The sequence below is a fragment of the Strix uralensis genome, chromosome 12 (genome assembly GCF_047716275.1).
Source record: "Strix uralensis isolate ZFMK-TIS-50842 chromosome 12, bStrUra1, whole genome shotgun sequence".
In the NCBI taxonomy this organism is placed as follows: domain Eukaryota; kingdom Metazoa; phylum Chordata; class Aves; order Strigiformes; family Strigidae; genus Strix; species Strix uralensis.
Window position 1 is genome coordinate 1736533 of NC_133983.1, and position 268646 is coordinate 2005178.

Below are 268646 nucleotides of genomic sequence, written 5' to 3' on the forward strand. Positions count from 1 at the left end.
CCGCATCTGACTTTACAATGCTCAGCGTATGTTGTGTACAGTGTCACTGCCCTGTCACTGGGCATTAGGCTCTGGGTTTTATAAATTCCTCACTAATAACCTGAAATATTATTTTAAAAGTGAGAAAATGCTGCTGCGGCCTGGGCGGGCAGAAACCAGCTCTGCCCCTTTTCCTGTTTTTCTGGCATTTAGGAAGGACTTGACCTCTTCACGCTCTGGCTTTTTACATTAAAGCACTTCTCATTAAAGTGCTTTCCTGAACACTAATTAGGGCAGTTTTCCTTTTGTAAATTAGCCTGATAGGATCTGTGTGTCTTGGCAGATGCCCTCTGGAGCAGGAACCGAGGTCGTTGCGTTTGATCCCTGTTTATTTTGCAAATCTCCCCGGTTTTACTGTTCTTGGCTGCCTTCTAGAAAGTGCTCACAGGTGGAGGTTAACGGGAGGGAAGTGGGGCTTTCCAGCTTGCCTGCCTCAAGAAACAGGAGAGTTTTTGGCACTACAGGGTCCTTCCAGCCAATGCAGGTTGATGGGGTGGTGTGGGCACACACCCCAGCATCCTCGTGTGGTGTGCGGTGGAGGAGCACGTCGACACGGGAGGGCACTGCCTGAGCCAACCTTTTAACAGGTGATGGGAAAAAAAATATCCAATTAACACACCCATGCAATTAAACCCCTTCTTTTGACTGTAGCCTATGCTCAGAGCAGCAGACCTGAGCGACCCCAAACCCATCTAAATCTGGATGTCTGCAGAGGGAGGAAAGTCCACCTGTCTGCCAGGGCTACTAAATAGGTTTGTGTCAGCAATTTGCCTGTGACCAATAGTGCTCAGGAGGGGACGGACTTTAATCGGCTATCATTTTCTTAATGCACTGGCAGATGGGAGTGGAGGGGACATTGCTTTCTACGTCTCTGGTCAGGGACGGGGCAGAGCTGCCAGAGGTTTGTGTGGGCTGAGAAATTCAGTGGCGACGCTATCGCTGGGTGCAGGAATCCATCCTCTGCCTTCGCTCGCTGGGGAGGCTGGCAGTGAGCGGAGCATCCCGGGGGAGTCCTGCCACCCCGGCTCTGCATCAGCCGCTGGGACCCTTCTGGGACTGGCCACCATTACAGACCATCTTTACAAAAGCATTTACTGGTCCTTAACAAGAGAAGAGGAGAACTGCTGGGAAGCTTCACCCAGGGACCCCTTGAGATTGGGACAGAATTTACAAAGCCCCTGACAAAAAGGCAACGATTTTGCAGTGCCAGCGTGCCAGCTGCGTGGCACCATGTGTGGAAAAGTGTGGTGAAGCATCCCACCCCAGAGAGCTGCTGCCAGCATTGGCCTCGCCAGCCCCAGGCTGCCTTGCTCCCAGGGCCCTAGGGAGGAGTGCGGAGGTCCCACGGGCTGGCGCCGGAGCTTGGCACCCCTTCCCGGGCTGTGCCGAGCCATGCACGCGCTGTGCGCGCTGGCGGGGCTGTCGGTGCAGGGCTGGAGCAAGGGCAGCAGCAAGAGGAGCGGGATGCAGGCTGCGGAGAGCATCCCTGCCCGAGGTGAGGAGGGCGAGAGCAGCAGCCCCGGGGGGCATTTCTGCCGACCCGCAGGCACCATGCAGAGACTGGGCCCTGGAGGAGGACGCTTCCAAAAAATGTGCCCAGGACCAGGGTTTGCCTGGCCAGGCCTGCAGGTGAGAACAGTGGGGTGGGGCTGGGGGGTGAGCAGGGCAGAGTCTGCATCAAAAACAGAGGCTGGGGATGAAAACCAGCAAAATGCCTCTGGATTGGAGTCATTTCCATGAAACATGCCTGGATGTTTGCATACAGACTCTGTGTTTCTTCTGCCGCTGTTTCCCAAGGGGTTAATTAAGCAGCACTTTTTGACTGGTGGAATGAAGATGAAGGTAGCTGAACAGAGAGCCAGTGAGCCCTGGAGAGCCCCAGTCCCACCTGGCCTGGGATGCCGAGTGCCCCAGCCATGCCTCAGTCCCACCTCATGTACTATTTCTTTCTCCATCTCATCCTTATCTTTACACCCAACACCTCTCTAGGATCCCCAAATAGACCTGAAAGCTCAGGAAGGTTTGAGTGAAAAAAAAGCAGCAAGCTGGCAGTTATTCCACACCAGTCTGCATAAACCCTCCTGCCTGCGCTGCCAGATTTTCCTTAATGTCTCCTCGTTCTTCCAGTTGTGAGTGATTGCTCAAGGGATCTCCTGGCAGAGAGGACTTGGGTTCACCCTTCACATCCCGCTCATCTCTAAGGTATATGCATAAAAATATGGGTGTGGGTCCGCTCCTCTTCATAAAGACAAATTAAATCTGCTCACGCAGTGCCAGGCGCAGGCAGCAGAGCCAAAGCATGTGGTTGTTTAATATTCATTGGGCGTAGATGTAAAAGTTTTCTTTTCTAAAATAGCCTTGCACAGTGCTGTGCTGTTCTGTTTTCCCTAAACCTTAACAGTAGGCTGGAATTTAACATTTCCTTTGATTGTCTCCCCAACTTCCACTGGCTTAGCCAAGAAGCAGAAGACCCAAAACTTGCTTTGAAGGCAGATCCTGGCACTTTATTTGCAGTTTTCAGTTCTGTAGTCCGCCGCGACAGAATGATGTCTTTGAAGCACCAACAGAACAAGAAATTTTGCTTTTGTTTTGAAACAGGATGAGTTTCTGTGGTAGTTGTGCATCTATTTGTGTGTTAAGTTTTAAGAGGAAAGAGTAGTTTTCCCTGTAAAATTCTGGATCTCTTTGGCGACTCTTCCTATTAATTGAGTGCAATTTTCTTCACAATCTCAATTACACCTTAGAAGAAAAAATTAGAATATGGTCCCAGTTGGGTCCACAATAATTAAATCATGGTTTCAGTAAGTTAAACTTGAAAGACCTCAGCCTTTTTCCTTATTAAGTGGGAAGCTGTGATAGTTCAGGGTGGGCTGGCATGCTTCAGCTCCAGGAAGATAGCAGTGGGGAAGAGATTGCCCGGCAGCGCAGGGAGGCGGTGGGAGCATCCCCAGGGTGCCGTGGAAACGGGTGGGTCAGGTGCAAATGGGTGCCTGGGCACAGCTGAGCCGATGTGTCCCCAGGTGGTGGCCCAGGGGCTCTGCTGGTGCCCACCCAGGAGCTGGCACAGGCACCACTCCAAGCTGCGTCGCCAGCGTAGGGACATCCATTATATACACCAGGTGTCAATAATGCGGGGGGGGTAATGTTTCTGTCCTGCTGTGGAGGAGTTTTGGTGTCCAAGCTGCAGAGCGGCGGTGGTATGGCATCCCACACACGCTGGCGCTAAGACGTGCCGGGACAAGCGGAGCGGCTGGGCTGTGCCCCCCGAACACCCCTCAGGCACGTTCAAATCTAAAGGTGACACCGAGCGCACTGAGGACCTGGTGGCAGCAGCACCAGCACAGCTGGACCCGTGCTGGGGTGAACTCACAGCGGGGTTTTGCAGAGAGTTCGGTATCGAGCAGGCAAAGCCGGCTAGCAGGAAGGCTACTGAACTCCATCAGAGAATATCCCACCTCGTCTGCATATTTGTCTCTCTGGCGGCTGCAGCTTTCGCGTTGCAGTTGGGATGAGCTGAGCCTATCTTGTGGATCTCGTTGTCACAATATTTTCCTTTACATGAGTGCATTTACTTTATGACCACCTGTAGAGGCTCTTACTGGTTTACCTGTGCCCGTGCCTAACCTAGCTGGATATTATTAGTGAGCCCTGCATTCCTCCAGCCCCACCTGGCATGGCACAGCCACTTACATCCGCCCCAAAACTCCATTCCCTAAATTATTCAGAATTACTGCTTTTGCTTCATTTCTTCTCCAAAGCCAAGCATGCATTGGAGGGCACTAAAAAGAAATGGTTTTGCTGAGAACAGAATCTATTTTTTAAAGGAGATGGCTCCCATCACTTCTGCCTGTGCAGAGAAAAGCCTAACCCTCTCTTTGCCCACCCTGTTATTGGTGTCCCCCAGCCAGGGCAAGAGGCTCGGTGGCACCGCAGGGGCTTGGCTTCAAGGAGAAAATGAGTGGCACAAGTAGCAAATCTCTGAAAAAAATCCCAGTTGCCCACCTGCAGCTTCTATCTTCATACATTTTTTTTATTTAAAAAAGAATTGCAGAAAGCACCCAAGGTCCCAAGTGGAGAGTCCCAAGAATGTCCTGGCCAGGGGACCACCAGTGGGCTCTTGCCAGGCCAGGAGCTCCAGGATCTCCTGGGCCTCCTGCTTGGAGTACAGTGATCTTTTCTCTACAGCTTTAATTTTTTTTCTGGATAAAATGTCCTAGGTGGAATTTACTTGGTATGAAACTGCCTCCTTGCTGGGTCTGCTCAAACCAGCACGGGCATTCCACAGCCAATGGGGCAGTTTTAGCCTCAGCCGAGACACCTCGTGCTTATTCTTAGCCTTGTTTCTAAGAAGTGCTTTACAAGCCTGTGTTGGTTAATGCCATGAAAAATTAATGACTTAACAGGTGAGCTGCGGTCCTCCCGCAGAGCAGCTCCCAGCTCCCCAGCAGCCAGTGTGGCACAGGACGAGCCCTGTAGTGCTTTGCTTAGGGGAGGCACCAGCATGAAAGCCAAACCCAAGTTGTATCTGAAGCCAGCTGAAAAATATGACAAAGAGAAAAGGTAGGTAAAAGGAAGACACGGAGGGTGAAGTTTTGGTTACGTGGCTCTGCAACGCAGGCGGAGGTAGGAAATTCGGAGGGGTGGAAGAGCCACCGGTCTGATGGCTGCTACATTTTGCACCACTCTGCCCTGACTGCGTGCAGGCCGCAATGTGGGTTGTGGAGTTTTTCTCCACCTGAATACAGCAGGTTGAAAAAGATGTCGCTTTTGTCATTTGCTTGATCTAAGAGTTTTGCATGGGGGGACACGGGCAAAGCCGAGTTGTGGCATGCAGCAGCTCCCAGCCGGACCGGCCGGCTCCTCAGCTCTGGGCCGGCTCCATGCTGCCCTGGGCTGCTCCCAGCACCCTGGCAGCCCAAACCTGGCCTAACCAGCTCACAGGCTTTGGCCAGGGGGGCTGAGCCGAGCAGCTGTGGAGCCCCCCGCCACCATCTCAAGCTGCTACCGAGGCCGGCAGCATCCCAACGAGTCAGATTTAGGCAGCGATCCTTGCAACACCCCTCCCCAGCTCCTGCTCTCCACCCAGCTCAACGCAACCCTATCTCAAGGATCGGAGCCTCCGGGTTGAATTAATTCAGTTGGTGAACTTTAAAATGAGTATTAAATTTCTCAGGAGCATGCTAAGACTTAATTAAAACTCCTATCTTTGCGCGAAACGGCGATGTAGGAATGCGGGGGGGTCGTTCCTGCTTTGCTGAGTGTTTCGTGTCGGCTTGGCAAACCATGCCTCAGCAATGCCGAGAAATCCCCTCACCTCCTCAAGGAGGAGCAAAATGAGAGTAATGAGCTGCGTTATAATTAATTGTGCTCTGGGGACACATTCTCACGACGTCTGGTGCTTCTGGTGGGAATTTTCTACAGGGAGCATCCCAGTATACCAGAGGCTTCAGGTATGCTCCTGCCTGCATTCCTGGACTAGGTTATTGGCTTGCTCAAAGGGAAGGGAGGGGGTTAAATTTTCGCTGGGATTTGGGGGATGTTTTAGCAGTCTTACAGATGTAGGTTAAATATTTGCTCGGGGCAGAACAAATGCCTGATGCAAAAGGCCCCACTCAGCAATGTGTTTCAATCGTTGGAGCTTCCCTTCATCCAAGTAAAAGGCGAATTAACCTGCCTGACTTCACAGTGTTGCAACAGCGATGCTTTTCGGCTGTGGCTGGGCTAAAAGCAAAGAGATAAACCCCCACCGGAGCCACCGTCCCCCAGCAGTGTGCCCTGTGGCAGGCCGGTGCCACATGCGGAGGGCAGCTGTGTTTCCGAGCTGACGGCTGTCGATAGATCGAGCCTTCCCACTACCTGCGGGGTGCTCGCAGGAGGGTGCCGCTGGCAGCGAGCCCTGCCACTCGCTGCCTTTTCTCTGCCTGCCTGCAAAGCAGCGTTGCTAAAAATACCTTCAGCAATATCATCAACCCGTGCTTGCTCAGGTCACCGAGATGTGACATCCAAGAAAAGGAGGACTGGAGCATCGCTGGGGGACCGGGCTGGGATAATCCCAGCCAAGGTGAATCTCTGCGGAGAAAGGGGTACGAGCAGGGTCCCCGCTGCCTGCCCAGGCTCCGTGCTGCCCCGCTGCCTGCAGCTGCCCAGCCCATCGGGCATCCTCCGGGATTCACGGCTCTCCCTTCAGCTGAAGGAGCACTGCGGCCAAGGGGAAGGGAACTGGTACTAGCTACCAGCACGCATCCAACCCCTCTTCTGGGTTCCCTGGAGAGTCTGTCCCTGGCGTGCTGGGGCTGCCAGAAAGCCATGCTGGCCTCGCTGACAATCAGCTCGGAGGGGTGGGTTTTTTTCACGCTCACAGGTGACTATTTGAATATAGCTGTTGGCACAAAACCCCTTCCGCATCTCAAATTTTGCTCCATGCTTATTCATTAAGTTATTTTTCTAAACTGGGGAATTCACACATATGCCTGGTTAATTTAGACTTATTTGATGTAATTGATACAACTTATAAGCATTGCATAATTGCAATACCATTAAAAACCTGAAGCATTCAGAAGCCAGGAAATTACTTACCAGTTAAAGTCATTTACATAAATGTTTATTTTACCCTGACAGCTCGTAAATGAAGTCAGGGATGATCTGACATTACAGTTGCTACCAGAAAGTAGAAAGTAACTTCATGTGTGCCAATATTATCACCAGAGTAGCCGAAGGAGCTGCATAGATAATAGGGAACTTATGCAAATCAGCACGACTGCTTAGGGCCTCTCTGGGTATATACATCTGTGTGTCTATAGGCACACACACACATATAGATCCGTGCTGAGGGCTCTGTGCTGGGAATGCCAATAAACCGCAGCTGAAGCGAAGGGGAGGCGCCGCTTTGCAGAGGCTGGGAGGTTTTCGCGGAGTTTTTTTTTTTGCTGTGCTGGCTGCAGGGGAAAGGCAGCCGCAGCGCAGAGGTGGACGTGGCTGCCGGGCCAGGATGGCGTTTGCTTCTCAGGGATGAGGCGCTGCGCCAGGGGCATGGGGACATGGAGGTGACCCATCTCAGCCTCCTTTCCCTGGGGTGAGTGGCTGGAGCAGCTTGTGACCCCCCGTGACTCTCTATCACCCCCCATCCGTGGGGCTGGCTGGTGACAGGGTATGGGACAGCGTGTCCTAGGGGGTCACTGAGGATGCCCAAGAGGGGGATGCCGGGATGAAAGGACAAGGCCGAATCCTGCTCCAAACCCAGCCATGAGTGAGCAAAAAGCTGTGTCCGAGCACGGCGGGGGCGGGGGGGGGGGGGTGACAGACCCCTGGGCCGAGGGGAGCACACCCCACTGCGGGCAGAGCCCCTTCCTGCCCAGCCCTGCGGGTCTGCCACCAAACCTGCACCTCCCAAGGGACCGCCACCCCTGCATCCCCGAACCCAGGCGGCACCCATGCACCCCACGGGTCAGCCCGACGTCAGGACATGAGCCATCAGCACGGGGCACCCGCCGCCGCCACCGCCACAGATGCCAAGTTAAGTTTTGTTGTGGGAAATATCCGGTACTGCCAGTTAATTACCATGAACAAGTCATGAGTAACTTGTGTCACCCAAACCAGGCATTAACATAATGTTGTATGTGCAATACAGACAGGTAGATACAAATCACACCCTAAAAATGTGTATAAATTATATTTAAAGCAGAACCCTTTATTGCCTTTCTGACACCAGGGCCTTTGGAGAGGTCTCGGGGCACGTTGTGTGTTTTCCACACGCCCGCAGGTTACAAACAGGTTGTTTTCCAGGTGAAATCTGGGTCTCGGGGCCCCAGCGAGCCTGGGGTGCCATTCAGTGTCAGTGCCAGCTGGTGTCCCGGCGTTCAGGAGCTGGTGGGGACGTGGCGGAGGGCGAGGGCACGGTTTGTCACCTCTGGTGCTCAGTGTGTGAGTCACCAGCACCACGGTCACCTACTTGGTGATGCTGGTGGCTCTGTCCCCGTCGACTCCAGGGAAGAGTGCCACAGCCTCGGCCACGCCGGGTTTGGTGCTGGGGGAGAGGGGCAGGAGCACCCCAATGAGCTATGCCGGGAGGGGTGCATGGGCAGGGTGGGGGTACACCGGGGCTCCCCGAAGAGCACCGGGACCGGGGTGGGAAGGGCCAGGGATACACCGGGGGTACCAGGGACACAGCAGGAGCTCCCCAGGGCTCTGACAGGGGGGTTCAGGGGAGCACGGGGGGACCGGGACTCCCTGGGAAGGGCCGGGGGGACACCGGGGCTCCCCTGAGCTCCCTAGGGCTGCGGCAAGAGGGGCTGGGGGTTCACCGGGAGCTCCCGAGGCCGGGCCGGGGCCGTCCTCCCCCCGAGCCCCGTGCGCTGCGGGGCCGCCGCCGCCCGGTGCGAGGGAGGGGGGGGCGGGGAGGGGAGCCCCGCCTCCGCCGCCCGTCGGGGGTTTCGCGGGTTTCCACGGCAACGAGAGCGGGGAGGAGCTCGGCGTTTCCGTTACCGAACTGCCCGGGAGGGCGGGGCCGGGGCTGGCGCCGGCTGCCCCGCCGCTGCCGCCGCCCCGAGCCCGGTGAGTGGCCCCGCGGGGTCGGCACCGGCACCGTCGGGGCGAGGGGTGCGAGCCCGGCTGGAGCGGACCGGGGCTCCCTTTGTCTGCGGGGGCTGGGGGGCGCCCGGCACGGAGCACCCGGGGCGGCGGCGGGAGCACGGTTCCCCGTTAGCCTGCAGCGGGCGGCGCCGCCGGCACCGGCTCCAGGATCGGGATCGGGATCGGGACCGGGACCGGTGGGGCGCGGAGCGGGGCGAGGCGTTTGCGGGCCTTTGCGCACCGGGACCAGCACCGGGACCGGCACCGGGGCGGGGGGGGGCGCGGGGCGGGGCTGCCCTCCTGCGCACCGGGACAAGGGACCGGGACCGGGACCGGGACCACCCCGGCCGCCCGGAAAACCCCCCCCGGGGCCGCCGGCGCCACCGCGGCCGCCAGTTCGGAGAACAAGGGACCCCCGCGGCGGGCGGGGCGGCACCCGGGGCTCCGCGCCCCCTCCCCGCCGAGGCACCCCCGGTCCCGGCTCCGGTGGGCTGCGGGGGGCTGCCCGGCCCGGCCCGGGGCTGCCCGCGGCCCTGCAGTTAATAGAGGACTAACCCCCAACTCGCAGTTAGGAGGAGCCTGGAGAGGCTTCAGGAATGAGTAAATTAATTACAGACATGGTTTATGTCACATCCGCCGGGAGCACGGAGGGAGCCCGGGGCTTTGGGCGCCCCAGGAGTGAAATCGGGGCTGATGCAACTTTCCGTGGGGTTCGGGAGTCGGGGACGGTGCTGCCACCGTGGTTTGCTCCAGCACGGTCCCCTGGGCTTTCCCGGCTGGACACCGGGGCAGGCTGAGATGTCTTCCCTCGCGCTTCTCCGCAGAGGTGTCGCTGTGCTGGGGACCCCCGTGCCATGATCACGTCCCCCAAAACCTGGGAGCTGGGATCCGTGTCCTCTGCGAGAGCCGCCTGGAAGCCGAAGGCCCTTCCCGCGGACGGTGAGTGTGGTGCAGCCGCTCGTCCTTCTCCCTTGGGCCTCAGCCTGCCGCGCTCACGCCCTGCTCACGCGTGGGGAAGGAGAGGCGGGGAACAGGCCAGCCTGCATTTTTCACATTTCTTTCCGGATGAAGCTCAGGATTTGAGAAACGGAGACTTGGAAGAGGGCACAGAGCAGTAGGCAGCCGGAGGGGTGGGCAGAGAGGGCTGCCCCCCATCTCCCTCCTGGCCCTTCCAAGTGGGAAGCTTAGGGAGAAGGGTTAAAATTTAACGTGTAAGAAAGAAAACGGAGCAATACGCATGGCAGGGAAGACGCGGGGCCTTTGCTTCTTCCCGGCCTCAGCTCCTTGGACGGGCTCCTTATCTCTCCGCGGCGCGCTACCCCGTAGGTGAGTTTAGTCGAGGGCTTTTCTCCGTGGCGGCTGAGCTGTTTTGCAGGCGGGCGGGTGACTGCTTGCCCCAGCCTGCAGCCGCTTGTCAGGAAACAGCCCTTCCCACCTCCCTCGCTGGCAGTGCTGGGTTTCAGCAAAGGGGGAGGCTGAACCCCCCCATTTGGGCTTGTTTTGCTGTTGGCTTCAGTGTTCGCCATCCCGATGTGCTGGCAGCTGCTTCTTCCCTGGCATTCAGGCCAGCCCAGCCGGATGTTTCAAAACCTCCGAAAATGGGGTTTTTCAGCGCTTCCTCTGCCCGGCGGCTGCCGTTGCCCATGCTGGGATGGGGAACTCATCCCCTTTTATCCGGGCACCCACCAGCGCTTTGGAAACGCTCGATTTTCACAGCGTGCGCGCGAAATGTTATGGCTAATTACGGGCTGGGAAGGAGTCCAGAGCAATGGACTGACTTCATCAGGGCACATCTCCCTCCAGATGCTGCTTCCACATCGGGCCCAAGTGCTTCTGGATGATTTTAGGGGGGAAAAAAAATGCATTAGTGGGGTTTTATTTATGGGTTGTTGATTTTTTTTCCCTGCCTGCCAGAGAAGCCATTTGGCTGCCATTTGGCAGAGCTTGTAGCAGATGGATGGAAAGGGAGCACAGGGTCCCCAAGCAGTTCCCATTGGGATGTAGCCCTCCCCAGCCACTTTTCTGTAGCAGAGGAGGACCCAGCCATGGGAAAAAGCTCCTTGAGATGCTGTTTTCCTTCTGTGAGGCTCAGAAGGGCAGGGAGCTGCTGCCCTGTCTGCTTTCGGGTTTGGCTGCATGACATATAAAGGAAATATTTGGGGACAGTGGAGGGAGGTGACGCTGTCAGAGTCCGTCTGTCCGGTTTCGGTGATGCGAGCTGGTTTTGGCAGCTTTTCCGAGATAGGGTCACAGGAAGTGCGGTGGCTTGACAAGGGGCAGGGGTGGGATGTCCCCAGTGGGAGGACAGATCTGGTCCTGCAGAGGACAGACGGATGCTACACCCTGAATTCTCATTACTAGTCGTTGGCAACCAGTGTCCACCCCCGAAGGGCTCATTTTTTTAATTAACACAATCAACATTTTTAATAAAACTCATGCCCGGTCTCCATCTCACCAGTGTGGTGGTGGCAGCGGGGAGGAGGAGGTGGGTTTGTGGAGTGAGGCCGAAGACTGTGTCCCTCCTGGGGTCTCGGGTTGGTCCATTGATGCTCTTTGCTCCATCTCAGGCCACGGGCAGGACACGCTCGTCACTGGGAGCGGATCGGGCGCCTCTCCCCAGGTTCCTCTGCTGCCTGCACTGGTTCACCGTAAAATCTTCAGCGTGAGCTGCCCGGACGCTGCAAACCCCCCCAGGTTCTGCCTGGCTCTCCAGGTGAGGACTGCTGAGCCGGCCGTGGCGCGGGTGGGGAGGGCGTTTTTGGGGTGCTGGGAAGGGTGCCCAGCACCCTGCTGGGCCATCTCTTGGTGGGAGCTGCTTGGGTAGGGAGGGACGAGTATCTCTGGGAAGTTGGAAGGCATCAAAAAATGTCAGGGAACAGCCCAGAATAACATTTTCGGGGTCACTTCTAGGTCATGTAGGCAAGAGAGCTCAAGGCAAAAGCGTGATAAGAAAATGCGGTGCCATGAGATGGTGTTTGCCAGTGGGATGGAGGAGGAGGAGGGGAAGGAGGGAGGCCACCGCGGCAGGGGACAGTGTCAGGACACCGTGTACTGGTGTTGCTGCCACCAGTTCATTCTGGGCTTCAGGCAAATCATTTAAATTCCCCTTCTTTGAAAAGAAGCAAAACACCTTCTTATCTCACACCAGCCTTGATGAATTCCCTCTGGCAAAACCCTCCCGGAGTCTTAAATGTAGAGGCACCGCAGACACGCGGCTTCTCCAGGAGGATGCTGCCACCACCTCCCTCCAAATTACTCTCACAAATGTTTGGCATGTAGCAAGTATTCACCCCTCTGCTGGGGTGAGACGGGTTTCCCCAGCATCACTGGCCCGCGGGGCAATGCCATGGGCTCTGCGATAAGATATAAGTAAGAAAAGGCTGTTCTGAGCGGGCAGGGAGCCGTTCTGTGAGCTCAGCTGATCGGCAGCTCAGCCTTCCCAAAGCCCCCATGCTGTAGCACTTTTTAAAATAGTGATAAAAAATTTATTTTTTTTTTGCTGCAAGCCAGCGATAGATACAATAGATACAGAAATCTGGGACCTCTATTTTTCGTTCCCTCCTTCCAGATTTCTTCTCTGCTTTTTTTGGAGCTGTGCTCCGTCCCACAGGGCATGGCATTACCTGAGCCACGGCTCACCAGCAAGCAACTTCACATGCAACCCTGCCTGTAAGCCAGGGTCTTTTTTTTTTTTAAGGCCATAAAGAGAAAAATAGGTAATATTCAGTATAACTGCATGACCAAGCTGAGGGAAGGAGCTGTTTATGGGGAGAACTAAAAGCAACAAGAGAAGTTCATCACAGCAGCTCCCCAGCACCACAATCCCTTGGAGGGAGGGTTTCCCCACGTCCTGCTGTCCTGGCCCCTGCGACCTCCTCCTTGATCACTCCTCCTGGCCAGCCCTGTGAAACCCCATCTGCTGGCACCACGTCCATCACGATGTGCACGTTCGATGCATCTCAGCGCTCCATCCTGTTTCTCCTCGAGGACACAGGCCCTGCGGGAGACGGCGGGCGAGCGGCGGGAGGAGAGCCGGCACCAGGCCCCACCGCCGGCCGCGGAGGAGCCACTGGCATCCCCCCGCGAGCCAGCAGCTGCCACACCGGTGCAGACAGCCCCCACCATGAACCTGGAGAAAACAGGTAAGGGGGAGGTCGGGATGTGGCGGCGGGCGCTCGGGAGGAGGGATGCGATGGGATGGGGCAGCCGGTACCTGGTGGTGGGTACCGTGGGGACCTCTCCTCTTTCGGGGTGCACACAGACACACGGCTGTGCTCGCTGGGGCGGATCAGGTCTCGGTAGAAATCAAACACCAGCCAGCTGTCTGGTGACACCAGACGACTGATGAATTATTTAACCGGGTGAACAGAGCAGGTGAGCACCAGCAAACCCACCAGTCTTTCCTCCCTCTTAAGGAAAATATAACATTTGTGCAAACACTTGCAGTGTGCATGGCTGTGCCAGGGCAGGTGAATCCCCATGGTTTCCCATTGTTCACCGTCAGGACTGAATTGTCTGGGCTTGTCAGGGTGCATCCCAGGAGCTGCTCCTGGGGTGGACCCTGGCTGCATCCCTGAGCAGCTCCCAGGGCAGGGCACCTGGTGGGAAGGGGCAGGGATGCAGGAGGAAGGGAGTGGTAATGGGGCAGAGCTGTGGAAGCGACTGCATTTCCACACAGGCTTCAAAGCATTCTGGAAAACAGGAGGGTCAGCGTGTCACGCCTGCTGTGCTCAGACCCCACGTTGCCACCAGCACGTCTGCCTGGTGGTAGATGTAGCACAGGTCTGGCCGGCACCTCCTCTCCCAGGGATGCTCTTGCAGGATGAAGGTGTTGGAGCAAGGAGGAGTGCGTTATCTGTGTGGGATCACCCCTGCCCAGAAGTTTGACTTGCAGCCAGGTGTCATGGCTTTGAACCCAGCTCTGCCCTCGATCCCAGCCCAGGATTGTCATGGATGATGTGTGCAGACACACGGTGCTTCCGCAGGAGGCCTGGTGCCTCCTGTAATCTTATCTTATCCCTGCATGCTCCCCAAGGGGTGAGAGCTGGTGTTCCTGTTAACTCGAGGAGTTTTGGGGTGGGTTTTGTGTGTGGTGGGTTTAAAGGGAACATCACAGTCCCCTGCCTGAGCTGGGCTGAGCTTTCACAGCACAGAAAGAAAGAAAAGCTGGTGCCCGTTGGCACTCTTTCAGGGTATCCAGCCCAAGGCAGGAACACAAAATCTGGTGATTCCTTCTGCAGACATTGCCAGATAAGTCCCATGGCACCCAGTCGACAGCAGAGCCGTGGTTTGGTCCCAGCATTTCCCTTTTTGCCCGCTGTGCTGGCTGTTTTAAAGGTAGAAAGTCTGATTCACAGACAAAAGAAGTCTTGTTTCTTGTATTCAGGATGTTTCCCATAAAACAGGCAGCATCTGCCCACAGGCAGCGAAGCAATTCCCAGCATCACCTCCTGCCTTTAAAACCTCAGGTTTCTGGTGGCAGCAGATGAAATCCACGGCAAGCAGGGAAGGGCACTGGGCAGCTGGGATACTGGGCCACCAGTTCGCCCACTGTGGTGCCTGATCCCCACATTGGGAATGAGTCAGGCCAGCTCATTTCTTCTTGGGAACTACCAAGTCATTTAGAGATTCATTTGGTAGGCTCTGATGTATGGCCAGGTTGGCCCTGTCAGCACTAGTGGCTCTATTAACATGCAGAAAACGATGTTTAAAATAATACTAGGACGGTTAGAAAGCTGAACACGCAAGGATTAGGCAATGCGGCCATTCAGGGTACCCATATAATTTTAATTTGGCTTCTATTATATCTGTGTGCAACGATGCAGTCTTTAATAACGTGATCACATAGTAGTTTTCCACCAGCACCTGCTCATTCAGAAAAAAGGGTGCTGGGATGAATCAGCGCGCCGTGGTGAAGGCGGTTGTTATCTGAGTGAGGTGACAGCATCTTGGCGTGTGATGGGGCTGGGTCACGGCGCGGTGGTGTGGGCAGGCACTCTGTGTTACAGCCCGGGATGCTCTGCTGGCACCAGCAGATCCCTTTGGCTCTCAGACCCCCAGCGGGGCTTGCCCGGCCGGACCCCCACCGTTAGCACGGCCGGCCATGGTCAGCACTGGGATGCTCAGGATGCACCTCCCGGCACGTCGCTGCTCTCCGTGGAACTTCTGCCAGTCCCACTTCCCGCGGTCCCATTTCCACGGCAGCCCTCGGGGACTCTTCTCATAGCTGGCGTCCTGCTCCCCAGCGAGGCGGCCGGATCCTGACCGCCTCCATCTTTGCTCCCATGCAGGAGGGAGGCTCTGCAGTGGGAAACGTGCCAGCCTGCCAGTGGCCCGTCCCTTCCCGGTGATCCAGAAGGTGATGGCCTCCATGGCGCATCTGCAGGAGGAGAAGCTGCGACTGCAGGAGGAGCTGCTGGGGCTGCAGGAGAAACTTGCTGCCCAGGAGAACAACGAGCTCTCCCGCTCTCTCCAGCTGCAAGGCCAGGTACGGTGGGGACAGGGGGACACGAGGGGGTCCATCAGGGTCTCCAGCTTCAGGTTGTGGCTTGTCCAGAGTGCCGTGGCTTGCAGTTAGTGAGGGGATGCTTGGAAGGAGTGTAGGACCTCGATCATGGAGTGTCTTCTCCGCTCAGTTGCGTAGGGATGATTTGGGAGCTGGGGGCTCCTGAGCATCATGGTCATCGCACTGGCTTCAGCTGTGCCTCCCTCGGGGTGCTCCCAGCCCCCTGACTGACGTTACGGTGACACCGTGATAGTGCCAGTGAGGGCGCGCGGCTCCTTGGATGTGATGTGGCCAGGAGGGCTTTGGGCATCAGGGTTGCAGCCCTGCAGCAGTCGTCCATCCTCTCAGTGCAGGGCTGCCGCAGCAAGATAAGCTCGTTAGACCGACCCAGCAGATTAATTTTAGTGACTTTTGAGAGTCAGGAGGTGGAAAGTGAATGTGAAGGCACAGAGCTGTCCGCCGAAGGCGAGAGCATTTTGGCCACGGCAACCAGAACCCCCCTCAAAAGCACATCTGTGCTGGTCTGGCTGCATCCTCAGCGTGAGGACCTGGGTCGTCCCAGGGAGATTGAAATCCCGGCTGCTCATGAATGGATTTGCATGTGGCTGTTGTGGAAGCTGTTACAGTCAGGTTCTGCTTGTTCCACGGGTGTCAAAAAGGCGGAGGTAATTGTCCTGCATTTGCTTGGCATACTCGGCATGACACAAGTGTGAGCGCCGGCAGGATCCAGCCCTGCGCTGGCCAGTTTGGCAGCAAGCGCAGCCGACGCAGGCCAGAGCGAAGAACTGACCCCAACTTCCAAAGCTCAGGGATGGCTGGGCCACGGCTCGAGCCGGATCCGGCTGCGAAGGAGTCTCTGTCACCTCCAGAGAGCAGGATCCAGCTGGAGACGCCCGAGCAGGTAGGGGATGGAGGTGCATCAGCATTTTCAGGCGCTGCTGGCGTGGGGAGCAGTGGGCAGGCTTTGGCGTGCGCATCGGGTGGCAGCTGCCCTGTAACAAGCTGTGACTCTGTCTTCTCCATCCCAGCGCTCTTTTTAAAAATATTTTTAAAAATACCTTAATAATCTACCTTACTGAATATGGAAGTGGGATCTTCCCACTCAAGCATGAGGCTAGTGCGCTCGGCGCAGGCTCAGCTCCGCCGCCGGAGCACAGGGCCCCCGCTGCGGTGGGACAGGGGGTGCTGACCCCCGCAGGCAGCACCCACCGCGTGCGGAGCTCACCGGCAGCGCCCCGGCTGCGCCCCGGCCGAGCGCGCGGGGCTGCGCAGGAGGTGCTGCCCGCCACCGGCTCCGCAAGGGCGTGGCTTAATAACTTACCCACATTAATTACAGCACCATGTCAGCACATCTGCATTTGTTATTAATCAGCAGTTCCTAAATTATGGTCTGCAGAGGCCTGGTTGCTTAGAAAAAGCTGGTTATTGGGATGGGGCAATAGCCTGCCGTGTCTGGGTAAGGGGTTTGGCGGCACGGGGACACCGGGAGCCGGGCTGGGACCTGGGGCACAGCGGTGAAGTGCGTGGCCAGCTCCGGCTCGCTCCAGGGTAAGTTTTGGGGAGGGAGCAATGCTCACCCAGCAGCCGTCGGGGTTTGGACACAGGGCCGAGGGACAGAGCGGGCGGGCAAACCCGGTCAAACACAGCCCGTGAGACCGCTGGCTTTGCCAAGAACTTGCTGTGGCTGTTAATTTGAGTAACTGCATATTTTGGGGGGAGCCTCACTGGTCCCTGCACAAAAAGGTGGAGGATTTATGAAATCCACCTGGTTTTGCAGGGAGGGCAGCCTGGTCCCCATGGGATGGGCAGATGCCCGGATGGCGTGGCTGGGGACCATCCTCCCATTGGACTCAGACACGCGGACTTCTCAAAGAGCTCCTGCTCCCCCTTTCTCCCAAGATACCTTTCCTAGAAAGAAAAATAACGAAGGCAAAGAGAAGCTGTGTTGCAAGGGCAGGATGAGACACTTTTGGCTCTTTAAACACAATTATGGATAGGTTTGTTTTTCTCCTTCTCCAAAGACGATGCTATTTTTCTTTTAATAATGGTTTCTGCTAAAGCTCAACATGTACAAATTATACCTATGGTCGAACAAGGTCAAAGCAAGGCTTTCATTAACGCTTCTTTTAATCAGCTCATGTGAATCAGGCGCTCAGAGCAAGGTGGAAAATTAAGGCATAACGAAGGTGCAAGCCAGACTGGACGTCGGAGGCCGGGGTAGCACCACGGGGTCTCCTCTAAAAGCTGCTGACATGCCTCCTGGTTAAACCTTGGCTGTGTTGACAGGTTGAAAGTCTGAAGGCGAAGCTCCTGGAGCAGGCACAGGAGATCAGCCGGCTGCGCTCGGAGCTGGTGAGCTGCCACTGGGCTTGGGCTGAGGCAGCCTTGCCCTGAGGGATGCTGGAGCTGTGGGTCCCCGAGGTGGAAGGGGGCACATGGGGAGGACGTAGGATTAAAACCTCCCCAGGATCACAGTTTTGGCCCCGTGAGCTGGGAGAGAGACATTGAAGGATGACATTTGTGGGGTTTTCTGTCCAATGCAATGTTGTGACCAGTGGCCCTGGGGTACAGCCGGCAAAGGCTCCCTGGCGCCGTCGCCCTGGGGAGGAAGCAAAGCCCCTCTGGGGGCCGGGGCTCCCCTGGGGGCAGCACGGGGGGTTCCCCGGGGTGCGTCAGGCTTCCATCCTTCCCTGTTGGCAGGGGGGCACGGATGCAGAGAAGCACCGGGACCTGCTGGCAGCGGAGAACGAGCGCTTGCGGCAGGAGATGAAGGCGTGTGAGGGGGAGCTGCGGGAGCTGCGGCGGCAGCAGCAGGCGCCGTGCCGGGACTGCGCCCACCTCCAGGTGAGTCGCTGGCGGTGGCGGTGGTGGCGGCAGGGTGACCAACACCCGTGGCTGATGCGGCCTTGGCTGTGCTGTTTTGGGGCAGGAGAATGCTGGGCTGCAGGAGAGGCTCTCCCAGCTGCAGCGGGAGGCGGAGGAGGCACGGGCCAAGCTGGCGGAGCTGGACCTGGAGGTGCAGCAGAAGACAAACCGCTTGGCCGAGGTGGAGCTGCGGCTCAAGGACTCCCTGGCCGAGAGAGCCGAGGAGGAGGAGCGGCTCAGCCGGCGGCTGCGGGACAGCCAGGAGACCATCGCCAGCCTCAAATCCCAGCCCCAGCAGATAAAGGTGTGTGGGCTCTCCATCTGTCCTGGCTGGGCAAGGGGAGCTAGGCTGCGTGCCTAGCGGTGCCCAGGGGGTGCCCTGCGAGTGCCACCCATCCCTTTGTGCTGAGTACATCAGCGCAGCACCATGATTTGGTAAATTAACTCCCCTGGGCCAGCACGAGCTTCATGCCAGGCCCCTCAGGTGCTGCTTCCCCAGTACACCCCATTCTCTGGGTGCTTTTCCACCAGTACATCATCAAGACGGTGGAGGTAGAGTCAGCCAAGGCGAAGCAAGCCCTGTGCGAGAGCCAGTCCCGAAACCAGTATCTGCAGGAGCAGGTGGGGATGCAGAGGCAGGTGCTGAAGGAGATGGAGCAGCAGCTACAGAGCTCCCAGAAGACAGCGGCTCAGCTCCGAGCTCAGGTCTGAGCCCACCGGGTGTAAATCAGGAATCACCCTGCCCGGCTCCACCGCGGTTGCTGCCTGCGTGGTGCTCGCCGGGAGATGGGGTGTGGGCAGCAGGCGGTCACCGACTCAGCATTACTGCCCCTGCTTCTCTCCCAGATCATGATGTACGAGGCTGAGCTGGAGCAAGCCCATGGGCAGATGCTGGAGGAGATGCAGGCCATGGAGGAGGAGAAGAACCGCGCCATTGAAGAGGCATTTTCCCGTGCCCAAGTAGAGATGAAGGCAGTGCATGAAAACCTGGCGGGTGAGGAGGGCATGGGGGGCTCGCAGGGTCATGTGGCCGGTGCTGGGGGGGCGTTCTGCCACCTGCCCCTCACCCTGCCTCGTGCCTGCAGGCGTCCGGACCAACCTGCTGACGCTGCAGCCAGCGCTGCGCACCCTCACCCACGACTACAACAACCTGAAGCGTCAGGTCCGCGACTTCCCCCTGCTCCTCCAGGAGACCCTGCGGAGTGCCAGGGCCGAGGTGAGGCCCCCAGGACCCCGTCTCCCCCTCCCATGCAGGGTGAGGATGCTGAGGGGGGTCACTGAGCCGCTGGTCTCACCTCTCCCCAGATTGGCCAGGCCATCGAGGAGGTGCACAGCACCAACCGGGAGCTGCTGCGCAAGTACCGGCGGGAGCTGCAGCTCCGCAAGAAGTGTCACAATGAGCTGGTGCGGCTGAAAGGTGCATGAGGGGGGTGGCGGATCCCATCGTGGGAGAGCGTGTCCCTGTGGGGGGGTAGGAGGAATGGGGGAGCATCACCCCGCTGCACCCCAGCGCCGTGGCTTGGGTGCTCCATGTCCCCGTAAGATGCTCTGGTCAGTGATGGGATGTTTCAGTTGGCAGCGGGGTGCAGCGGTCAGCCCGCCCGGGGTTTGATGGTGACTGGAGGGCTGGCAGCGGGATGCGCTGAGGCTGACACCTTCTCTGCATCCCCCCCACCCAAGGAAACATCCGTGTTTTTGGGCGAGTCCGCCCCATCACAAAGGAGGACGGCGAGGGCCCGGAGGCGGCCAACGTGGTGACCTTCGATACCGACGATGACGCTGTCCTGCATCTCCTGCACAAGGGGAAGCAGGTGTCCTTCGAACTGGATAAGGTCTTCCCCCCACAAGCGTCCCAGGAGGAGGTGGGTGCTGCTGCCCGCCGTGCCGGTGTGAGATGGGGACACGGCCACCTTCTCCTGACGCTCCCCGATCCCCCCAGGTGTTTCAGGAGGTTCAAGCCCTGGTCACCTCCTGCATCGATGGCTACAACGTCTGCATCTTCGCCTATGGGCAGACAGGGGCAGGAAAAACCTACACGATGGAGGTGAATTTGCCTGGCTTTGCTTCCCTCTTCTTCCTTAGCTTCCGGTCCCATGGTGCCCCATCTTGGCACCCTCCCCTAACCGGGCTGGTGGCCAGCTCAGACCCAGGGTGCACCAGTGACAGTCACTGATGCAGCCAATGAGTTTGTGCAGCCCCCCCGCAACACCCCCCCCGGGCTTTGTCCCCGCTTAGAAAAAAAAATGCAGAATAAAATGCAAGAGGGTGGTTTTCCCCTCCATTTCTCACCCCAATCCATCAGGGAACAGCAGCAAACCCAGGGATCAACCAGCGGGCCCTGCAGCTCCTCTTCTCCGAGGTGCGGGGCAAGGCAGCTGACTGGGACTACGCCATCAGCGTTAGCGCCGCCGAGATTTACAACGAGGCCCTCAGGTACGGGGGGCGGGGGGGAGCTTTCTGGTGGGGCAAGCGGAGCTGCTCGGGAGCTGGCCTCGGTGGGTACCACCCCACGCTGCGCTCCTCCCTGTCCCACCAGCCCTGCCTTGACTGCGCAGCTTGTTCAGACTTGGGCACTGAATTTGGCTGTGCAAGGATTTATTTTTAAATTTTTTTTTCGGTGCATGACGCCCTTTCAGAGCACTGTCCCTTGAGCTCTGTTAGTTATATGGGGTCCCAGCCCCGCCATCGCTCCCACTCCCCCAGCCCTGGTGCAGCAGTCGGGGCATTCCCCTCTCCTCCCTGCCCCTACCCCATGAACGTTATATTTAGAAATTACTAACTGGGAGTTGGAAGCATGAGAAATATTTTTCTCCCCTGCCCAGCTGCAGGCAGGAGGGGCCAGGAGGAGGGTGAGAGCGCATCTGTGTGTATAATGGAGACCAGGAATGGCAATAAAGAGCAAGGATGGGAGTGTGGTCTGGGTTGGGTGGGAGCGGGCACACGGGGAGCTGGAGAGCTGAGGTCTATAAATAGGATGTGCAGCATCCCCGAGAGGAGATGGTTGATCTGGCAGCCTTGGCACAAAGCCCTGAGCTACGACGGGGCTGCCGTGCTGGAGGGGAACCAGCACCCGTCATCCCCCCGTCATGGGGATGGTGACAGGTACCCCTTTGCCCAGGGACTTGCTGGGGAAGGAGCCGCAGGAGAAGCTGGAGATCAAGCTATGCCCCGATGGCAGCGGCCAGCTCTATGTGCCCGGGCTGACCGAGTTCAGGGTGCAGAGTGTGGAGGACATCAACAAGGTGCGGGGAGATGAGGGTTGGTGGGAGGAGGAGGGTGGCACTGAGGGCTTGATGAATTGGGGGGGGTCTCTGGTGCATGATCCCCAGATTCGAGACCATTTCTGAAGCACCAGGGAGCAACAGAGACCAAAATAGGTCCCTGGGTGCAGTTGACGGTCACTGCCCCATGGGATGAGCTGCAGACTGTTAAAAATAAAAGTGTGGGGCCCGGGTAGCTCCCAGGGGATTAGCGGGATGCCGGCTGTCACCACAGCGCCCTGCTTGTCACCCTCTGCCTTTGGTGCGTCACCCAGGCTGAGACCTGACAGCAGTCATCACCCCAATGGACCAGGCACCTTGTGGGGGGGCTGTTGCTCAGGTTAAATCCCTGGGTCACAGCGGGGGTTGTGGTGGGTTTGGGGCAGGCTGGCCTCACCCCTCCACCTCCCTGCGCTCCCCCAGGTCTTTGAGTTTGGCCACGTCAACCGGGCGACAGAGTGCACCAACCTGAATGAGCACAGCTCTCGCTCCCACGCCCTCCTCATCATCACCGTCCGTGGCCTCGACCGCAGCACGGGGCTCCGCACCACAGGTGGGCACCATGCACAAGCCCCTCACCGGGGCGTCTGGGCCACAGCCTCCCCCTGGGGGTGCATGGGGCCAGGCGCTGACGCTGCCCGGGGCGGGGGTGGGGGGTTTGGTTCTGTGTCCCCAGGGAAGCTGAACCTGGTGGACCTGGCGGGATCGGAGCGGGTTGGGCGGTCGGGCGCGGAGGGCAGCAGGCTCCGCGAGGCGCAGCACATCAACAAGTCCCTCTCGGCGCTGGGCGACGTCATTTATGCCCTGCGCTCCCGGCAGGGCCACGTGCCCTTCCGCAACTCCAAGCTGACCTACCTGCTGCAGGACTCGCTCAGCGGCGACAGCAAGACCCTCATGATGGTGCAGGTAAGGGCCGGGCACGCGGCACCCATCGGCATCCCCGCGGTCGGTGGGCACAGGGATGGGGTTGGTGCCTGCTTGCCCTGGGGCTGAGGCAGGCACGAGGGATGCTGAAGGCAGGAGCTGGGCTGGGACCAGGAGACTGGGCTTGCACATGGGGACATCCTCTGGTCTGCGGCCGCGGTGCCAGGGGCAGTTCTGTCCCCATCTCTGCGCCCTGGACGAGGATGAAGGATGGGGGATGAACTCGGTCTCTGATCCTGCCCTCCCTGCCTGCACATCCCTCTGGGCATGGTTTTCTTGCATGTTGGCATCTCCCCATCCCCTCTCTCACTGGGAGGATTTTATGCTCTGGCAGCTCGTCCATCTGTGACACCCCCACCCCCCCGCTAGCTGCCTGCGCCCCACCAAGCCCCTTGGGAGGTGCCCGAGCCCCTGCCACCTGCCGCAGCCGTTCCCGGCTGTCCCTCATGCCGGGGCAGTTGGTGACAGGGGATGTCACCCGGGCCCGGATGGATGGGGCTATCCTGGGAGCAGCACGTTAATAATAGCACCTCGCCGGCCCTGCACCGGCGTGTTTGCAGGGCGAGGGAGCCCTGGGGGGTGCAGACAGCCAGCAGGGTGACTTTCTGCCTGCTCCTGCCTGACCACAGGTCTCCCCCGTCGAAAAAAACACCAGCGAGACCCTGTGCTCCCTGAAGTTTGCTGAGAGGGTTCGCTCCGTGGAGCTGGGTCCCGTCTCCCGCAAGGCTGAGCTGGCCTCCTGGCCCAGCCAGGAGCAGCTGGAGGTAACCAAGAGGCTGTCGGTGCCCTTCCTCTTCCCCCTCACCCCAGGGGGTCCCCTTGTTTTGGCCCCATGCACCGTCCCCAGGGCTGTTTGCTTTTGGGTGTCCCCCCAGAGCCAGCCCCATTGGGGAGCGTCACCCAGCGGGCTGCAGGCTGTCCCCACGCGGTGTGTCTAGCTGATGCTGCCACCTTGGCTCTTCCAAGCCCTGGTTTGCAGCAGCCCCACAAGTATATTGGGACACACTTCCCCAGCAAACAGGTTCCTCTGGGGATGGGCATGGGCTGACCCTGGGGCCGTGCCCTGTCTCCCCCCAGGGTGACGCACCCTCCGGCCGAGGCCACGCGTCCCCCAGCCCGGGGCAGTTCTCCGGCCGTGCCACCTCCATCCGCAGGAAGCTCCAGACCTCAGGTGGGTGGTGGGACACCGCGGACCCACTCCGCACCCTGGGTGCCCGGCTGGGGTCCCTCTGTCAGAGGAGGCTCCCACCGCCAGCCTCACCCCAGCCAGATGCTGGCAAGCAAAGCATGTGGGGGGGAGCTGTAATCAGCTCATTAATTAATGGATAATTAGTCAGCAGGAGCCCAAAAGCGCCCTTGTGTAAAGCTGGGGGTGCGCAGGGGGAGCGATACTGCAGGGCAGGGGCAGGGCCCTCGGGCTGACGCTCTTTCCCCTTCGATTTCAGCCTGAATTAGGGGCAGCCGCGGCTGCCAGGTGAGTGCCCGCGGCCGGGAGCCGGTGGAGGGCTCTTGCTTCAGCCCCGCTTCCCGGGCAGGGCGGGGTGCCGGGCTGTGCCGCTGGCGGGGATGCTTGTGGGGGTGCTTGTGCACTGGCTCAGCGCAGCACCCGCTGGCAGGCTGCTGGATGGGGCTGGGGCGGTGATGGCCGTGCCCCCCCCCACCCGGTGTGACCCCCACGTGTCTCCCTGCAGGGAAGCTGAGGCCGGTCCCGGTGTGACAAGTGCCAGCCCTGGCACCAAACCCACTGCAGGACCTGGCCCCTCACGGTGCTACAAGAGGCAGCTGCTGGAAGACACAAAGGCTTCAGCGCCGTCCCCTCGCCCACCTGGACCCACAGCCAGTGGGTGACGGCACCTCTCACCAAGAGCAGCGTGGGGCTGGGGTCTCCCAGCAGCCGGATCCCCATCTCGGGATGGGGGACAGTGGTGCTGGGCAGGGATCTGCTGCCCCCTTAGACACTCTGTGACTTTTTATTTTTGCTGGACAGATATTTTAGCCAGAGGGGGAAGCTGCTGGGTTCTCCCTCCAATCTCTCCAGTTTTGTTTTTATGACAGTAGAGGTGTCTGGCTGGAGGGTGCGCTCGGAGCCAGGCGAGCCCCCAGACCTGTCTCTGCTCCCCCCCCGGGGCCAGCCTGGCTGCAGGTTCCTCAAGACTGCATCCAGGTAGCGGCCTGATGTCTTTCGGAGCAGCACTTCCTCCATTTTAAGCCAGAAAAAAGTCCCAGCAGCTGCTTTCCCCGTAGGTTTGTCAAGCCCTGTTGTTGCATGGAGGCGCCCCGGTGCCGTGCATGAGCCGAGCTGCCCTTCGCCGCGGTGCCGGTGCTGCCAGGGCCCTGTGCCAGCTGCCCCGGCACCGGGGAGGGCAGTCGCAGTGCTGCCTGTGTTATGTGGCACCGGCATGGGTTTAGTGGTCTCGAATGAAGCTATTGTAAAGTTATTTACCAGTTGTCTTGTCAAGAGAGATCACAGTGTGGTCAAGATGAAAGTGTTTGAAATATTTATACCCTGTCTACGTGGTCTTGGAATGGAAAACAAGTGGAAAACAAACAAACAAACAAACCCTTCCAGCCCGAAAGCCTGTTGGCTTGTGTGTCAGGAGAGGGGCTGGGACTGTCTGAGCACCCACCCGTGGGGATGCTTCCTCCTGCTGCAAATAACCAGCTGGATGCACTGATGCCTCCTTCCCACTGCAGCCCTCTCCTCTCACTCTTCCACAGTATATTCTATTTAAAAAACAAAAAAAGGGAAAAATAAATTTAGCCTTTTGTAAAATTAGATGTTTCTATGTATTTTAATAATAAAAAACCCTCCTGTTTTGTAACAAAACTTATTTTAAATAAACTGTTAAAACCAGTCCTCCTGCGCTGCTGTTATTTCCCTGCAGCAGGTTTGAGCCCCGCTGAGGGCAGGTGCCCCCTCCTGCTCCACTCGCACCCTGTCTCCCCACAGCTCCTTTGATGCTGGGCTGAAAAAGCCCATTAAATCCCTCCTCCAGCAGCTGTCTCTGGGCAAGCCTGTCAGCACAGCCCCCCACATGGCAGCTATGGGGCTCCCTTCGTTAGGGACATCGAGTTGTTAAACCCTAACATCCATCCCATGCCTCTCCCCACGCTGCAGGCCATTGGGGGCTGCAGGCAGGAGGCTGGCAGAGCCTTTTCACACCTCGGTTGGGTCTGGCCGCAGGATTATGGCCAGAGAGCCCCCACATGAGGCAGCGAGCAGCTGCAGTGCAGGCAGGACACACAGAGCGAGGGCCCCGGGGCTCAGAGCAGGCAGCACCTCAGCCCCAGCTCTGCGACCGCACAGCGCCAGGGCCTCTTGCTACACAAGCCCCCCTCAGAGCCACCTCCCCCGAGGCCACGTTGCAGAGCACGACGTTCCCCTTCGCTCCTAAAACTTGACTGTTTGGATGAAGTATCAGCAAGGTAGGGACTGGCTTTAGCTTTCCTGCTGTGCACACCTCAGTTTCCTACCTGCTCACAGAGCAGTGCCTGGCTCAGGAGCTCACAGAAAACCACCTCAACAAAGCACTGCCACCACGCCGAGATCTGCCAGAGATCGGGGCCCTGGAGAAGAGAGAAGGACAGGCCACAAACCATGATGCTGCTCTTTGGCCTGGGAACTACACAGCAGAGTGAAACCTCCCCCGGGGTTTCAGCAAAGCCACCGGGCAAGCGCCGGCTCTCTGACTGGCTCACCACAGCCTCCCAGCAGGAAGGGTGAGAACAGGCAGCTTCCCACTGGGACACACAGGGAACAGAGCCCTGCTTTCCCTGGATGCTCCCAGGCAGGAGCTGGGCCAAGGTGAACAGTACTTCGAGAGACTGAGGCATTTAACACAACTTTAAGAAAAGTTACAAATCTTTTAATAAAATTCGTGATAAGTTACAGTTTTCTGGAGAACAGGCTCCAGTGTATAAAATGGGAGACAGGCTGGGAGGAGCAGGGGAAGCACCAACAGGAACCTCTTTCCCCATAGGAAAGAAGAAAGAGGGACAGAAAGGTTCTGACAGACATTTATTGGGATTAAAAAAAAAAAACCAACAAAACCTCTAAGAGTGGTCCAGTGGATGTAGAAAGACATTAGCCCATGTCCCTCCATTCCTCCACCCTCCCAAACCCTCACCCCCAAAGGCAAACACATACAAGTCCTGTTTAAGTCACATATTTTAACAGATCCGGGTAGACCTCAGATCCCAGCAACAGTCTGAAGATATTAATCTTCTGCGGCCCAGGGTGCCAGCAGGGATTTTTGCGAAGCCAAGAGACAGCCTCCTCTCGATACAGGTCCTCGAGACTGCACCAGGCACGGTGGCACGGTGTCCTGGCTCCTGTCTGATGACACAAGCCAAAGGGCCCGTCCCACATGGCAGCTGAGGTCCCTTCTGCAGGGCAAGGGCACGCCACCCCTCCGCAGGCTCTCGTGGAGCAGCTGGCCCCAGCCCACGGAGCCAAGTGACAAGAACCGACAGCACACGTGGGTGACAGAGGGGTGGCATAACTCAGAGCCCTCCCGGCAGGGAAAGCCCAGCACACAGAGACAGAGCAGCCGAGGGCTTGGTGCTGAGATGAAGAGCTGAAATGAAGCTGCGTCCCCCAAGGGGCTTCGCAGGGCCGCCCGGCAGCCAGCTCCCCTCACACGGGACCGATGTCTCTCCGCTCAGGTGCTCCATCCAGCCTGCGAGGCACCGGGGCTGGGCAGGCAGCCGGACCACGAGAGCGCATTTCCTACCGTGCTGGGGGGGGGAGGACGGACGCACAGAGAGAGGTGAAGTCCAGCCAGACCAGGAGCAGAGGGGAGCTGGTCACCTGTGCTTGCAGGTGAGGAGGTGGCGGCTGTCACTCCAGGGCACCCATGAGGAGATGAAGTTCCCGGAAGGCACTACCATGGCGGCCACTGAGCCCAGACTTGTTCTTGACGATGTTGCTGATGTTTTTCAGCTGCTTGTAGCACAGCTTGCATTTATGGAGCCTGCAAAAAACAGAGAGCAGACACAACGGGAATCCCCAGCTGCTTAAGACATAGATATGTTTGTTCCTACAGTGCCAAAGATGCAACTCAAGTGGGAGAGAAAACACAAGCCCTGCAAACGGCCCAGAAGAGGCTGAAATGTGAGCATGGCTCTGCAGAAACACCACGTATTCAGCCCACGTCCTGATGACACACAAGAATGGCATCCACATAAGGGCTCTTTCACTCCTCTCTTCCCCTTCGGCAGTAAAGTCCAGGGCAGAAGGAGGTGCTGGTTTTGGAGGGCCAATGCTCAGAGCAGAGCTATTCTGTGAAAGAACTGGAAATCCAGCGCCAGGCTGACAACTCATGTGTCTTGCAAGGTGAAGCCACAGGGTGGTTTTACTCCTGACATACTCAAGACTTTGTTTAGGTGTGACTCAATACACTGACAGAGGGAAAAAGCAGTCCTTGGTCTTTTTCTAAGAGCAGGAGGGTTTGGTGTTTGCAGACAAAAGGGAAGGCATGCCCAGTCTAGTATCAAAGTCTCGATGGTGACGAGCAAAGCTCACCCAAGAGAAAAGCTGGTTCAAAAAGGGAGCAAGTGGAGGTGAGTAAGTGCCTCACCTTTCCTCTCTGGTGATGTCCACTCCAACAGAAGGTTGTGCGGTGAGGATGTCTGTGATCAATGGCAGGAATCTCTGAAGAATGAGTTTCAGGGAGGTGCAGCCAGTCTGCACATAACTGAAAAAACAAACAGAGAATCAGGTCACACTTGAATTTCATTCCTTTCCTCCCAGCACACAGCCCTCACTCACATCCAGTCACTGGGGTTAATCTACTCAAATGAACCCCCCCTTCACCACCTGTGACCCGGTAAGGAGAGCAACAGCCAAGTACCAACACATCTTGGTTCGAGTCAGGACTGACAAAGAGAGCCCTTGTGAAAGGTCCTGGCAAACACCCTGCCAGGTGGGACCTTTCTGCTCAAGAGCAGAGATGTCCTGCCGAGGGCACTTGGCAGGAGCCTCTCCCTGAGTAGGAAGGAAGGGCAGAAACTCCATCTTAAGAAAGAGGCTGCATATTTTTTGCTACCTAACGATGAGGTTCAAAGCAATCTTCCAAGGAACCCCAAGTCTGTTGTGGGACTTCATTCCCTTTATCCCAAGTCAACGGCTTCATTCCCACCAGCGCGCAAAGCCCACCTGTTTTACATCGACTTGACCACTCCTGGCTGCCAGAGCTGCCTTCAGTCCAACACACCTACACCAAATCTCAACATCCTGCTCCTCTTGTCCATACATACTTTCCATATCTTTCCCACACACACTTGGCAACTCCACTGCTCTTTTCAAGGTGTTGTATTAGCATTATACTGTATCTGCTGTGATTTTTCAGGATTTTCTTTCAGCTACAAAATACCCAGTGGAGTTCTCCTATGAATATTCACACATTGTCCCCCAAGCACACCACGTTCTTGGGGCCTCACCTTTCATATTTACTTTGGAGTAGTTTTTCTATCTGCGGCAGGACTACAGTACACAAATCCAGCTTCCAGAGAGACCTGAAAAGGACACATTCTGAGACCAGAGACTGAGGCTCTGCAAGGCTGAGACGACACAAATAAAGCTTTCTGGCAAAAATGCTGAGGCATCAGCACTCAAGTTTACTGAGCAAGTTCAGTGACTCCCCCTTGTGATAGGAAGTGGCAGGTTCTGACATTTTATTGACTCGCAGCAGAAACACTTTATGAAGCCCAAAGAGTTTGATTTTCCTTGAGAGACATCATTTGCCTACAGAAGAGGCCCCACAGACCTCCAGCAGTTACTGGCACTGCAGACTTGAAGATCTGACTACAAGAATACCCATTTCACGCTGCCGTGGCCACTGGACACAAGGCAGGTACAATGCAGCACTGCCCAGGCCCAGGCAGATGGCTCTCCGGTATCCCAGGGGTTGCCCCCACCCAGGACTCACGCTTTTTGGTTGACAATATTCAAGAGGTCCACAACAACAGACAAATCATTGATCGCCACTGCAGAGTCCACGGAGTTCTGAGAGAGAGGGAAAAGAAGAAATCATCTATTGCAAAGCTCAAACTGGCTAGACTAATACAACTAATATCAAGTACCACTTTTCAAAAACAACGTAGAGGAAATGGGGAGTTGGCTAGGGAAGAGAAGATAAGTCTCACATGAGAAAGTTTTCTCCGCATTTCTGTGTGACCATCAACCACAGGTGGGACACAGTGGCACTCTGCGGTGCACCCCTGGGACAAAAGCTGTGAGACTCCACATTTTGTGTTAAGAGGCAGAATTGGCCCCAGACAAACCAAAAGAGCTGCTCAGCTGCTCCTCCCATGAGCCTCAGGTATCTCCACATCCTTGCCTTGATGTCACCGGTGCTCCATACAGCCCGCACGGTGTCCAGATTCTTGTGGCGGCTAGTGAGCACCACACACATGGTCTCGTGGCCTTTCCTGATCTGGGACATGGCTTCTTCATCCACGAGCTCAGTCTGGCTTTGGTTTTTCACAGCCTGGAAGTACAGACACCAATGGAGCAGCAATAACAGAGCAGGATGGCACAGAAGGGTAGGAGCCTTCTCTGGCCTAGGTGAGGGCTGATTTTGGTGTACTGAGTGCCACTAAATACTGACTGCCTTGCAGATTGCTTTAAAACATTTTGAAATGGAAATGCTCAATTTTTTCCGATTTCAATTATTTATCTTCTGCCTTTTCTACTAGGTCAATCACAAACACGTTTGAAGCTTTGGAAAAACTCTAAATTTAAAAAAGGTGAATTAAAAGTAAGTTTTCAAAACCATTATGTTTTGATGAAGAAATGTTTTCATGCAAATCCTGTTTTTTTCTGTGACACATTCATCTGAAATTGGCAAATTTTATTACAAAGCATAAATCTTACACAATTTATTAGACTCTCAATTTGATTCTTGCCCAAGCCATGCTGGCACCACTCCCTTTGCTCACATTTAGAGTTTGGGATCATCTGGTCCTTTTCCCTTCTTAGGAAAACCCTCCCAAGAGAGGCCAAGAGGCCTCCGAGATGCAAGAGGCAAAGATTCCCGTGAAATAATTATGCGTGTAATGGCAGACACCAATTTTCTAAATGAATCACTGTCTAGCATGTGGAATTGTTGAGCGTCTCTGCCTCATCCCTTGCTCCCCGCTCTGATAACACATTCTTCACGAGCACGGGTCAGCGCTGCTGTGTTTGCGTCAGCCTGCTGCCAAGCGCAGCGGAGGCTGGCTCCAGCAGTCCTGAGGTGCTGATTCCACAGGAACCACAAGTCAAAGCAGTTGGAAGGCAGGAGTAAGCTGGCAGGGGAAGTACCAAGCGAGCAGTGGGAGAGCAGAAGGTAACATGTTCTCACTCAGTACTGCAGGCTGCAGAAAGCACCTAAGGCACTTCTTCTGCACCTCAAGAGAACCCCCTCTCTGATACCACCCAACACAGTCACTGGCTGGAAACTTTCATCCACAGATACCTACTGGTAGAAAGTCAGAGGCCTTCAGACCAATGGGCTCATTCCTGGCTGCAGGAATCACCGACGGCTCTGTTCTGGTCAAAGGAGTTGAGGAGGCAATCGGTAGCCTATGAACCGGATCAGGCTGCAGGAGAAATTGGGATAAAAGCTCTAGCAGCGACAGCCTGGCCCTAGTCTGATGTCCTTTTTTTCCTGACCCGCTTTCCTCTCACAGCAGGTTCCTAATGCAGAAGCAGTCTCCAATTTGCTAGCGTAGTTTAAGAGGCAATAAAGTATCTCTGAGGTAAACGCCAAGACGTAATTAAGGTTTGCAGAGAACATGGACATGCCCCAGCAGAAGTGCCAAGTGCTGTCATTGTTATCAGCATCTAAAATTAGGGCAATGGGCTGTGGCCAGCCTGAAGGCTAAGAGAGAACTCTGAAGAAGCCAGTGTAATGTACCCTGGCCCAACGGCTGCGTGTGATTTTGGTGAAAAAACAGCCTCAGTTCAAGCACTTGCAGAAATCTGGCGCTGTTTCTCTTCAGAGTGCCCCAATTTTGAGCTGCAAGGAGAAACACCACTGCAAGTGTGAGAAGTGAAGAAAAGCAATAGAGCCTGTTGGAGGCTTGGCCTTTGATTCTCAGGCAAGACACATGGCAGCACAAAGACTGGAACTGCACTTTTACCGCTCTTCAATATAGGAATCAGCTTGACTAGAAATCGTAAAGTCTCCAACACTCACATATCTTTCACAGTGGGAGTGTGAACAGCTATTAACAGATCACGCAGTACGTACCGGTTCTTGCTTTGGCAACGCAGTCTGGACATCTGCAGCTTGGCTGGGCTTCACCGCTTCCTTTGCAGTTACAGGCTCTACCAAGATGGAAAGAAGTGGGAAAGCAGAAACTGATTGTTCCTTTCAAGGTAAGTTGAGAGCAAAACTTCTGTATAGCTAGACTACAAGTAGTTGTTTCTGCAGACATGCAGCTCTTCCTCTTTCGAGGGCCATTAACCCCATTCCCACCAAGGGGTCATTTTCATACTCACCATCCTCAGGAGGGGCTGGAAAGGGCTCATTGTTTCGAGGAGGAGTTCGACCTACAGAAAGAGAGTAAAAAATAAATAAACAAACGAAGGAGCATCCAAGGCTACAGCTTAGCAGTAAATCAACCTTGGAGCTGGGACATCTCTAACAACTCCACAGATCAGGGTAATCAGTGATAGGGCAAGCAGAGTTATCTCCTGCAGACCTTGACACTACTGCTGAGTTTAGCCAAAGGCTTTCAGCCCTCCTGGATGGGAGGGACAGCACTGACCCATGTAGCTGCTGTAGAGGTGCGAAGCACAAGAAAAGGCGCTGTCACAACAAGTTGTATTAGTAAAAATTCACCTCCCCCTAAATTGATTTACGTAAGTAAATCAAAATAACGACGATTAATTCCCTAGAAAAGAATATCTCATTTTTCTCATTTACATAAAAATGACGTACAGGTATTACACTGTGCCTCCTAAACAACAATCTCTGCTTTAACAAAACATTTTGCCTTTCCTTCTTTAATGAAGGCTGCTGGTTTTACACATATCAAAATTCTAAGCTAATAAAGATCCCGTACACAGTAGTCTTTCCTAATCAGGACAGGAAGGCAGCGTGCTTACAATGGAGCTCTGAATTCAGAGCCAGGCTTTGATCAGACATCGCTGCACCCTAGTAAAGGTGCCACCTTCCAGCAGTTCACCAACATGATCCACAGTTCAGTGTCCAAGCACAGAATATTAAAGAAAAGTTTTCTAAACTTCCAGTCACAGGCGAAGCCTCTATTATAGCAAGCCAAAGCTCACTTCTACAGAACAAGTTTAGTGCCTACAGCTCTAATCCAAACACCACTCAAAAGCACAATAAACCCTGGTACTGACAGATAGCGTTTTTGGGCTGGAAGATCTCTTTGTAATCCTCCGGGTTCTGGATCTCAGCCTTTGATTCCTTCTCATCCCGGTCATCTTCACTGCTGGGACTGCGCCTCTCACTCTCCGAGTTGTGCTTCACTCTGTGGTGGAAAAAGGGAGGCTGTCAGAGCAAGTCATATGGACTCCGTCAGAGAGAGCAAGAGCACTAAGCTCCTTGTACATTTCCTTAAAATCTTGAAATTCAACAAGCCAGCAGATTCCCTTACCTTTGTGGCTTGCTGCAGCTAGTTGAGGGCCTGTCATAGATGCGGCGAAGGGAGGACCCCGTGGGGGTAGGTGGCACAAGAGGCTCATCGTCCCTGATCAGCCCATGAGGAATAGAATCTGACTTTGTGACTCTGCTGAGATCCACAACGAAGGAAGAGACTGTGCTTTGCGCAAAGGAAACTCCTATCTGCAGAGGCAAAAGATCAAGGTAATTCACCAGGGAGCAGGGTGCACACCAGCCTTTTTGAGAACAGGCATGATGGAGTGACCCTGAGCAACTGTGCTTGAGAATTTCTCAGTTCAGTGCTTTGGCTTTTTTAATTTGAAGCTGCCAATGTTTTATGAAAGGCTACAATAAAACTTTTGCCAAGCGTAGTTTCTAAGTCCTGGTCAAACCCAAGCCTCAGTTCTTTCCTCCAGAAGCCAGAGAGAGACAAAGTGGAACACGAGGTGGCTGAAAGCAAAAGCACACGATCTTTGTGATGGGCACACTGCAAGCCCTGGCCACTTAGAGTCTGACAGAAGCTTAAAGGTCAGCAGGCCTGCAAGAAGGCAAGAGGATTTTATCTCATGTTTCACAGCCACCTCCCCCACTCCTCAGGAGCAGTGGCTTACCAGCTGGTTGGTACAGATAGATAAGTCAGCTACTTTTCCCCAGTTCACCAAGACCACATCAAAACAGCGCTCTGGCTCCCAGCCGTACACACGCAGCGAATCCTGGAAGCCACTGTACAAGCAGCAGCCATCTGGGTTGAAGAGCACACACCTGGGAGGAAGGCAGGTGGAGAATTAGGCACAGCTTTCCAACCTTGCTCAGCCCCACAAGGACCCCAGGGCCGTATCCCTGACTTCACTGAACACCTCCAGTCCTGTTTCTAACAATGAACCTATCGATCTGGTGTCCACCAGTGCTGGTTTTGGCTGAGATAGAGTTAATTTTCTTCATAGTAGTTGGTATGGGGCTGTTTTGGATTTGTGCTGAACACAGTGTTGATAACACAGGGATGTTTTCATTATTGCTGAGCAGTGCTTATGCAGAGTCAAGGCCTTTGCTGCTTCTCACACCTCCCAACCAGCAAGTGGGCTGGGGGTGCACAAGAATTTGGGAGGGGATGCAGCTGGGACAGTTGCCCCAGCTGGGATATCCGAAGGGATATCCCAGACCATATGGCATCATGCTCAGCATATAAAGCTGTGGGAAGAAGGAGAAAGAGGGGGACATTCGGAGAGATGGCATTTGTCTTCCCAAGTAACTGTTATGTGTGACGAAGCCCTGCTTTCCTGGAGATGGCTGTACCCCTGCCTGCTGATGGGAAGTGCTGAATGAATTCCTTGCTTTGCTTGCACACGCCACTTTTGCTTTACCTATTAATTTGTCTTTACCTCAACCCATGCATTTTCTCATTTTTACACTCCCAATTCTAACCCCCATCCCACCAGGGGGAGTGAGGAAGCAGCTGTGTGGGACTTAGTTGCCTGTTGGGGTTAAACCATGACACCTGTGCAGCATCTCCAGCAGCCCTAACTTCTCCCCAGTGAAGTCTCTTTCAGGAAATCCTCCCTTCACCCCCACTTTAGTCTCTGCCTAGTATACTGTAGTAGGAATTTAACATACCTGACGGGAGTAGCCTCCTCTTCAATGCAGCTCACCACTTGAAACTTCTCCAAGTCCCAGAACCGAACAGTCCTGTACAAACAACAGAGCAAAAATCATTGCTTATCCCTCTAGAAATCTGCTGTAGGATCCAGTATGGAAATAATATGTTAATAACTAGAATGACTTCTGCTGTTGCGCACATACGATGAACTTACACAGAAGGCTAGTCTAGCTAAGATCTGTGAATCCAACCACAGATGCTCAGAGGCTCTAGATACAGACAGGTATTTAGAGCCAGCCCAGAGCTCAGAGGACACCCTGCTGGCTGAGCAGGGCTGCTTGCTGTTCAGATAGGATGTCAGCTGGATTAGCAAAATGCTTGAGGCTATCGCGTTGTTTTCTAGCGTGGTAGAAGGTGCCATCAATTTTGGATGAGAAGGCCAGATCTCCATGGTCTGTGCATCACAGATGTGACACCCTGCTGGCTAGATATCAGGCTCTTGCAATGGCAGGTTTGAGTCGTGGGACATTCCTATTTCCCACGTTTCTAAAATGAAGGGTATCGGGAAGGGGAACAGACATACACAATTCCCTTCTTCCTCCCTCCCCTTATGTACCTGTCAGAGCTGCCAGAAGCCAAAAGGTATTCATTGGGATGGAATTCAACAACGTTTACTGGGCCAGTATGTCCTGTAAACTCAAACACTATCTTCCCAGCAGCCAGATCCCACAGCTGGAAGAAGGAAAGAACAGAGAGACTCTTGAAAAGATTTAATGTTAGAAAATTTCAATAGATCTCGGATTTCCTTGTACTGGCAGCCTTCTAACACTCCTCTCCCTCCAAGAACAGACTCAAATTTGTCAAAAGAAGCAATGATCAGGGAAGAAGCACTGTCCTAGTAATTTTTTTAATGCCTTTTTTTTTTTTCCTTCTTTTTTTGGCATTCTCTTTTAAATTTTCCATTTAATTTGTCTCCTGGAAGTTTCTGGTTTATATTTAGAGACTCAGATGAAATACAGCAGTTCCACCTGTCCCCACACGTTATATCTCAAAAGCGAATAAACAAAAATCCAAAAGCTCTGAATCCCTTAGCAATTCATTTTTCCTGTGGTCTAGTCACCACTGACAAATCCAGTGTGAAATGACCGATCAGTTTGTTTCATGTGAAGCTGAAAACAAAAATCAGTCCTTTGCCCACGTTCCACCATACCACATCTGAAACAACTGAAGTCTCTGCTTCCGTCGATACTTTTCTGAATTTCTTCTCTTGCTCTGCTCAGTCCTGACAGCAACTTTCAGACTGATAATCATGTGCAATGTGTATGATAAACACACTCCTACTGAGCAGAGCCAGAAATTGGTATGGTGAAGCAACATACTGCGGACAACTAATTCTGTAACACTGACTGAAACAACCAAGGCCAAAGGTCAGGTATCACAACTCTACTGCCATCAAAACTTGAAGCTGCATGTGCATAGTGCCAACATGTCTGTTGGATAAGTACATTTCAACACATGCAGCTCTTTTCTAGATGTTGTGGGCCACTGGACGCAATCCTCAAACAGACTGTACCCTGCAAAGCCAGATGCCTGATGAACTAAAGGTGTTTATGAGCAAGCACTGGTAATGCCTGGTAAAAAGATGATCCCAGCATTCCTGTGCCACGAGCACATAAGAAGAGTGTCACAATAAATTACCTTTACAGTGTGATCATCAGCAGCAGAGGCTAACCATTTCCCATCAGGACTAAAGCGGAGACATCGAACTGCTTCTGTGTGACCCTGAAATGAGAAAAACAAATAGTATTTTCTTTTTTTGTTTTCCCCTTCCGTTAGAGGGAATTCTGGCTTTTGTCTTTCAATCCTATACAATATAATAAAATAAAATCAAGTTTCACAGAGTCCAGCTTGCAGAACACTAAACACTACACTCAAGAGCTACACCAACCCACATTGAATAGGTGTCATCTCTCTTGTCTAAACATTTCTGGCATCAGGTAAATACAGATCTGGCTTCATTTATAAGAATCAATTTTAAATTACACAGATTTATGGGTGGTCAGATAGAAGTGCTGTGCCATTAACTTGGTTTCTAAATGAAATTAATCTACAGCAAGTTCTTCGGGTAGAAAAAGGCCCCAGGAATAGAACCATCTTGGTGTAGTGGGGACTTGCATGGTAATATCAGTCACAGCATAAAGAAACACTCATGGATGCTCTCCATCCCTCACTGAAGCCAACCAGACTATAGTACATTAACTCCTATGATATCCATTTCATATTCCCATAGAGTTCCCAGAGGCCTGCAGAGGTTTGCCAGGCCACTTCAGAAATCGTGCAGGTCTTATTTTTACACTGGAAAACTAGGAAGTTAATTGTACATAATCACTTTAAGGTTTGATTACAAGTCTGCGACAGAAATCCTTCTCCCCTCTTTGTCTGAAAACTAATGAAGCATTTTACCTTGTACCTGAAGACACAGCCTTTTCTTCTTACATCCCAGAGCTACAGGAAAGAAAAGCAACAAAAAATATGCTTAGAGCAGTATGTGGGGAGCCCAAGAGTCCCATCAGAACAAGAGCTCTCCCTGTCACCAAGCTGATAGACACTGCAGAATGATAACACTGAAGGGGCTGTTGAACCTGTTTGCTTCAGGGGTATTTCCTAACCCAGTTCCCCAAGTGAGAATCACTTCTGTAACGTATTTCTTACTAGAGAAGCTCAGTTCCTATAGTCAAATACCAGGCTGATGAAGCAGATGCAATCCACAGCAATCAAGACACCTGCGCTTGCTGACACCAGGTCTCAGCTGGCACCTTACTCGGCGCCACATTCCACAACAGAGGAGTCACACTCATGAGCTACCACTGTGAACATACACACACGAATTTCACAAGCACTCACAAATACACCTGCCCACACACGCAGAAATGATGATGTACAGCATCTGCCAACAGCTTGGCACTAAACACGTTCTGGCACTCTTCAAAACAAAGATACTGCAAGTAAAGAGGGCAATCTCTAGGGGAAGCTGGATTTTACCTTAATGTTTGTGTCCAAAGAGCCAGATGCCACAAAGCTTCCAAAAGGATGGAAATCAAGGCTGCAGATATTCGCTTTGTGACCGAGTAAGGTACGAAGAACTGGGAAAAGAAGAAGCAGAACAGGGAGAATGAGTAGGGGGGAGCAAATATTTAGTAGTTCATTTCCCCCAGACCCCAGGCAGAAGTTCAGCCATGCTGTCCTCACCATTAAGCACATGCATATGACATGCTACATTAGACATACTCCATATTGTTCATTCACCTATATACATTAGTTTATAGAAATGTTTCCGCCTTTACCCTTGCAATGCAAAGAAACAGCAATAGAGCACCCATGTTCAATGATCCTAATGGAAGTCCTGTCCTTAGGTGTGGAAACTATGAATAAAACTCCAAAAGTCTCGATTCTGAAAATAAAACTAAAAAGCCACTCTTTGAGGCAGCTGTCAGGCAGTGTACATTTCCACTTGTTACAAAGAGAGAAAAATGGGGGGACAGTTTTATCCAGGAGTGAAAGGGACATTTGATTGCCTGCACTGTTCATCTTGCAGCTATTACAGATCTTCTCCCAGGTCTCCACAGCCCCATTCAGGCACAAGCCAGACTTCTATCTTAAGTTCCAACATCCATCCTGGACTCCTTCAACTGCCCCTTGCAAGAAGCATCCCAAAGCCCAGGAAAGGATGCTTGGGAAGCGTGAGAAGAAACGACCACAGTGTTTCAGCAAGTCATCAACCAAGTAACAGCCCTTGTAATTCTGGAAACCAGAAAGAACCAGTAGAACTGGTACACCATATCTCTGAAAGCAGAGACAAATGCAGAACTCAACTTCGAGAAAGAAAAATTGCTCAGATAATAACAAGGGCAACCTCTCTCCATCATCTGTCATCTGGGACAGTCTGATGATTCCCCTGGCAGAAATTAGCTCTTGAGCCAGAGCTGGAGTGGTCATTTGCACAGACACTGGCTCATAAGTCTCCTGATAAATTCAGCCGGATCAGTTACTCTCCACTGGCACAGCCAAACTATTTAACTGAACTGATCCTAACTGTCTGAATGACAAAAGTGCTTTTTATTATTTATGCCATCTGCTGTTTGCCGTCTTCACTCCGCCAGGGGAAGTCTATTTTCATTACACATTCTTTCTATGAACAAGTAGCAACCTGTAAGAAATATTCAGTCATTTTATGGTATTCCTGCTGGAACGCACTCAAGTGATTCATGATACCTCTGCAAACTTGTTCTAGGATTTGAGAAAAATGTAATAAATAAAGCGTGACTCAACAGTTGGCCTTTAATGGATCAGAGCTCGATGAGTTCATAGCTTTTATGATCTATTAAAAATTAGGTCTTTGTCTATTTATATGGTCATGCAAGAACAGAGGAGAAAAATCACTTGAAGGAAAAAAGAAAATTTAGAACCTAAGAACAAGAGGTCAGCAAGCAGGGCATTCCTGCACTTGTGCAGAACCTAATTTTCTAAAAATGTCAAGTCTGATTTTTGGATCCTTTTATTAAGGTTGAAAATTTTAAGCTGAGGCTCTGAATACAAATTCTATAAGCCTAGTTACTCCATACATGCATGGAAACTGATCTGGAACACAGATTTCAACACACTCAGGCCAGAACCCTAGAAACTAGTTCTTCAGATCAGTCTCCACAATACATGTATAAATTTCTGCTCAAGCGTGCACACACAGTTCTAGTCTCAGTAGGAAGCACAGAAAAGCCCTCTAAGAGGGCTGGAAATTAAGACACAAGCAATGCCAGGCTCATATTTCTTCTTCAGTTAGGAACCTTCTGGGTCAGCATAGATATTAAGCATAAGGATATTCCAAACAGCATGCATTAACAGAAGTGGAAACTCATGGAAACGTACTTTTGGCAGCTTCCAGGTCCCAAACTCGAATGGACCCTGACTGGGACCCTGCAACAATGAGCTCCTCATTTGTATTGATCTGTAGGCTCTCAATGGGCGTTGTATGACCTGTCAAGCTCTGCAAAGAAAACCACAAGTCACAATCAACAGCTACTGACACAGCCCTGTCCACAACAGCACTGCTCATACTCCACTGGTAAGGGAGCTATTTAGCCATGAGTTGGGACCACCTGGTTGTGCCACTGGTCCTTCTTCCTCATCAGCTACCAGTATGGTAGGGCACCCTGAGCACCATCACTGCATGTAGCACTGTGCATGTATCTTCCACCTTATCCCACTCTCTGGGGCACACTGACTAATTTTTAAAGGACGCATCAACAGAGTCATGGGTAGTTAAACACGAGGTGTGGATGCCCAGACAAGGTTGACACATACTTGCATTATAAAAATTATGCTGTGCAAGCACAATGGCACTGTGTTTGCTCTAAGTGGGTCATGTAAGTGTCATGAACCAGTTACAAAATCAAAGCAAGAGCAAAGCCAGGACTACTTCGAAACCTTCACATAAGCAAGGAGCCGTATGTTGCCGCCAACAATGGGTGTCACAGTGATAACATGGTGCTATTACTGAAGTACTAACTTGAGGCATAAGGTAATTCAGTTCCTTTCATCCTTGAGCTTACAAATTACGTAAGTATTTTGAAAAGGCCAGTATTTAATTAAAACACAAGAATATTTAAAACTAGCTCTGGAAAACAAATACCACTATTGCAGACTTTTTGCTTGCCAATTAAGCAATATTCTATGCTTTACTCCATCCTCAGACAGGTGTCTTTAAACAGCTAAGCTAGCTCTGTGCCTCCCACACACGTAGAGAGGCTGGGAATGCCAGTTGAAAGCTGCCTGTTCTGATGGGGCTCTCTTAGGATTTCACATGCAGCTGAAATCCTCCACATACTCTACAGCTGCAACTGTCACTGCTTAGTGAGAAACAGAGCTCACGCTTGAACCAAGTCACAATGCTACTTGAAAAGCTCCTCTTCTCCCTCTTCCCCAACATGTAAACACCTAGAATCCTAACAATCCAAATACTAAAGATGAAATTTCAGAGGACAAAACATACAGCACAACCCCAAAAATCAAGATTCTTTTGATATACAAGAATGGCACAAGTCCTCAGCAGCTTCAGTCAGTCCCTGCCTCTCAGAATACACCAGCTTCCAACGTCTGTAGTTCTCATGCAGCACAGGAGAGGCACAGCTCTCTGCTCCCACAGAAGGGGTATGGAGATAATTAGTCCTTCAACCTTCCTTCTCGTGGAAGGCAATACTCTAGTTTCAAACTGCTGTCATGCCACTGCCAAGGGCCTGGAAAGACACAGCTTAACAACGCTATGCAAGAAGCACAGCACTGCCAGAGGTGAGCGGCCCCTTCTGCACCCATTTCACCCTCTTTATACTTGACCTCAGTGAATGAATAGAAAAACAAAGCTGGCACTTTTCACCTTTTTGACCCTACTTTCTTGATTTCTTCCCCACAAGGTTCATACTGGCTAGAGAAACGCCTTCCATAACACAACATTATCGTGTTGTTAATTAAACAAGTGACAAGGGACACTTGCTAAAGATGATTTTCCACAACACCCACCCAAACCAAAAGCTATGCAGGACAGACATCTGTTAAATATATTTATGGTGCACTTTAGCGATCACTACTGGGGTAACCCTACTCTTTCTAATACGCTGTGCCCAGCATTAGTCTTCCCCAGCCTACAGCCAAGTTAGCAAATTATTCCAACAAACTTTGTGTTGAGAGTTAAATGACTGTGGGACAGGTAGGAACACATCCTGCTGGGGACGTTTCCTGCTAGGAGGGCAAACTCCGGGGTATAAAACTGGCCCCTGTAGCTTGCACTATAGAACTAGCTGATCTTGTACAAAACTCTGCATTTAATTATCTGTAGGCTGCTACCAGAAGGCACAATATTCATCATCTGAGCAAGCACTGACCCAGCTGAAGCAGCCAGCCCTCCCAGATTCTCTCTGGAGCAGCGGTCTCACCAGTTACCGAATTTGGTCCTTATCTTTCGCTAGAATCCACTCACACAGTTTTGTGTTGGTAAACTCTATTCACAAGTCCCACAGGCTACAAGCCAACAATCTTTCCCCTTGTTCCCCATCCTCCATACTTCAGAATTAACATTCCCACCCCCCAAAAGTTGAAAACAGGCCTGTGCTTACCATGATGCAGTTGGGCTTGTTAACTGACCATACGTTGACCCGACAGTCATCTCCTCCAGTTGCCAGCAGCCGGCCCGAACTTCTTCCCAGGACTAGTGAGGACACATTGCTGCTGTGAGCCGTGATCTCTTCTGCACAAAACAAATCAAACAGTTATTACAGACTAGTATAACAATTTTCCATGCTATCCCTCCCAAAGGACTAAAAAAAAAAAAATTCTTCCTCCAGAAAAACTTTCTAGTTGCCACTGGACAAGCTGCAACAGCTCACTGTTCAGATAAGAAGTCACACTATTATCTTGCTTGAAACAGTCCTTTTTGGCTCTGCCTGCTGTACTTAAGACATATGTTGACCAAACTTCACAACTCTAGTGCTCATGTAGCTTAAAAAAAGCATCTTCTCTCTCTAGCAGCAGCTCAGCAGCTTTTAAAGATTTGCTAAACTGTGGCAACCTGCTCACAGAAGCTGCTTTACCTTCAGTACCCGGGTGGGTCTCAGTAAGCTGAGCTGTCCGAGAAGCTGCAATAATACGCAGCAGCCGGAGTCACCTAACAAAAGGCCCTCTAATCCTGTTCTAGAAAGCAGCAGCTTTCTGTCCTACCTGAGAGGAACTGGCAGCAGTACAGTTTGCTACCTTACACAGAAAAAAAAAAGTCAGACTCAGCAGCAGGGATAGGTGGAGCTCCCTTCTCTGAGCTTTGGCAGAGGCTCTGCTGTGTTCCCACTATGTAACACAGGTGAAATTTAGCAATGCAAAGTGTGAAACTGTGACAAAGGAAGGATGAATATACATCTGAAAGGGCACAAAAGAGCAAATGTGATTGATATTAAAAGACTGTTAAAAAACTGAGGGCTGACACCAAGAGGAGTTTGCAATGACAGAACTCCAAGGAAGCCTCATCATAAAGAAACAAGTTTGGGGCAAAAAAGAAGCCAAACGAGCATCTTTGCTTAGACATCTACTTTTCAAAGTGGATTTTTAAATCTACTCAGATTTCTGGCAGAGCCTTTTGGCAGACGTATTTACGAATTTCTTCCTCTTACAGTTTTCTTTGTTGAAAGTTCACAGGATTTGCATGCCTAATAGTTATGAAACTTGTTTGTAAAAAGGCTAGGTAGCAATCAATTCAGCTTTCATTCGGATTGTTTTGGTGGGAGGAGCAATTTGATTATTTTACATGCAACACTAATCCAAAAGGATATTACATGGCCGCAATAATAATTACAGGTACTTTGATCTCAAGCTCTCAGAGCACTTTTCTGAAAGCAAAACTGCGCAACTTTCACTTTAGCTGGAGAAACACCTTTCAAATTACATGAGAAGGGCAAATATGAAAACATGTTTGCATTGTGTTGAAAGACCAATCTTCCATATGGCAACGCTAAAGTAGAGTATGGATGCATACGCAGACATGAAGGTAACAAACAGTACAATTAGTACTAATAGGCCAACTCACTAGTTAAAATTGAAAGGATAGATGCTGAGCATTGCTGCTGAAATGAGTGCATCAGCAGCTCCACTGCTTCCCTCCTCTTGATTTCATTCTTAATAATATATTGTAAGTTTAAAAGTCATTGCTGAAGCATTCAACCCTCTGTTCATAAAGGCCAGGTTAAAACCTGACGCCAGCCTTGGCCGGATCCCTTCCTTCGCTCCCCCAGTGAAGTGCCAATTTCCTCAAACCCACAAACTTTTTTTTAATTAAGTATTCTTCACCAGATATTGCCCACCAGCTCAGTAATACTAAGCTTCTAATTAGCATCACCGAAACTTTTCAAACATTCAGAATGCTTCTTGCTCTAAAGAGGATGCTAAGATAGGGTATAGCCTAGAAAAATGAAGATCAAGAACTTCTGGCCACTTAAAGGGAATGGAGATTGATTGACTTTCAGCTTTTCCTATAACTGGAGTTTCAGGGATGGGAAGATAACATAGCAAACAAGCTTTCTGCTCAAAAAAGATATGAAGTTGCTAAATCAACTATCTCAGTTCCCTTAACATGTTACCAGTCAAGGATACCATATTTCTGCTAGCCAATTTGTAGACCCCCAAGTCACTAGCCTAAAGCTCGCACTTCTGAACAACCAATCACTTCCCATTGCTTCCAGACATTCCTCAACAGCCCCTATGGAATTACTCATCAGTGACCAGCAAAGCAGCTAGAAATGGATAGTCAGCATCTGCTTACTGCTCCTTCTGAGGAAAAATAATGGGTGTAAAAGCAGTAGATTCTTACTGTCTCTTGCAAAGCAGTTTCAAGAGAATGAGACATACAGGCCCTGCAAAGATCACCTCATCCCTCCTGCAACAAGTGAGCAGCAATGAAGGGCAGCCCCAAAGAGGCGAACAGGACAGCGAGGGAGCTCCCTGCTGCAGCCTGCGCTCCGAAGGGGGTTTCCATCGCTCCCTCGGCAGTTCTTTACTAGAGTGGAGTCGTGTGGGGTTAGCTAGAAATTTAGGATAGCATTACAGCAGCTAACCAGAAAAAACACAGGCCATGACCCTTTGGAAATAGCAATGTCAAGGCCCTACGCTACTACGTTTTCAAAAAGGATTTCTAGGAGTTAAAAATTACAGTCAGCAACTTGGAAAGAGGGCTGGGGCACCCGCACCCCAGGCAGGGATTAGCTGGTTCCTATCACAAACCGCCTCTTCCCCCCCACACGTCCAGCCGGGAAAGCTCCTCTGCCCTCCCTCGGGAGAGCAGCTCGGCCACACTCACGCAGCTTCCACGCCGTCTTAGTGGTGACGGCCACGGCCATGTCTCAGCGCGCCGCCGCTCCGACGGGCCGGGCCCAAGCGCCTTCCTGCTGCCGGCGAGGCTCCGCCGCCCGGCCCCGCCTGGGCCGCCTCTCCGCCGGCGCGTTCTACCGCCGCCGGGCCATCCACCCGAGCTCCCCCGGCCGCCCTGGAGGCAAAAACAAACACCGGCCGGGGTTACGGCGACGTCCCCGCCACGCTGAGCCGAGGGGCGGGAAGGCCGCGCCGAGGCGGCGGCGGGGGGACAGGGGCCCAGCCCGCCGCCCGGCAGCCGCGCGGGGCGAGGCCTCACCGCTGACGACCATCACGGTAGCGACGGCCCCACGGGGAGCCCCGCGGGCGGGGCTGGGCGGGGGCGGGCGGGAAGCGCTCCCCGGGCCGCCGCAGCCTCACCGGGCGACGAGGAGCAGCAGGTGGCGCGCGGAGCTGCCGCGGGGGGCGCTTGAACGTTGGCGGTGGCGCTCGGCCCGGCCCTACCGGCAGCGGCCCCGATGGCACCGGACCCCCCCCTCCCGCTCCCCGCGGCGGCCCCACCGCCGCCTGACAACCGGCCCCTCACAACAAACCTGGGCCGCGCCCCGCCTCCGCCCGGCCGCCGCCAGCCAATCCCGGGCGCCGCCGAGCCGCGCCGCGCCGCGCCGGGCCGGGCCGTTGCCCCGGTTTCCGCACGCCGCTCGGCCAATAGGAACTGAGGGAGGGGATGTTGCCATAGCGACCGCAGAGCGGCCGGCCATTCACAACGCAGCTTCTTGGCGGAGCCTTTCAAAGCACGGCCAATGAGGAGGGCGGCGCGCTGGAGCTGCGGGGCCGCCATTTTGCGGCGCGGTGGGGCGGAGTTGGGCCGCCCTGAGGGGCGGTGTCGGGTAAGCGGGGCTGGGCGCTGCCGCTGCTCGGCTCGCGGGGAGACTGCGGCGGCCCCTTACCCGGGAGCTTCTGTGGGCACGACCTGGAGGCCCTTCGCCGGTCCCTCTGCCTCAGGGCCCGCCGGCAGCCGAGGCGGTTGTGCCCCTGGGCTGCGGCCGGTGTGTCCCCCGGAGGCGATTCCCTTCGCCGGTTGTCACGGGCACAGCCTTGGTGGGAGCGGGGCTCCCGGGGTCCACCCCTTTCCGCGGCTGTTTGCCAGGCAACGCTGGCACTCTGACTCTTGCCACCCGCGGCGAGTGAGGCCCACCAGGCCCCGCGTCGTTTTTCCTGCCGGTGGAGCCGTGCTGGGTGCTCAGACAGCTGAGATGGAGTTACACCGCCTCTACGCTTCCCTCCCGGTCTCTGAAGCCAATTACTCCATCAAAAAAGGAAATCAAATTAGTTTGATGCTAGTCCTTGATAATATGTATTAGCTGGGTTTTTGGCAGCTGCTATGTCCCTAATGCGTGTAAAAGGATTCTGAAATTAATTTGTTCTGGTGTCTTTTCTGGTATTGAACTAACACTGATGAGTTCATAACCACAGGCTTGCTTGCTCCTTTTTTTCTTTCTTTGTTTGGAAACCCTAGGGTTTCCTTTCTCCCCAGTTCCCTGAGGTCCCTCAGTCCTTCAGCAGTTCAGTGTCCTTGTGATTTGGGAATTGTTTTGACAACTTCCTGAAATTTCTGATGTTTCTTTCCAGTAGTGTGTCCTTATCAGAGTACCTCTCTGTCTCAATGAGGGAGCTCTTTCTGAGCTTGCTCCTTTCCTGGCCTATCTGTGCTAGGTCACCACAACCAAGCATTGATAAGAGGAATGCAGAGCTGCCAGAAACCATGTGCTGCTATGATATAAACTGCTGCTGTTGTCAAATGGCTTGGAACACAATGTGCTGTCATAAAACATCTCAGAGCTCCAGAACTGGGAGCTGGGAGGCCTGGGCAGACCCGAGGATTTGCTGTGGTGGGTTTCAAACACTGCAATCATCTTCTGCAGGAGACACTGAATTCTCTGTTCTCCCTTTCTGAGCCCAAAATGGAGTGCATCCTTCAAGCAACACCTAAATTAATGAGCTCTCTATATGGGTAATTTGGTATATTTTAATGACCTAGGATATTTAGATTAGACATAATGAGCTAAGGGTGGCTTCCGGTTTAACACTGTTCACCTCTTAAAATGTAACAGAAACAACTCAAGAGAAAATTACTCTGTTGCAATAAAACAGTCAGTCAGGGAGGTGTTTCTCTGTAAGAGCCCTTTAGTGTATCTATTTGGCTTAAAATGGACAGCTACCATGAAATTAGTTTAATCTGCTCTGATGCGTGCTGTATTTCAGGCGTAATGTCCCTTATTCTGCTGTATCACAGCAAAATAAGTTTCTGCCTTCCCCCACCTGCAACAGTATAATCTTCATTGAAGGTGATCATTAGAGGTTGTTCCTTGAAGACTGTAGCTGTTGGGAACTGTAGGTAGAACCACCATAGGTGTCCACTGTGCCTGAAGTATATAGGTGACATCGGAAATTGTTTCCTAGCAGGTTCAGGGACTTACATAAATACCCATACATGGAACACACATACTGACTTCCATGTGTGGATATCAGGGAATGCTTATTACTTAAAATTTCTTGGAGACATTCAAAGAGAAAACTAAAGATGTTAAAATCCAAAGTTTGTCAATTTGAGTATTAGTCTTTGCTGGGTTTTGTAGTTAATAGCTCTCAATGAGGTCAAAGAATTTTTATATTTGTTGTGAACTCACAAGTTCAAAATCTTTGCTTATGTACTTATAAAACCAAATTATAAGTTTATCATTATAAAATTTATAAAATATTATTCTGTTGGAAAAGAACCAGTATTCCCAAATGCTCCTGCTCCTGATGTCAGGATCTAGGGAGCAGGCTGGGGGAAGAAAAGCCTTGCAATACAGCATGCATAATTTGTATCAACTTCTGAAGCAGACCTTAAAGCTAAGGTCTCTTTCAGATTTCAGTCTCAACCATGATGGAATTGCACGAGAAGACAATTTGCCTTCCTACAGCCTCTTGATGTAATTGTAGATGGGCCTTAAAACAAAAGAGGGAAAAGAAAAAGCAGAATGCTACGAGTTCATTAAAATCTCCATGAACCTGATGATAATGAAAGATTTACTGCAGGCAAGTAGGAACACCTTTCCACGGTTTTTTTTTTTTTTCAGGCTGGTTCTAACAGGCTTCAGCACTGATTTGCAGTGCCTGGTGTGAAAGAACAAAGAAATCAGGCGTGACCAAGGTGCTCAGCTAGGCGAGGATCCTTGTGCAGCTTCTCTTCAAGAGCGAGGTATTTCTGTGACGCTGTCTGCTTTTCCCTAGAACAAGAAGGGGGATATCAGAGGAAAACTGAAGCAGGACATCAAGTAGAATATTTTACAGAATAGCTTCAGTGCTGAGTTCCTGGGGGGCTGACTTGTAGACCTCCCCTGGGCACTGTACTCAGGAGACCGTTACCTGTTGAGTCTCAGCGCTAGAGTGTGGATATGGGACGCACTTTCAGAGTAATGGGTGAGGAAGTCATCCTCCTCCTCTGCACTCAGCCGGTTCCGGTTTTTCTGAAACCACTGGTTCTTCTTCTGCAGCTCTTCCACCGCCTGTTGGGGGAGCCAGCAGCCAGAAGTCAGGGTAATTGAGAGGAGAGCGGCGGGGGCAAAGGCGCACCAAAAATGCAACTCAAAGTTCAGGGAGCTGAGATGAAAGAAACTACAAATCAGAGCTGGTTTATTTTCATGGGAGATGGTAAGTTTGAGATGAGGTCTCACAGCACAAGAAAACAAGGGGAATCAAAACATGTGGAACAGCAAGAGGCAGGAAAACCTGAATGCGTCGCCTCACTATAGTCAAGAAGCACTGGAGAACAAAATCAGCTCTGAGATAGGGACTGAATTTCACCCTGGAGCTATTTTGTTCTTTGACCTCACATGACAAAAAAAAATATACAGGCACGTTTAGGGCTCTCTTAAAGTAATCAAAGGAGGTTTGTTTCTTGCCTGCTGTCACAATGAGACATGTGTTACCCTCCTGCCAGTGCAGAAGAGACTCCAGGAACACGCCCATCCTGACACAAGGCTGGGAATACCTGTTCAAAGCGAGCCTGGATGATGTTAGCTTTATCAATGAGACGATGCTTCAAATCAGTCAGGCACTCATCTCTGACACGCAGGGCCTGCGCCTTGGTCATTTTCTCTCTGTGGCCAATTTGAATAAGGAAAGGTGCCAAGTAATCCAGATCCTGTTCCTTCTGGAGGGGAAAAGACAGAAAGAGTCATGGTCCCATTTACCTGCTTCCCCGTGCAAAACAAAAGCAAAGGCCAAAACTCCCCATCCACCCCCCAGCAAGGAAATAATATTTCTTCTTCCTATAGTTTGATAAAAACTACTGCTTTGCATTAGCTTTGCATACCAACCCTTTCCCAATGCGGTTTTTAGTCTGAACTTTATTTTCTATCATCTTTTTTAACATTTCTCCTAATTTCCTTGTGTAGAGATGTCTCTTACTCAAACACGTTATCCACTGAGGTGCAGGAAGGGGTCTACAAAATGCATTTGTATTTGGACAGAAAGAGATGAAGACAGGGTATTTTGAGCAATACCAGCTAGGAGGCTGGCAAATAACTGGTTCTTGGATCTTTGCCCCTATTTGTGTTACACGTCAGAAGTTTGGTGTGAAAAACCTAGTATCACCTTTCATAACCTCTCTGTTCAGGAAAGTTCAGTCTAAAACCAAGAAGCATCTTGGAGATCTTGAAAAATTGCAAGTAATTATTCTTGATTTTTTTTTATTTGTCCAGAACATTCACAAGGTATTAATTCCTCAACAGAGATCCTGGAACAAAATTGGCTTTGCAAGTAATAATGAAAACCAAGGAAACAACTAATTCATATCACACAAAGAACTGCATATTTGCCTAACAAAATGAGCCCTGCCTAGAAAGATGCAGTTTGGATTCTATTATCACACTCCCCCCATATCCCTGTTACCAACTAATCCTTGTTAATTATTTTCTTTATTAACTAAATAAAATAAAACAATAATCTTTCTCGGCGATGTGAGTTTTTCCAGCAAGTCAGAAGGTCATAGCATGACCACGTTATATTTTCATGGGAAGTCAGTTGAAGCTGTGCTGACTTACACCTGCTAGGGATTTGGCACAGTGTATTTTAATGATACTAAAAGCTATTCAGAGATAATTCCTCAGACAGAAAAAGCTTACTCTGGATTTCTTTGTGTACATGTAATAAATACTGGGATTAATGAAGTCTACCTACCACGGCTTCATACTGCTCTCTTCTCTTTTCATTCCTTTCTGTATTATAAATTGAAAAGGACAATTTAACAGCACTTTCTTCATTCTCACAGATCTTCAAAATATTTAACACCTTCCAAAAAAATCAGAAAAAAGACCTCTCAGCTTTCCCACAAAATGTCAGCACTTTTACATGCTTGACCTGCTAACAGAGCAGATGCTGCATACAAGAACTGTAGCATAAGGTCTGTACAAATCTATATCACATCCTGCTGATAGATCAAGCCAACATGGTCTTATTTTTAGATTGCTGCTCTGTATTAAATTCTTGAACACAATTATTGATATTATCTGTTAATAAAGCTCTTCTGGAGTCATAGTCTTGCCACTACTTTTGAAATTGCACTGATAGCTTTGGCTTATTTCTTTGTCTTAATAGGATATACAGCACAAGCAATGTGAATATTTTGTCTGTGATACATCAAGACTGAGAAATTTGGCAAGGTAGTTCATGAGGTCACAGTGAACTAGCTTCAAATTTCTGAAAAAAAGGTGGACTTTTGCAATCTTGTTCTTATTATTAGTATTCTGTGCTAATATAGTTGAGCATTCCCTCTCCTTCAAGGGCTATTCTTCCTCACAAAAACATTAAAAAAAAAAAAAAATCCAATAGCTTTGCGTCCATCTGCTAGAATGGTTGGATTTATCATGAAGTAATTACAAAGACTTCTAAGAACATGGATTTGTTACAGCGGTCACAGTGTGATTAGCAGTACAAGCAATGTATTTTATGAAGTATTTCCCTACAGTTGCTCCCACAAAAAGTCACTTCAGTATTTTGGATAGGACTTCCTGGAAATGCTTAGTAACCAGATACAACATTACATAGAATATCCTTTCTTTTTGGTTTCATTCCCAGGCAAAAGGTAGACATGTTTCCAGATGCCCCAATTCATATGCTGTCATTTGCTCTCTGAAACTCTTCCTCCCCGTGAATGAAGAGTAAGTGCAGGAGCTGGAAAATGCATGACTTTCTATAAATATATTAAAGCTACATCCTTACTGAAAAATGGCTGGGTTGCAAGCTTGACAATTCAGCACGGAGAACAGCTTTGTGACTCCAATTTTATTTTTATCACAGCTTATGCTTTGGCAACCAGTCAGCTGAAACTGTTTCCACACCTGACTAACTTTGACACAGTGTGGACACCTCCCTGTTACCTCTGCTTCAGATTGCTGGACTTGTTGCTTCAGCCACTTCTCTTCCTTTGTTAGCTCCTGTAACAATTTGTACAGGTGGAGTTGCTTCTTATCCTTCTCAGAAGACCCTGCCTGGAAGCAGATAAGCTAGTGAAAAGATAGTGGCACTCTCTGGGGGCACAGGACCAGGCACTCTGCTAACAGAAAATGGCACAATTCTGCTATAGTCAATATAGTGACACTGATTTCTACCACTGAAGCATCTAACCCATGGTCAACAGCTTTATTAGACTTCATTTTGATTCTGAGTCAATCAGTAATGTGAGCCAGATGGCACGTCTTGCACTTTGCTGATGCTGCTGTTATTTGGTTGGAAATGGTTTTGCAGAGGCAAAAGGATGGCACTCCAGCAATTGCATTCTGTGTATTCTCCCCAGTGGGAAATATAAACTTCAAAAAAACATGCATTAACATTTAAAAAATCCTGTATTTGCAATCTCTCTTTGATTTTCCTAAGCGTAATGGTGCAGCATCACTATAGAATTTACTGGCAGACCTCTGCCCCTGGTTACAGACTCACATCAGTGATGTTAGTGGAGTGACCCCCCCCCCCGCCCTGAATGAGAGATTTTGGCCTAATGACAGCACTCCACTTTTTTTTGAAATATCTTTTATTTAAGGCTATCTCTCTATCTATCAGCAATGCATTAAGCCTCAGCATCTTGCTCTGCGTCTGCAGGGTAAACTCTGGGAGATTTAAGCGACGATGTGACCCAGAAGGTCATTAGAACCCAGGATGTCTGCTACTGCTTTTCTGCTGTAGTCTCTTCTTCAAGAGAGAACAGCAGAGGAAATGTCAGCTTCCCTGCCATGAATCCACAGGACTGGGCCCAACAGCTGCTGAACCAGCATCCTGCAAGATCCCACTGGCTCTGTCTACGCTGCCTGATAACCAGGTCTGGGAGGAGGACCTCAGGCACGGCTAGAGCAAGCTTTTCATGCTACCGTAGGTCCTGCATGCCCAGTCACTTCCAGCATGGCAGTGCATCCCCAGGGGCATTCCTGTTGTCAGCCTGGAGGCTGCCTGTGAGGGAGGTGTGCAGATGGAGCAGAGGGGCAGCATGGAATATGTCATGCTTGTAGTTCTTCTACTGACATTTCACCTTTCATTTCTGTCTTGTGATCTAGAAAAACTTCAAGATATAAGGAGTTTTTCTTCATACCTGGTATGTGGTGCACATTCCTGGGGTCATGAAGATTTCATTTCCTTTCCTATCACTCTCTGTCTCTTTGTAGAAATCCCTCTTTGAGGCAGTAATGTATTTATCCTTGAGGTGATATGTCAGATGGATCATATTCTCTGTGATCAAAAAGATACGTTCTGCTACATCTTCATCAGCAGGCTTTTCTAGGTTTCTGTGGAAACACTCCTTGATTTGCTAATGGGGGTTGAAAAGAGATGGAAGCAAGTTAGACAACACAAAACTGGCAAGATTTGCAGAGTTGGGTAAAAACTCAAGATAAAAATTGGGCTTTTCTGCCTGGACTACTGTGGCATCTCTTGGCCAATGGTCCTACTGTTCTTTCGTGTGCCTGAGAAAAAAAGCACAAAGCTGCTTAAAGCAACACAGAAGTCTCCTATTTGTGGAGCCAAGTATGCTCTCCAAGTTCAAAGACAGCTTGGGATGCATCCCTGCCTGAGGGAACTGCAGGAAGCAAGGTATTTTGGAGCACAGCAACGTTTCCCACATTCCCCAACATAGGGAAGGAGAAAGGAGCATGTTGGGTGCTGGTCCAAAGGCAGGGCACAGCATGGCTCTGTCTTGGCAGGTGAAGTGCCTGAGCCACACTGCCAGATGTCGGATTTCCTCCCTCTTCTGTTCTCCAAATCAGACCTGACTAGAGGAAGAGACAGATTACCTGCTTGTAACAGAGTGATGGGACACTCCATCAGGAACTTAAAACATTATTAGTTTGGGGTCAGAACATGAAATCATTGAACTAGTTTTGAGTCTTGTGAAAATTCCATTCCAAAATCATAGTCAAGCTTTTTTTCTTTCCTCTGACACACATTTTCCAAGTCTTAGCTTCCTGGTTTCATTCTAGCTGTGCACTGCAGTTCGTGACAACTGGTCTCACTGTAGCTCTCCATCAGGCAAGCAACTGTGAGGCACAGCAGCTGAACAAGGCTTGGACGTCCCATCTGGAGTTTTGCCTTGGCTGTGCCCACTGAAAATGAACCTAAAGCCCTAAGCAGTATGTTTTGCATAGTATAAATATCACAGTGACAGATATTTTTCTGTTCCTGCCTTGCCCATACCGCTATAGGCTGGGAGTTAATTTCAGTTCTGGTGCCAGCCAAGTGTATTTTCTTTCCTCTTTTACGAAACTCTATGTGTCGGACATGCAGGGAGTCATCCCGCCCCACGAAGTACTCTGTCATCTCCTCAGCATTTTTAACACGTTTCTGGAGGCCATCGACTCGTGCCTCGCTGTAAAACTCCATCGTACGTTCAGTCTCTGGTTCCAGCGATGTATAGGTGTGAGCTAAGGACATAAGAGAGATCGCATACATTTTCAGAGTTAGCAACCATAATACTTCACTGTGTGTCCAGAGGAAGTCTCATTTTCTTCAGCAGCCAATAAATACACGCGAGAGTGTAAGAAGGGAATGTTATCTCCCCACTGCTGTGTACCAATACGCCACAGCTCGAGGGCAGCAGGGCAGCTTTGCAGGGCCACTGCCATCTTTACACAGTAAGGCAGCGGTGAGTGGAGCCTGGACCCTGCTCTTCCCAAACCAGGAATGGGTGCAGCCTCTTGGGGTGAAATGCTGCTTTAGCAACAGATCTGATGCAGGACTTTCTCTCCCCCAGCTGCACAACACTTAGAGACCAAACATAGTCCTAAGGAGAAAGTTTCTACTTCTATCACCTCTACTGGTAAATTATATCACCCTATATATGTGATAGGTATGTATTTTTCTTCTGTTATGCTGGGGGGAGCACTATCCAGGACTGGAAGCCAACAACCCAATTCTCTGCTCTCCACTGGAGACCGTATTATTTATCTAGGCATTTCATCCCACAAGTTTGCAGCCTCCCAACTCTGGGTTTTTGCCACTGCTAGAAGGGATTCACATGAAGTCCCATCAGCTGCAGTGGCTGCCCAGCTGAGCTGGAATACCTTTAAGACCGAGGAGGTGTCCTGGGCTGAAGTACTCTGTGGTCAGCTGTGTTTGCTTATTCACTTCTCTCATATCCAGCATGTCTTCCCGGTTTTTGAACCACTCCTTCACCTCCACTACTTCAGCATCTGGCAGGAGACAAACCGTTTCACCACCTTATGTCACCCTGTTGGAGGTGGCAAGATTCATCTGATGAGCTCTCAGTGTCTGTGCAAGCAGCCTGTGCTACTGCTACAGCCGCAGCAGACATTGTAGAGTCACTGGAATTGGCCCTGTGCACAGGGGCATTTTGTAGATGAATTATACCTTAAGAGGGTTTATTTCTCTCCATCAACAGGAACTAAAGTAACTGACTCAGGGGGAGAAGGTGGCACGGCAGATGGCTACAGTTAGGCAAGAGAAATTCCACCCCAAATATTTTAATGTCATGAGGGAAGGGAAATGAGATAGGGGCATCACACTACCCAAGTAGGCTGAGGACAGGACACTGTCTGTCCAGTGAGGAATCTGCAGGGTTTCTTGGACCAGCTGTTGAAGAACAATGCTTTGGAGTACAGAAATATGCGCAGTCCGTAGCTGCCCCTTTCTATGGCTCCTGTCGATGCCAGTGGGAACTGATACTATTGGATCAAATCAAGCCAGCCTTCCATTTCTCTGAAGACTGAAAATCCAAGCAGCTGCCCTGCGACACTGAACAGCCTCACCATTGGGGTGTAAAACAGATTCAAACTCCTGCAGGAACCCCCAGCAGTACTGGAAAGTTCTGGGGCTTGACAGACAGTGAGTGTGATGAAGCATTTGAAGATGTGGTAGATGAGTCCCTCTCAAATGTGAAAGGAGGATGAGAAAGCATGAGAGAGACTCTGGCAAAAAGGGGACCACCTCCCTCTTCCCATCAGCACACCCCAGGCCATGTTTGCCCAGTGTCTCAAGTATGTTCACTCATCCCTCTTACAGTCCAAGTCTGCATAGACGGTGAGGCGTTTCACCAGTCCATTTCCATTCAGGTACGGTGCCCATTTCTCCAGTTTTGCTTTCTTGTACAGGATCACCTTCCTCCCCTGGGAACAGCGGGTCTCAAACTCTGCAGTGGGCAAGAGAGGTGTCAGAAAAATCCACTCCCTTGTACTCAGCCCCAGGAAAAAGAATTCAAGAGGGAGAACCATGGTGTAAGGGAAACCATGCATTTATTGACTGCATTCAGCTGCCAGTAAAGCTGTTCAGACCCTGCCTGTTGTGCTTTAGCGTTATAACAGTATAAGTCTTTTCTCTCCCAAAGCAGGTATTTGATAACTCAGGGGCAGTCCCTTGTGCATAGCAGGAACAGAAAGTCCACCCCAGGCAAAATCATTTAGCTGGCAGGAAAACACTGCGTGTGTGTCTCTGTGTGTCTGCAGTGTGTTCCCACCCCGGATGAGACAGTGCGCTGAGGGCAGGCACTCAAACCGGTAGCTACTGCTGCCTTGTCTACTGTGCTCTGCTGCTGCACCTTGTCCATCCCGAAGGGAGAACTCTTGAGTGAGATATACAAATATCCCAAATCCACTAAAAGGTAAAGGGGGGCAAGCAAAAGGCAAAGCAGGAATACATACCTCTGGGAGTTATCTGAATTGGGGCTACCCATGATGGTGGCATGTCAAAACTCATGTCTTCCTCCTCCTTTTCCCGCTGAAACAGAAGCGGAGATTTGCATTTTTGGCAGCTTCCCTTACTGTGCCAGGAGGCATTTTGATTCTAAAGAATGCAGTGCAGTGATCAGAGCTCAGCTCGTGCAAGGCTGTGCTGGTCCTGGGGAGCATGGTGGCACAGTTATGAGAACTGTGTCCGTCACAAACAGCCTGAGGGCAGAGGCAAGCAGCACACTGCAGCCGATGTGGAAGGGGAGCTTTACTGCATCCCCACACTCTCACTAGTACACCCCTACTCAAGCCTAATGAAATTATCTTCTGGCTAACACTCATGCTGGATAGGGGATGAATGTGACAATCGTCATTCAAACTAATGACCAGCTTGTTTTATGTAGACCACAGAGAGCACTTCGCTCCCCGGTTATGGGCACAGGCTGAGGAGGGTAGATAACAGGACAGAATATACTGTTATTGGCGTAGCTCCACCCTGCCTTCTCATGCCATGTTCTCCCACCAGGACAACAAACCATTTTTTGCTTCCAGGACACAGCATTTCTTGGTATATTAGAGTACATACATTATTTCTACATTTGGCAACTCCACCTAGCAGCCAGGAGAGCAGGGTGCTGACCAGCAGAGAAAGAGTGTCCTGAAAAGTTTCAGTTTGGATTTTATTTTTTAAAATTATCCCAAAGGTCAATGCACTTGGGGCCTAGAGAAATCCCTAGCCACTTAGGACACCAGAAGTACCACTTGGGGTCCTGCTTCAAAGAGCATCAGAACAATTCAAAATTGAGAAGGAATCTTAACATGCCAAGCAAAACCTAGCTAGAGCAATGGTGATGTGGCCTGGAGAGGGCAGCATGCAGGCCTACGAACACCAGTTCAATACAGCATCCCCACTGCACCAGAGTCGTTTGGGTCACTCACCACACAATCCATGTCTCTGTCAGGTAACTCCTTTTCCTCCTCAGCATCTGGGAGCAGCTGAAGAGGCTCGTGGCTTCCCGAAAGCATGATTTCCCAGCGGATAGCGTCACCCAAGTCAAAGGCAAGATCCTAGGCCACAGAGAAGAAACCCACTTAACTACAGCCTCAAGGGCCTGACACTAAACTGAACGCTGCTTCTGCACGTCTGCAGTGCTCTGGACCTGGCTGGGTGTCAGCGTTAAAGGACTCCAGACAGACTCCTGATCTCAGTGAGGTGGGCTCGTCAGAGCCTTGGCTGGCTGGTGGGACCCCAAAGACTGCCCTGTCCCTAGAGAGCTGCAGACCCTTTCCTCATGGTTCTCTGCCACAGATGAGAGGAAGTTGATGGAAATGCTTCTGCCTCCTTCCTCGGGGCATGCATGGCCCCAAGGTCAAGTTGCTCTAACTCAGACCCTCACCTCCCAGTGAAGTGAGTTACATCAGCTGAGGAGAAGCTGAGGTGTGGGAAGAGTCTCATCAAGATCTTTCCTGCCTTAAGCCATGCTTAACAGGCTCAAAACATCCTCTGCCTTAAAAGCTGTGGTTTGAGAGAATGGGTGTCCAGCCAGCCTTAAAAGCTGATATTCTAGCACTGTAGGGGTTTAATAGGTGTGACCCATATTTGTTAGCTCAGGGTCTGGGATGTGCTGGGGTAGTTCCAGAGTCTATGTAATCAGAGCAACACGACCAGAGCCAACACAGGGAATGGTCAGGTGGAAACTGGGATCACCACTGATCCTGAACCTCCCCAGGACTCAGGTTAGCCTAACTGTCCCTCCCAGGCACAGGGTGCTTAAGGGCTCGTTACCTTGCAGCCATTCCGGCAGTCCTGCATGTTCACCCAGTAGTTCCTGTGGTTCCAGACACTTTCGATCCCAAGGAAGTGCTCATCCATGGTGCTGTGGCTGCTTCCCGTGAAGGGGTTGATGAAGAAGGTCTCGGGAACATCCCTCTTCCCAGACAGAACCAAAACCCATGCGTGCACCCGTAAGCCATACAAAGGGTCACGCTTGCACTTTTCCACTTCCTGTAGCACAGAGGACAGAACAGAAATTATTGCCATTTTATTGCCACTTTAGTCCAACCCAACAGCAATCTTATTCTCTCCTCTGCCCACTTCTAAGGATCTCCAGGCCCTTAACACTCTTAAGGAGAGTGAGGTATTACATACCCAGTACATATTCCTGTGACAGCACACACTGTGTTTCCAGAGGCCAAGTGCTCATGGCCACGATCAGGGTCGTGTCATACTTTGTGGCAGAAGGTGGTGACCTCCTTTCTTTGGTCAGCCATTACCTGTGTCTCAGCTCTTGCTCCTGGAGTTTACAGCGAGGTGGACCTCATTAACTCACCATGACCTTCTCCTCTTCTCTTTCCTTGTTCTCTTGAGCAGCTTCAATTTCTGCCGCCTTCTTGGCCTCCTGCTGAAGCTCAAACTTGCTCTGCAGGTCTGGTGGGGGCTTAACTCTATACTTGTTGGACTTCTTCATCCCCTTTTTTGGTACCTGCCTCTGCAAAACCAGGATATTGCTGTGAAACCCAGCAGAGATCAAGAGAAGGGAGAAAATGTATGGCTTACAGGTACCTCCCAGTTCCCAACCCTTGGCAGTTTGCAGTATTGGACCTGGTGAACAGGAATTCAGTGAAGCCAAAGAGTCCTGTTAAGGAACCGTGGAAAATCCCTCAAAGGATCCCTTCAGCGAGGTCCCTGCTTGGTACAGACTGAAACCCAGTGTGGACCTGAAGCTGTTCCCCCTAGCTCAACTCTGGAGCTCGCTGGAAATGAACAGGCTGAGTGTGCATGCTGGGCTCACTGCTCGCTCCCTGCAGGTCTCACCTCCTGTGGCTCCCTGAGCAGTGGGCACAGCTCCAGAGTCTTGTCCAGGGTGCACATCTCGCGGGTGGCATACCCATGCACGCAGTAGGCATCATAGCCCGCCCCGATCAGCATGGAGCACAGCAGCACACTGAAGTCAAAGCAGTTCCCTCGCTGGTATTTCAGGATGGTGGTTGGGGAGTAGAGTGAACTGGGCTGGAAAGAGAGAGATGCATGTGCTTGTCTTGTGAAGCTGAAACACGCACCAAGCAGAGAGCAGGACAGAGAGAGGGCACGGCCCATATCCCTGGGCTCTGCACTCATACGGAATCTGTTATATAAAACCTCTATATAAGCCACAGACCCCAAAAGGCCCTGCCAAAGTGATCTGGGGAAATATGGCCCCAAATCTGGTGACAAATTTAACCGTAGGGAGAGATGGGCAGGACAAGCTTGCCAAACTGCTGAAAATCTAATGCTAACCACAACTCAGGCATGGAGCTTACCTCTATCTCTAGCTGGTCTGTCTGCAGCGTTTCAAAGCAAATGATCCATAAGCTAACATAGAGTTCAAAGGAAGGAACATATTCCCTTCTGGCCCTCACCAGTGAACAAGCAGGAATCAATATGGACATCAGAGAGGTTCTATGTAGTCTAATCCCAGATCCCAGACATCACCTTAGTGATGTCTAAGATGTCTTAGTGATGCCAGCCTAGAAATCTTTCAGCCACCCCAAAATATCCCCAAAATCGGGATAGAAATGTCTAAAGTCCCTAAGAATGGGTCACTAAGGTCAAGCATCATCCCCAAGGCTTTATATACTCCTTTGTTCCAAGGTATCTTGGTCTTTGGAGGGGAAGCCTGTCAGCCATTGCAACCCACAGCAGGGTTGACTGAGAGCAGGGTCAGGCCCAACCTTGTAGAAATGGTGCTTAATTGCTTGACAGGTACAACACTGTACATGTACTGAGATTACAGCTCCAAAGAGAGCGCATGGGGCCTGGGAAAATCTGGGGGTTGCCTAAGTAACGAGGGGATGATGGAGGGGTCAGAGACCTTTGTAATCCCAGCCAGTGGGGTTTTCACATGGTGTCCTGCTGAGAGGCCCTTCGGTCACCTCCGTTATGGGGCAGTTTGTGATGGGACTACAGCACTTTTCTTACCGGTGTGATAGGGGACTTGAGGGGCTCCATGGTGAGATAATCAGAGACGAAGCTGGCACAGCCATTCCAGTGGTACAGCTCTGTGTAAGGCAGCAGCGTTGGCCTCACCGTTGTGCTCACAAACTTCTGTAGGGCAACAAGAGGACTTTGGTTAGCCAACAGATGCGTGGCAGAGTGTCTTGTCCAAAGCCATCCCCTCTGACTACCCCTGGAGGTGGCAGCTCACATTCAGGACCTCCCTACAGCATATCAACAGCATCAGTAACCCTCCTCACCTGTTCTGAGCTGGAAATTGCATGGGGTTGAGAGGCTGTCTGCTTGTCTGTGGCTAAAACTTCAAGCTCATCTCAGACGCATTACAAGCGAGACAAATAGCTACTGCCCTTTCCAGCTTTTATGTCCTCCAGCATTTTTTGCCTTGTATGTTAATGATATAGTAAATGTTGGGGAAAGTTGGTCCAAAGTACCAATTCCAGATGTCTGGGGGAGCATCAGGTCCAGAACAAGACAACAGTTGTGCAGCTTGGGCCTAGTCCTAAACAAAACCAGACCACAAACCTCCACATTTACTTCCTTCCCTGTAACTTCTTCAAAGTTCAGAAAAGACCTAACTCTGGATCCAGACTCATATCTGTGACTGAGCCTGAGCCTTATCTATTTCATGTGTTTCTTTACTTTCCTTTACGTTTCTGTGGTCTTTCCTGTTTCCCAAGTCTCACGCTGCAGGGCTGTGAGCTGCCTGCAGCCTACATGGCACCACCACCATGGCTTTGTGGCTTTGGCCAACCAGGGTGTTCCTGGGGTGCTGTGTGCCTGCTCAGGGCGCTGCGGGCACCGCAAGCAGGTCCCCATCACCTTTGGCCAGGAGGGAGGGCGGGAGGGGCTGCTGTCCTTCCCCAGCATTCGGCAATAGCAAAGCCAAGTGCCCCCTGCGCTGTGGCCCAGCCCCACAGCACCCCATACCTCCACGCCACACTCGTTGACCGGGTGGAGGAAGAGCAGCTTGCGGTCAGGGCAGAGGTGAGTGTACTGCCGGAGGAAATGGTCAGCAATGTGCAGCAGCTTCTTCTCCTTCAGGGAATTTGTCTTGTACGAGGACGGTAACTGGGACGTGTCAACGGAGCTCCAGTCAAAATCACTTCCAGGGCACGAGGAGGCAGAGAGACACAGGTAATAAGCCAGGAACAGTTCAGGCAAGATGACTTGCTATCAAAACATGGCAGGGGCTCCCTGTTTCCCAGGGAACTAATGGGGATCATATCCAGGGACATGATTTTGACATAGCCAAGCTTCTCTGGAACGATGGCAAGCTGACATATACCCAGAGGCTCAGGGGATCTTTATACAGTGTTCTGATACAGCAGCAAATGAACATACACTGAAGTGAGTTACCTTGCCTTACTCACACGTGCCCGGTCTTGGACAAACACACCAGGCACATGAAACTTGCTCACTCCCCGCCCTGTGCAAGGGGACCACATGTGCCATCCACACGTGTGCAGTCTCCCCACGAACAGACCGTCTCTGCTCATCCCAGTAACTGACGGGACTTACGGTGCATCACTGGGGACACAGACTTGCTTTGCAGACACCATCGTATCCACATCCTGGAGGTTATCACTGATCTTCAAATCCTTTGGCTCTTCTTCTCTTTGCTCCTCTTCCTCCTTCTCCTCCAGGATCTCCATTCCGCCTCCTCCTGGGCACTACAGTAATGGACACACCAGTAAACAGCAACACAGAAAACACTCATATTCTGGCCGTAGTGATTTAATATGTGAGCATGGCTGAGGCAGCCAGCAGCACGACAGTAGAGGGTGAGCACTAAATTTGAGTTTGACCTGGCCTTAGTAAATAAGTGGTTGGATGTTCCTGGACACCCCGAGTGTGGGGGTAGAACAGGGGGAGACTGGCTTGGTAGGGCACAGCACATCCCCACATTCAGTCTCAGATCACGGTGCGTCCCCCGTTTCCCGTGCCCGTGTAAATGTGGCATCTCCCGTCCCGCCTGGGTGCTGCTGGCTGGGCACCAGCTCTGGAAATCTGCTGGGCACCAGCTCTGGAAATCTGCTGGGCACCAGCTCTGGAAATCTGCTGGGCGCTGCCAAAGGCCCGGGCAGAGCCGGTGGGCTGCACCGAGCCTGGCCAGCCCCACAGCGGCCTTGAAGGAGGGGTGCAGGGGATGCGTTTTGCAGCAGAGTCAGCAGCCTCCAAGGACAGAGGGCTGTTTATATTATTAATTTCCATCTCAGGGAGGTCACGGGCTGTTTGTTTCCCCCCCCCCCCCCCGCGGTCAGGCTGACCCCGTGAGGAGCAGACAACAAGGAGGCACAGACCGTGACTTGGGGGGTGGGAAGCGGCGTCCCGGGTCCCAGCACTGGCCTCGGCACCACACAACAGCCTCCCGGCCCCGCTGCCCCTCGGCCCCGCGGCTCTCAGGGACCCCCAGGCTGCTGCGGCTGCCCTGCACCTCCCGCCGCCGCCGCCGCTCCCGGCCTCCCGCACCATGGCAACGCCCGGCGCGGAGGCGGCCCGGGGCCGGGGCCTGCGGCCTCCCCCCAGCGCCGCCGGGGCCTACCCCGGCCTCTCCCCGAGTCAGGCCCTGAGGCCACCACCAGGCCCCCGGGGGCTCCTAAGGTGCCCGGCCCGCACCCCCTCGGCTGCCCCAGCCCTCCCCGGCCGAAAGCTGCGGGCAGGCCCCCGGGCAGGCGGCTCGCCTCCGGCCAGAGGGGCTTGGGGCGAGATGAGGGGGAAGCAGCCAAACCCTGCCCACCAGGACAGCTTTGCCAGCAGCCCCTCGGAGGCTACAAGGCTGCTCTTAAACTCACGAGTTTCACTCTCTTTAAAAAAAAAAAAAAAACCAAAACAAAACCACCAAAAAGCTTCCCCCACCCCCTTTTTGCTTTGCCGCTTTCCAGGCCCGAGGGCTGCACTGCCTTTGCATCTCTAAGCGAGTCTGTGCAAGCTTCTGGCCCGGTTAATTGCTTTGTAAAATACATAATGGAAAGCGGAGATTCTCACCCAAAAGCTGGCAGGAGGCCTGTTCTAATTCTTTTTTTTTTTTTTTTTTTTTTAATTGGTAGTTCATTAGCCTGTAAGCAGGGTCAGGTGCTAAAGACTTCTGTTTTCTAGTTTTCATTGTGGTTAGGAAAAAAACTGGATGGAGAATGGATGTTCCCATTTGCTGCTATGTTATGATAACAATTACAGCTCTGAGGATGCACAGTCAATAGATATCAAGAAGCATCACTTTGAGTGATCACTGCTATTTGCAGCTGGTTATTGCTTCCCGGACACAGCATCCCTCATCCCTCCATCTCTCACCAATACTTCTCCTCAGATCTTAGATGTCAGAAATCATTAAAAAGAAATCCAAAGAAAATGTACGTTGTGGTTGAGAAACCACGTGTATTTAGTACACACAGTTCTCTGGCCTTCGCGTGTGCCACTGTGGTATCTGTTGTTATTGCTGCGTCAGACGCGGGTACCACAAAACCAGATTCCCAGGGATTTTGCAGATACTCCCCTTGTTTGGGGTCCGTGAACTGGGTCAGCGTTCATGAGCTGTCAGCTAATCGGAAGGGCCGTCTGTGCTGGAGGACGGACTTTTGCAGAGTCCTTTCCTCCCCGGCCACTACTGAAGGATGCTAAATTGGCTCTTGTGCAATCGCGGAGGCAGCGTGTTTGCGCGGGGGAGCAGGATGAGCTGCCATGAGGAGATATAAGGCACGCGGCAGGGAGCACAAGAGCGACCCGGGGCAGCGGTGCTGGAGGAGCACAGAGTGGCCTGGCAATGGTAAGTGGGGTGAGCACAAGGTGAGATCTTGACGCCGGTGGGATCTCTCAGGACCGCTGCAGCAGCGAGCAAGGAGCAGAGCAGGGAATAAACCTTCCTCGACCACAGGTCTGGTGGTCACAGCCACTCAGGGTCGGGTGGAGGGGGTACACAGTGTGCTACCAGACATGAGTGGGGCTTTTGGCGTTGTCTTTCCCAGCTCTCAGTGCACTTGCAGGTGCTCCAGCCACCAGCCAGACTGGCTCATATCCAGGTCTCTGATAAGGAGACTCCAGTGTCCAGGGCTCATCAGCACCGTGCCATTAATTTCCCTAAAGAAATCAGTTATCTGTACCAATGGGGAAGATCGACTTAATCTGTGGCTTTGTGGCATTAATTTTAGTCGTGTTCGAGGCTTTGCGTTTTCTTTATTCCATTGTCTCCTTGTTATGGATACCGGTTACTGGAAAAACGAGGATCCTTTTGCAAATCCTACCTCTTCAAAAGAGCTGTAGTGGGAAGAGGGAAACTTCTTTCCTCTTCAGGAAGCCTGGACTGATGCCTCAGCTGTGCAGTTTTAATCGAAGTGCTTGTTATTACTGAAATGTGGCTTTATCACTGCCAGCACATCCCTGCAGGTCCAAGGGTCTGGTTTCTCACACCTCCTCTTTCTGGAATAGCTACCAAAATTCAGGAACACCTCCCCCTTGCAGGCTAACGCACGGGTCAAATACTGCCCTGAATTTAGGTAGCTATAAAAAATATCCTTTGGGATAGGAAATGACTCTGTGCCATTGAACCTAGAGTTTTTTGAGGAAATACAGTCCAGAAATTATCTCACCCATGCTTGAGGGTTGGCTCTTTCTGAATGACTGCAAACATCTCCAGCAAGCATGCTAAAAATCCAAGTTACTCAGAGCCTGCTCATTTTTACAGGAAAAGACTGTGAGGTGTTTGCTGCTGGTCTCTGCCCTCTGCCTGGCTGGCTACGAAGGCAACAAGAGTGAGTCTCCCTGTACACTGTCCTTGTTGGGTCACAGACGGGTAATATGGAAAGAAGAGGTCAAACCCTCACCTGATCTGTATCCAGGTTCTTCATTCAGGGCACCGCTGAAGGCTGCTAAGGGGGCACAACAGAGCACGGCTTGGTGGGGGGTGGGAACTGGGGTGCAAGAGCTGGAAAAATAGGCAAAAACCTCAGGTTCTCCATCCCAGACACATATGGTATATCACCCATGGAGATGGACAGAGGTGCTGTGACGTGCCACTGCTCTCCTTGCTAGCTGGTGGCAGGCTCCATAGCTCTGCTCCAGGTAACGGCCGTGCTGAGGAGGTCTCCCAGGCTCTCAGTCACATCCTCCCAGCAGGTCCTTCCTCAGATGTTTTGCCTCAGAGCTCTGGCTCTGTGAGGATCTCAGCCCTTGTGAGCTGTGCAGGACTTCATGCCGTGGGGCGAGTTCACTCTCACGTCTGTTGTAGGGCAGATATTCTTGCTGAGTTTCAGCTTACTCACCTTTCCTTGGCTGCAGGTGAGCTGACGAGCCCGCATGGCTGGAGGCGAGGGGTTGTCCTCCGTCTCAAGAGGAGCCCCGACACCTGCCTGCCAAACCCATGCCAGCACCAGGGGGACTGCCAGGTGATGGAGGACAGACCAGTTTGCAGCTGCAAACCAGGCTTCACAGGGCTCTTCTGCCAAGGTAGGGCTGGGGATGCTGGGAACCCTCCCCAGTCTGTCCACAGGCACCAGAGGGAAGGGTGATGGGCACGGTGTGCTGATGTTACCACTGCTCTCCACTGCAGGCTCCAGGAGCATGTACCAGCTCCCGGTTCAGGTGCCTTCCCCACCACCATGTCCTGACTACATGTTGGTAGAAGACCTAGTCACAGGCCATTTCCTTCCTCCCCAAAAGTCTTAGTTCCTGTAAGAAGGAAAGCTTGGCTGTCAAGAACCTGTGCCGTGGTGTAGCTGTGTCAGGGCAGCAGCAGGACATTCTGTGGAGCGCAGCTGCCTCACGGTCTCGGCTCAACCACATGTGCTCTGTCACGGCTACTGTGAAGGGTCCTTCCAGACACTGCCAAAAACTGTGCCTTCTTCGTCTGAAAGAGAGGATCACTGGTGCCCTTGGCAGGCTGCAGTGATTCTGTAGACCCCTCGAAAGGGGCCAGACCCACAACATCTGCCTTTGATGTCTTGAGCTTAAGGACTGTGTCTGTTCAGAGTAGTGGCGGCCGTGGACTGGTGCAGGTCTTAGGAAACCAGCACAAAATGACAGACTCACATTAATTTCTGCATGTTGCCAAAGGTTTGTCTTTGCCCAGTGTCTCTGAAGAGCCTTCCCAGCAGCCTCCAATAAGGCTGGGATGAGGGTCTGTTGAGCTCAGTGGGACTGTGCCATCCATAGCTGACCTAGGGCTCCTTCAGGCTTCTTCCTTATTGCTATTGCAGATGGCTTTTTCCCCCAGATGTGGTACTGAAGTTGGCCTGCGAGGAAGAGCACATGAAGATGATGGTGAGGAAGGAGGTGTTTGAACTCTTGAAAATCCCCCAGGAGCTTGTCCACTTGAAGAACCAGGCATGCAAGGTCTCAGAAAGGGAAGAAGAGGGCGAGCTGTTTTTTGCAGCCACTCTCACAGGTGAAAACCACACTGCCTGTGGGTCAATAATTCAGGTGAGGATGCAGCAGAACCTCTCTGCATAGTTCTGAAGTGGTGAGAGGAGCAGACATCCTGGAGGCTTTTTCTTTTGATGCTGTAAAGTTCTCATTCCCCTTGGAACGGTTCACTGGCAACTGTCAAAAAGTTCTTCTGCCTCCACCAAAGCTGGCAGCACATCTTGTCTTATTCAGCAGGGCATGGAAGTCTCAGTGTGCTCTTTACTAGCTGATAACAGCCCTCGGCTTTCTGTCAGCATCCTCTGAGCTCTGCAGCTCTGGCTATAGCCCCTTGGTCCCTCACTTGATTCATGAGTGTCAGGGAGGGTGCAGAGGAACCCGTGCTCCAGCTCTGCATTGCACAGAGGGGCCCTCACCTGTGGTCTCTATGCTGACTCCTGCCTACGCCGATGATGGTTGCCAGTAGCCCCGGGACACGGGACTTGAGCAAAAACTCTGTCAGATATCCAGGAGGCCTGGAGCAGCTATAGCTGAGTTGCACCATCTGAATGGGAGCTTGGAGCCCTGTCTATGGACTTAGACATGGTCTGGAGACTTGATTTCTGTGTCATTCCAGCAAAACAGTTCCCACGTGTTGTACTCCAACGTCATTGAGTCAGAGCAGGAGGCGCACAGGGGTGTGATCTCCCGGAGTTTCCAGCTGGAGGTGCATTTCTCCTGTGTCTATGCCTACGAGCAGGTGGTGAAACTGCCCTTCGCTCTCACTGCGGTTGACAAGTGAGTGGTCCCTCTTCACCTTGCTGCTGACATGGTATCTTTGAGCTTGCAGAAAAACAGATGCCTCCAATGAGGTGATCTGCAAATCTGTTCCTGGGAAGCCACTAGAGAGCTCTGGGAGCAATGCCACATCAGGGTGCCTCCCTTTCTCTTCCCAACATGTTTTTTCAGCACGAGGTTTGGGCCTGGGACAGAGCCAAAGAGGCGCACACACAATCTACCTTTCTCCTATCTTCACTCCTTGAAACCAACTATCCAAAAAATAAAGGGTGGGAACTGGAAGATGCCCCCACCAGGCCCCTGTGGGTTAGGACACCCTGGGTTGCCTTTCTCATGGCCCTCCCTGGCCAGCTGGTCTGTGGGAGCCCCTGGAGCTCGTTGCCTCTGCACACAGCGTGGACATAGCGGCCAGGAGGCAGCTCGGGGCCTGGCTCTCAGGAGGTTCCACCCGGGAGCAGAGGCACATACAGAGTCAGTGGACCTGCGCTGGTGGCCTGACTTGAGCTATGTCCTTCCTGCCTTCTCATGCTGCTTGTGAGCTCTCCTCCTGTCCTCCTCTCCTCTCAGGCTGGTGCAGTTCGTGGTCAGAGAAGGACACTTCAATGTCAGCATGAGACTCTACAAGACCCCCTCCTACCTCCAGCCCTATCACCTGCCGACCGCGGCCGTCCCCATCACAGACACGCTCTATGTCCTGCTGAAGATAGAAGGACAGCACCAGCTCAAGTACTTCCTGCTGAGCGTTGAGGACTGCTGGGCCACACCAAGCGTGGATCCCTACCAGGATGTGCGGCACAAGCTCATTGAGAAGGGGTGAGTGGAGGGCCCCTAGCACATCTGGTCTCCCTGCACCACAGTTCTGGGTGCTGAGGACAGGTTGCTGTGAGGGAGCAAGGAGCAATGACACCATCGTTGCTCACAGGTGGAACCTATGGTGGACACCATCACTGAATAGATGGAACAGCCTCGTAGATGAGCCTCCTCTCCTGACCCTGCTCTGCTGCCAGTAGTGCTGCCTTCCCTCTAGCATCACTCCTGGCCAGCTGGGGAGGCAAAGGGCAAGGAGGGGAGACCTTGCTGGGATGTGCAGAGAGGTCTGTGCTGAAAAGCTTATGTTAGATGTGGCTGCAGCTCAGCTAAAGCCAGTAACATGGCTATCCGGGAAGTGGGAGCCATAGCCAGCCTCACTGCAGCCCTCCAGAGCAGCTGTGGCCCCACAGAGAACAACACAAGCCAGCTTCTGTGCTGGTGGCAGCTCCTCCCTGAGCTGGGCACAAGGCAGGGTGCCAAGGAAAGGCATTCCCACTGACACCGAGACAGAAATAGTCCTGTTTAGCAAAGCTTGGGGGCCGTACCCACTTTCTGTGTGCTCCGGTGTACCAGGCTGGAATGTTCCCCCCTGATTGCCACCTGCTGACTCAGCCATTCTGTCCCAGGTGTCCCCATGATGAGACAGTGACATACCTGAACGCCATCGGAGAGAGCGCTACTGCCAAGTTCAGCTTCCAGATGTTTCAGTTTGTTGGTTACCCGGAGGTGTTTCTGCACTGCCGTGTCCGGCTGTGTCTCCCCGACAGCCCAGAGCCCTGTGCCAAGGTGAGCTCTCCCAATAGTCTACACCGCGCCCTGGCCAGACAGGGGGACCTCCCTTCCCTTGGCCTGCTGTTTGGAGAAGGTGCTCTGCTCTCATTTCGGGTGCCTTAGCACAATAAACACCTTCCAGCAGCAGGAGCTCACCCCAGTGCTCTGAACTAAAGGTGCGAGGGCTTGAACCCACCAGAGATCTCCTCTCCCTCTTCCCTCTGGCTGTTGGGTATTTGCAGGAGAGGTTTTTGCTAGGACCTGGGGAGAAGCAGACTAAGGTCTTTCAGGAACCAGCTCCTCATGCTCTGGGGTCTTGACTGCTCCCAGGCTGCAGCTCCAACTGTGCCTCTGCCAGGGGGAGACCCACAGGACAGCTCTTGCCACCCGGAGCGGGCTTCTCCCCTGCCCTCTGGTCCCCTCACCCTTCCCTTGGCTTTGTTGACAGCAATGCCCCAGGCACTGGAGGAGCAAGCGGGAGCTGGGGGATGACTACAATAAGATTGTCTCCTACGGCCCCATCCACCTGCTGGCTGCTCCTTCCTTGGGAGCAGAGACCCACCATTCCGGGACTGACCGGCAGGACCTCGCGGGTACGTATGTCCCCCTGGAGAGGGCAAGAGCAGCTCACAGACCCTTGCAACTGTCTAGGCTATGCCAGGTGATGAAAAAGGGCTGCTAAAGTCACGGCCCTGCATGGAAGCGTGGAGTCTGTCAGGTGTCCTGGCCATGCACGGCACGCTCCAGAAGCCAAGTGAGCCCAGAGAGGTTAGCTCTGTGTGAGCAGCTCCGTACCAGGCACAGGTCGGGCAGAGCTGGGGAGCTGGGTGGGAAGGGACCAGAATCCAGAAGGCTGCTGGTGCAGCACTGCAGGTGAGGAAGGCTGGGTTTTCGTGCTGGATCTCTGCCTCAGCCCAGCGAGGCAGGCTCCTTCTGAGCACTAGGGCGATCCAGGGGATCCAGGGAGGTCCGAGATCAGGGCTGGGGGCAAAGCCACCTGCAGCATAGCTCAGATCAGGCATGAGTGCTGAGCTGAACGGAGCCCCTGGGCAGTGGATGTGGTTGGAGGCCCCAGGTGAGACCAGCTGGGTTGACCGAGTCCTGTTAGTGCCCTCAGGGCTCTGAGGTACCCCCAGCTCTGGCAGCTCTTGCCCTTCGCAGATGACCTGCCCCGAATCTGCCTCCAGCCAGGAGATGCCATGCCAGGGCTCAGTGCCAGCTTGGGGGACTCAGATGTGTAACCAACCTTTCTCCTCTTGGGCAGGACCCAACCCGTGGCTCCCTGGGGCCCTCATCCTGCTGTGTGCACTTGGTGTGCTCACCGTGGCTGCTGCAGCTGTCAGTGCGTGGCGGCAAACAGTGTAGGAAATGGCTGTTTCCAAATAAATGTGACAGTGGCAGAGACACTCTTTACAAGGGTTTTTTGGGAAGGAGGTGATGGTTGGATGCAAACAGTGCTTGAAGGATGAGTCACATCAGTGTTGCTGTTCTCTGCAGCATCTCTAGGACCTTCTCATCCCCTCCTGGCCCATGTACCCAGTGATAGGAGGTTCCTTCCTCCTGCTTTCCTCTTCCCTGCAGTCACCCAAGCACATGGGGAGATGGAGGTACCCCCACCAGATACTTGCCCACCAAAGCTGGGCTTTGCATGGTTCTGTGTGACACAGATGTAGCACGAGCAGAGCCAGGGCAGCTCTGTGCACACACACACACGACAGATTTCTCCTTTCATTCATGACAAATTGCCAGCAAGATTTTTGCCCACCAATACATCCCTAAAATAAAGCAAATAACAAACAACACTGTAAACATCAAAGACTAAATCCATAGTGCTCAGAGAGCTGGCGAAGATTTAATACTAAAACACAGATAAGGCAAAGATGAGTGTTTTCCCTGCGAGGGGGCTGTGTGTGTACATTCAGCCGAAGCACAGTGTCCTCACAGAAATCAGTGCTGGCTCCAGAGGATGTTTTTCAGGAGGGATGTCCGGCAGATCCCTGCCCAAAGAGATCAGCCCCAATCCATTTGGAGGGGAATTTCTTTTTTTTTTTGCTAATTCCCAAACCTGAACCTCCTGAGTCTGCGCTGGAGCAGGAAAACCCTCCGCCAGCCTGGTGCAGCACCAAAGGCCAGCTCTAGCAAAGAGGGGGATGGCTGCAGCCTGGCTGCAGGCAGGCGGTTCGTGGGCTCCTTCCTCACCCCTGCAAGAGCCCCTGGGGAATGAGATTGAGGGTACTTCAAGACCATGGGGGAGCTGCAGCCTGGAAGGACTTTGGCTGCAGAAGTGTCTCTGGAGCTCCTTGCCCAAAGCAGGCCACTGGGAACAGAAGGGCTGAAGCAAAGAGCCCTGCTAAGGTGGGTCATACCCACTGACGGGTAAACTGAGGCACAGTAAACTGAGCCCTTGTCCTCTGTGGGAAAGCTGCATCCATCAGGATCAAAGCTTGCTATCAGCACATGCACACCCAGGCAGGGAGGAACATCTAGCCAGCAGCTACCCCTGGGAGACTGTGGTGGTTTTGTCATGTCTGATGATGTGGGAGAGGGACCCAGTGATCTCCTTCGTCTTTGGGTAGTAGAGGACGACCAGCCAGATGAATATGAAGATTCCTGCAGGGAAAGGAAGGTAGACACTCAGCAGCAGCAGCAGGAGATGGTGGCAAGCATCCTGCCAGGATGCTACCGGCACTTCTCTGCCACTTCCACGGGGTTCCCCTTGCTCGCTCCTGCTCCTACAGGAGGGTCTCCCCAAGCTTCAGGTGAGATGTTTGACTGGGACATGCGCTGGGTGGATAATGTCCCTGTTCCTCTGCTAAGGAATGGCTTCCTTGGAGGAAAACCACCCCCAGTGGAGTGGATGTGGTTGGGAGCCATGACCAGCTCCACACCAGTGGCTGGGACCTGCTGCTTGACATGCCCTGCCAAAGGGAAGGGCATGACAGTGCTGGGAAGATGCTGGTGCCTCGTCAACCCACTGCCAAGCTGGGTCCTGCCTGCTCCATCTTCCCACCTGAGCCCAGGGAGCCCATCTTGGACCTGGCCCTGACCTTGGAGAGAGTTGAGGATGGTGAAGAGGTAGAGCACGGGCACAGAGGAGGTGCTGTGGGTGAGGAACGCCAGGGCCCAGGTGGCTCCCAGCAGGCAGAAGAGTCCCATTGCCACCAGGGCCACCTTCCAGGCCTTGCGGTCTCTCTGCACCACCCCCGTGCCTTGCAGGCAGCAGCTCTTCTGGGTCACCACCCCGAAGACAGCCATGTTGAAGAGGAAGATGAGGCCAAAGTAGCCACAGTTGGTGATGTAGTGGACTAGGACATGTTCAGAAGTGATCCAGCACCTGAAAAGAGACAACTGTGGTGCCTCCAGTGGCTCTGCTAACCCTGGCAGCACCCATGGGAGCATCCCCAGGGGGACATGTTTGGGGATGCAGGGACACCCTTGTGCTGGTGGGGTATTCCAAGGCCAGGGGGAAGCAGGGGGGACAGTGGTACGGATCCACTGCCCTCACGTCGCTCAGCTGGGAGTCTGGGGAAGCTCCAGGTGGACCTTAGATGTCCCTGCGTGACCCAGAGGCCTGCAGGCCTGACCAAGGAGGCTTGGCATGAGAGGGTGGTGGTGGTGGTTACCACAGCTGTAGCTGCTATGTTGCAATCACTATTAGGGAAGCGGAAGCAGAGCATGAAGCCAAGCAGGATGGGTGCAACCCCCCACCACTGCGCTGCCAGCAGGACCAGGTTACCGTTCCCCACGCCAAAGGGCCACCTAAGCCCTGTGGGCAGTGGCACACGCACAGGTGGGCTATGACCTGGTGGTCCATGGTCTGGATGCTGTATTCTCCATAGCTGCCGATGACTCCTGCCACCCCCACAACGAGAGCGGGGAAGCCTGGAAGAACAAGGGAGACACATAGAGGAGGCCAGAACAGCGAGCGGTGGGCTGACCTCTAGTGAGATGGGGCTTGGGGACCTGCTGAGGTTGCACAAGTGCTGGGGGCACAACGGTTGCTGCTGGGACATGATGTGGAGAGGGAAGGACACTGCTGGGAGGTGGGGCTCGAGGTGTCCCCTAACTTCTCTGCGGGATCATCTGCTCTGGTGCCCCCCAGGATGCCATAGAGGGCTGGCAATGGGGGAACAAAGACTCCCAAGGGCATCACTTGCTCGTTGAGCAGGAGCCTAGTCCCCAGGGGGATGGAAGGTGCCTGCAGGTGCTGCTCTGAATTTGGTGCACCAAGCCCATATAAGACACTTGCCAGCCCTGACCATGGCATTTGGAAGAGCTGTGGGCAGGACAGGGTCTTGCTCGCTCTCTGCCCATCACTGCATCACCCTGTGTCCCCTCCAGTTGTAACCCACTGCCTCCCTCTCACCCAGGCTGGTGGTGCTCACCCCAGCCGACCAGGCAGAGCTTCACCAGGTAGTGGTGGATGTAGGTGCCAAGGACCTTGACGAAGAGGAGGTAGAGGTGAGAGCCCTCCAGTGCCATCCAGGTGAAGCAGCAGAGCAGGCAGTAGTGGGTGAGCCCCCCCAGGACCTTGCAGGTCCCTGGCTGGGTCTCACCGGAGAGCCTGCTGTTGAGCAGGAAGGCCAGGTTGAGGAGGAACAGGCTGCCCACGAGGTTCATGTGCAGCCCCAGGTTGGTGCGGAGAGTGTCCTCAGACCTGAACCTGCACCTGAGCATCCCCAAAGGGAGCAGAAAAGGCTGGGATCACAGCTGAGCAGGGCCCCACGCAGCAGGTTCATGCAGAGGCACCAGAATTGCCCCACCTCTCTCCCAGCCTGATGAGTCCCCAGGGAGCTCCTGGCACATCCTACCTTAAGAAGATGCAGAAGGCGATGGAAAAGATGGAGAAAGCCATGGCTACCCCGCAGCCAACAGTGGCAACAGCCATCAAGGCTTGTGCCGTGGACCTGTCCAGAGCTGGGTTCTGCCAAACACGCACACGTTGAATTAGAAAGGCCCTGGACCAACTTAGAAAACCCAATTGCAGCTACCAGAGCCATAGGGCTGATAACCCTGGTGGGCTGCTGCAGGGACCCCATGCAAGCCCCCGATCTGTCCCCCCAGAAGGTCTTCAGGGGAAGCAGAGCAGTGGCGGCTCAGAAGAGGTGGTCCCTTATTATATTTATATATATAAAGCACCTATCACCATATTGATAAACATTCTTTGGAACCACCTTTGGTGAGGGATGAGTGAAGGCTATGGTGGACCACCATGAGCACCCTCCCGGGAGCCTCCACCAGGAGACGGGACCCCAAGCCTCACTGCGCCAGAGCCTGCACTGGACTGGGGGCTGTTTCCACCCTGTAACCGCTCTGCTGAGCTGCTGCCCCCTCCTGAGCTGGGGCTGGACTTGATTTTGGGACGTGGGCTTTCCTGGGAGCAGCTATAACTGTCCCTGTGCAGCTACTTGTGACACCCGAGGAGCCCCCAAGATGGGGCAGGCAGCGCAGCCGAGGTATGAGCTGCGGGGAGTGGGATTGTCACCAGGAGGAGGGTGAAGAAGGTGAGGTGGTCACAGGAGCAGACTGTCCCCTTGTCTCCGGGCTGCGTGACACATCCACTGCTGCTCCAGCCTCCTGCCTGCCCTGCAACAGGCACAAGGTGATGGCTGTGAGTGCCGGGCACAGCACCTACACCCGGCCCTGTGCCCGGCCCCGCCGAGGACCATACCTTTGCTGGTATCCCAGAAGACACATAGCGGGGTGACATTCTGCAAGGAGGGAGAGCAGCGTCAGCCAGTGCCACGGTGAGGGGCACCGGGGGACAGATGATGGGAGGGCACGGCTGACTTACATTGGGCAGCTGCCCATGGGCAAAGGTGAGCTGCACAGGGTCCTGCAGCCCGGAGATGCTTGTGTCTCCCACTGTGATGCCCACCACGGTGTCATCCAGCACCTGCCCCGTCTGGTTGACCTCCTGCGCGGGGGCAACACTGCCTGAGCTGAGCCAGCGAGTGCTGCCAACCGCAGGGCTGCCGGCAATGACAGCTCTTACCTCAAACATGCCAAGCTGCTGGATGTTGAGGACTGTCACCACCATGCGCACTGTCCAGCTGCTCACGGACCGGAATATTTCCCTGGGGAGCTGGACTTTGCCTGCCTTCCCCTTCTCCGTCATATTCAGCACCCGAGGGCCCTGCAGCGGACAACGGCGGTGGGGGGTTGCTTGCTGACGTCACCTCTCTGCTTTGGACCCAACAACTTGCTCCAGGCACAAATTCAGCCCTGCCTGGGTGGGCTTTGCTCAGCAACATCAGCAGGAGCCCCGAGGGCAGGAAGGGAGAAACTGATCCCCAGCACCCAGCAGCGAAGGGGCAGAGCTGGGATCAGCTCCCAGGAGAGCCCCAACCACCATCACCCCATGGGACATGGTCCCCTGGGACATCCAGAGAGTGGGAGAGCCCGGGGGTGGGCAGGAGACACAAGTTCCCACATATTCCTCCTCCTCTTCTTCCTCCCCTCCCCCTGACCCCCCCGCCTGCTGCTGGGATGGTTCCTCGGGAAGGGCTTTTCCCCCCCAGGCACCATTTCACGTGACTCCTTGCAAAAGAGTGCTGAAGCTGATGTGGGTCCATGATGCAACCATGACGCAGGGTGGAGGAAGAGCACACCATGGCACGCCAAGCTCCAGGGCAGGGACCAAGGGACGCTTTGAAGGCACAGGGCCTTCTGAGTGAGGGAGAGGGGTACATCTCACCTCCGTGGGGGAAAAGGTGATGAGGACATCATGGGTGACAGCCCTGCTGACGTTGAGGAGCAGCACCTTCAGCCCGGCCAGCCTACTGCGCAGCGCCGGCACCGCCGACTGCAGCTGCCTGCAGGGCGGGAGGGCTGTGGGACTGGTAGACACGGGGGGCTGAGCCCCCAAACCCCGCCATGGCCACCCCTGCCCGCTACCTGAGCCAGCGCTCCCGCAGGCAGGCACAAGCGGGGCTGCTGGAGCGCCTCAGCTCTGGGCAGTGCCGGGGCAAGTCAGGACTAGGGGTCCCGTCGCCTCGCTCCTCTGACTCCGTCGTGTTGCAGCACTGGTGCCTGTCACCCTGCTTCAGTTCTGGGGAGGAGGGGAACCAGGTGACTGCTGGGCGCAGTGGCACCAGCTGGGCACCAAGGCGAGGGAGGGTTGGGGGGGACCACTCACCAGCACAGCTCTTCTGTCCCCCAGCAGCATCTGGAAGAAGAACGCATGGGGAAATGGGGGGAAAACCCTAAAATCTAGGGTCAGTCCTCCCCCTGCCCACAGGGGAAGGGGGAGGCGGGAGAATCTGGCAGCTGCCAGGTTCAAAAGGAGCAGCCCTACCGCCCTACGTGGGCTCCAAAAAGCAACTGCACAGCCATGGGGGCTGGTGAAGGCAAAGCTACCATGCCTGCGTTGACACGGGCGTCCAGCCCCCCAGGGCAGCTCGCAGAAGAGACATTGAGCTGCTGATCCAGGGTTTTAAAGTAGCCCTCAACATCAAACCCCTCCGCTCCGCTCACCTCTACCAGCTCTCTGCATATCCCAGGGGGGACCTCCCCTCTGGCCTCACTACATTTTAGGGTGAAACCCTGCCACTGTCTTTGGGTCAACACCTTCTTCACAGGAAAATGTACCCCCTAAGCCCATGCACACCCTAAACTGGGGGTGCCCGCGTCCCCCTCACCGGCCACTCACCAGGCAGCAGCAGGAGCAGCAGGATGGTTCCCAGGAGCAGGTTCATGATGCTTTGTGGGGTCTCCTGGCTGCCCCTGGCCATCCCACGATGCTCTACTCCCCTCATCCCAGCAGCTCTGCTCCTCTCTAGGCTCCCCCAGGGCTTGTAGCTGCCCCTGACCCAACTGCCGTGTCCTCATTTCCCTTCTGCAAACCCCTCACGCCTTCCTGTGGGTTGGCAAGTGACACAGCAACGGCGATAACTATCAGAGCCACGTTGTTTCCCCCTTGGCCACTTCCCCCCACTGACTCATTTCTTTTGCCTTCTCCCCCCAGTCCTGCCAAATCCTTGGGTGACAGCCCCCACCAGCCCAGGAACATGTTGGAGCATCCCTCTCCCAAACCGGGCATGCTGCTGGGGATGAAACATCCCTTCCCCGAAAAGGTCCCCCTGCCCCAGCCGGGAGCTGGAGCCGGGTGCAGGGGATGAGCCGCAGGCAGAGCACTGTCCGGAAGGGGAACTGGTGGGGCGGGAGACACGGTGCTGCGCTTGCCAGCGGCACAGCCAGGAGAGCCATGATCTGCATGGCCCTGCGGCCACCCAGGGAGGCAATTCCCATTCTGCAAAGCCTCGCTCTTCGTATCCCACCCTCCACTGGCCTCTCTCTTCACTGGATATTGACAGTCCCCGGAGACTGCAGCGGATTCCTGAGCCATGGTATCCCCCTCCATCACCCCAACCCCTATGGCACCACGGTACCGGTGCTCTGCTGGGAGCACCGTTACCAGTCCCAGCTCAGCAGGATCCTACAGGTCCTGCCCCAGGGATGTGACAGCCCCAGCTGAGGGATGGATCCCGTCAGAGAGCCCGCCAACACACCCAGCAGAGAGACCCCAGCAAGCCATGCTCCGAGCAAGAATGACTTTAATGGGCACAAGTCTGGTGTGCGAGCATTAAACTTCTACACCATCCAAAAATATACATTCAACAAAATAACAAAAATAGATTATTTCAGCTGCTAGAGGGTGTCGCAGGGGCAGTTATTCTGTCTCCACCGGGGAAGGACCCTCTTGGTGACCACCAGCAAGGGCTGAAGATGGGGCCTTTCCCACCCATCACCCCTGGCCTCGGGGCACAGGAGGGAATATCCAGAAGCACCAGGGACCCTGTCCCTGCCTCTTCCACTTTCTGTAGCCCCCACTGCCCAGGTGAGCATCCCTCCATCCTGCCCCAAGGATGCCAAGCCAAGAGATGCGCCGCTGCCTGGTGGGATGTGGTGGTTGGGGAAACTGGGGAGGGGGCCAGCAGAGGTGAGGGGCTCAGGGCAGCCAGCCCCGCTGCGGGTCCCTGGGCTCCTAGCAGCCCTACGAGGTGGGTGCAGTAGCAAAGCAGACAGCGTCAGTCCTTCCCGCAGCTGTCCTCCATGCAGGGAGCCCCAGCACGGTGCAGCCATCGCAGGGCTCAGCCAAGATGGCTCTGGCTGCTGTTGGGCTGCAGTTTAACACTGTCGGAACTGCTCTGCGAGTCAGGGGACTTTCTCGCCTGCAGCACCATGGTCCAGTACCAGAGGAAGATGAGGAAACCTGGGAGAGGAGGGAGGAAGGGTGGGTGAGCCCCCTTGAGGGACCAACAGCAGAGAGCGAGCCAGCCAGCCTGCCAGGGACGGCTCCTCTTGTACCCCGTCACCACCCCACCAATACCCCGTGAAAGCCCCGGTGCCCTTCAGAGGAGCCCAGCATCACAGGCTCACCTTGGAGGGAGTTGATGATGGTGAAGATGTAGAGCGACACAAGGCGGAAGACGCCAGAGGTGAAGGAGAAGAAGACCAGCGCCCAGGGGATGCCCAGCAGGATGCTCAGCCCAAAGAGGGCTAGGATATGCTTGAGCTTGTGGCCTTTCTTGTTCTGCCGGAGGATCTCCCGGACCATGGCCCCCAGCATGACCGAGTTAAAGAGGAACACCAGGCTGAAGAAACCCAGGTTCACGACGTTATGGATCAGGGGGCTTGTGATCCAGCATCTGGTGGGAGGAGAAAGGGGACATGAGTTGGAGGGGTTGGGAGAAGCACAAAGGTGTGGTACAAACCCAGCACCCAGTTTAGTTAAACAGGGAGGGGGGATCCCCCACCACCACCCTGCACAGAGCCCCAGAAAAGCCACAGGTGAGCTAAGGAAAGCCCATAGGACATGGTGAAGGTTTAGCCACCTGACATTATCTAAGACCAGGGACCAGGCAACCCACTTCCCATGACTTACATTGTTGCATTGGTGGATTTGCCACCAACAGATTCATAGACCGGAATGGAGAAGGGGCCATAGTTGGTCCAGCTAGCCAGGAAGATCAGCGTCACGCAGAAGAAGGGAAGTCCTGGGTGGCAAGAACAGAGTGAAGCAGCCGCCCCACCCCCTGGCCCTCAGACCTTCTGAAAGAACTTACTGCCACTTTCTCCCCGTATGGAGTACAAACCAACGTCCTCCCTCCCAAGGGGGAACCGAGGATGGAGCACGCAACAAGGACACCTGGCATAAGTCCCAGCCCGGGAGTGAGCTGTGCTGCTCCGACCCCAGCCGGGGGTCTCCCAGAGCTGTAGAAATTTAGGCCACAAAAGATCACGGATCTTCCTACCGCGGCCTCCTGCCCAAAGCACAGCAGAGATGCGTGGGTGCTTCCTGCATCAAGCCCATCTCTCTGGGCTGTCCTGGATGTTTCTTGCACAAGGAGAGGATCCCATTACTATTTAAAGACCCCAAGCAGTGGCTCTCACATGCCTCCCTTGCTGGGTGACCCCCAGGGTGATGCACCCTTACTCTAGCACCAGCTTCTGCTCTCAGCCATTGAGTCTCCTTCTCCACCAAGTCTGCTGACAGAGAGACCCCTCTGCTTCCAGCCATCTGCTCCCTCACAGCTACGTCTCCATCCCCATCCAGGCACCATATACGGTGTGAAAGACCTACCCGGGTGCCCCTCCACCCTGTGGCCTGTGACCTCAGGGTGTCTCTGCCTCTGCCATGCTCACCCCAGCCCACCAGGCAGAGCTTGAGGAGGAAGTGGTCATGGTAGGCATTGAAGACTTCGATCACAAGCCGGTAGAGGTTGTAGCCCTCGATTCCCATCCAGGTGAGGCAGCTCAGGAGGGAGAAGTGCAGGAACAGCCCCCCAGCTCTGCAGACTGCCTCACTGCTGCTGGAAGCCAAGTGCTCAGAGATGAGGAAGGTGACGTCCAGGAGGAAGATGGCACCCAGCAGGTTCATGTGGATTTGCATGCTCGTGATCTGATCTCGCTGCTTGCTTCTGAAGAATTGAGGGGGGAGACCTCACCACCATGCCTGGCCAACATCCCTGGTGCCCCACAACACCCCACAGCTCTGCATGGGACAACTTGCCCCAGCCAGAAGAGCCAGGAGACCCTCTGGTGGTGTCAGGGGCTGAGAGCCTAACCCCATGGATGGGACCACCCGTTACATGTGCAAATTCAGGTCCCTGCAGTTGACCTTGCATTTCAGGTCTAGGCCATGGTGGGTAGGGAGCAACATCATTTCAGCTCTGAATCATCCACGTAGGATCAGTGACATGACTCAGGAGAAGACACCTTGAAAAGATCTTTGCAGGCTTCTGCTTGCTGGGTCTATAACAACAACAACTAAGCTGATTTTCCAAAATAATTGAAACCAGCCAGTGTTTACAAGCGCCCTGCAGGAGACCTGACCAATGGTGTGGTTTCTGGAGAGAACTCCGCTTTCCTCAAGCATGGCTCCTTCAGCATGCTTCTAGCCAGGCCACCAACTGCATTTGGAGAACTTGCGCCCACCCAGCTGTGGTAGCAATGGACAGGACACAGACAGGGAGAGCGGGGTGAACTGTCAGACTGTACCTGAAGTAAAGGAAGAAGATGGTGCAAATGGATGCCAAAGCTGAGATCAGGCAGCCGATGTAGGTTATGATACTCAGGTAATCCCTGTGTATGTAGGTGATCTCGGGGGAGGATACCTGAGGAGAAGGAGGAACAAGAGATGGTGAGGAAGAACAGCTGGTGGGAACGATGTAGAGAGCTGCGGGAAGGTGCTACCCACCATCAGCACGGCAAAGTAGGTGAGGTGGTTGCATCTGCAGTCCGTCTGGCTGTCCCCCGTCGTTGTTGTACAACCGTAGCTGTCCCAGCTCCCAGAGCTGGCTGCGCAAGAGAAAGGGAGAGCGGCTGCTGAGCAGCAGGAACATCTGCTTTGGGTTTGTGGATCTTCAGGGCAAGGTGTCCATGGCAGGGAGGAGGACAAAAGCAGGCGTCCCAGCTTGTCCCAGGCCAAGCACACACGCTCAGATAGCACCCTCAGTATCAGGACCCATCCCTAGGGAGGGGGAAAGCTCTTAGGTTAGCTATGGAGGGAAAAACCTGAAATCAACCCCTAGGAAAGGATTAGGAAGCTGGAGCAAGGAAGGGAGGTGCAGGGTGACTTTTACCCCTACCAGCGGGTCTGTGGTACCCTGCAAAAGGAGCAAAGGCCATGACTGGCTTCACACCCAGGTGTAGGAGCACTCACCGGTGGTGTCCTCCTGCCAGAAGACGCACAGTGGGGTCACGTTCCTCTGCAATGACAAAATCATGAGCCCTGATCAGGATGCAGCTGGGGGTTTGTTGCCCAGCCAGCACATCTGATAGGGGAGAACATAGGGCAGGAGGTGAGACAGTCTCAGTAGACAAACTGTCCTGTGTCATGGGAGTGGGCTCCAGGCAGAGACCGTTCTCTTGGCAGCTTGTGGAGCAGATACCTCCTCCCACGTCCCCTTTTTCAAACAAGGGGTTCAGCTTTGAGCAGGTGCCTGGCAGGGCCATGAATGAGTCAAGGGACTGTTAACTTCACATGTCCCCCAGCCCTGGAGATTGTGCTGGAGGTGACACATCAGCAAAGCAGCACCTCCTGGTCAACTGCAGGCAGTGCCACCCCCAGTGCACATGGTGAAGCCACGATCATGATACAGCCCCAGAAGTCGTAGCAGACGCTGTACAGGCAGGCCAAGGGCATGGACCTGCTGGACTGTGACCACTCTCTAAGCTGGCAGGGCCTGAGCCCTCCTTGCCCCTCCACTCCTGGTGGGATTGGGTTCAATGAGGCTGTTTCCCCACCTACCGGAAGCTGGTTGTGGAAGAAAGTGAGGACCACTGGGTCGGAGAGGTTGGCCACCACCGTGTCCACCAGAGAGATGCCAACCACCCTGTCACCCAGGACGTGGCTGTTGTTTTCATCCTGTTGGAGAAGAAGAGGAGGCAGTGGCAGCACGGGAAGGGAGAGCTGCCAGGCATGAAGTGGATTAGTGTCCCCAAGAAGGAGGTCCCATGCCTCTTCCCCATCAAGCTTGTAGCTCATCTTTGAAGCATCTTCTCTGAGCAAGCACTGGCACCCTGGTCTGGGGAGCATTCCTGCTGCCCTGTACCACCAGAGCCCCCAGCACAGCGGGGACACCCCACCATGCCACACACATGATCTTACCTGGAACATGGTCTGGCTGTTAATGTCCATGAGGAGTACCCTGTGCTCCACCACCTCCTCCCTCTCCTTTGCCGTCACAAACAGGCTGCTCGGCAGGTCCACCGCGAAACCATAGACTTCTCCGCCCTCCTGCAAGGAGGAACTTGTCAGGAGAGAGGTTGCGAGATGATGCCCGTGGGTCAGGCACCAGGGCAGGCTACCCAGGACCCACCTCTCTTTGGGAAGCAAAGGCCAGGTGCTGAGGAGCCCGAGGGGGCTGGACCCTCAGGACGGTCGCGTGCACGGTGGCCTTCCCAAAGGTCTGGTTCTGCCCTTCGAGCTCCACCTTGCCCAGTGTCTTCTCCAGCTCCCCGAGTTTGCTGTTGGGGAAGGGGTGCAGTGAGCAGGATGCAGCGGGCATGGCACTGGCGGCAGCAGGAACGGCGCAAGCCTGGAACTCACTGCCGAAGTGTCAGCTGCTCCGTGGCTCCCACAGCTGGTGCCGAGGGCTGGGCGATGAGGCTGTCCAAGGCGGCGAGCTGCTCCTCCACGTCCTCCTCCCAGACGGGCATGCTCTCTGGGGGCGCTGACAGACACATGAAAGGAAATGCCATGAGATGCATGGGCAGAGCCAGCTTCCCTGTGCCCCAAACTAACCGGGCACAGCCCTGGTGGGAGCAGAAAGCAGAGGGCTTCAAGGTGACCCCAAGTCTGGGAAGTTGATGGAGACCCCAACCCAGAGGGCTTCTCCTGCCAGCCAGAACTCAGCTCCCACCAAGGCCATTGGGACCAGGCTGGCTGAGGCTTGTTAGGTGCCTAGTATTGCAGACAGGACCCTCAGAGAACTCTGCAAAGCACATGATTTCCCAGGAATTCAGGGGGCAAACCACTTCTGGAAATCTCCATCTTCATCCCTAGGGAGCCTGGGTACTGGGGGCTGCCTCTGGGCTCCTTCAAGCAAACCTATGTCCCCTTCCATCACCCTTCAGCTGTGTCTTCACATCATCATGCTGTAGCACATACTGGGACACCACCAGTGATCTGCTGATGGCTAGAGAATGGGCTGGGGATGAAACAGACCTTTTATTTTGTTAAAATAAGATCAAATTTCCTTTACCAGGGAAGAAGTATTCAGGTGCACTGTCAAGGGAGGTGTTCTTCCCGCCCTTTGAGATGTAGGACACGTTGAAGATGGAGGTGCTGGTTCTTTCAGTCTTCTGACTCTCCTTCCCCCGGGTGATGCTGCTGGACGGATCCCCACCCAGGAGGAAGCTCTGCTTCCCGTACGCCAGCCTCAGGGTCTTGTTGGCCTTGAACCAGTAGATGCAGAAGCGGTACCTGCCCAAGGCCGGGGGCAAGCTGTACTTGTAGTAAGAGTTTCTTCTGTTTGGCGAAAAGGGCCTTTTTATTATCAGTGCCTGAGCCGTGTTCTCGATGGAGATGGTGGCGGGGCCATGCTCGTAGATGACGGAGCTGTTCTGGGTCTGGTTTCGGTCACCGCAGAAGTGGAAGTCCTCTTCCCGGCGGCTGCTGGCTCCCACCCCTGCAGTGCACAAGTGCACAGAGATGCCGGTTCAGCCAGAGGGGCGGCCACCCCCCGCAAACACCACTCCCCCGCGGCAGCGTTGTGCATGGCACACCGGGCCCTCTGCCCCAGTCATCCCGACCCTGTTCCAGACGGGCTGCGTGATGTTGGCCACCTCCCTGATGTCCCCACAGCTGCTCTGGGAGGATTCACTGGGGTTCCTGGGGCAGCAGGACCTCCTGTCTCTTAGGGTCACCCTCTCCCAGCCCCACATCAGCAGAGACTGGCAAAGGACCTCTCCATCACCAGAAGGGATGGATGGAGACCATCTCCTTTCCCTGGAAAGGACCCATCCTGCCCCAGAGACGACACCAGAGGCACATCAGCCCATGTGACATTTCACCTCTGTGGAAGCCACGGCTGCAAATGCCCCTTGGTGTCCCCCAGACAATTTTTTGGGGCTGCCAATTATTCCCAGCATCCCAAATTTGGTTCACCATCCCAGGGAAGGATTTGGTGGGGGCAGTCTACCTTGGAGAGGGGAGAGAAGGAGCAGAAGGAGGACCTTCATCCCGCGTGGCTCTCTGCTTTGGTTTGGCCTCCAAGGAGAAAGCAGAGCCTGGAAGGATACAAAGGAAAGGGGACATGTGAGTATTTGGTTATCACCCATCCCATGGGGTCAGGGGATGGAGAGCAAACGCTGTGCTGGTGGGACACTGGCCGGTGCCTCTGCTGCCAGGAGAAGCCACGAGCTCCGGGCACCCCGCCCAGCCACAACGCTGGAAGGATGGGGGGCCGGCAGCCGGGCCCCCCTGCTCTCAGCACGGAGAGGGTGTCACACCGCCCTGGCAAAGGCGCCAACCACCAGCGATGCAGCATGGGAGGGGTCCCCTGTTCCACTCCCTGCTTCACATCTCAGTTCGGGCCTCGGCTTCTTACAACCAGCAATAGAAACAGAAGGAAACAGCAGTTTCCTAATGCACCAGCCCTAAAATTATTTTCTCAGGTGCTTTCAGCTTCTGCAGATTAGCTGAGGAGCCGGGCACGCTGCAAACCTCTCCATCATTTCAGTCTAGCAGAAATGAGCTCTCCTGGGCTCATCCTGGAGATGCCGACACAACCACTACAGCTGCCAAAACCCCTTCTACCCATCATGACCAGCTGGGCAACGTCCTCTGCATCCCCTTTCCCCACTCCTTCATCCTGCACTCTGCTCCACCACCCTTTTCTTTGTCTTTATATGTGGCCAGAGCTCCTGTGACCTGCACTCGGGCCAGCGCTGAGCACCCTAGGGTGCTGCTGCACCCACGCGCTCCACAGCTCTCACACCCACAGTCCTTCCCATCACACCTCCACCTTCCCCCCGCCACAGACTGCATCTCCAGTGCTGCTGGGATGCACCGAGCTTCACCTCCTCCTTGTCCTGCTGTCACCCCACCGATGGGTCGAGGCTGGTGGGACCCATCCTGCCAGGGTCCAGCAACCAGCGGGAGCCCCGCCAAGGAGGGACGGCATCGGTGGAGGCTGCCGGACCAGCCAGCAGAGCCACCCAAAGCCAAGCCAGCACCCAGTTTGCCACTGCTGTATCAAAGCATCCTTCTCAAAACCCACCGAGTGGCCAAATCCTGTTTCATCTGCTGCAAGCAGGTGTCAGGGCACCCACCAGCATCACCTGCAAAGGCTTGTGAGCTCTCCCAGGCGCCCAGGGGTCTTCAGATGGGAAGGCTGGGGGAAAACCACTTGCTTGAAAACTCTGTGTCCCTGTTAGCGGGCTTCTCCCACCACCACAGGCTTCTGCCAGAGGTTCCTCTGCCCAGCACAGACCCAGGGACATCCTACACTGGTGCATCCCCACAGGCACCTCTCGCCGTCCCTCCCAGTCTGCTTCTCGCAGCAGTTTATCACCGGAAGACGGGGGCTTTGGGTTATTAATTAACCTGCTGCCATGGGTATAATTGAGTGTAGTGCTAACGAGGTTTCCCGGTGTGGGCTGGGAGCAGCAGCTGAATGTGGAATGTGTCTGGCATCCTGATGCCTTGCCGCACACTTGGGAATCGTGCGTGTGTAATGAAAAACACAGATCCGGGGTGGCAAAATGCCGGCGGCAATGGGAAGCACCTGGATGGCAACAGAGCAGCACATGAATGCCAACCGCGTTGTGATGGCACCGAGCTGGCACGCCAGGAAAGCATCCCCTCCGGACAGGGAATGCTGAATCTCCAGGCTGCAGCCCATCCCGCTGCACTGGCATCTTTAGAACTTTATTGGGGTGGTTGGAGGACAGGATCAGCCCCTTTCAGCCGTTACTCAACCGGGACCAGAAATCCCTGAGGGGATGTGGGTGGGGGAGCTGGTATTTCCCCTCCAAGCCCTATATGGTCCCGCTTGCCCCGACACCAATTGCTGTTTCCTGAGCCGAACAATAGCGAGAGAAAATCCCCCGAAAATGGTTTCGCAGCGGGAAAACACGGTTCCTATCCGTGACGGTGATAAGCAGCGCTGGAGGCAGCCAGAAGCGCTGAGCCCACGCCGGGGCTGGATCCTGCCCCGTCATCTTTCCACCCCTGGGTGACAGTGCGGATGTGCATCACTGACGTGCCCCAGTACCTGGGGGCGGCGATGCTGCATGTCCCCACTACCACCAAGGCATCTCCCCAGTGTCACCCGTTTCCAAAAGCCCCATGCTACCGCAGCCACCAAGCAGAACCCCCCTTTGGCACCAACCCTACCTCCTCTTCACCATCCCCAGGGCAGGATGGCTTTACCCGCTGCCCCAGCCAGAGCCTGGGAGCTGAGCTCCTCCAAGAACAATAACATATAGAAAAACTCCTGGTTTGGCCCCAAAATCAGCCAGATGATGTAAAAAGAGGTGGCACGGACACTGCTGGGGCTACACAGTCTGGACAAGGCTCCCTTGCCACGGGCATGGGGGGAGGCTCAGCCCCGGGCATCACATTGTATCCTATTAAAAGAACACACTGATCTCTGAAAGACAAACCAAGGAATAATATTGTGGCCTCTAAACCTAGAGACGATTGGGACAAAAAACCCAAACAAACCACACACACACAAAAAGACTGGTGTATACTACCCCCTTACTGCTCTCTGGGTCACTTGGCAGCAGGTGTTTAAGCTTTTGGAGGTGGCACATGGCTTTTGGATGTGATGATTTTCTCCAGGAGAAGCGAAGATGCTCTGACACCTCAGACAAACACCAGAAATGGGGAGGTCCGGGGGCTTTTGTCCCTGTTTTCCTTTCAGGTCCGTTAGGAAAACATGCCGATGCTCTGTTCCTTGAGATGCTGATGAGCCTGCAGCTTACAGCCAGGCAAGGACTCAGGAACCAGATGGGGAAACTGAGGCACGGAGAGGCCAGCCAGCACAGGCTCCCTGAGATGCAGAACAGCTTTGCACGACTGGCCCCCATCGTAGCAACCACAGACAATGTGCCCTGCGGCTGGAGCTGCCCGAGGAGGTGGGGACCCCGTCGGGGACCCCCCACAGAGGGGATGCCCCAGCGTCGGTTACCCGTGTGCTTCACAAAGTGTCCTTGTCCTTGGCCAGCAGCCCATGCACGCAGGGGTCAGCCCGCATGTTATTCATGGCATTGGCACGCGAGCCTTTCCCGTCACCGGTGGGCGGCAGGGTCCGACCCGGCGCGTTTATTAATGCCCAAGGAGCTGAGTGGCAGCTCCACCACATGCCGGCAGCCCGTCTGTGCCAAGCCTGTGCCGCGGGATGGGGCGCAGTGGGTTGGCTTTTCCCGGGCCATGGGGTTGCACACAACACCCAGCACCCGCCAGCTGAGTTTTGCCAACAAGACAAACCCAGACCTGGTAAAGATTCCCATGGGAGCGGCACAGCTCCCTGCCAGATCCGTCCTTCACCAGCCGCTGGCAACCCTCCCTTCCTGAGCAGGCGTGGGGAGCGCCAAGGGGAGGCTGGCACAGGCAGACTGCTGGTGCCTCAGACTCTCAAGGTGAAGCATTTGCTTAGAGCTGGGTCTTAACATTCAAAATTTTTAAAAAAATCCATTTCCTAAAAAACACCACAGACAGAAATATCGAAGAGAACTAAACCGACGCTTCCTCCAGCGCCTGGGCAACACAACACCCAACTTGGTGGCATGCAAAGCCTGCGGCTTCAGCAGGGGCTGCAAACGGTCTGTGAAGGACCAGGTATGCCTGCAGCAAATTGAGGGCTGCCGTGAAATGGGGCGAAGTGGTGCAGTTTGTCCTCCCCAGCACCCCACACCACGTCCGGCCTTGGAGGGTACAGATCGCTATCCTTCCAGTGCGCTCCCACCACCGAGCCTTCTTCGGGAGCAACCCCTCAGCCGCCTTCTGCGGGCCAGCTTGTACCTTCCCTCCACCCCAACCACCCCCCTGGGTTGTAGTGGTTCCCAAAACACCCTGTCCCCTCCCAGGTTCTTGTCCCCCTCCGCATGAGCAAGGTTCCCATCGCCTGCCTGTGCCCTGGGTGTGGGGAAGGGAGGTACAGGGAAGTGCAGAGCAGTCCAGGACCACCCCAAATCAGGCTTCCAGGCATTTGGCACAGAAAGCAGCCAATCTGGAGCCCAGCGAGGGTGAACCCAGTCCCGGCAGGCTTTTCTGGCTGCAGAAAAGCCAAGCACAGCTAGGGCAAAGTCTGTGGCATGCGAGGAGCCAGGTAAGAGGCCATGGTCCCCCCCTCTGATCCCTGCCAAACCCCAGCTGTCAGTGAGCTGATGGGAAAGGAGTTGGTGGGTCGGAGCCCTCCCAAGAAACAGGCACTGAAAGGCTGCTGCCCAGCTGGTACCACCAGGCACGCCAGGAGCAACCCAGCCCGCTGTCTGCACACCCCGCAGCACTGCACCCCTCCGACACCCACGGGTGCCACTGCAAGGTGCGGGGGATGGCCCGCCCTGGGGGTCCCCAGCCCAGCAACACGCAGTTGCTTGCAAACCTGTTGCTCTGCGAATAGCAGCCCCCGGGCCACGGGATTAAGAGCTGGACTGCAACCAAGTATGCAACATTTTTAGTCCTCAGCTTAATTCACGTGGGAGCTGCAAAACCAGCATGGGGCACAGCAGAACCCACTGTGGCTGCGGTCCCAGGCTTAAAGGATTTGCCGCCCTCCATCTCTGAAACACTCCTGGCTCCCCGCTGGCGGTGGAGCTTGGAGGAGGGTTACTGCAGCCCTCAGACCGTGAAAAGAGCTTTGGCTGCCTTCCCTCCTCAACAGCCATTCAGACTTGCTGCCAGGAGGTTATTCCAGGAGACTTCATTTCAATTCTCCAGCTGGCCACACTGGGTTTTGCTGGTCCCTCCGGAGGGGCAGCTCAGGCAGCTTGCGGGCAGGGAACACCCAGAGCATCCCACCTCCCGCAGTGGCGTGCCGGGACCAGCAGCAGCAAGCTGAGATGTTGCAGGAGGAATCCCCCCCTCAACAGGCATTTTAGGGTAGGAAGATCACCCTGTCGAGACATGCTGGCGGTCCGCGGGGGATGCTGCACCAGGAGGAAGGAGGAGGAGGAATGGGGCACGCTGGGGGTTCCCCCAGGGTGGGATGCAGTGGCCAGACACAGGGCCCAGCCCGGCTGGGGCTTCGCGGGGCTCAGCTGTGCCGCTGGCAGCAGCCAGAGCAGCTGGTCCTGGGCGGCTCAGGGGCCTTTGTGGCTCCGCGGGCCAAGGAATTCAGCTCAGCTCCAGGACGGGGGCGAGGGGTGGCGGGGCAGGCAAGGGCAACCCCCGTTCAGCAGGGACGGAGGCTTCACCAGACAAATCGTGCCTTAGCCATGAGCAGAGATGCCCGGTCCCTGCCTGGACGGAAGCGTCACACCCGCCGCTCAGGCGCGGGGAGGCAAAACGTCCCCGTACCTCCCGGAGCAGGGGGCATCCCAAAGGCCCTGAGGAGCACCCCTAAGCTCCATCCAGACAGACTGCTCCCTGCCCCACCGGCCAGCTGGGCACCTCAAGGTGCTGCCCAGTGGCACCAGTCCCAGCCACGCGGAGCCCCAGTGCCCTCGCAGTCCTGCTGGGCTGGCCCCAGGGGGTGGCAGATGGCCACCCCACTTGCCCCCGCACCCAGTGTGTCCCTTCTGCCCCCACCCGCACCGAGGACTCCGCAGCATCCCCTCCCAGTATCCCCAGTAAGGGTGTGCCAGGCAGCGCCCCTTAACCGTGGCCTCTGGGACCCCAAAAGGAAACACCAGACCCCCCCGCTCCTCCTACCCCACCCCGCCCGGCTCAGCCGCCCCCCCGACGCCCCCAATACCTGTGCCCGGGTCGGGTTGGACGCGCTGCCCCGGCTCGGCTCGCCTCGGCTCGGCTCGGCTCGGCTTAGCTCGGCTCGGTTTAGCTCGGCTCGGCACCTTGCAGCCCAGCCCAGCCCAGCCCAGCCCAGCCCGGCCGGGCTCGGTGCGGTGCAGCGGGACAAACGCGCCGCCCCGCCCCGGCCCGTCCCCCCGGGCAGGCGGTGACTCAGCGGGGCGGGACTGGGACGGGTCGCGCCGCACCGACCGACACCTCCGAGCCCCTCCGGGATCGCTGCGGGGGCCGCGGGGCCACCACCAGCCCTCGGTCACAGCACCTGCCTGGCTCTACCCAGCCCAGCCCAGCCCGGCTCGGCTCAGCCCGGGAGCACCGGGCTGCATCACCCCGCCCGGCCGGCACCGGGACCGGCACCGCGACCAGGACCAGGACCGGCTGTGGGACCGGTGTGGGCTGGGGGACACGGCTGGGGACAGCCGGGAGCCGGGGGTGCCCCATCCCGCCGCCCTTCAGCTCCGGGCTGGCGGGCATCCAGCGGAGGGACGGCGCTTGGCGGCTGCACGCCTGGCTGCGAATGGGATTAAAAAATAACAGTTAATGAGAAAACAGCAGGGACGGAGTGTCCCTGTGAACCCTGTCCCGCTCCCCGCAGGAAACGAGGGAGACGAGAAGTAGGGCAAGGAGCCCAGGCCCCGAACCGTGGGGAGCTGGGAAGGGGGTCCCCACGCCCCCCCCGGGCACATTCCTGGAGGAGATGGTCTGGGATGGGGGGGTGCAGAGCCTGGATGTGACCCCCGGCCAGGGCACGTGGCTCCCAGCGCCCATCCCAGGGCTGGAGGGGGACACGCTGCCCCTCGCCCCCCGGGGGTGGTGGGAGCTGAGGCTGGCAGTGGCATGGCAGCGATGGGCAGCGCAGGAGAGGACAAAGCCGCTGCCAAGCGGTGCCCACATCCAGCCGTGCCAGCCCTTTGTGCGCCCTGAAAACAGCCGGGCGGGAGAAAGCCGGGGCTGCCAGGAATCGGAGGGAGGGCGGGGAGGGCTCTGGGAAGTGCCCTGGGTAAATAGTTGCTCTTGCAGATATTTTCAATGGCTTGAATGAGACTTTTCTTTCTGCTGGGGGAAGGGTGGAAACAACCTCCCGCTCCGGCAGGGAAGGCGATGGAGATAAAAGGCAGCGGCAGCACCGGTGCTATGGCTGCACTGGGACCCCCAGAGCAAGGGACATCCCGCACGCTCGCGTTGCCCCCCAGCTTGGTTTAACTTCCAGCTCTAAGCCCCAAATTTCCTCAGCTCCCACGGGATGAGGCTCCCACGGGAAGCAGCTCACGCGGCCTCACGCGGCCAGACCGTGGCTAACACGGCCGCCTTTGAAGCCCAACCATCCCCACGCCACGGGGAGCGGGGCCAGCTTCAAAATACGCGCTGACGACAGCCGGAGCCGCGGGAGCATCACAGTGAGCCAAGCCTCCCGCTGCAGGTCATCCCAACCGGCTCCTTCGGGAAACACCATAAATCTGCCTCCCAGGAATAACACAGCTAAACCCAGCTGCAGCTCCCGCAGGATCAGGCCCTCCTGGAGGAAGGGATCAGGTGCAGACCCCCTGTCCCAGCGAGGAGGAACAGGTATTTTAGGCCATCTTTTTGCTGCTGTTTATGGAACAAAGAGCCTTTTGTCTACACTTGACGTTATCAGGAGTTATTTTTAGGTCGACGCCTGCACTTGTTGATGTTATCGGGATTATCTGTAAGTCGGCAGGCTGTGCTGCTGTCTTCAAAGACCTGGCTGAGCACGGAGAGGGAGGAAATCCTTGTGTTGTCCCTTGCAAGGGACATTTGCCCTTGGGCTCAGGCCAGTGGCACTCACTCAGCCTGAGAAGGGCTTATTGCTCAAAGTGGGCAGTTCCTCAAAGCTCTAAAAGTTCCTGAAAGCCCTAAAAGTTCCTCAAAGCTGTGAAAGTTCCTCAAAGCTCCTCAAAACCCTCAAAGCTCCTAAAACCTCTAAAAGTTCCTAAAAAACCTAAAAGTTCCTAAAAGCCATAAAAGCTCCTAAAGCCCTAATAGTTCCTAAAAACTCTAAAAGCTCCTAGAGCTCTAATAGTTCCTAAATACCATTAAAGTTTCTAAAGCCGTAAAAGCCCTAAAAGCTCCTAAAAGCCCTAAAAGCTCCTGAAGCCCTAATAGTTCCTAAAGCCCTAATAGTTCCTAAAACCTGTAAAAGCTCAAAAAAACCCCTAAAACTTCTTAAAAACCCTAAAAGTTAAAAAAAACAACAACAACTGAAACTTCCTAAAAATCCTAAAAGTTCCTAAAAGTTCCTAAAAGCCCTAAAACGTCCTAAAAGCTCCTCAAAGCCCCGGTGCTGGCGGCGGATGAGCGAGAGCGTGCTGGAAGAGTGCAGCAGCGGGACGGGCAGGCGAGGGCACATCCCAGCGGGCTGCTGCCAGCCAAGGTGAGGCAAGTACGGGCAGAGGTGTCCTGGCGCCGTCTGAAGCCGAGGGCGAGATGGCGGGTGCCAGCCCCACTGTCAGGCGGTGCCAGCCCCAGCCCAGGGTGCTGAGACCCCCCTAAAAGCCCCTTGGGAGACCATGGTGATCCCAGGGGAGGTGCAACCGCAAGCAGGACTCAGCCCAGCGCTGGTGGGCAGAGGAGGAGGGTGAGGATGAGGATGATGAAGCAGAGGAGTGCTGGTGGGAGGGCATGCCCAGAGGTCCCCCACCCAAATCAGGTGAGGGATGCCAGGGTAGCCTTGGGAACCTCGTAGGATGGTGATCCCAGGGGAGCCCAAGGAAGCTCCACAGCTGCCTTGAGTGGCTGCGGGTGCTCCCACTCCCCCATCGCCGCTGCTCTACCTCCCTCAGCCTTGCTCCCGAAAGTACATCAAACGGGGAGGTGGGTCCCCCCCACCCCACATCAGGGTTTCTCCGTCAGGCAGCAACGATAACAGCGACTCACCAGGTGCCAGGGCTGTAAAACCCAACCGTAGAAAGAGCAATAAACCTGATTTATTTGTTTAGGCTCGGCTTTGCAAATAAACCCATGATGATGTCAGGGAAGTCTGGGGGAAAATTGGTCCCCAGGGGTATTTGCACAAGCACTGGGTGAGGATGGTCCTGCAGGATGCGGGAACCGGGCTGGTCTGCTCCCGGCAGCCAAGTCCCAAAGGCAGATCCCCAAATAGAGCTGAGGTCTGCCCCCAACCTTCCATTCCCAAAAGGATTTAGTCTCTTCCCTGGCTGCTTGTTTCCCCCAAATCTGGAAGATTTGCAATGATCCCAGAGCTTTGCTCCTTAGTTTAGGCCTGAAGGCACCTTGGTGAAACCAAGCCACCTTTCCTGGGGAACAAAAGGACGGCACAACACTCTCCAGCAGCTCAGCACCGGTCTCCTGCCCGATAAGGCGCAGGGGAAGGTAAACAGGATTATTTCTCCTTGGAGAGGTTAGATGGGCCGGCTCCCCCTTCTCCTGCCCACCATGCCCCGAGGCTGGGGCCAGCTGGTCCCAGCGCTGCCAGGCACTGGGGGTGCTGGGAGCTTGGATCCCACCCTGCACTCCCGGGGGACCTCAGGGAGTGTTTTGACTTGACTCCTGGCACAGAGGGGTGGGAAAAGTGCCTTTTCTGCCCCTGGGCTCAGGTTTCCAAGGATGCCCTGCGGGTGCCATGTTCCCACTGCCGAGAGACAACCACCAAGCGTTTGTTTTCCAAGCGCGACCGGATACAGGAACAAGATGTATTCACGTGCCCGGTGTCGGTGCGTACGCAGGCACCAGCAGCTGGCATGACTCGTGCCGCAAGCCCCGAAATCCTGAGATGGGGAGAAGGGGCACAGACAGCACGTCCCAAGAGCAACTGGGAGGTTGGAGCTGCCACAGCCAGGATGCGACTCTTCCACAACGGGGCTCATGGGGGACAAGCAGGCGCTTGGCAGCTCACCAAACCCCCAGGCTTCTTATTTAACAGCTGAAGTCAGCTGCCGGAGCGGTGAGCCATGCACAGCTCATCACCACGCGGCGGGGGCACGCCCGCGAGCTGGGGGCACCGCGGTGCCCGGCGGGCTGGAAGCGGGGGCACACAGCCCCGTCAGGACGCGCTTTTGTCCTGGCTGCCGGCGGGAGGGATGGAAACTCAGCAGCGCTGACTGCCCTTTGTGCGTGGAACAAAGAACAACAGCCAGCAGCTTTCTTCGCAGCCCAGAACCAGGCCCTGGGAAGCAGCCAGAAAGGGAAACGCCGCTCGGCAGAGACGGGCAGTGTGTCACCCCATGAGGCTGCCCGGTGATGCCTGGTTCCCTGCCCCTGGACCAGAAACAGGCGTCACCAGCAAATGACACCCCACTGGCACATCCTGCGAGCTACAGGCATGGGGACGGTGAGGACCCTGCTGTCACCACAGGCGGGTTGGCGGCCATGCCAGCATCACCACGCTGTGAAGCTGCTCTGCATCCCAGCGGACAGAGCAGGATGCCCAGCTCCAAAATCTCAGGTACTAGGAAAGGCAAAGCCATGGCTGCAGTTCTGGGTTAAGCCCAGTATACAGGGATGCACCCGGGACTCAGGGCTGACTCGCCACCTCAACCAATGGTTTTAGTCCCTGTGATTTGTCCTCACTATTTATTTCCCACAGGCTGGACTGCTTAAACCCTGATGAAGTGTTTGGTTGCTTTGAGGAGCTCTGCTCAGGGGCTGCCTTCCTAAGTGAGAGTGGGAGGAAAGCCAAGTTATCAGTTTGCTTACTCACTTTCCACCCTCTCCTCTGTTTCGGCACATCTGTCCGATGCCAAGCCAAAGCTCTCCTTGCCCGTTTGCCCACTGACCCAGGGCTGTGGGTAGCCTCTGTCCCTGCGCTGGCTTTGGGGCAAGCAGGAGGGCTTTGGGTGGGGTGCTGTCATGGGTGAAAACCCAGCGTCAGGGAGGGGTTTGGGGGTGCTGCGACCATACAGCCATGCCCACAGCTGTGCTGGCACCAAATGGGTTGGGGGGATGTAGCTGGAGAGCTGCTGCTTCTGCCTGTCCCTTGTGAGACATGCAGTGGTAGGTCCCCACGGGGGCTCGGATGTCCCCTCCCAGCTGTCAGCGGGCTCCTTGGCACTGCTAACCAGCACCACTAACTGGTTAACCAGCACCACTAACCAGCGCGGCCCGCTGGCCAGCCCTGCTGTGTGCACAGTCCAGAGCCCTGCTGTGTGCACAGTCCAGAGCTGGGACCATCTTCGAAATCCTCGTGCCATCTAGTGGGACCTTCACTCACGACAAGGCAGAGTGTGGCCGCTGGCTCTGCAGGGGGACGGCGTGGCAGGGACAGCCACGGGACCCCAGCCAGAGCTGCACCACTCCTCCGGCGCTGGAGGAGACCTGCATCAGCAATTAAATGGTGCTTTTAATGAAAAGTGGCCACTTCCAGCAGAAGAAGTCAGTGTTGGTTATTAATGAGGGGCTGCGAGCCAGCAGGGCTGCCCTGGGCTGGTATGGGGGAGCACAGCGCCTGCGGGGCCCCGAGCCACAGGCCCCCAGCACCAGGCAGCTCCTGTCGCCCAGAAATCTGGCTTTGCAGCCCAAATGCTCCCCTTGACAAAACCCACAGCATGCACGGTGCTGGCTGTCCAGCCCAGGGGATGCCGCCACGCCGCGCCCTTGGGGAGCAGCTCCCACGCTCCCCTCGCAGCCCCTCACCCTGGTTTCGGGGTACGTTATCTGGAGGTGTCGCTGTTGGTGCCCAGCTTGCTCTGGCGATGTACGGTGACATACCAGAGGCAGACGAAGAGACCTGTGGGTGCGTGGCAAGGTGGTCACTGCCATGGGTGCACCAAGCTCCTGTGAGCAGCAGGAAGGTGACAAGGACCCTGCTGCTCCCAAGCCACGGGGTGCCCATCCCCTCAAAAACTCCCTCCCCCCCCACCCGGTGCTCCCCATCTACCTTGCAGGGAGTTGAGGATGGTGAAGAGGTAGAGCTGGGGGACAAGGAAGACACCGAAGCTGAAGAAGGCCAGGCCCCAGGTGGTGCCCAGCAGGCAGGTGAGCCCCAGCACCGTCACCCAGTCTTTCCTCGCCTGCCTCTTCTGCTGCTGGATCCTCCGCAGTATCATCACTACCCTCCCCAGCACCAACGTGTTGAAGAGCAGGATGAGGCCAGCGTAGCAGAGGGTGGCGTAATGGGCAGGTGGACTGGTCAGCCAGCACCTGGCAAAGGGGACATCTTTGAGGACAAGGGCCAGCACCCCCTAGAAGGAGCTGGGCACAGGAGGGGCATGGTGGCAGGTGCCCCCACATGCGGTGAGATGGAGGTGGGCAGCTCACCAAAAAGTGGCACCCAGCAGAGCTATGGCTGGCTCCTGCTGGCCCCAGCCCTGGGTCAGCCCTGTGTGCCTGGGGTGCCTGGGGTGCTCAGGGTGCCCAGGCTGCATGGGGTGCCCCATGGGCCCAAGGTGCCTGGTGTGTCCAGGGTGCCTGGCATGCTCAGGGTGCGTGCTGTGCCTGGGGTTCATGCTGTGTCTGCAGTCTGTGCTATGCCTGGAGTGTCAGGGGTGCCCAGGGTCCACAGGGTGCCCAGGGTCCATGGGGTGCCCGGTGTGTCCAGGGTGCTCGAGGACCTGGCAGCCCCCTTCACTCACATAGTCACATTGCTGTAGCCTTCAGAGGTGCTGATGGCGTGGTACCCATACGTGTCGCTCCTGAAGACAAAAACAGCCACCACAGCCAGCGTGGGCAGACCTGTGGGCCCGGGGACAGGCCGTGTGAGGCAGTGCCGTGGCAGCCGTGCCATGGGCAGGCAGGGCCGAGCAGGTGCTCACTCACCCCAAGCGAAGAGACAGAGCTTGAGGAGGTAGTGCTGGATGTAAACGTTGTAGACCTTGACGAGGAGGAGGAGGAGGTGGAAGGCCTCAGCGGCCATCCACGCCAGGGCACAGAGAAGGCCAGCGTGCAGCAGGGCAGCAGTGACTCTGCAGAGCCCCTCGGCGCTGGTGGCCAGTGACGTGCTCAGCAGGAAGCTGCAGTTGAGCAGGAGCAACGCAGCCAGGAGGTGCATGTGGATCTTGGTCGTGTTGTCCCTCAGCCACTGCCTGCAAGAGGTGGGAGGGCAGGGGGTGCTGGTGGGTGCCCGCTGGATGACACGGCACTGCACGGCACGGTGGGACATGGCATGGCGTGGCATGTGGCATGGCACAAGCCAACGTGGCATGGCACAGCCCATCGTGGCACGGCACAGCCCAGTGTGGCACGGCACAGCCCAACATGGCACAGCACAGCCCAATGTGACATGGCACAGCCCAACATGGCACAGCACAGCCCAATGTGACATGGCACAGCCCATCGTGGCATGGCACAGCCCAACATGGCACGGCACAGCCCAGCGTGGCACAGCACAGCCCAGTGTGGCACGGCACAGCCCAGTGTGACATGGCACAGCCCATCGTGGTGTGGCACAGCCCAACGTGGCACGGCACAGCCCAGCGTGGCACGGCACAGCCCAGCGTGGCATGGCACAGCCCAACATGGCGTGGCACAGCCCATCGTGGTGTGGCACAGCCCATCGTGGCATGGCACAGCCCAACGTGGCACGGCACAGCCCATCGTGGTGTGGCACAGCCCAATGTGGCACGGCACAGCCCTACATGGCACGCACAGCACGGCGCAGCGTGGCACAGCTCTACCTGGAGAAGCAGCAGAGCAGGAGGGTGCAGAGGGTGGCGGCAGCTGAGAGTGAGCAGCCGATGGTGCTGATGTAGGTGAGCGATGCCAGCTGGGCTGGGCTCAGGGTGTCTGTCGGGAGCTGCCGGAGCGGGGAGAGGGGCATCAGCCAGGGCAGGTCCCATGGCAGCACCCACCTGCTGGGAAACTGAGGGGGGCCTTGCAAAACCACCCCTCTGGCCACCCTCTCCTGCAGGAGACCCCCCGTACACCCCATACCCCCACATACACCCCCATACACCCCGCACCCCCACATACTCCCCATACCCCCACACCCACCTACACCCACACCTCCAGGGAGGAGGAAGAAAGATGGAGGGAAGGGGAAAGGAGGAAGATGGAAGGAGGAAGAAGTGAAGGAGAAAGGAGGATGGAGGATGAAGAAAGATGGAAGGAGGGAAGGAAGAAGAAGGAAGAGAGAAGGCGGGAAATAGGGAAGAAGGAAGGAGAAAGGAGAAAGAGAGAACAGGAAGAGGCGAGGAGAGAATGGGGGAAGGAGGAAGAGGGGAGGAGGAAGGAAGGAAGACGGAAGGAAGAGGAAGGAGGAAGCAGAAAGAAGGGAAGGAGGAAGGAGCATGGAGGTAGGAGGAAGAAGGAAGTAAGAAGAGGGAAGGGGGGCTGTGGACCAGCAGGACGGCGAAGTAGGTGAGGTGGTTGCAGTGGCAGATAACGGTGCCCTCCCTGTGCGTGGTCTCGCAGCCCTCCTTGCTCCAGCTGCCTGTGCTGCCTGCACCTGCTGGAGAGCCACCATTGGAGGGTGGTGCAGTGGCCAGGGGATGGGGACATTGAGGGGATGTCGAGCCCTGCCAGGGCTGCCCGGGAGGAGGATGGGCAATGCCTTTGGGATGGCACCGAGCCGGCGTTGCCCCCGTCCCGGCTGCGGCCACACTTACCGGCCTCAGGCTGCCAGAAGACGCAGGTGGCGTTGGAGGCATCCTGGTGGAAAGGGGACAGAGGGGAGGAGCTGGGGACCCTCTCTGCTCCCCAGGAACCCCAGAAACCTTCTGATCCCAGTGAAGGAGGGGACACCTTCCCCAACTCAAGGGGAAACACCGGTGCTGGGGACCCCCCCTGCTTGTGCCCGCGGTGGAGTCCTGCTCACCAGCACCATGTCATGCCAGAACTGGATCTCCACGGGCTGGCTGAGCCCGACCACGCGCCCGCTCTGCAGGTAGGCTCCCAGCACATAGTTGTTCAGCACAGAGCTGTTGTGGGCATCCTGCAAGAGTTGGGGTGCCTGTGGGGAGAGTCCTGGATTCCCAGGACATCCTGCCCGCCCTGAGCATCTCAGTGGAGGGTGGGTGATGGGGCAGGCGTGCTGCTGGCCAAGGATGCTTGGGGGAGGTGTGAGGACCTGTGGCTCACCTGGAAGATGCAGGGGCTGTGGATGTAGATGCAGACAAGCTCCTGCTCCACTCCCTGCACCTGGATGCCCTCCACAAGCTCCGCTGGGAAGTTCATGGCGTGCCTGAACCTCCTGCTGCCATCCAGCTTCCTATCCTGCACCGGTGGGCAGGGAACAGATGGATTCAGCTGCCCTGTGCTTGGCTGGCTTGGGTGGGGGTCGGGGTGCTGCCCCGGCTCCCCCTGCTAGCACAGCCACCCCAGTTACCGGCATGGCCCTGCAGCATCCCCCAGCCCCAGTGGCAGCTCCAGCTCTGCCACGATGCCCGCAGACACACAGATATGGCAGCTACTCCCATCTTGATGTCAGAGCCCTCCCAGCCCATAGCACACGGGGGGCTGCGGGTGGGGGGTCTGTCACCCATGGGTGGGCATGCCTGGCCCGCCGGCCCTGCCGTGGGGTGAGCGCAGGGCAGACAGCATTGTGCCGGGATGATTTCCCAGTGGGATTTCACACCTTGGTGGGCTCCCTCGGACAGTCTCTGCTCCCAGGTCCCGAGCGGGGGGTCCCAGCTGGCAGGCAGGCACCCCTGCCTGCAAAACCTGCCTTGTTCTGCAGGAAGGGACCTCGGGCCAGAGCAGTCAGACGTCCCCAGCAGGGCAGCCCCACGCCCAGGGGAAGTGCCGCAGTGCCACCACACCCCCCCTTGCCCTGAGACAGAGAAGTTGCCCCACAAGCTCCCTGCCACAGTTTCCCTTCCCACCATGGGACGTGGCGGGCCAAGGTTTCCCTTTTTATATCTCAAATCAGAAGAGCTTCAGGATGGAAGTCCTGGTTCTCAGCTGCAGAAACCCCCCCCCAGATTTAGAAGCCCCCAGATTTATCCCAGTGATGGTGCTGGGGACCTGCAGCCATGGCTGCCTGTGACATGCCAGCAGAGCCGCATCTCAGGAGGTTTTGCTGGTGTAAAGCATCCTTGAAAGATGATGGAAACCCAGCGCGGGTAAGTGTCAGCCATCCCAGCATCCCCCCAGCACCTCCCACTGCGGGTGGAGGGACAGAGGGGGCCAGGAGGGTACAGGCTTTCCCCGGGAATAGCCCCAGCAGTGTGGGGGGACCAACCATCCTGCTGCTGAGTTTTAACCCTCTGAAGCGGTCAGACGTGAACTTGAACACGTAGGTCTCGATGATGCTACCCGTGAAGTTGTATTTCTCCCAGTGGGCCAGTTTCTCCTCCAGCAATTTTAACCTGCACAGCGAGGGTGTTTGGGGCAGGGAGCAGCAGGATCTGGCCCCTTGTGGGTCTGCGGGGATGTGGGGTGTCCAGAGAACAGCGGGGTCAAAGCCGGCACTCACATGTCCCCGGGGTGGTGGGTTCTGCTGCAGGCCTGCTCCAGCTCCTTGTCCAGGGTGTCCACTTCCCTCCTCAGCTCTGATGGAACCATTTTGGGAGCTGAACCTTGGTGTACGGCTCCCTGCCCCACTCTCCATCCCACCCCAGCCCGGGGAGCCCTAACGGCCCCGAAAGTGCCCAGCCCAATGCCGGGATGGACGATGTCCCTACCTTGAGTCTGCAGGACGCAGGTGGTGAGGCAGAGGACAAGGGAGATGAGCGATGGGGTGGGCATCACTGGAGTCATCTCCTGCAAAAGGCACCCAGCCTGGGCAGCTCCCCAGAGCCCCCACCCAGGGGACACCTTGGCCCTTTCCCACGCACAGGACAAAGATGGGGTCCTGGTGGCTTCCCCCCACCCCCAGCAGCCAAGCCCCACCAAAACCATTGCGGTGGCAAAGCCCCAGCCCAGAAGCGCCAAGCGGCTGCACTGACAGCACGGTGAGGAGGAAGGTGTTTGCCACAGCGACTGGGGTGCAAGATGCCCTTTGTTTTACCATAAGATCGTAAAACTGCAGGGGCAAGGCTTCTGCCTTCCTGCCCCCAACACGGACTTGGACCTCGCTGCCATCCCAGCTCAGGGCTACAAATCCCCAGCAAGCAGCCTGCAAGCCAGAAGAGTCCCTGGAATGCTTCACCATGGTGCCGGGGCTTGCCAGCAGCAGCCCAGCACCGAGCTGGGGAGGAGGAAGCATCCCCAGCGCAGGGTGGGGGGAAGGTGCCTGACAGCAAGATTTGCAACACCGCACCCAGTGACGCTCGCAGCAGCACCCGCTGCGGTAAAGCTGCTGGCACAGAAAGCAGCCAGGGAGAGAGGCTGCGAGTCCAGCGGTGCTGGGGTGCCACCCTGATGCACAAATGGTTTTTTACTGTGGATGCAGCAATGGGGATTGGTGCTTTGAGACGCTGAGGCTGGTGCTGGGCAGTGCAGCCAGAGCCTCCCAGGGCAGGAGCAGCACACGGTGGGCAGCGCCGTGCTGCCCTCTGACCCCCCGTGAGGGACAGCCACTGCGTCCCCTTTACTTCTCACTGATGTAACCCTCGGATCCCCAGGGCTGCCCGATGCAGGCGCCTGTCCTGACCTCCCCTGCTGCCCAGCACAGCCTGGCAATGCTGAGTGCCACCCTTGCCACCACCGAGCCAAGGAGGGCATCGTTCCCTCGCTGCGCCCTCCGGAAATGACAGGGAGGGGGTGTCACTTCGTGTGGGTTTTGCCTCTGTGGGGAGCGGCTCGGCACCCCAGTGAGCCCCCAGTGCCATGCCAGCCTCCTGCATCCCCCCCTCACTCCGGCAAACACCCTACCTTGGGCACGGGGCAGCTCCCGGTGTTAGCAGCACCGCGGTGGGATCGGCTCTGCCTGAGCAGCGGTTGGGGCAGCAGAAAAGGAAGTGTTTGTATGCAGATGAGCAGATTAAATCAAGAGAGCTTTTAAATTTTCTTTTGCTTTCTCTCTTTCACATCCTGGCGAGGTACGGGGGCAAGGCAGAACATCTCTGGCACCACCAAACCTCAAGGACATGGTAGATGGCTGCAATTCAGCATGGCCCAAAGACACCCTGCTCCCCGGGCAGGTTCAATATAATTAACCTCTGCTGCTAATGAACTTCTCCCCACCAGCAGCTCACTAGCAACCCCTGCTCTCCACTCAGGTGGAAAAGGAAAGCATACGGACATCCGGAGGAAGGACAGGCAATGCAGGAGGACTATGGAGATGCTCTTCACTGCTGTAGGGAGAGAATTCATGTGGCCAAAGCTCGATTTTAGTGTTCAAGCTGGCCAGTACTGTGAAGGACAACAAATGGGGCTTTTTAAATATGTTAACAGCAAAAGGAGGATCAGAGATAGCATTGGTCCATTGCTTGATGAGGTCAGTCACCTCACAAATAGGGACATAGACAAAGCAGAGATGTTTAAGGCTTTCTTCACCTCTGTCTTCAACACCAGTATGAGCCCTGGGACTGCCAGAGCCCTGTGTTGGAAGACCATGACTGAAGGGATGATCAACTCCCAGCCAACCTTGAACTTGTTTGAGACTTGCTGCTCCAGCTGGATGCGCATGAGTGTATGGGGCTCAATGAGATTCATCCCAGGGTCCCAAAGGAGCTGGCTGACGGCATCGTGGGACCTCTCTCCGCTACTTTTCAATGGTCTTGGGAGTCCGGAGAGGTCCCAGCTGACTGGAATTTGGCAAACGTTGTCCCAGTTTTCAAGAAGAGTAAGAAGGAAGACCCTGGTAATTACAGGCCGGTCAAGTCTCACTTCAGTGCCTGGTAAAATTATGGAGATTATTCTGGGAGTTACTGAAAAATACTTGAGAGACAGTGTAGTCATTGGTCATAGCCAACATGGGTTCACAAGGAGAAAGTCCTGCTTGACCAACTCAATTTCCTTTTATGACAAAGTCACCCATAAAGTTGTCCAAGGGAAGCCAGTAGATGTGGTGGTTTTGTATTTTAGCAAAACTTTTGATACTGCCTCTCACCGCATCCTTCTGGATAAATTGTCCAGCACCCAGCTAGGCAAGTCCATAATACACTGGGCGAGCAATTGGCTGATGGGTTGGGCCCAAACAGTTACAGTAAATGGGGTCACATCAGGCTGGTGGCCAGTCACGAGTGGGGTTCCCCAGGGCCCAATTTTAGGGCCAGTGCTCTCTAATATTTTTATAAATGATGTGGATGCAGGAGTCGAATGTACATTAAGTAAATTTGCCAACAATACCAAACTAGGAGGAGCTGTGGACTTCCTCAAGGGTAGAGAGGCCTTACAGAGAGATCTGGGCAGACTAGAGAGCTGGGCAATCACCAACCATGTGAAATTTAATAAGAGCAAGTGATGGATTCTCCACCTGGGATGGGGCAATCCTGGTTATACGTACAAATAGGGGTTTGAGAGGCTGGAGAGCAGCCCCGTGGAAAGAAATCTGGTGGTTTGGGTTGATGGCAAATTGAATATGAGTCAACAGTGTGCCCTGGCAGCCCAAAGGGCCAACCTTGTCCTGGGGTGCATCAAGCACAGCATCAGTAGATGGTCAAGGGAGGTGATTGTCTCACTCTACACTGCACTGGTGCAGCCCCACCTCAAGTACTGGGTGCAGTTTTGGGCACCTCAATAGTAGAAGGACATCAAACTATCAGAGTGTGTCCAGAGAAGGGTGACCAAGATGGTGAAGGGTCTCGAGGGCAAGACTTACAAGGAGTGGCTGAGGTCACTTGGAGAAGGCTGAGGGGTCACCTCATCGCTGAGGGGTGGCCTCATCACAGTCTACAGCTTCCTCCAGGGGGGCAGCGGAGGGGGAGGTGCTGACCTCCTCTCTCTGGTGACCAGCTGTAGGACACGAGGAAATGGGATGAAGCTGTGTCAGGGGAAGTTCAGACTGGACATTAGGAAAAGGTTCTTCACTGAGAGGATGGTCAGTCACTGGAACAGGCTCCCCAGGGAAGTGGTCACAGCACCAGGCCTGTCAGAGTTCAAGGAGTGTCTGGACAACGCTCTTATGGTTTAGTTTTAGGTAGTACTGCGAGGAGCAGGGAGTTGGACTTGGTGATACTTATGGGTCCCTTCCAATGGAGATATTCTATGATTCTATGATACAGTTTGATGCTACTGCTGGGCCGGAGTCAGCATCTTCTGTGCCACCCCCAGCCATGACAGCACAGCTCCCTAGTGATGCCAGCTGGCCCAGCCGACAGAAACCCCAAAATGGTTAGGTATGCCCCAAAAGGCTTTACCTTGTGCTCCAGGATGTGCTGGATTCACCTGCAGGGATGTGGCCACGTGCAGAGGCACAGGGAGAGGGGACTGCTCAGCCACAGCAGTGCCCACCACAGGGCAGCAATAGCACACTGTGCTTGCCTAGCACCTGGAGCCACTCATGCAATGAGTCTCCAGGTCTCAGTTCACAGCATGGGGCAACCACCTGCCTCCATCCGACCCACCTTGAAGATCGGAGCTCTTTGGGCACAGCCAGGCACCCTGGGCCAGGCTGGAAACCCAGAGCTGGAGGAGAAGGGTGCCAGGAGGATGGTCCATGGACCACAGAGATGGGTCACTGTCCGTGTCCTTAGGTGACATACGCTGGGCCGAGGAGGTTTGATTTTTGCAAGGGCAAAAGCCACAGATCCCAGGATGCTGCAACACATCCTTGAACTTGCCAGTGTCACCGAGATGCTCACATCCAAGTAAACAGTAAAGACACACTTGGAAAAAACTTTGCTGGCTTTCAAAGCCTGGTTTTATGGCTGGGAGTGGGTTAAAATCCCAACCCGCCCACCCGCACCAGCAGCTCCGGCCAAACTGCCTGCAAAATCACTTTACCAGCTGCAAGCGAAGCCACCAGTCTGAGCTTCCCTGGCGCAAAATGCAGGGATAGGGGCGCGGGAGAGCAAAGCATCCCCCACCTCCAGCTTTTTGGGGGTTGTTCCAGCAGAAAAATACCGGGCTTGGAGGGAGCACGCATGGGCATTTACAGTTTTGCTTTAATTTTACTTATTTTTCCCTGCTTTGCTTGATGCTGGGAGAGGAAAGGATGTCAGTGGCCCATGGCATCGTTTCCATGTCCCGTGTGACACAAGTCCTCCTGGCCGTTGTATTTCCTAACTTTTTGGCTGAAAAGCATCCAGCAAAGGGAAAAATACTGGGGGGAAATGGTGGTTTGGGGTTTTGCTGCTTGATATGGAGCGGGATAGAACCAGCACCGGAATGTGCAGGGCTGCGGGGGCAGTGCTGGGTGGCCATCCAGGACCCACGGACCCGTGGGGACACTGGGATGGGGATGTCCTGTCCCCCCTGGGTCCCCTCCCAATCCGCTCATGGATTTAGAGCAGAGCGATGCCAGTCCAGGAGCCGCCGGAGCCCCGGGGATGAAGGCTCTGGCAGCAGCAGCGGGCCCTGGCACCGCGCCGGGGCAGCTCCAGGAGCACCCAAACCGCTGGGAAGAAGCGGGGGCCAGGCAGGACACGCACCCGCGGCCACGGGCCGGGCTCCGGCAGCGGGACCGGCCCCTCGCCGGCGCGGGCGGGGGGCGGGAGCGGCGGGGGGAGGAGGAGGAGGAGGAGGGGGAGGAGGAGGAGGAGACTCGGCCGGCAGCGCCCCGGCCCGCGCGGGCTGCCCGCACCGCCGCCGCGCCGACACCGGTGAGGGAGCGGGGCGGGCCGGGCCGGCGAGCGGGCGGGACGCGGCACCGGCGGCACCGGCGCGACGGGAAACTTCTGCGGGAAACTTTGGCGGGGGGCGGGGGGGGCGGCCGCGCCCGGCCGGGCCGGGCCCGGGACAGGACAGGACGGGCCGTGCCGGGCCGGGCAGCAGCGGGCCGGGCGGGGTCGGGCCGGGCCGGGCGGTACCGGCCGCACCGGGCCCGGCGGGACGGGGCGGGGCGGGCGCGGAGGAATGCGGCGGCTCCCGCGGGCCGGGGCGCGTCACCGCCCGCGGCCGAGTGGCAGCGCCCGCGGCCAATGGGGAGGCGCGTGGGGCGGGCGGTTGCGCCCCCGCGGGGAGCCCGGGACGGGGCCGTTCGTGGGGGGCCGCGACCCACGCGCGCTCCCGCGGGCGCCGCCGGGGTGCCGGTGGGTGCTCCAGGGGTGCCCGTGATCCGTACGCGCTCCCGTGGGTGCCGGTGGGTGCTCCGGGGGTGCCCGTGATCCGTACGCGCTCCCCGTGGGCGCTGCGTGGGTGCCGGTGCTCCACGCGTGCTCCCCGGGGGTGCTCATGGGGTGCCAGCGCTCCCGTGGGCGCTGCGGGAGTGCCGGTGCTCCCCGGGGCGTTGCGGCGGTGCCCGAGCTCCCGCAGGTGTTGCGCGGTTGCGTCCACGCTCCCGTGGGCATCGCGTGGGTGCTGCTGCTCTCCCGTGGGCATCGCACCCCCAGCGGCTGGGGGTCTGCCGGGGCCGGATCCTGCGGGGACCTGGATCTCCTCCAGGCTGTGCAGGCAGCAGGAGAGCACAGGCCAGGGCTTGCCTCTTGAGTTTTACCAAAACTTCGCCGTTTCAGCAAGTATCATCAGAAAAATGAATTTTTCCCCCTCGTGCAAAGCACATAATTGCCATCAGCCGCTGGTCCCGCTGCCCTGGCAGCAGCTCGCAGCCCGGCCAGGTTTGGCGGCGGGTCTGAGCTGCACCGTCCTGAAAACCTGCTGGGAGGCTGCGGGCTGGCGGCGGCCGGACTCTGTACTTATCCCATTAGGGCGCGCAGCAGCCTCCCATTAAGGTTTCCTGGGGCGGTTTACCCGCCTGGCTGAGCCGGGGTGTGAGGTCCACGCCGGGACACAGGCGGGCAGCACTGTCCCTTTGTTGCGGCATCACCCGAGAGCGCGTCCGGCCAACTCAGCACGCATCCTGCCGCGCACGCTGGCTCGGCGGCTCTGGCTCTTCCGGAGCTGTTCCTGCCTCGCTGGCGCCGGATCCCGGCTTTAACCCTCACTGGAGCTGTCGGGGCGCAGCGGGGTCCCCCCGCCGCAGCATCTCTGACCATCTTGGAGGCCTGCAGATGATGTCATCCAGATGAGGTCAGCTGGGTGACGTCAGCTGGATGACATGTAGGTGGTGTGGCCTCCAGTGCACTTGTGGAGGTGCCCCAGGCCAGGCCGGTGCCTGCTGCAGTGCCAAGCTGGGACAGGGTGCCAGCGGCTGGGCAGTGGGCTGCTGTCCTCACTGGGGACCTCACCGGGGCCCATTGCTGGGGACCCCGCTGGGGCCATCACCGGGGTCTTCGCCGAGGTCCTCAGTGGGCACCAGCCAGGGCCTTTGCTGGGGTCTTCACTGGGGACCTGGCTGGGGCCATCACTTGGCTCCTCGCTGGGGTCGTCACTGGGGACATCACCAGAGTCCTTGCCGGGGACCTGACTGGGGTCCACGCCAGGCACCTCCTCGCTCAGTGTGCCGCTCCCCAAACCAGGGCCTCCAGCCACCTCCTGCAGCCCCCCGGGGCCCCCCTGACTTCTCCTGTCTCCCGCAGGTCCCCGGGCGGAGGTGCCACCCCGACGGTGACGGCCATGCCCTAGGGAAGACCCGCCATGAGCCAAAGCGGGGCCTCGCGCCTGGCTGGCTCCCCGCCACTGCCAGGGGGCTCGCTGCTGGCCCTGCTGGCCCCCGAGCCCTCCCCGTCCCCCCCCAGCGGGACGCCCTCGCCCGGCCCACCCCCGGCGCTGCTGGAAGGGGACTGGGAAGGGCGGGAGGAGCTGCGGCTGCGGGAGCTGGAGGAGGCGCGGGCGCGGGCGGCCCAGATGGAGAAGACGATGCGATGGTGGTCGGACTGCACGGCCAACTGGCGGGAGAAATGGAGCAAGGTGCGGGCTGAGCGCAACCGGGCCCGCGAGGAGGTGCGGCAGCTGCGGCATCGCCTGGAGGCCCTCACCAAGGAGCTGGCCAGCCTGCGCCGTGACCGTGACCGTGACCGTGACCGGCCCGAGGAGCGCCCGCCGCCTGCCCGACCGCCAGCACGGCTTCACCGGCCCGGCACTGGCAGCCCTGCTGACACCGACGGGGCGGAGGGCGAGGCCGACCCTGAACAGGAGCCTGTGCGGGATGTGGGCACCGAGGCGCCCCAAAAAGCCAAGGTGAGGGTGGGGGGACTGCTTGGGGCAGGCAAGGCTGGCGGGGTGCCATGGGGGGCTCCTCACCCTCAGCAGCTGCCTGCACGTGCCCCCCAAATCACCACTGCCTGCGGGTGCCCGCGGGGTCACTCCCTGCCCCACAGAGGCGGGCAGCAGGGGGGCAGACCCCTCTCGGAGCAGTACAGGGTGGTCAGACCTGCCTTGGAGCAGCATGGGGGGGTCAGACCTCTTGGAGCAGCGTGGGGGGGGATCAGACCCCTCTCAGAGCAGTATCATGGGGTCAGACCCCTCTTGGAGCAGCATGGGGGGGGTCAGACCCCTCTTGGAGCAGCTTAGGGGGGTCAGACCCCTCTCAGAGCAGTATCATGGGGTCAGACCCCTCTTGGAACAGTGTCATAGGGTCAGACCCCTCTCGGAGCAGTATCATGGGGTCAGACCCCTCTCAGAGCAGTGTCATGGGGGGGTCCAGGACCCCCGTAGCCCCATGCAGTGAGATTGCCTCAGCACTGGCTCTGGTCCCTTTCTCGGGGCTTTCCCTTTGGAGGCATTAGGCAAGCCGGTGTGCCAGTACAGGGGACAGAGGCTTCAGCAGTGCCAGTGGCATCTCCCAGCGACGGCTCAAATGCCAGGGTGTCCATACAGGCTTCTGGCAGAGGTCTGTGCTGAAGGGAGGAGCAGGAGGAGGAAGGGACACCAGAGCCACTCCAGGGATGTTCCCAGCTGCTCCAGCTGTGCTGTCTCTGCTGCCATCAGCTCTGTCATGACACAGAAGTCACTGCTCGGGATGTCACACCGTGCTGGTTCAGTCCACCTGATGGCATGGCTGCCGAGCAGCAAATCTGAGACTAACCTGAGCCTAACCTAACCTGCGGGCGCCCTGCTTGGTCCCCAGGGATGCCCCATCCCCAGCAAACCCCTGCAGCTCATTTACTGCACGCTCGTGGAGCCTGATAGTGGTCACGGTGAGGTCGGTGTAATAAATCAGTGTTATGTCATCCCAGATTTCCAGCGGAGCAGGGAGCTGGCAGCAGAGCGTGGCGATGTGTGGGAGCTCCTCTGGGAGGACGGGTTTGTCTCCATCAGGCTCAGGGGGTCCCTGGGGACCAGAGGGAGGGATGCAGCTGGGTTTGGCTGCTCTCGGTTATGGGGTGAAGGCTGGGTGCTGTAGGAGGTGGTAAGCCAGAGCTGCCCCCTCACCCTGTCCCCTCTGCCGGGCCACCCACGGCACCGCAGGAGCTGGAGCTGATGGAAAACATCTTGACGAGCAAGCAGGACGAGAGCTGGGAGCAGCGGGGCCCCCGGGCCTCCTTCGCCCGCCAGGAACGGAGCCGCCTGCTCTGGGAGGATGTCAGCGTCATGGAGGAGGATGCCACCAAAGTGACCGCCTTGAAGCTGAGGCTGGATGAGTGCCAAAAAGTGCTGCTCAAGGAGCGGGAGTGAGTGCTCGGGGCGTCATCCTCGTGGGGTGCTAGCTGAGCCCAGCCCGGTCCCCAGCGGGACAGGGTGTCCCATGGGGTCCTGCCAGCCATCACCAGTGTTGCCTCTGCTCAGGGACAAGTTGGCGCTCAGCAAGAGCATTGAGAAGCTGGAGGGCGAGCTCAGCCAGTGGAAGATCAAGTACGAGGAGCTCAACAAGAACAAGCAAGAGGTGATGAAGCAGGTGAGCAAGGTGCCTTGGCGACCAGGGGTGCCCCAGGGGGTGGCCTGTCCCCCAGTGGGTGGCATGTCCTGATGGTTGGACAAGATGACCCACAACCACCTCCCCAGCTCCAGGGTGCTCATTAAGGGTCTTAATTAGTGCTATTGAGCCAGTTGGTCCATCCACAGAGGTTGGGTAGATGGGTGCAGCAGGGTTCAGGTGTCACAAGGTGGGTGCTTGCTGCCCGCCTTGGTTTCTGTGTCCCCCCCCAGCTCAACATCCTGAAGGAGATCCACCAGGACGAGCTGGGGCGCATCTCTGAGGACCTGGAGGACGAGCTGGGCGCTCGCTCCAGCATGGACAAGAAGCTGGCCGAGCTGCGTGCGGAGGTGAGGCCGAACCCCAATGCAGGGGGGGCAAGGGGGGGTCCCCGCTGCCCCCCGGCCACCCCATGTTCCTGTCCCAGATGGAGCGGCTGCAGGCAGAGAACGCGGCCGAGTGGGGCCGGCGGGAGCGGCTGGAGACAGAGAAGCTCAACCTGGAGCGGGAGAACAAGAAGCTGCGGGCGCAGATCGAGGACCTGGAGGAGGTGCTGGCTCGCAAGCGGCGCCAGACAGCCAGTGCCCTGGACACCGACCTCAAGACCATCCAGGCCGAGCTCTTCGAGAAGAACAAGGTGCCATGGGGGTTATCCCGTCCCCTGCCACCCCCTCCCTGGGTGACACTGTCACTTCAGCCGTGGCTCAGCATCCCTCAGGACCTCCTCAAGCCCAAACTGCCACCACCTTTCATCTGAGGGGTGGTAGTGACCCCATTCTTGCTCCCTCAGCATCTCTGTCATGGGGTGGGGCGGTGGGAGAGGTCCCTGGGGAGGGAGAAGGGGGCACCCCGCAGTGGAGGTGGCTCTCACCCACTCAGCCCCCCACCCCGTGCCCACCGCAGGAGCTGGCCGACCTGAAGCACATCCACACCAAGCTGAAGAAGCAGTACCAGGAGAAGATGGCCGAGCTGGCCCATGCCAACCGCCGCGTGGAGCAGCATGAGGGTGAGGTGAAGAAGCTGCGCCTGAGGGTGGAGGAGCTGAAGAAGGAGCTGGCCCAAGCTGAGGATGAGGTGGGGAAGCTCGTGCTGTGGAGGGGATGGGGTGGGCAGCTCCACTCCCTCTGCAGCTGCTGGCAGCCCCGTCCCCTCCCATCCCGCAGCTGGATGAGGCCCACAACCAGACACGGAAGCTGCAGCGGTCGCTGGATGAGCAGACAGAGCAGAGCGAGAGCTTCCAGGTGCAGCTGGAGCATCTGCAGTCCCGGTGAGTGGGGGACCAGGGGGCACCACGGTGGGGATCAGCAGGGACCCAAGGGTGGGGTGATGTTCTCCTTGCCACCATCCCGCCACCAGCATCTCCCTGGTCGAACCTGGGCTAAGCATGGCCAAAGTGCCTCCAACATCCGCTGAGGGTATGCAGCCATCCTTGGAGCAGCCTTCAGCCCACTGCAAGCTGGATGGCAGTCACCTCCCAGTTAAACCAGCACAAGGCTGCCCACAGACCAGTACAGCCCATTTTCGTGAAGCTTGAGATTTCATCCACCAGTACCCAGGGCCAGGACAGGCTCTGAGCATCCCACATAAGTTTGGAGAGGTGGGAGGTGGGTTTTATTGCCCTTACAAACTTTCCCTGGCCTCACTTTGCCTCTCCAGCAGTAAAGAGCTGAAATGGCCATGAGAGATCGATGCCGCATCTCCGGGAGTCACTAGGGGGGTTGTGTTTATAATCTTCCTTTATTTTATTGGGACATCTTCATTAAATCATGGAGGAATAATGGAGGCCTCGTCTTCCCTCCCTCCAGCCTCCCCATGTGCTCGTCCTTAAATAATTTATGCTTTCCAGTAAAACGCAGCAAACTGGTTGGATCTGGTCCTGGGCCTTTTGATTTCAAATTTGCTTCATAAATTTTCGTTGATGAATTTTCACGCGAAGACAAGTGAAGGGCTAAAACCACCGCAGGCTCCTGGGAATGGGGACTCTCGGGGTTTTTTTTGGGGGGGGATCCCTATTTTAGGGGGATGACTCCACCCTGCTCTGCGCTCTCACTGGGTCTGAGATGTCCAGCAGGGCGGTGTCTGGCCCTGGTGCCCCACTTGTGCCGAGCATCATCCAGGGCTCCCCAGCCCCGTGCCGGAGGGTCAGCCCCAGGCTGGGGGGGGGCTGATCCTGCACCCAGAGCTCAGTGAAATGGGGTCCTCCTGGGGTGCAGTGATGCTGTAGGGGTGCAGGGGGATGGGCCGGGCTCTGGCGTCCCCCCAGGGCTGTGCCCCGCCACCCCCACCCCAGCAGCTCTCCCTTGGCAGGCTGCGGCGGCAGCAGAGCACCCCGCTTTTCGGCAAGATGCGCAGCGCCCGCTTTGGCCCCGATGACGGCGGGGACGGCACCAGCGACCCCGATGAGGACGAGGACCTGCAGATCCAGGTGCCCTAGAGCCCAGAGCCGGGTGCCACCACCACGGGGACGTCCCATGGCGGTTCTCTGCCCACAAGTGCCTGTTGCCGTGGGGCCCGGCCACGCGGTGACATAGATGGGGCAACTGAGGCACAGAGCGGCGGGGAGGAATTTGTGCGGGGATGCTCCAAGCCTGCTGCCTCTCGGACAGTATCTGATGCCCCTCGGCTACCAGCATCTCCTGGGACACAGATGTGGCCACCAAAGGCGGCATCACTGAGCAGCCCAGGAGGAAGAAGCGCAGGGCAGAGAGGGACACCGAGCCCTGCAGCCAGCCACGCTCTCCTGCCCACATTTTTATATATATATTATGTATATGTATGTATTTGTATATGATTTTTTTTTTTAATTATAAATACAGAGCTCAGAGGGGCCCAGGCTCTGGTGGTGCCTTAGGCTGCTGCTCACGGGAGCGAGGATGGAGGGGACGGGAGGGGACAGCATTGGGGAGAAACAGAATCTCTCTGCAAGCCGCACACGGGGCTGGATGTGCAGCCGCTGGCGTCACCCCGCTGCCATCGCTGCCCCCGTGCCTGGGGACGAGCCCAGCTCGTGGGTAAAGCCCGTCCCTGTGCCTGTGAAGCGAGAAGGGGGCTGCGAGGCGGCTGGTAGCACGCACGGCCGTAGAGGTGCCTGTGTCTGCCGGGCTGCGGTGGGCAGGCAGGGCTGCTCCCCTCTGGGTGCAGGGTGCTCACCTGTGGGTGCAGGGGTGCTCACCCTGGCAAGGTGCAGGGGAGCTCCCCTCTGGGTGCAGGATGCTCCCCTCTGGGTACAGGGGTGCTCCCCTCTGGGTGCAGGGTGCTCACCTCTGGGTGCAGGGGTGCTCACCCTGGCAAGGTGCAGGGCTGCTCCCTTTTGGGTGCAGGGGTGCTCCCCTCTGGGTGCAGGGTGCTCACCTCTGGGTGCAGGGGTGCTCACCCTGGCAAGGTGCAGGGCTGCTCCCCTCTGGGTACAGGGGTGCTCACCCATGGGTGCAGGGTGCTCACCCTGGTGAGGTGCAGGGGTGCTCCCCTCTGGGTACAGGAGTGCTCACCCATGGGTGCTGAGCACCCCAGCCCAGCCCCTGGCAGCCCAGCCCCTCCCCCCCGAGCAGGGCCGAGCGGGGCTTTGGAGGAGTTCAGACACAACCTTATTAAAAATTAATATTTCAGTGAGCTAATGCCCTTGCTCTGCCTTTTAATTGATTGGCTAAAAGCACAGCTCTTTGCTACTCGTGGGGGTTTTTTTTAATGCCCTTTTATTTCCAGTGATTATTCATTTTTTTGAGGCCCAACAATGGCTGCGGGGGTGGAGGTACCTGCAGGCGCTTTCAGTGGGGGTCCTGAATAGCAGAGTTCTGGGGGGCATAGGAGAGGGGACAGGGACAAGGAGACGTCTGCCTGAGCCTAGGGACAGCCCGGTACAGCAGCTTGGCGAGAGGCTGCTGCCGCCGCTCAGTTGCCGCGGGGTGTTCACTCTGAAGCCTAATGATGTGCACGCAGGAAACTTCTTTCCAGGGCGGCCGGTTGTGGCTCTGGCTGGGCTGGGCCGGGCCCGAAGGGACGGAAGAGGCAGCCCGCAGGGGTGCTGGGGGGGGGGGGTACCGGCACCGGGGGCGGAGCCTGGAGGGGCGGGGCCGGGGCGGGCGGGGCCACACGGCTCCAGGGCTCGCAGCGACGCGGAGCCGGACGCCGGAGCCGCCGGGGCCGCCGGCTGCAGCGGGGGGCCGGGTAAGAGCGGGGCGTGAGGGGGCGATACACGGCGGGGGACCGGTTCCGGGGGGTGGGAGGTGACACAGGACCGGGTTTGGCTGAGGTTCGGGGTGACAAGTGTCGGGGGGGCCCGGCCGGGCGGTGACAGCGCGGGGAGGGACGATGCTGGTGGGACCGGCGGAGACCTGGGGGTGATGGAGGGGTCGGGGGTGCCCGGGTTTGGGGGTGATCGAGGTGACAGATCGGGGGGGGGGGAGGAGGCAGGAGGTGCCCCCCCAGCATCTCTGAATTCCCTTGGGGTGCTCATGTGCGTGGGGTGGGGGTGATGGGGTGGGGGCGATGGGGGGGGATGTTCCCCTCAGAGGCGAGCGCTAGCCCCAGTCCCTCTTGGGACGGTGGGGGGTCCCTAGGGGGTTGTCCCAGCTCCCATCGCTGCCACTCCCCGGTCCCAATGGGCCACGGGCCACCCCAGCACTGGGCGGGGGGTCCCAGGCAGCGGAACCAGCTGGGCTCTTGGCAGGGGGGGACACAAGCCATCCCAGTGGCACCCGGACAGGCCGTGGCAGTGGTTGCGGTGGCCGGAGAGCACAGTGACGGCGGGATGGCCCCTGGGGCTGTCTCTGGTGGGACGGGGGGGGGGGGGGGGACGGGGGACGGGGGACGGCGGGGCTGGGTCCCTCTCGTTGCTGGGGCTTTGGGGACCAGGGCCTCGGTGGCAATGGAGCAGTCTGGCTCGAGAGCATCCCTGGGGATGGCCCCATCCCGTTTCCTAGGTTACTGCCTTCTATAGGGGATTTTTCCAGCTGGGAAACCAACCTGGTCCCCACCTGGACCCCCAACCCCAGGCAACGGGACCCGGCGGGGACCAGGCTGAGCAAGGCCCAGCTCATGGCAGGGCTGGGAGGAGGCTGGGTTGCTCCGGGGGGGTGCAAGGTTGGGAGCTGGGGTCCCTTTGGCACCCAGTGCCAGGTCCGAAACACCCCACAGCAGTGCTGGCCTGGCCAGGCAGGAGGTCGTTAACACTGAACCCTACTGATGGCTAGTGGCCAGGGCCATGTTGCTGCCCAAGCGAGCAGCCTGGGAGGAAGGAGGGGCAGTGCGAGAGGTGATGGAGCCCCATGGGCGAGGTCCAGCGCAGGTGTCCCCTGGGACACATGTTGGGGCTGGTGGCGGGGGGACCACTTCTGTGCCGGCCTAGCACTGCTGCACTGATAGGGGTTAACACTGGACTGTTCCACTCGGATGGTTCAGGCAGTGAAGGGAGGAGGAAGAGGAGGAGGAAGAGGAGGAGGAGGAGGAGGAGGAGGAGGAGGAGGAGGAGGAGGAAGAAGATGTCACCCGTCGATCTGTCATTTCTCTTTTCCAGCCAGGATGGGGGATGCCGCTAGCTCCAAGCTGGGCCGGCAGTGAGGCAGGGAGGGTACAGAGGAAGAGGATGGAGAGGGGGGGGCGAAGGTGAAGACAGCCCCCCCCCTCCCAGAATAGCCCCCACCCCATCGGGCCATCGCCATGGCGACAAATTTTAACGACATCATCAAGCAAGGCTACGTGAGGATGAAGAGCAAGAAGCTGGGGGTGAGTGGGAGTCTCGGGGAATGCGGGGGGGGCGTGGAGGGGAGCACCCGTGGATTTGAGGCACTGGTTGCCACGAGAGGCGACATGGCCAGTCCCCCAGCCACATCGCCTCTCGCGGCAACCACTGCCCCTGGTTTTGGGTTGAATAAGCAGCTTTTTGGGGGCTGTCGTGGCGGGGGGGCGGGGGCAGGGGCAGGCCACCTGTTGGTACCCAAATCATCCAGCAGCCCCGGGGGGCCGGATCCTGCACCGGGTGGGACCCCCTCAGCGGACACAGGTCACCGCAGGGATTTGGGGGTGTCCCTCAGCCCTCCTCCCCCATGCCTCAGTTTCCCTCCACACCCAGTTTTGGCACCGGCGGTGCCTCACGCCGGTGGGGGGGGGGGGGGGGGGGTTGCTGGGTGCAAATTAGGGGGGTGCTGGAGTGCAGCACCCGTAGTTGGGGGGCCAGGGGGGTTTGGTCGGCCGCCTCCATTGCTCGGAGCCGGCAGCAAGGAGCATGCTGGGTAATTTCACGCTAATTAGGGAGAACAAAGAGGGAGCGGGATTGGGGGGGGGGAACATGCTTGGGGACGATGGCTCCGCCACCCCCGGAGACAGGGGCTGTGGGAGAGGGGACGGGGAGACGCCAAGATGGGGATCCCCTTGGGAGCCTTGCCCACGTTCGTTAATTAAGCTCTGTAATAAGGGGGGGGTGGGGCTGGGGGGGCGGTGGCAGCCCCAGGTTCTCCCCATCCGCAGTGTCCCCTCCTGTCCCCAGGCCAGCATGGTCAGCGGGACTGGGCAGGGGTCCCAGAGAAAGGGATGGGAACATGGGGACGGGGTGGGGACAGGGACCCCCACCTGCACCACGGCAGCTGCCGGCGCTCTCTGTCCGGCAGATCTACCGGCGGTGCTGGCTGGTCTTCCGGAAATCCTCCAGCAAAGGGCCTCAGCGCCTGGAGAAGTACCCGGATGAGAAGTCGGCGTGCCTGCGCGGGTGCCCCAAGGTGAGGGGGTGCCGTGGAGGGGTGCTGGGGTGCTGGGGTCCCTCCTCGCCTAAACTTGCCGGGCTGGAGCTGGGTGGCCGTCACCCCGGGCACTCCGGTGGGATGCAGCAGGAGCTGGGGTCTGGGTGCTGCAGGGGCCAGGGTCTGGGTGCAGCCGTCAGTGACCCCCCCCCCCCCACCTCCTCCGCAGGTCACTGAGATCAGCAATGTCAAGTGCATCACCCGGCTGCCCAAGGAGACCAAGAGACAGGCCGTGGCCATCGTTTTCACCGACGACTCTGCCCGGACCTTCACCTGCGATTCGGGTATGGGGCAGCACCCAGGGCGGCTGGGCTGGGGGTGCCGGGTGGGGCACCCCGCTTTGGCCAGGGTCGCCCAGGGGCTGCCGTGGTGCCTTGCAGAGCTGGAGGCGGAGGAGTGGTACAAGACGCTGTCGGTGGAGTGCCTGGGCGCCCGCCTGAACGACATCAGCCTGGGGGAGCCCGACCTGCTGGCACCCGGCGTGCAGTGCGAGCAGACGGGTGAGTGCGCCGTGGCGGGGTGCTCGCCTGGGGCTTGTTACACGCCCCCCCCCCGCCCCGAATTATTTTATTTTATAATTTTTTTCGTCTCTCCAGACCGGTTCAACGTGTTCCTCCTCCCTTGCCCCAACCTGGACGTTTATGGCGAGTGCAAGCTGCAGATCACCCACGAAAACATCTACCTCTGGGACACGCACAACCCCCGGGTGAAGCTGGTCTCCTGGCCCCTCTGCTCCCTGCGCCGCTACGGGCGCGACGCCACCCGCTTCACCTTCGAGGCTGGACGGTGAGATGTCACCCTCACTGGGACAGGGACCACCTTCACCCTGCTGGGTGCACCAGGAGGGTGCAGGCCTGACACTGGGGTGATGGCCACAGCCCACGTAGGGTGCCCACGGCCGGGGAGGTTTGAAGCTGGCACTGGTCCCAGCTCAGCACCATGGAGGTGACATGGGGACAGCACTTAAAGCATGGGAAACTGGGCCACCTGCCACCTGGGGGGGGGGAATTTTCTATCATCCCTTGGCTTGGGGAGCCCGGTGACACCTCGTGCCCCATCCCCGCAGGATGTGCGACGCGGGGGAAGGTCTCTACACCTTCCAGACGCAGGAGGGGGAGCAGATCTACCAGCGCGTGCACAGCGCCACGTTGGCCATCGCCGAGCAGCACAAGAGGGTCCTGCTGGAGATGGAGAAGAACGTCAGGGTGAGCTCCAGCCCACCCTGGGGACACAGCTGGGGGGGCGGTGCTCGGGGTGTCCTGTGTCACCCTCACCCCCCCTCTCTCATCCACCGCAGCTGCTGAACAAGGGCACTGAGCACTTCTCCTACCCCTGCACCCCCACCACCATGCTGCCCCGCAGTGCCTACTGGCACCACATCACCGGCTCCCAGAACATGGCCGAGTCCTCCAGCTATGCCGGTGAGTGTCCCTGTCCCCCACCGAGGAGCCGTTGCTCCTCCGGCCCACGGGGCGTGTCTCCCCCCCCACGCACCCACCTTCTGCTTTGTCCCCAGGGGAGGCGTACGCAGGCGCCCAGGCCAGCTCGGACACCGACCTTCTCAACAGGTTCATCTTGCTGAAGCCAAAGTCCTCCGAAAGCGACAAGCCTGAAAGCAGGGAGCCCACACTGTCCCCGTGAGCTGGTGGGGGGGACCATGGTGAGGGTCCCCTTTTTCTTCCCCGAGGGGTGGCAAGGATGCAGGCAGCCACCCCTCCGAGTCCCCAGGGAGACCAAGCTGGGGCATCCTCCATGCCAAGACCCTGGGGGAGCAGGCGCTGGTTGCGCCCTGGCCTGACGTTAGTGGAGGTGACGGCTGGCTCAGACTTGACTGACTTCAAATATATATTGAATAGCCGTATTATAAGAGATTTTTCCTTCTCACACAAATGCAAAGTTCGTGGCCGCTGAAGAGCCCTCGGGCAGAGATGCTCAGAGGTTTTTGACTCTTGGGGATCCAGCGGGGAGGTGGAGAAGAGAGGGGGGTCAAGAAATTTGGTGTGTTTTCTGCGAGGGGGGGAAGGCCAGAGCGTCACCCCGCCACGGGGATGGAAGAGCGCTGGAGGATGCAGCTGTGCCAGGCTGAAGGTGCGAGGTCCCAGCATCTCACCCCCCTGTGAAGAGTGGGGTGCTCCTGGAGAGGTCCCACCACCCCTGAGCTGATTTTTGCACTTCTTGAAGCTATTTAAGCACTCGCTGTAAAATTGAGATGTCTCAGGAGAAGCTGGTTTTCCCTCCAGGGTGGTCAGCTGGGGTGAGCGTCTGGGCAGAGCCGAGCCCCCCGGCTTTCCCAGGCCACCCCCACCCCAGCACCCCTCACTCCTCCACCCACAGCTGCTCCCCCCAGCCATACCCCTGGTTTATCTGCTGGTGGGCAACCCAGGGACCAGTTTTGGCCAGTAGCATCTGTCCCTCGAGGGGCAGCTTTGCGGATATAAGAAGTCCCTGGGCAGAGAAGCCCACGCGGATGTGGGGAGAGCCGTGTTTCTCTGTGCATCCCCATCGTCCTCACTCCCTCGTCGCCCACCAGTGCAGCTGGGTGACCCTTGCCCAGGGGGAACTGGGCTTCATGTGCTGAACTCAAAAGCAATTGATTTTTTCTAGTTCTCCTATTTATTGACCTCCTTTAGAAGGGCTATCTTTTTATTGCCGTGCAAACCTTGGTGTTTCTTTGGAGTCTTCTTTCAGTCTGGGTTGGGTGGTTGGTGGTTTTATTTCTGCTCTTAAAGCTCCAGGTCCATGCTTGGGGGACAGGGAGTGTCGTGATGTGGGAACCTGTGGTCTGTAAATACTCTGTCTTGGGTTGGTGTAGCTTGTGGCTGAGGCTGGGGGGACAGTGAGGCGGAGGACTGCTCCCCGCAGCGCGGCCGGGCGCGGAGGGGCTCGTCGGTGCCTCAGCACCGCCCGGTAGCACGTCCTCCCTGGGTGAGGTGTAACTCGCTCTCTTTTTTCCTGGCTACACACCTCATCTGGAAAAGATTTAACATTTATTACCAAAAATGTTTGGGTTTTCTTTTTTTTAAGGAGTTGCTCAATGAATAAACAACCCTTATCCACCCTTCCTGTTTGTCTGTTCCATCCAAACGCGCTCGGGAAGTGCAAGTGGGAGTAGCGCCTGCCAGAGAGAAAAATGCTGATGGGGGGAAGATTTCCTAACGCTCCCAGCAGCACGCTGGGCCCAAAGCTTTGTTCTGCCTCCAGCCACAGCCAGGACATTTCAAGTGAAGCCCTAAAACCGCTGGGGAGGGAGAAGGGTGGAGCAAGTCACCACCCTCCATCAAACCCTGAGTGAAAAAGGATGCCAGCACCCCACTGTCACCCCTCAGCCCCAGCCGCCCGCAGCACCAGGTATGGATGTGCCAGGGCAGTGGTGGCTCCCACTCCCCAGATGAAAGAGTTTCGAGCCTCTCCCTCTCCCAGATCTTCCAGAATTGTGCCAGTTCAGTTATCCGTGCCGTGCCAGCCACACCAGTGCTCCCTCCAGGGACAGGACAGGTCCCGGGCTGTGCCACAGCAAGGACAGGGCTCAGCAGCTCCTCCCTGGAGGGGAGGGCAGCGCTGACTGGGGCTGCCCGCGCCCTTCCCACAGCCCACCTCCACGCTGGGACCAGCACACGCCACGGCACAGACACCTTCCCCTCCCTCCCAGGCACCACGGCAAGGAAGAGGCCGATCTCTCCAGGAAAGTGTCACCCAGCAGCTCATCCCAAGTCCTGCAGGACGCTGGCAGGGAGGAGAAGGGGTGACCCAAGCAATTGCTGGAGCCCTTCAGCCACTGCCATGGTGGCCTCGGTTTGGGACCTGCACCAGGCTCCAGGCCAGCACACAACCCCCCCGGGGCCGTGGGCACACTGGAAGCTGTCAGCCAGGGGTTGTTAAGGACAGACTCCCTGACATCCCAGCTCCAAACATGAAGATTATATTCCGCATGGGTAGTCTGTTCCAAAGGAGTCTTTAAATACAGCTAAGCCTGCCTGGCCCATCTGGGCTCCCCGACAGCACCACCTTCTGCAGCATCTCGCTTACCAGCTCAGCCTCAAACATCTGCTTAAAATGTAGCTCTGGATGGGGAAATGACGGGCTGCCTGCTGCAGGGGATTCTGCTCTCCTTAGGAGACAATGTCAAGAGCAGCAATCAGTGGTAGAGAACAGTGCTCCCTCCAAAGCACATCTCATTAAGTTAATGTCTATTGGAGAGAAGTAGATGATGTGACATCTCCTCCTGCAGCCCCAGACGAGCTTCCAGGGATGACAGAACACGCAGCGGTAAGGCTTTATTCAGCACAATAAGGAATGAGCATGCAGACAAGGTAGGGTTGTGTTACCCCGGTACACGCTTCCCAATCCCAAACACCATGTGGCCAAAATCCAAAACTCTAGGCTAAAACTCTGGGATCACTTGAGACAAAGCCTGTCCCAGCAAAGATGCTCACCGATTCTCTTCCTGCTTTACCCTACACATCATGACGGCTTTCCCTGGGAAGGAGGGCCAGGGAAGGGGGACCTCAGCCCAGAGCACTGCCAGGCAGAGGCAGGAAGTTTCTGCATCACTCACACCTGAGCACTCTCTTGCAAGGGGCCACCTCAGTTTATGGTGAGGACGTCGCTCTGAATCTCGTGGCTCAGCTGGGTCTGAAGGTCGCTCAGTTTCTTCTTCAGGCCGGACAGTGCGGAGAGAACGATGGTCTCTGGGCGCAGAGAACCGCAGGACTCCACGTTGTAATAAAACCTGAGGTTGTAAGTCACGGGGATAAGTCACTGCCCTGTGAGGAGGTACAAAACCAGAGAGCACCCCCAGAGCCCACCCTGACCCACCACAGGGAGATCTGCTGGGAATCCCAACCATCAGCATTATCCATCGCCCAACCAGGAAAGAGCCAGTGCTGCCCCTCCACAACCATCACACCAGCACTTGTGACTCCACAGGCTGCAAGAGCACTTGTGAGATTTTCTCCATTCAACGCTGCGAGGCAGCGCAGAGGCAGGGAGCAAGGCTGGCTGCAGGCACTTTTGCAGCGCAAACAACCCGGGAGAGGGGGTACCACCAGCAAACACAGCATGAGACACCCACACGGGTGAATAAATACCCTAAGCCATTTCCCCTCACAGGCCTCACGTTTCACCAAGTGCTGCATTGCCCTACTTGGTAACACAAACTCAGGAGAGCTGTCTAGTATCTCCCAGAGGGGAAAACCTGCCAGGGCTGGGCACATCACCAGTTAATTCCAACTTCTGACCCACTTTTCAGGGAATACCAGCTCCCTGGCTGGCAAACTTCAGCACAGAGTAGATACTCTTGTATTAACAAAAGCTGATGAGATGTACCCAGCCAGTCCCCTCATTTTCCTGCTGTGGCAGCACATTCAGCTTCCTACCTCTCTGGTTTCCCGTTGGGGTCATAGGGTGCCTGAGCATCCTCCTCGTCGATCTCCGAGTACTCACTCTTGGGCCTGGAATCAAAAAGCAGGGAAGGTTAGCACAGAGCCCACTCTCTAGCCCAGCCCCAGAGTGCCCAGGCGCTCTGCAGCACTGTCTAGCCCCAGAGAGCGAGCACCGGGGCTCACACCCAGCAGGCAGAGGAGCAGTCATCAAACATCTAGTCAGAAAAAAAAAAGCTCAGTCCCACGTTGACCCTTCTAGCTCCTCATTAACTGCCACACAGTCACCCCACCCTGCGCAAACTCAGTGAGCCCTGTGCAGGGCACTATGGCTCCATCCAGCTACACTGGCACCATCTGGCAGGTGCTTACAGCCAAGGGCTGCGGACACCTGAAGGGACAGTGTTTATTGGAGGCTGGATGCTGTTTATGGAGCAATAGACCTTACATTATCTTTTTTTCTACTTTTCACTGTGCCAGGAGGACACCAGAGCACTCCAGCACTGTCTGTGCAGCACAGCTGAGATGGGAAGGCTCAGTCAGCTCGTGCCCAGCAGGAAAAAATCCGCTGTACTTCAGACACCAGCTGCATCAGTGAGCCCCGTCCTGGTGTCCTGCACCTCCACTCCCCTACACACATCACTACCAAAGTCACCGCAACACCCGTGCACCAGCTAGGCCAACACACCTTTCTACCCGTTGCATCCCTTGGCTTACAGAGCATCATACCAGAGAGACTGTTTGGAAGCACTTAATCCATGTAAGAAAACCCAAAGCCTTGAGCTGTCCGAGAAATCCTGTGCCCAGCAAGGTCTCCTGCCGGCCTTCCTCTGCCCCAGTGATCTCAACAAAGGCTGACCCTAGCACCCTGTCATCAGCTGCTTTAAATAAAACTGCACTTCTCAAACAAATCCTGTCGGTAACAAATCACTGAGAGATAAAGTGTTAATGGAGCTGGTTCTTCACGTTACTTGCAGAACCACCCATGACCAAAAAAACAGGGCAGAGGTTTCCACCACCACGACAGCTGTTTTCAGAGTCCAGCTGCATGACAGTGCAGCGCCAACAGCCTCAAAAAGCAACTATCATGAAAAAACAAACCAAAAATAATAGCTGGCCTTGGAGAGCAGAGGCCTTTGTCTCTGTATTGTCTTCACAGGGAATCAGATGAACTTGGAAAGACAGACGTATCACTGGGGAACAGGCAGCTCCAATGCCAGTCTTCCTTTGGGATTTTTCCAACTTTTACATGTATTTTGTCAAGAATTTCTTAAAAACCATTTCCAGGTACCCAGCCTATTGCATAACACCAGATTCCTGAAGATGCAGCCAACTGCCACCAAACAAAAGAATCCTCATTAGCACCTGCCTTGGGCCACCCAGCCAGGGAAGCACCTTATGGCCGAGGCACACGTGCTCAGCCGTGCAGCTGGGGCTGTTCTCCGTGGCAAAGACACCTCCAAAAGCCCACACTCTCCAAAAGTCACGCCGTGACATTCCCCATCCAAAAAGGTGGCAAAGTCAATGATACCTGAGCCTGCCTGGCATCTGTCTGTCCAACTCAAAGCAGTATTCCAAGTCTGCCACTTCATCAGTGTCAAAGACTTACTATCTAGCGTTACAGAAATTAAACCAGAGAATTTTTACAGCACCAAAACGAAGTCTAAAATTATTCCAAATCTCCATTTGAAATTCCACATCACACAGACATTCTTGCTTCTCAAGCATTCAATCTATCACTCAGACAATCAACTAAACTTTGGGGCAATTGATCTGCCACAAATCATTTGGAAACTTCAAAACGATCCAGCTCCACCCCTAAAACAAAGGACAGGCTGGCACACCAACTCTTGTGACATGCTCCTGACCAACAGCTGCTGAGCAGCACCCTCCTCAGCTCTGCTCCACTTCACCACAACCAGCCCCTCAGAGACTTTCCCCCTGACAGCCTGGTCTGTAGCTGGCAGTTCCTGAAGTCCAGCTTCGGTCCACATGTACAGATCATCAGCGCTAAGGAAAATGCCCATTTCCACACTTCCAGCACGACCAGCCAGCCTGGTTCCTTCTGCAGATCCCAGAGCACCGCCCTGATGAAGTGCTGAAGGAGCCTAACGCCCGGCACGTCCCGTTCCTGCCCAGACTGACTGAACTGGACTCATGAACGCGCCCTACAGAGCCCATCAAAGCCACGCGGGGTTCACTCCTTCCATCCGTAAAACAGGGCTGGGATGGCTGCAGGCAGATCCCAGCCCATTTCATGCATGTTATGGATTCACCTGCATCCCCACCCTCGGCAACAAAAGGCTTCTCAAATCTCCTGAGCACAAACCTAGCTGCACAGGATTGCCGTGACAGCTCCTGAGCAGAAAGCCCCTGGCAGTCGGGCTGAGGTGTGAATCTAGGCTGACTGCACCGCCGGGAAGCTCGTTTACTCCTGGCTAACTGCACAAGGGACAGCGTAAGGCCACGCTCTGTGATGGGTCCCAGGCTTGGAGCAGACAGCGTGGGGGTACAACAGTCCACTACCTGCCTGCTAGTGCTTGCAGCCATTTGCAGAGTCAAATTTGGCAGCGCAGGGCCTGGTGGCACTAGGAGGAAAACCCACGGAGCCTCTTCTGCTGCTCAGCCTCCCCTCCAGCTGCAGCTCTGCTCAGGCTTTTGTTCCTGCTTGCTCAGCCGTGGCTTCTGCGGTCCCTGCACCAAAAACTGTTCCTGTACCGAGGTTTTCCCAACCCTGAGCGCAGCTCTGGCTGCTGCCCTGCTGTTACAGCAGCATATCCAGCACCCCCTCTAGTCCCTGCTCTCAGCCTGCCTTGACTAAAGCACCTGGTTCCTCGCTCTGCCGCTGGCTCCAGCGTGCTCAACGTCAGGATGTCTGCTAGGTGGTCACTGGCATGAGGAGCCAGGAGCAGCCCAGGTATCTACTCACAGAAGAGTGCTGCTAGGTGAAGTCCTCGCCCTGGCCAAAGCAGGGCAGGAGCTTTCCAAAAGCAAAACCATGACACTTCTAGATGAGGTGCAGCATGCTACCGGTGCAGAATGATACGTCAGAGCAGAGGGAAGGGCCAGAGAGGAAAACCCTGCTGCCAGAGCTCGTGCTCCATGAGTGAGGAGATGTATGAGTGAAATCAGAGCCACACACTGGGCTTCCTCAAAAAAAACGAGCTGCAAAATCAGCCTTGCAACCTAACCTTCTGCTCTCTGCTCTCGTAGCAGCCTCTTCTACCTTGCATGGACCTATTCCTTCCTCAGACCTCACCCTAACCTACATACCACTTGTGCAGGGAAATAAAAACACGAACAAGTTGAGAAAGAACATGAAAGTGAGGTAAAACAGCAGTGACGGTATGTGAGAAGAGGACACTAAGCGGCCACACACCAGTCTGCCCTGCACGCAGCTGCAAACAAGTGACTGGTTTTGGTACCTAACACAGGAGCAGAGTCTGTGCAAAGGGAAACAACGCGCACGCTCACGATCGCTTACCGCCCCGAGTTATCCCCAGGGCTGAAATGTAGGTGCCTGCTAGAAAATCTTTTCCAGCACCTCCAGACATTAGGACTTACCACTCCTCTGGTTTGGGGTACACGGTGTGCCTCAGCGCGTTGTCCGGGTCATACTCGAAGGCTACACCTGCCGTGGGGTTCCACTTGGCGTGCTCCTTGCCGAAGCCCTTCTTGGCATAGGCTCGCAGTCTCAGCTCCTGGCCCTTCCGCAGCTTCACAATGAGGATGTCTGTGGAAAAGCACACGCCTGTTTGAAAAGGCTGCAGAGGAGAAATTAGTGTGCGGGATCACACCAGGGCAAAGGCAGGAATTTTTAGTGCCCGGGAAGATGCTAGCGGAAGCCAGGGCTCGCTTGGATTCTTAGAGGGGCTCATCTGTGTCCCCAGAGTAGGTAGGACACATTCTGCTAAGCAAAAAGGAGTCACACAGACCCCCTAAAAACAGCTGACAGCACACCCTTTTGCATCTTTGCTGCCTCCAAGCTATCACGGGGAGAGAGAGAAGCACCCTCTGACACAGGACTTCAGCTCTGGGGATAACCTTTAAGTGGCATTAAGACAAAATGCTAATCCCACTGATGTAGTGATGCTGGTGTCTCTCAACTGCCAGCTCTATAGCTGCCTTACACTTACCCAGCTAGTAAAGGAAGAACAAGTCCCAGGAGCCTGAAAGAAAAATTCATTTTCTCCTCCAGCTCTTATTCCCAGTGAAATGCCACTTACCATCCTGCTCGACATAGTCATTGGGGTCATTGTCTCTGCTCCGAGATGTTACCTGCAGAAGAACGAAAGCAAGGGAATTAACGGCAACATCAGCTTTTCTCCCCACATCAAACAGTAGCTGCCTGTGAAAGTTAGAGACTGCCAAGAGCCACTCTAGAGTGACTTACTGCAACAAATCCAGCCCACTCTATTTCACAGAAATCAGGACAATTCAGGCAGCTGCAGCTAGGCATGCAATATCCCACTCCTGCCTGCCTCCCAAGCTGCTCTCCCCGCCAGGATGGAGAGTGCTCCAGCCCAGTGCAGCTGCGTGGTTCTGTCACTCCCACGGCTGCTGGCAGGTGACACACAGCACTCACAGCACCTCAGCCAAGGCAGGCAACAGACAGTGGGCTACAGCCAGGCTTTAACCAGGTAGACACTGTCAGCAGCCACCAGGTTGTGGTGACATTCAGATGTGGCCTCAACAGCGTTTTAAAACATTCTCTGTTAAGTCCCTTTGCATCTCTTCTGCTTTGGCTCCACCAACCCTCCCCAAGGCAACCAAGCAGGAGCCGTTTGGCAGCAGTGTCCTGGCCTGGTCTCCTCACACCTTGCCACACTGAGAGCCAAGAACCAGAAAACCACAGGCCTCTGGGCTGCTGCCAAGCCTTGGAAGAGGCTGACTTTGCCAGAGCCCCAGCGAACACAGTGACACGACAACAGCACACAAGCACACACGCTGCAAGTGTCTGAGGCAAGATGGAGGGCAACACTAAAGTCTACTAGGAGTTTGAGATGAGGGGTGCAGGATGAGGCTTTAACAAGGCCATATTGCTTTAACACGCCATCGGTCAGCATACGGAGGACAACAAGGCGAAGAGGAGGGCACTGGCACACGTTGCTGTTTCTGCAGATATTTCTGCTTTGCACTCTCACTATGTTTTAAGTGGGTCTTTAGGCAACATGATATGTGCTCAAAGGCCTTGTTTTGTCTACATCCCATGTGTTCACCACCCCGGCCTCAACGGGAATGTAGAGGGGATTCACGGGCAAGCAGAGGGATTGCACTGACCGGTATGACCCGGGGGTTGTTGGACATGAGATCGCGGGACGTGACGTGACGAGTCTGGTCTTCGTTGCACCGGACGTCAAGGGTGAACTCCACAGAGCACTCCGGACAGAACTCGTCACATGTGCAGTCCTGGGACAGACATGTGTCAAGACCTTTCCGCCAAACCTCTCCCAGCAAGAAATTAGCAGCGTTTCCCATGAGAGCAGACACCCATCACTATCAAAATAAGCACCCAAACATTTTGCTGGACTCACTCTGGAATATTGCATCTTATCCACAATGTCATCGCTGGTGAGCGGGATGAGACCTGTGGGAAGAAGGGAAATGGGGAATGTCTGAGCGAGACCATCGGAACACCAACCCTCCTGCCAAAATGGGCGGAGGAACAGCAGCCTCCTGACAAAGGTGGTGCAGCATCTCCAGGCTGATTTTGCCCATGCCCTCTGCCTTGCCACACATCTTCATCTTCCTCCCCATGCCTGGCACTCACCCAGCCTGTGTGCAATGAATTCATCATGGAGCACGGAGGAGTTGGCGTCTATCTGGACCCAGTCGATGGCTGCAGAGAGAAAAAAGTCATAAACTGACAAATATTTCTGTGGGGAAAAGCCGGGCAGCTCATGAGGGCACAGAAAATGTTACAGACACTAGAGTGAAGCTGAGACAGCATCTGGTAAGACACAGGACTGGCTAAACAGGAGTGAGGTGAGCTGAAGGCAGCTTGGGGATGGAGGGAAAATGGAGGGGAAGCAGTGTCGGGGACAGGAGCCCAAGGGACTGCGACCACAGGCAAGCGGAAGGCGGTACCTATGATGGGGACCTCTGCGATGAACACTCTTCGAATGGAATTTGCCACCCTGAGGGAGAGAAACACCCGCCTTCAGGCACGAAGGCCCGCGGCGCTTTGCGACACACCGGCCTGCTGCAGAGGCGCGGGCCGCGGCCGAGGCCTGGGCTCCGCCTCGGGGCTCCTGAGCGGGCCCGCACCGGGGGTGCCCCGGGCCCAGGCCTGCTGGCAGGGGGCCGCGACCCGAGCGGGGCGCTCCCCGCGGCCCCGCCCGCCTCCCCCGGCGCCCCCGGAGAGGCAGGGCCTGTGGGCGCCGCCCCCGGGGCCTCCCGCGGCCTGGTCCATCCCCGGGCCCGCCCGCCCCGCGCCGCCCTCCCGGCCCCGCGGCGGTGCTCACGCCAGGTCCGTGTTCTCGATGATGAACTTGACGTTCTCGTCCGTCAGCTCGGTGATGCGCACCGTGGGCTGGTTGGCGTACGGCATGGCCGCCCCGCGCCGCTCCCGCCCCGCCGCCGCCGCCCGCGCCCGCCCCCCGGCGGCCGCCGCCCGGAGGCCCCGCCCGGTCCGTCCCGCCCCGCTCCCCCCGCCGGTGCGTCCCCAAAAACACTCCGTGCCAGGCTGGGCTGCGGCTTTATTAGTGTCGGGGAAAGGTCGGGCGCGGCCCGTCCTGCCTCCTGCGCCGTCGGCTCCCGCCTCACCGGCGCTGGTTCAGCCCCGCCAGGTTCCTGAGCTGTGGGGCAGAGGGAGAAGGGGGTTAAGTACCGGCGCCCCGGGGGCAGAGGCCGCGCTCCCCGGGGCACCGAGGCCTCTCCCCAGCCCTGGAGGTGTCAGCAGGTCGTGCTCCAGAAGAGGCCACGGAGCAGGGGTGAAGAGGGGGGACCTGCGTGCTTGGGGGGGCATTTGCAGTCAGAGGACGGGGGTGAATGCGGACGGGGGGGGGGGGGGGAGAAGGATCACCCTAGCTCCAGCCACAAGCCCCTCTCCCACCTGAACTTGCTCTCTGGGTCAGTAGGTTTCAGCTTGGTTTTATTTCTGCGGCCACACAGACCCCAAGGGTGAATTTAAGCCTTTGAGGCATTCGGTTTGCTCATCCATTCTGCAGAGACCTGGAGAGCTCAGCACACCCGTACAGCGGCTGCGCCCTCGGACATGGGAGTCCGGACTCGTTACCCCTAATAGTTAATGTACTGGGATGGTTTTGCCCTAAAACTAGCTGGCTGCAACCCACCCCCCTTCAGAAGCAGCCTAGTTCCTCCTGTTTATCTGCTCGGTGGCTCTGCTGCAGGGTCAGGCTCAACTCCCGGCAGTGGGACACCTCAGACCCAGACCGCAGGGACACAAACTGCAGGAGAGCCCCGGGCTGACGTACAGGAGCACAAACAGAGCAAGGGGCTTTCTCTGGTGGAGGATGCTTCTGGCATGCACAGGTGTGAAAGCAGAGAGAGGCCAAGAAACACTAAAGATACGAAATAATTCCACCATAACTGCAGGGGGAAGGAAGTGGGAGAAATTCTTGAGAACTGCTTCATACAGTAAAAATTATTTCTAATTTATGTTCCAGCCTGTTTGTCTTGTGCTGGTACAAGGAAAACTTATTTCTGATAACAAGGATGTCACTTTGCTGCTAAATGTAACAGGAATTGTCCAAAAATAGAATCACAGGGAGTCCCTGAAGCCCTTCAGAAATCATTCCTGGGTACACAAAGGATTGTTTTGTATCCCAGAGGAAGCGCAGCTCCCTCTGCACGGACACAAAGCAGTCCAGGCTGCTACCAAGAAGTGAGTGAATTCTTGGAAGGACACTGCAGTCAACTGAAACAGCTTGAGAAAGTCACCCTGCTGTGGCTCAGGAACAGATGCCACCTCCCAAGTGTCCATGGGGGCACGGACCTTCCGTGAAGATCTCCAGCACAGGGACTGGCAGAGGAAGAGATCTTGTGACGAGCAAGGCAGAACAGTTGTATTTATTCTGATCTCCTGTCTCTCATCCCTAAAGCTCACCCTGCAGCTTCAGACTTATTTTTTTACGCTCTATTAGAAGTTCTTTCAGCACAGAACAGTGAACTAACCCTAAACTACCCAGAAAATCATCCTTACATGTAGTTAAGTTATGAAAGGCAATTCTTTTTCATGCTGTCCTCTAGATTCGGGAGGAAAAACATGCTGACATTCAGCACAGAAGGGAACAGAAACAATTCTGCCCTTACAGCCCTGCTGGTTTCAGCATTACTTACAGTAACTGCAGCTCCCATCAGGCCCTGGACAACTGCTTCTCCAGTTGACTGTACCTAGGAGACACGAGGAGAATATGACCTTTGCTTTCTTCTGCACTTACACTCGTGGCCATCCAAACACAGAGATGTAACGCACAACAAACATGCATTTGCTACAGAGAGGTGCTGACAGAAGTCAAGCACTGCAAACAAATAGCCAGAGATAAGAAACACAGATGAGATTTCCTGGGAATATGTCTCCTAACCATCGAGCCAGTCTGACAAAGAGGGCACCTATGTGTCATTTTACTAGAAAAGCATTTATTGGTTTTGAACTGACAGCATTTGTGCAATCACCTGCCTGTACCAGGTGGTCTCTCAGCAGATGTGTGCTCTGCGTGACTGAAATATGTATTTGGGGAGAAGGGGGACTTGCCCTGTAACATTACCTGATTAGCTGTATCACCCATATTCATGGCATCAGCTACTCTGTTTTCCAGGAAGCGCCAAGTGTCCTCGAAGTCGGGGGATGAATCCTGCATCATCACCAGTTCGGTGGTGTTGTAGATGCCAGTGAGCACAGCCCGACGAGTGTACCAGTTAAACTGCAAGGGCATGAAATGAGAGAGAAAGGTGTGACCTGAATGCAGATCAAGAACGCAGCTCACGAAAGCAGATTAGAGAACAGCCAAGGAAAATAGCATATAGACTGCACACTCCTTCCCCACTTAAACTGTGTAACTCGTCCCTGTGATGCAGTGGGCCACCAGCCAACACCGACATCTGACAGCTCAGCTGCTCCCGTGGCACCAGGCAGAGGTCACAAGAACGGTGTCTAAAACTGCTGAACAAAATCCCCACCACCTGCTTCTGGTCACAAGCAGGCACCTGCAGCAGCCAGCAAGGAACTCTCCCTTGCCCAGCTAGCCTGTGTGCGCTGTGCAAGAGTTCATCTTTGCTTTACAGACTGCCAGCAGGCAATGCAAAGCGCCGATTCTAGAACCGATTAGATGAGAAACGGCTATATTTAGTACTGACCTCGAGCTGCTGTTCACACCAGATACAAGCATGAAGGGAACAGAGGACAGCACTGCGCAAGACATCACGCAGAGATACACCTTTCCCAAATCCTATCTCTGAAGTACCAGTACTGCCTGCTGAATCACTAATGCATCGGTACACTGCTGACAGCAATGCTGTAGGATGCGTTACAACAGTAAGTTACACAATGCAAAGATGCACAAATAACTCAAACTCTTCAGTTTTTCCAGTTGCACTTGAACCACTGGCAGATGAAATACATAAACATTTTTAAAAATGAGTCTTCATTTGCTGCTATCACCTAGAAAAAATACTGGTTGTTCCATTCACAATTACAAAGCAACAAAAAAATGAAAACACAGGCCTTGATTTTGAAAACAGTTGGATTGAAAGCTCCACTGTCTGCACCATGACCTGCAAGCTTTGACGAAGGGAGAAACATGAGGGATGTTGCCAGTTGCAGCTGGACCTCTCAGGTGCCTGAGGCCAAACTGTTGATTCTCCTGCTCCAAAAAACCCCACCTGAAGGGGTCTCTGAGGCATGGGCATACCCTGCCTAGCTCCTGGCGCTGTGAAGAGACACTGCAAGTGACATTAAACCCCTTCACTGGGAAAAAGGGAGGGGGCTCAGCATCACAGCTTCCCAAGAAAACTCCTGTCACTGGTCAGGAGGTGCAAACAAAAGACAGACTTTAGCATTTCTCTTAATCCCTGTGTCAGTGAGGAGACTTTAGGAACAGCTCAGTGCAGACACTGACTCTGACATGTCAATTTGACTTTCATAACCCATAAGGGACTTGCAGATCCTGATGCAATCACAGTCTTTCAGTTCTCTTCTGGTTTGTTCCTTTCATTTTTCTATCATTTATTTTTCACTGCAGTAGCTTCTCTTTTATACACAGATAAAAGAAGCTTATTAAAGCAGTTTGTTAAAATGGTTCATTTAGCTTTTCCCATCTCTCCCTACATCTATATGAATTAAAGTAATTTATTAATTGCTTTAATTAAGGTTATAATTTTCTTTTATTTCCTGCCAGAAAGATGAAAGCTTTAATAAGCTACTGGTATTTTTAGGTAGGTTATTTAAAGGTTTTCAAGTCAAATCTGTAAATGCTACTGCTGGTGGAAGAGACAGCTGCTTCAACAGAGACACACTGCTCACTCACTGAATACTGGATCAACTTCTTAGTCTCAAAATCTCAACCATTTCGTCTGTGTCTTCAAAAAAAAAAAAAAGACCACTTAAAAGAGCCTAGGAAAGTAGGTACTTTTAATTTGCACTAATCCCATTAGCACTAATTTGCATTTAGTCCCACTGGCTCCTAAATCTCTTTGGAAATTAAGACTATAGCTTATAAGGACCCTTGGGTGCTTCTGGAAATGTCTTCCTCATTCAACAAACAGATTGTTTCAAGAGATGTGGCCCAACGCCTACTTCAACCCGTCATTTTACTGAAGTGCTGAGGGGTAGAACCAGCTGCTCTGCAAAGCACAAAAACTTACGTCTGTGGACTGGTCTCCAGCATACTGCCATATATCATCAATCATGCTGGTGAGGAGGTTGAGGCTGGAAGGGATGTTATGTGGGAGCAACAGGATGCTTAGAGCCTGCGAAGGGAACACACAGATAAACGGGAGAGTCGAAGAGAGAAGGACATTATGTTAAAACAGACCAACAATGCTCCACTCTGTTATCTTTTCCCTGTTCCTGTTGCCTCCAGCTCCCAGTGACAAGTCCTCCCAGCTCTTTCCAGCTAGCACCGGTCTTTCCAAGCGGCAGGATTTGTGGGGAATATACAGTGTGGCAGCCGAGCTCAGGCCTCGGCCTGCGCTGGAGCCCACAGCTCTCCGCTCAGCTCCAACGCCACGTGTTGTCTCTCCCGAGCTGCCTCTCCAGGCAGGGAAACAGCACAGGCTGAGCTGACTCACACTTGCGCTGTGCCCCTACAGGCAGAGAGTCAAACCTGTCATTTCTCTGAATTTGACTTTGAACTCAAAGCAGCTACCAAGGGCAGAACAGCCAGCCATAATGGCCCTGCTGGCATCCTGCAGCCTTTGAACATAATAACACAAGGCCGGGAGAGTCACAAAACCACCCACGTCCTTCAGAAGACAAGTTATGCTAATCTGGAACAAAAACACGAATCCTGTCTTCTCTCTCTGCAAGGGGCACTGGATTCAGCTGCCCAGAGGCCAGCAGCGATTCCGGACAACAGAGGCTGACTTTGCAGCAATCTTTGCAGCCCAAGGTTGGAACTGTCTGCTTGTTACTGTGGCCACAATTCAATTCCCTTCCCACCCTGGGAAGAACAGCTCGAGACTTAAATCTGAATTTTGAAGCATGAAGCCCTCTCAGTTCACAGATCTATCCCTCAAGGTGCCGAGGGTTTGTCACTCACACACTAGGCAGGCGGTTTCTTGCAACAAAGCAGTAGTTCTGCATTTCCAGGTGCCAGGTGATACCGGTGCAGGCAGAACAATGCTGCAAGGAGCCTGACTTGCAGTGACACTGCAAATGGGACGGAGCAGAGACACAGGTTATCCCTTGGGGATCCCAGATGGGTGGAATGAACAAGGGACAAAGGTTTGCCTTTCCGGAACTCAATAAATAGTTGTTCTAAGTGTTTAACTGCCTCCTTCCAAGGTTGCTCTCCTCTTGAAGGCTACAAATAATCTGAAACCAGCAAGGGTTTCATTTACAACCTTGAACTACTCTGGTGGAGAGACGATGTTGAAGGTCACAGGGTGTTTAAAACACACACAAAAAAAGAGACAATCTTGATATTCATTCTATACCTGAGGCCATTTCTCAATATATGGAATCAGCATCCTCAGTCTGGCTTCCACAGCATCTCTCAGGAATTGATCTGTAGATTTCTTCCTGGGTGAGGAAAAAAAACCCAAATATGAAGAACATCCAAGTTAAACTCAGTTCTGAACTTTAAAGGTATGCAAAGTATTATGTATCCTTCATGCCTCTGGTCCAACTTTGCATCTGGGCAGGTGGTTTTATCTGGATAAATTACATTTTTTACTTAAAGTATCTGTGTCCCAGGTGGCCTCTCTGTCTATCCAGTCCCCAAAGTCTGCCAAGGAAGATGTCTTTTCATACCCAGTACTCACTCTGCTTTGCCCAACTGCACTAGTTTTTGCTCCTGCTCCAGCAGATCAGACAGCTTGGTGTTGCACTGAGACACAAAGTGCAGGATCAGTTCACTGCCATCACTGTGAAACATCCCTGCGGCAGCAACAGAGAGACCCAGGGTCTGTACGGAAAAAGGGAGAAGCACAGACAAGGTCATACACTGCTAAGCAGGATCCAGCTAGGAAAAATGTTGTATTTGTTTTGGGAATGAAGTTATATGAATTTAAACAAAGCAACGCTGCATTCAAAAGCACTTCCTGTACGTGTTTTCCTTTCTTTAGGATCACTGCTCTACATTGTGCCTTAGTTTAACTCTGACAGGGTTATCCTGCGGTAGCTGGGACACATTCCTGCCCAGTACCATTTGCTGACTAGGGTGCATTGCCCAAGAGTATGTGGGGGAAGCATGCAGGCCTGGCTGTCTTTGGACTTCAGCTCCATCCAGTTTGCAACTGGTTCTTTGCTTCTCTCCCCACATACCTTGGCTCCCTCTGCAATGGCTTCTGCAGTCCAGCCATGTTCAGGCACAAACTCCAGCGCTGCTGTGAGGATTCGATGCTGCAGCTGCTCCTCGCTCTCATAGTCCTCAGACTCCTGGCCGCCCTGGCCAGTGTAACTATGAGAAGGTTACAGTGAGGGGAACGTCACCATCAAACATCAGCAACTTGGACTCTGCCACTCACTCACTGCCACCGCTGCGTGCAGGCACGCTTTGAGATCTGCTTGCTTAGTGTAAATCTCACCTCCTCTTGTAAAATCCTTCTCTTTCCAGAAAAAGGATTCTTAACCAACCTTTGCCATGAGAGGAGAAGAGAAAAGTAAGGGAGGGCTCAGTCTAGGTGCCTACCTGGAGACCAATCAGCCTCAGATTCCCCCTCCTTTAAAAAAAAGCTAAACTATAAGATTTTCCAATGGGGGAAGTAGGCATATGGACAACATATTGTCCATATTTTGTGTAGATTTACACAAAAATCCAGAAGTGAAGGCTTGCGCTTTGCAGACCAGAGAGGCTCCCTCTTGAAAGCAAGTCCCATCCCGTCTCCATGGCAGACAGTGGAATTTGCACTGTCACAGCAAATCAGCTCTCCAGCTGCTGCAGTCTGAGTCTCCATTAACTCTGGATCTCGTTGCCTCCAAGTTTCAGATGTGAGTTTCAGGAAAGCAAAGCCTTCCAATCCCGCTGTCAGCAGGACAGCACTAGAAATAGCTAGTGGGTTACCTGGGGCGAGGTCCCTGAGGTTCCTGTTCAGGCTGGTGATCAGCTGGATGAGAATCGAACTGCTGCTGAGAGGAAGATGCCAACGGCTCCTTCTTCTGCTCATCGGAGACTCTCCTCAGCACAGCCGAGGCCTGCAGAGCACGCTGTGGTGAGTAGAGCTGGCACCTGACCACTGAAAGGGAAACCAAGAGAGTCAGATCTCTCCTTCCTATAAGAGGAAGCACAGAAAACTAAGGTGAAGAAGAGAGTTACAGTAACACAGATGAAAAGAACAGAAATTTGTAAACCGTATTTTTTTACACTTCCAAGAAGCACCCCTCTCAGCTAAGCTCACATTTACTCGATGAAAATAAAGTGAAAATGTTTTGTGAGGAAAAGATCCGCACAGAAGGCATGTATTGCAAACAGAAAGGAGTTTCCCAATCTTGGACTGGACACATGCAATGACTCCCCTGCTGTATGCCTTCTCTCCTTTTTGTCCCTGATGAAGGACAAGAGTTAGAGGAAGGAGCTGACCCCTGAGCTCAGGGCAAGAGGAGAGTACCACTCCGGAGAGCGAGCAGTCTTAACAGATACAACACACTGACCATGATGTGTGTTTCTCAAATGACTCAAAGGCAACACAGCCTTCAACTACGGCTACTCTATGAGAACTTTTGATTTAACTGCAGTGAGGTTTTGGGTTTTTTAATAAGCTTGGGTTGCACGGCCCACACTTTTAAAAAAGCCACCACAAAATCACAGAATCACAGAATCATCTCAGTTGGAAAGGACCTTGAAGATCATCTAGTCCAACCCTTAACCTAGCTAGCACTGACAGATCCCAACTACACCAGATCCCTCAGCACTATGTCAACCCACCTCTTGAACACCTCCAGGGATGGGGACTCCACCACCTTCCTGGGCAGCCCATTCCAACGCCTGACTACCTGTTCTGTGAAGAAATACTTCCTAATATCTAGTCTAAACCTTCCCTGGCACAACTTGAGGCCATTACCTCTTGTCCTATCACTTGTTCCTTGGCTCAAGAGACTCATCCCCCCTCTCTGCACCCTCCTTTCAGGGAGTTGCAGAGGGCCATGAGGTCTCCCCTCAGCCTCCTCTTCTCCAGACTAAACCCCCCCAGTTCCCTCAGCCGCTCCCCATCAGACCTGTGCTCCAGACCCTGCACCAGCTCCGTTGCCCTTCTCTGGACACGCTCAAGTCATTCAATGGCTTTTTTGGAGTGAGGGGCCCAAAACTGAACCCGCTCATCGAGGGGGGGCCTCACCAGTGCCGAGTACAGGGGTAAGATCCCTTCCTTCCCTGTCCCTGCTGGCCACACACCAAACACCCCCTCAAACCCAACGCCCCTCTGGTTCCCTCACACACCGTGGGGGGCAGTTTCCAGGCCAGGGAGGTGTGAGGGGCTGGCTGGGCACAGGTCCCCTCACACCAGGCCTCCTTCACCACAGCACTGCGCTCCCCAAAGAGACCCTCAGGGGCCAGGCTGCCTCCCTCCGACCCCCCAGCCCGCCTGGGGCCCATAGCCACCGGCGTCAGGCCGGCCTCGGCCCGGCTTTGGGGCCTAGAACTAAGCCTGGGCCTGGGCCTTGAGCGGCCCCGCAGCCCCGTGGCGCCCCCTAGCGGTGCCCCGCTTCTGCCCTTCACCTCACCTTCCCCCGCCCCGCTCGGCCCCGCCCCGCCCGCCACGGGCAGGAGCACGGGCAGGAGCACGGACACGCCGTCCCGTCCACCACCCCCCCCCTCCCAGCCGCGCCCCCCGCCCCCTCACCCGCACGGCCCCGCCACAGCCGCCAGCCCGCCCGCCGCAGGCTGCCCGCCACCGCCGCCGCCATCTTGGAAGCGGGCAGAGGGCGATGACGTCGCGGGGGCGGGACGCGGCGGGGCCGGGACGCGGCGGGGCCGGCGTCAGAGGGGAGCCCAGGCGAGCCGGGCGCGCGCGGAGGTGAGCGGGGCCGGGGCGGGCAGGGCCGGGGGCCCCTCTCCTCTCCTCAGCGGCGGGGGGAGCCTCCGTGTTCGCCGAGACTCCCCTTTTTCCCCTTAAAAACTCTCTCCCGAGGCCTCCTTTGAGGCGGCCGCCACGGGGGCTGCGGAATTCCTGTGTGAAATTTCCTCACGTATCTAGTTCCTCGTCCCTGTAAGCCGTTCCTGGCTCTGCGGTTTTATTCTGCCCTTTCTTTGTGAGGGGATGTATTTAAAGTGGTGAGCAGCGGTAGGGCCAGTGCAGTCGCTGCCTGCAGCCTGGGATTGCGTCCTGGGCCGCTGGAAGCCGCCTGCTGTGTATCAGAGGGTGCGGAGCGCTCAGGAGGCTTTAACTTAAAGTTTTGCCGTGCTATATGCTGTAGCTTTTTAATCTATGGAAGCTGGAAACCTGTAATACCGTTTAATGCTCCTTTCTTGCCCTGTTTTGGGCACTCCTGTTCCTCAAGGCCTGTTAAATGTGTGTGAAATTAAGATAAGGCCCTCTCCCCACCGCCAGCCCGGTGTCTGCTCCGGCCGCAGCCCTTGGGCCTGCTCCCTGGTGTGGCACAGAGCAGCCTGCTCCCAGCCGGCCGTGATCCTCCGTGGTGCGACGGAGGAGAGCGCCTTGTCACTGTCTTTGCCCATATATATTCCACCTACTACTGGAAAACATAAGAGGGGAAAAATATCCTCCCCATCATCCCATCAGGAACGTGACTGTGCATGCTTTAATGGTAACTAACTACCAGCTTTTACACTAACTGAAGGCAGGTGTAATGTCATGTCTTTGAGGACTACAGTAGCTTCCTACTTTCTTTAGATTGCGTCTTGAGAGGGACTGATGCAGGCTGGTGTTGCTGTTCATGTAGTTTGGGCTCTGAATGGTCTTGAAATTATTATATGAATTAGTCTGAAGAAGAGGAGGCTGAGGGGAGACCCCATGGCCCTCCACAACTCCCTGAAAGGAGGGTGCAGAGAGGGGGGATGAGTCTCTTGAGCCAAGGAACAAGTGATAGGACAAGAGGGAATGGCCTCAAGCTGTGCCAGGGCAGGGTCAGACTGGCTCTTAGGAAGGATTTCTTTGCAGAAGGGGTTGTTGGGCGTTGGAATGGGCTGCCCAGGGCAGGGGGGGAGTCCCCATTCCTGGAGGGGTTGAAGAGTCGGGTTGACCCAGCGCTGAGGGATCTGGTGGAGTTGGGAACGGTCAGGGTGAGGTTCATGGTTGGACTGGAGGAGCTTCAAGGGCTTTTCCAACCTTGATGATGATTCTGTGATTCTGTAATCTGTTTCAATAGCTGGTGCTGCTATGAGTACAGGTGATGGTGTGATACTGTTGTAACACTTCTATAGTGCCAATTTTCTTTGGACTCTGTCAGGAATACAGTCTTTTATAAAATATCAGTGAGACAGATTTTTCAAAACTGTCGCTTCACTACACATTCTGTTCCCCTCCTCCCTCCGTGTAACTGCTCACTCAGCACCACCAATGATAAGAGCTGAAAGAGCCTCAATCTGGAATGCTGGGAATGCTGAAAGGTACTTTTTTTTTTCTTCTCATGTACTGTGGAAGCAAACTCTGCTAGGTCATGTCCTGAGCAGGAGAGACAAGGCAGTGTTTAATGTCAAATAGTTGTCACTAGTCTGGAAATTCAGAAATCCTGTGTATGTCTCTTTTCAAATCTTTAAGGAAAGCAAGTCAGTTGTTTGTGGGTTTTTTAAGCATGGCTTGCAGTCTCCCTACAAAACTAGTCTCTGAACTGGAGAGGAACTGAATTATGCCCTAAAGTGTAGCTATTTCTTAACGTCATGTTAACACTCAGCTTGTGCGAGTGCCTGTCTCCAGAAAATAATTCTCATTTATTAAAACGAGTTGATGCTCTGTGATTAAGTCACAGTCCACAGAGGTTCATGCTGCGCTTGGCACTTACCCTTCCTCTCTGTCTCCCCCCCAGCCTGTTCCTCTCCCTGCCGCTGTCAGGTTTGCTGCTGCTGTGGGAATGGGGGAGTACGGAGTCGTGCCAGGCCAGCGCGTGGCCGTCATCTGGGACAGCTCCTCGCCGGTTGAAGCCCTGAAGGATCTGGTCGATAAAATTCAGGCACTGGTGGGAGCTGATAATCGTGTCTCTGTGGAAAACATTAACCAGCTGTCTCAGTGTAAGAATGAGCTTAATTTTTCAGTTTTGCTTAAAGGGAGAGGGTGCTTCTGTGCTTCCCTGGTTTGTAAGTCATCATTCAGAACAACGATAGCACCTACTGCTAACTCTTACCGCTGGCAGTACAGCAAAGAAAGTGATATACCCTGGTCGTGCTTCCATGACTGCTGTCTTTAATCGGTTAGTGCTGTTGTATGGAAGCAGGAGGGATGAGGAGGGGGATGTAACTGATGTATTAAGCAAAGCTGTTTGTATATATGTGCAAAATTTTACCATCTTCCTCTTTTTCTTTTCAGCGGCTCACAGGGAGTCCAGTTTCGATGTCATTCTCTCTGGTGTGGTACCAGGCAGTACAGCGCAGCACAGCGCAGAGGTACTGGCAGAAATAGCTCGGATACTTAAGCCAGGGGGCCGTGTCCTCCTGAAAGAACCGGTGGTTACAGAATCAGGTGAGAGAATCCGCATCAGCTTTGCCTTCACGGCAACATAGCAATTCTTGTGAGGATTAGGCTGAAATGGAAAGGACAGGAACTCTGACCGACATTCAGAGATTTTTATTCTGACACACTAACCTGAATAGCAAGGTTTTTATCCTGTGTTTAAGCTGGTAGCTGTCAGAGATGTTTGCAGTCACTCTCCTTCTGTCAAAGGTGCTGGGTAGGCTTGTTCCTACACTATGCTGAAAAGCTCAGTGGACACTGGTCTTCTTCTAGGGCATGTAATGTTAAATAGTTGCAGATGTTGTGTTTCTGAGGAGTTTCTGAAGTAGTGACAGGTGACATGCTGAGAGAGGCTGTCCCAGAAGTCAGCCAAGAAATAGTTATCCAGAAAAGGTAGAAATGTTTGGGCTAAGTTTAAAGAGTAAAGCTAGAGCTGGGACAGCTGGAGGAGCACACGAGGAGGACAACACAAGATTATTTCTCTGTCTTATACTTGACCTGCATTCAAACTTTGCAGGCATAGGGAACTGGTTCAGGATGGAAGTGGGAAATAATATGCCACCTGATAAGAACAGAAACATCTATGGTGACGGCGTTTCTATTGACACAATCTACAGTGCTGAAAATGGTGCTGTAAGTGGCAGCGGAAACGCCTTCTTCAGGTTGGGAAGATTTGCCAGTGCTTTGAAGCCGACAGTGGCTCTATGGTGCAAGTGGTGCTTTAGGGACAAGGAGAACACTTCTGGGGCAGAACAAAGAACACTCATAGTCTGGAGTAGATGAGGTTTCTTTTTTTCCAAAGTCACATCGGACAGGCTGGAATTTGGTGGACTTGGAACAAAGTGCAAGTGGGACTAGTGAGAGAGGGTGAATGAATTCTGTTCAGCACAATCCTGTGCCCAAGAGAAGAAGCCTGTAACGAGTTTTTGATTAAACAGTGATAGTAGTAGGTTTTGCCTATGAGAACAAGGCTCCTGAATGTGATGATTCTGAACGTAATGTTCATTTAGGAGTCCATGGCTTGAAAACTTCATGAGTTATTCAGTTGGGAGATTTTGTCGTTTGGGTTTTGGGGTGGTTTTTTGTTTCCTTTTTTTGGTGACTGTAAATTGGGTTGAAGAAAGTTTTGGCGTATATAGAACAGATCTGAAGCTAGAATGGCTTTGTGATCCCAGGTTGTTATTTTAATGAACAAGCTGCTGACGCTCTTTCTGGTTTGTTCCTGCTGTCAACTGGAAAGGGCTCAACTTTAAAGCAGAGGTTTGGCTTGAGTACTTCCTTCTAAAGCTCTTACTCTTCCAGGTTTCTCAGTGACCTCTATTCTTGTTCTTACCTCCTCCTACTTCCTGCTTTTGTGTCTTCCAGGAAACAACAGCAGAATCAAGACAGCGGCCAAACTCCCCACAGCTCTGACTCTCTCTGGGTTGGTGGAAGTGAAAGAGGTATATATGTACTAGCTGCTTCCAGAAACTCCTTCCTGCAGTTATCTTGACATGTAGATGGCGATTCCTGGGGACTTGCTGGGTGGCAAGGTGTTTAGCTACCCTGGTTTCCTGTAAATGTGCGTGGACACGGCCTGCCATGAACTTTAGTTACTGCAAACGTAGTGTTTTTCTTTAGGACTGAAAATACTGATTGTCTGTGTTCACTGGAATGCTGGACTGGGTGCTGAAATAAGGGGTTCTGCATGAGGTTAACCTAAAATCTTACATTGCAGCTGCAAAAGGAAGCATTGACCCCAGAGGAGGCCCAGTCGGTCCAAGAGCATTTGGGTTACCAAGGCAATGACCTTCTCATTGTTCAGATAGAAGGCAGGAAGCCCAATTTTGAAGTGGGATCCTCAAGTCAGCTCAAACTTTCCTTTGCCAAGAAATCTGGTCCTTCAGGTAAGGAGTGGTGCATGCTAAATGCCTGGATTGCCGGCCTCTTGGTGATAAGTATCCCTTGGAATAGGGAGACAGCTCCAGGCTAGGGAGTACTACAGTAAAAACCTGTGAAGCGGGGCTTTCCAAAGTTGTTTGAACTCTATTTGTCGGGAGTAGATGGGGCAAAGGCTTCAGTAACTACTGTTTCTTCCTTTGTTTTGGCTTCAGGAAAACCCTCTGTGGACCCAACTGCTGCCAAGCTGTGGACGCTCTCTGCCAGCGATATGAATGATGAGGAGATGGTATCTGGTTTTGTTTGTGAGGCTTTGCTGTGCTTCCTTCTCTCTCCTCTTCTTTCCTATTCTGAATAGTTTCAGTCATGTCTCTTGGGAAGCTTTACAGCTTAAGAGGTTGAAAGGCATCCCCAGGGAAAAATATCTCATCTACTATGTGAGGTTTTGAGAGCCCAGAGGTGTGGTGGGGGCAGAGAGGAGACACGGGTAAGAGGGCACAACTGCAGCACTTTAATGCTAGTGCTGCAGATAGCACCATTTCTTTGAACATAACACAGCAATGTCATTCTGACAAATCAAGTTTTTTTCATGTTATCTTCCGTGGTGTATTTTCAGGATCTTCTGGACTCTGATGAGCTGTTGGATTCTGAGGATTTGAAAAAGCCAGATCCATCGTCCCTCAGAGCTCCATCCTGCAAAGAAATGGGCAAAAAAAAGGCCTGCAAGAACTGGTCAGTGCTGGGATTAGCATACTGGTGAACCTTTTAACATGAAACCCTTAGAGTTGGAGGGATTTTAAAAAGATTGTAGACACTTTGCTGTTCTTCAGAGCATAATTCTCTTGGTTTGTGTCATTTCTTAACTATTTGAATGTAAATGCAAATTCAGTGAGACTTGACTAGCCACACCAAAACTGCTACAAATCACCACACTGGTATGATCAACAGTCTTTTTGAAGGTGGAGGCACAATGTGTGCAGCCTTGACTAAAACCCTGGTTTTTCAGATTTCAAGGAGAAATAGCACACATAGCTAAGTGCTGTAGAGTCATTTCCCACTGAATTAAAACTTGGAGGGTGTTTCAACACTTGTTACACCAACCATGGTGTTGAAGAACAGAGCGAAGAGCATGAGAGTCCCAGAGTCAGCTGTGTCGTGTGACAGAGCGAGGGCTGTCGTGTGTGAGTAGGGCTGGAACAAGTGTTGGTGACTCACAACCTTTAAGCAGAAAGAGGCAGGTGACTTCTTTATTTTTCTACAGCACATGTGGCCTGGCTGAAGAGTTGGAACAGGAGAAGAAGAGCTCACAGCCCAAATCTGCCTGTGGAAATGTAAATAGTCATTTTTGTTTCTATACTGTGGTTTGCAGTTTGTGTCCAAGAACTGTGTTCTCTAGTGACTGCTCCCTAAGCTGGTTTACTGCTTCCAAATACTGGGATTTGCTTCCAAATGCTTCCAAATACTACTTCCAAATACTTCAGCCTGCTGCCCTGTGCCCACTGCTCCCTGCCAGTCCGTGCTGCCCATTCCAGTGCCACCTGTGTAGGAGTTGGTGTGGCCAGGGAAGCTTTCCCTCCCTGCTCGTGTGCTTCCCAGGGCTCTGCTGCAGGAGGATCACCTCACAGGAGCCCAGGGGGACCTGGGGGTGGTTAGGGGCTGCCTAGGCACAGCTTGCAGCCACGCCTGGGCGCACCAGCTGGGGCAGAAACTTGCTTCTTCCCTGTGAGCCCTCTGCCCTGCGCAGCTCAGCTAACCAGACCTGTGTTGAGAAGAGGGTAGAAGGGAAGCAGTTTCTGTGCCGATAGATGCTGAGGAGCCATGTCGTTTCTTAGGCTGGAAAAACCATATCACAGGGGGAGAGAACTGAAAGTTGCCCCTGCTTACAGAAGGTGCTTTTCTTTCTCTTGCCAGTGCTACCTGGGGGATGCATTCCGCTGCGCCAGCTGCCCTTACCTGGGGATGCCCGCCTTCAAGCCTGGGGAGAAGATTCTCCTGAAAGAGAACCAGCTGCATGATGCTTAACAAAGGCATCTCTGTCTGTCCTGCGAAGGACTGCTCTGCTTCTCCATCAGTCTGAGGTTCTTCCTGCAGTCCTTCTCATCCTCTCAAACTCATGCTCTCCAGACAGTACTCCTTGCGGGAAGGGACACGGTGGGCACTGACACTGCTGTGAGCTCATCACTTGTAATCAACCTGATAATCTTTGGTGACAAGTGGTTTTGTATGTATTAGACTTCATGTTACACCTTGTTTTAGCTGCCTTGACTCGATACTGGGACGCTGGCTGTCACAGCACGTCCCACCAGCAGAGGGAAGTAGAATCAAGTGTCAGGTTGACCTCTTGTGCTTGTGGCAGGACAGGTACTTCCCATGCACATGTCGTATAGCTCTAATTTGCCTTGATTTTCCCTGATGAATCAGCAGCTCTGGCTCAGCTTTCAAGGTGGCATTGGGCTCCTGCTCTTTTTGAAATTTGAACCTGCGTTTCCTTACCAAGTGAAGGTGGCTCAGCAGCTCCTGTTGCAAGTCAGGAGCAGCGAGTACACTTAGCAGTACATACTCTTTGCAGCGTATGTGAACTCCTTGGTAAAGTCTGGCAGGTGTGATGAATTTCCAAGTGTTCTGGGAGCCTCCCCATGATATCCCCTGCCCCCACCTATTTCCGTCCAAATAACAAAGATTCAGTCCCACTGAGAAAACTTGGGTCCTTAAGGCAGGGAACAGATTAAACAAGATCTGTCTTGTCCTCCCACTCCTTTCTGTCCAACAGGAACTGGTGACACAAGGACAATCTGAGACTGTCGCCTCTCTTGGTGGTTACCAAGTGAGTTACCTGCAGTGTCCAATAAGTAAGAACATAGCAATAACTTAATTTCTAGATGATCTGTGGTCACCATCTTCTGCTCTGCAAGATACTGACTACTCTTTATTTATTTGCATCATTACTGCTAGTGAAGCATCCGTGCAGGTGTGGGGTGGGGGAGCTGTTCACGTTCTGTGTTGGGCTTGCTTCTCACCCAGGGAGGGAGAGGAGGAAAACCCAAAGCCTGGGCAGGGATTGCCTCGTTTGGAGCTCTTGCTCTAGAGGATGTGGCTGCTTGTTGTGCTTCCTGAGTTACACACTGAACTCTCACGGAGGGAGCTGGGATGGAAGGCTGTTCTGTCCTTGAAATAAAAGTGACTGATAGTAAAGCATTTGTTTTGAGACTGGTATTAGTGGCGTTCTAAGCACGTCTCTCCTTTTACTCAGCCTCTTGGTGATTTCTGGAACCGTTTAAATGTTGGGTTGCATCTTGGAGCTCTCCATAAATTGTTCCACTGAAGACATGGCTCGAATACGTGATGCACAGTGAAAAGAACAGAAAGAAGCTGCCTAGATTAGTTTTTTTATTTGGCCTACATTTCAGAAAGAGGCTTTTTCCTGGTTGAGTAAGGAGAAGAAGGCTTGCAGGGAGAGGAGGGAGGGGGTCCTTGAGGTGTGCAAATTGCCCTGTGTGGATCAAGGGGCAGGCGATGCAGTGTGAGCTGTGTAGTGCTCAGTACTTATCTGGGAGCCAGAGAGGAGTGTGAGGGACTGGCAGCAACAGAGACCTCCAAGCTTGTATGTAGAGGGATGGCTGCCCTCCAGTGAGAGCACGGCTTTCCCAGACCCCTTCCTCACCCCAGTGAGTCCCTGCCTCTGTCATCAGCAAGAACAACTCCCAAGGAGACACAAATCTTGTGATAAACCTCCAGTCCCACAAACTTGTTAGCGCTTCCATCTTGTGAACTAAAGAAATGGGTAAAAGCCTCTGCACACCTATGATCTGTTGGGGTTTTATTGCCTTTTTTTCAGCCTCACTTGTAGCGAAAGGTCAGAGCTCTGCATGTCTCCATGTGAAAGGTTCCTGATAAAGGCAGCTCTGAAGCTGAACTCTGCTTTCCTTTCAGGAGTAAATAAGATAAGAGAGGGAGAAGGCAGCAGAAGCTTTTGTTTTACAGTGATTCACTCAACTGGAATTTAAACAAGCTGGAAGGACGTTCAGATACTGCTGAGTTCAGATAATGATGGTTAAGGCTATATAATCTTGTCCTCTTTAAATAGTTCCTCACTCGTGCTGTGTGAGAGACCCTCAAAGGGTGACAGTGTGGTAGTGGAGCATCAGCTGGTTGGGAATATGCTCCTGTCAGGCTGGTTTTGAGGAGTATTTGTCCTTTAATCCCCTTTCTTTGTCTGCTACAGCCTCCAGCCACCCTGCCTGCCCTCCCCTCTTCCTTCCACACCTAGTCCTGTCTGGCCACCTGCCCTGTGCTTGGGAGGGTGGCACTTGTCCCCAGGGGGTGAGCAAGCTGAGGCTGTGCCTACAATAGACTATTTCAGTTGTAAGGGACCTGCAATGGTCACCCCTGGTCCGACTGCCTGACCAATGCGGGGCTGACCAAAAGTTAAAGCATGTTATTAAGAGCATTGTCCAAATGCCTTTTAAACACTGACAGGCTTGGGACATCGACCACCTCTTCAGAAAGCCTGTTCCAGGGTTTGACCACCCTCTTGGTAAAAAATGCTGCCTAATGCCCAGTCTGAACCTCCCCTGGCGCAGCTTTGAGCCGTTCCCAGGTGACCCAGGGTACCAGAGAGAAGAGTCAGCACTTTGCAGCTGGGGTGGTGGGAAGGGGGCTGAAAGGACACGCTGAAGGAGGATTAACTGAACTCAGCAGATACAGGTCAGGTCCTGATGTGCTCTTGAGCCAGTTCTGTGACGGGACAATTCTACGAGGGTCTCCAGTGGACACTTTAAACGTGCCCTGCTGCAGGGTTAAGTCACTGTAACTTCAGCCATTTTCAGTGAAGCTTCTCTGATGTCCCTGTGTTCCTCCAAGCTCCTCGCTCCAGGCAGCTGAAGCCACCCTGTCCCTGAGTGACCCGGGTTGGACACGGCACCAGGGACAGCCCATAGGGAGTGCAGGACCAACCTGCATGCTCGCATCTCGAACGAGGGTGCTGAGAGCAGAAAGGACTAAAAATCACACCACGCTGTGGCACAGAGCGAGCTGGGGCCTCGGAGTGCCTGCTGCCTTAGGCCAGGCCCCTGCGACCTCGCCGGATCCGGCCATTGCCTGTCTTCCATCGCTCCAGTTGGGGAGTTGGCCCTTTGTCTCCTACCACACACTTTTCCTTGTGAGATCTCCTACTCTTTGCGCATCTTTTACTCTTTGCGCGATGGTTTTGAAGCATCGTTCAGGTGATTTTATTCTTCATCATCCATCGCCCTCTGAAAGCGTTCCCTCTGCACCGCTGCCTTGGGCACTGCTGGCAAACAGGACACGCGAGGCCTGGGCGCTGCAAAGATGGGCGTCTGCTCGTCCCCTTCTTGGTGGCTGTAGGTCACATCCCTCTTCTCTCACTGGCCCGTTGACAGCCTCATCCTGTTCCTCTTCCAAGCCAGGGACCGGGGCAGCTCTGGGGATCCCACCCACATCAGGACAGGATCTGGGGCCGCGACACCTAGACAAGGGGGGCCAAGGGCACAGGATTCAGTCCAGGACCATCGACGTAGGAATTTCCTGACCTCACCTCTTCCTATTTCCACTTGTGCAGCACAAAGATGACAGACGTGGGTTTTTTTTCCAGCTGCAGAAGCACAGAAAGCTGTCCAACTTGATGAATGTAGGTTCCAGGTTGTAAGCAGGAGGAGTTACAGGGGACCAGGAGAGGCCCTTGTGCAGGGGGGTGGATGTGCCTCTCCTACCCAGTTTGCTCTGGACAGGCTGTTTCCCATCTCCAGCCATGTCCAAAGGGGGTTTTTTGTCAGCTTTTCTGCTCCACTGCCTCCCTCCAGTGGCTGTGCCTGCTCAGGTTGGCCTGGTCCTCCTCCTGCCAGCTCTGCCGACCCCAGCACACAGCAAAGCCCAGTGCTGTCAGCTGCTCCTCCCAGCACCACTGGAACCAGCCCTGGTGAGCATCGTCTTGGGGACACAGAAATAGTCTAATTTACAAAAAGGGAGGGTTAAAACAATCAGGGAGGCTCCTCCAACCCTCCCCAGCAATAAAACTGAATCAGAGTGAATGACCCCAGTTTTCCAGGGCCAAGTGCCCCCGGCCAAGCACTGTGTCGTAGAGCTGAGAGGGTCTGTTCCTCTTGTCCCTCTTGACAGATGAGATCAGCATTTTTTGCCCTTCTCCTCCTGCCTCTCTTAGTGTCCTTTGAATGTTCTTTGCCCTGGAGCCTGTTCAGGAGATGCTCTATGGAGCCGTTCATGGAGAAACACCCCAGCGCACCCACCCCTGCCTCAGTGCTCACACTCGGGGATGCTCCCTTGCACAGCTTTGACTCGGGGAGGCCTGAAGAGCCCTGGAGTTCAGCACTGGCCCCGTGTGCATGTCTGCTTTCCTCCCCTTGAATTCAAGCAGCTGCTTTTCCTCCTGCTGGGAAGAGCATGTCTGCATTGATGGCCTTCAGAGGCCCGCTGGTGCAAAGCCCAGGAAGCTTTTCTCTGCATCTTTGCAGCTTGCTTTACATGTGCTACTTTGCTCTTAAATAAATGTGATGCCTGCTGGTAGCCTTCCTTGCTGGAGAAATTCTCCTGGATGAGAAGGAGATGCTCTGCAAGACAGGGAGGGATGTGTGCCATCTGCAGAGCAGGAAATAAACCTCTCCTTGTGCCTGGCCCAGACATCTCTGAGAGCTTTGGAGGTGTTAAAGGCCAATGAATTTGCCAGCAGAAATCACCCGACAAATTAACTACTCTTTCCCACTGCAAAGTGATGTCAGGGCCTTCCTCAGCCTGAGCCATTTTTTTTCCCCCAGTGTCTTTCCCTTTCTTGTGACTCTTCCGGTCTCTCCTCTCCTTCTCTTTTCTGCTCCACTTCCTTCCACTTCTCTCTTTCTGTTCTTCTTTCTCTAATTCTCTTCTGTTTTCTCTCTTCTCTTCTGAGCTGGTGCCTCCTTCTCATGCTATCCAAGTATACTACCAGTCCTCCCCACTGCTACCCTCACCCATCCCCATCCTTTCCCATTCCTCTGCTTCTGCTTCTTGGCTTGTTTTGGCTTTTTCCCTTTGCTCTTTCTGGGTTTTCCCACTGTGATCCGGGTCCCATCCCTGTTCTTTCCCACGTGGATTCCTGTGGCTCTTAGAGCAGGCAGGGAGCATGGTGGAGGCAAAGCCTCTTCTGTGTGCTCCAGCAGAGCTGCAGCTTTGCTCAAGACTTGTGTTCTGCTGAGCCCTTTCTGCTGGAGGTTTGGCTGAGGGCTGTGCAGGAACCGGGCTGGCAGTGAGTGTGGCACTGAGGACTTGTCAATCAGCGCCCAAAAGCACCATCACAGTGAGTGTGGAGCTTGGGGACCACATCAGGCAGCAGCTCCCTGGCTGCACTCCCTGGTACCCCTCTTCTCCAGATTGGGTGGTTCCTCCATGATCTCCCCAGGTGCCTGTTGCTACGATTCTGCCCTAAAAAAACAAACAAACAAACAAACAAACAAACAGAACTGGGAGAAGCACCACTTTTGTTTCTCCATCTGAGTCAGGCTTCCTCCATCAGTGAGCAGAGCTTGCGAGGCAGAGAGGACACTGCGCTCCTGGCACGGAAACCCATCACGGGTGTCTCACCCACCTGCCTTGAGCACACATGGGGACAACGCGGGGACCTCTGTCCCTACGGAGGTGGCATGTACCACGTTTGGGGCAAGGAGGGTGTTGTGTTTATTACTGCTTTATCTTCACACACTTGCTTAACTGCTCGTTATAGCATCTTTCTGAGAACAAATTCAAAGGCTCAGTTCTGGCCATAGCTGCTTCACCTTTTTACAAATAGCTGATGGACAAAGACACTGGCCCCACCCTTCCTGCCTGCACTTGCTAAAGCCCCTGAGATCTTGAGAGATTGTCACAGCTAGTTCCTTAAAGCAACCTTGGCTGCATTTCTTCACCTCTTGCTCACCCATGTAACTGCTCCAAGGCTATTTCACGGCTTCTTTCCAGGTTCCTTGTTAAAAAGGCTATCCCAGACCTGATCCCCACTAACCTTGGGTGTAAGGGAGGATGTGAAAAGCAGCACTACAAACATCCTAGCTTTCTCCACCTCATTGGCTAGTGACTCTTTTTTGGGGAAGCAATGGGTCAAGCTTTTCCTTTTCCTTCCTCTTCTTTTTAAGACTGTTAAGCAAATGCAGAGCCCGTTACAGCCCTTGCTAGTCTTATCTCGTACCTTAGCCTTCTGATTTTGCTTCCACAATTTAGTGATCACATCATTCTGTCATGTCCTTTGTGGTTTTCCTTTCCTCGTGGCCTTCTTTTCTGACTGGTAGGATGCTGAAGAACTTATCTGCAGCTGTATTTGCCTCCTCTGAAGCATTCCCTCTTGCCTCTGCAAAGGATAGCCAAGGCTTTTAATACAAGTCTCAGGTGTCCTGCTCAGCTGCTCTTGGAGTCACTAGCAGTCCCTCTAAGTTGAAGTCAGCTTGTTTAAAACCCTTTTCTCCTTAAAATGACAACATTGGTCATTTCATGCTGTAGGAACATGAGAAGGGCTGCAGTGGGCCAGTCCAATGGCCACCCAACCTGGCTATACAGAATCATAGAATGATTCAGGTTGGAAAAGACCTTTAAGATCATTGAGTCCAACCCTTAACCCAGCACTGCCAAGTCCACCACTAAACCATGTCCCTAAGCACCACATCTACACGTCTTTTAAATGCCTCCAGGGGTGGTGACTCAACCACTTCCCTGGGCAGCCTGTTCCAGTGCTTGACAACCCTTTCGGTGAAGAATTTTTTCCTAATATCTAAGCCTCCCCTGGCACAACTTGAGGCCTCTCATCCTACCACTTGTTACTTGGGAGAACAGACTGACACCCACCTCAATACAAACTCCTTTCATGTAGTTGTAGAGGGCGATGAGGTCTCCCCTCTGCCGCCTTCTCCCCAGGCTAAACACCCCCAGTTCCCTCAGCCACTCCTCTAAGACTTGTTCTCTAGACCCTCCAACAGCTTCGTTGCCCTTCTCTGGACACACTCCAGCACCTCAATGTCTTTCCTGTAGTGAGGGGCCCAAAACTGAGCACAGTATTGGAGGTGCGGCCTCACCAGTGCTGAGTACAGGGAGACAATCACTTCCCCAGTCCTGCTGGCCACGCTATTTCTGATACAAGCCAGGATGCTATTGGCTTTCTTGGCCACCTCGGCACACTGCTGGCTCATATTCAGCTGGCTGTTGACTAAAAGGTGGCCAGCAGACCCTGCACTGATCTCTTGTTGGACTTCTGCTCCACCCCAACCTCCCTGGCTGCCCCAGCACCACGTCAGGAGCGTGCGAGATGGCCACCCTTACGTCCCACTCAAGCACGAGCAATGGATCTCCTTGCCATGAGGACAGGGCGGGAGCTGTGGCTGAGCGGTGTCTGCTCTAAACCAAATCCCATGGACCTCTGGGCATATAAATTGGAAACAGCCCCCAAGGAGTGATGGGCAGTGAGAAGTTCTGGAGATCTGCCACCTTGCTTCCTTTCTGCAGCCAGAAGGAGACCTGGTACATCTCCTTCAAACCCCAGTTCCTACTCCAGCTCCCTCAGGAGCTGCCAGTGAGGTTTTGGCTGCATTTTGTACCTGCCTCTTTAATTTAGGCCTTCCCTGGAAAGCTGGAGCACCCCTAGGGATCCTCCTCCTCCATGACTGCAGGTATCCAGGAGGAGGCTGGTGAGGATGTCCTGCATTTTGGTTCTGCTCTGCATCCATGGGTAGCAACCCCCGGCAACCTTGATGCCTATATGAGCCTCCCCGATTCAACACTTTGACCCTCACATCCCATTTGGGATTGTTTTCCCCAATTTCTCCCTTTCTGTAGGCCTTGCCTGTGTCTTCCTGGCCATGCATGACCTGAGCTCTGTCCCCAGGACACCAGGAGCTCCACCACCGCTGCTTTTGGGATGTCTCCCACAGGCTGCTCTCAAACTGGACTGAGTAGGGAAATCAGAAAATCTCCAGGGCTTGCTGACTGTTTCTGATGGACTTCAGCTGGGTCTCCATCAGCAGTACAGAACTGGAAACACTGAGGGCAAAACCATCACTTTTTATTTTTTTTTTTTTTTTTCAAATTACAGGAGAGCTCTACATGCATGAGGATACCCGTCCACTCCTGGTATGAAGCAGATCCACGTAGATCACTGCAGCAGCACTTGCACTGCACCTCTGCGAAGCTAATGATGCCTTTTCATCCCTGCTCCTTCTGTTTCGAGTGACTGAACCAGTGCAAGTTCAACCTATGTCACAGCAGGTACCTGCTCTGGAGAAAATCCAGAAAATTGCTCCAGGACTTTTCTAGCACCACAAGGAGCTTCTCATGGCCACCCCACCCAGCATGTCCAGCACCAAGTGGACACTGAGTGCTTCCTGGACCACGGTGACATCACTGAAACACAGAACAAGCTGCTAGAGGAGCCCATCAATGACCAAAGACCATGAAAGGAGTTTCCAAGGCTTGGCAGTGCTTGGTGCTGCGGGAAGACAAAGGGAAAACCAACTGGAAGAGCCCTGTCCTCACCGTGAGAGATGGCTTCTTCCAGGGGAATGTAAAGCACAGTGGTGCAGCCATTTGGGGGCAAATAGGTGGCTTTAGTTGCCAAGATTGCGCTTCTGTATGAGCTAACGCCTTGTTTTCAGGAATGATGACCCCGACAGGTGTACAACAAGCTGCTTGTCCCTCCTCTCTCCCTTATTTGCCCTGTCCCTCGGGGGAGACATCCACCCCTGCGTTGGCAGCACTGGCATCCCCTACGCTCTGCTGTTGTTGCGGTGGTTTGATCTCGGTGTAAACAACATCAGAGGAGGCAGGTTTTGTCTCCTTCTTTTCAAATTTCAGGTTGGCATAGGTCAGGTCCTCGGTCCCTGTCACTGGGGCTGCCTGCAGGAGAGAGAGCAATGAGTAGAGCCCTGGCTTTCCCTTCTGCATCTCCCCTGCTAATATTTTTCCATTTGTATTGCCCAAGTATTATCCAACTTGCTCAGAGGTGCCACCTATTCAGAAGGTCATGAGCCCCTACTTAATAGGAATCAGTAAGTGTTCAGAAAGCAAAGCTGATTTTACTCTGAAATCCTTTAAATGGGTATTCAACAGCTAGTGCTTTTTTCTACAGGGAAAAGGAAATGATACGTGTGAAGCCCTCCCTGGCTTACCGTGCCAAGCTGATTCTCCTCAGCCACTTGCCTGCTTGTGAGCTTTCCTGAAAAAGGAAACAAGTTTAAATAGTAGTTAAAATAATGATAACGATCATTAAATTAAGAAAACACCTGCATTGGTCCTGGTTTTGTTGCAGAAGAGGATGGGGTTCTGCAGCTGGCTGGTTCTGAAGGTGGCCAAGGGGCAGGAGGGGCTGGAGCTCTGAGCTGAACACTCCTGGAAATGTGGTGATGTGCAAGATGTGTTTCACTTGCACCATGGCTTGTGCCATAACCAGGCTCTCACCAGCAGCTGGGCAGAGGGTGAACCTTCTCTTCACCCCAGGACAGCTTGTCCAGGAGGACAGACTCATGCGGGAAACACCAAGTGAGCAGGAGCAGAAGGTTATTGAAGATGGACATCTCCCAAGCCTGGGCTTGTCCAGACCAACTGGTGAGGAGGAGATGCCAACTGGCTCCCACAGGAGACAGAGTCTTGGGGCAGGCTCAGCCTTACCTTTGCTGTTCCTTCTGCACTGCCACAGCAGAAGGCCAATTATCGGCATGTAAAGAAACGTCCCGACCGCTAAGCCGAAGATGATACACATGAGGAATTTGAGTCCTGCACACACAAACCATCACAGAAGCACTCGTGAGCTGCCATCCCACCATGCAGGGACACATGCTGACATTGCCTCTTTTGAGGGGGGGCAGTTCTTTTCCAAACTTGGGCTTCCAGACCCCGAACCACACACAGCCCCCACAGCCCTGGGGTGCTGACAAAATCCTGTGCGGAATGGTCTCCAAAAACTCATCTGAACTCAGCCAGGGGGGTGCTCAGAGCATCGGAGCACACTCCCAGCGTCACAGCCTCTGATCTGCTGGTGTGTATCCCAGTTTGCTAGCGGCTCCCACCCACTCATGGGAAAACATCAGGATGTATTTCCCCCCTTAGTGCTACTCTTTCTCCCTGAGGACCCCTCCTGCCCACCACCCTTGCAGCCACGGGGCTGTGGGGACTCACCTGTACAGGCCTCCTCCTTGGTGACATTGGTCTGAGATGGGCCACAGCCTGGAAGACAGAAACATGAGTGAGAGACAGCCCAGAGGCAGAGGACAGCCTGCTCCTCACTCTGCTTTGAAGCAGGGACCTGGACCCCACAGGCCCAGCTGTCCCACTCCCGCCGCAGCAGCCCCCACCACCTCAGCATTCAGCTGACGTGCTGCAGCTGGAGGATCTGGCAGGTCCTATTTCAGGGACCTGATGGCCAAGCAGCTCCATGGTGGGATACGTTGCCAAAAGGGCCGTGCTCTGTCAGCTCCTCCAGTGCCCAGGATGCTTTTGGGGGAAATGGTGCACAGGGGTACCGGGGGGAGCGTTGGTTGTAGCATCCTTCTCTGCCCACTCATCACTCCCATGAAAACAGAAGCGGTGCCACTTACTGGGATCTGTCCCCTGTGGGTCGTGTCCAGTGTCCGTCAAGTTTATTCTTCTGATAAACACCCTAAACCCACAGATTTCTGTGCTGGCTGCACACAGGGTGAGATTGGTAGAGTTTTTCCCCAGAGCCGTGGTGTTGGTTTGATTCCCCACCTCCAGACGTGGATTTTTGTACCACTGCACATGTACCGCAGGATTCTCCGACCAAATCTTGAGCCTGCACTCCACGGTGATGACTGACTCTTTTGGCTGGCTGACTGTCCCTGAAGGAGACAAAAATATAACTGATAAGTGAAATATAAGTCATATATATGACCTTGCAGGGGTTGTATCCCACTGGCACGTGTCACTCATGAGAGATACAGTGAAGTAACTGTCCTTTCCTCCAGCAGTTGATGTTTTTTTCCAAATCTGGCTGCTCAATGTTCCTCAACATTAAATATTGAAATATTCCACGTTGATTAGTGCCACACAATGCTGTGCAGTGCACAAGCATTTCTCTGTCTCAGAAAGAATTGAAAATGGGAGGATCAGGGGGAAAACACCTCTTCCTCCTGCAACCTAGGCAGAAGGGTCTTCTGGCACCCAAGCAGGATGTGCCACCAAGGCTGTGGGCTCAGGCTCCACCATTTCGTGAAGCGTGAGGTGGGATTAGGGGGCTAGCTGTGGGGAAATGGTCAGGCCTAGAGAAGCAAAGAAAATGTAGTAGACCCACCCCCAGCCTCTCTGGCTTCATCCCATCCCCTAATGCTCTCTGGAGTACTTCAGAATTGCTCCTGAACCTCTGAGCTGAAGTCACTTCACACCTTCTCAGCAGTCCTCCCTTTCATTCCTTTCTTTTCCCCCTTCCTCAGACCTTCCCCCCACTCCTGTGGGTGTTGGTGGGCTTGTGTCTCTTACCATGCTTGTTCTGTTCAGAATGTCTGTTCTCGGACACATTCGTGGTGTTCTCCATCCTGCATGTGCATGTTCCCATAGAGGCGTTGTTCACGTTGATGAAGATGGGGCAGGCAGAACTCTTGTTCATCTCCACACCACCTTCGTTCTGCTTTTCTCCGTTGTTTTGCATGGTATTAAACTCCTTCACCTTCCCAGCAGTGCTGTTCGAGCCTGGCTGGACCAGACACTGCAAGATGAGATCTAACCTTACTGACACATCGATCGTGGGTGGGATCTGGTGAACGAGTCCTACCAAGGAAAAAAACAACCATGGAGGGTTGGGTTAGTGTTAAGGAATATCCACATCCTCTGTGCCAAGCTGGCTCCCTTCTCAGCCATCAGGCTCAGAAGCATCTCTATTTCCTTTTCTCCCTCCCCAACAGTTTTCTCTCCCTGCTGCTGAGGGTGATGCTGGTTCAAAGCCCTGGAGCCTGAAATTTGGTCCCCACGGGCAGAACCCACAGCCTGGGTGCAGGCAATTGCAGAGGGGGACCCCTCTGCAAGGAACATGACAAGGTGCTGGTGCAGAAGCAGGGGTTAAATGCTCTAAGAGGAGAGGAAAAAGCAGCAACAGCCATGTCCCAAACCTCCTGTGGAAGAGTTCAGAGCAGAGGTGAGGGTACAGGGGAACTCACCAGCAGGCAGCCAGGCAAGGAGCAGCAGGGGCAGAAAGCCACCAGCCAGCTGGACAACCATGCTGCCTTCCCGACAGACTCACGGCAACGATGCGGGGCGCCTGGCAGGATCGGATCGGCTGGGAGGACCCGTCTCTCCCCACAGCGTGAGGGTTGCTGCTCAGCAGGGGCAAGCTGCAGCCCTTCCGAGAGCTTGCCTCCTAATCACTCAGCCAGGCAGTTCCCTCTGTGCTTCCCCTCTCTTCCCCTTCTCTTGCTTCAGCCTGATTTTTATCTCCCCTCTTCACTGTTTGATTCCTCCTGCGGTTTCATCCCAGCCATGAGCCCTCAGCCCTGAGACAGACCTGAATAACACAGCCGAGCACTGCTGATGGCCATTTCTCAGTATTTTAGGTCGTAGCCCAGTAGCTCCCTGTCGCTGGCACGGGCAGGTGCAAGGGGAAAGGGTTTTGCAATTTCCTACAGCACCGCCTCTCCACGCCACCCGAGTCCTTTTTGCTTTACGCCAGGGAACGGACCCCTTGGAGAGTGATGCTGCGTCACAGCGGGGTGACGGGGTGATGTCCGCCCCATACAGCATGTTAGCTGAGCTCAGGTGGGGATCCCCACACCCCGCCAGCCCCCAAACACCAAGGACCGCTGTGGTTTGACACAGGGCTGGGCTTGGTTAGGCCTTTCTGGTTCCTCACATGTGGGATGTACAAGCCCCAGCCAGGCAGTGACCCCTGCAGCCCCCTGCCCCCTGCTCTGGCCATGAGCACACAGGTCCTGGCTCCTGCCCTGTGGGGATGGGGTGCTCCAGGTGGCCCCCTGCATCCCCCTACCACCTCTGGCGGGAGGGACACCAGGACAGGAACGTCCACCATGTCAGACACAGCTTGTGTCACCCCTGACACCAAAGGGATGTGGGCAGCACAGGCAGGGGCACAGGCCCCTCTGTGTCCCCCGCCTCTGTGGGTGCAACCTCTGCTGCTCCCCGCAGGCTCTCCACTGCCTGCCACCTCTCCTCCTCTTTAGTGCTTAGAGCAAAACCTGCTCCCACCCGCCATTTCCTCCCCTTTAGTTTCCTGTCAGCATTTCCAGTAATCACCCTCCTGCCCCAATTTGAAGCTGGACCCAGCATCCTCCCTTCTCCGAAGGCAGCACCCCCATTACATGACCACCTCTTCCCATTTTCCCTGCCCCCTTCCTCCCATCCCTGTTTTCTCCCCGTGTCCTGAGATGACAGAGCCCAAACTGAGCATGCAGGATGGGGGTCCACCATCACAGCACTCCCCAAAACAGAGTCTGGAGCACAGTACCCTACTGGGACCATCTTCTACCACCAGTGAGTGTGGTCCCAACACCACCTTCGCCGCAGCACGGGGAGCAGAAGAGGACGGCGGAGCCTGTCCCACAGGATGCTCCTAGGTCAAAGACTGAAGAAGGGTTGCAGAAAGCAAGTGTTGCTGAGAATGTGGGGACACTAGCATGCCCCTGAGCTGATCCTGCACCTCTCCACGTGGCAGGTGTGCTCCCAAACCCCCACGGGCATCTCTGCCAGGAAGAGGGCAGAGTCCTAAACACTTGGCTTTGGCTGCAGCTCTCCAAACCCCAGGTCTCCCTCGGACCCCCTGTGCCAGGCATGCACAGCCCAGCCATGGGCATCTCCTGAGGGAAAGGATGTTCACTGGAGCTCTTCTCCCTCAGCCAGTGGAACCGCCTGGCTGAAGCACAGCTGAGGTCTCATCTGGGAACCAACCCACATGGGGAAACAGCACCATCAGCGGGATATTTGCTGACAAGAGGGTCATAAAACAAAATTCTTCTGGTACAAGATCCACAAGAGTGGAGGCTCTGTGTTTCTCTTTTTCTCCCCTCTGGACTTCTTCATCTCTTCCCACACTCTTACTGATGTTCAGTTCCTCTCCAGACTCGAGTCTTCCTCTCCTCTTGCCTCATGACTGCACAATGGCACGTACTTGTTGCTTCCTTCCCTTTCATTTCTATTCTAGTTCTCACGTTTGCTAGCACTGATGAAGCCGAATGGACACAAGGTGAACTCCTTCACACTTTCCTCCCAGCTGGGAGATGCTGGCACCAAGGATCCTAAAGCGGGCAATGCCTGCAGTCATCTTCCAAAGCCTCTGGTGCAGAAGATGGACAGGAGCCATCCTGCTCCATGAGTACTGCATACAAGTACAAGCCTTACCTACACTGCCCTTAGCAAGTTAGATTCTCCACTCAATTAGGATAATTTTCTACATTCCTCCTCCCTCATGGACCTGCATGCATCTCCACAGGACCAGGGCTCAGCAAGATCTTCTCCAGCGGGCAGTGCCTTCCCAGTCTTCCCAACTGCAGTGCCGACAGGATGGAAGGTTAACGTCCTGCCTACTGCTGACTCCACAGAACTCCTCTCCTACCAGAGTCCCTTCCACCTCCATGGCACATTTCATGATGCTCTCTGCAAAGGAGAAAGGAGAGCAGGAAATTATGATGCTGTTGATAACAGAGGGTGCCCCATATTGTCAGACAGCTACACCATGCATTACACAATATACAAAGTGAGACAGAGGCTGCAGAGTTTCTCAGCAGCTCCCTGCTCCCTTGCAGTGAACCAGGGAAATACAGAAGATGCTCAGGAGCACCTGCCTGATGTCCTGCCACCAGGGTCTTCCTTTCCTGCAGCACCGTGCAGCCTGTTGGGAGCAGGCGAGTTGGCTCTTGTGCAATGCTGTTACGGAGGCTCTCAAATAAACAACCAACCACCAAAAATTAAAAATTTATTGTCAACACAATTAACTAGCCCTCCGCAAATTACAGGTTTGAATGTCTGTGAGAGGAGAACAGAACAACTTCCTAGGGTTTAACGACAAACCAAAATGCAGAACAAAGAACAACTTCCTAGGGTTTAAGACAACCCAAGACACCGAACAAAGCACCACTCCCTAGGGTTTAACAACAACCCAAAACGCTCTATCACTCACCTAACAAGTGAGGGCTCTCAACCTCAAAGACCGGGGTCTGGAGCACATGTTGTACGAGGAGCGGCTGAGGGAACTGGGGGGGTTTAGTCTGGAGAAGAGGAGGCTGAGGGGAGACCTCATGGCCCTCTACAACTCCCTGAAAGGAGGGTGCAGAGAGGGGGGATGAGTCTCTTGAGCCAAGGAACCAGCGCCAGGACAAGAGGGAATGGCCTCAAGCTGCGCCAGGGCAGGGTCAGACTGGCTCTTAGGAAGTATTTCTTTGCAGAAGGGGTTGTTGGGCGTTGGAATGGGCTGCCCAGGGCAGGGGGGGAGTCCCCATCCCTGGAGGGGTTGAAGAGTCGGGTTGACCCAGCGCTGAGGGATCTGGTGGAGTTGGGATCTGTCAGTGGTAGGTTAACGGCTGGACTAGATGATCTTCAAGGTCCTTTCCAATCGAGATGATTCTGTGATTCTGAGGGAGCCGGGGACGTGCCGCTCCGCCCAGCGCCCCTCCTGGGAGAGCCTCGGCAGAGCTCAGCAGGCGCCGCGCCGACCTCCTACTGGCTACCGGCGCTGTCCGTCGGCTGAAGTCCCGCCTCCGCCCGCCCCTGTCCGGCCCAGGATAGGCCGCCCCGCACGCGCCGGAGGAAGCCGCTCTGGGCGCCGCCATTTTGGGAGCCGCTGCCCGGCTGAGGGGCGGGGCCGTCGCGCCTGCGCCTGTGTCTGCGCGGGCCGGGCAGGGCGCCGGCCCCCGCCGCGCCGGGAGCGAGCGGCCGCCGCGGGAGCGCGCCCGGCGGGAGGATGCGCGGGGGGGCGAGGCGGGGCGGCGCCGGCAGCCCCCTCCGCCGGCAGGTAAGGGCAAGCCGGGGCGCCCCCCGGTCCCCCTCCTCCGGCCTGGGGCCGCTTGGCGGCGAGGGGAGCGCGGCCCTGTCTGAGGGCACTGGGCTGGGTGCGGCCGGGGAGGGGCCCGGGGGGTCTCGGCCGGTGTGGGCCGGTGCCCTGGGGTGAGGTGAGGGGACGGGATGCCCTGCCCTGCCCGGTCCGGTGAGGTGAGGTGAGGTGAGGTGAGGTGGGCGCTGTCCGGTCCGGCCCCCTGAGGTGAGGTGGAGGCCTGCCCGGTCCGGTGAGGTGAAGCGAGGTGCGGTGGGGCCTGCCCGGTCCAGCCCCGTGAGGTGGGGTGAGGTGAGGGCCTGCCTCGTCCAGCCCCGTGAGGGACCCCCAGACAAAGAGCAGCTGCCCGAGCCCTGCACCCCCGGTCAGCAGAGCACTGTGGGCCGCGCCGGAGGCATCCCCGGGGCTGCCCTGGCCCTGCCCCGAGCTTCGCAGCACCGTGATAGCGTGAGGGCCGCTTTAGTTTCCCCGGTTTTCCAGCTGCTCCTGTCTAGCACGGTCCTCGCCGCCGCCTTTGCCCTCGGGCGGTACCTGCTGGCACCGGTGTGCCACAGACGGGCCTTTGCTGCTGAACGTCTGGACCAGGAAGGACAGAGCACTGCGCCGGCCTTGTCTTGAGGTGTGGTGGGACTTGCTGGAAGCTTTGGACTCGTGGGTTATCGCACAACCTGCTTGCACTGAATTAAAAGCATGTTTAGGAAAGAAAGCGTGTTGGTGTCTTTGACATCAGCACATGAACCATGTGCAATACAGAGCTTTAGGTGTCAGAAGGTGGGATGAACAGTCTGACAGGAAAAATTTCCTTCACGTATGAGGTGACCTCCAGCTTCTCAGAGTGGTCTGGTGAAGTTCCCCCAGCTTTATTCCTGCAGAGACCTTGCTGGCTTCCAGAGTGATGCCTGCAGTCTCTATGTGCATTTCTGTCACCTCTGCTGGGATCCTTGCAGAAGGGACAGTTCTGAGGCAGCAGCTGTTCTCACAGGTCTCCACAGGGCATTAACATCACAGGTGTAAGACCCCTGCTGCAGAGTGAAAATCCAAGTAGTTCCTGTGTTGTCAGAGATTCTCATGCAACCTTAAGATCCGTGAGGATGTCACGACCAGTAGCGACTTTATTACTCGTACAGCCCTTGTTACTTGTCTTTGCTTCCTTTGCAAACTCAAAGCAGTGACCAGCTGGATGAGAACAGTGCCGCTGTAGCTCCTCCACCACGTGCCTCACCTTCCTTGGAACCAGAACGGAACTTTTTAGGATGAGTTGGAGAAGTATGAATTGCTTTCACCTTCTGCAGAGCCAGTGTTACCCTGACCAGCATCTTTCTGGACACAGGCTGTTATTTTACTACCTTTGGCCATCTGTAATGGTCCGCAACGGTTTCTGCACGCTGCAGTCCTTGACTGTACTATTTAGTTTCTGAGACCTTGCCCTTCTGAACTTCTTGACAGCTTCAACATCAGGAATTGAATTGGATCCTGTAGGAACTGCCAGGTTTTTCATTGTATTGGGTCACATAAATGCTTGTTGCTATGTATACCAAAAGAGTGAAACAGCTCCTGTCTGTGACTGTAGGATGAGATTTCAAACTCACTGTGAAATTCAGAAAGAACGGAAACATTTTGGGACCACAAAAAGGAATGGCAGCTAGCAACGAGATTAAAGAGCTTGAAGTGTTTCTATTTGGAAATTTAACTTGAGAATGCTGTTGCAGGCATTGATTATTTCATCTCTCTAAAAAGAAGATTGATTTGTGTCTCCTGACGGGCAAGAACCTGTTTCAGTCTGGTTTTCACTTCCAGATGTTGTTCACTTTTGGTGTTCCTGTGGGAGGGTCCTCAGAAAAGTGTTCATTGCAGTGTTTGATCACCAGAGATACCAATGCACAAGGATTTAAATTTCTGAAAGATTGGCTTATAAAAGGCTTTTCATGATTTATGTAACTAATTTGCTGAGGCTTGTTTGAAGGTTTGAGGCTTGCTGGGTCCTAGATTAAATATGGAGACATTGTACCTAATTCTAAGCTGGTGTAGGTAGCAGTTTAGGCGTTTCTTTCTCAGCTGTTTTCATGTGCTGCTGAAGCTAGTTTTTACTAGTTTTGAGCTTGGCTACTTGTGCTAGATGTGACTTCTGTGTATTTAGTGACCCTCAGTGGATTCCTTGAACTTGTCTGCCTTTTGACTCCGTGTAAATGGCGAACATCCACAGTATCCTGTGGCAAGGCGTTTCACAGCTTACCAAAATGTGGTGCAAGCAACCACCTCCTTTAGACTCTTTTGATCTTGCCTTCTCTGAGCTCCATTTGATTTGCTCTTGTATTGTGAGAGACATTGAAAAATGGTTTTTTCTCCATCCTAAGCCACTCATGACTTTATTACCTTCTGTGACATCTTTTTCAAACTGAGGAATCTTTGCTTATTATGTAGAAGATTTTTTTATGCTTTTGATCACCTTTGTCTGCATCATTTCCAGTTTTACTTCCCCCCCCCCCCCCCCCCCCCCCCCCTCCTTAGAGGTAAAGTATCAGAACTTCACGTAGAGCTCCCCAGAATGGTGCTCTGGGGACTTTCACAGTGCTACAGTGCTGTTCTTCTGGGGTGTCTGTTCATTCTTCATAGACTGTTAATTACAGCTGCCTCTCTCCTCAGCCGTGACCTCATTCTGATACAGGGGATTTTTAGATTGCTTCCCCAGGGTGGCCTAGGCTGGAATGTCTCATCTGCCAGCCCTTAAGCGTGTCTGGAGGCTGCGCGTGTGAGTCGGGGACACACGACAACCAATATGTACCCCTTTTCCAAAGCTCTCATTGAACCTCCCATTACAGTTCTTTCAGCATTTACTCTAGTTCTGCCAGTGCCACGTGTGCTCTGGGACTTGCCCTGTGCAAGGATTGTGTTTTGCTGCCCTTCATCATCCACACCCCACTGTGACTTGTGTGACAAACCAGGACTTCCCTGTCGGCCGGAGACTGGTGAGGGAATGGCTGTGGGTGGCTGGGAGGTGAGGGAAGAGGAGCGTGCCTTCCGTCAGTGCTGCTCTCTGCAGAGCCTGCTGGCTCCAGCATTTGGGGTGTCTCCAGCCCTGCTGGGCCCTGTAACTGCACAAGCTGTGTCTTTGTACCCCGAGAGCGTGGCTGCCTTGCTGGAAGTCGCCGCTGAGGCTGGGTTGGCCAGTGCTTAGTTTGTTGTGGTACTAGCGGTGAGCTGATGTCCTTAAGTTCTTGTATCATCAGGAGCTGGTCTCCGCGGTGGTAAATCACTGGCTTTTGTGGGTTTGTGCCAGTAGCTGCTGGTGACACTGGCACAGCAGCACGTTACGTTTTGGGAATAAGTGAGTTTAGAATGAATTCCACCTGACTGAGATTTTTTTAAGAGGCAGTTTTATGGGAAACAGGAAAAAGTAAAACTTGAGGGAGTGTTACAGAAATCAGCTTATCTGATTATCTGTAGCAGCAGTCTCCTGTTGTGCACATCAGGTGCTGCAGTGTGCTCTTTATAGCATTTTTAAACTTTCTAAACTTTTGTTTAGAAATTTTGTGTAATTATGACATTGTTGAGCATGTCTGTGCAATCTGGTGCAAGCAGGCACACGCTCACCTTGCCTCTATTCCACCTTGTTTAGTTTGTGTCTGTTCAAAAGATGATGCTCTTCTTACTGCAAGCATTTATCTTCTTCCCTGTATACTGCCAAATATAGAAGTGTGGGGACTTCAACAGTTATGCTTACTGTCTGTCCAGTTGCAAGATTTTTATTTTCGTGTCATTTAGAGAAAACAAGCCTGAATACAAGCCATCCTTCCTGCCATCCTTCCACCCTTTTATGTAGAACAGTAAATATTTTCAAGTTCTTGTGATACCATCCTTATTTGAGAGTTCTGCGAAATGTTGGATAAAAAGCAATTAATTCAAATTCAGATGAACTTTGTTCTTTATAAAGTCAATTACTATACCACTGCAAACCTAATATCACACAGAATAAGGAAAAAACATACTGAATTAATTCAGTAAATACTTCATAAGGTGTTTTATAGCATCTGTAAACATTTGTGTGTGTTTTGCAAATTAAATATCCACAAGTGCCGCTGTTTCTGGTTCCTGGTTTAGTGTCTATACTATAAAACTACCTAGAAACTCAGCTGGGGTTGGGGTTCTGTTCCAGTTTCTGGTCAGTACAGGCAGCCCCCAGACTAACGAAGTGCTGATTGCATGCAGAGCACTCGCACTGTGGGTAGTTTGACTTGCACACGCGTCCTGGTGCTGTGTCACGATTTGCTTTCACACCTTGTAATTTAGCACAAGTATTTTAAGATGGGGAGATGAGTAACTGTCTCTCTCCAAAATAGACTATGATTCTTGTTGCTTGTTGGGGATTTTTTCCAAAGGTGTTGATCTGGTGTTGGTACCAGTTCTCTTCTTAAACATGGTCTTTGCTTTTTCATTATAAGCTTCTAAAGAAAACTGCATTTGTCATATTTTTAAAGTTAAGAAAACTTTTTCTTTCTAAAAAAAAAAAAATAATTCAGAAAAGGTCAACAGTGGGTGTAGTAGGTAAGTATTCAAAAAGGCACAGAAGAAGAGCCAGATTAAGGTTCTTGCAGTGTCACAGCGAAGGGAAGTTGCTTGAAATTGAGGAGACTTCTGACATCTCTCCTTGAGGTTAGTGCTCAGGTGAATGATAAAGGCAGTTCAGCTAGTTGTGGCCAGAAGCAGTTCTAAGACAAGCTGGCAAGTAGGGATACAAAGTGATTGATTTACCAGGAAATACTTAAAAGAACAGAAGAAATGTGACTTAACCAAATGTTTGTGTGTAGGTAATATAATAATTCTGTGCAAAACCCTGCATTCCTGCAGATTAAAGGGCGTGGGCAGAATTAGATATTTTTAACTGTCCTGAGGTAAGTAAAACTTTTAACTGCCCAGTGTACATAGAGGATTGCCCTTTCCCTTTCTAGAAGCACTTTTCTATGTATTTAAACACTGACATTATGTCTCCTTGCAGCCCTCTCCTCCCCAGGCTAAACAAGCTCAGTGAATCCAGGCTTTCCCCACAGGACAGATTTTATAGATGTTCTCTGGAGTGGCTTAACTATTTGCCATAAAATTGTTAAGCTCTAAGTAGTTGTTTTCACTTTGTGTATTTAATTTGGAAGAAAGATTTATGTGCCCAGAAGCTTGCCTATTATTTCCAACTATCTCAGTTGGTCTAATAAAAGATATTACCTCATTTTGCAAACCTTTATCTCATTTAGAGACTTACGTCATCACAAGTACAGCAGCGCTTGCTCTTACTGCCGGTGCGATAGACTTTGTCCTGTCCTCTTGGCGCTTCCTGTCGCTCCCAGTTTGTGCCTCGCCGTCTCTGGTTTGTCTCGGCACGCTCGTGTGTGTTTCTGTACGTGTGTCCTGAGTTTTGAAGCTCAGGAGATGCTCGTGACTTTGTCAAGCTGCTTTCTTACCATTCTTCTGCAATAGAATTGTTAGACTTGTCCCTTAATGCTATTTCTCTACGGATTGCAAGTTTTGGGGGTTTTGTTTTTTTCATTAGGATCTTTGAGAATTTTGAATGCCGTATGAAGGAGAGAAGCTAGCATTCAGGCTAGATGCATTTGATATCAAAACACACCTCTTGTTGATACCGATGTATAACTTTTCATGTTTTAGGAACTGTGGATGGAACGGAAAGCTGAGGAGCTGAACGTTTTATCGAAGGCCTACGTGTAGACCCTGATGCTTGAATGAATGCAGAATGAAAATGCTTCCTGGAGTGGGTGTGTTTGGAACTGGCAGCACCGCCCGGGTACTGGTACCCTTGCTGAGAGCAGAAGGCTTCTCCATTGAAGCGCTTTGGGGGAAGACTGAAGAGGAGGCCAAACAGCTGGCAGAGGAAATGAACATCTCCTTCTACACGAGTCGGACTGACGATGTCTTGCTGCACCAGGATGTAGATTTGGTTTGCATCAATATCCCTCCACCACTAACGCGACAAATTGCTGTGAAGGCTCTAGGTACCTTTTTATCTTTGGAGTTGGACCAAAAATCCGTAGCTCATTGGCAGATTGAAATTTGAAGCTGTTACCCCCGCGCAGTTCTGGTTGCACCAACGTGCAAATGCAGTGCTAAAGGTTTTGTGTAGAATTGGTAGTGCCATCTGTGAGAAAGGTTACCTAGAATTTTTTGTCAAAATACTTGTTTATAGTTGCTTATAGCTGTGCAAGTCTTGAACCAATTGGGCTAAAATATTTCACGTCGTCTTCAGACTGAACTTAGAGTGGGGAGGTTTTAATAAAAATGGGCTGTTTCAGAGATGATGATGATAAGGGTGTAAAATGTTTTTCTGCCCATTTAAAAAAAACAAAACAAAAAACCCCCAAACAACTTTAGTTGCTTAATTCATTTCAAATCTTCCTGTGTTCTGCAATAGAAAACTATGAGATTTCCCTGGGGTGGGGGGTGGGGGTTTCAGCTCTGCTTTCTGTTTTCCCCACAAATAAAACCGAACTTGGAAGTTAAAAGCCTTTGAAAAAAATGTTTGCATGCACTCGGCAGAATCTTGTGAGCTGGAACCTAAATGCTCTGCAGATGCTGTTCTCGGCCAGCGTGCTGTGACCCTGGCCACTGCCTGGAGCTCTCTTTGGACATCTATGGCCGTAGCAGGCTGGTATGGTCCTGGGTGCAGACTTGCTGGAGAAATCCTTCCACCTGATGCAGGAGGGCAGATGCTGGGGGAGGAGGAGATGTTGGGGACAGCGGGAGGAATCCAGCAAGATGGGCTGGCTAAGGTGTCTGGGAGAGAAGGGATGACACCCTGAACTGGTTGGGCAGGGAGGTGGAAGCCAACTGCCTGGGCATCCTGATGTTTCTTAATTCTCCAGCATGTGTCTTTGTAGTGTTAATGTCTTCTCACGTAGTATGGTGTGGGTGTGAGTTTGCATGTAACTCTGCAAATAACAAGTGTGGTATTTTTAGTGTGTTTACAGGAGATCCACATGAGTTAATTTTAGGATGGGTAGACTCTTAAACCATGTGAGCCAGGGTGATTTGTTGTTCTTAGCCTCTTTGCTCTACAGTATTTGTTTTGGAAGTAAACAACTCCCTGCAGAAACACTTGCGATGCCACTTGGATATGCAGAGAGAGATTTCAGGCTTTGTCTCTTTTTCTTTTTTGACATTGTTAGATTTGTTTGTTTACCTTGTTAGAGTACTGTCCTTTGAATTTAAGGTATTCTGATTTTTGAGTATTTGAACTGTAAGTTAGAATTTATCTCCTTAAGTATGCTAAAATTTCTTTTAAACACTTGTTAGGTAACAAGTGTTTCACTAGTTCTCCTGGCTCTTGATGATCAAGTGGGCTAAACGGAGAGGATTGAACCTTCTCTGGTGAATTATTGACTAAAATGGACTGAGATTCTTTCATCAAAGGCTGGGAGCCCATAAGATGGCATTATCCAGAGGAGGAAAGGAGGATAAAGCTGGTGCAGAAGTACAGAGGTGATATGTGTGCTTGACTGCAAGTATAGAGAACTGGAAAGCTGCAAAAGCTGGGGGAAGGAATGGATGAAGTAGTAAAGGGTAGTTCATTCTTCACTTCTGTCTGTCCTGAAATGTTCTGATCTGCAAACTGATGCAGGCGTCTCAGACCCAATGTGATGCTCACCTTGTCTTTCAGCTTTCTAGGTTCATCCCAATGGTATTCATAGATCTGCTACCAAGTATGTCGTGACATATTTTAAGGCAGTGTTGGATGGCTTGCTGTGATTGAGCATTCTGAAGGAGCACAAAATCAGAGTAGGGCCAAAGATGGCAAGTGTGTTTTCTCTGAAAGTTCAGATTGTTGCAGTGATGTTTATAATTGGAGAATTGTTGGCTTATTATAGATTGATGTTTACTAGCCAAGAGACTGGAAAGATCAGATGTGGTGCAGTGATAGTGGTCTTGTGTGTTTTGTTTTGTTGGGGTTGGTTGGTTTGTTTTGAAATGCTTACACTTTTATTACTTATTTGTATAATTTTTTTATACTTTTTTTTTTTAATTTAAAATGTGCTTACATTTTTATTTCTGGCAGAGAGGAGAGAGACACCCAGTTTTCCAGGCAGTGCAATTAGTTTGCATAGGTTTCTTACTGACAGACATCCATAAACAAGCCCAGGTACAACTTTGGCATGACGAGGACAAAGTAACACTGGATTGAGTTCATGAACCAGACAGATCAAAGCCCAGAGGGTAATTCAAATTAAAATAATCTTACAGTTTATCTCCACAACAGGCAAAGTAAGAAACTATGCTAAAATTTGTGCTTCTTTTGATCTCAGAGGAACTAAATTAATTTCACAAAATGTCTGTGTTGTGGTTCATGTCCTACAGTTAAAATGCATCCACCTTTGCATTATGTGAGCACAGAGCAGGGTTACAGCTGGAGTGGAATGCTTGGGAGGTTTGTGTGTGAGGTGAAGTTCAGGGAGGCAGAACATGAGAAGTCCTCAGAGTAAAATTTCTTCAGGATGCTAAAGGTAATGGTGCTGCGCGTACTGAGCTCAGCCATCCAATGGGTGGTTTGTGGAGTGGCTGTAGATGAACCTTTTACTCTTCTCTCTTGGTTTAAACTGGTTGACCACATCATTTAAGACATCTTTGCAACATAGATTGTTTGACTCCCTGGTTTTGTGGAGTCCCTACAGATTATAGCACGTGTATGTTAATTATGAAGGAAGGAGACAGAAAGGGCTCTATCACTGTTTTGTGTTGTGACAAATCCAGATTTCCTGTTCTTGAAACAGGATGAACAAGCGTGCTGTGGGTGCTCTTTGCATATTGTGCTTCCCATCTCTAACCAGTAGCATGGAGAGCTTTTCAAACCATAGGCAAACAAGAAATGAAATGAAGGAGTGTGTTTTGGAACGAGCGTTCATTCATTGGGAGGCTCCCAAAGCAAGTACATCTGAAACAGGCAGTTACTGGGGAACCTCAGACACTCCCAGCATCTTATGGTGGACAAAGCAATGGTCTGGGTTGCTTCAACAGCAGCCAACTGTACATCTTCCTCGGTGCAACCTCAGGTATCTGACGTTATTCAGGGGAGTAAAAAACAGGGGCTTCAGTGCAATGGCCATATTTACATGGGATAAATAGGTTTAGTAGTTTGAGTCAGCATTGTAACTCGTTGCTTTGCTGATTAAGGATGCCAATTAAACTAGGACACCAGAGTGAAAAGAGTAGGTGTATTTTACTAGTGATAACTAAATAATAGAGTAATACAGAAAACATGCAGTAAGAAAAGGCAGAATAATGCACTTAAAGCAACAAATAGGAAAATACAGGGTAATGCATCAAATCATTACTACACGAGAGAGAGAGAATGGTGATTAAGAAAGATCCATCCCCACTTGCACCCGTTACCATCATCCAGACCCGCAGGCGCTGGGCAGCCCCGAGTGCAGCGAGGATTTGTTGAGCCTTTCCCGGCGAGTGGGAAATCCTACGCGGTGCCTCCACCCGTAGCTGAGGCATCCAAAGTCGCTGCGAGCGGGTCCAGCCTTATGTACCAAAAATCAGCAAGGCAGAATAACTGGCACCTTTGTTTTGAGCGGAAAATTTCTGGTGTCATCCTCCTGTTGGATTCCACCCGAAGCCTGGCCAGGGCTCGGGGGAGTGAACCAAGGAAGTTTCTAACAAAGCCGAACACCTGGGTTCTCAGCCTTGAACAAGGCTGAGAAAGGCAAGTTGGATACATTCTCTCGGCCTTTCATCCTCACTACTGATTATATGCTGTCTAAGCTGCATCTTTCACTAGTGAGTTTACATATTTTGTTAATGACTACATGCTAAGTTAGCAGCTTCGGCTCAGGGCCTGTTGTTCAGGCTGCAGTATTTCAACGCTTTAGCACTTTTTACATCAGCATAAGTGGGTTGTTATAACCTAGTACAATGCCCACTAGCACAGTGGTTATCAGTTATAAAATATACAGGATTCATCTACAGGTCAGCTCTGGCTTGGGCCTGTTGTCCAAGGCTTAGCACTTCACTCGTGCAGCGAGAGGCAAGGCTGGGGACTTTAGCTGTTTATGGGCAGTGTTGGCTGGGCAGCTGTGTCTGTGATAGCCAGGCAGAGAAACAACCCAGGGGGTGAAGCGGGGGCTGTTGTGGTGAGAAGGCTGTCCCAGCCCAGCCCGCTTCTTGCACTGCCTGGGCAGGCTGGGTGGCTGCTGGGCCCCTCCCATCCGTGCTGCAGGGACAGCTCTGTGCACGGGTGCCCATTTGCTGTGTTTGCTCACCTGCACGTTCTACCCAGACGCGGGACAGCAGGACCTCTCGCCATCCAGGCTGCTCAGTGGGACATGAAGGACCTCCTGGATGGAGCGGTGGGCCAGGAGTGGTCTCGGTGGCCTTCTCGTGGCCTGCTGGTTTGCACCCAGCCTGAGGCTGAGAGGAGACTCCAGCTCACGTGCGTGCTGATTGTGGAGAGAGCAACTCTTTCGGGTCTGGGGTGCATTTCTCACATCTTTTCACGCACACTCCCCCTCCCAAGGCCTCACCAGGCTCTGGGGTCCCTTTTCCTTCCTCCTGCCCACACTGACACCCTCCCTACCAGGAAGGAGGGGGCTGGGTGGTCCTGGCAATTGCTGGGGCTTGTGTCCCTTCCCAGCACCTGTGATAGCTCTGGGCAGCATCCAGCAGGTAGCATGAGAAAGCAGCGAGTTTTCTATGTTTTCATTTTATTAACCAGGGCTGTAAAATACTTCATGTATGGCAGGTTCTGTATGTGGCATGGCTAAGCAGCTACAGGGGAAGCCAGTGCCTCAGTGCTGATGGATGGTATGGAGCTGAGTAGAGATGTAGCATTCCGTTAGGAGAAAATAGTCTAGTTTATTCTGCTGTCCAATAAGTCTTGGCTTGCCTGTTGGTTTTTGATTGCTTCCATAGGATGTGAATATGCTTTAAATCTGGTATTTCATTGAGTGAAGCCATGATTTGACTATTACATTAATGAGAGTCAAAAGACCTCCGTTTAAATGTTTCATTTATTTACTAAATCAGGAATTGGTTTGAGAATTCTTGGAATCTAGGAGGTACTTTTGCCCCTGAGCATGGGAGTTAGATGGTTTGTTTAAGGACTCCTGGCAGTAGTGACCTTTTATTCTCTTTTTCCCTCCCTCTTCCTACAACAACCAGTTGAATAGCCATAAATAGGACTTCAGCGGGGCGATGGTCTGCACAAGTTGTTGTGCTCCCTGCAGATGGGGTTTACTCCGAGGTGTGCACAGAGAAGACCCTGAGGCATGTTGTTAGCACAGCCTGCGATGAGGAGCTGCTGCTGCCCTTGCTTGCTGCCTCTGAGGTAGGGAAACCCAACTCCACAGCTCCACCTCTTTCCTTCCAGACGTGCAGCCCCTTCGGTGGGCTTAGACCCACCTGTGAGCTGCTTTAACCTGCCTGCTTGGAAAGAGGAAGCTTCCTTTTCTAACCTGGGCTCAGCTGGTGAGCTGAACAGGCTCACAGTGGGCTCTGAGGAACACCAGAGCCGTGTGGTGGCTCTCATGTCTCCTAGCTGGTAGGGACCTCAACAGAAAATTTTGCAGCAGTGATTTAAGAAAACAATATGGTACAAAGTTCAGGTTATTCATTGTCAAAATAATAGTAACGAGATGAGGGTTGCAAGTTGCTCTGCCTCAGAAAACAGAAGGCATGGCCGTTATGTTGGTAAGGGACCTCGTAGCCATCTCCGACTCGGCCCTTGTCCTTGCTGGAGGGCCATCTCTGTGTGCTTGGGGACAGCAGGGGGGATGTCCCACTGCAGGATTATCCCCGAGGTGTTATGGTGTACCCAGGTCTCTGTCTCAGCACTCCGGCAGCGCTCGGTGGGCTGTGCCGAGCTGTCAGTGCGCTGCATTGACTGCCATCCCCAAAAAAACGGCATCAGTCGGGTTTAGCTCCTCAGGTGGCTCAGCCTACGCTGGCAAAAGGAGCACAGCGCTGATGCGAGGCTGAGAGCGGGCAGCAGCACAGGGGCAGCCCAGTGCGATCCACTGCCTGCCGTGAAACGGCTGTCCCCGGGCAGCACGGGTGGTCATCTTTGGCTTGGCCCTCTGCTCTCGGTCCCCCACTGCAGGGACCCAGCCCCTTTTGCGTGGGCACTGCAGCTCCTTAAAGAGCCAACTTGGGGCAATATCCTGCCAGAAAAAGAGCCAACATGAGTGAATATTTCCATGCTGGGTTTGTACCCTGAGCCGGCTCCTGTACCGCCAAACACATGAAGGGCGACGGGGTTGTGCAATGGTTGAATGGCACCAGCAGAGCACTGACTGCAGAGCTGTGCTCCTTGTGTGCACGGATTGAGAGTCGCTTTTCTTTTCTGCAAACATGAAGAACTGCAGATCAGCTTAGGATCCTGTGAAGATCCTTCTGCTTTTTCTTTTATGCTTGTATTTCACTGTAACCTGGCTTGAGGTAAGTGCCATTTAAACAAGAAGGTGGATAAACCAGGCACTGAAGCATCTCAAGATACTTCAGCTAGCCCTGCAGAATATGGAACAGAGCATTGTGCCTCGTCTCAGCAGCAGGATTGGGGACATAGGAAATGGTCTCTGACATAGGGGGTTACCAGTGGGCAGCCAGGTTGTCCCCAGGAAGTTTGACCTCACCCTTTGTTCATTAAAGCTTCTGATGACTCTATTTAGGGGATTTCTCTGGATAAGACCACTAAAATTTGTAGTCCTGTAATTTTCTGACTGGATTTTGCTTGTGTGTATTAGAAATACAGGTTCTGAGTTTTCTCTAGCTGTAGTTGTCCCCTGGCTGAGCTGGGCACAGCGATGTGTCACGGGAGCTTGCTGGCCCCTGGCCCACTCAAATGGTTCCCGAAAGGCTTTGCTCAGCGCAGCCAGGAGGTGGAGTGCTGAGAGCAGGAGCCGCAGCGTGGGATCTGGCTTCCCCTCGTGTGCAAGAGACCGATTGAAGCGCTTGGGCTGGTAGCTTCTCATCAGGGAGTCAATTAAAAGCTGCTCTGAGCAGGGAGCGCGGTCTGCTCCTGGGTGAGGAGAAGCTGTCAGAGAGGTGCCTACCACCGTGTGCAGCAATTCCTGCAATTCTCAGGCAGAAACTGTAGCACGATGTGACTGACCTTCAGGTCTGACAGCACCACTTAATGTCTGGAGACTTCTAGGTATACCCCTGCATGTTACATTGAGAAATGTTTAGATAAGTATTTTATCAGAATAGATATATGTGGAAGAGTTAAGGCATTCCATGAAAAAACGGTGAAGATGGGGGAAGAAGAGGGAATACCAGCAAAGCACCAAATATAGGAATTTGGTTGAAGTTTGTACTGGGATGCTCTTTTGTATTACTTTATTTCTGCTTTAAAGATAAAAAATAAATTTTTGACTGCCCACATTGATTCAGGCTGAGCACAAGATAAAGTGCATCAGCAGGAATGGAAACACAGCGGGTCAGCTTGTGAGTGCAGCTCTCATCTGTGGAACTCGGTCTCATTGGACAAGCAGGCTGTAAGTGAAGACCAAAGCGTTTTGCTTTCCAATTAATGATGCTTTTAAAACAATTCACCTACCAAAACATTATTTCTAATTCTTGTATTCTGTACACAAGCCACTGAGTATCTTGTATGTCCCATTAAAATAATAAATTCATAGTGACGGCGAAATACAAAGTGAAAATCAAATCTCCTCTTCACTCACCTCTTCCCTGCAGGGTACGTGACAGGTTTTTTTCCTCTGGCTATACAGGCATTCAGATAACTTTATAGCTACAACATGCAAATTGTGTCTTATTTTGATGCCATGTGATGCCATTTGGCCATTTATCTTTCATCATGTAAAAATCCTCTCTTTATTTGGAGCCTCTCTCTGTGGGAGTTTGTCAGCTCTGCAACCAGAGCATCTTGGAAGCAGCTTTGAGCTTTCCTATTTTAGTTCCCAGACCTTTACCTTTGAAATTGCAGCAGGAAAGTCTGACTCTTAAAAACCCCACTTCTTGACAACCTTTGGGGCATCTGAGCATGTTTCGCTTGTGTGTGCTGTGTATATATATATATTTTTTTTTTCCATTTGTGCTGCAGGAATAGGGAAGAACGTGATCTGTGAGAAAGCTGCTACCTCTGTGGATGCCTTCAGGATGGTCACAGCCGCCAGGTATTACCCCAAGCTGATGAGCATCGTTGGCAATGTTCTCCGTTTCCTGCCTGCCTTTGTGAAGATGAAGCAGTTGATAGAAGAACACTACGTGGGCAACGTGATGATCTGTGACGTGCGAGTTTATGGGGGCAGCCTGCTCAGCCACAAGTACAACTGGATCTGTGACGAGCTGATGGGAGGAGGCGGTCTGCATACGATGGGAACCTACATTATCGACCTCCTAACGCACCTCATCAGCAGGAGAGCAGAGAAGGTCCACGGTTTGCTCAAGACTTTTGTGAAGCAGAACACGGCTATAAGCGGGATCCGCCATGTCACTAGCGATGACTTCTGCTTTTTCCAGATGCTGATGAGCGAGGGTGTCTGTTGCACTGTGACTCTCAACTTCAACATGCCTGGCTCGTTCATCCATGAAGTCATGATTGTAGGGTCTGCTGGTCGCCTCATAGCTCGCGGGACAGACTTGTATGGGCAGAAAAACACCGCGCTCCAAGAAGAACTACTGTTTACAGACTCTCTGACTGTCAACAAGGGCCTTTTGGATAAGGGATTTAAAGACATCCCGCTGCTTTACCTAAAAGGAATGGTGTACATGGTGCAAGCACTGCGGCAGTCTTTCCAAGACCAGGAAGACCGTCGGACATGGGATCATAAACCTGTCTCTATGGCAGCCTCTTTTGAAGATGGTCTGTACATGCAAAGTGTAGTAGAGGCCATCAAGAAATCCAGCAGGTCAGGGGAGTGGGAGGCTGTGGAGGTGATGACCGAGGAACCAGATGCCAATCAAAACCTCTGCGAGGCGCTTCAAAGAAATAACTTATGAGCATTCCTGCTTTGGAAGATAGGACAATTAACACTTCTGGCTGTAAAGTAAAAAAACTCTCTGTTTTTAAGATATGTAGATTCTTATTTAATAACCTGACTTCTTTTGTTTTTTAAACGTGTAAAATATGTTCTGATAGGAACTGTTCTGATTTAAATTGTTAAAAGAGTTTTAAATGTTTCCGTTTTTGCAAATGTTTTTGTCTTGGAGACTGGTAGGAAAACTTGAATTGCCCTTTGCACTTGCAGTAGATGAAGTGAAGCATGGGATCTCTGCCATTGCATGGCTTGGAAATGGGACACAACCCCTGTTGTACAGGTTGCTTATTTTACCCATTTTAACATGAGAGCATGTAGAGCAAGATCAGGGAGTATCTGTTGTTCAGATGCCTTTTCCTTCTCTCTTAGGGACTGATTAAGTTTTATTCCTCAGTTTGTAAAATTTTATAAAAGAGTTCAGTGATGTAACAGGTCTCTAAACTCCTATAGGACAAAAAGTAGAGGAACAGATTAAAGTTTGTAACATAAGGATCAGCCTTTTGACTTCCTGCACATGGCAGATGTCTTTCAGATTCATTTGAACTGGCACTTCATTTAAATGATGCTATGAATTCTCTGTTGATGGTGTCTTGGCAGGAAAATCTTCAGGAAGTCTGGTGATTTGTGCTGTTCTTCCATATCTGTAGACATTATTCCTTCTACTCAAGAGGCTGCCTGCATCCAGCAGCCCCTTTTCATAAGCTCTGTGTCCGTCGGTTGTGTTTACTGCCTGGCAGTGCTGGTGCCGTGTCTGCGGGGCCATGTTCTCATTTCTGTGACTGCTAATAAATGCCTTCCAGGGTCGTGGGATCGCCACCGTGTCGTGGGTAAGGAAGTTGTACAGCATTAACCTTCCGGGGACCTGAAGATGGAAGTAAGGAGGTATTTCCAACCTCTTGCAGCTCTCTTAACGTGCTGGCTGGGTAACTGTCACACTACACACATCCTGATAGTCGAGAGAACGGGGACTGAACTGTCATGGGTAAGTCTGCTCTTAATCTCAAACACTGGATATTAACCCTCCGGCCCTGCCCATCCTCACACCCTCCTGCAGCTGGTGTCCAGTGGAGAGATCTGGTGGCAGTTCATTGCGTTTGAGAAGTGTTTCTCTCTGAGGCAGGTATGCGGAAGGGATAATCCAATTTTACTACATTTATTTTGTGTACTTGAAAGCTTTTTTTTTAATGTATTTCCCACTAAATTGTAACCCTGGGTATTTATGTATGTTAACATGCAAACTGCTGTTTCATAAGCTGGCCCTTCCTGAAAAGTATCTTGTTTTCTACAGAAATAAAAAGTTGTGTTTGTTGAGGGCATTCTTTATGCAGCTGCGTGCTTGTGTTTGATTTGGTCAAGCTGAATCCATCCACATAAATGTGAACAGGAGCCTTACCCCTGGGCTCAGTACCTGTCGAGTCCTTCCCTACCTCTGTGCCCTTTTGCTGCCAGCTGGGTGGTGTGTGTGTGGAAGGAGCTCTGTGAGATCTAGCAGTGTAGCTCTGTGCTGTCCTATATAGCTCTGTGCTGTCCCAGCAAGTGTCGCCCACTGATCACCAAGGGAAACTAAGTCCCACCAGAAGATCTATCCCCCACCTCTCTGCTCTTTCCCTCAGACTGCAGCTGTTGAGTGGCTGGTTTTGGAGATCCTCTTGCCTATCTTGGACTTACCACGTCAACTTTTGTGAGTAACAGGATCTTTATTTTTCTGCCTGACTCATTGTAGAAATTGCTGAAAATCACCAACTAAACCAAAATCCCTTCAATATTGATGGGACCGTTTTCTTTGCTCAGTGTGCAAATCAGGTGTTTACCTTTGGGTATTTACTTTCACACATTAGAACTCTGACAGAAACAAGTCTGCTGCTACGCTGTTTTAAAGGGTGGGAGCGTGGCTGCTCCTGTGCTCCGCACAATCCCACCTCTGCCGTGAGCTGAAGACAGCAAATGGTTGGAATTTACTCACTGTTCGCAGGTGGAGCAGCGAGAGCTGCATCTCTGCAAACCTTCCTTTGCAGGTAGAGGGCTGGTGCGCCTGCCGTAGCTTTGAGCATCTGATGTCTGTGATGTCTGTGTGCTATGTAAAGCAGGTGAGATAATGTCTCCTGAGCTCACCTGGGAGTTGCCGCCCTCATTCAGACAGAACAGCTCTGCCTGATTTCATGCGTTTCCGATCTGTTTTGAAGCTGTCCTTGAACTGAGAACCTTTGTGTCACTGTTCTTGTACTGGGCAGAAAACCCTAAAGTACAACTCCTTCTACAGGAGAAGGGAGCACAAAACATCTCCAGATGATCCCAGTGAAGGAAAGAGGCTTCCAAGACCAAGAGACCTGACTGCAGAAGCATACAGAGAGGCGAAACGGGCTTCTCGTAGGCTGGCCACAGCCTCCAGCTGCCCCGCGCAGGCAGAGCGGGATGGGGGCCAAGGAGCCCTCCTTGGGGTGAGGTGGGTCCCTGTGGTGGGGCCTAGATTCCCCCGGGCAGTCCCTCTTTGGCTGACACAGGGGAAGCACCTGCTAGTCAGCACCACTTGCAGCGGGGAAAAGCCTCCTGCTTTTCACCCACGAGGAAGGAATGACAGTGCATGCAACGTATATTTTACAATGAAAAATTACATTTTTTTTTTTTTTTTTTTTCCTGGCAAATCAGGTTCTCTGCAACCAGGAATTAAAACCAATAAGCCCAGAGCTGTTTGTACGGGCCAGGTGATGCTCACCACCCTGCAGGTCGGGCTGCAGTAGTCAAACAGGAGGCAGAAAGCTGCACGGCTACTCGTACCGAGGAAGGAGCAGTGACACCAGTTGAGCTGCAGATTGGAGCATCCGAAAAATACCAGCCTGCATGGATTCATCACCTGCTTCTGGGGCTGGGATCTTGGGAGCACTGCGGGCCCGGGGATCTGCAAGAGGAGCAAGTGCCTCAGCCACCTCCTCGGAGACAGGCCGAGCGTTTGCACTGGCTGGGTGCCAGGTCCCAGCAGCTCTGGGTCTCCAGCCTGACCTCCTGCTTGGCGTAGGCCTGCCACCAGCTCCAGCTCAGGCTGGCCTTGGTTTTGTCCCACCAAGTCGTGGAAAACAACTCAAATCTGGAGACTGTGGAGTCAACTGAAGAGTGCTGTCCTAGGGGGAAAGGTCCTGCTCTGTTTGGATGGGCCACCTTAGAGCTTCAAGAGAAAACCTAAGGGCAGAGCTGCTGCAAATGGTGACCCAGAGACATCTAAGCTGCTTCTCTAAAAGCTAGGGGCAAGGGTGGAAGAAACAGGATAAGGTGACAAAACCTTCAGAGGCAAGGGCAAAGCCTCCATTTCTGGGGGTAAGCGGGCCAAGGCCAGCATCCTGGGGAACACAAGACCTGGGTAAACCTTGTTGGAGCTCACCTTTCAGCTGTGGAGCAGTTGCCCTCCTGGGGGCTGCAGGGGCCTGGCTTGGCTGTGCCAGCCCTGGGACATCATCATCTTCTGCTGATGGGTGCATCAGCTCCGGCATGCTGAGGTTGATGTACTGGTACAAGGGGCGCAGGCGTGGCCGTTTTCCTGGAGAGGTACAAGAAGAGCCCAATGCTGCCACCCCCTTCCCTGCCAGGGCTTTGCTGCAGCTCGCAGGCTGCAGCAGCCTTGGGAGGAGAGGAAGACTGTTACCCCTCCCAGGAGGGGAGCAGGGGCTGCAGGGGGAGGCAGATGCACTTGAGGTGAGGCTGCCTCGTGGGATAAGAGCCAGGGGTACATGGCCACATCCCACAGACAGCACAGCAGCTGGAGGAATCACCTGGTCATCACCATGCCTGCCTGAAAACTTGCCAGCGGCAGAGCTCCTGACATCACTCGACCCTTGGATAGGTTGGATCGGTGGGACAACATTAACAGGATGAGCTTCAACAGGGCGAAGTGCCAGGTCCTGCACTTGGGCCACAACAACCCCCTGCATGGCTACAGGCTTGGGGAGGTGTGGCTGGAGCTGTCTGGAAGAGAAGGATCTGGGGGTTCTAACTGACAAGCAGCTGAACATGAGCCAGCAGTGTGCCCAGGTGGCCAAGAAAGCCAACGGCATCCTGGCTTGGATTAGAAATAGTGTGACCAGCAGAAGCAGGGAGGTGACACTGGTGAGGCCACACCTGGAGTGTTGTGTCCAGTTTTGGGCACCTCAACACGAGAGAGATCTCGAGGTGCTGGAGCGAGGGCAGAGGAGGGCAACGAGGCTGGGGAAGGGCCTGGAGAATAAATCCTGTGAGGAGAGACTGAAGGAGCTGGGACTGTTCAGTGTGAGGAGGAGAAGGCTGAGGGGAGACCTCATCACTCTCTACAGCTCCCTGAAAGGACGTTGTAGAGAGGTTGGTGCTGGTCTCTTCTCACAGGTGATTAGTGACAGAACAAGAGGGAACAGCTTTAAACTGCAACAGGGGAGGTTCAGACTGGACGTGAGGAAAAAATGTTTCCCAGAAAGAGTGGTCAGAGAGTGGAACAGGCTGCCCAGGGAGGGGGTGGAGTCACCATCCCTGGGTGTGTTTAAGGGTCGTTTGGATGAGCTGTGGGGGGATGTGGGGTAGGGGAGAACTTTGTAGAGTAGGACTGAGGGTTGGACTCGATGATCCCGAGGGGCTTTTCCAATCTGAGTGATTCTGTGATTCTGTGACCCATGGGGCTGTCTGGGAGAAGCAGAAGGGCTGGGGACCAGCCTGTTGCTCTATGGATCCAGCCTCAGCCCAGCATCATTCCTGAGACGAGGCTGCAGCCACCAGCCTTGCTCACCCAGTGTGTCCGGGGCTGTGGCCCCTCTGGGAGGGCACAGGCTCGTCGCACGGCTCTTTCTCTTCCTTTTCTGCTGCTGCTTGGCGGAGAGGCCAGCATCACCTCCAAGGGTGCCCAGCTCCTTGGCGCTGGGATGTGCTCTCTGGAAATCGGGGTGCTGCAACAGGAGCACTTGCGAGTTGACGCTGTGGGACAGAAAGCAGCAGTGGAGCACAGCCAGCTCGGGGTCTGGCTGCAGTGGGGCACAGACTCCCTGCCCTGCCACAGGAGCCGTGTCCAAGCACAGCCCTCGCCCTTGGTCTGTGCCTGTGCCATGGCAGAGCCGTGCCCGGGGCGGACCAGCACCTCCCTACTCCTGCCCTGGCTGTGCTGACTCAGCTCCCTGCCTGGGCTGGGACATGGCTGGTGGTCACTGACTGTGGCTGATGGGTGACTCAGGGCTACTGCATTGCCATAGAGGCCATTTCTCTTTCCATTGTGAGCCCTGCGATTCTTTGGGTTTCTCCCTTTGCACCCTTCTCTGGTTTATCTGCTCTTTTAAACTCTAAGCAACTCCCAAAATTACTACAGAGCTCCTTGATGCTCAACAAAATAAAAACCTAATCTGAATGATCTCCAGCCACAAATCCTGGATACTAATATCTTCCATCCTATGCTCATCCCTCCCTCCCAACCCTGTTTCACCCTCGTACAACGCAGCCTGCCCAGGGCAGACCCAGGTCTCGCTGGCAGCTGCTCCTCGCATGCTGGTCGTGGCTGCGTTGCAGCAGGATGTTGGCTCATGAAGAAGGAGTGGTGACTTACTTTGCCTCCTTGAGTTTGAACCCATGGGCTAGCAGCCAGGCCTGCAGTGCTGTGACACAGCTGAGATCCGCCAGCTCTGGGAAGAGGTTTTTGTTGTTCTTCATCTCCTCCTTGTACAGCTTGGCATGGACGAGGGCACCTTGCCCATCCTTGGACCACTGTGGTGGACACGGGGGACAGCACTGATGAGTGATGCTCCTGTCCTGCCAGTCCTTGCACCTGCTTTCCTCGGGCCCTGGCATGGGTGACCCTGCCACTGTGGCTTGGACCCTTTGCTGGCCATCGATAACCACACAGATTTAGGGTTTTACACCCAACATGGCCCCAAGGTCTTAGACATGAGCCCAGCTGGCTGGTGAGTGGGAGCAACCCATGCTGCTGCAGTGGCTATCTGGTGGGTGGGACCGCAGGGCTGGGTGGTCCCACTGGCCCTCCCAGGGCCCTGGTTGCCACCTTGACCCCCCCCATCACCCATGGTGGCACCACCAGGCCCCAAGCAGCAGCGGGGGACACCCTTGAGCATACCACCAGGGCAGAAAACCAGCCTACAAGGATTTGGCTGGAAATTATTCAGCTGCCATTTCATGCAGCTTAACTAGAATCTTGCAGATAACTTTTGGGGTCATTTACTCTCAGTTTGAGAAAGACTTGGGAGTAACATCATGCCTTTTGTTTCTGGAGAGCAGACCCTGCCCCAGGGACATCCATCCTCCGCTAAAAGGAGCTTTTCCCGTTCCTTCCACCTCCCCAGATTTTGGACCCCCCCATTCTGGCACAAGGCTTGCACTGGGGCAAGGGCCATGTGGTGGCACCCAGGAACAAAGCCTGTGCTCATCGCAACTCCCATGTCCAACACGGCATCGCCCTCACCTCCAAAGCTTTGATGTCTGGGTTCTCCAGGGCTGCAGACAGCTGAGTAAGGATGTGCCTGGGCTCATGGCCACCACGCTGCCCCTCCTCAGGGCTCCTTACCAGGACAGGAGGCTCCATCACCAGCACTGGGGCTGACATGGCAGATGCTCTAGGCCACCAGCGGGGGCTGCGGGCAGACCAATATCTCTGTGAGCGTTTGGTTTGGTGTGGGGGCTCACCCCAGTGCACAGCGCTCAGGCCAGACCCCAGCGAGCCCCCGCTGCAGGGACACAAGCACTGGCTGCCTCTCCCTGCTGAGCTGCTGGGGTGGTGGTTCCCCCTCCCAGCCCCAGGACTGGGCGGCAGCTTTGAGGGGGCTGAGCTCTGCCCAGCACAAGGCCCCACAAAATGTTCCAAAGCAGCCAGCCCTAGGAGCTCTCCCGATACACCTGGGGATGCAGGGAGGTGAAAACCTCCCAACACACCAGGTGCTGGAGCTCCCCACCCCAGCCTGAGCTGCCAGAAGACCCCAACCACTCCAGCACACCTTGCACCTCTGCCTTGTACCTCTTTCAAGCCAACCGTCGGCACTCAGACCCTGGCCAAAGCCTTGGCATTGCCCCCCCCTTCCACTGGGAATGCGAGGGGACGGTTTGGCAGTTAAACAGACACCCAAACACGATTTCACCATTTCCACTGTACAACTGCAACCCTGAGAGGCTGCAGGCACCGATTACCCACCCTGACCATCTCACCACTGGTCCCCACACACACCAGCTTCCCTTTCCAGCCACGAAACCTCTGGCGAAGCAGCTCTGTGCTCAGAAGGCAGTGGGGGAAGGAGTGGCACAGGCCACTGAAAGCCGCAAAAGCCAGCTGTGAGTTTTTTAAGCCACGGTAACGGGATGAGCCACGTCACTTGGAGCCTGTCCTCCCCGTCTCTCCGCTCTGAGTTGCCCCTGGGCTCAGCTTTGGGGATGGGTTTGAGGGTGACAGTTGGGCAGGAGATTCTGGAGGACCGTTAACTGCCGCTAATTCTGGAGGACCGTTAACTGACCGTTAGCCAGTCAGAGAGGGACCTGGGGGTTTGATTGACAGCCGGATGAACATGAGTCAGCAGTGTGCCCAGGTGGCCAAGAAGGCCAATGGCATCCTGGCTTGTGTCAGCACTAGCGTGGCCAGCAGGGACAGGGAAGGGATCTTACCCCTGTACTCGGCACTGGTGAGGCCGCCCCTCGATGAGTGGGTTCAGTTTTGGGCCCCTCACTCCAAAAAGGCCATTGAATGACTCGAGCGTGTCCAGAGAAGGGCAACGGAGCTGGTGCAGGGTCTGGAGCACAGGTCTGATGGGGAGCGGCTGAGGGAACTGGGGGGGTTTAGTCTGGAGAAGAGGAGGCTGAGGGGAGACCTCATGGCCCTCTACAACTCCCTGAAAGGAGGGTGCAGAGAGGGGGGAGGAGTCTCTGGACCCAAGGAACCAGCGCCAGGACAAGAGGGAATGGCCTCAAGCTGCGCCAGGGAAGGTTTAGACTGGATATTAGGAAATATTTCTTTACAGAACGGGTAGTCAGGCGTTGGAATGGGCTGCCCAGGGAGGTGGTGGAGTCCCCATCCCTGGAGGGGTTTAAGAATCAGGTTATCATAGCTCTGAGGGATCTGGTGTAGTTGAGAACAGTCAGGGTTAGGTCAATGGTTGGACTGGATGATCTTCAAGGTCTTTTCCAACCTAGACGATTCTGTGATTCTGTGAACTGCCGCAGGGGACACAGCAGCAATAGCCCCCCCGATCTGAGCTCCTGTGTGAGAAGGGAGGTGGAGGGACCAGAGGGGGCCCAGGGGGTGCTCCCTGGCACCTGGGGGACACAGTGGTGCTGGGCTGACAGGGCTGGCTGCGGTGCTGACGCAGGTTCTGGGGTCCTGGGGATGCTGCAGCCCTGGGAGGCGTCAGCAGGAGGTGGGGAGTCTCCATCCTCGGGGACGGCAGGGCTCAGGGGGACACAGCTGCCAGCTGGCATTGGCGACAGCCCTGCTGCGATGGGGATGAGGGACCCGGTGGCCCCCTCCCCACGGACGCTGCTGTGGTGTCTACGAAAAGCAGCGCCAAGCCCCGTCGCTCAACCCAGCAGCCTGGAAAACGCCGGGATTTTGTCCGAGTTTTGCACACCGGGCCCTGAGGCCGGTGCAGGGTCTGTCAGGATCCCCCCCAACCCCGCAGGAAGGGGGGGCCGAGGGCACGGGGGGGGGTGACCCTGTGCCGCAGAGCGAGCCCGCGCCGGGGCTGGCCTGCGCGGTGCCCTCCCGCCCGCCGCTGCCCGCGGGGGGAACCGCGGAGGCCGCACCCGAGCTGCGGGAGCGCCCCGGCCCCGCTCCCGGCCTGACCGGCGCCCCGGGCGGGGCTCGGCCCCGGCCCCGGCCCCGGCCCCGGCCCCGGCTCCTCCCGGCGGAAGCCGCGGTTGCCGGGGAGCGCGGCGGCGCTGGGCCGGGCCAGGCCTTCGGCTCCTGGGGGCCGGACACACTCCAGGCCCAGGCTGGGGCCTCCTCGCGCGCCGTTGGGCCCGCCCGCCCCGGGCCGCAGCCGGGAGGGCTCCTCCGCGGCCTCCCTCGGTGAGTCCTCTGGGGAGTCCCCTCACGGGCCCCGCTGCCCCGCCCCGGGGGGTGTCCCCGGGATGTCCGCGGGGCACCGGGACGGCAGAGGCCGGGGGGGCGCCGTGCCCCTTCCGAGGGCAGCAGGGCCGGAGCTCCCGCCGGGAGAAGCGTTGGAGGGCTCCGGGCCGCCCTGCGCCGGGCCTCGCAGGCCGCCTGCCCCCCCCAGCCCCGGGGCTGCTCCCGCACAGCCCCTTCCCGGGCACACGGGGCCGAACGGAGCCGAGAAGGGTGTTTCAGGGGTATCCAGCGTTGTTCAGTGGGGGCTTGGATCTCAGCACAGGCCCCAAAACAGGGCGGGTCCAGAGAAGGGCAACGGAGCTGGTGCAGGGTCTGGAGCACAGGTCTGATGGGGAGCGGCTGAGGGAACTGGGGGGGTTTAGTCTGGAGAAGAGGAGGCTGAGGGGAGACCTCCTGGCCCTCTACAACTGCCTGAAAGGAGGGTGCAGAGAGGGGGGATGAGTCTCTTGAGCCAAGGAACAAGTGATAGGACAAGAGGGAATGGCCTCAAGCTGCGCCAGGGCAGGGTCAGACTGGCTCTTAGGAAGGATTCCTTTGCAGAAGGGGTTGTTGGGCGTTGGAATGGGCTGCCCAGGGCAGGGGGGGAGTCCCCATCCCTGGAGGGGTTGAAGAGTCGGGTTGACCCAGCGCTGAGGGATCTGGTGGAGTTGGGAACGGTCAGTGTGAGGTTCATGGTTGGACTGGAGGAGCTTCAAGGGCTTTTCCAACCGAGATGATTCTGTGATTCTGTGTGACTCTGTGGTATTGACTTCCCGTGACAGCACAGCCCGAGGAGACACTGGACTGCGACACGAGCTCTGGTCTCCATCACTGGACTCAGCGCTGCACATCGGGTCCTGTCAACTCAGCACCTGGCTCATCCTTGCACCCGAGAGGAATCCCACGCATTAAGGTGGGGCCTCTCTTGTGTTGTCCTTCCTTCCATGCTCTCCTGAGAGAGGACTTGGCTGCAGCTCTGCAATACCCACCTTCCAGTGCCAAGCACAGCCTGCGTTCACCTCCTGCTCGAGGCTGCAGCTGCAGGACACACGTTTGACTCCTTGGGCAGACTGCACCAGCTGGCTTTGTTCCTAAAGGGCTGTTGGTGGACATGTGCCCTGCTCCTGAGGAACACGTCCCACTTGCAAACACCAGTGTCACGCTTAGCTGTACCTGTCCCTCTTTGTTTTCAGGGAGGCAAAAGAGAAAATGGGTCCTGAGTCTGGCAGGTGGGGAGGAGCCCGTGGTACTTGAGGGAACCTGGATGGGGAATAGTATTAAAAGGAGAATATTAATCTCCCCCATTGCAGTCTGCAACAGGAAAGCATAGACATGGACTAACATCACTGGGTAGGTTCACAGCACACTGACCTCATTTCCTGACCCCTGATTCTGCAGGAGGTATGGTACCAGATGTATGTACCCCCTGTTTTGGTGCAGCTCTCGGGCACAGAGGTTGTCCTGGTGCTAGTTTCCATTTCAGGTAAAACTCCTGAGGAAGGAAGCAAACAGCCAAGACCAGCTGCACAGAGATTAGCCCTTTGATTTGCTGCAGATGACTTGCTCTGCTTATCAGAGCTTATCACAGTTGTGGGATTTTTTTTCCCATGGTTTTTGCAGAGGTTGGCTCATAAAGGCATGAAGCTGGACTGGCTTCAGCTCTGTGTGTGGTAGTGGCTTCCTGGCCAGCGACCCAGGCACAGTGAACATGTGGTCTGTTAAGGAGAGGGAATGCTTCAAAGTCAGATGCAGCAGGTTCAAGGCTGTGAAAAACACCTGCCACCGCCTTGTCTGTTCCCATGTTTTGTAGTTTCCTTAACTACGATGCCAAAAACAAGCCACGAAAGGAAGCTGTGGTTCATATGGGCTCTGAAAGATCTCAGTTTACCTGGGGGATAAGGAGCATTTTTATCACTTGCTAAGCTGAGGCAAAGGGCACAAAGAGTTGAATTAATGATTGTTAAACTTACAGGGACGCTCTGGGAGAGGTAGGGCCAGAGCCTGCATTGCTTGAGTCCTAGGCCAGGATTAAGCTGTGGTCCTGGTGGGGAAGTGAGCAGCTGGCTGGGCTCAGACTGGATGAGTAAGCAATGCTAAAATCATTGGGTTACTCTGGCAACAATGCCTGTTGTAGCTGTGCAGGGCAGGGAGCAGGGTTGGTGCAGCCCTGTGGCTAGGAGCAGTTCCCTAGCGAGCTCTGGAGCCTGGCGGGGGGCTAAGAAGAGAGGGGAGTTGCACACAGACGTATCTGTTTACCTGGACTTAACCAGACTGCGTTTGTAGAGTCTGCCTGCATCTCACGGCCTGGGAATCCTCTAAATAGTGTCTTTCTGGTGGCAACAGGTTGGGTACCGTATCCTTGACATTTAGGTTTCTAACATGGTGATAGAGAAGATGGTTTTCTGGGTGCAAATTAGACTGTGATCGGGTCACTGCTGGAAAGGGCTGGCCCTATCCCCTCCTCCTCCCTCCTCTGCCTTGATAAGCACATGCTCCTGCTGTGTTTCCCTTGTGCTTGTGCTGAGCCCCCTGGGGAGGTAACAGCCAGGTTACTTTTGGAGAGAAGGTTAAATGGGCAGAAAATCCAGCAAAAGAGGTAACTCGTTTCATGTAGGGGTAGTGAGTTGAATCGGCTCAGCACAGGACCATTGCACTACAGAGCTGTCACAGGAGATGAAGCAGAAGGATGGGAGTGACAGCGAAGGTCCGCACATCCCCTTTTGGCAGAAGTGAGCCATGAGGTTCTCTCGCTTGTGTCCCCCAAATACGCCCGTGGTCAGCTGGAGCAGAGCAGCAGCCTGGGAAGTCTGTGCTGGTCATTGGTAACTGCAGCTTGGCTGCTGCTTCTCAGGGCTGGGAGACAAGCTGGGGGCTTGTGTCCCGCGTAGGTGAGTTCGCTTGTAGGTACCTAGATAGGCAAGATGCTTACTGTTGTAATAAGGTTGTCTGATCTTGCAAGATCCCAATCCAGAGGTGATGTGACTTGCAAATCAGGGAGTGGGTGTCATTTGAAAATTCCCTGCAGCAGGGCAGAGTGCTGTTGGGATGAGAAATGTGACTTGTGTGAAGGTATACAATGAGCCTTCCATCCCCCGCCTCCCATCAACTTGCCTTTCCTTCTTCAATCCCCTGCACTAATTGTCTGTTCTGTTACAGATCTTGATTTCAGCCTGTCATTTTGCATGTAAATTATTGGGTTTGAAGGCGAGTTCACATCAAGATCAGATGTGAATTTTGAGGCCAGTAGGTGTTCTGGAGTGATCTCATGGTGAACACGCTTTATTTTTCCTAGAATAAGAGAGCCGGTTCTGGCTTACTTGGATCCATTATCAAGGAGATTAAATAATACCAAGACAGTGTCCTTTTATCTCAGGCTGAGAGGCTGTGTCTGCTCTTCAAAAATAGCTTTTCCAGAGTAGCTAGGTACAGACTGTGCATGCATGCTGGTGTGCAATAGTCAGCACTGCTTACATTGCCTCTGCAGTTGTGTCTGGGAGATGAATAACAGCTTTTTGCTAATGGGTCTCATGTCAACAGGGGTGATTTAGCAAAGACGACTGCAGTGCATTAGTTGCTATGAGTCAGACTCACTCAGCCTTGTGCTGATCGTTTATCGGTTTATAAATTAAACTGCAGATGCTGCGTCCCATCAGTGCTGGCATGCTGAGGATCCTGAAAGGGGTCCTTCCCGTAGAGCTGTCTCAGAAATCTTCAAATTACTGCCTCGGGAGCCAGGGCATGCAGGTTGTAGCCCCAGCTCTTACAGCGGTGACTCCAGCCGAGCTGCTCTGGCGCCTGTCAAAATCATGGCATGACTCTGATGACGTACCGAGGCTCGTGTGGCATCTTCCAAAAGCTCACCCACAGTCTGTGCCTGTTGGTGCAGCATCCTCATTTCTGAGCAGGGAGCAAGCCCCTCAAGTTTCTTGTAGGCAATAAAATGCTGTCCACGAGATCTTGGTGAGCACTGCAGGAAAATGGGGGCTGACTGCTCCTGGGCTGGAAGGATCTGTGCTCTGCCTGTGCTGGGGAGGAGAGAGGCAGCAGGGACCGGGGTGGGCCAGCACAGGGATGTGCAGATCTGTGCTGGTCCCTGTTGATCTGCATTGAAAAGTTATTTAGAAATGAAAAAGATGTTTTTCTAAACAGGTGACTCTCCATTCTCCCGGAGAGCTGAGAGACAGCTGGACTGTTTTTGTCTCAGGACTCTTCCCCAAAAATGAAGCGTCTGCCCCTTCACTGTCCTGCAGTGAAGTGTTTTGTCTCGGGTCCTTTCGAGGTTCAGCCCCAGCCTGCTCAAGGGTGGTGACAGCGCTGGTGTGTCTCTCACAGAGGGTACAACAAAGAGGTTTATCTGTGTGGGGCAGGAGCCTCAGCTTGCTTTGGGTAGGTTGTGTTTGAACCACAGGAGCTATTTGGAAAGAGCCCAAGGTGCAAGATAATTCAAATCTAAGGCTAAAATGTGTCAGGTGATGTCCAGCTGGGGGTGTTTCCTATACACTGAAGGCACAGAGGGTGCTTATAGCTGCTCAGCTCCTGCTTTCATGTCTGTATTAAATGTTCCTGTGGGGGAGAGCAAAGCCAGGAAGGATTTTCTGTACTGAAGATACCGATATTACAGCAACTGCAGACGTTTCAGGTTCAATGCTGGTAAAAACGCTGATTAGCCCCTCAATAGGGACAGTGCTCCTGGATCCCGTGCCTCACCTGCATGGACTACAATTTCAGGTGGTTTCCTACCTGCAGGTCATCTCTGTAGCTGGGTGTGAGCTCTTTAATGAAAGTCAGAAGTTCACCTATATATATATAAAATGTAGATTCTCAGTGGCTCAGTGAGCCCTGTTCATTTCTGTTCTCAGTGGTGGCTGGTTTCCGTGGCAGAGGCAGAGCGACAGCAGGATGTGTGAAGGGCCATCCAGGATTTCTGGACCCATTCCTCCAGACCCTACACTCTTTCCAAACTATTATAAACGCCCCTTCTCAGGTGAGTCCCCGATGCTTGTTCCAGATGTGTGGTTTTGTACTTTGGCATGACACAGCTTGCCTGTGTGATGTCCTTGTTCTTTCGTGTCCTCAACAGTCTCCACTCACACTGGTGCAGGTGCTTCTGCTGCCTCACAGATGGTCATCCTAAAGGTGGTCTTTACTGGTTGAAAGATGGGAAGGCATAAGGTAGAGGTGGAGAGGGGGTCTTCAGCGTTGGTTGTAGGCTGTGGGTGAAGAAAACCACGAGGTAAGATTTTTTTCCTGATAATCCCCTTCTCTTTCTTTCTCTGTAGCTCGAGGAAGGCTGGAAGGGAATGCTCAGAAGCTGGATTTTACCTCTGGCCCCCTGGACCCAGTTCCCAACCCATACCCTGCTTTGGGCAGTGCCCGCCAAGCCCAGCCAGTCCCTCGCATTCGTCCCAGTGGAAGGGACTTCCTGGAGAAGGGACAGAAGGGGACACTCAGTCTCTTACTGCAGCTCGAAGGGATCTCCCTTGACGGGGGGTTGCCACTCAAGAGTAAGTACAGCTGAGGCGCTGCTGGCCTGAGTTCTGTTTGGGGCCAGGGATGAAGCATCAGGGGTTTGAGTGGATTCCTGGGCTCTGCTGCCTGAAGAGAACTTGAGCTTTCTGGGGCTGGACACTCCATCTCCTGCATTTGGCCTGGCAGTGGCATCCCCAGGCTGTCGCCTGTGCTGGAGCTGGTGCTGCCGCGGCCTCTCTGACTCCACTCCAGCCCAGGTCTGCAGTGGGAGGAGGGACTGTGAAAAAGATGCTGTTTAATTTGGACTTGAGGAACCAGTTACGGATGAGAGACTGTTGAGAGATGCTGGAAATAAATCAAGCCCTTCTAGTTTGCTGCCTCTAAATATAACCAGTATCTTTATAGTCAAACCTAAAGATGGATCAAGTGCAGTGTTAATGTATAGAGGATGTTTAGCCTGGGGAATTACTTGTTAGTGAAGCCAGGCAGGATTTGGAAAGACTGTCTGCATATGTGGCTACTGAGAATATCTTTGTGAAAGATGTTCCCTTCTCCAGGGAGGTCACCCAGAGTACATTCAGAGGTCCAGGAAGGAGACAAGGCTGAGTGCTGGGTGTCATTTGATTTACTTCATGTGCTGGCATTGCCTCTAGCCCTGCCTGGTGCCAGCGTGGGGGGCGCCACAACTGCTGTGCCAAAGCAGGAGGGGAATAGAAGGGGATCTGGTTGTGTCACTGAGATCTTCCCTGTCTTGGGGAGACTAAGGAAGGATCAGTTTCGATTTGAAAACAAAAAATACAATCCATAGTCTTGATTATGTCCCCCTGAATGTGGGACAATAGCTGACCTTGAAAACAGGAACAGCACAGGTTTAAGGCTCTGCAGCTGCCATTAACCAGCCCTCTCTTTGTTTTAGAAACACCACGGGATGCTGAACTGGGACCTGACCTTGCTCTTGAGGGGATGCTGGCATGGCTTGTCTGGCATAGTCCAAAATGGGACAAGTGAGCCATCCTCTCTCAGAACAAGGGAGTCTCTGAACACAGTAATGTGCACACACCTGTGCTGATGCTCAGCTGGGCACTGTGGGATTCTCTGGCAGAAGAGGGTGAATCCAGGAGTGTGCATCTAACATGGGAAAAATGCACAGGTTATCTAGTCTGCAGGAGAGGGGAGAGTTTGCTGTTTCTGTGGGTGGTTGGACCAGCTTTGGAGACAGAGCTGTGAGCTCTGGTGCCAGCGCTCCAGGAGCCTGCATCCCTTGGCAGTGCCTGAGGGGTGCAGGCTGTGTCTCCCCTTGCTGTGCAGGGAAAGAGTCCAAGGACCACGAGAAGGAAAATGTGAGGCGAATAAAGGAGATTCAGAAGAAGTGCAAAGAGAAGGAGCGAGCCCAAGAGCACAGTCAGCCCAAGCCTGTGAAAGCTCTGTGGAAATCCCAGAAATATGAAAATGTGGAGTCAAAGGTGAAGGCCAAACTGCAGGTCAGTACCAACTGAGCTCTCAAACTCTCCTGGCCTGGGATGTGGGTCAGCTACGAGGTTCTGTGGGATGGTGGAGATGGGGGAGTCCCAGAACCTATGGCTCTGGGGGCAACTTGGTGCTGAAGCACGGTGGACAGATGTGACAGCGGGGCTGTGTGCTGAGCATTTGGCTTGGGTCTGGAGTGCAGTTGCTGTAATAATCCCCATCCTGTCTGACCAAGTAGAGTCCCCATGCAGGGGAAGCTGAGAAGAGGAAAATCTCATCACACCATCTGCCTGGGGGCTCCTATTTGGCCCTTTGGTTGTTAGGGATCTAAATGCGATTCCTGGGGGGTGCAGAGCAGCCCCCACAGCCATATTCCCTGTCTAGAGGTGCATCCAGCTGGCTTTTCAGCTTCCCAGAGTTTGGTGCAACACTTGGCTGGGGTTTGTGCCAGAAGGCTGTGGGATTCTGCCCCGTGGATCATGGTCTTCAGGCTGCATCAAGCCTCGGGCCAGCTCTTCCCACCCTGTGGACCCACAGTGGGCTGTATGTCTTCTCCGAGCGATTCTGCTGGTGTGCAGTGCAGTGGGGGAACGCAGACATCTCCAGGCAGTCAGGGTGGAGGCCTCGTAGCTCCAGCACAGCCTGCAAGGGTGTACCTACCTCCTGTCCTCCGCACACGTGCTTGTGGGAGAAGGGATGTGGGGCCATGCCTTGTATCCTCACAACTGCTGAAATGTCCAATGCTGAAATGTTCTGAGCAGGTGTCTGGCTTTGTGAAGGTTTTGGATTTCTTTTGACTTCTTTCTTTTTGTCTCTCTGGACAATTTTTTCTCCCCTAGTGGTTTCCTGGTGTTTAAATAGTGCCTCTGTTGGAGAGCTTTGTCAAATGCACCAAAGTGGCTGCCTTGGTAGAAGTGTACCTGTTTGTACAGAAAGTAAAGTTAAGGCCTACAGGGAGAGGAAAGGAGAGCTCCATCACTATCTTTGGGTGGATCTGTTGTCATCGGTCTAGATCTGGGAGACCTGTCATCCAGGTGACCCCTGTGTTCTGTCAGCCTCTTCCTTCACCCAGGAGTAGGCCCTGCGGCTCCTATGGATGGGGTGGGTTCCTGCTGCACAGCAGCAAGCAGAGGGGGGGTGTTGTGCCCACCCTTCTCACAGTGACCTCCTGGAGGAGAGGCCTTGGGGTTCCCTCCCAGCTCAGCAGCATGTGGGAGAAGCTCCTTGAGGAGGGGGAAGCGCGGGGCTGCAGCCTTGGCCAGTAAGCTGTTGGCTCTCCGGAGTGGCCTTGTGCTGTTGGATCCTGTATTCCCATCAGCTTCGGGATTATCGGCTGCCAGGAGAGGACTTTGCCCTTCTGCGAGTCCCTGGTAGCCTTCACGGTCTCTGTCTCTGTTCTGTCCTTGCAGCCAAGCAGGCTGCGTGGACAGAGCGACGCAGGGAGCTGCTGCTTGTGCAGACGGTGGGTGTGAGCTGCGTGACACCTTGAGCACCACCATTACACGAGCCTTCCCTTGGTGCTCGTCGCTGAGTTGGAGCTTTCAAGTTCCTTCTTATCTCTGCATTGCTTCCCTCTGGTCTGTGGCCCCGAGGCCAACTTTTGACTCTTAAAATTACATGTATTGATAACAACTGCAAAAATTGGAAAGATTATTTCCAAGCCAGTGGTTACAAATGCTGTGTCCCTTCTTCCTGCTGTGCCATCAACCTCGCTGATGTCCATGACCCTTCCACACGCAAGAGCAAACCCACATGTGCTTTAGGAACACAAGCCTACGCTCTTTGACAAATCCTCTGGGCTAGAGGAAGATAGAGATCATTTCTTCTTTTGTTTTGGGGGAAGGGGGTGGTCTCTGTGCAGGCAGTTTCTGCGTGGTGCGTTACTTGTGCTCTGTGGGTTCCTCCAGAGGGAGGTGGCAGGGGGCCCTGGTGCTGACTCATGTTGCTTTAACTGTTGCTGTGGCTCTCCTAGAACTGAGGTGTTCCCTTTGAAAGATCTCCATCTTCTGTGGAGCTGCTGCTGCTGCTGCTCAGAGTTTTAAGTTGATTCTGTTTGGTCCTGATGTCTAACACAGAGTTTCTTTTCTCTCATCCATCCCTGAGGCTGTTAATTGTAGCAGCTGCCTTGAGAAGGGCCCTGGCAATCTCAGTCTCCCGTGGAGGGAGGCAGGGCGTGCTGTGCTCTGCTAGCATGCTCCTAAGATCACAGACTTACTTGACGTCGAACCAGCCATGCTAGGTAAAGGCACTTCTCATTAACTTACCAGAGAGATCTGTGTCTCCTGGCTCCCGTTGAAACGAGACTGATCATCTTTGGAGCGTGATCGGTCTGGGCAGCGCTGAGGTCATCACGTACCCTGGGCCTTCTGCCAACACCACTGATGTGACTGTCCTGACCCATCTTTAGGTCTGCCAAGCCAAATGGGCCAGGCCACAAGGAATCTGCCTCGAGGGGACCACAGTTCAGCTGAGAGAGCAGCTGAGACCTTGGGTACCTGTAAAGATCTGGAGGCTGCCCTGTACAGTTCCTGTCACTTCCAAGGGCAGAGCAGTGCCCTAGTTGCATTTATCATAGGGTCACCCACTTGCCACAGTGTCAACTTTCAATTTTCACGGTTTGTTTGCAACAAGACTGTCTGAGATAATCCCCAGACCACCTGTTAGACATGAAGTAGCCTTGTGCCAGTGCTAACCACGGCCTTTGAAGATGCCTCTCAGATGCAGTTCCACCCTCCCAAAACTACCAGATTCCTTCCCTCTCCACTCTTCTTTCTGTCTAGAGTAGCATAACCACAGATTTGGGGTGCTGAGCAGTGCAGCGCTTGAGAACAGCATCTCAGCAGTCAGCTTCATGCCTGCCTGTGCCATTTCATTAAAGCTTGATGTAGCAGGGCTCTGCAGCATGCTCTGGATTTATCAAGGTGGGATGGCTGCTTCTGGGAGTTCAAGTTCTCCAGTGTTGCCAACAAGAGAGACTGGCATGTGTGTCTTGACTTTCAGTGTGCTCACTCCGTGCTGTCATTTGCCCTTTTCACAGGAAGATTTTTGCTTTTTAAGGAGTCATGATCACTGTCAGTATGGCCTGTCCATCCATTTAGATTGTCCCTAGCTCTGGTAGGTATCTCTGTTGGGTTATCTGGTGTTGCTCTCCTTTCATACCTACCAGATTAGTCAGTAAAGAGGGACTCTCCAGTCAATGCTACACATGCATTTGATCCAAATGTGTGTTTCTGCAGACTTTTTCCCTTTTTTTTTTTAGTGTTTCTTTACAAAGTCCAGTTGCCAGGTCTGGATTTGTTGCTGTGGGCAGTCTGTTGGCCTTTGCTGGCTGTGCACAGATCACCTTCTCCCAAGACCTTCTGCCAAGTCATGGCAAAAAAACCATGCTGGCATCTGCCTGCTGGAAACTGGTTGAGCTTGTGGTTGACCACCCAAACTTTGCTGGGTGGGTTTCTCTTTGCTCCAGCTTCCATCCGCTAGTGGATGTTTTCTCACCTTTCCCAGGAGAGCTCCCCACCTCCAAATCCAGAGGCTCTGAAATTTCTGAGGGCCTATTCTCGCTGTGGCCCTGGGATCAAGCCGTGCAGACCGCTCTCCCCAAGGCCTACCAGAATGAAAGCAGGAGCAGACACAGAGTCTTCAGAGCCACTGGGTGCTGAAACCAAGGTGAGTTGCATACTAACTGCTTCCATCCCAGGGATTTCTGACACTTCTCTGCTGCTCCTGCCTTGAACTCTTCATGTGTTCTGCTAAAGCATTGGGTCGGATGTGCTGCATCAAGAGGGAGATCTGTAAATACTGATCCTGGCTGAAGGGAAGGAGCAGGGTCTCGGTCACTGGGGTGGTAAGACGGGTGTTCAGGGTTTGCTGATACTACCCTCTTGCTTCATCCTTGCTCATAGTTAAAGAGATCATGAAGTTCCCTTTGAAAATCTCACCTCCTCGCTGTAGAAGTGCCAGTGATCTCAAATCTGCTCCTCCTAGGGCTTTGCAGGAGGTCTGGGGAATTTGGAGACTGCTCCCACCTTAATCAAAGGAACTGTGCCTTCTGGACGTTAGATAAAAATTTGGGAAATGGGTGTGCTTTTTAGTATGGAGAGTTAAATCAGCATTAACAGTTAAATCTTGCAGGTAGTCTGTCTGGGAGGTTCTAAACTGCTCTGTGACTCATGTCTTCTTTCCTTGGCAAGTGTGGGGTTGTCAGTTCGCTGGTTCCCAAATGCCATGGAGTGACTTAATTTAAACAGGGCATAAACTCCTAAGGATGAAAAACAAGAAAACCTTAAACTCAGATCCAGTGACCTTCTCCCCTGTCTTGACCACAAGAGGAGCTGTGACAGAGGGTGTTGTCTCTGGGGAAATGCCCCTAAGGACTAGCTAAGCTCCTGCTCTGCCAGGGGCATTTACAGGGGCATTCACTGGTCTGGTGAGGGCCCAACCAGTTTTTCCCCCAACCTGCTCTGATAGGCAGTAGGAGCCACGTGGACTATGTCAAGCCTGGTTCTTCCTGTCCCTCTGGCTTTGAGATCATGGGGACCTCAAGAAGATGGGGTTTAGGTTTTGCCTGACTTTTGGTGCAAGGCAAACCATGGTGCCCCAGGGGTTTCTGGCACTTATTCTGGCACTGGTTTTTTTTTTCTCAAAACATGGCTGTTAGCTCCTGCCTGTCTCTGACTCCTGAGATGGGATGGGCCTGTCCTGTTGTAGTACACCTGCCATTCTGTATCTTGTGTAGGTGCCTCTTTGCTTTGTCCCGTGTGGGGATTAGGGCAGCTGCCTGTGTGTGTGCGCCGAGCCGGCCCCTGCTGCCTCCCTCTCTCTTCTTCTAGATCCAGGTGGAGGGCAAGAGCATTGACTTCATTAAGCACAACGCCCGCAATGCCAAGCGGGCCCCGCTGCGGCGCTCCCAGTCCCTGCAGGCGCTGGCGGAGCTGCTGGAACAGAAGCACCGGGAGCAGGAGGAGTACAACGCCAAACAAAAGGGCCACGTCCCTCAGTAGTACGTATGCCCCTCTCTGGCCCACAAGACTCGCTGTAACAAGCCCACTTCCCTCCACCACATCCCCCAGCTTCTGCCTAGAAAGGCGGGGGACCAGGGACAGAGGTGCTCCCGCCATAGAAAAATAGCACAATTTACTGTGGCCTGGGGAATAAATGCAATCTCTCCTGGTTTCTTGACTTAATGAGCATCCCCATGGACAGTGTGAGTGGGCACAGAAAGAATTTTGCCTGCTCCTCCCTTGCTGTTGTACAGTGATGCTGACGTGGGGATGCTCTGTGTGCTCTGAGAAATGTGCTCCTGCCCCTTCGTAAGCCTTGCTCCAGGTGACGAAGCTTCAGTATTAAAAGGTCTGGTTTGGGGGAGGCAGATAGCTTGCTCTGCCTCGCAAGTGTTCATCCTGCCTTGGACCCGGAGCGTGAGGAATGTCCAACTAGTGACTTGTGTTTTGGGGTTCTGAGTGGAGAACAATTCCTGGGTGACCCTGTCCTCGTACTGACTGTGGTGTCAGTCCTTTGGTGCTCTGCTCTGCCTGCTGTTCTCTGCCAGCATCCCTGGCTGTGAGCAGCTTTGTCCAACTTCATTCTGTCACTGGCCCGCAGGTGGTTTTGAGAGGACTCAGTGGCCAGAAGCAAGGAGCAGAATCCCTTGTCTCCCGGGAGCTCATGTCAGCCTAAGTGTGTCCCTTCCAGCAGCCCTGCGGTGCATGTGGAGCATGTCTGCTAGTCCATGAGTGCGGGCTAAACCCAGGTGTATCCCTCTGTGGCAGGGGCATGTGCAGGCAGGGCAGGTCTCTGTGGTCCTCAGGCAGAGACGTGGAGACTTGGGGGTTTGAAGGGCTCGATTTCTGGCCTCTGCCTGCATCCCCGGGTGACCCCTCCTGCCATGTGCTGACACGTGTCTCGGTTTGCCTTGCCAGCCTGCTGGAGAGGAAGGAGCTGTGGCGTAGGCAAACGGAGGAGCAGCTGCGAAACCTGCCAGATCCCGACACACCACCTGGTCACACCATGATGCCTGAGGGCCAGCGGCTGGAGACCCTCAGCAATCTGAAGCAGAGTAAGAGGAAAAGAAATGGGGATTCCAGCTCAGAAAAACAGGGAATCCTAGCCAGGACTAGGGAGAAGAGAGTTCTGGGGCACAGATTCCTGCCACTTGGAGTGTTGCCTGCAATAAGGCACATAGCTGGGATGTTGCAGCACTTGAGCTGTGTGCATTGGAAAGAGCAATCTCCAGCTTGGTGGGACCTGCGGGTTACAGGGCTGGCTCTTTGGAGCAGGCTTGTCCAGTGGATATGGTGTTAAGGGTTACTATTGCTCTTAAAATGATAGAAAGATTTTGGTTGGAAGGGACCTTCAGAGGTTTCTAGTCCAACCCTTGGTTCTTCAAAGCTGGAGCAGGTCATTCAGGTCCTCATCCAGCTGAGCTTTGAATAGAAGAATGGGTATTCTAAGTCCTTGTTCTAGTGCTGCCACCATTTTCATGACTGAGAATGAGGTCATAGCGTTAGGAGAAGGATGAATTTCTTTGCTCTTCCACTTACACAACCTGGTTTTCTTTTTTTTTTTTTTTTTTTTTACAGGCCAGGAGCAGCTAACAAAGGACCTGGTGATGCTGCCAATGCGTACAGACACCCTCAGCATGCAGAAGAGGCGGGTAGAGCTGGAGAGGAAGCTCTTCCAGATAGAAGAGGCCATCAAAATTTTCTCAAAGCCCAAGGTCTTCATCAAGATGGACTCCTGAGCTGCTGGGACTGGGTGTGTCCTGCTCCTCTGCGTGAGCATCCTTCTCCTTCCTCGCTGGGAAGGGACGATCATCGCTTCAGGAGAGAAGGAGAGGAAGGCAAGTTCAGGACCCCGGGCCCATGCAGGTGCCGATGCAGTGTCCAGCGTGCAGCCGGCATCTCTTGCTCACCCTCCACTGCTGTGTCGTGTCCATGGAAAAGGGAGGGAGGTGCCCTAATACACTGTCAACTCTGTGGTCGGGAGAACAGTTGTCTGTGTGCTGCTTGACTTCTCAGAAATCAGCGCTCTGCTCTGGATCCATGGCATCACCTCTTACTTTCCCATTTTTTCCCAATTCTGGAAACTGGTAGGAGTTCTCCCATGCTGCTGCCTGTGGTGTTCCTTGTTCCCTCTTTCTCCTGAGTTGGGCCATGGTCACGGCTCATTCTGGGCACCTGTAGACTTGTCTGCACAAAACCCTTGTGCTGTACGTTGGCCATGCGTGCCCTGGTCCCGAGCACTGACCCATCCTGCTCACGCAGCCGGTGCCTCTGCACCCTCTGACCTGCTGGCTGGGCTCAGCAGCTCGGGGACAACCTGGGGACAATGAAGAGGCGCAGAGCTTCAGTCCTGCATGCCCAGGGAAGAGCTGGGCTGGCTGCAGGGGCGTCTGGCAGGATCTTTGGAGAAGCCTTTGCTCCAATAAAGCACCATTTCCCTCTGTCAGTGTGCGCTGCAGGGCCCAAGGGGTGCTGGTGGGGAGCAGAAACCAGCAGCACTGATGTGGCGCAGGCAGGGGGAGAGCTGTGGGTCCTGGTCCCCCTTTCTGCAGCAGCCCGGGAGGTGTTGGGAGGCTGGGGTGTGGTGGTGGGCTCAGAATGGAGAAGGTGTGGGGTCCTGCCAGACCCCGGGTCACAGGCCGGCAGGTGCCATTGTGGAGGTGCACCCACTGCCTCCTTACCTTCAGATGCCCCACAGGGACCTGTGCAGGCCTTTGCAGGGATCCTGCTGCGTGGAGCGTAGAAGGATTTAAGCTGGAAGGGATCAGTGGAGGGCCTGGTCCCTCTCCCACTCAGCACAGGGCCAGCCAGCTCCACAGCCTGGGGAGTCAGGAGAATCCAGCTGAGTTAGGAGAATCTCCGAGAATGGGTTTGCCACCACCACCTCACCAGGGCTCTGTCCCCGGGCTGTGCCACCTGCAGGGGGAACACTTTTTCCCCTGAAGTCCCACCAAAATTTCCCTCGTTGCAGTTTTCACTGCACGGGGTGGGGAGGCCGAGCACAGCTGCCCCAAGCAGATGCTTTGTGGTACGGGGGGGTTACTCCATCCCGGGCAGGATTTTGGCAGGGCAGGGGGGATGTTGCAGATCAGTCCAGCCCTGGGATGTCGTGGTGGGGGGCGGCTGACGCCGCTGCCAAGGGCTGGGGAATAATTTAGCACCCGAGGGCTGGAGGAGGTGAGATGCCAACGGGGAAAATCACCCCACGCTCCCCTTGGGCCACCCTCGGGGCAAACGCCGCAGCCAGGCAGAGCCGGCTGGATGAGAGCGGCGCTGGGAGCAGCTGGGGGCCGCGGGCACCAGCCCCGTGCACCTCCCTGCCCTAAACAATCTGGACTAACCAGCCCTGCTGTCTGCTTCGCTCTTGCGTGTCTGGGCCTCAACTGTGTGCCGGGACTGTCGCCCCACGCGGGAGCCCTGGGGCTGCCAGGCTCGGCCCTTGCTGCTGCCCTCGGCGGTGCTGGGGCTCTGGACAGACTGAACACTTGGTGCCATCCCTTAAGACCCTGAGGGCTGTGGGTCCTCCTCCTCCTCACCCAGTGCCACCACACCCGTGGCAGTGGTGCCGGTGAGAGGACCCTGTGTTTGTAGGGCCCTTCGCAAACAGGCTGGCAGAGCCAGTGCAGTCAGGCCATCGGCGCTAAACCAGCCCCAGCGCTCCCGTGGAGCTGCCGGTGAGGTTTTGGCTACGCCAGCACAGCTGCCTCGGGACAGGCAGCTGCCTGTGGTTTGGTTCTCAGGAGGCAGCGAATCTCCCCTCCCTGCAGAGCTGCCCGGCTCTGCCACTGGCCGGGGTGCCTGAGCCCAGCCCAGGGCACCCAGCATGTCCCCTCGGGAGCCGGGGCTGGGCAACCACCACCATCTGTGCTCACTGCCCACGGGGTTTAACCGGAGAGCTGTGGGAGAGCCCTTGTGCCACGCCGGGGCTGGCACCGCGCCGGCACCCTCGCTCCCCTCGACCATCCGTGGGCAGCTTGGGCAAACAGGCTGGAAAAGCCCTGCCCTCGGGTGCGTGCCACCTGCCTGACCTTGTGCCCGGGGTTCCTTGGCCAGCAAACGGTTGGGGCAGGGGTGCTGGCACTGAAGGTTGATGCTGCAGGAGGTGTGGCGAGAGGGGGTGAAGAACCCTGGGGACTGTCACCCCCGATCTGGCCAGGCCTGTTCCCGGGCAGGACAGGAGGGCAGGAGAAGCTGTCACTGCTGTGGGTCACAGAATCCCAGAATCATCTCAGTTGGCAAAGCCCTTGAAGCTCCTCCAGTCCAACCATGAACCTCACCCTGACCATTCCCAACTCCACCAGATCCCTCAGCGCTGGGTCAACCCGACTCTTCAACCCCTCCAGGGATGGGGACTCCCCCCCTGCCCTGGGTCCAGTGGTCCAGTGGGGCCCAGCAGCACCTTCCTGCTGGGCTGTGGCTCTGTCTACAGGCAGGTGCTGGTGCGGAGCTGGGCCAGGCCAGCAGCAAAGCAAAGGCCAAAGCCACCATCAGTCCAGCACCTCAGTGCTGGGAGAGGGACCGAGGGTGCTGGGAGCCCCAGATGAGTGGGGGGTGGGTACAGCCCCCCCAGCTTGGGGCTAGAGGAGGAGGATGGAGCTGCACCACCCCAGTGGCATTTACTGGGGCTGAGTGACAGCCGAGGCGCTGCTGCCAGCCCAGTGCCACCCGCAGTGTCACCGGGGTGTCCCCTGCGCAGAGAGGGCACCGCAGTGGGGACAGGGTGGGAACCTTGGGGGGGGCCAGGCAAGGCTCGTTGCGTTGGGCCGCTGTGCGGGGACGTGCAGGGGGAGCGACGTGCCGCAGCGTCCCTCAGACCCCCTGTTCCTCCCCGCAGCGGGTCTCACCGGGGCCGCCCAGCACAGCCACAGCGAGCGCCGTGGCCAGGGGTGCCTTGTGCACACAGGGCTGAGGTCCCCCCCTGCTGTCCCCCCCCACTGTCCCCCTCCTCCTGGGGACCTGCAGAGCTGGTCGCGGGGCTCGTGCTGGCCCACGACGGGACAGGCAACACCGTGGGGCTGGTGGGGACACGCCTGCCCCCTCCCACGGCACCGGGGTGTTTGGTGTCCTGGAGGGGGCTGTGCCCCGCAGCTCTTGGGGTCTGGCCCCTGCGGTGACGCGAACCAGGGAGAAGGGGAGCTTTCTAGAAAAGGTTTTACTGTCCGTTGCAATATATTAATTAATGATGCATATTTCGATAAAACAATTAAAAAACCCCACTTGCTTGGAAGGAGGGGGGTGGGAGGCAAGGGGGCTCGGAGGGACAGTGCCTGTCGGGAGCGGGCACCACAGCGGGGCTCCCGGGGACGAGGGTGGTGGGAGAGGGCAGCAGGCGGCCCCGCTCCGCCCCTGCCCGCTGGCCCTGTCATCGCCCCGGTGCCCGCGACCAGCCCGGCCACGCGGAAGGCCGGCTGGCCACCAAGGGCGCAGGACCCCGTGGCTATAGGGTGATGAGGGTGCCGTCCTCCCGCCCGCTGCCCCGGCCGGGGCTGCCGTCGTGGCTGCCGAGGGACTGCAGGGAGCCCCGCGAGCTGTGCGGGGACAGGCTCCGCTGGAGGGGTCCGTCGGTGGGGCCCCCGTTGGGGCAGCCCCCGGGGATGTAGTGGGGCGCGCTGTCGCTCTCGATGACCAAGTCACCCTCCTCGTCGCTCTCGGCCGTGCTGTAGTTGCTCAGGTACTGCGAGGCCGGGCTGGGGGTCTGCTGGCTGGGGGTGCTGTCTGTGGACATGCCCGAGCTGCCCGAGGCCTTGCTGCTGCGGATGACGTTGTTGCGCTGGTTGGCCGGCTTGACGGTGATGATGAGGTTGTGGCTGTTGGCCACCATCATGTCCGTCACCTGGTCCAGGGACTTGCCGGCCACGTCGATGCCGTTGACCTCCAGGATCTCATCGCTCACCGCCAGCAGCCCCGTGCTCTCGGCCAAGCCGCCCTTCACCAGGCGGGAGATGAAGATGCCGGGCACTTTCTCGACACCCTGCGGGGCTACACGCACGCTGACGCCGTCACGGATGTAGAAACCCAGCGGCTTGTCAGAGCCGTGCTTGTGGAGCCGCACGCGGCGGTGGGTCTCGGGCAGGATGTCCACGTCGATGATGGAGGAGATCTGGCGGAAGTCCTGGGGCATGCCGATGAGGAGGTGAGGCTTGGCCCGGTAGTGCGTGGGGCGCAGCAGCCCCTTCTTCTTCCGCTGCAAGGAGTTCGAGGCGAAGACGCTGGCGTCAGACTCTGCTGTAGGAGCAAGGGAGGACACGGGTCAGGCACCGCAGCTGCCTGGGGACGCCCCCGTGCCCTTGGCCTCGGGCGGTAGGGGAGCCGGCGGGAGAAGCGCCCTGCTCACGAGTGTTACCGGCTTTTCCTCCCCGGAGCATCACCCTGGCTTTTCCTGCAGTCTGTCTCTGCCAGGCCCATCTCCTGGGATTACCCGGCGTACACAAGGCCAGGATTAGTGGGATCGAGGCGGTGATTCAGCCTTAATCACCCTTTAAGCCAAACTCTGCAGCTTAACACTGGAGCTGCCGGCCCTGATGGCCCGGGAGCCACAGCCGTGCCCCAGTTTGGGTTTGGGGAACCCCCCCAGCACGAGGGTGTGCCGTGGTGGCCGCCAGCTCCCCGAGGGCAGGTCTTGCCCCGTGAGACAGCACTGGAGTCCCTTGTTCCCACTGGAGCAGGGCCTTCTCTGGCACAGGATGGGGATGGCCGCAGCTCTGTCCTGCAGAGCCCTGTCATCCCCAAGGATGGAGACTCCCCACCTCCCGGAGACCCATCCCAGGGCTGCAGTGTCCCCAGGGCCCCTGAACATCCCAAACTCTGATTTGTGCCACTGTCTCTTATTCCACCATCCGGCACCACCACATGGGGTCTGGCTCCATCCTCCCTGACCTTGACCTGGGGCTGCTCTGGGGGGGGCCAGCTCCACCACATCCCCTCCTTGGCCACATCCACCAGGTGCTGGGGAGCATCCCCCGGGCCCTCTCTGGTTTGTCCCCATCCCTCTCCACGGGGGGGCCCAGATCTGGACGCTGTGTTGCTGGCATGTTGCCCACAGTGCCCCCCCCACCCAGCACCCGGACCCTGCTCCAGCCCCAGGGGCACTGGGGCTGCCTCAAGCCCAGGGGACGCGGGGTTTCTCCCTAGCCAAGCCAGCCTGCCAGGGCTCCTGGGTTATAAATATCTCCCTGCACACACAGCCTGGCATATTTTTAGCTCGGGGAAGGGCAGTGGAGGCTTTCCCACAGCTATTTCAGCACACAGCTCCTCTCCGAGGGGCGTGGAACGGCTGGGCCCAGCAGGTCCAGCCCCCCATGGACAAACCCACCAGCAGCTCTGGTGATGTGCTGGGCTTTCCCCAGCCCCTTCCATGAGCCAAGCCCAGCCGAGGAGGGCCAGTGCCACTGTCCCCAGCCTGGCTGCCCTGCGGGGATGGACGGCTTCACCCGACGGGGTGACAGCATGGAGAGGAACCGAGCTGCAGCCTTTGCTTTTTGACCCCCTGCGGCAGGACTGGCTGCCGCGGAGCCCACCGACGGGCGCACACCTACGTACACACGCGTGTGTGCGGCTCCCCGCGCCCGGCTGTGAGAGAGGCTCTGCAGCCGCATTCCTCACCGACCTGGACTGGTTCGACGACAGCCCAGCCCCGGGATGACCTGGATCCATTTTAAATCAGCTGTGACTCAGCCAGGGCTCGCTCCTGGCCTCTCTGCCTGCCTCCCGCAGTGCTGCCGGCCCTGTGGTCTCTCTCCCATGGGCACAGCCCTGTGCCAGGGCTCGCCAGCACTGACTCCTCACCCTCCTTATCGCGCTGCCCACAGTGTGAGAACCACAGCTGCCTGCTCTCTGCACCATGCTAGCTCGGCGCGGTCACCCACGGGCCCTCGCAGGCAGACGAGGTGGCTCGGAGCAGGACCAATGCTCCCGCGGCAGCCCCGGCACACCCAGCCCCACACCAGCTCCCCGTGCTGCAGCCTGGGCCCAAGTGTTGCTCCAGGAGCAGCGGATGGTTCGGTGCAGCCAGCAGCAGCCCCTGAGCACACCACGGGCTCCAGCTCCCTCATGGCAGCAGCCTGGATCACCACTGCCGGCCTCCAAATGTCCAGGGCATCCCGCACCACCCTGATGTAAGAGCCCAGAAAAATCTGGCCCAGCAGCCGAGGTGGCCACTGGCATCACCCCTCGCCCAGGGACTTCATACCGACAGCGTGAGCAGGAGACGGGGTGGCTCTGCGCACCGTGCCGGGAAAGCCAGGGCTTTTAGATCAGACTCTGGCTTTGTGCAGGTTTGCTTGATGGATAAAAAGCCTCGGTGGTACTAAACTGAGCAGAAGGGGCTGGGCTCATCTCCATCTCCCTGGCGAAGAAGAGACATACCTGGGGTGTTTGTCACCGGGAGGCTTTCATCCTCACCGGGACGCTGCTATCATGGTGATTTCATGCTCCTGCATGAGAAAGCTGCTCTCAGGGGACGCACCACTGAAGTCAAGGCGAGCCCCTGGGCTGCTGGGGAGGAGATGGGCCTCCTCCCACTGCCAAAAACTCAGCAGCACCCAGGACCCCAAGACCTCTACCAAAATGATCGGGGCAGGGGGCCAACGGGGCACCCAGTGCGGCGCTCACGGAGCAACGCAGTGTTTTCCGGGAGCCCACGCAAGCCCAGCTGGAAAACGCAACTTCAAAGGGGTGAATCGTGAGGTTTCGCCTTTGCTCGCCAGGGCGCGTGGGGCTGGGCTGGGGCAGGTGCCCCTTGGCGTGGGAAAGGGCTGCCGGGGAGAGCCCACGTGGGTGCCCCGGCCCCGGCAGGGCTCTGGGAGCCTCCTGGTGCTGCCACCTCCACATCCATCCACCACAGCGGTGGCTGGAGGGTATGTGACCGGCCACCCCCACCGCTGTGGAACCGGCGGTACCACGGGATGTGTCTCATTTCTCTTGATGGGGAGGACAGATCCAGTGCCCTTCTCTGGATGCCGCTTACCCTTCTTCTGGATGATGACCCTGAGGAGGGGGTTGGCGGAGGACAGGGCTTTGTGGTAGTTGTCGTCGTTGTTAATGGGCAGGAGGTCGCCGTGGACGTCTGTGTAGCCCAAGAGCACGTCCACCCGTGGGATCTGGTGCACCGTCTGCAGCAGGCGGTAGAAGTCCTGGAAGCTGCCCGTGCTGGAGCGTTTCATGGCAAAGCGGCGAAATTCAGCGTCGAACTGTGGAGGAGGAGGAGGAGGAGGAGGAAGAGGGTGAGGCTGGGCAGAGGCTCCGGCCAGCAGGACACCACGCAGAGCTGCCCTGAGGCAGAACTCCGGCAGCACCAAGGCAGCGGCGCCCGTCGGCCAGAGCCCATCCCGAAAGCAAAATAAAAGGAGCGGAGCCGTTTTCCTGCCCAAACACCGAAGCAGTGGGCGCAGAGAGGTGCCGACGCGGCAGAGGAAGGACCCTCCGGCCGTACCACCAGCCACGGCGGCCACCGGCAGGCCCTTCCCTGCGACATGGGTGCTGCCGTAGCACCTGGTGAGCAACAGCGTTAATTATTGCCTCCTTCAGTCACGACGAAGGGGAAGCCAATTAAGAGCAGGCTGAGGAATGCTGCGAGGATCGCGCTGCCGGAGGGGAATCGGGCTGTCGGGGCAGGTGGCGGCTGGTGCGCCCTGGGAAGGAGGGTGCCCCGCACCCCCGGGGGTCCTGGGGCAGGCACACAGGTCCTGGGTGAGGGTGCAGCAGGGGGGTGCACACATCTGGGTGAGCCCAGGCTGGGTGGGTGGGCGCAGCTGGGTGAGCAGGGGAGCGCACGTCTGGGGGTGGCCACATCTGGGCGAGCACACCGCCATGCGAGTGTGCACAGCTGGGGGTACGGCGCGGGGGTCGCCCCTTGCTGGGGGGCACATCGGGGTGATGGTGTAGTTGGCGATGGGCAGGCCCTGGCGAGCGGGCACATCTGGGCAGGGGCACATCAGGGCGAGGTGCGCTCCCAGCGCGCCCGCACCGGCGGGGCCACCCCGCGCCCCGGGGCTGCCGGCACCGTGCGCCGGCGAGGGCGCACATCTGGCGAGCGCTCCGCGGCGACGCTCCCACGGCCGCTGCCGGCCGCGCCGAGCGGGCCCCGCGCCCCGGCCGAGCCCACGGTGCCGGGACGCCGCGGCCCGGGCTCGGGGAGGCCCCGGGCAGCGCCGCAGCGCAGCGCAGCGGAGCGGCCGCACGGCCCCGTTCCCCCGCCGCTCCCCGGGGCGCGGTGCCGCCCCACGTGTGCTGCCCGGCGCGGGGGCGGCGCGCCCGGTCGTGACCCGGCGGAACCGGCCCCGGCACCGGCATCGGCCCCGGCGCCGGCGGGCGCTTACCTTGCTCTTGACCTCGATGACGGGCTCGGCGGAGCGCGCCGGCGTGCGGTGGTGCTTGGCCATGCTGCGGGCCGCGCCGGGCCGCACCGGGCCACGGGGCCGCGCCGCCGCCACCGCCGCTCCCGCGGCCACGGGGGATTTTCACCGGCCATGACGTCACCGGCGAGCAGGCCGGGCGCCGCGCGCCATTGGCCCAGGCGGCGCGGGGGGCGTGGCCGGGGGGGTGCTGACAACGTCGCCGTGGCAACGGGGGTGGGGCCAGGCGGGCGGCAGGACACACAGACACACAGACACACACACACCGCCCCCGCCCCGCTGCCACCGGGCACGGCTCCCCTCCGCCGGCTGCCCGCCTGCCCCCGCGTGCCGGTAATCCCGGGCATCCCATCGCCATCGGGAACCTCGCGAGTGGCCACGGGCCCCTCTGCGGGGACCGACACGTGGCTGACATCCCCGCTTCGCCCCCACGAGTGTCACCGGGGCGAGCCTGGCCTCCACCCGGGGGGGTTCCAGCTGGCGGAGGGGCTGCGCCCGCCTCTCCTGCGGCTCCGGGGCTGCCTGCGCCCGGGGGGCAGAGGGCTGGGAGCCCGCCGGGCCACCCCAGGCAGCAGGGAACGATTTTCCACCCGGGCTGTGACCCTGTTGCTTGTTTCCAGCCTCCTTGGTTCCACGTTCCCTCCAGTTTTTCTCCCGTGTCCAGCAGGAAAGTTTCATTCCCACTGCAGAGCAGCAGCGGGCCGGGGAAGTTTCATCATTCCGGGGTCGAGCTGCTTCACCGAGCGGTGGAATCACGGCGTGGAAGGAGGGGAGCTGCTCCAGTTCACTGCCGAAGCGCCAGGCTGCCGGAGCACATCACCGTGGGTGCTGCCGGGCTGTCTCCGCGGGCAGTGCCCCTGGGATGTGTCTCCCGCAGAACAGGCTTCATTCCGGCAGGGAAATGCCCTTCCCCGCAGACCCCGCTGCGGCACAGCTCTGCCTGCGCCATGCCTGAGCGTGCTGCCAGCTCCCTGCCTGCGTGCGGGCTGCCGGCACCGGGCCCAGCAACCCCAGGGCCTAAACAAGACTAAAGTCTTGTCTGCAGGCTCCAAGGGGCCGCAACAACAGCGCCATGGCACGCTTTTTAAAGCCCGACACCTTACAAGCGCAGCGCTTCCTCCTGAATAAACACATTGAACCAAATCCTGAGAGTCAGCCCAGCTTGTCTGGGTCACGCCATCTCCCGATCCTTGCCCTATCCCGGCCCGCAGAGCAACCTTTGGACGGCACAAAATTGCGTCAGACCCCGGCATCGCCACTGCACCAGGCCCACGTAAGCCGGACTGTGGCTCCTGGAAGGGTCATCCCCTGCGTCACCGCGCCCGGGTGAGCAAAGGGAGCGCGCCGGGCTGCGAGGCCGCGGGACACCTCCGCGCCTACCGGCAAATTCTCCGCCGGCTGCTCCTGCTGTGCTGAGCAACTGCCACATGGTGAAAACGAGCCTGACCGCACACGGAGCTGTAAACTCATCAGCAATTTCCTCCCTCCCAGGTGTTTGGTTTTTTTTTTAAACAGAGTAATTGTGTTGAGGTCAGAGAGATAATCCTGATTTACACCAGGGTTAATGTTTTCGCAGGCACTGGTGACAAAAGAAGCTTGCAGCCCTTCATCTCCAATTTTGGTAAATCAGAGTTAATTGTTCAGCAGGACGGTGGGGGTGACATGCTGGTAACACCTTCTGTTTTGCACCGTGTCCCCAGATCTGCAGCTACAGAGTGAGACCTAAGCTAAGCCCACAGTATCAGGGCAGGGATTGGTTTTGCCTTAGCACCAGGAGCTCTGACTCAGCCTCTGGGACCGGAGCACGTGCTACCAGATGTCCAGGTGTGCCCACCAACTTCAGATCCATCGGTTCTTGGCTGTTTCGGGTGACGACAGCGAGGGCCTGGATCGCCGGGGGGCTCAGCACTCCCTGACTCAGAGCGGGGCTGCCAAGGTTTAGTGCTCAGGCTGGTGGGTGCCTCGGGAGGTTGCTCCTCCACCCCCTGCTCAAAGCTGGGTCAGCGCTGGGCTCAGATAAGGTTGTCCGGCGTGTTCCTGTGAGCAGGCGGTTTTCCCAGCAGTGGCTAGGGCAGGGGATGGGCTGCGGGCAGCTCAGGCGAGCTCTGCCTGCCTTGTCCCTAATAGGGGGGAGAAACCTGGGAGTCTGAGCTCCAGGCAGGATCAGCACAGATGCTCACTCGGTCCATGGGCCAGCAATGGCACAGGGATGAGACTCAGCACTGGTGAGGCCGCACCTCGATGAGTGGGTTCAGTTTTGGGCCCCTCACTCCAAAAAGGCCATTGAATGACTCGAGCGTGTTCAGAGAAGGGCAACGGAGCTGGTGCAGGGTCTGGAGCACAGGTCTGATGGGGAGCGGCTGAGGGAACTGGGGGGGTTTAGTCTGGAGAAGAGGAGGCTGAGGGGAGACCTCATGGCCCTCTACAACTCCCTGAAAGGAGGGTGCAGAGAGGGGGGATGAGTCTCTTGAGCCAAGGAACAAGCACCAGGACAAGAGGGAATGGCCTCAAGCTGCGCCAGGGCAGGGTCAGACTGGCTCTTAGGAAGGATTTCTTTGCAGAAGGGGCTGTTGGGCGTTGGAATGGGCTGCCCAGGGCAGGGGGGGAGTCCCCATCCCTGGAGGGGTTGAAGAGTTGGGTTGACATAGCACTTAAGGATCTGGTGGAGTTGGGAACGGTCAGTGTGAGGTTCATGGTTGGACTGGAGGAGCTTCAAGGGCTTTTCCAACCTTGATGATGATTCTGTGATTCTGTGAGTCCTAGCAAAACGCAGATGCGGAGCCTGAAAACCTGGTTTGATACCGGTATCTCCACAGCTTTACCCTGTCCCTGCCACCCACAGGTCCCTTCTGGGCACTCCAAGCAAAGGCTGCAACTGAGCGAGCAGCAAACAACGTCACCTTGACCTTAATGGGGGACATTGGCGAGGACAGCCTTGGACACTGCATTTGTCTTTCCCTCTTCTACCACCGGGATCTGGGGGACACGGATCACAGTCCCTGCCAGCAGTGCAAAATCAGCAGAAAGCCCTGACAGCATCTCCTTGGCTTGGTGGGGACAGAGAGCTGAGGCTGGGGAGGGAAAGCCCACCCGAGTGCTGAGTCTGGCGAGGGACCGCCGAGGGCAGAGCAGGCAGGGAGCTGAAGAGATTCCTGCTGCCACAGTGCTCGTTGTGCACAGGAATGGGCTCTGCCAGCATCCTCTATCCTGATAAGGATGTACCCTGGCAGCCAGAGAGGGTTTGTCTGACCAGATGCAGGCTCGGTTCATCTCTCTGTGATTTTATTTTGCCGGCTCCCAAGGCAGCCATGCCCCGTGGCACAGCCCTTCCCCGGGAAGCTGCGAGGTGATGCATCCCCGTGGCGGAGCGTCTGTTCTGGTTGCAAAATCTGGTACCAGCTGCAAACTCATCCGTGCCTTTGGGCAACATGTCTGGCTGCCAAGGAATACTGAGCAGCTAATGAAACACACACAGTAAATACGTGGTGCTGACAGATAAAACTGATTTCTCACGTTCCTACGATATTGTTTTACAGTGTGCTAGAACTCCCTCCTGGTGCATCATGATCACTACCACTGCTTTCCCAGTGCTGGATCACATCTCAAAGGAAGATGGGTATGGGGAGGAGGACTCAGAAGCTACTGTTCTACGTTTTAATGTCGTTTTTTTTTATTCTCTCAGTGGTAATTTAATTATCACCTTTCTCCAACACCCCTACACACTCCTTTTGGCCCCGTGCAGAAGCATAGTGTGTCCTGTCCCCATGAAGTCAGCAACAAACCTGCTGAGGTAGCTACACGGATCTGGTAAAAAAAAAAAACACAGGAAAAAAGGCGATGTTTCACCTGGATCAGGCTGTGAATCCAGCGTGTGCAGGGCGCCGGAGAGCTGTGCTGCTCCTGCGGGCAAGGGGGAAAGGGAGGAGTGAAGCCAGGGATCCCTAAAACTGGCGCTGCTGCTGCAGCTGATGTGTGGTGGAGCTTTCACCCAAGCAGGGCACCAGGAGACCACAGTCAGTGAGCCCCACTGCGGAGCTCTGGAGAAGAGGAGGCTGAGGGGAGACCTCATGGCCCTCTCCAACTCCCTGAAAGGAGGGTGCAGAGAGGGGGGATGAGTCTCTTGAGCCAAGGAACCAGCACCAGGACAAGAGGGAATGGCCTCAAGCTGCGCCAGGGCAGGGTCAGACTGGCTCTTAGGAAGGATTTCTTTGCAGAAGGGGCTGTTGGGCGTTGGAATGGGCTGCCCAGGGCAGGGGGGGAGTCCCCATCCCTGGAGGGGTTGAAGAGTCGGGTTGACCCAGCGCTGAGGGATCTGGTGGAGTTGGGAACGGTCAGTGTGAGGTTCATGGTTGGACTGGAGGAGCTTCAAGGTCTTTTCCAACCGAGATGATGATTCTGTTGAGTCCCAGCAAAACGCAGACACCTCGCCTTGTGGGGCTGGGAGGACTGGAGATAAATCGGCCCCTGCGTTGCCAGCGGCTGGACGCGCGTTTCGGGGCACCGGCAGGAAGGCCAAAGCAGGGAGGAGCAGCGGGCAGGCTGCGGGGCGGGGGGCTGAAGGAGAAGACGCGGCAGAGCACCGGTTCCGCATTCCCTGCTCGGTGCCGGAGGGCGGCGGCTGGCCCGGGCCCGATGAGGCCGCCGGCGCTGCGGCCTGGCGGGCGGGCTCAGCTCCCTCAGGCCCAGCGCGGCCCGGGGGTGGTCGGGCGGCCGTCGCGGCTCGGTGAGGCCACCCCGCTGGCACCGGGCGGGCGCGGGGGGAAAGGAGGGCGGGAGCCTGGCGCCGACGGGGGAGCGGGACGGGCCCCGCCGCTGGCAATGGCCGCCAGCCCCTCACGGCCCCGGCCCGCGGCGGACACGGCGGAGGTGGGGGGGGGGGGGGCGGGATCACGGTTGCTATGGTGACAGTGTGCCGGGCGCTGTAGCCCCGCCCCCCGCCCGGCACCGCCCAATCAGCCCCTCCGCCTCCCGCCACCGCCCTCCGGCGGCGCCGCACGCGAGGCTCCGTTCCATTGGCCCACGTCACAGTCCCTGCCCCCCGCTCCCGCCTAGGCCAATCAGCTGCAGCCACCGCGGCCCTGCAGCAGGGCGGGGCGCGGCGGGCGCCTGTAAAAGCACCGGCCGGGGCCGGGGCGCAGCTGGTTCCTGTCGCGCGTCAGCCATGGAGGAGCCGCTGACGCTGCTGGTCCGGAGCCCCACGCAGCGGCACCCCGACCTCCGCCTCCGCGCCCGCCCCGCCTGGACCGTCCGGCGCCTCAAGGCTGAGCTGCGCCGCCTCGTCCCCGAGGCGCCGGTGAGTGCGCGGCCCCCTCAGCCCCCCGCGCGAGCCCCCTTGGGGTGCTGGCGGCTGTGTGGCGCCCTCAGTCCCCGCGGGGCAGTGGCGGGCGCTGCCGTGGGGCTCCCGGGGCCGCCGTCGTTTCGCCCGGCCGAGCCCTGGCCCCCCCCCGCCCCCGGGGGTGTCCTGCACCCGGTTGCATCAGCTGCTCACGGGCGTGGGACGCGCTGGGGGTTGTTTTGGGACTGAACTCGGCTTCTGTTAAATATTAACTGCCCCCGCCCCTCCCCGGGGCGCTGCGGGGTGTTCGGAAGGGCGCGCAGCCACCCGGTGTGCGGGTGGCCAGTGCGGGGACACCCCCTGCCCGGGGGTAGTGAGTGGACTGAGGCACCTTCTGGGGCTTTTTTTTTTTTTGTTATTGAAAGCTTTTCCCCGTTGAATGAGCAGCAGCCCGGGCTGTGCATAGCGAGGTAGCTGGGTTTATAGAGCTATTTGCTGGTGAAAATGCCGAAGTTTGAATTCCTTTGGAGCCTCGGGTGAGCTGGTGCCGTGGCAGCTCAGCGAGCATGGCACTGCTCTGCTCCGCCAGCCGCCTTCCAGCAGGAGGATATGCTTTTTTTTGCCTTGCTTTCCCTAGGAGCGAGGTGATTGCCCAGAAACGCGGTCAGCATGTCACCCGCTGCTATGAAAGGCTTTAGGTGAAGAGCTGGGGTGCGTCTGCCGGGCTGTAACACATTCACTTGACACCACCTCCAGTGCTGATCAGCTTAGCTGGTGCTTCAAATCTCGAAGAAACACAGATGTTTTTGTCGGGGCTGTAAAAGAGACCGCATGTAACAAAGCTCTTTGCCAAAGGACTGCTTTATCCTCCTGCTGATTTAGACCTTGGTGTTGGTAATCTTGCACTTTTGTATTTAGTTGTTCCAGTCTCACTAGCTGAACTTAGCTGTGCACAGTTCCCTGTGCACCTTAACGGGTGGGGTGCTTCCATCTGGCTGCAGGTTGTGTCACCTACTGTTTGCCTGTGCTTGGCAGAGCAAATCATCCCATTCTTTGTTTTCTTTCTTCAAAGCCTGAAGAGGACCAAAAGTTGATTTATTCTGGGAAGCTGCTGCTTGATCATCATTATCTGAGAGAGTTGCTGCCAAAGGTATTATAAGAATCTTTTATGATGTGCTGAAATATATCAAGTGATTGCTTTTTTAATGTGTGTCTCTCCTTACATTTTAGCACGGGGAGTTGCATGCTCTTCATTTGGTATACAGCTTCAAGATGCCTGCAAATGTGCAAGAAACCAACGCAGAGGTACTTACACTAAGTTAACATACTACTCTGAATCTTAGAGTTCTGACTAAAAATGGGAAGTGTTGAATGGCTATTTTAAAGTTCACTGGAACTGCAGATTTTTCCTACTAGTGCAATAGCAGTATTTGTAATTTGTTTAGGAATGCAAGAATGTATTTGGATTAAGCTGCTCTTAAAGATTCTCATGGCATCTGTTAAGAAATATCAAAACTATAATCTAGTTGTAACACACCGCTCAGAGGAAAAATGATTTCTGGTAAATTAACTCATATTACATAAGGGATGGTGTGTCCCAGGCTCTTCTGGACAGAGGTTGTGCCTGTGGTCAGAAGACACAGCAGTTAAAGTGGAAGTGGTTCTGTGTGTTGGGGGGTGGGGGAGGAAGAATGCTGTTAGCTGAAGACACTTTAACTGCTCTCATTAATGACTCAGCCTGTAGAGAGGAAGCCAAAGATGAGCCTTAATGCTTGAACTGAGTATTCGCTGGTCTCAAGTGCAAATGGCCAAAACCAATTTTGACTTTCAAGTAGATGTGCTAATGTGTCTAGAGGTGTGTTTATATTGCCCATTATAGGCAATCTGAGTGTATCCTACCCCTGTCTGGTGATTGCTAGATGTGAGCCAGCTTTGGTCTGGATATTATACAGATGTATCACTACAGAACAGCTCCTGAATTCTGTGTACAGCAGTTTGTGTATACAAGTACAGACTTATCATCGCTAAAAAGCCAGCGTCCGGAGTGCTGCTCCCTCTGTTCCAATTACATTTTTATAACCAGATGGAACCTGACTGCGTGCATAAAAACTAATAAATACAGGTGTAGATCTGGTGAAAGTGAAGAGTAACATCAAGTCAGTTTTACATACCAGTCACTTTTTAAGGCGCTTTAAAATCCTGGCAGAGGTGCTTGTGGCACAGTGCCCAAGAGCAGTGTTGGTACTGCGGCAGCACCCAGAGGTGCTGTGCAGGACAAAGTGTGTGAACTGTGTAGCAGTTATAAAATATGAGCGTATTCAATGCGGTGTAACCTTTTTATGTGAGGCTTGCGTAGTGTCCTGAATAAACCTCGCTGACTGCGTTGCTGCCCCTAGGTGAAAGCTGATCAGCCAAAGTTATCGTCAGAAGCCAGTCAAGAACCATCTGTATCTTCCTCAGATGATGATGAAAGACTGACATGCTCTTCTGGTGGGCAATCTTCAGCAGAAGCCAGTAACAGGTAGATACAGTTGTTAAGTACATCACTAAGATATTTTGAAACATTGACTTTGTGTTGGATGTCAGCTCCTTATGCCATACTAAGTCTATAGAACATGGGCCAAAGATGATGAGGTGATATATAAAAGCTTCGGTGGACGTGGAAGAAGCTAAAAGAAAATGCACTGCTCTGTTAGTTGAAAATCTTTGCTTTATTCATGTGGGTGGAGATGTCTTTAATACTCTGGAAGGAAGGATTAATTTTGCATTTGGATGCACAAAATCAAAAGCTATTTATGTTGTCTTGTAATAAATGACTCTTGCAGTTTGTCCAGTATTTGCTAATGAATGTGTTCAAATTTTGACCAAGGCTGGAAACAACTCGACACCCCTTCCAAACTGTGGCTCCTGGCTTCTCTGCTTATACGACCTACAGCATGCTTCAGATGTCCTGGTTTCAGCAGATTTATGCAAGACAATATTACATGCAATAGTAAGTTTTCTATCCAAAGCTACCAGTAGGAGGCAGAAACTGTAATACAAGGAAACGGAGAGCTGCTGGCAGTTCTTCCTCTTTTGATGGTGGTTAGAGGTTGGAGGACTCTTTTCTGTTGTAACTTAATGCTGAATGGTGTGGGAACGTACCTCTAACTGTAATGTGGTGCTTGGCTTACTGGTTGGGCCAGTGGTTTTGAATTTGGAAATTGTAGTTCTCACTCTTTTACTTGGGAGGGCAGGTGTCTGTAGATTAAATGTAATCCTGCTTGATGATCCTTAGCTCTTCACCCTTTTTTTTACTGCTTAAAGTAGCACACAGCACTGATGGAAAATCAGTGACAAAGGTAAAGCTGAGACTTGCAGAAGCTTTCTAAACTACCTTTAGATTGCTCTAAAGAATTTTTTTGCAAAGTATTGAAATGATTGTTCATAAAGTGGCAGGTGCCTGGTTTGACTTGCTGAAGTCACTATGCAACTTGTCATGGGTAGAACTAAAACTTGGATTTAACCCTTCTGTAGCCTCTAAACTTGATGCTTTTTACTTGCATATGATCTAACTCTGTACTTGGATGGACCAGTTTTTGGTGCCTGTGGAAGGATTTGACTCAGCCTTATTCTGTACTTTGTGTTCTCTGGTTTCAGCTTGGCTTCTGCTGCTGCATCTGCTGACCCAGCCCATGCACGACATTCTCAGGAGATACCAGTGACACCTCCAGCACCTCTCCCAGACCCATTTCCTGTACAGAATCAGCCTGGAAACCAGAATGCTGCTGCCCAGGTTAATGCAGTGGCCAACCAGAACTTGCAGATGAATGGCCAAGGCGGTCCCCTCATGCAGGAAGAGGAGGAAGGTGGCAATCAAGATTGGTTGGACTGGCTCTACTCGGCAACACTGCTCTATGTCTTTGTCAACATTATCTATTTCTACTCCAGTCTCAGCAGATTCCTCCTGGTTATGGGTGGAACTGTGCTGATGTATCTGTAAGTATGGTATTAATATTTACTATTGTATCCAGAAATGTTTCCTTGAAGTACTGAGCTCTGTGCTGTGGTCAGTTTTCTGGCAATTGAGCTTCATGTGACTCTTGTACCTCTGGCAAGGGTAAACTGCTCCTCTGTACTGGTATAACACAGAATCATCATCAAGGTTGGAAAAGACCTTGAAGCTCCTCCAGTCCAACCATGAACCTCACCCTGACCGTTCCCAACTCCACCAGATCCCTCAGCGCTGGGTCAACCCGATTCTTCAACCCCTCCAGGGATGGGGACTCCCCCCCTGCCCTGGGCAGCCCATTCCAACGCCCAACAACCCCTTCTGCAAAGAAATCCTTCCTAAGAGCCAGTCTGACCCTGCCCTGGCGCAGCTTGAGGCCATTCCCTCTTGTCCTGGTGCTGGTTCCTTGGCTCAAGAGACTCCTCCCCCCTCTCTGCACCCTCCTTTCAGGGAGTTGTAGAGGGCGATGAGGTCTCCCCTCAGCCTCCTCTTCTCCAGACTAAACCCCCCCAGTTCCCTCAGCCGCTCCCCATCAGACCTGTGCTCCAGACCCTGCACCAGCTCCGTTGCCCTTCTCTGGACACGCTCGAGTCATTCAATGGCCTTTTTGGAGTGAGGGGCCCAAAACTCAGTATTTAGCAAAAATATAAATGTAGCCTATGTCTGGATTAAGTGAAGGATGGGTGATAGTGGGTGATCTTACCTGTTTTTTTTGTACTAACACTTCTGGTGCGGCTGGGTTTCTTTTTAGAAAACTACGTGAAACCTCAGTAGCTCTGAGTGTAAAGCCCCAGCAGCTTGGCAATGCAGGGCAGACAGACCTGTAGGTTCAATGTAGTAAATGACAGTTGGTTGTTGGGAAACAAGTGTTTGAAGTCTGGGAAGAATGTCTCACACCTGCTGGCTAAGTCACGTGCCCATGCAGGTTTTTCTGCTGTGTGTTGCCTCTCTGGAGAGCAGACCAAGCTAAACAGCGTGCAGTGTCCTGAATTGCAGTTGAGCCTCTGCAGGGGGGGAAAACTTGGGATAAATCTTCAAAGTGTGATAAAGATAGTGGCCCCTCAGCTGACATGCTTGGGATGTCCTGTCTGAGAAGGATAATCTGTCCTCTTGAATTCTTTGACCAGTGAAACAAGTGACGTAGGCCTCTGAATTCCTGTAGGTAGGTCCAGGAGTTGAAACTGGAGCAGCTCCAATGGTCAGCTCTTCCAAATGCTATGCAGACTTGGAGGGTGGAGGTTAATTGCTTCATTAAAAGTCTTTAAATTTTGCTATTGGTAACTAAAGTGTAACTTTGGACAGCTTATATTGTGGGTTACAAGGTGCAGGTGCTGTAGAGATACAAGGCCTTCTAAGAAGGTCTATATGGCCTGTTACATTTTGGTAAGAAAATGCAGTGTTTTGCATGTTGTGCCCTTTTTTAGGATGAGTGTAGAGAAGTTACCCAGGGGTGCACACAATGTGGTAAACGAGCAGGCTCTCTGTACCTCTAGCAGCATGTTAGACACAAACCTGGATGTAGTGCTGCTTAATTTGAATGTGAGCAGATGCTCAGCCTTCCCTTCCTACCCCATGGTTTGCTGCTAACAGGAGGCTTTAAAAGTACTTACTGGGGCAGCGCAGAAAGAGACCTTAATATGCTGAAGTTGCTGTCTGCAGCTCTGAGCAGTCAGATGTTAGCTTGAACTGTGTTGGTGTAACAGGTGGGAGTAAAGTTTAAGCAGTATTAATAAAAATCTATTGCCTTCCCCAGGCACCATGTTGGATGGCTTCCATTTAGACGACGACCAGTTCAGCCCTTCCCAGGCAATGCTCCTCTTCAAGCTGCCATAAACCAGGACCAGAACAATAACTTACAGGTATTGTCTTGAGTTTTTTAAACCATGAGCATGAAACCCTGTGAAGTTTTACTTTCAGCTTAGTAATTACATGTAGTAGCAAAACCTTTTCTCTAAACTTTTGTCAGAAACTGTCTTCTATGGCAGAATAATTGCCAGCCCGAGTCCTCCTTTGGTGTAGCCTATCCTCTGTTCTGCAAAATATTTCAGGTTGAATACTGTCTTCTAGTTGTTTCTCTACTTTAGGATGTTGTAATGGAGAGTGGCCTGTCACAGGCTGAACAGGCTCTGTAGGTGAAGATGGGGTTCAGACTCCTCAGTGGTAGGATTTGAGTATATAAGCAATCTGAGTCTTGCATTTCAAGTTGACACTTCTGGTTGATGTCAGTGAAGGTGAATTAGTTGTAAATACATACATAGTTCACCTGATCTGGTGCTTCATGTCTGTCCTAAACACTGTTCTTGGACACACAGCATGTGTTAACATCTAATACTAGTGTGCAACTTGGGTTTCTTGACTTTGGTTGTCTGGGGATACTTGCAAGCTTTTTATAGTCTTGAGAGTAACAGTTGGGTAACAACATGCTGTTTGACACTTAATTTTTCTAATGCATGCCTGAAACTATGTCATTTACCAAATATCCTTTATTTTGGCAGGGAGAAAATGCAGGCAGAGCAGATGAATCTGAGGCATCTCCTGATGAGGGACAAGTTTTACAAGAACTGCAGCAGGCCAACCCTTCATTTATGAGCACAGCATGGGTGTTTTTCAAGACTTTCTTTGCATCCCTCCTCCCAGAAGGGCCTGGAGTGACCCGCAACTGACTTGTCATGTGTCTTACTTCTCTGAAACTGCAGTGGGATTTAGTCTACCTGAGTGAATTGGATACCAACTTCAAACCAGGAGTGAAAGTGGATGGCACTTCCTCTGGCTTTTACTGACCAAGCAAATAAAGCTGCGAGAAGCCTTAAGTCATTACAGCCTAGAGACTTAAGATGCTTGCCTTCGTTCCAAAGAACTTTGTTCCGTAGCATTTATTAGGTACCTATGTAGAGGCTTGGCATTGTAAACTTGTGCACTAAATGCATAGGCTCTAAGCAGGTGTGCAAAAATGTTAGAGAAGCAAATTGCTTCTTCTGTGCGATGTGATTCCTTTTGGAATGTTTCTAATGCTATTTAAATTACACTGAGTGTAGGATCTCCAGAAATTGCTAGATACGCATTAGCAGATTTTTAGGAAAGATCTATTGTTAAATTGCTTCAACAATAGTTTAAATTTTCTGTAAATATTTTCCTATGAAGGAGGTATGGTGCAATTTCCTTGTTGGACAAAGTGGAGGACTGTAAGACAGGGACCTCTTCATAAGTAATTACCTTGGTGGAGTTGCAGGCTAAACTTGATGTTGCCAAATTCAGATAGTTTAAACTCAAGGCTTAATTTCCTCCCTGCCAAATCATGGGAGAAGAGTAAGTGTGTTCAGCTCTACCTAGCAAGAATTTCTGCAAGATGCAAACTTTATGCAAGATGCTTTTGGATGCAAAGTTAAAGCAGTCTAATGCCTGTGTTCAACTCTGTGTTCTTACTCCAGAGCAACTATCTTGTATTACGTCATTGTGTTCCCTTTAATTTCTGATATGGTTAAGGGCTTTGATTCCAATAAAATTTGCAGGCATTTATATCCATGCTGGTATACACTGTACAGCGTTTGGCAGACTACCTGCGCAAAGCTCTCACCTTGCTTTTATTGAAAAATTACAATAAGTGAGTTGGAATATGGGAAAAGATGCTTGCAGACCCTTAAACTTGGCTCCTTGGCTAACTGTATTTTTCAGCAGCCTTTAGCCTTTAAAGTGCCTTGAATAACTTGTAGTTTGTGTTTGCTCGCTGAAGGCTGCTAGCACAAAGGCCATGGATGTCTTGAAGCAGGAGTTTGACCCCTTGAGCCCAGGGTGTGCAGTGCATTACGTTGGCTTGGGGATTTAACTTGGCTTGAAGTGTGCTCTCTAGGAACAACAGCTACTCATGCAACTCGTAATGATTTCCTCAGTGCTACCTGCAGTTGGCAAAACTATTTGTTTAGGAGTGTCTTGTCAGGGTTAACATGCATGAGTTGGTACAAGCAGTTGTAACAGCCTAACTGGTAATGCTTGATCTTGCCACTTCAGATCAGACTGATGTTAGGCATAGTTTGCTGGTGTTACCTGCAGTAGTAAGTTTGATGTTAGTGACTTTTTTTGGGCTTTGAACAATTTCCTTTCCAAGCCTTTTACCAAGTAATTTTTCTGCCACATCTTCAACTCGCTTTGACTTAGGGAGGTTGATTAGGATAGTGGTAAAACTTGAGCAATAAAGTCTTTAAATACTTGGAATGAAGTAATTTGAGAGGAGGTGAGTTTTGTTACTTTGGGTATATTCTGCATAAGCCTTTGAGAATGTTCTTGGACGTGATGTCTCCTCTTTCTTGCCTTGCTAGTGGTAAGTCTCTCTGTGCTCAGCAGTGCCTTTTGTGGATGATGGTTTTTTTTATTCAGGGTGTATCTGATCATCACTTGGGTGTCTCAGCAAAGTGCCTAAATCAACTGAGATACGCCTGTGCCCAGTCTCGGGAGGAGAGGGTATTTCTTGGCAGTCAGAAATGAACTGTTTTGGTATGGTTTAGGCAACAAGCACTGAGTGCTGAATTACTTGTGAAACTTCTAATCTGAGAAGTTGCCAGAGACAGCAAAGCATCTGTTGTTGTCTTGAGGCTTTTGCTACTCCCACAAGCAGACAGACTGGTTTAAAATTAGCTGGAAAACTAATTAAGCATAGCTAATGTCACTGGAGGAATGTAGTGAGGCTCCTGGGCCTTAGAGAATGTTTCCTTAATGGCTTATTGAAATGTGTACTTCTCTTTGCTATTGGGATGGAGGGAAGCTGTGGCTACAGCAGAGGACACTGGGCAAATAATGTGAAAGTAAATACTGTAATTCTGCAGAGACGGCTGCCAGCACTGCACCCAGGCAGGAGCACTAGGAAGCGAGAGAGCAGTGCTTGGCTGAGGGCTCAGAGCACCAGCCTGGTGGTGTGTGGAGTAGCACTAACTCTTACTAATCCTTAACCTGCCTTGGCTTTGCCTGAGACAGCCTGGGAGCAAGTGGGGATGACTGAGGTGTGGGAGCAGTGGAGGGAACTGAGGCAGCTCAGCCTAGAGGAAGGGCAACATAAACAGTGAGAGATGTTAAGCAGTGACAGCAAGGAAGGTGATACAGCCTGTGTGCCAGCTGTGGGTGAGACAGTGAGCATGGGCCTTACATTAGTTGAGGGAATTCAGGTTAGACACTAGTTAAAAATGAGCCTTGAAACTTTCAGAGCAAAGCTGCTGAAAGCATAGGAATCCCAAAGAGGTTTTCTGGGAATAACATGATCCTGTGCTGGTTGCAGAGAACAGAAGGGGCCTCAAGGCTGTGGGTTTAGGAAGCTGGGTTTGTTGGCTCACACTTCAAGCTGTGTGATTCTGCTGCTAGTTTCAATCCTCTTTGTGCTTGCAAGCACAGCTGCATGCAAATGTTCCAGTGCAGCCCAGCTGCAGCTAACACACCTGTTGAGCCATGGGTGTGCTGTGCAGGGCTTCTCTAAAACAGGGGGTGGGTGGGTGGTGAGGGTTCACAGCATGGCAAAGCGAGCAGCAGAATGAAACTAGCTTCTCTGCTGCTGTCTCCTGATCTGTCAGCTCTGCCCAGCTGAGAGTAGATCTCTGTCCTTGCTGGAAAACAAGTTGAGGGAGAAATGTAGTTTGTCTTACACATTTTCCTTCTTGCTGCAGAAACTTCCAACAGGCTGCTTACTTCAGAAGTTGCTGAAGTCCTGCTTGGTGACAAGAGTATGTTCCTGTCTTCAACTCATGGCACAAAAATCTCATGAGAATGAGCTTGCTGCTTGGCAGATAAGCTGGGGGGTGTGTGACTCCCCCTTTTCTCCTAAGAGAAATTGTGCACGTGCTCGTTGTCCCTGTTCTCAGCAGCCAGGGACATCCCAGTGGCTGTGCACTTGTCCAGGAAAGTGTTAGAACCTCCCCCTGCTCTTTGCCCTGTGATCTATTTCTAGTTGTGAGGCTGGTGGGATTTGCAGAGCTGTGCATCCAAAGTTTCTCTCCTCAGACATGTTAGGCCAGCTGGAGGCCATCCCAGGGCCATTCCCCCTATTGTGTTACCAAACATGTCAACTGTGCCTTCATCGCCTCATCCAGCCCCTCTGCTTCGTAAGAATAGCTCTTGAAATGTCAGCTAGTATTTAATGTTGTCTGAATGTCCAGTGGAATGATACCATGAAGCTGGCCTGGTGTACAGCCAGGGCCCCGAGCCTGCAGTGAGGGCCTTGAAGTCAGTTCATGCTCAAGGAGGGTTGGGCAGATGCTGGGAGATAACTGCTTCTAGGCCCATGTCTTGTGTCTGCTCAGTGGCCTGTGCTGCAGAAGAACCACCCAGATTTCTTATATTAGCACTGAAAGTTGTATTTGTGGTTTTTTCAGTCTGGGTTTAGCAGTGCAGAGTCAGTGCTGCAGGAACACAGCTGGCTGCTCCTCCAGGCTTCAACCCAGCTGCCCTTGGCAGCCTCAGTGGTGACAAGCCTGGGCTGAACTAGGGTCACCTGTGTGTGCCAGCTTATTTTTTTGGTTTTGAAGGTTCTTATGGGTGATACTGAAGAGAAGAAATTGGGTTGGTTTCAGGAGAATTTAATGGAAAACCATGTGGAACTTCATTGTTCAAAAAAATCCCTCATGTGTGGTTTACCCTCCCAAGCAATAGTCTGTTAAAATCTCACAATTCACAAACTGGAGTTTGAATTTATTTGCTGCCTAACATCCAAGCCTGTCATAGTTTTTAACTGACAAATAACCTCTCTTCAAAGCTGAGTCTTTCTTCAACCCAAGAGTCCTGCTGCTGGGGCTTGACAGCACAACCCAAGGTCTCCAAGGGCTGCTGCTGGATGTGGGATTGACCATGGCCTTGTGCTGCTGTGTGAGGTGGAAGCAGCTGGCTGTGGGCTTGTCCTCCTGCCATCCTGGGGCTGAGCTGCTGCATGAGGCCCAGAGGTGGTGCTGGAGCCCGTCCTGCTGACGGGGCGGCGGGCAGCCGGGCTACCTGGAAGGCTATCTCAGGAAGCAGCTGCAGGGTAACACTGAACCTTTGGGTCAATGCAGCACAAAGATTAATGGCACTGTGATGTACCTCTGCTCTGGAGAGTGTGGGGAAAAACAACCCCAGCCCTAGGACAACCCCCAGCAAGGTGGTGAGCACACGTCTGCATGCATGGCCTTCAGATAAAGCCTTGCACAGCAAATATTTATCAAAACCTCTTCTACCATCCCCTTTGTAAGCACTACCCAGCAGTTTGGGCATTTAATCTTTTGTTGGGTTTTAAAGCCTGCCCTGCCTCCTGCTAGCTGAATTTAACCTTTCTTTGGGTTTTTAAATCTGACCTGTCCCCTGCTAGCCTGACCTTGCACTGGGAGGAGGAGGGGGGTGGGCTGCTGTGTCCCTGCTGCCCTGGCCTCTGCCTGGTTACTCCAGGGCAGGGATGCTTTCGGCACCTCCACATTCCATGTGCTTTTGTTATTGTAGGCAGAAAGTCTCCAGTCTTCCTGTTCTTGCTGGAGGTCAATGCCCGGCAGTCCCTTGTCCTCCCTTGCTCTCAGCTCGGGTCATCTGCCAGCGGCAGCCTCTGAAGCGGTGACAGGGCAGGGGAGCTGGCCTGCAAGGGGGCTGTAAACACACCACATCTACCCTGGCTCTGGGTTTTTGGTCTTTGTGTTATCTTCCCTGGGACACCAGTGACAAAGAGCCCTGCATCAAAATGCCCTGCTTTTCCCTTCAGGCTGGTATGAATTGCTGCCCTGGGCAGAGGGGTGGCTGTGGTTTCCTGGGTCCTGCTCTGCTTCCATTTACAGTGAGTGACACCAGCCTCAGTGGGACTGCTTCCCTGCTGCAGTGTCTCCTCTGGATCTGTTCCAGTAAAACTTAAACTGCACACAACACTCGCAAGTTTGTGCCCTGCAATAAATGGGAGCGTGTTCTTCCTCTGCTGAAAGCTGTGCTGGGGACACAGGCTTGCATGACTCCCAGCAGCACCGTGTTTCTGACTGCCAATTTAAGTGCCTTGCTGCCTCTGATGTGTTTGCACTGCTGCGCCTGGGGGTGCCCCCTCCTGCTGTGGCTGTAGGACTCCCTCACCCCAGGTCTTGGCTGCTGCACCAACATCCCTTGAACTGCAAGCTGCTGGGGAGGGCTGGGCGTGTGAGAGCCAGGAGATGAAGGACAGAAATCAGAGCGGTTGCAAAGTTAAAGCCTCTTGAATTTAAATCCTTTTGTAACACCTGTGCCCTTTTCAGCTTCCCCACAAAGACACCTCCTAGCTGGGGCAGCAAGAAACCCATGGCGGCTGAGATGATGATGCTGGGTTGCCATGTCACAGGGGCTATGCTGGTCAGACAGCTGCTATCTTTATATGTGCTTCTAACATTTAATTGCTCATTTATAATGAAGTATCATCTTGCAGCAGGCAGCCTGTCCTGGGCCACCATGCTGCTCGCCTGGAGAAGTCTGGAGGAAGGCTGTGGATGCTTGGTTTCCCTCGGCAGGTCAGTGACCGTGAGTGCCTCCCGTGGGGTACCCAAGGCCATTCACTTTCTCAACTCAGGAAGAAAACAGCGCAGCAGGGTGGGGGCTGCCGGACAGCGGGGCTCCCAGGAGGAAATGCGCTCACCCAGTGCAGGGAGGACGAGGCATCTGCCAGGGAGAGGAGGGAGGTTGACACCTTGTCTTCCTCAGGGGGTTCAGTGTGTTCCTGCAGCATTGCCAAAATCTCACCTTTCCTTCTCCATCAATCTTTGCTGGCAAAGTGGTTCACAGGAGCTGCAGTGAGCCTTGTTGGTGAAATAACCTCACTTGTTTTGTCCTGGAGCTCGTTTTGGAATGGGCCCCAGCACCACAACAGGGGTGTGGGGGGACGGTGGTGTGCAGGGCAGGTGTGAACAAGGAGCGGATGTGAACTTGGGTTTCTAATGTTTTCCAAATAGCAGCTGAGAGGCTAGGTGCATGAAAAGCCCCAGCTTAGTGGGTTCCTCCCCATCTGGAAGGTGGCAAACCAAAGATGCTCCGCAAATCCAGCCAAGAGGCAGAGAACATCCCAGTCCTGTGGTCATGAAGCTCTCCAGGGATGTGGGAGACGTGGGTTCACCCAGCAGGAGGAACCCCTTTCCCAGGAGTGTGTCTCAGTTTCCCCACAGTGTGCCTAAAATCACTGGAAGGGGGAGCAGTTAATGTAGGTATCTTTCAAAGAGGGCTTTGCTGGGAAATTACTGCAGTAATGCGAAATATGGAATATTTCTGTATGAAAAGCAAATGATGATCTGGCTGGAGGCTGACTGCAAGGCTGCTCCCTTGACTTTATCCCCTCACAATCTCCATCCCCCTCCAGCTTTCTCCATGCGCCTCGATGTCTGCATGTCCTGAGTTAAAGCAGTCTTGGCAGGAGCGCCAAGTCCTGCAGCCCAAGCGCCTGCTGTGGGAGGAAGGCAGTGTGTGACTTGAGGAGTGTTAAGGAAACTATAGGAACATTAGGAAATGTGTGATGAGTTTTGATAACCGGAGGAAGCAGGTCATGTCCTGCTTCGAATGAGGTCCGCTTGGAGGTATGAAAGCAGCCTGTGCCACGGTCAGGAATCAGTCTCTCTCATCAGCGCTCTCTGCTCTGGCTGAAGATGCTCTGGGCTGGCAGGATGAGGCTGGGGACCTTCGGCATCTTGCTAATGCTTGTCCACACAGCAGCAGCAGCCTGTGAGTTTGGGCCCTTCCCTTACCGTGTCACGGGGATCGTCTGCAGGATGACCAAGCCCGCGGCATTGCTGTGTAAGTGCCTGCTGTACGGGGCTCTGTCTCCCCCCACTCCATCAGGAGAAGTTAGTGAGAGATCAGCCAAGTGAGGGAGTTTCTTCCTTCCTTGGCTCTCATGGAAACTCTTTATCTAATAAGATGTATTAACACCTGCCTGGGAGCATGCATTCAAGCATGGGCACCTGAGCTGAATAGGCACAACTTCTCAAAGGAGCTAGAAAGTGGTCCCCAACCCCTCTCCTTAGCCCAGAGTTTTAGCATTGTTCCTCGTTGGGGGCTGATGTGATGGAAGAACTACAGCAAATGCGTGTTTGATTTCTCATCTCTTGGGGTCAGTGTGCAGAAGGGGAGAAACAGGTTTTCTCTGCTGCTGTGGGTTTATTTGCAAGGATTTGGGGGGCTCTGTGGGTGGGGATGAATAATTAGTGCTTTGCAAAGGGTGGGAACAGTTCTGTCCTATCCCCTCCAACAGTGGTACATGCAGAGGAGGGTGCTGGGCCAAACTAAGAGAGGGTATTTCTAGAAAGAAAAAGTCCTGTACAAGTGTGTGCCTGAGGCTGGAATGGACTGGATAACGTTAGGGAAATGGGTACAGAAACTTGAGTCTCAGAAGTTTTCCTTTGGAGACCCAACAGATGACTGCAATACAAGCAAGCAGCAACAGAGAAAAGCACTGGGGTAAAGTCAACAGCTTGTGCGGTGTCAGGACGAGCACAGCCTTGACCCTTCCAAAATCTGCCCCTAAGGTGCGGGTGAGGTTTGTGGAAGCTGGGCTTGATTCCCTGGAAACAGCCCTGCTGGTGACTATCGAGTCACATATGCTGCTGTCCCCAGCTGCCATCAGCTGTTAAAGTCAGGCATTTTTAATTTTTTTTTTTTAAATTTACTCTGAAGCTACTTCTAGTGCTTCTTTAATCTAATGAAAATGCCTTGGGTAGAACTCTTCTGTAGCGCTTTACAGAATTCAGGGTGTGGACCCAACTTTGCAGCCAGGAGAGACCGCAGTTGATATCTTTGCCCTTTTCTTCCACCCACAGTGAACCAGGAAACGGCGCAAGTCATTCAAACAGCGTTCAGAAATGCCAAATTCCCAAATATCACCGGGGAAAGGTCCATGCGGCTCCTTGGCAAGGTGGCCTATGAGCTGACCAAGTGAGTATCTCTGTGCTGGGGAGGTGCAGGCAGACGGGGGGAACAGAAACTGGCCTCAGAGGGAGCTTTGATCCAGCAATTCCTGGTGAAAGCAAAGGTCTAGATGAGGGCAGACACATTTTCAGATCTATGCCTTGCAGACAATTTGCATCTTAAGATTTAGGCTGCTGATGTATTATTTTAAGAGCTTTTCCGACTCCGTGGGCAGAGAGCAAGGCAGGGCATAGAACACATGTGTGACAAGGGGGATGGGAGCTCTGTCCCTGCAGGCTGGAGCTCCTGGGGCCTGTTGCCGACAGATGGTGCCCATGACACACTGTCGTGGCTGCCAGGGCCACCCTTGTCAGCAGGATGTCACTTGGCCAGGCTTTGTGACAAATACGGCTGGGTTTCGCTGTGTTGTTAACTTTTATTTGGGGACAACAAATGCAATGGTGCAAAGGACATCGAATTACTTGAGTGTGTCCAGAGAAGGGCAACGGAGCTGGTGCAGGGTCTGGAGCACAGGTCTGATGGGGAGCGGCTGAGGGAACTGGGGGGGTTTAGTCTGGAGAAGAGGAGGCTGAGGGGAGACCTCATGGCCCTCTACAACTCCCTGAAAGGAGGGTGCAGAGAGGGGGGATGAGTCTCTTGAGCCAAGGAACCAGCGCCAGGACAAGAGGGAATGGCCTCAAGCTGCGCCAGGGCAGGGTCAGACTGGCTCTTAGGAAGGATTTCTTTGCAGAAGGGGTTGTTGGGCGTTGGAATGGGCTGCCCAGGGCAGGGGGGGGAGTCCCCATCCCTGGAGGGGTTGAAGAGTCGGGTTGACCCAGTGCTGAGGGATCTGGTGGAGTTGGGAATGGTCAGTGTGAGGTTCATGGTTGGACTGGAGGAGCTTCAAGGTCTTTTCCAACCGAGACGATTCTGTGATTTCCTGCTGTGACTGTGGCTGACATAGAGCACTGCAATAAAATGGGGTTGTTTCTGCAGCACATTGCTCTGTGTTTCAGGTTTAAAGCAAAGGCAGGGGGGCCTCATATCCGAACACTGCAGGGGAGGCACAGAAGCAACAGCTTCTGAGTCTGGAATTGGTAGAGGCCCCTCAGAGACCCCATGTCCTCAGAACAAACCTGTCTCACCCGGTCACAGAAAATAGACTCAGGGTTGGGGACAAACTAAGTTTCTGTTGTTTCTAGCATCCAGGTCAATGGCTTGTCCATAGAGCAGAGCGAAGTGGAGCTCAAGGAGAACGATGCCATTCACATTGCCATTAAAAACGTGACAGCCTTCTTCAAAGGGACTCTGACCTATGGCTACGCTGGGGCCTGGTTGTAAGTACCTGGGGGCTGGCTGCTGCCAAGCACCATGGCCCCAGTCCTGCTGCTGCCTGCAGGCAGGACTGGCCCATGGCATGAGTAGGTGTGGAGGGTGCAGGAGGGTGCACGCTCCTCTGGATCTCTAGCAGCGGCAGCATTGCTTACAGCCGAAGCCAGACAGGATTTTATATGCTATTACTGCTCTTCTCATCTTGCTTTCTGCCTTTCTATTCTCACTGTCACTCCTTGCATGAGGAGACAAGATGGCCAAAGCATACAAGTTGATTTCTCCACTCTCCTTCACTGCTCTATAAACTCTGAGTGGGGAAAAAGGGGCTTAATGGTCCCATTCCAAGTGCTGCTAAGGCGGTGGTTTGCAATGATTTTAAGCCAGAGTATTTGAGACAGGCTGCTGCGTGCTGGGGTTTTGCACACCATAGTGCAAGGACTGATGTGAAAGGTGCTACAAAACCCACCCTGCAGCTGACAGGTGGTCAGGGAGAAGCTGCTTCTAGCACGGGCTGCTAAATATCCTCTCTTCTGCCGTTACAGTTTGCAGCTTTTTCATTCAGTTGATTTTGAAATCGAGTCTTCCATTGACCTCCAGATAAACATTAAACTGAGTAAGTAATGGCTGGGAATCGCTAGCTGTGGGGAGTCTGTGTGTGTGTGCTTCCTCCAGAGCAGCAGGACGGACTGGGTGGTGGGCAGCGAGCCCTGGCCGGCTCTGCTCACCTCCGTGGGGATCAGACAGCACCCAGGGGCTGGAAGTGGGTCTCTGCCACCCTGTGCACACAGGCTAGGAGACAACGTGGCCCTCAAAGCCCTCACAGTTTTAACAGACGAAGCAGAGGAAGCTGGTATAAATCAGTTCAGCAAAGTGATGCTGATTTACACCAGCAGCAAAGGAAGAACAGTTTGGTCTTCTGGACTCTCTTCAGGACTGACTTTTCATCTCCTGCTGTTCAGGATGACTTGAAAAAACATGTTGCAAAAGAGTGAGCCAAATGAGGGCTTTGGTTCAGGAGGTTTGAATGTTCTTATAGTCCATTTTTTTAGCTGTCTCCAGGTCAAGGTGTGCTCTGGGAAACAAAGCCTCTTCCTCGGGAAGGTCAACAGACTTAGACTAGAACAGGACAGAGACAAACTACACTCCTCCACCCCCCATAAGGGATGAAAGGGATGTGGGTTATTACATGTGCCTCAAAATACATTTTCCTCGTAACCTCCCAGAGGGAGAGCTGTGTGAAGCTCTCAACGACAGTATATCGCAATTTCCAAACTTTTTGCAATATGACTTAATTCCCTCCCCGCTCTTGTTTGTGGGTTGCACACACTGCCCAAGTTCTTCTGGGTGATGTTAGGGAACAACTGAATGCCTGACAACAGGAGCGAGCGAAGCTGGCAGGTATCCAAGTGAAGTGTGAAGAAGGGTGTCCGGCAGACTAGCTTGGCTGGAGCTGCGAGCAGAAATCCTCCACCCGGGTGCAAGGTAGCCCCATCTGCCCCAACTCTGCAGGGTCCTGAATCATTTGGAAACATCCCCCCGGAGGTGTGGGGAACTCTGCAGACCTGGAGCAGGGCATCACTGCAGAGGGGCAGCCAAAGTGCACTCGTCCTCCTCATCTCGGTAGCAAGTTAGCTATTTTCTTTCTTTTTTCTTTCATCCCTTGCAGTGTGCCAGAAGGACCAAGTGGCTGCTGATGCCTCAGACTGCTACCTGACTTTCCACAAACTCAAGCTTCACCTCCAAGGAGACAAGGAGTGAGTCCATCCCCCTTCAAAATCAGGCTTCACTTGCCCCTCTGCCCGTCCCTGAGTGCTTCAGCCCCAGTGTCACTCCCCGTGGGGACCGCTGGGCGGTCCCTGACCATCCTCCCTGTCTTACACAGACCGGGCTGGCTGAAGCAGCTCTTCACAGACTTCATCTCCTTCACTTTGAAGCTTGTTCTCAAGAGTGAGGTAAGATCAGCCATTGCCTGCGGACAGAGGAAAGGTTGGTTTGTATGCTACACACTCCTCTGCTCACATATGCCTGCAAGATAATAGCAATGTAATTTTAGTGCTTGCAAAAAATAAGACAAAGAAATAGAATCCCCAAAAAAACCCAGCTCGGACAAGATGAAAGGTTGTGCTGACACTGGGATCTCTGATGGTGCTGGACTCTGGCAAACAGCCCACAGATCTCACCGTGAGGCCCAGCTCTGCTCTACAATCCAAAATCCTATCCTCTGCCTTCAGCTTTCCCCCTCTCTTCCTCTTGTAGGTGTGCAATGAAATCAATTTTCTTGCCCAGGTGCTGGCAAATTATGTACATGATTTAGCAGGTAAATATCCTTGTTTTTTCTGATTTATTTTTTTATGTGCAACTTTTAACATTTGAGCTCCATCAGGGCAGTAGCCACATCCATCAAAAAAGTCCTTCAAAAATGTGTACAGGATCCCAAGCCCTCAAACAGCAAAATAAACCTTAGCACTGTTATGTTTTGAATTTTCTATATCAGTTTGGTTTTTAAGAGTGATTGCACTGGTTGAAAGACACATTTCATTTCATAAGGTATTTCTCCTTCATTATGTAATGCCCAGAGGTGTAGGATAGCTGCAGAAGGACTGATGTTAGCTAGAACAGGAGCATTTGTCCAGCTCTGGGATCCCCAGCATAAGAAGGACACGGGCCTGCTCGAGTGGGTCCAGAGGAGGCCACAAAGATGATCAGGGGGCTGGAGCACCTCCCCTGTGAGGACAGGCTGAGAGAGTTGGGAGGGTTCAGCCCAGGGAAGAGAAGGCTCCAGGGAAACCTTATAGCAGCCTCCCAGTACTGAAAGGGGCTGTAGGAAAGGTGAGGAGGGACTCTTGATCAGGGAGGGTAGGGATAGGATGACGGGTAACGGTTTTACACTGAAAGAGGGTAGATTGAGATTAGATATAAGGAAGAAATTCTTTATTGCGAGGGTGAGGAGACACTGGCACAGGTTGCCCAGAGAAGCTGTGGCTGCCCCCTCCCTGGAAGGGTTCAAGCCAGGTTGGACGGGGCTTTGGGCAACCTGGGCTAGTGGAAGGTGTCCCTGCCCATGGCAGGGGGGTTGGAACTAGATGATGTTTAAGGTCCCTTTCAACCCAAACCGTTCTATGGTTCTGTGATGTGCACTGGAGTATTGGGGCTGAGATATTACAGCATCTGTATCTGCCTGCTAATGGTTCCCAGTCCCAAATATCAGCGAAAAGGAACAGAATGTAAAACTAGAGTAATTACTCCTATTACCCAGTGGAGAAACTGAGTCAGTGAGCAGTAGCAGGATCAGCACTAGCACCCAAAGGAGTGGGACCCCTCAGTCCCATCCCTGTGTCCTTTTCTAACTCCTAGTCACCTTCTGCAGCAAGTCCTTAAAAACATCTGTCGCAAGCTCTGCTTAAGGTCATATTTCTGGTCTGAGGTTTTTGTGTTTTCTTCCTGCAGCAAATTTTGTCCAGGATAAGGATATCAGCGTTGATATCGCCCTTGCATCAGCTCCTTTAATAAAAGCAAATTACCTAGAATCACATCACAAGGTAAAGTAACCCAGGCTGCTCAGAGACCAAAGGTTTGCTGGCAATGATGATGTTTGCTGGAGGGCTGGCAAGTCTGCAGCAAGGGCTGATGCCAGCCTTTCGCCCAGCGGAGGAGCTTGCGCTCTCTTCTGAGTCCAGCCAGCTAGGCCTTCGGCTTGCAATGAAAATGCAGGTATTGACATCTTGTCCTGTCTCCCTGCTGCTTGTTGTGGCCAACATGCTTGCTTTCCTTTAAAGGGCCTTGTCCTGTACAAGAACTACTCCGATGTCTTCAGCGACTCTGTTTTCTCCCCGTCGCTGCTGACTGAGTCCCGAATGCTCTACTTCTGGCTGTCTGAACACAACCTCAACTCCTTGGCTTTGGCAGCGTTCTTAGATAAGCGCCTGGTGTTGACCTTCAGAGGGGAGAAGTTGCAGGTGACTTTCAGGGGTGGTTCCCTCATACATCATATTTTGGGGAGTACAAAATGCTCTAAATACTGTTTCTTGGTGAGAGCTAGTTTCTGTAGAAGATAGAAATCTATAGTCAGTCACTACACGGGATCCTGGTCTGAAATCGGTACTTTCTTCACAAGTATGTGCTACCAGGTAGTGTAATCCCTTAGAGTGATAACACCAGCTGATAGAAAACTTGTCTTCTGAGTTGTAAAGTGATGTGATTTTCTGTGGGAGTACTGAGGTAGAAAGGGGAGGTAGGGTTTCTACTGAGATAGAAACTCAGGAGGAACTCAGCCATGCCTCTGAACTACCCACACACTGCACATCAGTGCTCTGGCCCATGTACCCCGCATCAGGACTAACCATAACCTCATCTTTCATTTTTCTACAATCTGTTTCTTGTTTGTTTCTGAAGGCGCTGTTTGAAATGGAAGACACAGAAGCGCAGCGGAAGGCGGTGCAGATGGTAACTTTTGGTCCTATTCAGAGAATTTTATGTCAAACGAGCAGCTTCTCAAATGGATTCTGTTGCATTGTAACATCTTGTGTCCTTCCCTCGATAAGTTGAGTCTTGGGTGGGCCTGATGGTGAAAACCAGGGACTGGTGGAGAAACTGTTGTGCTTTGCAAGGATTTCTCCACCCTCTATGTTAGCACAGCTTCCCTGAAACCTGACTGAGCTACTGGGTTTGTGTGAACTGGAGGAGGAATTGGGGACTACAGAAGGGATGCAGCTGTGTGGCAAGTTGGCATGAAATTGGGATGTGGTATGGAAAAAGCCTGACACTTCTGTTGCTCCTTACCTGACCAGATTTTTCAAGGCACCTCCTATAATGACTCTGTGGCCAAGGTGTGGAGTCTCGCCCACCCCCAAATCTCTCTTCAGCCTGAAGGGACAGTCGTGAAGTCCTTGGTAGCAGCGGAGGTCAGCGTCTTTCCTGCGGGAGAAGAGCCCCTGATGGTTCTGTACATGGAGAAGGTCAGTTCTTGCTTCTCCTGAGTATGAAGACCTTGGGACAGGCCCTGTCCTGAGTCTGGACCACTCCTGATGCTGAGGGATAGTAATGGCAGGGAGCCCTTTGGGAAGGGTGGATGGCTAAACCATGGGAGGTGGAGAAGGCATATCAGTTCCTTTTAACATTCCCATCTCTTCCCTTGACATCTGAGGCTGGGAATGATGACAGTGGCTGTGTTGGCTCAACACCTCCTCTATTAGGCCAGCCCATCACTGGTATGCAAGGTGGTAAGTGCAGTACTAGAAAGCTCTGATGAGCCCCCATTAACCTGCATTGGACACAGTGAAACTCCTTCAGCTGAGGTATTTTAGGAGAGAATGAACGCACCACAGGAATGTATGTATTTTGGAATCTCCTCATTCCCAAGTTTTAGCTCTGACCCCCACTTAGAGGATGGTTGTCTCTGAAATGAAGATACAGCTCTGAAGAATGCGAAGCTCAAAATATCACTTTTTCCTCTATGTATGCCTGTATGAAAGTTCCTGCTTACACTGTGTTTTACCCCAGACTGCTTTATACTGAATCTAAGGAGGCAGAAAAAAAGAAATGCCAACAGCCTTTCTGTCATGGGTAACAACACAACAAAGCAGTATGTTTGTCCAGCCTTGTAATTATGGGCTGGTACAGACACTAAACACTGCCTAAAAGCAAAACCCTGCCTGAAGATAGATCAGAGTCTTTATAATTTAAAGGGTTAAACTGTAATTGAGAATAATTCCGTCCTGCCCTCTGCAAGTATCCTATGTTAGCAGGGCGTTACAGGGAAATATGCACAGCTGGATTTTGTGCTCCCGGTGATATCTTGAAACAAATTTCTGGTAGGACTGCAGAAGCACTGAAGGAGAGGTGGTCCCTAAAATCATGGCTCTCGGGATGTGATCTGGTCCTGGCCTGCCAGACCCCTGGTTGTGTCCTGCAACTGGATCACAAAATGCTCCTTTTAAATGAATGTTTGCGTACAGGCAAAATAAGAAAATGAGCCTAAATGGCCAGAATTCCAAGACTGCTTTATTTTTTTAATTTGGTTATAAATGAAAACACTATGGTAAGATTACTTGTGGTAGCCCTGGCTACCCTGGGGCTGGCCTCTCCACATCCATTCTGGTGATCTTTCATGTTGAGACAGATGGTCATTGGGAAACAAAACCCTACATAACCATTTCCTTCCTTATGCAGGATTTGGTTCACAAAATGGTAAAAGCATCAGTCCTGTGGATGAGCCAGTCCAGAGCCCCACAGGCTGAAGTTGTGGGCATTGGGTGGGGGGGGAAGTTCGTTGTGTACGAATGGAGAAGGAAGATGCCGACCTTCTCTAGTGATGTCTGCAGGCAAAGCCAGAAGGATGTTGAACTCTGGGTCATAGAAATTAAACCAGAATTTCCAAATGCAACTCCCCGCTGTAAGGCAAGATGAGCTACATCTCAACTCTGCCGTTCATCTCTGTGCAGGAAATCACTGTCACTATCCAAGCTGCCTATGCGGAAAAGAAGCTCATTTTGCATGCTTCAGATTCCAGGTCAGTATTGTGGTGCTTGTGGGTTTCATTGCCTCTTTTAGCCCAGCAGCACAAAAAGAGGATCTCTGCCATTCTGTCACTTTAGTGACTGTTTTCCCCCCTTTTTCCTTCCCTTCAGCATAGAGTTTAAAGTCTTTAAATGCACAGCTGATCCAAGTGGGGTAAGTTCCAAGAAAGTATTCTCTAGGCCATTTGTAGCTAAATGATGTCTTTGAAATTCATTGTATGAATTTACTGGCTTTCAGAATGACCTGTCCATAAGAAACTTCCTGCAGACAATGATCTCCGTTGCTGGAATTCCAGAAGTGATTTCAAGTGAGTTTTCCCTTTGGGGAAGGGTCAATGTACTTCGTAAGGTGTCTAACATCAGATCTCCCAAACCTAAGCACTGAGAAAACACATCAATAACCCTGACAGCTGGTGAGGGGGAACCACATTACTGATGTGAATTTCTGCTGGATTCACTTGGGAAATGGGGAACGCTTTGTAAATGGCTGGGACAAAGGAAAAGTGAGTTTTCCGTCAGGCTGAAGGTTGTGGGGCATTGGGGCACAATTAGCTTTTGGCAACAGGCAGACAAGGTTGTAGTACACGATGAGCAGTAAGCCAGGACAGCTGTACTTGTAACTGGATGGGTTTACTGATTCCATAGGGATTGAACTAGCTTTGACTTCACTGATGAACAGCAAAGGGCTTCATCTGTTTGAGATCAGAAATCCTGAGATCATCACAAGAAAGGTAAGCAGAGTTCGGACATACCTGACTCTCAAAGCCCTTCTTGGGAGTGTGGCATAAACTAATATAATACTTTTCTTTTTTCTCCTCCCTTTTTAGGGATACGTAATTGTACAACTTGACTTTAGCTTCCCGAATCATTTGCTTCTTGATTTTCTTGAGAAAAGATTATAGAATTGATCTCTTCATAAAGGAGTGTAGGAACTTGTGTACAAACAGAAAGATTGTTTGTGAACCAATTAAAAGACCAGCTGATTTAAATCAGCTTCGGTTGAATTTTCTTTCCTTTTCCTGAGAAACACTCCAGTTTCTGTGCAATTGTACTTCCACAGAGCCTCTCCTCTGCAAGTCTGCACCTCTACACACACTACCTTTTCAGGATCTTTAAAGGCCTTGTGTGCTTAGGAGTAAGGGTTGGACTCTTGAGGTGCATGGGCTGTGGGTTAGCACTCATGGGAGGCGGCAGAAATGGGCTTTGCCCACCTTTTGGTGTCTCTCTGTTGTTATGGTTTGGAAATGCAGCACCTTTTGCACTGACCCTGGTTTTTGTTTTTACTGTGAGCCAAGAGGCTTCTGATTTTGACAGACTTCAGCAACTCAGATGACATTATCAAACTCCAAGTAAACTCAGAACCACTTATGCTAAAACACCTGGGTATGGCTGAAAAAAGGATATAGGCAAGAATTTTCAGTGCAGTACTTTAACAGAGAGATCTCGTGGCCTGGGTACTCTCGTTACAGAGCCTGTAGACTCTGTGTAGAGCTCTAGGGAAATTGTTATGCCCATGTTGTTGCGACAGTATGAGCAAACTTGAGAAAAGCAATAAAAATGATAAGGAAGCCAAAGAGATTAAAAGAGAAAGTGTATCTAGTCAGACAGCAAGCTCCTCTTCCTTCCTACTACAGTGCAATAGTTTATCTGAAGTGGCTCAGTTGTTTTCCTGTACCAATTCATGCTTCCCTTCTTTAATTTGTCTTTTCACTTGGAAGAGATCTCAGGCAACAAATCTAAGACTGTAACGGTGATCACATTAACAAAGGCAGAGGATGATGTTCTCCTCCCACACAAAGTGATATTAAAGTTGGGGCTTCCATGAAGAGCCCTGCCAGGCTGGTAGCAGGACGGCCTCAGTTTCTTGAGCTCCCTGGGCATGGTGGTTGTTCCCTCATTGCCATGGTTGTCCTCCCCACAGAATGAGCCAGGCACCTCTGACCTGCTCCTCTCCCACCTTCAACACCAGAGGCCTCCGAGCTCCCCCAGTACTTCCTTGCTCCATGTGACTCCTGGGTTTTGTCAGGGGTCGTGGTGCCAAGGCTGGTGGAGAAGGCGACTGGGGCACTGGGAGTGAGCTGAGTTTACAGGTTGCTCCATGGCAGCCAAGGAAAGTTTATCTTACTGGGTCTTAACCAGCTGTGTCTGTGACACAGCAGGAGCCAAGTGGTGCGAAAGGTGTGCCACCACAGTGTGGCCAAGGTGGCCTTGGAGCCCTGGTGTAGTGGCCAACTTTCTACCTCCCTTCCCACCCTGTTCCCAACACCGCCTCCCCTGGCTATTTCAGTACCGGCTAAGGGCTTGTCTGGGCTTCCTCCTGCTCTAACGCCACCAGTGCTGAGGTGACATTTTCCCTCTCTGCATGGCAATGTCTGCTGAAGATGATGGGAACTGGCTTCTGTCAAGAAGGTCCTCCTGAATGATGTCCCACTAATGAGCATTAATAAAAAAGAAATAATAATAAAAAAAAATGGCATTAAAAATGCGGGGTTTTTTTTTCTCTGCTGAAGTGGGGAAGAAGCAGGAAGACGGCCCGTGGACCCCCAGAGGGTCCTGAGCTGCCGCCCTGGGGGGCTGTGACACCCACCACAACATGGCGGCCAAGACCCCGCCGGGCGCTGAGGGGCGCCGCGCCTCGCCGCGAGCCCCTCCGCAAAATGGCGGCGCAGCCCCTCGCTGGGCGCTGGGGTCCGCGCCTCGCCGCGCCTGGCGCGGCGCCCATGCCGCGCACTCATGTGCTTTCCCGGCAAAGCCGCTTGGCTGTCGGCCGGTTTCGTTTTCGGTGTCGGGAGGGCCGCGGCGGGGCGGCCCTGAGCTGCGGCCGCTATAGGAGCGCGCCGGAACGGACCGGCAGCCGGGTGAGTGCCGGGGCGGGGAGGAGGAGATGGACGGAGGTCTTCCTTTCGCCTTCTCCCTGGCGGAGGCGTCGTGCTGTGGCACCCCATGAGGGTTTAGATTTGGGGAGGACTGGGGGTCTGGGTGCGCCCTTCCCCATGTTCAAGCCTAAGGTCAGAAGCATTGCTGGAGGTCACTTTTGTTCGCAGGCGCTAGGCACAAACCAGTATCTCGGCTTTTCCAAGCCAGAGTTACATATGGGATGGAGGCCATCAAGGACGACATTGGGGATTTTTAGGCACAGAACTGTTAGTTTGGCCATAGAGGGGTTGCGTTGGTGGTGCTGTGACAGCTTCTGGTCTGGTGGAAACACCAGTGGGGGCAGCGATGGGCCAGATCCGGGCAGGTAAGGCCTCAAAATGGGGCAGGGCACGGCCGGAGGTGCTGCCCAAAGCCCCCCCAGCAGCCCCCCACCACCCACGGACCCCTCCATCCACCCCCGGGCCTCTCAGAGCGCCCCCCCCCCCCCCCCCCCCCCCCATCCCCGGTGCCATGCTTGAGGCAAGACAACCAAAGCAAGCATTTCTATCCAGAGATGGGGGTGTTGCTGGACCTGTTTGTGTTTTGTTTAGTTTTTTTCTGATAAACGCATTTCAAAACAGCGCTGTGTGCCATATTGCCTTGTCTGGGACTCGGCTGCAGGCTGCATCTGGTTTTCCAACGTAGCTTCTCTGGCATCTAGAGAAATATTAATAATATTTCATTGTTTGTTGCACTCTATCTGACTAGATCTCAACATCTCTGTGCACACACTTCTATCTAGAAACCTGGGGTTTTTCCTCAAATCATTCACATCTACTATGTTCTCACTTAAACCTTGTTCCCATTCCAAAGGAAAGGCAGGGTGCTTTTTTCTCTTAGATATAATGGAAATGGTAAGTAAATGTTTCCCCGTGTGCCAGAATAATCAGATGTATGCATATAAATAAAAATATTCCCATTGTAAGAGCCTTAAACACAACAAAGAGTTTACTCCACAGAGTGTTTGCCTCCAAGTCCCATTTCTTTGGACCACTCCCTGAAAGCTTTACCTAACTTACCATCTAGCTATATATTTTACAATAGGAATAACACTCTTCTGCTGATCTGATGGGGTATTTTTGCTCATCTCACTGTTGCCACAGATGAGTTGCAGTTGGGGATTCCCGGCTGGTTTTACTTTCATTTTGCTCTTTGTTTTCTTCATCAGGTCACAAAAGGCACTGAAGGGCTGTGTGCCTCGGGAGAGTGGTGGGTTAGCAAGTGGAGAAATCAAGGCAGTGGACATTGTCCCTCAGCTCCTTTGTTTTGTGACCTCCCACTTTTGTTTTCGGTGGCGCTGCTCTGTTTCTGGGCTTTTGGTAAGTAGCACGTGCTCCTCGGAGCGTGCAAGAAGTTGGTAGATTTGCAACAGGGAGCTTCACATTTCGGTTTTATTTTTCGTGGCTGGGAATGGCGTGAATGCCAAGATGGGGAGGGGAGGTGAGGCGTGCTTTTGCAATGTGTTTTAGTGGTGTTTATGCATTTGAAGGATAAGGGCAAGGGTCAAAAACTTTCTGGCTCTTGGGAGGTTTTTGTGCTTCGTTTTGAGCTGAGAGGCATTTTACTGTAGGTCACTGCCCATCGTTTCTTATGGTCTTACTTAGCAGAGCAGGAGTAGTATAGGAGCTGTTCAGTATTGCCTAAGCTTTCATCTAACTTTTCAGTGTTGTTTTGTTCTTGAGTATGAATCTTTCATTAATTCATACGAGTCTTGTCTTTGCCTGAATGGCTTTCAGTCTTCATTGGTGTTAAGGTCTGATTTTTAATTTATTTAATACAGTCTTATTAAGTAGGTGGTTCTTGGTCATCTGGGGAATAAAGTCAGGGCATTGCTCTCTACGGATTTCTACTTTTTGGCTGGAAAGATGTAAAAGGAAAGTCCCTAGATGATCCCATGGCTGATCAAGGTCTGAAAGTCCCTTGACTGATCAGCCTACTGGGAAATGAAGTTTGTTTTGCAGGAAGCCCTGTTATTTTGCAGTTTGTTTAAATTTGAAATGTTTAAATGTTTTCTTTTATGCTTTTAAGGTAACTGAAACATTGTTTCCTTTTTCTAATGTGTGTTACTATTTACATTCTTTATTTCTATAACTGATAATATAACACAAATTTCATAATAAAATATTTTGAATGAAAACTTGCAGAGTCCTTCAGGTTCAGAGTTTCAGTTTTTGGCATCATGAAAATAGCCTGAGGAGAAAACTGATCCTGGTTAAGCCCAATTTTCTTAGCATTTCACCAGGAACTTTTTTGTTGTTCTTGTAGAATAGTGAATGACAGACATTAGAGAATTTCTACAAACGGGGTGTTTTACCCACGTTATGATGGATCCCAGAGCTGCCTCACTCTTTAGATAACGCATCCTGAAAGCTTGATCTGGAATGGGAACCTAGGTAAAGTCTTTCTTGCAGTGATACTGTATTATAACAGTATATGGTGATGCTGCGTAATAACCGACTTTGACATGGTTTTGACCTAAAGAGTCAGAGATTAGTAAAAGAGCGTACAGTATCACCAGCTTTGCTCTTATCACATGTCTGCTTCGCTTTTGGAGCGCAGGATCGGAAGAGACTGATTAGGTCCTTCCCACCCAGTCCTCTCTTGTAGCACTCAAGTCAGGTCACATCCCTTTGCTGCATTAATTTAACTCAGTCTCAAAACATCCAAGGCTGTTGGAAGAGGCAGTACAGAGAGGGTGGAGAGGGGTGCTGGATTATGAGGGAAGGGGTATCCTCTTAAACATGAGCGGGACAAACCTCTTGAGCAATATTACCTCCAGTGCTCCAGCCTGGTGCCTGCTTTTTGTTTTTTCTTCAGCTTTTGGGTGCGTGCCATGCCCAGCAGCGATGTGGGGAGGTGATGTTCTCTCCATGCAGTGTGCCTCAGGGAGTGGCGTGGCTCTGCTGTGAGGTCACTCCAGCATGAGCATCCCTTTCTGATGAATTAGGAGTTGTCTCTGCTCAGATGGGAAGGTCTTGGCTCTTTCCAGCAGAGCATCCTTCTGTCTTCCACTTCTGTTTTGAGTTCTTCCCTTGGCTCCATAGAAATCTCCCACTTTCCTTCTTGGCCAGGGCAAGAAGCAGGCAAAAATAAAAAGCCTGAAGGCCTGTGGCTTATTTTTAGTGTAGATACCTGAATGGTCAGTGCGGGGGAGAGCATCTCTGGGGAGTGAGGGCTGAACACTAGAGCAGGTGGGCTCCACAGCACAACTGCCCTGTCCCTCCACCCTGGTGGCGGTGGAGTAGCTGCTGCTGTTGGGTTGGGAACATGCTTGCTCAGAAAATGGCAGTTACTGGGGAGTGGCACTGTGTGCACCAGCCTCCTCAGGGGATGAAAGGACTACCCAACAGGATGCTTCCACTCAACAGTGTTACCGGCTTTTTGTTGAACTAGGTTGGTCACTGTCCCGTCCCCACCCCATGTAAACTCGGGTGTTACAGCAACTCTGGGGTTTTTCCCACACCATACACTGTGCAGCAGTCTTGGGCCTGGAAGGACTGTCCCCTCTAGATGCAAGACAGGTAGTTGCTGGGGGCATGGAGCATGGAGGCTGCTCCCTGTGGTTTCTATTTCTCAGCCTTTTTGAAGACATGGTGATGGTGGTTGTAGGTGGAGCTGGCTTCCAACATCCATGTAGGCAGCTGTCTGCTGGAGATAGCACAGTCCTGATGCTGCTGGAGCCTGGGCTGGGACCCTGCTGCAGAATGTTTGGAGGCGTGCAGGATGGTGATTGTTTTTCTCCTCCCTTTCCCTGTGGTAGGAGTGGTTGGACACCAACCAGTGTCAGCTGCAATTCGGGGAGAAACTTCCTTTTGCCATCTCTGCTGAGAGGTGGAGGGGCTGGCACTGGCTCTGGTGACATTTTCTGCCCCCTGTACCTGAAACTTGTTTGCAAGAGCTGTGTAGCCTCAGAGGATCAGCTTTTCACAGGTTTTTTTTCTGCTGTGACTGACTGCCTGACGTGAGCAAGCTGCTGCTGCTTCTGCATCAGCTTCCATGGAGGGGCTAAGAGCAGCATGTTGACAGAGAAGACCAGCTCAAGTCAGGCAGCAACACCAGGAAAGCTGTGATTGCCTTGAAATGTTCCTGTAAAGCCTGTCTTCACTTGCACCTTAGGGTACAAGGCTCAGTCCTGCATTTTCATCACACCAGTAGTGGATCATCAAATGTCCAAACATTGTGGTCACTGCTGGTTTGAGTTGAGGTTGCCACCTAGAGATGAAAAGCTCCACAGCTGACCCCAGGATTAAAGGCAGAGCTTCTAGATGTGTGACCCATATAATCGCCCATGCCCTTTTATATCTACATCCTGCTCTCTTACTATTCCTAGGCATCTGCACCGAGTGAGGCAACTGCATGTAGGCATGCACCGTGCATTGGGGTGTCACTGTGTGCTGAAATGCTGCCGCTAGCAGATCAGTTCTTCGTCAGGGTATGGAGCAAAAGCCACGTTTGCACTTGGCGACTGAAAAGAGGCTGACCACACAACAATGCAGGTAGGAGACTGTATCTTCATGGCTTTGCTGCAGGAAGGAAGTGGAAGGTGACATTGTCACCAAAGCAGAAAGGAGTTGTTCATCCCTACAAAACGAGCAGCAAGAACAGCTGCCTGAGCACTTTGTGCAGGGAAATATCTTGCTCTTAGAGTCCCACGCCTCCCCAGAGGTCCTGTTCCCGTGAAAGATACTTGGCAGATGGCAGCTGCAGCGATACAGACATCAACAGAGCTGCTCCCTGGCTGCTGCCCAAGAGGCTGACTCCTGTTGTTCCCTCCTGTCCCTTGCAGTACTGCTGTGTTAGGCACTGTACAGACAAGCACTGTGGTGCTTGCACTGTGTCATGGCTGGGATGGGCTTTGCCACACGACACTCTGAGAGTAGGACAGATGAATTCTGGGTTAGATCAAGGGGTAGAAAAGCAGATCAAGTCATCAAGGGCTGTGCTGGCTGCTCAGCAGCAGGACTGTGTGCGTGAACATCTCTCACTCCTATGCTCATTGCTATCCTTTCTGGTTTCATCCCTCCAGCTCCCATTTCAGAGTGATGATCTAGACCTGGAAGGAGCCATAGCAAGCGCCCGTCCCCAGTTAGTGGAGTTCCTCAGTCACCGTCCTGGCTGGCTGCTCACGACCTCCCAGCGCTTCCTCCCAGGGGTGGCCCTGAATGGCCTGGATAGCATCACCGACCACAAAGAAAAAGTCTCAGTGCTCCTTGAGCTGCTGGAGAAGGCTGGCCCTGCCACCTGGAAACAGTTTGCACAGTACCTCTGCATGGAGTGCGACCTCCCCCTGGATCTGGAGATACTGCTCATGAGTTCTGCGGGAGAAGGTAATGGGGATGGGGCCAGCTTCCTCTGCCTGTCTCCAAACACAGCCAGCGCCTTGGCCACCCGTAGCCAACAGACCAGTCTAGGCAGTGAGACCACCAGTGCCCCCACTTGCACGGTCAGTGCCTCGTCAGTGAGAGGTGGCAATCCTCTCTGTGGTGTCCAGGCAGCTACAACCCTTTTTAACCAGGCCATTTGGTTTAAAAAAGTGATCTGAATTTACTTCTGGTTCACCTGTGTGTCTTTCACCATAATCTCTGGAATAAGAACAGACCCTCCAAAAATAGTTATTGCTAGCAAAGAGCAATAGTTCACATTTTCAGATGTGCTTTTTATCATTGCTGTGCCTTGCTGGTGTTGGTGAACACTGTCTTTGCTCTTTCAGTAAGAATTGGCCTGATTTGAGGATGGAGGGTTCTGTGGACCTTGTGGGAACCTGCGTGGTCATATCGTCTGGATTCCTGAATTGGAAATGTCTCCCAGGGCACAGTCACTTTGCCCAGAGAGAAAATAGTGTTCTTGAGACACTAATTGAGTCTATTTGAAATGTGAGGAAAAATATATACTGTGCTGTAGGGATTCCTGACTGCTTTTTGTGAGAGTGGAGAGCGTCATGATAGCCGTGGGAGAAAAAACATTGATGCAATAGTAGCTCAGGCATCTCTCAATGGCAATGATTTTCTTAATCAGAAAATTTAGCTTCAGTTCATATTTCTTGGTGAGAAAGCTTATTTTGCCAAGTTTTCTCTTTCAGATTTCTTGGTGGAAGGTTTTGAAACTGCTGAAATTTGCAGAGGTATTTTTTTCTTGGAAGTGCAACTTTTGGCTTAGAAATGTAAGTTGAGGTTAAAAAAAATGAGACATGAAAAGCCAAAACCAATAAAAATTGTGCACCTCCTCTCCAGTAAAGCTGAGATGAAATTTTTTGATAGACTGATTTGAAGAAAAAAAAAGACCACCTTTTTGTTCCATGGATTTTCAGTTGCTATTTTTATTTTCCTGATCCAGAAAGGCAAGAAATACAGAAGTCTTAAAATACTCACAGCACAAGAAAACCACTTCCCCGTATTTCTCATTAGCAATTGAAACCAGTGGCTTTAGAGAAAATAATGGGACCTGTAGAGTGCAGTCAGTGCACTGTTTGTTGTGGGCTATACACGCAGTGTGCACGTGCTCTCCTTTATGAAGCCTGTGGCACCAGTTAAGCTGTGCTTCTCCCTTACTGGGTTACTTTATCTGGTTATTAATTCTTTTCTGTTAATATTATGCTTCGCAGGAAGTCTTACACAACGACTCCTCCTCAGCAGTACTGTCTTTCACATGCTGCTTGCAGTAACTTGTCGTTACTTGCGTCACTTGGATGGATGCAGCCTTTGGTAACCAAGTGCAGCAGCAGTTCCTTTTGGAGAGGTGAAATGGGGGAAAGATCAGACAAGTAGCAGGGAGCAAGGACTGATGGGGACTCTCTCTTGGGACTGAAGCTGAAACAGATTTCAGCCTTTTAATGCTGTGGCATATCATAAAAGATGATGTGCTTGGGATGAGTAGTGGAGAAATAGTGGGATCGAGTCTTCCAGCACCAGAACTGTCTTACTTTGCTTTACATGGCACACAGGGCAAGAGTCAGGATATTTGAGCTGTTGAACGGATTTTGGGCGAGGCTGTGGCACAGCACACGTGCCCATTGAGAGCCTTGTTCTTTGTTGCTTCGTGCTGATGCTAGAGTTAGAAATACACTACAACTACCTGAAAGGAGGTTGCAGAAAGCTGGGGATGAGCCTCTTTAATCAAGTAGTAAGTGATAGGACAAGAGGGAATGGCCTCAAGTTGCGCCAGGGAAGGTTTAGACTAGATATTAGGAAGCATTTCTTTACAGAACGGGTAGTTAGGTGTTGGAATGGGCTGCCCAGGGCAGCGGCGGAGTCCCCATCCCTGGAGGGGTTCAAGAGGCGGGTTGACATAGCGCTGAGGGATCTGGTGTAGCTGGGATCTGTCAGTGCTACGTTAACGGTTGGACTGGATGATCTTCAAGGTCCCTTCCAACCTAGATGATTCTGTGATTCTGTGAAATGAGTACTGCACTCCCAGCTGGGAAACACTGGAAATGACAGTGAGAGGAATTAATGTACGAAGGCTTCCCCTCTGATTTTGGAGAGCAGTGCTTTCAGGCATGAGTTTATCTGAACAGAAGAGTGCTGGTGGTATGTGGACTCCTCTGTTTGGCCTGAGCAGGATCTCCCTGTGAAGCTCTGTGAGTGTTGTCCGTGGGGCTGGCTGTGCTGAGTGGGGTTTTTGTGGCAGCTTAAGCGGCACAGTGAGTCAGAAAAGGCCCTTGACTGGTCTGTTGACTGACTACCAACAGAAACACCTCCTTTGCAGGCTTTCCTTTTTGGCTGCAGTGTGGTTTTAGATCAGCCAAAGCTACCCATGCTCTTGAGTTTGTTTGTATCATAGAGAAAACTTGTTTCACTCCTCCCTTGAAAGCAGAGGTTAACTGTATTTTAGAGCAATCTGAAAGGAAAAGATCAGATGAGGAGCCTGAAACCTGGCTGTGTTGCATGAGCCTTTATACTGAGTCTTGGTTTGTACCGCTGTGTGTGTTGCGAGCTGCGTGCCCTTTGACTTTGGCCAGCAGCACCCCAGATTTCAAGAGCAGAATGCTCACAGTAACTATTTCATTTCCAATCCAACTCCTTTAGGTAACTTAAGCCAGAAGCAAGAAGTATGCACAGATGTGAGTGCCCAGTCGTCTGTGCTGAAAGGTAAGGCTGGAACAGACCCTGGGGTGCTATGCTCTTGGAATTTACCTTCTCTGCCCGTGGCCTGGGCAGGGCTAGAAATGTCCCACGTATTGGCCACAGCACTGGCAAGGTGTGGGGAAGCCCACTGCAACTTCAGGTTTCCTTTCTCTGCTCTTGGTGCTTTCCAGATGAACCTCCCCTTTTTAGTTTTCTCTCCCCAAATTTAAAAAAAAGCCATGTTGGCCCTGTGTTTGAGCTCAGAGGGCAACTGAGTGCTGCACAGCCTCTCACTACACCCTTCCCCCCCAGCGCTGAGAAGCGGAAAATAAGCAAAGATGCCACTCACTCCCCTCTTCCCCCCGGTGCTGGGAAGGAGGGAAGCCAACAACCCAGGAACTTGAGATAAGGACAAGGAGGGATGACATCGTCCTTTAAGGCACAGGCAAAAACCAGACTCATTAGGGGAAGAAAAAAATGAACATAAATAATACAGACACTAACAACACCGCTTAACAGACAGAGTAGGACCGTGAGAAGCATTACCACATCTTCAAAACACCTTCCCCCATCCCTCCCTTCTTCCCAGGCTTGGCTTTTCTCCCGATATCTCTATCTCCTCCCCTCCAGTGGCTCAGGGGCAGGAAATGGGGGCTGCAGTCAGTCCAGCTGCTTCTTCCACCTTGGCGGGGAGCAACTCCTGGCATTCCTCCCCTGTTCCAGCACAGTCCCTCTCTCACAGGAGACAGTCCTCCACAAACCAACTCCGACATGAGTCACTCCCATGGGTGTGTGGGTCACCACCGCATGTTGCAGCCCTCCCAGTGCTGAACTGCTACAGTGGGGCCTTCTTCCCATGGGGTCCCAGCCTTCTTCGGGCGCAGTCACCTCAGTCAGCGTGGGGCCCCCCACGGGCTGCAAATCAGTATCTGTTCCTCCTGTGACCTCGGTGGGTGGCAGTGGGGGGTGGCCCTGCCATCTCACCACAGGATACAGGGGAGTCTCTGCTCCAGCCCACCTCCCTGCTTCCTCCTCCTCCTTTCCACTGACCTCGGTGTTTGCACAGATGTTCTCACAACTCCTCCTCAAAACTTCCACAGCTCCTCCCAGGCTCCCCTTCTTAAATATGTTATGGCAGAGGCACAGCTAATTGGTCCCCCTTGGTGCAAAGGTGAGTCTGACTTGGAGCCGGGGGAGCTTCGAGAAGCTTCTCACAGGGGACCACCACTGTAGCCCCCTCCCCGGCTACCAAAACCACCCCGCCACTCACCAAGTTGGGTGGGAGTGTTGATCTGCTCAAGGGTAGGGAGGCTCTGCAGAGAGACCTGGACAGGCTGGAGTGATGGGCTGAGGCCAACTGGAGGAGCTTCAATAAGGCCAAATGCCGGGTGCTGCCCTTGGGCCACAACAACCCCCAGCAGCGCTACAGGCTTGGGGAGGAGTGGCTGGAGAGCTGCCAGTCAGAGAGGGACCTGGGGGGGTTGATTGACAGCCGGCTGAACGGGAGCCAGCAGTGTGCCCAGGTGGCCAAGAAGGCCAATGGCATCCTGGCTTGTGTCAGCACTAGCGTGGCCAGCAGGGACAGGGAAGGGATCTTACCCCTGTACTCGGCACTGGTGAGGCCACCCCTCGATGAGTGGGTTCAGTTTTGGGCCCCTCACTCCAAAAAGGCCATTGAATGACTCGAGCGTGTCCAGAGAAGGGCAACGGAGCTGGTGCAGGGTCTGGAGCACAGGTCTGATGGGGAGCGGCTGAGGGAACTGGGGGGGTTTAGTGTGGAGAAGAGGAGGCTGAGGGGAGACCTCATGGCCCTCTACAACTCCCTGACAGGAGGGTGCAGAGAGGGGGGATGAGTCTCTTGAACCAAGGAACAAGCGCCAGGACAAGAGGGAATGGCCTCAAGTTGCGCCAAGGAGGGTTTAGACTGGATATTAGGAAGCATTTCTTTACAGAACGGGTACCAGTCAGGCGTTGGAATGGGCTGCCCAGGGAGGTGGTGGAGTCCCCATCCCTGGAGGGGTTTAAGAGTACGGTCGACTCAGCGCTGAGGGATCTGGTGGAGTTGGGAACTGTCAGTGTTAGGCTAATGGTTGGAGTAGATGATCTTCAAGGTCTTTTCCAACCTAGACGATTCTGTGATTCAAGCCCAGGACACCCTGATTCTGCTGAGAAACTCATTTTAGTTTCGCTACTCAATGGAATCTCTCAACCACTCTGCAAAATCCCCACTTTTTGTGCTTTTACTGTTGGCTCATTGGTAGGTGGAGGAAGTCGGTTTGGTTTTTAAAGGAAGAGCAGAAAGACTTATTCAGGAGTTGATCCAGCAGAAACCATTGCAGAGTTGTCACTCAGAGCTTAAAAGAACAGGTAGTAGTAGTTCTAGGGCTTTCTTCAGGGGTGAATTTGGGACTGAATGCAAATCATGAAGTGAGGGATTTGTTTTCAAGATCCCTCCTCTTCCCCTGTCACTTTGCAGCGGCATCCATCACCCAAATGTCTGTCAGAAGCCTTTGGTGCAATGTGAAAATACTGAAGGTATGTGCCACGTTCTGAGCTGCCTCCTCAGTCACCAGATACGCAGTTTCCAGAAAATGAAACACCAGCACAGGTCCTCCTCGTGTGAAGAGTCTCACAGCAGAAAGAGTGAGAAAGGGTGTGATTCTGGCATCCGGCTTGGTGAGAGGGTTAATGGTGGAGGTAGCAGCAAAAGGAATCCAGATTATCACAGAAAGCTGCCATCAGTTTGCTAAGTCCTCCTGCAGTGTGTGCTGGGGGAAGATGAAGCAGCAGGAAATGAAGCCTTGTGTTCTGCAGACTGCAGCATAGAGGGGTCACTGAGCCGGGACCCTGGCAGTGCAGAGAACAAAGTACAGCCCTTGTGTCCTTACGTCCTGTTGAGGTGCTTAATGCTGGTGACAGGGAGTGGGTTGGTGCTGGATTGCCCGTTGGTGAAAAATAGATGATTTGAAGGAAAAGCTGCTCTTCATTTTTTTCCTGCTGTGTGAATTTGGGGACTGGCTAAGGCTCACACTCGCAGCAGCAGGAGCTTCTTGCAGAGCTGGCTCTGGTTCTTGCTGAGGTTTGCCAGTTCCCTCAGTACCTTACAACGTGTGTGTTTGCACCTGCTGTTTGCATTCCCTGCTCCTGGCCAGAGGCAGGCGCTTGGCCCTGCCCTCCCTGAGCAGTGAGCGCTCCCTGCCTTGCCGGTGTTACCCATTTCAAATCGTAGCTACCAACCTACCCTTTGCAGTTCCAGCTGTTCATATGGTCACAGAGACTCTTCTGCATCTGCTTTTCACTCAGAGACTGCTTCTGAGTCACGGCGCTGCAAACCTTTCTGGTCTGCAGACAGACTGCTGCTGTGCTGCCCTAGTGAGTAGGTGGTCAATCTTGCCAGTTGCTCACGAGGAAACTTTCTGTGGACATGAGATATGTCTAGTCATTGATATTTCCTGCTCCTGCTTTCTTTCAGGGCCATCACATGGGTTTATCCTACTTTGGGTGGACTTAAATCCTGAGGAGGAGTGGAGAATGATTGAAAGAAATTGGGCTGTGAGCCTTGCTACAGTGTGTAGCTGGGATATGTGGAACTGCTATTTGGTTTTTCTTTGTCCCAAATCTGCCAAGCTTCTTTCATACGCTCAGAACCACTCCCTCCGTGCCCTGTGTCACTTTGCAGTGCTTGTGGTGTAAGTCTTTGATTAGGCTGTCTGTGGCCCTTAATGCTCTCTCTACTTCTGTATGCTCCTCCAAACCCAGAATTGCACATACCTTTTTTTTTTTTTTCCTTTTTGCCTTCCAGCAGCTGTGCTGCCAGTAGGGTCATTTCCTAGGATGCTTTTTGATGGGCTGTTACAGTTTTTTGCTAAGGTTTTGGCACTGCTTAGCACTGTGCTTCTAAGCAAATGAGGGGATTGAGCAAAAGGATGTGAGCATCATTTGCTAAACCTAACACATTTCTTGCAAAACATGCCTTTTAAAATTCATATTGTTTCCTGCAAAGATTTTCAAAGTCAAGCTTCTACCAGCAGCTTGTACCTCCCTGTTTCTGATGTCCCAGCTGCTGTTGGCTGAGAACAGTAAGATTTGGATATTAACAGCTCTGTGAAGCACAAAGTCATGTTCCAAGATTAGCTAAATGCTGAATCATTATAGCTGATCATGTGTCCCAGGGAAGAGGAAGGACCTGCTTGACTTCTCTGCAAAAACTCAAGTGGCTAGAACAGACAAGTAGCAGATCACACCATGGCAGGCAAGATTGATGTTATCCGCTAGGAAAATCTGTATAAATAAACTGAAGTGTTGGAATTAATTGCCTGGAGAAGTTCAGGGAGCTCCATTACTGAAGGTCTTTAAACCAGCCCAGACCCCTTGGTCACCCCTGAGAGCTGTAGCATATTCAGGGTGGGACAAGAGGTTGGATTAGCCTCGTGAGAACCAGCCCAAGCTGTCTTCCTATAGCTAGATGCACCTCTGCTCTTACATCAACATTTGCAAAAGCAGTTCTGTAAATTCAGCCTGAATTTGCAAATAGTTTTGACTCTCTGATTTTGCCTCTTCAGCTCCCCAAATGCTTTGCTGGAACGTCTTGCCCAGCATTAATACGCTGCCATTCAAAATGCTCTTTTGACGTGTTTCTGACTTTTCAATTTTCAGGGTCTGCTCGACGTCGCCATAGCAGCAGCATCGTGAGTGATAAGGCTGTTAAACAGCAACGACTAGGTATGTAAATGTTCCAGAAGCAGAGCGGTTATGTGCTTCCCTCTGAGGAAGGACCTATTTAACTTCTTTGCAGAAGCACCCAAGAAACCAACCTTCCGCATTGAGGGAAACTTTTGTTTAGTATCTGCATAAACTCTTAATGCAAGAGGTTATAAAATACACAGGCAACAGGACCTGGCAAATAACAAGAAACCTCAATTTCCATTTTAGAGATATGTTAAATCTACCTGAGGAGAAGGGATACAGATGGCATAGGCTACTTAAAGTGTGATTCACTTTTACGTCATCCCTGTATTTGCTTTTTTGTAACCAAACCAGGAGACATACCGACAATCTAAAACCCACTAAAGGCTTCACAGTTTCTCTAGCACATTAAAAACTTGTATGATTTCAGCTCACTCTAAAGTAGAATGAGTAGAATAAAGTAGAATGAGGTAGAGTGAGGAAAAAAAAGTGAACTGAATGGATGAGCGATGACAAAGTTGAGCCAGAGTAATTCCAGGAAAGACTGGGTAGCCTGAGCAGACCGGTGTAACACCAGTGTCCTCATCCTTTCCTTCATCATCTGCCCTTCTTTACGCATTTCTGCCTCTGCTTTTAGCCTTACAAACCCCGTGGTCCAGCAATGCCCAGTGTCTGGTGGGGGAGCACAGGGAGCATGGCAAAGCTGGCCGCTTCAGCTGGGCTGGAGCCAGTTTTTGACTGAAAGTTTGCATACAGGAGAGTTCTCGAGGAGGTGCTTCCAGGAGGCCAGGTCTTGTCTGTTGACTAAACTCAGCAAACTTAACATCAGTGAGGACAGGGTTTTTCAGAAGGTGTTGAGTGCCCTTAATTATCACCACTGTTCTCTCTTCAACAAAGAGACGCTGATACCATTGGGGATCTCAGATTCTCAGAGCAAAAGCTATGTCTGTTCTGAGGTGCAGAGAGCTGAGCAAACGTGGCACAAGGCTTGCATGGGTGAACGGGGAGCTAGTGAACAGGGGAATTATATGCATAATACACCAATACCTAATTTTCATCTTAAAGAGATAATAAGATTTAGTTTTTACATGAAGCTGTTTCACCTTTTCCCTGAATTTTCCTCTTCTTTGCCCCTGTGCAAAAATAGGAAAAATTATGGGTTATTTTCATGTGTTCAAACTTTGTCATCTCTACCTAGCACTGATCAGGGCCATTGTTTCTCTGTGTGTAAGTGGTAGTATTTTGGATCTGTCATGGCTCAGAACTAACTTTTTCACCCTCATTCTCACTCTGTCGTCTTCTCTCTCAGATTCAGCTGAAAAGTACCGGTATCTCCTCATCAATTCTATCCGCCAGAGATATGGAAGCAGGAGAGCAGCAGCAGCAGCAGCAGCACAGGAACAAACTCAGCCGCTGGCTTTCAACCAAGCCTTTGTCAACCTTGTAATTCGGCAGAGCAAAGCCTCCCCCTTAAAAGAGAGAACAGATAAAGCCCAGGAGGATGTGGCAGGTGCTTCTGAACCAGACGGATGTGCGGATACAGCCATGAAAGTGTCAGACCTGTTCTGTAGCGTGGGCCGATCGGGCATGACAAAAGTGATCTTTTTGTTTGGTAAACCAGGCACAGGCAAGACCATGCTAACGCACAGGATTTGTCAGCAGTGGGCAGAAGGTGTCTTACCTCAGTTTTTCTTCACTTTCCAGTTTGAGTTTAGGCAGCTGAACTTATTAAAAAGAAAATTGACTCTGAAGGAGCTTTTGTTTGACCTGTTCCTTCAGCCAGAAGACAGCTCTGATGCAGTGTTCCAGTACCTCCTGGAAAACGCCCAGCATACGCTGATCATCTTTGATGGGCTGGATGAGTTTGCAGCTGACATGGACATGTCATCCTGTTCTAAGGGAAGCCCAGCTCTTACCTCCCATATGTCCATATCTAAGCTCTTTGTAGGACTCTGTCATGGGAAGCTCCTGCCTGGTTGCACAGTGTTGGTTACCAGCCGACCTAAGAGACTACCTGACTTCCTATTAAACACAGTAGATCTGCTAGCAGAAATTTGGGGCTTTGACCATGAGAAGGTTGAGGAATACGTCAGCCACTATTTTCATCAGCATTCATTCAAAGAACAAGCCATTGCTCACCTGAAGAACAACACCAAGCTCCTCAGCATGTGCCTCATCCCTGCTCTGTGTTATGTTGTGTGCACCTGTTTGGAGTATTTGCTCCTTAAACATCAGGTGAGTGTGGAGCTTCCTCAGACTATGACACAGTTTTATATCAAAATGCTTCTCATCTTCATAAACAAACAGCAGGGAGAGCATGCAGGTGGTGAGGAGACTCAGCTGAACTGTAACAGGAAGGCCATTTTGGGTCTCTGTGATCTTGCACTGAAAGGCCTGGAAGATAAGAAGCTTGTATTTTATCTTGGTGATACTCCAGAGCATGTGAAGGAGTTTGCTTCCTTACATGGATTGCTGACTGTCTTTGAGGTGAAGACGAGTGGCACTTGCCCAGAGGCTGGCTATGCCTTTGTGCACTTGAGCTTGCAGGAATTTTTTGCAGCACTGTGTCTCATGGTAAGTGAGAAGGTGGACAAGAACTACCTGAAGAAGAAGTTCTCTTTGAAGTCAAAGTGGACTTTAAAGAATGAGGCAAAGACCGAGTTCGTGGAGAGTTTTCACATCTTTCTCTCAGGCTTGTCATCAAAAGAATGTAGGACATTTCTCATGCTGCTAGCTGAACAAGATGAAGCTTGGGTGCAGGATAAGCAGGAAGCAATCCTGCAGTCTCTCAAGAAACTGGCAGCCACTCATCTGACAGGGCCTAAGGTCATTGAGCTCTGCCACTGCACGTTTGAAACACAAGACCTCAAAGTAGCCCAGCACATCGCGAGCCTGCTGAATTTCAAGTACGAGTTTAAAAACTTTAGACTGACACCTCTGGACATGTCAGCTTTGGTTTTTGTCATAAACTCGGGCCAGGATTTGACTCATTTGGATTTCACAGGATGTCTTGTGGACGTTGACTGTTTGGAGGTTCTGGCTGGCTGTAAAAATGTAGAGCACTTGAGGTAAACACTGAGTGCTATGAGCTGGTGGGTGGAGAGAAGGGCTAAGAGGTTGGAAGGGCAAGCCTAGCATTTGTTTTAGAAGGGAGAGAAAGAAGATGTGACAAATTTTGATCTGAACAGCATAACTTCGATTCTGAAGAAATTTATGAAATAATTTATGAGTGATTGAAGGATATTAAGGTGATAAATGAATTCTGGCTGTATTTTTGTACGTTTCTTTGTTCTGATTAAAACAACAATGTAGTTAGTGTAGTAGATAAGAGAGAAAGTGATAAGCATTTCTTGACAATACAAAGGCAGGGCAGATCCTGCAGGCAAATGAGAAAGTTGTGACCTAAGTGAAATCACCATAAACCAGATGAACAGGAGGTGACAGCTGTGCTCTCAGGTGCTCTCTATCAGTGCTTTGCTGTAATGCTGAGAGAACTTTTGGGATCCTGCTGTGGAATGGGTCTCATGCAGTATTTCTGTGAATGACTTAGAGGAATATGTGTACGTTTGCTAATGTGGAGAAGATGGGGAGCAGCCAGGGTGAGTATTACCTTGACCTGAAGGGAGTGATGTTGTCTGCTGTGAAGCAGAGGAGCAGAAACAGACATGGAAACTGCTATTCCTGGATGTCGATATCATTGTAAACAGGACAGTAAAGGATTGTTCTCTGACTCCATTAAGGAATACCATTTAATTTACTGTTAGGAAAGCTTTCTGATGATACATCCTAACTCTAAATTGCAGGCACAGGGCAGTGCATGGAATCCTCTACTTTCAAAGAGCAGATTAGGCCCGAGGATGATTGGGCTGTTCCCTTGCATTAGGAGGATGGAACAGGGGATTTTGGGGGGGTTCTTCCTCAGCTCATACACACTCCAGTCTGTGCCTGCTTTCGTTTACGGTCCGCAGGATGCTAGCACTCTGAGTACTGTCTCTTGGAAGGGTGGGCAAAGGGCAGTGGCACCCCAAGCTTTTCAGCTGCTGCGTGTTGCTTGCACAGAACCTGTCTAAAGAAGAAGCATCGCCTCAGGTGTGTTCCTGATGACCGTGGGGTGTGTCCATCATGCCACCACACCTCTGCAGCTTGTTCCTGGCCCCCTCTGGTTAGGGGCGGGTGGCAGGGCAACAGGGCTTAAGCAGGTTTCTGCTCTCATCGCCCCCAGACACTCTGTGGGAGACATGCAACACAGGGTGCTTTGCACCAATACATCCCATAATCAATCCATTCTGCAATTGATTCAAAGGAGAGCTTGTGTGCATGAAAGCTTAGCTGTTGTTTTTTTCCAACACCACCAGTTCCTCCTATAAAAGAGGTACTTTCCCTGAAAACCTTGGTTTTTATATTGTGGACAACTCTGACTACTCTGCCACCCAAATTTAAAGTATCTGGCCTGAAATCAACCCTCTCATAGCTCAGCAGCTCATCACATGGGAGCTCTTAAACCCTCTCTGTATGAGCTTGGCTTGCTCCTGTGTGACCTCCCTTGTGTCCAGGGTCCTGACTCTGGTGGGACATGCAGTAGGCCTGACTCTTCATCTGTGGCAGCACTTACACATGGTGTCACTGTACCAAAAGGCAGAAACCATCTCTTGAGGTATTTGCAGTTGATGTGCAAGTTTAATGTTTATTTAAAAAAAAAAATGTTTGAAGATGATGCAAAAAAAGAACATGATACAGTGGCCATTAAGAAAGAAATTCAATGCTTTGTTTTTTAATTGTGTTTTAACCTCCTCTGTGGGCTGGCTTATTTCAGGTTTTATTGTGTTTGTGTTTTTTCCCTTTTCTTCATGTTTTAGCTTTCGTAGTAGGAGATGTGGTGATGACTTTGCTGCTGCTCTTTCAAAGAGCTTACGAGGAATGAGGAGCCTGAAGAAATTAGAGTAAGTCTTTGCTCGTAAGGTCAGAGCCTTCTCTCTATCTGTCCTCTGTTTCTATCTTGCAGTTTAATTACATTGGCTCACTCAAGGCTGATCTGCTCTGTGCAGCACTGTATAGAATAGAGTAACACAGTGCTCTGCAGGGCAGCACGGATATGTGTGGCTCTTGTTTTACGCTGGTATCACGAGGAGTTTTGCATTGCCCTGCTTGAAAAGGAGTATAAAGTTGGTTGCAGGTGGCAGAGTCAGGCCACCTCCTCTCTGTGTTGGTGTGCTGGGAGTGTGGCACAGGCACACATCTGAGACAGGCTTGCCATGCGCTGCACGGGATGCTAGTCCTCTTCTTGGTTTGAATGAGTCTTTGTTTTTCCAGGTTGACAGGTGGGAGCATCACAGCTGAGGGGATGACTAGCTTGGTCCAGGCTTCATCACAGTACCTCCAGCTTGAGGAAATAAAGTGAGTGTGTTGTGGTAATGATCCTCAAATCAACCATTCATTCCTTGGAGTACTAATAATATTAACCTGTGTGCAGCTTGCAGGACAACCAGATACAGGATCCGGAGGTGAAAAGGGTGATGGACCTGTTTTCCAGAATGGAAAAGCTGAAGAAAATAGAGTGAGTGAAAAATGGCTTAAACCTATTGAAAATGGTAGCCACTATGAAGCCAAGAGTAACATCAGAGAGAGTTTAAATCCTCGTCAGAGCAGAGCTGCTGGATGTCTCTGTAAGGGATGACACTTGCTCTTAGAGATGCCAGCGGGGGACACGTGGGGCACTAAACTGAGGCACAGACATTTAAGTGCAAGCAGGGCTGTTCTGGAGGCCTGGCTCAGTTTGAGATAGACTCAGCCTCACAGCTCCTACCCAGGTGTTTTAAAATAATGTCAAGGGAGTCCTGGCACCACTGACACCTCACCAGGAATTATAATGCATGTGCTCAATTTGATACCTGGCATGACTTTTTCCTCTCTGCCTCCTCCCCTCTCTTCCCCTTGCTCAGGCTCAGATTGAGATTGACATCTGCATAAGAGAGGATGTCTCCATCCCTGTTTTCCCAGCCTTTTTTGTTAGCTCTCTTCTGCTGTACTCCTGACACTCCTGTAACAGCACAGTGCTGAGTGAGAGGGACTGGCCGCTAGGAAACCAACACGGATCTACATCCTTTTAGGTGGGGTGGAGAGAAGCAGCCTGATTTGTGAAGGGATTTAAAGCCTTTGAAAAGCTACCAGGGGCAGTTTAAGCAGCAGCAGGCAGAGCAGAGCAGAACTACAGCAAGTGTTGGGGTCTCCGTGTAGTTTGCATTACAAGAGAGGGATAGCCACGAAGCTGTGCTGCCCCTGCAGGAAGTCAAAGCCACAGCAGTGACTGCCTACCCCAGCTAAAAGGCAGTGACTCTGCCTTTAAAGGTCTTCCACAAACCCCCAGGTGCAAGCGGGTGAATCCAAAATACCTGCAGTTATTGCCGGATCCCATCCAGGAATTCATTACTGGCTTTGCAGCATGATTAGAAGTGCTTAAAAGCATGGCAGAAAGAGGGAGGAAAGGGGGAATGTACCTGTTCTTCTGCTTTCCCAGGCACACTGGGTAACAGCTTGTGGGAAATACCAGCCTGTCCCCAGTGAAGCAGTTTATATGGAAGTGTTAGGAAGCCAGTGCAATTTGTAAGCCTAATTCCTTCACACATTTCTGTTACACACATACAGTGGTGCTGTCATGGATGATTCCTTTGAGGCTCACAGGAATGGTCCTCTGCGGCCCTGAGAACAAGCAGAGGATTTGTAGAAGCAAGACCTTATGTTTCATATTTAATGAGGTTCAACAAGTAATGAAACAGAATAAACGTGCAATTAAAGAATAAATCCTCAGAGCTTGCTAATATTGTGCCTCCGGGAATGTTTTAAATGTGAAGGTTTAGACCACACCAATATGCCATAGTTAAATTGGATTTGTTATAGCAAGTTTAACTGCACTGTGGGTCAGTTGTGTAATCATACAGGTATATAGTACATTCCCTGCCTAACCCCAAACTGGTTAATTCTTCTGTTGTACATAGAGGAAGTGTCTCTGATTCTAAATTCATGGGAGCTGTAGCTTGCAGAGAAGAGCTATGACCTGATAGTGCTTTTGTTGAGTCCTAAGTGCAAAATTCTGAAGCTTTGGAGAAGTCCCCTGACTAAAACATTGTGTGCTTTTGGGTGTTTGGGTGCAGAGCAGAGAGCATTTGCATGACAAAAGAGGGTGCTGTTTGGTCCAGCAGCTGAGGTTGTGCTCTTCCTCATGTTCACAGTCTGAGCAACAACAACCTTTCCTTGAATGCTGTTCTCATTTTGGCAAAGGAAGTCATCGCCTGTCAAAACGCCACTGAACTGCGTGTCAGGTATCAATGCATGAGGGCTGTTACGAAAGCAAATATCTTGTCTCTTTAGATGCTGGCTTTTTAAATGGACACTGTTTTACTGCTTAGTTGTTGGCTATTCAGAGTCACCAAAAATTAATTTTAATCCCTTTTGTTTTCTGTTTGAAACAAGATTTGAATTCATCATATTATGGACTGTCTCTTTTTATTTTTTTAATAGGTCATTTTATGCTTGGTCTGTAAGTTGATTTGCAGGATGTAATATTTCTTCTTATATATAACAGAATTTAAACTTGCTTTTAAGCTATGCAATATATCAACCAGGAAATTCTTTACTAACTAGCATAAATTTGCTAGTTTACTGAAAAGATGTGGCTTTAAGTAGCTCTAGTTCTATGTTCCTTTAAATGACAGGTCTTGGTGTTTTCATAGGTCCAGAATGACAAAGAAAGGGTAGAATTTTTAAATCCTAGCTCTTAGGATTATCTTATCTTGTAAATTTAACAGGCCAAATTAATCCATGGTGTAACTCAAAGGAAGTCAAATCGCATACAGATTTTTCTTATTTTTCTTGCTGGAATGAGGTTTCTACTGAACTCTTTCCCACAAACTGCTGGTCTTGAAAAAAAAATAAAATCCAGCCCAGTCTTCTTAACCGTGTTACTGTCTTGTCTGTACTGCAGCCTCAGTTCAACACGCAGGGTGTCCTGCTGCCCTCTAGCCACGTGGCTGCTGGATTGCTCACCCGTGGCAATGTGCTACCACGGCAGATGTCAAACATCCAGGGAACAGCTTTGGTCCTTACTGAGCACCTCTACTAAAGATATGGCATCCTTCCACCTGTGTCCTAATACTGGCTTGGATCTCTTTTGCAGGAAGGACACCGTGATTATATATTTTTCTGGCTTGTCTGGGAAGGCTCCAAGGTGAGAAACTGCATTTGGGGTTGTGCTATATTCAGTTATGCTGATTCAAACCATCAGCTTGGTGTCACTATAAACCACTCCAGCAACAGAACTACTTGCCTCTGCCCTTGCATCTGGCAGAGCTGGATCCACCTGAGCAAGGAGAAAGGTGACCAAAATAGCTGGTCTTTGCACAGAACTACCAGGCAGTTCCACAAAGGCAGCACAGCGCCTTAGTGCCTATGTAAGCTTGAAGTGCTGTGTTTCTATTGCAAAACTGCTGAAAAACAGTTGAATGTGAGGGTAAATGTAGGAAGAGACTTTGCTCTTTCCCTGGCAGGCTCCTGTGTCCTCCGTGCTTGTGCATACTTTTGAGGGAAGGGTGAATTTCACCTTAATTAAGAATCTACAAAGCAATCTCTTGTTCCCTGATAGGGAACTTGTTTGCAGTCCTCGAGGGACCTCACAATATTTAGCACACATGTGTAAACTGACTCAGCCTGGCCCTGAGTCAGAAACTGCTCCTATTCAGATGCCTGGACAGTCATCTTGTGCTGTTGTAGGCAGCCTGGCATGGGTGGGTATTTTTATTCCTTCCTGTGGTGGCACAATCCCACATGAAGTCAAAACACCCTGCTTCTTAGTAGTGCCTTTGAACTGGAGCTCAGTTATCAAGTTGATTCACATATACAGTGAAATCCCACAGGGACACCTTGTGTGCTCCCATCTACTGGTGGAGCTCTTCTGGCTCTTGAAAATTACTTAACCTTGCATGGAGTGCTTGGACAGAACACAGACCTCGTGGTTTCTTCCGGAAAACTTCCAGAAAATACTAACCAGCACCCAGGTCCTCGTATTTTGTGAAGGCATATTAAAGGCCAAATATTTTGCTTGTTTGCAGATCTTTGGATTTGAGGTGGAAAGAGAATAAGGAACATGTAACTCCAACTAGATTTGTGAAGTTATGGTAAGAGAATGCATTGAAATTCCTGCTGGTGAGTGATTTGCAGATGACAGGTCCTACAGAAGGACAAGAATAGCAGCTGTGTTGGTCCTTAAGGACAGAGGGTATTTTCACATATGAAAAAGTTTGAAATAAACCTGAATCAGTAAATGAAAATAACAATAGAAATCCATATCTGGCCCAACCAGTAGCTTTATTTCTTGTGTATTGGGCTCTACAGCCCTAGGGCAGAGTTCCTTTGATAATGCCCATGTTGCTATATATATTCTTATAACTACCAAAGGCATGAGCTGTAGAGTTTCCTTTCTTGCCTGGGCTCCTGAAGAGCATACTGGCTTTCTCAAAATAGGAGCTCTCCAGCATGTGAGCATGCTAAAGCTGGGAAATGGCCCTCCCTTACCTCCTTCTCTTTTCCTCACCACTCTGCACAACAGGAACAGGAACATCCATCCCCTTCTCGTGGATGGCAGTGTCAGGCAGCTCTGACACAAGGCGTTGTGCTTGCACAGCACTCTGCAGGTACATCCCCCTGCACTCTCTTTGCAGCACGGGCTGCAGAGAGACGGAGTAACGTGGCCAGGATTGTGTGGCAGAGCAGAGAGTAAAGCCTCCCTCTCTTGGTACTGCTTCTGTGTGCTGTCATTTGGAGAGGGACACCAGAAATGCCTGGGCCCCACTGTCCCCTCACTGCTCACTAACCCTTCCTGTCCACAGCTTGCAGAATCGCAGCCTGTCTTCCCAACATGCAAAGGAGGTAGTTGCCATTCTCCAGAGATGTCCCCATCTCTCTGAAGTGGAGTAAGTGCCTCTTTTCCTTCCTGTTGAGTGGCTGCAGGTGGGTGGTGGGGAACAGGGGAGGTTACAGGTGAGGTTACAGGCAGTGAGACATGGGGACGGACACCAAGAAAGGATCCCAGCACTCTGTGTTATGTCTGGTGGGATCCTGGTTAGGGATTTTTGGTGAGGTTCAGCAGGAGATGAATGCTGACCAACCTTTGATTTTTGTGACCACTGTAACCAGAGATGCCAGTTACAGAGCAGACCCTCCTACCAAAGCAGCGCTGCATGCGGGAGGTAATATGGAGCTGGCCCAGAGGCATGGCTCCTCCAGCAAATCCTCTGGGCCAGTGAAGGGACAGATTGCTTCCGTGTTGTCCCTTTTGTCTTCTAAAGCCATCCAGCTCTGTTGGGAGCAGAAGAAGGCAACAAATCCACTTCATAACCTGCACATTAGAGTATCATCCCTACCTTTCCTTATTTGCCTATACATGAGGCCACCTGGATTTGGCTGTAAAGCTTTCCTTCTAGTCTGTCTGCCCTGTAAAATGCAGGAATATCTGTTGCAAGACAGTTCAGTCCAGATTATATCTTGAATTTAGCTACACCTCAAGCCCCAGTTTTCTAGCTCACTGATTTGAACTGGGATCTGGAAATATTTGTCATCCAGTGTTTTCTGCCTTCCTTTCTTCCTTCCAGGAGGACAGTAAACATGCACTCATTTGGTTTCTGGTTTTGTACTCCCACTTAGGTTTTCTAAAGTCAGATGATTTGGGGGCTAAAGTATAAATCATGTTGTCCTAGGGGTAAAACTCTCTGTCTGAAGTTGCTTCATGCAGAGATAAGTAGGGAAGATTTATCTGGGACAGAAGATCAGTCCAGGCAAAAAGCAATTGTAGGAAAGGGAAGGCGATCAGAGTTTGAGGGCTTTGGTGTTTATACTATTCAAAACAGTCCCCACTAACTGGAAAATGCCTCAGTTTATCAGGTAACAAGCTTGGAGATGAAGGCTGCAGTTGCCTGCTGGAAAGCCTCCCTTGGATATCAATTTCAAAGCAGCTGGAGTAAGTGTTGCCTTGTACAAAACCAAATTACCCTCTTTTCTTGAGCCTGGCAAGGATTGTGCAGAGATGCTGAGCAGGGATCCAGGAGGCAAAGGCCTCACCCAGACCAGTGCTAAGCAGCTACTTAGAGCGCTCCTAAGGAAGGATGAGACTCAGCCCATGAGACTGCTCAGGCTGGTCCCCGAGCATCATGCACGGAAGCTGCTCTAAAAGCATCTGAAGTGCTAAAGTGCCCTTTCATTAAAACCCCTTCCTCAGGAGTAGCAGTCCTGTGTGTTTTCCACCATGCCACTTCTGAAGTGAGATGGATTCAAGCATGCAGCACACTGATGACCATTAGGACAGTCCTGTGTGATTTCAGTGACCAGCTTATTGCCTTTTTTATCTTTCTTAGTCTCAGCCAAAACCACCTCTCTGTTAATGGCATTTGCAGCCTGTTGAAGTGTGTAAATACCTGCCAGAAGATGATGGAGGTACAAATCAGGTATGTAGACCTTGAATCATTCCTGAGGTTAATCCCAATGTAAAAATCTGAGAGTTAGGTTCTGAGATGTTTTCACCCCCCTCAGAAGTGGAGCAAGTAAAGAGCACAGTCCAAAACCAATTACTAACACTGATGCTTGGTAATACAATGCTGTAAGCTGATTTTATCTGAGCCATCAACCAGAATTTAAGAAGGTACAGAACTGTGTGTCCTTTCATGCGTGGGGACAGTATTAGACTCTCTTGCTCTCTGCCCTGGGAAGTTTTGGTAGAGGGTCTCTGTGGAGTATGAGAACTGGTGACATCTCCTGGAGTGGAGCTGGAAGTTCTTTCCTATTACTTTCCCTTGGAAACCCCCTGGAGTTCAAGTGTAACAATTTTGTCTGCACTTTCTCTAATGATTCAGAGAAACTGAGTCATCTGATATTGCATAGTTTGATCCAACCAGTATTTAAAACTAGTGGAGATTAATGTTTTGCTTGCTTTGGGAGTGTTTTAAGTGATTGGTGTCACCAAAGAGTTTTGCAGAGCAAAATCAAGCATTCTTAAAACAAGAAGTCCTGTAAATAATTAAAATGTGGCATTGGTTGATTCCTTCTCTTCTTCACAGCCTTTGTTGTGAGACTGCAGTCCTGAGGTTTACAGAAGACAGAGAGTTTTCTTCCCTTCCTCCTAGGTAGAGTGTGGTGTGTGCACCAATGGTGTTTTCTCAGCATCTCATTTAGTTCTTACATCCTGTTTAGGTACCACAGCAGTTCTTGTCCCCCCTCCCCTCTGAATCTAAATGTTGTACTTTCTCCTGCTTTTCTTAGCCACTTTGGAAGTTGTCCACTGCCTTCTATAGTGTTTGATTGCATTCCATATCTCTAGGGGACATTCCAACCCCCAGCATCCTAAGCAAAGCAGGCTGTTTAATGACAGCTGTGCTATCTGATAATAGTGAACAGTAAAAAAGCCAAGTAAACCCCACATCTCCAAACCAAATTCCAAAAAGATCCACAGATCCCTGCATGTTTAAAACCATCTAGTTCACTACACTAAGCATTCTGGATCATGGTACTCCTAAATCAAAGTAAGTTTGGAGTTTTATTCTTTCTCTCAGAAAATTGTGGTCAAAACAGCTCAACCCAAATGTTTTGACTGAGAAATGGTTTTCTGTTGCTCCTGGAGCTGGAGGTTCATTTATTTATGCCCTTGTTCTCCACGGACTGAGCCCACTGTAAAATATCATTTCCCACAGTACGCCTGCATCCCACCTCTTAGCCAGGGAGGAACAGCAGGGCTGTCATGGGATGCACCCGGTTGTGGCTATTGCTTGAAAGAGGGTGACAGCCCGAGACATGTGATCTGTGACTCCTTTAAGGCACCAGGTGACATTTCAAACTCCAGATATTTTAGGATTTGGATATTCCATTTATTTATGAAGAGTCAGTTTTTGTAGACATAGACTCTTCAAAAAACATGTTTAGGCAAAAGCTGAATTCTCCATGAGACCGTAGCTTAGGTGAGAAATCTCTTTTCCCTTTCTCCCCAGTTGCCTGCATGCTCAAGTATTTGGCTAATCACTGAAAGAAAGAAGAGCTTGCAGTTGGCAACATATGGGCGTGGACTAGAACCAGGGTAGCCCCAGGGACCTGCCAAATTGCTGGAGTGTAAGTGTTTTACCCTTGTCTGGTTTTGTGCTCACTTAGGGAAGAGTCCATGTTCTCTACTGATGACCAACAATATGGAGAGGAAAACCAGACACCTACCTATCCTCAGAAAATAAGGTACCGTGGCAGATTTTCATTGTATTTCGTGCATGTCCTATCTCTGGATCCTATAGCTGATGTAACCTGCATCTCCAAGTTTGTATGATGAATCACAAGAGAGCTGGTAAAGGCCCCTTCAGTCACTCATTTGTCACTGTGTTCACAGTCCCAGCTTGCAGCACTAGAAGCTCCGTGGTTAGCATCTGTGGAGTCAAAATAGGAGTCTACAGGAGTCAAAATGGACTGTGGGTTGTGTATCTTACAGAATTGGTGTGGTGATTGTGCAGTTCCTGCATAGGCTCCCATGTGGGAGTTGGGGGAGCTGCCGGTGACAGGGCTTGTGATGTTGGGGGGGTTCTCTACTGACATTTGAAGAAATCACCTGTGTTCAGATGTTTTTCGGATCATGCTCTTACTCCAGCACAGAGTGCACCTGTCTGTTTTGCAGGCTGCAGTGAGGAAGGAAGAAGTTGTGCCTAAAGCCTTCTGACCAGGATCTGGTTCTTTGTTGTGCCACAGATTTTCTTTACCTTGTCTTTTTATTCTCTGTTTGCAGACAAGAGCTGAAAGTACAGATTATCAGTTGTTGCAGGCAAAGAAACCAAAACCCACAAGATATTTGAAGGGTTTTTTTAAATTTCATTATTATCTCATTTATTCTCTGGTTTTCTGAAGAAGTGCAGTTTACAATCTTGTTTCCAACCCTGCAGTCCTGGACTACTGATTTCTCTTTCCCCCTAGACTGACAGACAGTTGTTTTCAAGCCAGTGACCTGAAGAAGCTGTGTTCAGTCCTGAAGGAATGTAGCAGCATCTCCGAGTTGGAGTGAGTCCTTCTTAACTCTTATGGTTTTCATCTGCAGCTCTTTGGGATATTGAGAAACTGCCACTTGTTTTTTCTGCAGTGTTGTGTAGAGAACGTGGCAGAGACATATCCTTAAGAAAGGCATAGCTTTACATGGGCTAATATGCTTTGCCAAGGAGACATACAGTTCTAGTGCTCTCTTAGAGCAAAGGTTGCAGGTCATAAATCTAGAAAGGTGCTGTTTGGTCACTTAGCCTGACTTCAGGTATTAAAAAAGATGTAAAACCTTGCCCTGTCACTTTTGCCTTTGGGCCATTTGGGAGCAAAGCTGCAGAGGCTGAGGAATCCCACCCAAATCCAGTGTGGGAGCCTGTGTTGTTGCTGGTCATCCCACATGTGGTGTGCAAGGACCTTTAGCACCAAAGCACTTTCTGCTGTTAACGCTGTGTGTGGGGAGTCATCCTGTTTGCTAACACCAAGAGGTGAGCAGACAGCCCTGACGGAAAGGCTAAGCCAGCACAACCCCCCGCATCTAGTTTTTGAGGACAGAACAAGGACCAGCGCTAACTTGTAGTCTATGTACCACCACCTGAGGGCTGGCTGTGCCCTTAGGCCTGGCAGCCTCTAGAGGAGATTTTTAGCCTTTGCTCTTTTTAAGCAATCATGTCTGTTGATCTCACATGGTCCGTAGCACACTGTAATCCTTAGGCTCTAATATCAGAGCCCAGTATCCTTCTCCAGGACTAACCCTTGGCTCCTCCGCTGGGCCTATCCAGATTGATCATTTTTCAGAGGTGTGGACTTCTTGTCCCTGGTAACTACATTAAAAAGCACTGTCAGTCTAGAGGGGTCACTTGGTGGACATGAGAAAATGATGAGCCCTGAGCTAGGCTTTTGGCTGTCCTCTGTTGGTTAAGTCCTGTCTCTTGTTTCTCTGTAGACTTCAGTTGTCAGTGGAGAGGGGCAGTGCATGTGTTAATTAGGGTGCCCATGTTCTGCTTTCAGAGCTCTTGTTACTGAGAGCTGATTGTGCCTATTTTTTTTTTTCCTATGAAAATTAAATACCTTTCTTTAAATCCTAGCCTATCAAGTAATTGTCTGGGAGACGAGGGACTTCTGCAGCTGTTTCAGTTCCTCCCAAATTTGAAAATGTTAAGTTCTCTCAAGTGAGTAGCCCCTGTTTCTCCTTACTTATGGATAAGTTTTCATGGGAGTAGTGGTTGTGGAAGCATAGTCCGCATTTGGGAAGGGCTTTTCAGGATCGAGTGCAGTTTTATATTCTGTGTCTGTTGAGGGTCCAGTGTGCTGTCTGGTCTGTCCCCACCTCTAGTCCAGAACAGAATGACTCCGCTTGAAGCTTGACTGAGATGAGTGCCTGAGAGCCTCTGTACTCAGTACTCCATGAAGGAGATGGGTGGTCTTGTGTGCAGGTGTGGCACCTGATTTCTAAAACAGGCTGAGGTTTTTAGCAGGCTGCTGGATTTTTCCTCTCCTGGTTCCTCATTGGGGGGGAGAGCAGTCCTTCCTCTCCTGGGGTGGGTACCTTTGGAAGATAAATGCTGGGGAGCTCCAGCTTCAGCAGTGGAATCTGAATTCAGCTGTAATGGTGGCTTATGCTTATTAGGGTATTTTACCTGGCACTCCCATTGAAAGTGCACTGTACAGGACTGTAGTTAAGTAGTATAGCACCATTCTGCTTTAATGAAAGAGTTATTTATTGTTCCTGTTTGGTTAATTGAACTGTTCTCAAAACAAGACTGTTCCAGTTCCTGACAGTCTGCAGCTTCTCTTCACATCAGTGCAATGAAACACACTGCTGATATTTATTTATTTATTTTTTTTCCCCAGCATCAAGTACCCTGCTCATGGTCACACTAGATACTGTCATAGACCTCATAGGCCTGATCATGATCTTAATTAGCGTGGATTTTGTACTGCCACAACTGCACTTACGCCAAAGAGTTTTTGCCTCGAATCGGTGTCTTGAATACAAGGAATTCCATTTAACCATAAGAAAAAACTTGTGTGGTGAGGATGGTCCATCACTAGAACAGGTTGCCCAGAGAGATTGTGGATTCTCCATCACTGGAGATGTTAAAAACCCAGCTGGACAGTATCCTGAGCAGTCTGTTCTAGCCTAACCCTCCTCTGAGCAGGAGAGTTTGACTAGATCATCTCCAGAGGTTCATTCCAGCCTCAATTATTCTGTGATTCTCTGAACTCTGAAAGTGATGGATGAATTTTAAAAATACTGGCGTGAGTTGTGTTTGCAGAACTGTAGTTGGAAACACAGGCAGAAGGTGGCAAAGAAGCGGTCTCTGAGAGTGTTGGACAAGGATCACTATTATTGGGTGACACAGTGTGAACTGTTAGTAGTTTTGCTTGCAACAGCTGATTTAATTTCTTCTTTCTGTAGGTTTAATGACAACCAGATCTCCCTGAATTCTGTGTTTTTCTTAGCTCAGTCTTTACCTACATTGGAAAACATTAAAATGATGAACCTCAGGTATGACCAGGAGTGCTTTTCCTATTTTTTGCTATTTAAAACCTCAAGCTGTGGTTTTTGAAGAGTAATACAGGAGCACATGTCTTCAAACTCCATCCTAATTATGTTATTTTCTGGTTACAGTTTAGGACACCCGCAGGTGGTTCATCTAACCTTTTGGGAAAGAATCAGGTAAAATCATACCCACTCATCTGTCTAAACCTTTCAGACTCATCTCTTAAATAGATAGTGATGTGTGAGTCCCTGAGGTGTGCCAGTTAAAGAGCCATTTGGCTCCAAACTCCAGTCAGGGTGGTGGAGGCAGGGTGAGCTGTTTCAGGGTTGATTGGCTGACAGTGGCCTGAGGGTGTGGAGCAGACAGCAGTATCCAACTGCTGACCGGGGCTGCAGCCACCTCCCTCCTGGGCCAGCACAGAGCAAATGCCCAAAGTGCTGAGTGGGTGCAGAACTCCCTGGAGGATGAAAGAGGGATGGTAAGACCCTTTTTTCTTCTGGGGATGACGTGAACCTAATTCTGGCAGGTGGTGAGAAAAGACAGACTGAAGTGTGAGGCCACTGCCACCACCTCACCCTCTTCCCCAGCTGCAGCATGGAGAGGCAGCTACACCGGGGCAATAACATCAGCACAACTCATGGGGTAAACTGTTCTTTCCTTAGGGTCAGAAGTACCTGCAGAGGGAGAAGTAGTTTCCTGGCTCATCCCAAGTATGAAGCAAAAGGACGGTGCTTTTGGTATGGCAGCCCCAGCTTTGCCACTCAGGAGCATGGGGAGAGATGGCTGTGACGGTCCATATCTGTAGCGTAAAGTGTGGAACAGACCTATCCATCCAGCTGTCTCCTCAGAGAGCTGTCTTGTGCCCTGCCTGCCTTTGGGGGCAGACTGTCCTCTGCTTGTATCCCATCATGAGATGCCTCTGGAAAAGGGGCATCTTTAATATATCTCTCTTCCATCCTCTTTCCTGCTGAAACTGGTCAAGGAGGCCAGTCCCCAGAATAACACTTGGTTACAAGGGAGAAGGTCTTGGCTGTTGTAATTTGGCAAAGACTTAGAGAGATTTGGGCCAGCTGGCATCAGCCCAGGCCAACAGGTATTTGTACTTTGTGGTCACTGGAGGGACACAGTGATACGCCAGAGGTGGCTGGGTGAATAATACATCCTCTTGGGATAGACTTGGGATGTCCACCGCTACACGTGTGTGTGGGAAAATAAATAGTACATCTTTTGCTTGACTAGGCTTGAGGGGATTGTCTGTTTCCTGCAGAGGAGGCTTCTACCCATAAGTAATGAGATACAAATCTGTCTGGCTACTACATTAATCCCATGGAGACCTGCCAGTTTGTCACCCAGGAAGGTTTCTGTGATTTTCTTCTTGGCAAAGGAGATAGGGAACACCAATCCCAGCCTTGCTCTGGGAGAGCTGAAACTGCTGAGCAGGGAAAGATGCTGTCCTGTTTCCTGAAACAATTTAAGTATCAATGATGTGGCTCTAGGGAGGTAACACCCAAAGTGACATGGTGTTTTGGTGGACTGGCTCTCTTGAATCAGCTCAGAGCTGGTGAAATCATCTGGTTGTCACAGGTTTTGACTTCTCAGTCGTAGATTGTGGGTAGCAAAATATACATAGTGGAAGTGAGAGGGTTGCTACAGGCCTTATCCTAGGATGTGAGGCTCTGGGATATGGAGTGTTGCCATACCGTGGTCATGGGAAATGTTTAGCTCCTGAGTCCATGCTTTGTTTCAGTCTCAGGGACTGCAGAGTGGGTCCAGAGGACGTGACCAGGCTGTGCCAGATACTGGCTCAATGTCCACAGCTGACAGAAATTGAGTAAGTGTTCTGCACTCGGCAACCCTGTCTTCTCTGTCTGTCTGTCTCCCCAGCCCGCAGATACAGGGTCGTTATTCAGGTTAGCAGCTAGTGTAAACTGGCTTTCCTCTCACCACAGCCTCCTAGAAATGCCTGCAAAACTTCACCCAGATGGTTAGATAAACCCACACCTTCTACTGTCCTCTCTGTTTCAGACAGAGGAAGTCTGCCATGTCTGTTTATAAACACCCCAGAACACATACGTGTTCTCATAGTCTTCCTCAATCATGTGGCTAGGCACAAGTGTTGTCATCTACTCCTTGAGACCCTGGCTTGCAGTGTAGGCAGAGCAAGAGGACCTGGCCCACGAGCCATGAACTGAACTCTGAAAGAACTGGTCACTCCAGGCAGGAACTGGGTGCCAAAAAAATTAGAATACTGGTCAGAACAAAAAATGAGTAATAACAAATAAAAATAACGTAATACCCATATTGCATGCACAAAACAAATCTGCATCATCTTACAAATTTACAGTAATGGAAAAGTAAGACTCTTAAAACTGGAGTGTTAATTGCCTATAGGATGTAGAGAAACACAGAGATCCACCTATAAGGTGGATCTTGCCCAACTTTCAGGGCATTTCTAGGCATGTCCTTTTTCAGAATTTGCCCTTAACACCCCCATGAACATCTGCGTGTGCATGTCCATCTAGATTTTATAGAAATACTTATAGATTGTCCCGGTTTGTCTTGGAATTTGTTTCCTTCCATGTTTTACAGTCTGTCTGGAAATTCATTGAGTGACCAGAGCATTGAGAGATTACTGAGCTTCCTGCCATACCTCTGTCACCTGACGCTACTGAGGTACTGTTTGGGGTCCCTGCTTCGACTGCTGCCATGAAATGTTGGTTTGGAAAGTGCTAATGCCACAGCATATTTTAGGAACATTAAGCAGTAATTGTAGACTAACTAGCTAGGCAGAGAAAATGCAGAAACTCTTTCACACCCATTCCTGTCTTGTTTCTAGAACCAAAGCAGCTCTGAACCTTTTTCCTTTAATGATGTAAAGAGGGGAAGAGAAAAGGACAGGAGGAGAAATGCCCACCCTAGGCACAGCATCCCAGATGATCCTCACTTAGCAGGTCCCATGGAGCATCTGTAACAGATGTAGGACGTGTTGGTTGACAGACAGTGACAGCACATCACCCGTTTGTGTGGTCAGCATCTCGCAGCTCTGCCCTGCAGGGTTCTGGCACCCTGCCACACTTGACACCAAAAGTGTTTCCTGGCAGTATATCAGCCATCTAGGCTGGGAATTTAGGCTAGAGAGATGCTGTCAGGGCTAGGGCACTCCCACCATGTAGACAAAAAGCCCAGAAGGAGCTTGGCCATCTTTTACAAGATGTTGTAGCATGGAGGAGCTGCAGTATCTCGA

General features: G+C 53.3%; 19 protein-coding genes across 41 annotated transcripts in view; 10 read left to right on the forward strand and 9 right to left on the reverse strand.

Moving 5' to 3' along the window:
- The first annotated feature begins 3430 nt into the window (after positions 1-3430).
- KIFC3 (kinesin family member C3) lies at positions 3431-25016 on the forward strand. 7 transcript variants are annotated; one of them, XM_074882181.1, is made up of 21 exons: positions 3431-4599; positions 9432-9546; positions 11175-11320; positions 12602-12749; positions 14898-15094; positions 17399-17464; positions 17813-17956; positions 18042-18281; positions 18509-18682; positions 18824-18971; positions 19063-19193; positions 19283-19394; positions 19658-19839; positions 19917-20021; positions 20280-20410; positions 21096-21219; positions 21661-21790; positions 21914-22143; positions 22791-22925; positions 23239-23332; positions 23853-25016. In XM_074882181.1, the coding sequence occupies exons 2-21, from the start codon at positions 9462-9464 to the stop codon at positions 23876-23878; spliced, it is 2748 nt and encodes a 915-aa protein (XP_074738282.1). In that variant the 5' UTR covers positions 3431-4599; positions 9432-9461; the 3' UTR covers positions 23879-25016. The 7 variants fall into 7 exon arrangements, 6 of the variants coding, with proteins under 6 accessions (XP_074738282.1, XP_074738281.1, XP_074738280.1 ...); XM_074882180.1 differs by lacking the exon at positions 3431-4599 and adding an exon at positions 8378-8589; XM_074882179.1 differs by lacking the exon at positions 3431-4599 and adding an exon at positions 8688-8804.
- A 989-nt stretch (positions 25017-26005) lies between these two features.
- KATNB1 (katanin regulatory subunit B1) lies at positions 26006-44810 on the reverse strand. 3 transcript variants are annotated; one of them, XM_074882186.1, is made up of 20 exons: positions 44689-44810; positions 44258-44443; positions 41535-41665; positions 39295-39412; positions 37414-37514; positions 36835-36876; positions 36070-36153; positions 34988-35103; positions 34389-34460; positions 33389-33539; positions 32773-32960; positions 32516-32646; positions 31649-31699; positions 31398-31474; positions 30625-30744; positions 29502-29651; positions 29091-29167; positions 28603-28677; positions 27741-27857; positions 26006-27134 (listed from the first exon to the last, which is right to left on the reverse strand). In XM_074882186.1, the coding sequence occupies exons 2-20, from the start codon at positions 44295-44297 to the stop codon at positions 27002-27004; spliced, it is 1974 nt and encodes a 657-aa protein (XP_074738287.1). In that variant the 5' UTR covers positions 44298-44443; positions 44689-44810; the 3' UTR covers positions 26006-27001. The 3 variants fall into 3 exon arrangements, 2 of the variants coding, with proteins under 2 accessions (XP_074738287.1, XP_074738286.1); XM_074882185.1 differs by having other exon boundaries at positions 44588-44809; XR_012630629.1 differs by lacking the exons at positions 26006-27134; positions 27741-27857 and having other exon boundaries at positions 28619-28677; positions 29446-29651; positions 44588-44809.
- Positions 44811-47445: 2635 nt separating this feature from the next.
- On the reverse strand, positions 47446-61127 carry DRC7 (dynein regulatory complex subunit 7). The gene is made up of 17 exons (XM_074881926.1): positions 60994-61127; positions 60403-60577; positions 59440-59565; positions 58297-58491; positions 57812-57964; positions 57268-57486; positions 56421-56549; positions 55455-55530; positions 54818-54946; positions 53862-53990; positions 52996-53222; positions 51899-52114; positions 50697-50807; positions 49498-49608; positions 48308-48469; positions 47683-47822; positions 47446-47543 (listed from the first exon to the last, which is right to left on the reverse strand). The coding sequence occupies exons 1-17, from the start codon at positions 61125-61127 to the stop codon at positions 47453-47455; spliced, it is 2523 nt and encodes an 840-aa protein (XP_074738027.1). The 3' UTR covers positions 47446-47452.
- Positions 61128-63199: 2072 nt separating this feature from the next.
- On the forward strand, positions 63200-69549 carry LOC141948913 (pancreatic secretory granule membrane major glycoprotein GP2-like). The gene is made up of 9 exons (XM_074881927.1): positions 63200-63235; positions 64151-64217; positions 64744-64911; positions 65678-65883; positions 66443-66603; positions 67171-67416; positions 68040-68199; positions 68633-68777; positions 69449-69549. Exons 1-9 carry the CDS (start codon positions 63233-63235, stop codon positions 69547-69549), a joined length of 1257 nt encoding a protein of 418 aa, XP_074738028.1. The 5' UTR covers positions 63200-63232.
- Positions 69550-70003: 454 nt separating this feature from the next.
- ADGRG3 (adhesion G protein-coupled receptor G3) lies at positions 70004-75907 on the reverse strand. The gene is made up of 13 exons (XM_074881930.1): positions 75836-75907; positions 75323-75352; positions 75082-75235; positions 74882-74999; positions 74180-74320; positions 73979-74101; positions 73856-73895; positions 73670-73770; positions 72996-73108; positions 72570-72853; positions 71973-72066; positions 71232-71518; positions 70004-70794 (listed from the first exon to the last, which is right to left on the reverse strand). Exons 1-13 carry the CDS (start codon positions 75879-75881, stop codon positions 70679-70681), a joined length of 1647 nt encoding a protein of 548 aa, XP_074738031.1. The 5' UTR covers positions 75882-75907; the 3' UTR covers positions 70004-70678.
- An 815-nt stretch (positions 75908-76722) lies between these two features.
- Positions 76723-89480, reverse strand: ADGRG1 (adhesion G protein-coupled receptor G1). The gene is made up of 14 exons (XM_074881715.1): positions 89058-89480; positions 83334-83421; positions 82395-82820; positions 81740-81863; positions 81510-81657; positions 81299-81427; positions 80939-81055; positions 80351-80396; positions 79886-79986; positions 79687-79802; positions 78832-79106; positions 78071-78182; positions 77566-77834; positions 76723-77398 (listed from the first exon to the last, which is right to left on the reverse strand). Exons 2-14 carry the CDS (start codon positions 83371-83373, stop codon positions 77277-77279), a joined length of 2025 nt encoding a protein of 674 aa, XP_074737816.1. The 5' UTR covers positions 83374-83421; positions 89058-89480; the 3' UTR covers positions 76723-77276.
- A 5130-nt stretch (positions 89481-94610) lies between these two features.
- Positions 94611-100841, reverse strand: ADGRG5 (adhesion G protein-coupled receptor G5). Its single transcript, XM_074881471.1, has 13 exons — positions 100778-100841; positions 99646-99724; positions 99438-99513; positions 99204-99330; positions 98102-98236; positions 97839-97955; positions 97630-97672; positions 97363-97469; positions 96700-96818; positions 95843-96108; positions 95659-95758; positions 94965-95227; positions 94611-94814 (listed from the first exon to the last, which is right to left on the reverse strand). Exons 2-13 carry the CDS (start codon positions 99719-99721, stop codon positions 94738-94740), a joined length of 1506 nt encoding a protein of 501 aa, XP_074737572.1. The 5' UTR covers positions 99722-99724; positions 100778-100841; the 3' UTR covers positions 94611-94737.
- Positions 100842-104545: 3704 nt separating this feature from the next.
- On the forward strand, positions 104546-111536 carry CCDC102A (coiled-coil domain containing 102A). Its single transcript, XM_074881426.1, has 9 exons — positions 104546-104610; positions 106426-107026; positions 108257-108459; positions 108575-108683; positions 108935-109051; positions 109129-109338; positions 109605-109775; positions 109865-109968; positions 111009-111536. The coding sequence occupies exons 2-9, from the start codon at positions 106484-106486 to the stop codon at positions 111133-111135; spliced, it is 1584 nt and encodes a 527-aa protein (XP_074737527.1). The 5' UTR covers positions 104546-104610; positions 106426-106483; the 3' UTR covers positions 111136-111536.
- A 1302-nt stretch (positions 111537-112838) lies between these two features.
- On the forward strand, positions 112839-118490 carry DOK4 (docking protein 4). Of its 2 annotated transcripts, XM_074881559.1 has the most exons (9): positions 112839-112865; positions 114218-114422; positions 115304-115411; positions 115602-115716; positions 115813-115932; positions 116029-116218; positions 116499-116637; positions 116730-116853; positions 116949-118490. In XM_074881559.1, exons 2-9 carry the CDS (start codon positions 114357-114359, stop codon positions 117071-117073), a joined length of 987 nt encoding a protein of 328 aa, XP_074737660.1. In that variant the 5' UTR covers positions 112839-112865; positions 114218-114356; the 3' UTR covers positions 117074-118490. The 2 variants fall into 2 exon arrangements, with proteins under 2 accessions (XP_074737660.1, XP_074737659.1); XM_074881558.1 differs by lacking the exons at positions 112839-112865; positions 114218-114422 and having other exon boundaries at positions 115215-115411.
- POLR2C (RNA polymerase II subunit C) lies at positions 118248-127403 on the reverse strand. Of its 2 annotated transcripts, XM_074881561.1 has the most exons (10): positions 127275-127403; positions 126898-126947; positions 126581-126649; positions 126345-126397; positions 126091-126219; positions 125037-125088; positions 124375-124543; positions 120808-120882; positions 119990-120161; positions 118248-118401 (listed from the first exon to the last, which is right to left on the reverse strand). In XM_074881561.1, exons 1-9 carry the CDS (start codon positions 127358-127360, stop codon positions 120017-120019), a joined length of 828 nt encoding a protein of 275 aa, XP_074737662.1. In that variant the 5' UTR covers positions 127361-127403; the 3' UTR covers positions 118248-118401; positions 119990-120016. The 2 variants fall into 2 exon arrangements, with proteins under 2 accessions (XP_074737662.1, XP_074737661.1); XM_074881560.1 differs by lacking the exon at positions 118248-118401 and having other exon boundaries at positions 119694-120161.
- An 88-nt stretch (positions 127404-127491) lies between these two features.
- Positions 127492-136377, reverse strand: COQ9 (coenzyme Q9). Its single transcript, XM_074881423.1, has 9 exons — positions 136270-136377; positions 134496-134667; positions 133757-133892; positions 133255-133397; positions 132928-133012; positions 131635-131739; positions 129540-129695; positions 129112-129165; positions 127492-127607 (listed from the first exon to the last, which is right to left on the reverse strand). The coding sequence occupies exons 1-9, from the start codon at positions 136331-136333 to the stop codon at positions 127572-127574; spliced, it is 951 nt and encodes a 316-aa protein (XP_074737524.1). The 5' UTR covers positions 136334-136377; the 3' UTR covers positions 127492-127571.
- On the forward strand, positions 136349-144126 carry CIAPIN1 (cytokine induced apoptosis inhibitor 1). Of its 2 annotated transcripts, none has more exons than XM_074881424.1 (9): positions 136349-136443; positions 138413-138614; positions 138910-139062; positions 140419-140495; positions 140771-140939; positions 141147-141220; positions 141548-141663; positions 142193-142262; positions 142843-144126. In XM_074881424.1, the coding sequence occupies exons 2-9, from the start codon at positions 138458-138460 to the stop codon at positions 142951-142953; spliced, it is 927 nt and encodes a 308-aa protein (XP_074737525.1). In that variant the 5' UTR covers positions 136349-136443; positions 138413-138457; the 3' UTR covers positions 142954-144126. The 2 variants fall into 2 exon arrangements, with proteins under 2 accessions (XP_074737525.1, XP_074737526.1); XM_074881425.1 differs by lacking the exon at positions 136349-136443 and adding an exon at positions 137679-137996.
- A 6829-nt stretch (positions 144127-150955) lies between these two features.
- On the reverse strand, positions 150956-155497 carry LOC141948907 (uncharacterized). The gene is made up of 7 exons (XM_074881921.1): positions 155076-155497; positions 154402-154689; positions 153504-153764; positions 153085-153132; positions 152578-152682; positions 152079-152125; positions 150956-151806 (listed from the first exon to the last, which is right to left on the reverse strand). The coding sequence occupies exons 1-7, from the start codon at positions 155134-155136 to the stop codon at positions 151618-151620; spliced, it is 999 nt and encodes a 332-aa protein (XP_074738022.1). The 5' UTR covers positions 155137-155497; the 3' UTR covers positions 150956-151617.
- A 3253-nt stretch (positions 155498-158750) lies between these two features.
- Positions 158751-175229, forward strand: GFOD2 (Gfo/Idh/MocA-like oxidoreductase domain containing 2). 5 transcript variants are annotated; one of them, XM_074881603.1, is made up of 3 exons: positions 158751-158875; positions 164570-164913; positions 172977-175229. In XM_074881603.1, the coding sequence occupies exons 2-3, from the start codon at positions 164655-164657 to the stop codon at positions 173873-173875; spliced, it is 1158 nt and encodes a 385-aa protein (XP_074737704.1). In that variant the 5' UTR covers positions 158751-158875; positions 164570-164654; the 3' UTR covers positions 173876-175229. The 5 variants fall into 5 exon arrangements, with proteins under 5 accessions (XP_074737704.1, XP_074737706.1, XP_074737705.1 ...); XM_074881605.1 differs by lacking the exon at positions 158751-158875 and adding an exon at positions 159430-159533; XM_074881604.1 differs by lacking the exon at positions 158751-158875 and adding an exon at positions 164207-164300.
- A 7404-nt stretch (positions 175230-182633) lies between these two features.
- ENKD1 (enkurin domain containing 1) lies at positions 182634-197330 on the forward strand. Of its 2 annotated transcripts, none has more exons than XM_074881582.1 (9): positions 182634-182914; positions 183736-183866; positions 187813-187937; positions 188233-188457; positions 189731-189903; positions 193394-193555; positions 194719-194888; positions 195808-195944; positions 196468-197330. In XM_074881582.1, the coding sequence occupies exons 3-9, from the start codon at positions 187853-187855 to the stop codon at positions 196626-196628; spliced, it is 1113 nt and encodes a 370-aa protein (XP_074737683.1). In that variant the 5' UTR covers positions 182634-182914; positions 183736-183866; positions 187813-187852; the 3' UTR covers positions 196629-197330. The 2 variants fall into 2 exon arrangements, with proteins under 2 accessions (XP_074737683.1, XP_074737684.1); XM_074881583.1 differs by having other exon boundaries at positions 183741-183866.
- A 2715-nt stretch (positions 197331-200045) lies between these two features.
- PARD6A (par-6 family cell polarity regulator alpha) lies at positions 200046-205326 on the reverse strand. Of its 2 annotated transcripts, none has more exons than XM_074881518.1 (3): positions 205206-205326; positions 203855-204077; positions 200046-201111 (listed from the first exon to the last, which is right to left on the reverse strand). In XM_074881518.1, exons 1-3 carry the CDS (start codon positions 205266-205268, stop codon positions 200327-200329), a joined length of 1071 nt encoding a protein of 356 aa, XP_074737619.1. In that variant the 5' UTR covers positions 205269-205326; the 3' UTR covers positions 200046-200326. The 2 variants fall into 2 exon arrangements, with proteins under 2 accessions (XP_074737619.1, XP_074737618.1); XM_074881517.1 differs by having other exon boundaries at positions 200046-201114.
- A 5029-nt stretch (positions 205327-210355) lies between these two features.
- HERPUD1 (homocysteine inducible ER protein with ubiquitin like domain 1) lies at positions 210356-218720 on the forward strand. Of its 2 annotated transcripts, none has more exons than XM_074881653.1 (8): positions 210356-210534; positions 211589-211666; positions 211747-211821; positions 212913-213037; positions 213386-213508; positions 214156-214494; positions 216261-216366; positions 217003-218720. In XM_074881653.1, exons 1-8 carry the CDS (start codon positions 210403-210405, stop codon positions 217168-217170), a joined length of 1146 nt encoding a protein of 381 aa, XP_074737754.1. In that variant the 5' UTR covers positions 210356-210402; the 3' UTR covers positions 217171-218720. The 2 variants fall into 2 exon arrangements, with proteins under 2 accessions (XP_074737754.1, XP_074737753.1); XM_074881652.1 differs by having other exon boundaries at positions 212913-213036; positions 213379-213508.
- Positions 218721-224037: 5317 nt separating this feature from the next.
- CETP (cholesteryl ester transfer protein) lies at positions 224038-234185 on the forward strand. Its single transcript, XM_074881719.1, has 16 exons — positions 224038-224236; positions 225259-225373; positions 226549-226683; positions 227221-227291; positions 228345-228432; positions 228561-228630; positions 228935-228995; positions 230126-230217; positions 230455-230634; positions 231071-231121; positions 231466-231633; positions 233119-233186; positions 233305-233347; positions 233432-233501; positions 233839-233924; positions 234021-234185. Exons 1-16 carry the CDS (start codon positions 224089-224091, stop codon positions 234093-234095), a joined length of 1521 nt encoding a protein of 506 aa, XP_074737820.1. The 5' UTR covers positions 224038-224088; the 3' UTR covers positions 234096-234185.
- Positions 234186-235958: 1773 nt separating this feature from the next.
- The window catches only part of NLRC5 (NLR family CARD domain containing 5), a 52997-nt gene continuing 20309 nt past the window's right edge, over positions 235959-268646 (forward strand). For 3 of the 5 annotated variants that reach the window (XM_074881148.1, XM_074881151.1, XM_074881150.1), the window contains exons 1-25: positions 235959-236051; positions 237278-237428; positions 240440-240605; positions 241136-241436; positions 244134-244196; positions 248829-248894; positions 250168-251926; positions 253715-253798; positions 254169-254252; positions 254329-254412; positions 256085-256174; positions 257029-257079; positions 257960-258025; positions 258737-258820; positions 259780-259863; positions 260258-260347; positions 260957-261022; positions 262038-262115; positions 262839-262922; positions 263984-264067; positions 265318-265407; positions 265531-265578; positions 266065-266139; positions 267150-267233; positions 267992-268075. In XM_074881148.1, the coding sequence (XP_074737249.1) occupies positions 240600-240605; positions 241136-241436; positions 244134-244196; positions 248829-248894; positions 250168-251926; positions 253715-253798; positions 254169-254252; positions 254329-254412; positions 256085-256174; positions 257029-257079; positions 257960-258025; positions 258737-258820; positions 259780-259863; positions 260258-260347; positions 260957-261022; positions 262038-262115; positions 262839-262922; positions 263984-264067; positions 265318-265407; positions 265531-265578; positions 266065-266139; positions 267150-267233; positions 267992-268075 (3605 nt within the window). In that variant the 5' untranslated portion in view covers positions 235959-236051; positions 237278-237428; positions 240440-240599. The remainder of the gene's footprint in view (positions 236052-237277; positions 237429-240439; positions 240606-241135; positions 241437-244133; positions 244197-248828; positions 248895-250167; positions 251927-253714; positions 253799-254168; positions 254253-254328; positions 254413-256084; positions 256175-257028; positions 257080-257959; positions 258026-258736; positions 258821-259779; positions 259864-260257; positions 260348-260956; positions 261023-262037; positions 262116-262838; positions 262923-263983; positions 264068-265317; positions 265408-265530; positions 265579-266064; positions 266140-267149; positions 267234-267991; positions 268076-268646) is intronic. The other 2 variants (XM_074881152.1, XM_074881149.1) reach the window with 2 other exon arrangements.

Coding starts and splice junctions, on each gene's coding strand:
- KIFC3 (XM_074882181.1), top strand. CDS start 9,462: ATGATCACGTCCCCCAAAACCTGGGAGCTGGGATCCGTGTCCTCTGCG. Junction 15,095..17,398: donor CTCTCCAGCTGCAAGGCCAG/GTACGGTGGGGA, acceptor CTGTGTTGACAG/GTTGAAAGTCTGAAGGCGAA. Junction 19,395..19,657: donor TGAGCTGGTGCGGCTGAAAG/GTGCATGAGGGG, acceptor CCCCCACCCAAG/GAAACATCCGTGTTTTTGGG.
- KATNB1 (XM_074882186.1), bottom strand. CDS start 44,297: ATGGCCGTGGCCGTCACCACTAAGACGGCGTGGAAGCTGC. Junction 37,515..39,294: donor GGACCTGGAAGCTGCCAAAA/GTACGTTTCCAT, acceptor TTCTTTTCCCAG/TTCTTCGTACCTTACTCGGT. Junction 34,461..34,987: donor GCTTCTGGCAGCTCTGACAG/GTACATAAGGGG, acceptor TTGTTTGTACAG/GACTGTTCGGTTCTGGGACT.
- DRC7 (XM_074881926.1), bottom strand. CDS start 61,127: ATGGAGATCCTGGAGGAGAAGGAGGAAGAGGAGCAAAGAGAAGAAGAG. Junction 56,550..57,267: donor ACTGCCGGAATGGCTGCAAG/GTAACGAGCCCT, acceptor TCTGTGGCCTAG/GATCTTGCCTTTGACTTGGG. Junction 50,808..51,898: donor GAATGTGCACCACATACCAG/GTATGAAGAAAA, acceptor ATCTGCTTCCAG/GCAGGGTCTTCTGAGAAGGA.
- LOC141948913 (XM_074881927.1), top strand. Junction 65,884..66,442: donor CCTGTGGGTCAATAATTCAG/GTGAGGATGCAG, acceptor GTGTCATTCCAG/CAAAACAGTTCCCACGTGTT. Junction 67,417..68,039: donor CACAAGCTCATTGAGAAGGG/GTGAGTGGAGGG, acceptor ATTCTGTCCCAG/GTGTCCCCATGATGAGACAG.
- ADGRG3 (XM_074881930.1), bottom strand. CDS start 75,881: ATGAACCTGCTCCTGGGAACCATCCTGCTGCTCCTGCTGCTGCCTG. Junction 75,353..75,835: donor GCTGCTCCTGCTGCTGCCTG/GTGAGTGGCCGG, acceptor TTCTTCTTCCAG/ATGCTGCTGGGGGACAGAAG. Junction 75,236..75,322: donor GGGACAGAAGAGCTGTGCTG/GTGAGTGGTCCC, acceptor CCTCCTCCCCAG/AACTGAAGCAGGGTGACAGG.
- ADGRG1 (XM_074881715.1), bottom strand. CDS start 83,373: ATGAAGGTCCTCCTTCTGCTCCTTCTCTCCCCTCTCCAAG. Junction 81,428..81,509: donor CCTTTGCTTCCCAAAGAGAG/GTGGGTCCTGGG, acceptor TCCTCCTTGCAG/GAGGGCGGAGAAGTCTATGG. Junction 79,987..80,350: donor CTGGCAGGAGGACACCACCG/GTGAGTGCTCCT, acceptor TCTCTTGCGCAG/CCAGCTCTGGGAGCTGGGAC.
- ADGRG5 (XM_074881471.1), bottom strand. CDS start 99,721: ATGACTCCAGTGATGCCCACCCCATCGCTCATCTCCCTTGTCCTCTGC. Junction 99,331..99,437: donor ACCCACCACCCCGGGGACAT/GTGAGTGCCGGC, acceptor CTCGCTGTGCAG/GTTAAAATTGCTGGAGGAGA. Junction 97,470..97,629: donor CTTCTGGCAGCCTGAGGCCG/GTAAGTGTGGCC, acceptor GCTCTCCAGCAG/GTGCAGGCAGCACAGGCAGC.
- CCDC102A (XM_074881426.1), top strand. CDS start 106,484: ATGAGCCAAAGCGGGGCCTCGCGCCTGGCTGGCTCCCCGCCACTGCCA. Junction 108,684..108,934: donor AGCAAGAGGTGATGAAGCAG/GTGAGCAAGGTG, acceptor GTCCCCCCCCAG/CTCAACATCCTGAAGGAGAT. Junction 109,776..109,864: donor TGGCCCAAGCTGAGGATGAG/GTGGGGAAGCTC, acceptor CCCATCCCGCAG/CTGGATGAGGCCCACAACCA.
- DOK4 (XM_074881558.1), top strand. CDS start 115,235: ATGGGGACGGGGTGGGGACAGGGACCCCCACCTGCACCACGGCAGCTG. Junction 115,412..115,601: donor GCCTGCGCGGGTGCCCCAAG/GTGAGGGGGTGC, acceptor CCTCCTCCGCAG/GTCACTGAGATCAGCAATGT. Junction 116,854..116,948: donor CGAGTCCTCCAGCTATGCCG/GTGAGTGTCCCT, acceptor CTTTGTCCCCAG/GGGAGGCGTACGCAGGCGCC.
- POLR2C (XM_074881561.1), bottom strand. CDS start 127,360: ATGCCGTACGCCAACCAGCCCACGGTGCGCATCACCGAGCTGACGGAC. Junction 125,089..126,090: donor ACAACCCCCGGGTCATACCG/GTCAGTGCAATC, acceptor GTTCTTCTGCAG/GTAACATCTCGGAGCAGAGA. Junction 124,544..125,036: donor TGACTATGTCGAGCAGGATG/GTAAGTGGCATT, acceptor GCTTTTCCACAG/ACATCCTCATTGTGAAGCTG.
- COQ9 (XM_074881423.1), bottom strand. CDS start 136,333: ATGGCGGCGGCGGTGGCGGGCAGCCTGCGGCGGGCGGGCTGGCGGCTG. Junction 133,893..134,495: donor CCTCAGGGACCTCGCCCCAG/GTAACCCACTAG, acceptor ACCTTCTCATAG/TTACACTGGCCAGGGCGGCC. Junction 133,398..133,756: donor CCATTGCAGAGGGAGCCAAG/GTATGTGGGGAG, acceptor TTTTCCGTACAG/ACCCTGGGTCTCTCTGTTGC.
- CIAPIN1 (XM_074881424.1), top strand. CDS start 138,458: ATGGGGGAGTACGGAGTCGTGCCAGGCCAGCGCGTGGCCGTCATCTGG. Junction 138,615..138,909: donor CATTAACCAGCTGTCTCAGT/GTAAGAATGAGC, acceptor TTTTCTTTTCAG/CGGCTCACAGGGAGTCCAGT. Junction 141,664..142,192: donor AAAAAGGCCTGCAAGAACTG/GTCAGTGCTGGG, acceptor ATTTTTCTACAG/CACATGTGGCCTGGCTGAAG.
- LOC141948907 (XM_074881921.1), bottom strand. CDS start 155,136: ATGGTTGTCCAGCTGGCTGGTGGCTTTCTGCCCCTGCTGCTCCTTGCC. Junction 153,133..153,503: donor CCCACAGGGGACAGATCCCA/GTAAGTGGCACC, acceptor TCTGTCTTCCAG/GCTGTGGCCCATCTCAGACC. Junction 152,126..152,577: donor GTGCAGAAGGAACAGCAAAG/GTAAGGCTGAGC, acceptor TTCCTTTTTCAG/GAAAGCTCACAAGCAGGCAA.
- GFOD2 (XM_074881603.1), top strand. CDS start 164,655: ATGAAAATGCTTCCTGGAGTGGGTGTGTTTGGAACTGGCAGCACCGCC. Junction 164,914..172,976: donor AATTGCTGTGAAGGCTCTAG/GTACCTTTTTAT, acceptor TTTGTGCTGCAG/GAATAGGGAAGAACGTGATC.
- ENKD1 (XM_074881582.1), top strand. CDS start 187,853: ATGTGTGAAGGGCCATCCAGGATTTCTGGACCCATTCCTCCAGACCCT. Junction 187,938..188,232: donor TTATAAACGCCCCTTCTCAG/GTGAGTCCCCGA, acceptor CTTTCTCTGTAG/CTCGAGGAAGGCTGGAAGGG. Junction 195,945..196,467: donor CCTCAGCAATCTGAAGCAGA/GTAAGAGGAAAA, acceptor TTTTTTTTACAG/GCCAGGAGCAGCTAACAAAG.
- PARD6A (XM_074881517.1), bottom strand. CDS start 205,268: ATGGCCAAGCACCACCGCACGCCGGCGCGCTCCGCCGAGCCCGTCATC. Junction 204,078..205,205: donor TCATCGAGGTCAAGAGCAAG/GTAAGCGCCCGC, acceptor CCTCCTCCACAG/TTCGACGCTGAATTTCGCCG. Junction 201,115..203,854: donor GGTCATCATCCAGAAGAAGG/GTAAGCGGCATC, acceptor TTGCTCCTACAG/CAGAGTCTGACGCCAGCGTC.
- HERPUD1 (XM_074881652.1), top strand. CDS start 210,403: ATGGAGGAGCCGCTGACGCTGCTGGTCCGGAGCCCCACGCAGCGGCAC. Junction 211,822..212,912: donor TGCAAGAAACCAACGCAGAG/GTACTTACACTA, acceptor TGCTGCCCCTAG/GTGAAAGCTGATCAGCCAAA. Junction 216,367..217,002: donor ACCAGAACAATAACTTACAG/GTATTGTCTTGA, acceptor TTATTTTGGCAG/GGAGAAAATGCAGGCAGAGC.
- CETP (XM_074881719.1), top strand. CDS start 224,089: ATGCTCTGGGCTGGCAGGATGAGGCTGGGGACCTTCGGCATCTTGCTA. Junction 230,635..231,070: donor TCAGAGGGGAGAAGTTGCAG/GTGACTTTCAGG, acceptor TTGTTTCTGAAG/GCGCTGTTTGAAATGGAAGA. Junction 233,925..234,020: donor CTGAGATCATCACAAGAAAG/GTAAGCAGAGTT, acceptor CTCCCTTTTTAG/GGATACGTAATTGTACAACT.